At 46.1% G+C, this 288,358-nt stretch overlaps 1 protein-coding gene and 1 non-coding gene across 2 annotated transcripts; one reads left to right on the forward strand and one right to left on the reverse strand.

Annotated features, from left to right (window-relative positions):
- The first annotated feature begins 114,553 nt into the window (after window positions 1–114,553).
- LOC138504965 (mitogen-activated protein kinase 6-like) lies at window positions 114,554–229,192 on the forward strand. Its single transcript, XM_069625341.1, has 3 exons — window positions 114,554–115,379; window positions 228,271–228,335; window positions 229,169–229,192. The coding sequence occupies exons 1-3, from the start codon at window positions 114,575–114,577 to the stop codon at window positions 229,190–229,192; spliced, it is 894 nt and encodes a 297-aa protein (XP_069481442.1). The 5' UTR covers window positions 114,554–114,574.
- A 23,408-nt stretch (window positions 229,193–252,600) lies between these two features.
- LOC138505296 (U1 spliceosomal RNA) lies at window positions 252,601–252,762 on the reverse strand. Its single transcript, XR_011280110.1, has one exon. It is a non-coding gene; the product is annotated as a U1 spliceosomal RNA (small nuclear RNA).
- Window positions 252,763–288,358: the final 35,596 nt, after the last annotated feature.

The following is a 288,358-nucleotide window of genomic DNA, read 5'->3' on the forward strand; positions in this document are numbered from 1 at the left end:
GCAGGAAGTCTGAAAAAGAGTTCAATGTTGTTTGCATGACACTGGAAGTTGGGGAGAAGGAGATGAGGCGTGCCAGCTGAGCATGGTAGATGTTAAAGAGAAAGGAGGAGAGGAGAGATCCCTGGGGGACACCACAGGTGGATAATGAGGTAGGAGAGAAGAAGGTGCACCAGGATAACTTGAGAAGAGTGGTCAGTTAGGGAAGAGGTCAGCCATTCCAGTGCCAGACCCGACATGCCAAGGGTATCATGCAGCCTTTGTATGAGGAAGGAATGGTTGACAGTGTCAAATGCAGTGGAGAGATCAAGTAGGATGAGGACTGCAGGGGGGTTGGAGTTAAGCCAGCTCTTCACAGGTGTTCAGTAGAGCAGTCTCTATGCCTCTGGATGCTCAGAATCTGGATTGATGATCGTCTAGACCACTGACAACTTAAGTGTGCAAGTTGAGTTGGGTCAAGGCCAGCTTCTCCAGCAGTTTTCCCAGGAAGGGGATGATTGAAATAGCGTGGTAGTTGGATGGACAGGTAGGGTTTTCTGAAGGATTTTCCAGGAGCAGGAACACAAGGCAATGCTTCAGGAATGAGGGGAAAGAAGCAGTGGCAATAGAGTTGTTGCAGGAATCACACTTTTCAACATTTACAATCTTGCCTAGTGCTAAAATCCAAGTATCAATTGAAACACTGCGTAACATACAAAGTTTGAAAACTGACAGCCTCTATGCCAAAATCTGGGTGCAGTACCCGGGGCTGCCTGAATGACAGCTGTCAGAGTTACTAAGGCAGCTGTAAAATGACGTAAAACTCAAACGTCTGCTGAATTAGCAACATAAACAGGATTGTTCCCAAAAAGGAATACAGGTTTTAGTTGTGTTTTGATTCCACAGATTTTAAGGCCAAGAAAATAATGTATTTGTATGTAATGTAACAAATGTGGGTTTTTATTAAGTTTAAGAAGTAATTAGCTTGGCTAAAGTTGAAAAAGAATTGGGAAAGCAGGTTTCTTCCCAGAGCGAGGGCCTTCCCGCCAGCAGAAACTCACAGGGAGGTGTCAATTGCAGCGATGGGACAGACTCTGGTATACAGAGAGCAAAGTAACAATGACCATCCTCCAACCCAGGACATCAAAGGTGTGAAAGGCTGTAAAATTGCTGCAGCACAGGAAACTCCTGGCTGACAGAAGCACATTCCAAAGGAGGGGGCCGCCACATGTTTCAAGGAGTGACAAATACTGACCATTTGGTGTTACCAGGATATGTAAAGGGCATTTTTAGAAGGTGTATAACTTATTATCAAAAGGGGTGCACAATCTGAAAATGGCAGATTAATTACCCTAATTTTTAGCACTACCTTTGGAAACAAAGTACAACCGTGTAGCTTATTCTGAACAGGAATGGAAATAAATGTGGGTTTATGGGGTCTATATTTCCGCTAAAATTGTGAAACTTTATACACTCATCCCCATGTTAAACACACACATTTGTGGAAACTTGCATAAAAATTGAAAAGTGTGTTCATAGCAAAAAGGGCAAAAGTCTGTAGAAAGGGGAGGCATGATCCCACAGCTACGGGGGTTTGAGGAATAGCTGCTATGTAAAATATGCAATCTGTGCATGTGAATTTATAGAGGTTGCACATGTGTAAATATGTATTTTGCCAAAATTAGACTTTGTGTTCCAGTGGCTAGGGGTGGATTCTCAGCATCATAAAATTATACCATAAAGATGACACTCTGTTTCTCTCCTCCTATCAAGGCAGAGAGAAGACTCTGACCCAATCACCTTTCAAAGGGGCAAGCTTAGCTAAGCCGGCCCATACACCCCTTTGTGATGTCATTTTTAATAGAGACAGCTGACAGCACACAAGGACTCACTGATCCAGCCACCTTCCAGATTCCGGCAAAGCACTCTGATCCAGCACTGTGATCCAGCTTTCTACATCCAGCGTTAAATATTCGTCCAGATCCAGATGCCAAATCTCCGGCCAGCAATAGAGACTATTGATATCCAGCAGGGCCCTAATCCTAAAATGTATTCTCTCCACTCAGTAAAGCGCTGTTTGGGTGAGAAGGCCTCTTGAACCATTATCCAGCAATTCTCTGGCTTGCCACAACTACGCTTGCCTGGGGAACACACCATCCAGCTGATCCAAATACCCACAGACTAGGAGAGCAGATGCTGTGCCAATCCGGCAACCGGCCCAGATGATCCAGTCCCGTGCCTGAGGTGCTGCCTTTCTTAGACCAGACCCACTCCATGACCAGAACTGACAGTCCCATTTAAAAACGTATCCAGTGTGTATAAATCGGAAGAACTGTGTCCCATGGTATATTTGCATAGTCTTGTCCCTATTTCCAACCCATCCTATCTTTCAGTCAGAACCAGTATTGTTAGGAGTATCTTTGCCTTGTCTGATCCCTATTTCCAACCCATCCTATCTTTCAGTCAGAACCAGTATTGTTAGGAGTATCTTTGCCTTGTCTGATCCCTATTTCCAACCCATCCTATCTTTCAGTCAGAACCAGTATTGTTAGGAGTATCTTTGCCTTGTCTGATCCCTATTTCCAACCCATCCTATCTTTCAGTCAGAACCAGTACTGTTAGAACTATCTTTGCTCTTCCCCTTTGCTTCTCATCTGAAGAAGTCGGGTTTCCTTATCAGGTGGTCACCATGATCCAGTGACGGTAATCCCTGTGTGGTATTTGCTTCTTCATAGTCATCCCCTAGTGTAAGCAAACACATTTTTTCTGTTTTTCATTCTCGTGCCTATTTTACAAAAACGACCCTTCACTAAAACCTCCATATCTCCCTCAGTTTTTGTGATAGAAACGAAATTTCAACTCCTACTTGTAGCCAATATCCATATCTATCTATCATTTCAAATCAGTGCAATTCTCCCATTATCGTGAATATCGCGCACTGAAAAGTTTGCCACGAATTTCCAATTTGATGAATTTTTACACATGTAAAATAGCTTTTAACTCCTTCCGACTTGGACTTTAAGATTTAAATTATTTTCTGTTGACCAAATCATCTTGTGCTTGTGTGCAACTATCCAAAGCGGCTCCCATAAGAATGTATACAATTTCAGCAATTTTGACCATATTTGGTGTTTTTGCCCAGTCCATTCTAAAGACAATCTGATAAGCCATTCTGACAGCTGGACAGTCAATTCCGTTTTCTCTTGTGTTTGAAAGGGGGAAAGTGGGACTGATATTCTGTTTGATGTGTGCCATTCCTGGATACCTGCTCTCTCCTCCTATCTCTTTACATTGCCTATTGGGGGGCCAAGGGGTGTTGCAGGGGGAACTGCTAACCACAGTGCTATCTGATTTGAACCAACACAAAAGTATTATTTTCTTTGCTGCAACTGTTTTGCTCATTACTTACTGCTTGTTTATTAAAGATATTATTTAGTGTTCTGTCACCCCATTGGTGATTGTTGTTTATCTATTAAAACATATTGTGATAAAATTTTAAATACACCTTCCTTTACAAATAAATATTTACCTCTGCAAACCAGCCTGATTCCTGGTTCAGTGTGACCAGGGGTGGGGGGAGTTCCAGGAGAAGGGTGTGATATGAGTGGTATATCATTCAGAATAATGAACTTTTAGACAAAAACAAATAAGGATTTCAGTTGTGCACTACATGCTGGGCTTTGACTAGGGTGTATTCTGGATTGAAATCACTTACAGCTTGGGCGATCGTCCGGGATCCTGAATTAGACATACCACTTGTGCCAGCCTAAAACAGCGTGCTAAATGACGGGGTACATACACCTTGTTGGGTTACCATACTGTGCTACACCGTAAAAGCACCCCTCAATAGAAATACTCAAAGGAGTTGGGCCTGTTTGCAAAAGTAAAGTAACCCTGAGATAAGCCAGAAGAAAATTAATATTTCCGGAATGGCGACCCCAGTGGAAATCAATATTTCAAGGGAACACTTACTGCACAAATTGTTTTTCAGGGGTGAATGCGTAGAACAGGATAAACAGGTATGGCTGCAGGGAATAATACAAGAAGTCACTGAAACCAACCTTAATATCTGGCAGGACAAGGAGCTATTACATCAAGCACCCAGTGAGCTGTACATGACTCTTAAAATAAAAGAGGAGCAATGCAAAATTGCCAAAAAGCAGCCTACCTGTACCTCCACGTATGAGTTATACAAGAAAAATATGCAGACCATGTAGACTTCACAAAGAGGCAAGGGGAAACACTGCAGAAAATCCAGACTAATCTGGACTCTGCAGAGCAAAGGCTCCAGAGTAGCCAAGAAGCAGAAACAGAGGCTAGGCAGTATGCAACCAAACTGCAAAATAACTGACGCTCTTGCTGCAAAAGAATGCAGAGCAAGATGCCCAAGTACTGAAACTGCAAAAAGAGTGTCAAGAAAGATTGGACTCTTTAAAACAGAGCCAACAAAAACTGGCGCAACAATTAACTTTGAACAGAGGCTGTGCAGAACAGCTCCACGTCTTACAAGACCAGACAGACCAATTAAAAGAGGAAAATAAATTGATTATCAAAGACATAGAATCCCAAACAGAGTTTGATGAGGAGCACCAGAAAGCTGGTGCATTCAAAAAACAAAGGGACGATCTGGCTGCACAGAGGGGCACTCTAACTCAGGAAAGGGACGCCTTAGGCCAGGAAGTCAGTCACTTAAAAACAAAGTTAGAAGAAAATCACCTGGCCCTTCAGGAACTTGGTGAAATCAAAATTGATTATGAAAAGCTGTTAGAGCACACCAGGCGGGTGGAGGAGGTGCTGGCAAAGAATAATCAGGCCAGTAAGGACCAAACTCAGGAGGTGAGTCTCCTGCAGCAAAAATTGGCCCAATACTCCCAATCCAGACAGAAAGCACAGAGAGACAATGAAGCTCTCTGTGAAAAGAATGACAGGCTCCATAGACAGATAGCGATGACAGAACAACTCATAGAGACCAGTAAGGCCTTAATAGAGGAGCAAAAAGGTCAGGTCTTGGCATGTCAACAAGAAATAGGGGCTGAAAGAGATGAGGTAAGATGTGAGAGAAACCTCTGAGCATAACCTCAGGAACCCTGGCATCAGGGACTTTAATCCCTTCAATTCCAGGGACTCTGCCACCCCCATGTCCACTGGCTCATATGAACCAAGGACCACAGGGATGGTAGACTTCTACACAATGGGAAATATGGGACTAATAGATCACCGCCTCCCAGAAATGGATGGGCGGGTATCTATATACAGGTTCCCAAGTGCTAGGGCCATCTTCTCTGATCAGGGAGACTCCAGTGAGGGGAGGATCAGAGAACTGGATCTTCAGAAATATCCCAGCTAGGACAGTGGGGGTTAGGGGTACTCAGCCAATCCTGGGAGCAAGGGAGAGTCAGAAGACTCTTCTGAGCGCCACAGGTCTCAAGAGACTAGGCCCCCACATTCTACCAGCCATTCCCAAGCTTGCAGAATCAGGGAGAGACTAGAAGATCAGACAGCCACCTCTGGTAGCAGTGCCTCTGAGTCAGAGGATGAGTGGACCAGGGTGACCAGAACCAACAAGTTAAGAGGGTTCTGCTGAAAGATCTCCTGAAGCAAATCAAAGCTATTAGGAGTGTCATCATGCCCTACCACAAAAATGCCAAATATTCAGTTTGGGAGCACCTTGAATTGTTTGAGCAAATGTTGGAGACTTTTCACCCGAAGGACAGCCAAAGTTGTTTTCAGTATGTAAAGTGGACATTTTCACCTGAGTACTCCAGCTTCTTTGCGGGGCTGGAGGATCAGAACCATTCAAGATGGTCCACCTAAAGGGCGGCCATCCTAAAGCATTTTTCTATTCATAGAAACCCTCAAGAGGCCCGCAAGGCAACCTACAACCTGCAATGTGAGGAAGACCAGGCCCCACAAGAATTTGTCCAAGAATTGAAACGTGCTTTTGTGCAGACCACCAGGAGGGTGCGCACTGACAGTAGGGAATTTATTAATACTTTCTTTCATGCCCCCTCTAAATATATAATGACCTAGCTAGTGAAGTACTTTCATGAGAAAACATCACTAGACTGGTTCATTGAACAAGCAACTTGCATCTACAAAGTGCAGAAGCCACTAGAGAGTAAAAATACTAGCAACAGCTCAAAACCAACAAACACCCCTGCTGCTGCAAAGGTGGCGGAGGTGAAGGTTGCCCCCATTTTAGATCTGGAGATGGGGGGCCCAAAAATCTTCCCATGCAGAATCCTACCAACCGCAGACCCAGAAGGCCTATGGGCCAATCCCAGAGAGGGAGTCAGGGAGGTAACCCCACCAATGGGGCCCCTAAATCCCCTGAATACATCAGCCCACGATATAAGGGCAACAGGCCCATCCTTGGCTATGTGTGGACTCCTCCAGCCCAAGGGGAGGGGGGATCCAACCAGGCAGCTGCCAACCTAGGGAACTTCCCTCCTCACTTTCCCCAGGAGGGCAGTAATCCCTCAAATGCCGGGCCCACTTTCTTTCCCCGGTACGCGCCAAACCTCAACCCTCAAAACAACCCTTCTTTCTTTCCCCACTTTCCTGAGTCCAGACAGCCCAATCTGGGAGAGGGGAAGCCAAGCGTGGAGGGGTACCAAAACTATCCTAACCACAGCTATTATGCGAGAAGGGATAATGACCCTTCCTGTGATCAACTAAGGGTAGACCAGAGGACCCCGTACTAGCCAGAGCGGGTGTCCCAACTGGAGCACCAGGTCCAGAGTGCCAGCTCCAGAACATGGCACAGGATCTGGGTTGCATGCTGAGGGCTCAACAGAACCCTCATATGAGCATGGTGACTCAGAACACCTCAAATCAAGGGTCTGGGGCTCAGAACAATGACGGGGGAAGAACACGGACAACCCACCAGTTCCCAGGGAGGAGGCACAGGGGGAAGGCCGGGTGTAAAGCCTTAGAGGATGCTTCCTTCCCCACTTGTGAAAATCCCCTGGAAACTCAGGGAGCGGAACCAAAATCTTCTTCCCCTGAAAATCTGCAACCTAAGGAACAGAGGAGGGGTAGGAGAAATAAAGAGCTTGAAAAGCCCTATTTTGAAGGAGAGGGTTCCTCAGAGGATCCTGGGAAAAGGATCTTCTCCTTCAGGGATGGGGGAACTCCTCTCAAAGAAAAATGGGTCCCAAGAGATCCTGATCAAGACTGGGTAGATGTGGGGACTGAGTTAAAACCGCCCATCATCAAACCCCAGAATGAGCAGCAAGAAAATCACCTTGTGGAAAACAATTCTAGTGACTGCCTCCAAAAATGGGGGGGGGGCAGAATAAGAACCAGGGGAGCCCATAACATCCTCCATATCCAATTGCCACCTCTTTCTTACAGGTTCCCAAGATCCCAAACAAAATTCTGCCCATATCACCCATCTGTCAGAACCCAAAGCACAGAAATTAACCCACCAATTGGCCAAAAATGTGCATTATCTTTGCCCACTTGAGGAAAAGGAGGGAAGATTTTATGCCCCGGTCCAAATACAGGGGCAATGTACAATTTTGGCACTGGTGGACATTGGATCCCAAGCCACCCTTCTGTCAAAAAGTGTCTTTTATCAGTTGAATTCAGGAAGGGGGGAGAAATAACAAATCCCTCTCACGCCTCTTCCTGGACAACTTCAGAACTTCGATGGGAAGGAAATTCATGTCGAGGGGACTGTGAATTTAGACATTAAAATTGGGCGACACAAGGTGAAGCACCCGGTCATAGTTCCGACTCCAGACGGCACACCGTGTTTACTAGGGAATGACATCCTGCGTAGATTGTCTCCCCTCATAAATTGTGTAAACAAGGTCCTCTGGACCCAGACTAAATAACCAATAAAATTGAAACATTGTGTCAACCATGTTAGTTTAAATGGCACATGGTTGAACAAAAATCTGACCAAATTGTTTCCGCTTCCAGAATAACCAAATCCCAGACATGACAGTAATTGCAGTAGGAAAACAAACTGGTGATGGGGGGTCCTCTCTATTTCTGAAAATCAACCTTCCTTCCAGTCTAAGGTTGCATTTCACACTGGGAGGAAACACTCTGAAATTCTATGCAAATTCACAATCAGATAACCCCACTTCTATAGTCCAAAATTATGAGAAATCAGCTCAAAGCTTGGCTGATATTCAGAAAATTGGAGAGCAGTTGTTCATCCCTATTCAGTTAAATGAAGGGACAGACTCTGTTCTCATCGGAGTATGTGTGAACAACGGTAAGAGCTTCATCAGCGAGGCCATGTTCCGCAAACTCCCAAAAGATCCAGCCATTCCCACATTTAATCTGTTAGATAAATGGGAAATGGACCTGGAAACACCCAATTCCAAACATCTCGTACCTAGCAGGTGTCTACTCAAAGTTTAGATAGGTAACAGGAGCATAATCCATAATTGTTGGGTTGTGCGAGATGTCCCTGCAGCATTTTATTTAGGCAGTGACATTCTCCATCGCTTTGCCATTAGTTTGGACCTAATAAACTTCAAAGCCTGATCCCACTTAGCGGGTAATCCCATGGACTTTGATGATCCAGAGAAAGCATTTCAGTCAGCTCAACAGCTGCCATAGGCAGTTGAAATTCAGATTGGAGAGGAAGTCACCATCCCAGAATGAACCTGACAATTCTCCCTTGAAGTACAAATTAAAAGAGGACAGAAACTGAAAAATCCTGATGCCTATGTTCATCTCAATGCCCATTTATAACAACATGGGTTGGGGGTAAACCCAACACTACTAGTCAATATAGAATATGACACCATTCCAATAGAGGTGGATATCAGCGACCTAAAGAGTATCACTCTGGGTGCAGGCACCATTATTGGAATGGCGGTTGATGACTGACATTTTTCAATAGATTTAGATAACGAACTGTTAGGACCAATCCCCACGGACTGTTTTGACAGTGATAGCGACAATGACACAACACCAGACAGGATCTTCACCCGGCATGGGGGGAATTCCCTGGTGTACTCTTCCTGCCCTTATGGTAAGGAAGATGTTACCTGTGACTTCAGGAGGGATGAGGTGATCTTTCAAGTCCACAAGGACTACCTTCCCAACCTGAAGCGATCAGTCCAAATCAGTACTTTGACCAGGGACTTCTCCAGCTAGCTGGATGAGGCCACTGAGATAGCCAAACCAGAAGTCTTTCCGGGCTTCAGGCAGATGGTTGAAGAGAGAGTCAACCTAGCTCATGCCTGTGAGACTCTGGAGCAAAAGCAAAAATTTAAACAAGTTTTCTTAGATTTTCAAGATCTCTTTGCGGTGGACTCATATGACTGTGGTCGCACTGACATCCACACAACAACAATTCCCACGGACCCTGGCATGACTCCATTGTTTGTGAAGCAATATCGCTTGCCTCTCGTATCAATGGAGTCCCTTACTGAAATAATTAAGAACCTTGAGTCCCGTGGGATAATTCGTCCAGTCCACAGCACCTTAAATTATCCGGTGCTGGGGATTTTGAAACCAAATGGCCAGTGGAGACTCTGTGCTGACCTAATTGAGAAAAACAAATGGGTCCATACTTTCCGATGGCCTCTTTCCTACATTGACCAAGGGCTGGCCTAGATCCAAGGGTCATGGGTATTCACTGCAATTGACCTGACCAATTGGTACTGGACTGTACCTGTCAGCAGAGAGGACCAATACAAGCTGGCCTTTACCTTTGGGGGGCAGCATTACACTTGGACCCGGACTCCCTTCAGATACATCAACTCTGGCAATTAATTTAACATCTTTCTGCATAAGGCCATGCCTGACTTGGGTGAAAGGGGACTCCTGGCCTATGTAGATGATGGTCTGATCAAAAGCTCAACTGTGGAGGAACAGATAGCGGAGATCCATTATATTTTGACTCAGTTGAGGGTTGCCGGAGCAAAACTCTCTTTCCAAAAGGCACAGTGGTGCAGGACCCGTGTCAATTTCTTGGGGCATGAGATAACTCCTGAGGGTCTCTGTCCCCTGGAAAAGAAAGTAGAAGCACTCCAGAAAATAAAACACTCCATAACTCTGCGGGAACTAAGGAGCCTCCTTGGACTAACTTATTACAGCAGAAAGTTCATTGAGGACTACGCAGAGATCACAAGACCCCTAATCCATCTGTTGAAGGGGGGTCAAGTGGGAGTGGGGACCAGAACAAGCCGAGGCAGTAAGACAACTCAAAAGGAGCCTCTCACAAGCACCTTACCTAGCTCACCCTGTCAAAAACAAGGAGTTCTTCTTGGAGACAGGGTTCTCAAATAAATGGTTGACTGTACTATTATATCAAAAGCATGTCAAGGTCAATAAAGTAATCTCCTATGTGAGTAAGACTTTATCCTCTGTGGAGGAAAAATGCAATGATTGTGAGAAGGCAGTCCTGGCAACGGTGTGGGCACTGAAGAATTACCACCCATTTATCCAGGGGGAACACATTATAGTGGAGACTCCACACCAACCTTTGCAATATCTTCAAAGTGACAGAATCCAGGCCGGAAATGTGAGTAATTCCCGAATTACTTCCTGGATTCTGTCAATGCAAGGCTTTCCTGTGGAGGTCAGATATGGCCAAAACAAGAAGAGTCCCCTCGCACAAGGTCTGGCTGACTTGCATGATTGTGCCAGAGAAAACTGACTCGAGGAGGAAAGTCTTAAAATCAAAGACCTTAATTCCCCACACAAAGTCTATGAAGAAGACCAGTGTGAGGGAATGCCCACAGTCTATGTGGATGGGTGCTCCTACCATGTTGACAACAACGGAGAAAAGGAACTTGTGGCCGGCGTGGGGAATGCATGGGTAAATGATGCTGCAGAACCCTCCGCTGGGTACAAAATCAGTCCCCGAATTAGACAAGTGGCAGAGCTGATAGCTGTGCATCAAGCCATCTTCACTGCCGTCCAACACCAACACCACAAACTGGTCATAATCACTGATTCAGATTATGTACCTAACAGGTTTGTGGAGCACCTGGTTAACTGGAAAACCAGAGGAATGTTGTGTGCTAATAATAACCCTTAAAACATGGAAAATTAATACAACATATTGATGATCTGGTAAACTCGAATGGGATGACCATCTACTGGACAAAGATTAAGGATCATTCTAAAGTAGAGGGACCAGACAAAACTGGAAATGACCTAGCTGATCAGCTGGCCAAACCGGAGTCATCCAAGGAGATCTACTTGAGATTGAGTCCCTGTTGAGGGAAATCCAGGTCACTGCTATCACTAGGTCCCAGACAAATGCTCACAATGAACTCTCAACTGCATACTGGAGTAAGGAGACCCCAGATGCTGATTTGATTACGACTCAAAAAGAGGATCCAATAACTGGTAAGTTTTATCAACACATTGAGGGCCCTGAGAACTTACCTCTGAAGGATACTGATTAGTTTGGGAAAGAGGACCTCAGAGTGTTGATGAAATGTCCAAAAATGTTCCAAATCCAAGACGGTTTGCTGGTAAGGAGATCCATAGCTGGCCATGACCAGTGGGTGGTCCCCACCTCATTCCGAAGCCTGTGCTAAGTCATGCCCATGATGCGGCCACAGCCAGTCATCGGTGGTTTCATACGACATTAGAAATCTTGTGAGAGGTTGTATACTGGCCACACAAGGGGCAGGACCTCGACCAATACTTGAAGAGGTGTCTTGTGTGTGCACAATTTCAGCCAACATCACTCACAAACCAGGATCCCCTCCAAAAGAGGGGAATGACACTGCCTTGGTCAGATTTGCCAGTAGATTTTATCGGGCTCGTGATTCACTCCTCTAGGGCGAAAAAGTACATGTTGACTGTAACATGCTTGTTCTCTAAATGGGTGGAATGTTTCCCGGCCCCAAATTGTAAGGCAGAAACTGCAAATGCCTTGATGATCAATCACATCTTCTCACGTTTTGGACTACCCCAAAGGAATGAGTCAGACTGAGGTAGCCACTTCACCAGCGAAGTGATGGCAAAAATGTGGGAGATACTTGGGGTCAAAAGGAAACTACACATTGCCTACTGGTCATCCTCTAGTTGTGGAGTTGAGCGGTACAACAAAAGTATTGTGAGCATATTAAAAAAGTGTGTGGCAGATTCTGGGCCAAGTTGGGACATTCAATTACCCCTTGTCCTGATGGCCATCAGATCTACCCTTCTTCTGCAACAAAAATGTCTCAATTTGAGCTGATGACTGGGCTAAGGATGGTGCTACCCGAGCATCTGCTCTACAGAACTCAAGAGCAGACCTTGATAAATGCCTCCACAACTTATGAGTATGTTGATGATCTGAGAAAACACCTTCAACATGCTTTTGCCTATGCTCAGCAGAATCTAGAGAGATCTGCAGACAGTGTGAAGACCCAGTATGATTTTAAGACAACTAAAAAAGAATACCAAGTAGGAGACCGGGTCTACTTGTACAATTTCCAAAGGAACCAAGCCAATCAGCACAAATTCCTACCAGGTTGGCGGGGTCCTTTTGAAATTGTAGACAGAATCTCACCAGTCGCCTACAGAATTTGCATCCCCAAGGGCAGTTTGGCAAAAGGGGAAGACAAGTGGGTTCACATAAACCAGCTGAAGAGCTGCCATCCCAGGCATACTTTGCAGCAAATAGAGGAGCCAACCGGAAACCCAGAGGGGGAAAATCCAGAAACCTAGAAGAATCCACCTGTTAAAACCATTAGTAAACCTAGATGGGGAGTATTTTAAATTGTATTCAATGCATGTTGCATCTGCCCCACTACTCCCATGGGGAGTAGTATTGGGGAAATTACCATAACCATGCTATTTTCTGTTTTCTAGCATTGGAACTAAGAATTTTCTTATCACCAAGGAGGACCGCTCGGGGACCGGGAGGAAAGACCCAAGGAGCCCGGAGTGCCGCTCCATACTCACAACCAGAACCAGCAAGACTCCTGACCAGAACCGACAAGGAGAGCGTGTCGCTTCATCACTGACTAGAGAAACAGCTGAATTTCACCACATGGACAAAAGAAAAGAACATCCCAATATCCCAATTTGCCCTTGACGGGCGGTCAAAATCAAGTCGGGAGGGCGGGCTCAGTGGGATGTATTGACCCACTCCACTATGCTATGCTGCATCACCCTGCCAGATATGGGGATAGAAACAGCAACAATGGTGGCAAAACCCTTGTGCGCACCAAAAACCTACATAAACCTACAAAAAACGTGTACTTCAGCACACAAAAAGAGGGATGCACAACCTGCCACCCATGGTGCATGTGCGGGGGAATAGAGCACACCCTGCAGAAAAGGTGCCAGTGGGCGTCATGACCAGCAAACAGATTGCAGAGAGAAAAGCAGCACTTTTCAAAGGAAACCCAAAAATGTGTCTACCATTGACATTTGCTGTGTTGCCAAAAACTCCAAAAATGCCTATAACACAACACTTTTCAACATTCACAATCTTGCCTGGTGCTAGAATCCATGTATCAAATGAAACATTGTGTAACATACAAAGTTTGAAAACTGACAGCCTCTATGCCAAAATCTGGGTCCAGTACCCGGGGCTGCCTGAATGACAGCTGTCATAGTTCCCAAGGCAGCTTTAAAATGACCTAAAACTCAAAAGTCTGCTGAATTAGCAACATAAACAGGATTGTTGCCAAAAAGGAATACCGATTTTAGTTGTGTTTTGATTCCAGAGATTTTAAGGCCAAGAAAAAATGTATTTGTATGTGATGCAACAAATGTGGGTTTTGTTAAGTTTAAGAAGTAATTACCTTGGCTGAAGTTGAAAAAAAACTGGGAAAGCAGGTTTCTTCCCAGAAGAAGGGCCTTCCCCCCAGCAGAAACGCATGGAGAGGGGTCATTTGCAGGGTTGGGACAGAATATGGTCTACAGAGAGCAAAGGAACAATGACCATCCTCCAACCCAGGACATTGAAGGTGTAAAAGGCCGTAAAACTGCTGCAGCACAGGAAACTCCTGGCTGACAGAAGCAAATTCCAAAGGAGGGAGACACCACATGCTTCAAGGAGTGACAAATACTGAGCATTTGGTGTTAACAGGATATGTAATGGACATTTTTAGAAGGTGTATAACTTATTATCAAAAGGGGTGCACAATCTGAAAATGGCAGATTAATTAACCTAGTTTTTAGCACTACCTTTGAAAACAAAGTACAACAGTGTAGCTTATTCTGAACAGCAATGGAAATAAATGTGGGTTTATGGAGTCTGTATTTCCACTAGAATTGTGAAACTTTATACATTCATTCCCATGTTAAACATGCATAAAAATTGAAAAGTGTGTTCATAGCGAAAAGGGCAAAAGTCTGTAAAAAGGGGAGAAATTATCCCACAGATACAGGGTTTTGAGGAATAGCTGCTATGTAAAATATGCAATCTGTGTATGTGATTTTATAGAGGTTGCACATGCGTAAATATGTATTTTGCCAAAATTAGGCGTTGTGTTCCAGTGGCTAGGGGTGAATTCTCATCATCATAAAATTATACCATAAAGATGGCACTCTGGGTCTCTCCTCCTATCAAGGCAGAGAGTAGACTCTGACCCAGTCACCTTTCAAAGGGGCAAGCTTAGCTAAGCCAGCCCATACACCCCTTTGTGGTGTCATTTTTAGGCATAAATAGAGACAGCTGACACCACACAAGGACTCACTGATCCAGCCACCTTCCTGATTCTGGCAAAGCACTCTGATCCAGCACTCTGACCAGCTTTCTACATCCAGTTTTAAATATCCTTCCAAATCTAGATGCCAAATCTCTTGCCAGCAATAGAGACTATTGATTTCCAGCAAGGCCCCAATCCTAAAATGTCTCTCCACTCAGTAAAGCGCTGTGTGGGTGAGAAGGCCTTTTGAACCAGTATCCAGAAATTCTCTGGCTTGCCACCACTAGGCTTGCCAGAGGAACTTGCCATCCAGCTGATCCAATTACCCACAGACTAGGAGAGCAGATCCTGTTCCAATCCGGCGACCGGCCCATATGATCCAGTCCTGTGCCTGAGGTGCTGCCTTTCTTAGATCAGACCCACTCCATGACAAGAACTGACGGTCCCATTTAAAAATGTATCCAGTGAGTATAAATAGGAAGAACTGTGTCCCATGGTATATTTGCATAGTCTTGTCCCTATTTCCAACCCATCCTATCTTTCTGTCAGAACCAGTATTGTTAGGAGTATTTTTGCCTTGTCTTATCCCTAGCTCTAACTCATCCTATCTCTCCTTCAGAACCAGTATTGTTAGAACTATCTTTGTGCTGCCCCTTTGTTTCTCATTTGAAGAAGTCGGGTTTCCTTATCAGGTGGTCACCCTGATCCAGTGACTGTAATCCCTGTGTGGTATTCGCTTCTTCATAGTCATCCCCTAGTGTAAGCAAACTCATTTGTCATTTTAAAAGTGCATTTCAGTTTTTCATTCTCATGCCTATTTTACAAAAACGACCTTGACTAAAACCTCCATATCTCCCTCAGTTTTTGTGATAGAAACAAAGTTTCAACTCCTACTTGTAGCCAACATCCATATCTATCCATAGGACCCAAAGTATTGCAAATCGGTGCGAATATCGCACACTGAAAAGTTTGCCGCAAATTTCCCATTTTGATACATTTTTACATGTGTAAAATAGCTTTTAACTGCTTCCAACTTGGACCTTAAGATTTCATTTGTTTTCTGTTGACCAAATCATTGCTTGTGCTTCTGTGCAACTATTCAAAGCAGCTCCATATTTGGTGTTTTTGCCCAGTCCATTCTAAAGACAATCTGAGAAGCCATTCTGACAGGTGGACAGTCAATTCCGTTTTCTCTTGTGTTTGAAAAGGGGAAAGTGGGACTGATATTCTGTTCGATTTGTGCCATTCCTGAACACCTGCTCTTTCCTCCTTTCTCTTTACATTGCCTACTAGGGGGCCGAGGGGTGATACAGAGATATCTGATTTGAACCAACACAAAAGTATTATTTTCTGTGCTGCAACTGTTTTGCTCATTACTTACTCCTTGTCAATTAAATATATTATTTAGTGTTCTGTCACCCCATTAGTGATTGTTGTTTATCTATTAAAACATATTGTGATTACATTTTCAAATACATAAATAAATATTTACCTTTGCAAACCAGCCTGATTCCTGGTTCAGTGTGACCGGGGTGGTTCCAGGAGAAGGGTGTGATATAAGTGGTATATTGTTCAGAATAATGAACATTTAGACAAAAATAAATAAGGATTTCCGTTGTGCACTACATGCTGGGCTTTGACTTGGGTGTGTGCCGGATTGAAATCACTTACATGATCCTGGGGAAGCAGACTGAAGAGGGCACAGTTATGGTTCAAGGAGGCAGATGATAAGTTCAGACATCACTGACAGGTCGAGGCTACATTACGTCGAGGTTATATTGCGAACAGACCCTCTGGGTGCCTCATGGGAGCTGAAAGTTACATAGCTTTATGATGTGCCTCTTGGTGGTGCATCCGGGACTGCAGAGCTGGGTATGTGGTTCTTTATGGTGGTCATTCTGTGCTGCATAGCCCCTATTTTGCATCAGGCATTTGTGGAGGTAGGAGCACGCTGGTTCCTTGGATCACTGTGTCTGCATGCCAGGGCGTGTAAGCACAGTGCTGTGGGCTGGTGAGCAGGCATGGGAGCCATGCGCCACAAGGCTGCCAGGTCAGTGTTTTCTTGCCACTTATAATGAGAGCCAGCACCCAGTGAAAGCACTTCTAGGATGGATTGATCGTTATCCCCGAGGACTTCTGGAGCAGAGCAACGGCTCAACCCTGCATACATGTAGCAGGCGCTGATAACACAGAGGGCTCCTGAAGCAGGGAAAACAGGATATGCCCTACATTCATGTCGCGGGCACAGATATACGAAATGCTAGAAATCAGGGTGAGAGATCCGTAGACAGCTTTCAGGTTTGGATGCTTTTTTATTTTGCCTCCAAAGTAGTTTAGCACAGATTTATAAAATTAAATATTTACATGACTTTCGCTAAGCACGAAAGTAGACGGACAGACGTTGTTTAACACAGGAAATACAGGTGAGCATCGACCTCTTTCTTGACGAGGTACAGTTTCCAAAGTGATGCAAAAGTATACAATACAGGTAAGTGAGAACATAGGATTGTTGACGAGGTGCAACCCAAGACTGTGGTAAGTCTGGGGATCTAAACCAGACGGTGTACACAACACTATCTATAAACACATTAACACAGGGGTTGTGTCACAGAACATCGACACTGGAGTGTTTCGGCCATGTTGGGCTGGGTAAGAGCCCGAGGTGTAGGTGGCCTTCATCAGGATGATCGCTGATCATGATGCTGTCCATGTGGGTAATCTGTGGGGGAAGGGATAGCTGTAAGGATCTCAATAAGTCATTAATCAATTTAAGTATTACTAAATAATCGCTGATTAGTGCCTAAATACACTGTTGGTGTATCTGAGGGTACAGCTTACCATCTGCTAAAGTTGCAGCGGGGGCGCTGTGCTGGACAGTCCCCCCGTTTACACATTCTGATAATGGGGTAACTGGTGTCATTTGCCTCCATGTGATGTTAAAACGTTCTGGCCAATCTTCTAAACAACACCATGCAAAGCTCCAATACACGCAGGCTTTTGTCTCTCCCGTTTAAACATTCTGATAATGGGGTTACTGTTGTAACTTGATTCCATGGTATGTTAAATCGTTCTTGCTGCACTTTGAAACAACACTGTGCATAGCTCCCATACACGTTCCTGGCAATTCACAGGTTTTGTCTTTAGTCAGCACGAAGGCAACACTTGATAAAACCATGCTTGCCTCCAGCACACTATGTAGGGGCACAACACTAGAGCATTTCTGTCACTACTCGGCGGTGCTCCATAGATCCGATTTCCCCGCCACGTGTTACAACACTAAAGTAGCTCTGTGGATTAATGCCCGCACGTCCTCCATGGATTCTGCTTACTGCCAGTCACCTTCCGACATTGCACACTGCCTACTCACCGCAGCACTGCGCACTGCATGATACCTTTACCTTTACCACTTTACCATACCTTGCGGACACCCCCACCAGTGTTGTTTTGGCCTCGGGTCACTCACATACTCCAGCCGCACAATCCCACATAGTTTTTACCTTGCAGACCTTACTTGACCCACACTTTATAAGGTCCATGTTTGAATTCTATCCCTGAGCCTACAGCAACATTCAAGGCCTCATCGGGAGATAGGAAGATAGGATAGATAGGGAGATAGGGAAGGCTGCCGCCATCCCCCCTCTCTCACTGAGTGGCCATGTTCCTCCACCACTCGGGGTCTTTCGTATCAGGGCCCACACGTCTGACTGTCAGCAGCCTCTCTGTGCAGCTCGTAGTCCCGGTCCCTCTACCTCCCTCTGCTTCGGAGTGGTCTCTTTATATGCACCACAATTTCCAATGTTTCAAGTTTGTTTGTTCCCGTGCTGCTTCCGAGAGGATAGATATCGAAAAAATTGAGGGTAGGGATGGGAGCCTGCAAGTTAGGCGGCCATCTTCCCTGCAGCTGCCCACACTTAAGAGGTTAAAATAATGGGATGAAATGGTGGACTTATTACTGAATAAGAACATGTAAAAAGCCATGCAATTTATAATCAGTTAAGTGGAGGAACATATTAATATATCAACGACTGCGAGGTCATCAACAATATTTACATTTTATGACACATATCCATAAGGCCTGTCCCACTATATATGCCGACATTGCCACTATTAATCACATTTCATTGAACGTTTGGCCTCATTATTTGCCCGCATTGCCGCTGCAAAGCGTGTTTTCAAGATCATGGTAACATACAATATACCAGCATTGCCAATGTAAAGCACATGTTATGTTAGCTTACATTTGTGTAGCACTTCATGGCGTCAAAGTGCTGTGCATGTCCCAGGGGCAAGCCAATGAGAAGGAAAAGGCCTGCGACAGTAGAGGTCAGCAAAACATTGTGTATAGTTGAGATTGGGGAGGAGGGATAGGTAGGAGGCAGGATGGAAAGACTGATACGGCTGATAGGGGCAGAAGGCAGAAGGACTGAATAGATGAGAATCTGAAAAACTGAAGAAAACAATATCTACAGTTGGACAGAATTCATAAGGGAACTCAGTTGTATTCTATGGGACCCAAATAAGGATAAAGATGAAGCAAGAGAGATCATGAATCACGCCAAAGGAGCATATTTCTGAATTGAATCACTATGCGCCTTGTGCCAGCTATGTGGACACTGAATAAAAAAAGGGAGGACATACAATGTAGCATTGATTTGTTTGAGGTGTGATATTCAATTGAGTGAGTGAGTTAACTAGAATAACCTGCAGTTCCTGGTCACTGTATTTTTCCCTCGCTGTCAAAGGACCAAATGATATTTGGAGTCTGGGGGGGCGCAGGTCTGGCTTCGAGTGCTGATGCTTCTTCAATGATGAAGCGCAGGACTCTGAAGATGGACAGGAAGGGCCCCTCTACTCTGGCTTCTCTGGCTCGCAGGAATATCCCCCTGTGCGTGAATAGGGAGTATTACCTACTGACAGAGTTGTGCTCAAGCCTCCCACTCTCTTCCAACCCTCCACGATACCCTTCCACGATTCCCCGTGAAGTCTCACCTTAGGGTCGGGAAGGATGAGCTCTCCATCCTGCTTCTGATGCAGGGGCGCGTTGAAACCCAGTTACTTCACTGGATTGAGGATTGATGGGAGTTCAGGTAAGCTTGACTATTCAGGTAAGGCGCTGTAAAAGTTCTGTTGCAAGTTCAAAAGTCCAAACTTAATAATAATGTTCATTGTCTTGTTGCAGCAAGCGCTAATGCTTATGTCTTTTTCCCCTTAGGGGCCGGGGTTCGGAATGCCGGAGATATGGCGCCGACCCGAAGTGAAACGTGCAGTTCCAGTAAATGACAGGTAAGTTCTGGATGAGCGCTCGGGTAATGTCTTTGCATTCGCTCATTCAATGTCTTTGTCTTTTTTCCCCATAGGGGCCGGGGTCCGGAAAATGCCTGGAAGCGGCAAGACCCGAAATGAAATGGGAATGACCCAACAGGTAAGTCTTAGAAGGAAACTGAGCTTTTCCTATTCCCTTCCTTCTCTCACCTTGTTCTTGTCTTTTTCTCTCTAGGCTCTGGGAAGTGGCTGTGGATCCGGATGATCGCTGCTGAAGATGGAGGCGTCCAGGATAGGTGAGTGAAATGCAGCGCTGCAGCGATCGTAGCGAAATGCTTTTAAAAATGATGTCTTCCTTTTCAGGATCGTCGGTGTGATGTCTCCGTGGTGCTGATTTAGCAGGTAAGGTCTTTTGTCTCCCTTTGCAGGTGACCCAGGATACTGACAGGCGTGGCTGAGGTCCAGATGCAGGAGCTGACACGGTGAGCGTCCAGCTGCGAGGAGCAGAACAACGCGAAGCGTGAGTTGCTGATCGGGCGTGGTTTAAATAGCTTTGGAAGAAGTTCCAAGTGTGTATCCTTCCACAGATCAGGTATGTATCCTTCCCCGACCACATCCGGGTGGAAAGTAGTCCCACAGGTAAAGTAGTTCCATTCAGGCCTCAAGAGGGCCTGGATGTAGCAGCATGTTCTGCATCAGGTAAGTGCACATTAAAACACTTGAACACATGTCTAGCTTTATGAGCCTGGTGCCAGGACAGGGGTCCAACATGAGCCTGGCGCCTAAGGCGCCAGGACTGCGTCCAAAGGGCCCCAGCTTGGGCCCGCTGGCACTCCCCTGGGGGAAATGATGCCTGCCTCTGGGGTTGCTGGGTCGAACCTGGCTTCTTGGAGGTAGGCATCATGACAGTACCCCCCCTCAAGGCCCCTCCCAAGGTTCTTTCCTCCGGGGGTTTTGGCTTGTTCGGAAATCTCCGGTGAAACCTTTGTACTAATCGAGGTGCGTGGACATGGTTACTAGGCTCCCATGATCTCTCCTGAGGTCCATATCCCTTCCAGTCAACAAGATAGAAGAGTTTCGACTTTACCACCTTGGAGTCTAAAATGTCTTTAACTTCGAATTCTAATTCCCCTTCAATTTGAACTGGATCTGGAGGCTTGGACAATCGGGTTCCTGGTTGTACTGGCTTCAAAAGTGATGCATGAAAAACTGGATGAATACGCATGTTGAACGGTTGATCCAGTTTAAAGGTCACTGGGTTGATTATAGCCTTGATGGGATAAGGTCCTATGAATCTGGGATTGTAGTTTTGCGGGCCCTTGAGGGGTAAATGTTTAGTTGCTAGCCATACCTGGTCTCCTACTTGGTAAGGAGGAGTTTTACTTCGGTGCAAATCAGCGTTTTCTTTATACTTTTTCTTGGCTTGCTGTAAATGAATTGCAGCTTCTTTGAAGGCTTGGGTTATTGTGGAATGCAGATGATTTACTGCGGGCATTTCCAGGGTCAGAGGTGGATCTAGGTCAGAGGTCCGAGGATGGTGACCATACAAAGTATAAAAAGGGGTTTGTCCGGTTCCAGAATGCACTGAGTTGTTGTATGCATATTCTGCGATCCAAATAATGTCTTTCCAATTCAACTCAGATTGGTGTAACATGCACCGAAGATATTGCTCGAGAGTCTGATTGGTTCTCTCGGTTTGTCCGTCGGTCTGGGGGTGGTGGCTGGTGGATAACCGCACATCTATTTGTGCTAATTGGCAACACTTCTTCCAAAAATGGGAGATAAATTGACTTCCACGATTCGAGACTAATACGGAAGGGAAACCATGTATGCAAACTATATTCTCCAGGAATTCCTTGGCCAAGGTGGAAGCTGAAGGAAAACCTTTTAAAGGGATAAAGTGGGCCATTTTTGAGAATAGGTCCACAATTACAAGGATTGTGTTGTAACCAGCACAAGGAGGCAGGTTGGTTATAAAGTCCATTGACAGGGTGTGCCATGGTGCCGGTGGAATATCCAAGGATTGAAGTAGGCCGGCTGGCCTTTTCTTTTGAGCTTTGTTTTGGGCGCAAATTCCGCAAGACAGAACAAAAGACTTTTTGTCTTTTCTCCAAGAAGGCCACCAGAAGTGGCGTTTGATTTTTTCCTCCGTTTTAGCGATACCAGGGTGTCCTTCCATTAAAGATTCATGATGATGGACAATAACAAGTTCTTGCAATTCTTTACTTGGCAGAAACAACCGCTCCTGGAAGTAGGGTAAGTCATCCTTAACGGTGTAAAGAGGACCCTTTAGACTCCATTCCAGTAAGGTTGAAGAGTCTAGAAGTTGTTTTACTTGCGTTTGGATGTCCTCAATAGTTTGCAAGGAAGTTAAGCCTAAGATTCTTTGCTCAGGTATGATGGACACAGGTTCTAAGCTCGAATTAGGTTCTTCCATGCCAATCCGGGATAAGGCGTCCACTTTACCATTCTTGCAGCCAGGGCGATAGGTAATTACAAAATCAAATTCCGCAAAGAATAGAGCCCATCGGAGTTGTCGTGAAGATTGAGCTTTGGCCGTCTTTAAATATTGTAAGTTTCTGTGGTCCGTAATTATGGTGATTGTGTGTCTTGCCCCGAGAAGGTAGTGACGCCAAGCCTTGAAAGCTGATTTGATGGCCAGTAACTCTTTATCGGTAATTGCGTAGTTGATTTCAGGAGGAGAAAAGTTTCTGGACCAAAAGGCCACTGGGTGTAGTTGGTTAGTTTTTGGGTCTCTTTGCGACAGGACAGCTCCCATGGCCGAACTGGATGCGTCGGTTTCCACAATGTATGGGAGATCTGGGTGCGGGTGCTTCAATACAGGTGCTGAGGTGAATTTGGTTTTCAAGTCCTGAAAGGCTTGTTCGGCCTCAAGAGTCCATTCGAAGCGTTTGTTTGTCTTTAGGAGAGCTGTGATGGGTTGGACTGTTCGGGAAAATTCCGGGATGAATCTTCGATAGAAATTGGCAAAGCCGAGCATACTCTGAATTCCCTTCACCGAGCTAGGAGATGGCCATTTGAGGATGGCGTCCACCTTTCGCGAGTCCATTCGGACTCCTTGAGGTGTCAGGATGAATCCGAGAAACTCAACTTCTGTGGTATGAAAAACGCATTTTTCGAGTTTTGCAAATAGTCTGTGCTGGCGCAATTTCTCAAGAACTGCCCTAACATGTTTTCTGTGATCAGATTCTGAAGAAGAGTACACCAGGATGTCGTCAATGTAAACAATGACAGAGACATCGATAAGTTCCCGAAGAAGATCATTCATAAAGTACTGAAAGGCGGCAGGTGCATTGCACAAACCGAAGGGCATCACCTGATATTCGAAGAGCCCAAATTTGGTGCGGAATGCAGTCTTCCATTTGTCGCCTTCTTTTATACGCACCAGGTGATAAGCTCCTCGGAGATCTAACTTGGTGTACACACAAGCGTCTTTCACCTGGTGGATAAGCTCAGGGATCAAGGGCACAGGATAACGATTCTTAATCGTTATTTGATTTAGGACGCGATAGTCTATACATGTTCTAAGGTCGCCCTCTTTTTCGGAACGAAGAACAGAGCTGAAGAGACAGGAGACTTGGATGGGCGAATAAAACCATTGGCTAGGTACTGATCTAAATACTGACGCAAATGCAGGTTCTCAGGTTCCGTAAGAGCATAAATCCTACTACAAGGTAGTTGAGCATTGGGTACCAGATCGATTTGGCAATCATAAGACCGATGGGGAGGTAACGTGTTAGCCTGTTCTTTCTGAAAAACGTCTTGGAATTCTTGGTATTCTGACGGTAGCTGTACAGGGGTGGAAGTTGCTGAGGCTAGACCCATAGCTGGATTTCTTGGATAACAAGTTGGTTCACAATCAGGAAAACTTATCTTCTTTGCTCGCAGGTCAATTCTGGGATTATGTGTTTCTAACCAAGGAATTCCAAGAATTACTTGAAATTGTGGGGCCTTGATCACATCAAACACGATTGCTTCCCAATGTCCATCCTGACCCACCAGTGTCACTTCAACAGTGGAATGCGTTACAGGCCCTGAGGCTATTTCGGTTCCATCTACTGTAGTAATGACATCTTGGGTTACTTTCGGGCGGAGAGGAAGCTTAATCCTGGAAGCCAATTCACGGTCTATGTAATTTCCAATAGCTCCACTGTCGATGTATGCTTTTATAGCATGCAACTGCTGAGGCTGTTTTGGGTCCACGAGCACCATTGGCATGACAAAATGCGAGGTCAAAGAGTTAGTTTTCAAGCTCGGCAAGCGGACCCCTACGCTTGTCGGGCTAGGTCGTTTCCCGAATCAGGTGTCAAAAAATCGTTATCAGTAGCTCCAACCACCTTCTTAGGTGGTTTAACTGGACAATTTCGAAGAAAGTGACCGGAAGTCCCGCAATACAGACAAAGTTGCATTTGTCGCCTTCTCTCTCGTTCTTTCTGCGTTAATGGTCCTTTAACACCACCGATTTGCATAGGTTCGGATACGTCGGTACTCTTGGAGTTAGCGTGGGTTTTGATCGGTACTCGGGTTTCGTACTTGAACCGATCTGCTTTTCTATTTTGAAGTCTGTGATTAAGTTGAACCACCAAGTCTATGTAGTCTGCGCAGACCTGGGGTGGGTTTACTATCTGAACTAGAACATCCTTAAGCTCTCCGCACAGGCCTCGATGAAACAATGTGATCCTTTTGTTTTCTGGCCATCCAGTTTCCACAACCAGTCTGTTAAAGGTGGCAATGTAGGGCAGAAGATCCTGATTACCTTGTCGTAAGGATAGCAGTTTGTTATCAAGGGCCTGTCCTTGAGAGTGTCGAGCGAACAATCTTTCCATGCTGGCCTGGAAGCCCTGAAAATTCTGGAGAATGGGATCATCCTGATTTACCAATGGAATAGACCAATCGGCAGCACTGCCACTGAGGTAAGATAGTATAAAGGCTACCTTGGTCTGGTCGTTAGGGAAGTCTCCGGGTCTGCATAGAAAGTGTAAACGACATTGGTTTATAAAGACGGCATATTTCTTGGGATCCCCCGCAAAACTTTCAGGCGGGGCCAAAGGCATGTGTCCAGGTAGATTGATTTGTACCGGGTTATTCAAACCCATTGATGTGGAAATGTCTCCGGAATTAGGTAAAGGAGTGTGCCCTGCCTGGGCCTGTAATAACCTTTTGGCTAGGTCATCTGTTCTTTCCTTGGATAGGATCAGTTCTCTTTTGAGAGTGTTAGTCACCTGGCGGGCTGAGTGCACCTCTGCCCGTAATTCCCCCAAAAGCTGGGCCAGCTGGTCAGTCTCGGAAGTCTCCATAGCGCCCGGGTGGGAAATTGTGGGCAGGCTTTGCATTCTGTAACGCTCACCTGATTCCCACGGGGGCGCAGGTCTGGCTTCGAGTGCTGATGCTTCTTCAATGATGAAGCGCAGGACTCTGAAGATGGACAGGAAGGGCCCCTCTACTCTGGCTTCTCTGGCTCGCAGGAATATTCTCCTGTGCGTGAAAAGGGAGTATTACCTACTGACAGAGTTATGCTCAAGCCTCCCACTCTCTTCCAACCCTCCACGATACCCTTCCACGATTCCCCGTGAAGTCTCACCTTAGGGTCAGGAAGGATGAGCTCTCCATCCTGCTTCTGATGCAGGGGCGCGTTGAAACCCAGTTACTTCACTGGATTGAGGATTGATGGGAGTTCAGGTAAGCTTGACTATTCAGGTAAGGCGCTGTAAACGTTCTGTTGCAAGTTCAAAAGTCCAAGCTTAATAATAATGTTCATTGTCTTGTTGCAGCAAGCGCTAATGCTTATGTCTTTTTCCCCTTAGGGGCCGGGGATCGGAATGCCGGAGATATGGTGCCGACCCGAAGTGAATGTCTTTGCATTCGGTCATTCAATGTCTTTGTCTTTTTTCCCCATAGGGGCCGTGGTCTGGAAAATGCCTGGAAGCGGCAAGACCCGAAATGAAATGGGAATGACCCAACAGGTAAGTCTTAGAAGGAAACTGAGCTTTTCCTATTCCCTTCCTTCTCTCACCTTGTGCTTGTCTTTTTCTCTCTAGGCTCTGGGAAGTGGCTGTGGATCCGGATGATCGCTGCTGAAGATGGAGGCGTCCAGGATAGGTGAGTGAAATGCAGCGCTGCAGCGATCGTAGCGAAATGCTTTTAAAAATGATGTCTTCCTTTTCAGGATCGTCGGTGTGATGTCTCCGTGTTGCTGATTTAGCAGGTAAGGTCTTTTGTCTCCCTTTGCAGGTGACCCAGGATACTGACAGGCGTGGCTGAGGTCCAGATGCAGGAGCTGACACGGTGAGCGTCCAGCTGCGAGGAGCAGAACAACGCGAAACGTGAGTTGCTGATCGGGCGTGGTTTAAATAGCTTTGGAAGAAGTTCCAAGTGTGTATCCTTCCACCGATCAGGTATGTATCCTTCCCCGACCACTCCCGGGTGGAAAGTAGTCCCACAGGTAAAGTAGTTCCATTCAGGCCTCAAGAGGGCCTGGATGTAGCAGCATGGTCTGCATCAGGTAAGTGCACATTAAAACACTTGAACACATGTCTAGCTTTATGAGCCTGGCGCCTAAGGCGCCAGGACAGGGGTCCAACATGAGCCTGGTGCCTAAGGCGCCAGGACTGCATCCAAAGGGCCCCAGCTTGGGCCCTCTGGCACTCCCCTGGGGGAAATGATGCCTGCCTCTGGGGTTGCTGGGTCGGACCTGGCTCCTTGGAGGTAGGCATCATGACAGGGGGTGAGGCGCAGAAGTTGTAGAGTGAATTAGCACATTCAAAGAATGCACGGGTGAACAGGGAGATGTTGGCTCAGAAATATACTTTGCACATCTCTGTTAGAGTGATTGTGTGAGTGGGCTATCGATTCCTTCATAATGAGGGCTAGGGGCAAGTACAGTTCTAACATGGGGAAAAATAGAGAGCTGAAGCTAGGACAGTGTGCGTGGAGGTGGGAGAGGGATTCGTAGTGAGTCGATGAGTGTGTGTGGCCCCATTCGGGAGTGGTTTTGGTGTGTGCCTTTAGGATGTCAGTGCGGTAGGCTGTGGAAAACTGGAAGAAGTGATGGGGAAGGTTGAGGGCAAGTGTTCACTAAGGCTGGGATAAGCGTTGGGCAGAACAGGAGGCTTACTGAGGTATATGAAGATCAAGGCAGACGTTGGGGAGGATCTGAGTTAGGGAAGGAAATGTATGTCTTGGGGGGTGGGGGTGTACAATTCTTACCTTCAGACCTATGAAAGCAGTTTTTTCCTCCATTCCCCAACTGAATTCCTTCCTCTCTTTAAGCAATGCTCTAAGCGGTTGGATTTTTACCACCAGATTCCCCACAAATTTGGAGTAAAACTGTATTAAGCCTAAGAAGGATTTCAGCTCATCTTTGTTGGTAGGCGATTTCACTGCCACAATGGCATACTCCATTTCCAGGTGTGGAATCATGCAGTCTTTGGTAAGCCTATACCCCAAATATGATACTTGATTTACTTTTAATTGGCACATGCCTAACTTGACGGTCAAACCATCCTATTCTAGTCTCCTTAACACCTCATACATTCTGGCATCATGCTTACTTTCATTTTGTGCCCCAATTAGTATGTCATCCTGAAGACACTGCATTCCCGGTATGTCCCCCAACATATCCTCCATAATCTTTTGAAATAAGGCGGATGCCGATGCTAACCCGAAAGGCATCCTTTTAAATTGGTAATCACCCATCGGGGTGATAAGCCGTTAAGGCCCGAGATTAAGTGTGTTGGTCAATCTGGTAATATGCTGATGAAAGATCCAGAGTAGTGTACCATTCCGCCTCCTTCATGGTTATTAGCATCTCATTGATCTTAGGCAACAGGTGTCTATTGACCCAAATAGATTTATTGAGGTCCTTTAAATCCACACATAGGGCCTCATTACACGGTAGGCGGAAAAATCGGAATTTTACGGCATGGCGCCATTAGCGCGTCCGCCCTCGCAAGAGGCCGCTAATAGCGTCCCATCACGAGTACGCGGACACGAGCATAGCGCCATGCCGTAAATGACCGTTCCGCCCTGCCGCTAAATACCCCAAAAAGCCCCTTACCGGCGCCCGCAAAACCGCCGATAGCGCCTCCGCCCTCCCGCTACCCGTAAATAGCGGACACCGCCATTACCGCACACCGTTAAAAAGCGGAACCGGAAATTACGTCGTCGCACAGGAACGGGAAAGAGCACAGCGGCCATCTTCAAAAACACAATCCATTGCCATCCTCTGCATCCAGGACATATATCCAGGCAACTCCGACCAGGAACCATACCGGGTAGCTCGAGGATGCCGAAGGCGCTTAAAAAAACTGCTGATCGCCAGCGCAAAGAAAAGTTCACTAATGAGGAACTAATGATGCTGACCACCACACTTGCTGCAAATGCAGGAGTAGTATTTGTTAACGATATGCGGCGGGAGGCCCTCCTTAAGAAGAAGGCCATCTGGGCCGAAGTCGCGCTAAAAGTCAGTGCGGTGGGCACCGCCACCCGGAGTGTCAGGGAATGCCGCAAAAGGTGGGACGACCTCCGGGTGCGTGTGCGCAACATTTTATCTGTGAACCGCAACATGGCAATGGCCACAGGAGGTGGCGCAGAGTCCCCCTTGAAGATGAAGGAGTGGGAGGAGATATGTGCCTCCACAATAGGAGTCGAGTCGATAGAGGGGGTCGGCGATATGGAGCATGGCGTGGCCGTTTCATCGGATGGAGGTGAGTGTATGCACCCAAAAATGCGCAGTGAAGGGTGAGGGGTCCCACAATCATGTGTCCATATGAATGCCGTGGATCCAGCCACAAACAGACATGCATGCATCATCACATACCCACCAACACAGGGCCAATCATGCATGAGCCAGCCAACATCCCCATTCCATGCCTCCACAATGATGACCCCAAAATGCATTAAACTGCATGACGTATACATCTGCCATAATGCAGGTAGACCCATAGATGATGATTTACCCTTCTTATCACCCCTGCAGGATCACACACGGAAAATGAGGAGCCACGCACGTCAGCACCCACTCCCACACCCATGAAAAAAGCCAGGAGGGATGCCACCGGGGACCACGCAACATCCTCTAGGGGACCCAAGAGTAGTGACCGGGACAAAGGCAGCAGGAGCAGCAGTGCCACGCAGCCAGAGGCCATGCCTGCCGCTGTTGTGGTAACCACGGGAGTGTGTCTCCCATCAATTGAAGGCAGCATGGAGGGAGTGCACTCTGCTGCCACCAGCTCTACGGGTGAGGCAGCAGCCACTGGGCCACTTTCCGATGCGGAGGAAGCACCGGTGAATGAGGATCTGAGTCAGAGCCCCATCCCCACACGCCACTTACTCGCATCCCCAATGTTTTCACCAGGTCCATTCATCCAAGGTGGATCGCCCGCCCACACACATGATGTGTCATGGAGCCCCCTGGAACCTACGCCTGATGCCAGTGCTATTGATCCAGGCGCATCAGCCATTCCACCGGCAGACAACGAGGAACTTGACCTATCAGCCATCTACCAGAGGCAGACCGAAATGGCTGGTCTGGTAGGTCAACATGTGGCAGAGACAGGGCACCTGAGGGAGGACATTGGTGCATTCGCACGCCAGACGAGGGAGGCCATGGAGGCATGCACCAACCGCATATGCAATGAGATGGGGCAACTCAGGCAGGCCATGATCCGCATTGCGGAGGCGATTGAGGGCAGATGTCCACTCCCTACCCAGGAGGAAACAGGCCCAGCCTCCTCTGGGAGTTCGCGGCAGACAAGCCCCCTACGCCGCTCTATGCGCAACCTCAGGCGCACACCATCGCAAACGCCCGAAGAAGGAGCGAACAAATAGGGCCAACAAGGAGTATCGGCCACATTTGGGGAAGGACATGTTCACGCCTTGGAACTCACGTGGGAGTGTTGTGGGGGGAGGGGGGGAGGGTGTATTCGGGGGTGTTGTGGGGGGAGGGGGGGAGGGTGTATTCGGGGGTGTTGTGGGGGGAAGGGGGGAGGGTGTTTGCACAGTTGGGGTTATGCACTTTCTGTACACGTTATGTTCAAAATACACTCTTCTGCAGTTGAAAAACAGGCATGGTCTCCATCATTGTGTATGTGTGATTTTCTTTGGGAGAGGGCCCTTTGTGGGCCTCAAGACGGCCACAAGGGCAACTATTCACGTCTCTCCATGCATGATATTCCACCTTTGTTCCTGATGCTACTCCTGATTCCGATGCTGACGCGGATCCTGTCCCGCCATGCATGTCCGGGCTGGGCATTTCGACAATACTCATCCACATCCACATCATGCTCATCTGGTGTTTGCATGGTGCCATGGGCACATTCTATCAGATGCACATTTAGTTGTGCCTTACACATACCATGGTCATCTTCGCCTTGATTCCGGGGGTTTGTTGGCTGCCCTTGTGGTGTTTCTGGGTGCCCCGGTGGTGCTTGCTGCGCAGGTCTCGGCCTCCTCCTCCTACTCCTACTCCTACGTCTCTTCGGTGCTGCCTGTTGTTGTTGGTGCTGCACTGCAGTCATGTACGCAGGCCTATGTCATGCTGCTGGTGTTGGGACCATCTTGCTGTGGGAAGCGGTGTGGGAAGGGGTGTGGTGTGCTCTTTAGTGCTGGCTGTCTCCATTGACTCCACCTGTGCTGGTTGTGTCCACCTGGGGCAGATGGGCAGATGGGAACACTGCTCAGGACTCTTAACGTGTGGTTTTCGATGCTGTTATTAGCGCCATGCCGGTACATGCTTTTTGGGTCTTTGGGATGCCGGTATTGCCGTGTACGCATGGGTTGTGATTGCGTGCTATTTGCGCCATGGTGCTGTTTACGGTGTGGGGGTCGCGCGCAAGCGGCCACGCCGCTATTGGTGGCGCCGTACTTTACGGGTCCACTAATAGCGGTGGGTCCGGGTCGTGATCGGCTTGGGAAAATACCGTTACCGGTATTTCGTTACCGGTAACGGTATTCCCTTACCGCCTACCGTGTAATGAGGCCCATAGTCTAATGCGACCATCTGGGTGTTGAGTGACCACCATTGGTGACAACCATTCACTGCTTTCAATTGGTTCTATTATGCTTTGCTCGCATAAACCCTGAAGTTCCTCCCTCACTTTCTCTCTCACACCCAATGGAAGGTTGTGTACTTTGTGCACAGATGGTATGGTATGGCAGACAATTAAATCGTATGGCAATATCCCTTCAGTTTACCTATGCCCTGTCCAAATACCTTCTTGAACCTGATTCCCACGTCTTTGGCAATTTATTCAGCCCTGTTTACCTCTACTGCTCTGACCTGCATTTGTTTGACTGGTGGTAACTCAAGGCCCAATTTCCCTTGATTCCACCAAACTAGTAAATACTCACCTTTGGCAGCCACGTACATATTTGCTCTTATATTCTTTTCACCATAAGCATGTCACCCCACACAAAACCTTTGATATCAATCCCTCCCCACCATATGCTTTTGGAATGATATCAGTGTTGTGTAATATATGGTTGTTGTCGCCTCAGATTTCCATGTATTTATGGTCTATGGGGATCGCGAATATGCTAATGCTTTCACTAAACACCCCGCCACAACAATTTCCACTACCTGAGGCAAATACTCCTCATAAACATCATTCTCTATACCTCCCACAATATGTACAACTTTGTTTGCCCAATCACCTCTTGCTTCACGCACAAACTGATATCTGTTTCCATCTCCATAGTTTTGTTGTTCAATTTACACAAACTAACAAAATGCCCCATCTTGCCACAACGTCTACATTTCACTTTCATGGCGTGTTTCTCAAACTCACTCCTAGTGCATTGTCCTTTCCGGTTACCATGTACATTTGCATTATTCATGCCGGCCAAAATCGGTCCACTCCCTCCATAATGACCCCTACCCATTTTGGTGTGTTTTTTCACTAAACATACTTTAGATTCATCACTAGCACACACATTGTCTTCCTCATTATCTACTATAGCATGTACACTTTCCTTGTTATTCTTGGAATGTACTTCCTTTAAAGACATGCTAGTTAATTCCAACCCCTTGGCTATTGCCAATGCATCCAGCAAAGGAGGATTTGTTGCATGACACAACCGTTCTTACATTTTAGGGTTAGATGTATGCATCATGTGTTGATCTCTTATGTACTCATCTTCATTTCTGGTAAACTCACATGATGCCAATAGTACTCTTAAATCAGCTACGAAAGAGTCCTTGTACCTCTCTAAGACTATATTGATCTGTTTACCAAACTGTACCTCTAATTTCTTCATTGCCATTGAATACAAACCCTCACCATCCAATCTCCCACCCTCAGCTGCACTTTCATCAAAACACCAGGCAATTTATTGATAATTCGTACAGCCTCTGCCCCCAAACAACACATTAATGTTGAATACTTCCTTTCATACGAGTACCTTTCTCCACCCGATACCACAAAATAACATGTAAACAAATCTCTCCAATTCTCCCAAGGAATTGAGGGTTCCCCTAGTGGTGGCTCTAGATTTTGCATGGTGTTGTCAAAGCCAATAACAGAAAAGTTCTCTAATTTCTTAAAATCAGCCACTGTCACAGTTCTATGGGAGTGGATTGTCTGTTTTTTTTTAAACAGTTTTCTCTAGATGCAAGCAGCTTGTCCTAGCGATCTTTAGACAGTATTCCCAACCACTGTCACTTCCAGATGCTGCTGGGACAGTCAATATAGTGCCCATTTGTTTCCTGAGCCTTCCTTCTTCCCAGCTATCGTCAGACTTGATAACTCCCGCTGCCACTTCCAGATGTTCTGTGATAGTCCTTCACACTGTGAAAATCCCCCTTGGATGCCAATGTTACCAACTCCAGAAGACTCCACCAAAATTAGACCTTGGCTTCCAATTTAGCAATACACAAGGTGAAACTGTAAATGATAAGGGTCATCTCCAAATATTCACCATTTATATTCACCCATATCTCACAATCCTTCCTGAATGCTATTTAAAATGCTCAGGAATAAGCTTGAATCCAAGAACAAGTCTTATTTTAACCTTCACTAGGGGAGCTGTTGATATGTGATATTCAACTCCACAATATTTGGAGAATATACTTAAATCTACCACCAGTGGAGCAGGACTTAGGACGTAGAAGATGTGATGCCCCCTCTCTCATGGACGAAGAAAATGTTACGCCGGAAGGATATTATGCAGCACCTCACACTGAGGTAAAACTCCTGCTGTGTTCTTCTTATTCTTGTCCACCTCTCTGATGCCACTGCAATCAATTCTGAACAGCTCTAAACACAAGGCTGTCCCTCACCCACACCAACGACCATTGCCTTGTGTTCCTCCTTGCCGTCTCTCACTCTGCTGCTCCATGTACAGAGAACCCCGGCTCGCTACCCCTCCAAACAGCCTATATAAGGCATGCTCACCTATTCTGCAGCGCCAACTGCGCCAGCCATGCTTGGGGGTGTGGGTGCCCAGGAATGCGACCCGGTACGCAGTCGGTACAAAACCGATCGAGGGTGGCCGACCGGACCTGGGTGACACGTGGTGCCTGTGGGGTATTTTCTCCTCATCCCTTACCTCGTCGCCAATGAAATAACCAAGGTGAGTCAAGATATAGTTGAGTAACTGGGTGTAAGTTTATTGTCTTATAATTCGTTATAAAGAAAGACCACTTACAGCTGAGGCCATCAAGAATATGACAGATACAACTGTCTTTACTGTAAACATCATGGCTTCACATCACGACTTAAGTGTGCAAGGTTGATTCACGCTAGGAAATCTGCACGTGTCATCTCGCGCACCAAAATATACTACATGTATGTCTCGAGGGGTTGCAGGGGGTGGCATGTTCATGATGCTTTTCGCTGCCCAAATTATATGGTAGTTCTGTCACTGTAAAGGCACCTGTTCATGATGTGTACACATTATAGCCAGCAACCTCACACTAGCACATTTTCGTGACGCCTCTGCCCAAAATGTATGCCAGCATGGTCCAGTAAAACACATGTTAATTCTGAAAGTGCCACAAAAGTCAGAATTGTCCCGTTTTACACTGAAAGCGGCCAAGCAATATATTCGGCATTGCCCTCCAAAACTTTAAAAGAGGGCTGAGCTCCTCACAGAACATCCTGCTGAAAGTGCCCAACAAAGTCACTATTGCCCTCAAAACATGTTTACATTCCTCGGTTCTATGTGAAATTTTCAAATATTGATGTTGGCACCCAAAAAAAAAAGAAAATTATAGATTTTAGTGCGCCCCTCAATATTCAGAAATGTCACCTTTTTCACCCACCAACCTCTTTGCCCAACTATTCCCCTCCTTTCATCTGGAATTTTGGATGTTTAAAACCCCAAACCCTCCTGTGTTCCCTGCCGTTCACTTCTCTACCCGCCCCCCCACTCCACTCATACATACAAGCACTAACAGAAACACACACACACACGCACACACACACACTCTCTCTCTGTGACAATCAGCCCCACACTTCTAGTACACCAGAAGGGATCCAAACAGATTTTAAATACAAGTAAATTATAAACCTCCTTGTCAATTTGGGTAACGTGGACGGAACGTAAGTCTTTTCTCCGCAAGGCCGTGGATTGTCTGTTAGTTGCAACACAGTGAAAATACAATTATTACCCAATGATAAAAGGGAAGTCCAGTCAAGGTTGTATTACACGACCTACTTTATAATTATTACAACAGGAACCGAGAGAACAGGCAGTTGCATGAAGGAAAGGGAAGCACTCTGGATACTGACAGGAGGGTAGTCGGTAAAGCAATCAGTCTTAACTGTTCAAGGTTCAGCACCAAGTCAGCAAGGGGTTGTAAATGTCCCGAGGGGCCTTCGGGGAAGGACCAGGGGTACAGAACCACAATTTACCTGGTGTTTGAGTTGATCTTGATGCTCGACAGGGTAGACTCGGTTCCAGGATGCGTTGCAGCTCCTGCAACAGAGTTCTAGATGGAAGACAGCTGCAGGTGTCAGGCAGCAGGCAGTTCGGCAAGAAAGGCTGGATGTACAACTGCAGGCTGACCTACACGGTGGCTCAGGGTCAAGATTTCTTGTCTCTGTGCTGGTTGGAGGATCTGGAACGCTGGTCGAGGTGTCTCGGACGGCTTTAGTGACTGCTGCGTGACATCAGTCAGTGGTGCAGACGGTTGTGATTTGAGGGCTCAACTGTCTCAAAAATGTCCTTAAAAGATGGACGCTGTTTGATGCTTGTTGTGGCACTCCTCCTAGCTTCTTCTCGGGGCTTGTGTCGTCTTTTAAGGTGGACGGCCCTAAGCTGAGGAGAGTGTTTGCAGACAACTGCCTTGTCCTTTGGTCATAGACTCTCTGGCGCTTCTTACCTAGAAAGCTTGCTGTCAAAACCTAGCAGGGCACGCTGTGTGCCTGCTGGGTACCGGTTCTGGAGCTGCTGGACAGGTCCACTGAGTCTGGAATCTCCCTCTGTTCCCTGGGATATATTTAGGGGAAGGATCCTGCTTCCCTCTTGGAACTCCTGTCCTTCTGTCACTGGTGGAAGATGTAAGGCAGATTGGACCTTCAGCCAAGGTCCAAATGAGTCCTTCTTCTTACTCGTTTCAAAGTCAATGGATGTTCTGCTAAGTGAGGAGCTCAGCCCTCTTTTAAAGCCAAGTGGGCATCTGTGATTGGTGCAGGCTAAGCCTACCTTAATGAACCAATCCTGCGTCCCTACCAACAATCTTCTGTTAAGCATGAGGTTAGAACCAGAGTGCTTTGCAACAGAAAAGGTAAGAGGTGACAACATGTACACCTAAGTCCCACCCATCTTCCTGTCTGTATATTCCTGTCTGCTGTAGATCTAAGTGTCCCTCTAGTTAACTTGGCCATCTGTGGCTTTTGATCAAAGCACAGGTCTCCCTTAAAGTTTTTTGTGAGAACAGATTTCTGTCTCCCTCAAAATCAAACACTATGTCCCTCTGAAAGGGGCCCACTATGCACTGGTTGCCTACAGTAAACAGTGGACCCAGACATGCATTCACTGTCCTTCAAACAGAGGGGTGGGAACTAGCTTCAAGTTGACACATTGCATATCCAAGAGGTATTAGTCCTGTTTTACTCTAGTCCATTCTGCGATGAAGCCTGACACAGGCCTGTTCCAATTAAACTCCCATTTGCATGCACTGCCACCAGCAGTTTAGATAATAGGAAGGCAGAGCTATGGAGCTTTTGATATTGTAATTAGGCTGCCCATGGCCGGAGGAAGGTGTCACCTTCAGCCTTCTTGAGATGCTTTGATGTACCCGTGGCTGTCACATTCCAGCTGAACAAGACAGGGGAGGATGAGGCCTGTAGTCTGTGTCCTCCCGGTGGACACATGACTATGCATTTGTTGTGCAGTGAGAAGGGAAATTGTGTGCAGAATGGCCTCCCACAGGTTGATCTCCCATCATTAATTTTCCTTTCCAAAAATCAAAAAATCCCAGGCGAGTGCACACTCTCCGTGTGGATGGTCGAATTCCTCACACACAAACCACTTACCTGCTGCATCCATGGCCATCAGGCCTGGAGGTGCCTGTCATCCGCTGCATGCACTTGTGTGTACCTTGGGTGTGAAATGTCACTTTAGAAAGACCGTTGTGAGCCGTCTCAGCGCAGTCTTTCTGAATTGATATTTTGTATGAGCGGAATTAAAAAGAAATGTTCACACCAGACCCATTCCTTAGGTGCCCAACAACATGTTAGCCTTTATCCAGGCACACACTCAAACACACTCACCTGCAACAGGCACATGTATGCACAGTTCAAAACGTGCATACTCCTGCTCACAAACACACCTTCCCTCACACACCATTTATTATCTATTACCTGCATGCTTCCTGATGGTTCCTCTTTCTGGATTCCAGGCCAACCGTTTTGGACCACCCATGAACTGCCAGGAAACCGAAAGTGTTAAGCACCCAAAACCTCAGAGCACCAGGCATCCAGAGATTGTGAATGCTCAAGAATTTGAAAGCTTGACTCTCCAAATGCTCCAATCTGCCAAGTGGTAAGGAGGTGACACAGAATTGCCCACCTCTCACTGCAGGCTCCCAGAGCATTACCAGCTGGAGGAGATATACACCTCAGCCTTGCATGGACCAGTGGACATGCATAGAAGTTCAAGTTTACTCTAAGATGAGTGGGAACTTCTGTGAGCATATCTAAGCCTCTGATAGTAATTCGTGGGTCATGTAGTGCCAGCTTCTCTATATCAGTTGGCAGTGCTTAGTTTGTAAAAATAAGAAGTGCTAGGGCCCAAATATTTTCTAGCACTCGCCTGACACTGCGGGTGGGCAGTTCCCCACAACTGCTGCCACCACCCACAGTTGCTACATGCAGTGTTGATATATTTCGGGTTACATTGCAGCTCACACCTGCTCATTGGGGTTGATGGATGCACTATCATCACTTCATAATTAAAGTGAGTCTGACCCAAAAAGTTCAGCGGTCAATAATAAGTGCCATGGCTGAGCCCTGCCAAACACGAACACCCCCACAAATTAAGCACTGTCATTGGATTGGGATATAGGGCACCACCCATTTGCACCTAATGATAATAATAATAAAAGGGTGTTGCGTTTTACCTCTGTAAACATAATTTTGGAGATGGCATTGGCAACAGTGATGGATGTCATTTTCACCATTTAAATCATTTCTTGTCATGACTTTAATGCAATGATAGGTAGTTTGAATGCTGTCCAAAAGGCACAGAAAGAACACTCAAAATGGAGTTCATTATTGGACTGCCTGCATGTAATGGGATACATGCTACAATTTAATACTACTTCTGTGACCGGTGCATTCCACGTGTTTCACCTTTCATCAACCGAAGCAATGGCGACTCAGTGAGGCAGACAGGCATTACAGGTAGGACAAATGTTGCGTTAATTAAGTGGTTTCTTTCACCCCTTTCATATAATGCCTAAATTCCCACATTAATAGGAGGATGAATGCATATGTATTCCAGTAACAGCATGAGAAAATTATTTTTTTCCAGCATTACTGAATATTTATGTAATACATTTTGTTTATGCATACAACATAGTACCAGCTAGTCTCAATACAAGCTGCTGTAAAATACACCATCACACTTGCACACGTAAGAATAATGTACCATCATTAGTACCTAAAAACAAAATACTTCTGAGGTCATGGTTGTGTAGGTTTGGATGGTAAATTGCACAAATTGAAAGCCATTTTTCCAAACGATTTGCAAGGGAAATCCCGCCGCACTCCAACTTGATGTAAGTCAAGCTCAATCGCTTCCAAATTCAAACAGCTAAATTTACGCCCCACCACCTTCAAAGTCACCAGCCACCACTCTTTACACCCCCGTACCTCTGCAGCCCCAGGATCTCTCCACTGGCTCTCGTTTGCTGCAAAGATCGAATTCAAGACCCTCTTAATCATCCACAAGGCCTTTTGGGACCTGGGACCATGCTATCTCCAACCCCCCACCCATAAATATTCCCCTGCTAAAGCCCTATGCTCCACTAATTACAACTCTCTGACTGTCAAACAATTCTCCGAGCTAAGAGTGGGGAGCAGGTCTCTCTCCTCAGCTGGTACCTCCCTTTGGAACAGTCTCCCTGCCCCTCTCAGACTTGAACCAGAACTCCTTAAGCTCTGGAAACTGCTCAAACCTCTGCTCTTCTCTACCTCTTTCTCGCTTTCCCTTCCCTGCTAATCACCCCACTGCCACTGTGACTGGTGGCCTGATCCTCATGAATTGTTCAGGTCCCAGGTCCTTTCGGCCAGTCAATACCAGCACCCCTCCCCCACTGCACTGCCCTGCAAGCCCCGCTTGGTGGCGCCACATCCCGCTTTGAGAGTGGCATGTGACAGCACTTAGCCTGAGGTTCTCCTCCTCGGCTCCCCTCAGCTCTTCCCTCCCAGTCCTTCTCCCAGCATTTCGCCACTCCTCTGCTTCCCGTACCATCCTCTTCCCATGCATTTCTCCTCAGCGCACTTGCACGGCGGAATGCCACAGGGCCTAGTAGGACCACGACTGTATGTTACTGTTTTTTTATTTCCCCTGTTCTCTTCCCATTTAGCCTTGTGGTGCTTGTTAGGCAGAATTATATGTAGTACCCTTTGGGAACACTGCACACAATTAAGACTACAAGTGACAGTACAGTTTCACCTTTGGTACAAACCTGTACAACACAGTTATAGTGGTAGCAGTAGCGGAGCAGCCAGACTTATCTCAAGAGTAAGTGTGCAGTACAAATAGTTATACAAAGGACATCAATTACTATGATTCAGGCAAACACTGATTCAAGGTTGCTAAGTAAAGGAATATATATTTATTTACCCAACAGTTGTATAACATTTCACTATTCTAAGCAAGGTCAAAATCACAATCATAAATACACCACACCACTTCCCTTAAATTCCAGACAAGTTAAGCTCACAACACGAAGTGGGAGCAAAATGGCACTACAGCAATTTAAAAGGGAGGGAAAGACAAAGGTATCAGCAATTAGACAAAACCAACAGGTAAGTATTCAGAGAAGTTGAACAAGAGAGACTATAGTGAGCAGATCAGCTAGAAAAGGCTTAGGGCCAAATAGGTCAAACATCTTTTGCTCAAGATCACACAGTTCAGGGTAGTTTGTGGTAAAGTTTGTGGCACAGATTCCAGATGAGGTTGGTTGGTAGAAAAGGTAGTTCAAAGAGAAGAGAAGGACAAGGCCTCGGATTGGAGAAAGATTTCAAACACTTTCACTGCGGCTGAGCGAAACGCACAACCGGATTTGCACAGTACCTGAAAACGTAGAGTGGGCTGCAGCTGAGGCAGACATTCCTGGTAGTTCCTGCAGGCTCACAGTTCCTGAAGCGACTGTCGGACTGATCAGAAGTAGGAAGACTGGAGGGTCCTGGAATACCCAGGGAAGAAACCAGCAGCAGCGCCAAACAAAAAATAAAAGGTGCGCCCCTTAAAACCCAAGCAGGGTCCGACCTTCCTGGCTATCTGGCCCACTGTAGCTCTGTACAGCGAATTCAACCAGAGGAGGTGTCCTGGCTTGTAGTTTGGGTGAGCTGGTTGGTCCCACCAGCTCAAGGGTAGAAGTTTCCTGGATGATCTTATCTGTCGTCGTAGTCGGAGATTCTGACCTGCAGCAGGGCTACACCGGGCGGTTCAGTCATTGTAGTGGTCCTCTTCTTCAGTTCCTCATTGTTTCTTTCATTCCAGTGGCGACTATGCTCTTCCAACTCCAGAGACCTGCTCTTTGCAGTTTTCCCCCATTCATACAGCCTGGATGTCAATCACACAGCAGGGTAGCTGGCCTGGCAAGGCCAGTCCCCTTAGCCAATCAGACAAGAGTGCGACTTGGGTTACCAAGGGAACCCATGGCAAGGGTCTGAAGATCCCTCCCTCACATCCTGCCTACCTAGACTATCAAGTGCCTTAAGGAGGGCTTCTGTGCAGAACCCTGCGAAAAGACAGCAAACAAAGGAGTCATCCCCGGTTTGGCGTGCAGAGAAAAACACGAGAAAGACTTCAACAAAAAGAAATGGCGACTAAACCCAGCTGGATCCAAAATAAAGCATATATGGTCAAGCAGGTTTTATGTTTGTGGCTAACATAATAGCCTAAAACATTACCAGGTTATGTAAGATAACCGCGGTAGAAAAGTTAGGGTAGGTACCACTGCCACCAGCCAAGTCTAACAGGCCGATTCATGGAATTAATGTGCGCCGAAAATTCCTGCGCAGAGGTGCCAAAACGTGCGATTCGCAGTAAAAGTGGGAAAATCGCAGTGCAACTGCGAAAATCGCAGGGAAACCAGACACACATTGATTCATGGAAGTCCGTGCACTAGAAAAACATTGGATGTGCGCTGAAAAAACGGCATACACCACAGCTGCTGCGAAATCGCACATAGCGCGGCACACATTACAAAAGTAGGCGGAAGACGGGGCATAACACTCGGAATGGGGAACAACGCACGAAAATATGGGCGTCACGGGGGAAGTACAGGAGGCAAGTGCGCGGAACGCCCACACGCTCGCCTACAACTCGTATTCATGGAATCCAAACGGGCAAACCAGCGCACGGTCAAAGACGCGCATAGGGCCAAACAAGTACCCCACAAGAAAGCAGGCGGTAGCGTCCCTGCGCCTGAAATAAATGTGCGCCAAAATGTGCACTAACAAAAAGCACCCATATACAGCTATGATGAATGATCCATACAGTGGCCCTCTAGGACAATGAGGTGCAAAGGGATACTGACAAACACGGACACCCGCTGTGTGAAAAATAGCGTGTGCGTGTATTACGGGGTTCGCGGGAAGTTCCACACGCGATTGGCCTGGACACGTCTATTCCGGGGTGCACGGGAAGTTTCACACGCGAATTTGCAGGGTATGTGTATTTCGGTGTGAGTGCGTGAAGTTCCACACGTGACTGGGCCTGTGAGAGTGGGGTACGTGTATTACAGGGGTGGGCGGGAATATTTACTCGCAACAGGGTCTGGGAGAGCGTGTTACGTGTATTCCTGGGGTGGGCGGGAAGAATTACACGGTCGCCTACAACGTGCCAAAAAATAAAAGGACCAATCCTGAAACACATACGCCAGCATGAAGCAGGCGCACGTCCCACGCAGCATAAAAGAGTGCGCAAACAACAAACAAGCTCAGACGCCAGGATGAATATACCGTTCCTAGCAGCAGTGGCGGTGGGATACCGCAGGAGCAGGAGAAGGAGAGTCAGGACCAGAATCTTCACACCCAGAACCAGCCTGTTTGGTATGCCTGATGACCAGGTGTATGGGAGGTACAGGTTTCCACCACACATAATACTTGAACTGGTCAGTGAGTGGGAGGATGACCTCACATCACCCACCCTGTGCTCCCAAGCACTCAGCCCCCTGGAGAAGGTCCTCAATGTACTGCACTTCTTGGCTACCGGATCATTTCAACGGACAAGTGCCATAGTGGGGGGGGGTGTCACAGGCCATGTAGTCACGGTGCCTACACCAGGTTTTGGCCATCATCACTGCACGACCATCAGTCCGCAGGCACATATACCTGCCCAGAACACCTGCAGAAAGGCAGGCTGTCAGCCAGGATTTTTACAGGGTGGCACAATTCCCCAAAGTGCTAGGTGCCATTGATTGCACCGATGTGGCTCTACGTCTCCCCAGGGCATCTGAGCACATCTATAGAAACCACAAGCACTGGCATTCCATCAACGTCCAGGTAGTATGTGACGCCAAGGGAATCATCACCTCAGTATATGCCAACTATCCAGGGTCCACCCACGACAGCTTCATTTACAGGATGTCAACCCTAAACCGGGACATGGAAGCTGGGCGACATGGCGATGCATGGCTGCTTGGTGAGTAGAAATGCCACAGCACACGCATGCATGACAGATACAGAGTAATGCCAATACCCCACTAATGATCCCCATCACCACCTCCCCAAGGGACAGTGCCTACCCTCTGAGCACCCACATGATGACGCCAATTCGGAACCCCATCACGCCTCCCGAGGTAAGATACAACACAGCCCATATTGCAACCTGGGGCATAGTGGAGCGCACATTCGGAGTGCTCAAGTCACGCTTTCGCTGCCTTGACCGTTCTGGCGGGCAGCTGTTATATGCTCCCCCAGTAGTGTGCAGGATCATAGTGGCAGCATGTGTCCTGCAGAATGTTGCAACACGCCGGGGCCTGGCTGTGGACATAGTGGTGCCCCCACATCCCCAACCACATGCACGCCCGAGAGGGGAAAGGGCACGGGGTGAGGCAGCCCGTACGCAGCTGGTGGCTAATTACTTCACATAGAAAGCACACCCCTGTGGAGTGCACACATCCCTGGCACATACCATCTGACAATCAATGATGACTCAATCTGACAATAATGATGAACAAAGGGACAATCAACTGTCAGAACCATAGCAGCCTGAGATTGTTCATCTGGAAGTGTCACAATGTGTGCATCCCTACCTACACAAACACCACCAATGCAGTGTCATCAAAAGACACACTTCCATGCAGCAATAATGAATACCCACTTGCAAAATACAACATGAGAACAGTGGCATGTTGTTAGGGAGAATTCTCTGTTTAGGCTGAATTTCCTAACCTAGTGAGTCCCCCAGCAGCTTTGCTGGATTTCTGGAGTTTGTTTTTTTCCATCGTGCCATGAGTGAGACTCTTTTTTTCCCACTCTTGGACATGAATGTGTGTAATTCCTTTGAATGTCAATGTGTTCTATGGTCTATGGGGTCCTTTACTCCATAGGGTCTCATATGTTTTGCTATGTGTGTTACACCGCACCCTCCGTGCCGTAACACTGGGGCGTCCTAGCGGACCTCCATCATAGACTCCATACCCGGGGACTGACTACTGTCTCCCCGGGCATGTAAAGTCACCATTGGCTTTACTAGACCTAAATTTACTAACAGAACTAGTACAAACCACCCTATTGTGGACGTACTAGTAGGGGTAATTCGATTACTCCTAGGTCTGTTATTCGAGGGGGCACTGTCCCGTCCCCCCTCGTCGAGTTTTGGCTGGTGGCAGTGGAAACTACTTGTTATGTTCGACCCCGAATATAACCCTATGGGATTCTTCCCATTGTTGGAAATTGATACTTTTTCTTGTTAGTCTCTAACATACCACCGGTCTTCTTATCTTAAATAAGTCTATCGGATGGTATTTTCTGCCAGAACTCGGCTTTTTAAAATGGCGTCTGTGTTCGTCTCTGTGACTCCTAAACCAAAGGTCGAGCCCTTTGTTCCACTTTTGGCGGGCTTCTGTACAGAGACCCTCCAAAGTGGTGCCATTCTGTCTGGGTTACCACAGGGGTGTGGGGGGGGTTTAGGCACCCTGGACCGAGTTGCCTTGCCTACTCCGGTCGCACTCTGGTGTGATTGGCCCAAGTGGTGAGCCTCCCCGCTCACCACTTAGCGTGTGTTGATTGACAGCTAGGCTGAATGAATGGGGGTTTTCTGCATAAAAGCAGGGCTTTTGGGACTGGATCTTCAGAAGTCGCCACAGGACCTAAGAATCCGACAAGGGTAAACCTGAGCCGACCTGCAACAATGAATCCTCCGGTGGAGCCCTGCTGAACCGACTCACCACTTCCCGACGACAGAGGAGATCTCCCTGCCGGAGAGTCTCTTCCCCTGACTGGTGGGAACAACCAGTCCCCTTTTGCTTTTTCTTCGCCTCAGGACGCAGTGGTCGAATTGCCCGTGCAGAGCACCTCGGCAACCGGATAGCCACTACCCCTGTACCGCGACCAAAAGGTGGTGCCTTGTGACAGAGCACTCCGCGGCTGGTCTCTTCCCTGGTGGTGCATTGATCTTCAACTTTCCTTCGACGACGAGATCATCACTTCTCTTGGCAAAGACCGGACGTGCATCCACCACCAGGAACAACTGCCCCCGCCGGAGCTGTCTCTCCACAATCAAGGTACTGTGTCCGCCTGGCTTCCCTTGTTGCCGGATAGAGTGAGGTGTCTTAATCCTCGCCTCTCCATAGGGTCGCCTCCAAGCTTTCTCTAGCGTGTTGTTCTGAACTGGTCCAATCTGCCGATAACAATTTGCTGTTCGAAGCGCATTTCCACTAAGATACTTTTTGGGACATATCGCCTTGCCTCTCTCCGAGTGGGCCTGGCCTCTGAACTTTATGATCTACCGTGGTTCTTGTCTTCTTGCCATGCATTTGTCCGTGAAGTATTGGAACCGTGTTGATTTCGTAACCTGCTTATTTTTCTCTCCCGTCCTAACGAATACTAGAGTGCCATCTAGATTGAATCATTCACCTCTGTCTGCAAATAAGTGATGCTGGTAAAACTAGACTATTGTTAGGGGAATTGATCTTTTTCTTCGTAGAGTAATTGTAATTGAAGTGTTTGCCGTAATAGTGCCAGAGTGTTTTCTATAGATGTGTCGTTATAAATAAATACCTTTATATCTTTACACTGAAGCCTTGTTGAGTGTTTGCTTGTCTTACTGTGTAGAATTGCCCTATGTTGTATACTCCACATACTGCCTGACTCTTCTTGAGGGAAGTCTGACTGCTCAGCCACAGCTACCAAGTGAATCTGTGTGGTACAGACTGCTACCAAGTGGGTTTACTGCCAAACACCTGTAGTCCTAAACCTTTTGCAGTTGTCCCAGAGGGAACTGCACAGGTTTCCACCTAACACGCATGTCACCCAACCCCTCCCCGGAACGGCCACACAACACACCATGGCATGTCATGCAATGTGAGAGCAAACAAATTAATCCCCACAACATGCCCCAAGTGTCACCAACTACAGTGTCCCTATTGGAAACTGGCCACACATGAAATGCTCACAGTAATGCAGGACCAACAACACACATTACCAAATACTTACCAAGAATACCAATCACCTACACAACCTCCAACCTACCATAAACATGACAGTACGGACTTGAAGAATTGGTAGCCTCACTACCTGATAATGGCAGCACTTCGAACACTTCCAAGTATACAGTATTAGCGCCACGCAAGAGTGTAGGTGCACTGCTTACAACATGGACTCCAGTCCCAAAGTAAACCGCCTTATGAAGACATGAGAAATGGACCTGCAAATTAGGAGGATGAGATGGATGCAGAGCCACATATCAATACACCATGCAGTGTTCAATACAACAACAATATGCACTAGGAATGTATACACAGTATTGACCACAGACTGCCCACACATCAAATGGGAGTCCAACGTCACCGTGTAAGTCAATGTCACTTGGGCACACCCTTTGCAAGCCCATGGAAATGGGAAGCAGGAGGGGTGTGTGTCACACAAACCAAAGCATCTGACCAAAATTCAGGACAAGCCTGCATGTGCCCAGCCACAATACAGCGTATGCCCACGGGAGCCACACAAGGCAACACACTGTCCAAAATATCAAAAATCAAAAATCAAAAAAAAAAAAATAAAAAAAAATCAAAAATGGCCATTAATGTGCCCGGGGGGCTAGGGGGAGGCCACCCAGGAGGTCCGAGGACAGGGTGCACACCAAAACCCACCTGTGTGGATCTTGCAAAAAAAAAACACCTCCATGGGCTCATGGCCTGCACGGCTACCCTATTGTGGGAGAATCGCTGATGTCGCTCTCCTCACCCTCTGCAGCTGCATCAGGAGGTGGTGGCACTATGGGAGGCAGCCCACGCAAAGCCCTAGTCTGGTCCTCCATGGCAGCAAGCATACGGGTGTGGAAGGTCTGGTTCTGGAGGATAATTGTGCGTAGGTCCCCATGCAACAACTCACGGGATGCCCGGACCTCCGCCCTAGTTGCCTGCATCTCAGCTGAGAGCGTACGTGTGAGCCGCTCCAGCTGCTGTTCTGTCCTCATGTTAGCTGAAGCCTCAAGCTCAACCAGAGTTGCCCTGACCTGACAGAGTTTCACCCTCAGGGCTTCCCTGTGGCCCTGGGACTCAATGGAAATGGCTTCCCGCAGAGTCTCCAGTGCCGCCCGCCTGTCCCTGTTGGACGCCAACATGTCCTCCCTGTGTGACTGGCTAATGGAGTCTGTTGCCTGCTGTAGTTGTTCAATTAGCCTTTCTTGGGGGACAATGGAAGTGGCCACCCTATCCATGGCCTGAGCCATCATCTTAGTTGATGCTGCCTGTTGGTTTGCCATACCGTATTTGGATTGCTCCCATGCGGTAGTGCCAGGTGGCATACGGCCACCGCGTCGGCGGGCACCACACCTGTCTGGGGCAAGGCGAACTGTGCCTTGCTGTGCCTGCACTGCCTGAGGCTGCAGGACTGCATTCCCCCTCTGATCTGCTGGCCCAGGAACAGGATCAGATGTAGCGGAGTGTGACCCTGCATCCATAACCACAAAAGGCGGACCTACCAACACTGACATCCCCATTGAGGTTTCTACCCCTGGTGCAGGTGGGTTGGACAGTACAGAATCCCTCCCAGAAACACTAACCTGCGACGCAACATAGGTCTCATCATCCGAATTGACACCTGAATAGAGCTTGGGGGAGGTGCACCCAGAGACACCCCTTGAGATGACGGCCTGCAGCAAGTGTGGGTTCTCACTCACTACCACACCACGTCCCTCACTGGTGCCCGGTCGGGCCTGAGACCCCTCCTGGGTCTGCACCATCTCCACAACCCCAGCAGTATCAAGTGCATCATCCCCTGCAAAGACATGAAAGAAAAGAAATGGGAACAGTCATTAGCAACATGGAACACAATTAGGGCTGAGAAGCAACAGAAACAGTACTTCATTGACACATGTACCACATGACTATAACCCTCCCATGCATGCACCGTCACTGCGTATGAAGGGGAGGCAAATGGCACACATTGATGACACCAAGATGGAAGACCAACACATTTGCTGCATGCTGCCTAGCAGTGCCATCACACATTGGCCTGTGATTGGCATGTCCAATACACATACATGACACATGCCATCACACATATGGCATGTACCCTAGCCATGTCACACATGTGACAATAGGACTGAGAAATGCCTAGTGAGAGTGGTGGAATGCAGACAATCAGCCTGAATGAACACAGAATAACATATCAACTATGTTGTGGCAAGATGACAATTCAAGGGCAACTGGCGTGAGGTTGGGCTGAATGTCTACTGTTGCCAGAAGGGATACTGCAACACCCAAATCCTGGTGCGCAGAATGTATTGGATGAAGCACATGGGTGACCCAAACCACTCAGGCACACACCCCCTCACCTGGCACTCAATCAGAAGCACTCACACACATACCATGCACATGGATGACTCACACATGCATGTGCACTCACCGGACAATGCCTCATAATCTGGCAGGTCTCCCCCGCCTTGGATCTGTTGCTCCGTGACGTAGGTCCCAGCAACATACACATCTGGAGTGAGTTCTATGTCCTTTGCCGGAGACCCACCTCCAGTCACTAGAGTTGCGGCATGACTTGAGGCCAGCTTTTTCTTTGCCCTGCGCTTAAGGTCATTCCAGCGCTTGTAGCAATCATTAGCTGTGCGCCTCATGAATCCAAGGGCACTTATGAGTTCCGCAATGGTCTGCCTGACGTTGTGCAGGTGTGGTCTTGCATCCTGCAGTAATCACCATTTCGCTGTCCTGCAGTAATCACCATTTCGCTGTCATGGACACATACTCCACAAGTGCATCAAGTTCGACCTGATTGAAGCAGGGCTTCCTTGGTGGGCCGGACTGTGTAGCCGTGTCTGGGGCATCAGCCTGTACTGGACGAGCACTCTTCCTCTTCCGCTTGGAAGGTGGTGGTGATACTGAGTGTCCTACGCCGCTCTGGACACTAGGGGCAGGAGCCCCGTTGGACTGTGGACTAAGGGTGTGGGAATGAACACTCACCAAGGGACTTGGTGCAGGCATTAGCTGAAGTGTGATGTAGTCATGGGGAACGTCAGCAGGATGGACTAGGACCGACATTGTCCTGGCTGGGACACTCAGAGCTGGGGTGGGTGGAGCCGCAGCTGCCCCTGCAGCCTCCCCACCCTGCCTTCTCGGGGCAGCAGATGACATAGCTGCCCCTGATCCACGTGGGCTGGTGACACCAACGTGCACCGCCACACGTGGCCTAGACCTGCTGACCTGGAAGTCATCCATGGAGTCACACAGTGCCAGGTCTGGTGCCACAATGGGCTGGTCCAACAATGGCTGAGCAGGGATGGTGTCAGCCACGTTACTCTCAACCGGGGGGGAGGGGAATGGGTGTCCCTGACTGGTCACCCACACATGGGGGGCTAGAGGCACCCTGCAAGTCCTGGCCAACCATGGCACTGATGTGGTTGTGCGTATGGGAGTTGCAGTAAACTATTGTCCTGGGCAATTGGGGGTCAAAGGGGTAGGGTACTAGATGGAATGTGTACCCCAGTGCTCTAGCAAGGCTGTATGTGACCCCTGGGGGAAGATGACGGGTCACACAATGCACAGGCACCCCGAAAAAGGGAGATAATGTGCACGCAACCCCTCCTAGACCACGCACCTGCACTATGCTGTGGCACCCAGAAACACACAAATGAATGTATGCGTGTCACACGCAGCCTAGACTGACCTCTGAAGGGGTAGGCAACACACGGGGCAAGCACAGATGTCAAATACGTGCGCCACTCACCGTCTGCCAGGAAAAATCGCATGTAAAATACACGCCTGTGCGCGTTGGCAACACCCCTGCCAAAAGAAGAATTGTACGCTGTCTGAGGAGACAGGACAACAGGAGAAGTGAACGCTGTTTGAGGAAACAGGCCCAAGAAAAAGACAAGAAGAGAAAAAGCTGTCAGAGGTAACAGGGAGTACGAACTTGGAACGCCGTGAAGTAAATCGCGTGTGAACCGACAAGAAGTACAGATTTCACCCACTCGCTCTCCACGAAAAGCACGTACAAGGAAATGGCGTTCTACACATACCTTTTAAACATGCCCACATGTCCAGCGTCTCTTCCGCGTGTACGCGCTAAGGCCCCATCCTCCAATTACACACGCTGACACTCTGACGTGCAGTCATTGGACGTGTAACATGCACCCATGTACAGGGAAACGCCCGCGCACGCACGTCACAGACGCGCATACGCGCTGTTGGCCTTTGGGCCAATGAATTCGCGTACGTGTGCTGACGCGCTTACGCGCTAAGGCCCTTTCCTCGAATTACACGCAGACGTGCTGGATTTTCATGTGCCAAATCACTCCGTATCAAGCTGGCCATGCGTAAGCACACGGAAGACCATGCTCCTGCCCAGAAGGCCGAATTACTGCCCCCCAGAGCACCGAGCACGCTCCCACCTGCCATCTGCTGCTGCCTGATTGCCTGCTGCCCACGTGCCCTGCCATTTGCTGCCTGCATATCAGCCAGGGGTGCTGGTGCTGTGACCACCCCTGCTGGAACCGAAGACTCCCGACTGGGATTCCATCGCTCCACAGTCCAGCCCCAGGACCCAGTTGCCCACCCACTCCTGCCTCTGGGGTTGTCATGTCGGGCACTGCAACATCTGGCACCACTGACAACCCCCGGCCAGAGAGGCAGAGGGGCACCAGCTTCACTGCCACCGAAGTTGGTGTCCTGGTGGGGCAAGTCCTGGGGCAGTATGATGCCCTCTTTGGAAGTTTGCGCGCCGACAAGGAAGGACAGACTCGGATCTGGATGGACATCGTGACTGCCATCAACACGGAGGGAGTGGCAGTCCGCGACTTTCAACATGTCAAGAAGCGCTGGGAGGACTTCAGGTCCAGGACCCTCAACAAGGCCCGGCGCCTCTTGAAGGCAGCGGATGCTAAGGGGCGCCGGGGCCATTTGTCGGACGATCAGATGAGGGTCCTGGAACGCATATCCCCAGCGCTCCACGTCCAGGTCCTTGAGAGGCAGACCCGTCTGGAGTCGAGCGGTAAGTGTACATGCATCATGATTGTAAGCTGTGCGTGTGGTGATGTGCCAGTAGTGTGCAGGTTGCACATGTGTTTGTATGGGGTCGAGTATGGGTGGGGGTGTACAGGGCCGTGAGGCTAACACATGCGAGGGCTGTCATGTGTGAGACATGGATGGTGCTTGTGTGCGTAGGCTTGCATGCCAAATGCAGTTGTGTGGGCACACATGTTTGGATGAATGTGTATGTAAGTAGGCATGTTCGTGATGTCACACATGGATGTTGTTTTCAGCTGCATGTATCAGCACTGTGTACATGTGCATGTGTGTGTATTTGACAAGGGTGCAACAGTGATGCAACATGGATGCATGTGACAGTGGGATGTGGAAGCCTGATTGGCAGATGTGACATGGATGCCCATCTAAACACTGCGACGGTTGACAGAGGTGTACACATGCATGCAAGTGTGGCGGTGTGTGTGCATGTGTAGTGCACTCCCTGTGTTGCATGTGATGTCTGGCTCACCTTTGCTGCTCATGCTGTTGTATGTGTATGGATGGTGCTGGCAGTTGCGATATGGCTGTGGTATGGCTCATGTGTGCAAGTTGAAATGACATGAGTGTTGGCGATTGTGATGCCATGCCTGAGGTTTGCCAATGCCACTCATGTACAACTGTCATGTGTGTATGTGTCCATTGTACAGTGCCCTGATGCCTGTGTTTTATTTCTCCCTGTCTGCAGCGTCAACTGATGAAGACGGCGGAGAAGGTGCTGTGGAGCACAGCGGCGGGGATCGGCTCCCCTCCCAGGTTGTGATCTCGTTGGGGAGTGAGGAGTCCGGTGCCACATCCCGGTGCTGGGAGACATGAGTTGGACATGAGTGGGGGCCTGGTGGAGGGTGCACCACAGTGCTGGGGGGTGGGGGTGCAGGGGGACATGAGTGGGGGCCTGCTGGAGGGTGCCCCTGGATGCAGGGGGTGGGGGTGCAGGGAGACATGATTGGGGGCCTGGTGGAGGGTGCCCCTGGATGCTGGGGGTGGGGGTGCAGGGAGACATGAGTGGAGGCCTGGGGGAGGGTGGCCCACAGTGCTGGGGGTTGGGGTGCAGGGGGACATGAGTGGGGGCCTGGTGGAGGGTACCCCTGACTGGTGGGGGGTCGGGGTGCTGGGAGACATGAGTGGGGGCCTGGTGGAGGGTGCCCCTGGATGCAGGGGGTGGGGGTGCAGGGAGACATGAGTGGGGGCCTGGTGGAAGGTGCCCCTGGATGCAGGGGGGTGGGGGTGCAGGGGGACATGAGTGGGGGCCTGGTGGAGGGTGCCCCTGGATGCAGGGGGGTGGGGGTGCAGGGAGACATGAGTGGGGGCCTGGTGGAGGGTGCCCTACAGTGCAGGGGGGTGGGAGTGCAGGAGGACATGAGTTGGACATGTGTGGGGGCCTGCTGTCAGGTGCCCCATAGTGCTGGGGGTGAGGGTGCTGGGAGACATGCGTTGTTGATCAGTAGTGCAAGGTGACATGTGGCTTGGGGGGGGGCATGGCCATGGTGGATGGGCTGCCTGCGGGACATGGGCAGGGGTGCAGGGTGGTCCCCTGTGGTGTGGGCTGGCTGCAGGGGCCATGGAGGGTGTAGAGGGAACACCTGGGAGGACCCACACGGCCAATTCATGTGTAGTGCTCCCGGCGCACAGCTGAAATACACGTGCCCTGATGGAATCGCGTGTGATACTTCCTCCGCACCCTTGAAATACACGTACCCTGATGGAATTGCGTGTGATACTTCCCGCTCACCCCTGAAATACACGTACCCTGTTGATTTTGCGTGTGATACTTCCCGCGCACCCCTGGAATACATGTTCCCTGATGGAATTGCGTGTGATACTTCCCGCGCACCCCTCGAATACACGTGCCCTGATGGAATCGCGTGTGATACTTCCTGCGCACCGCTGAAATACACGTACACTGATGGTATCGTGTGTGATACTTCCCGCGCACCTCCTGAAATACACATACCCTGCTGATTTTGCGTGTGATACTTCCCACCCACCCCTGGAATACACGTGCCCTGATGGAATCGCGTGTGATACTTCCTGCGCACCCCTGAAATACATGTACACTGATGGAATCGCGTGTGATACTTCCCGCGCACCCCTGAAATACACGTACCCTGCTGATTTTGCGTGTGATACTTCCCGCGCACCCCTGGAATACACGTGCCCTGATGGAATCGCGTGTGTTACTTCACGCGCACCCCTGATGTACACGTACCCAGGACAATCGTGTGTGAAACTTCCCGCAAACCACTGAAATACACGTTCCCCGCTTGGCGTTTGCTGTTTGGCAGCCCTGTGAACTGGTCCATGGTTAGTGCAGCCCTTTGCAATGAATTGGGAATTTCGAAGGCTTTTCCTTGCGCGAGGGCGTTCTTGGGGGCGTAACTGGCACTGCTGCAGGGTCGCTGCGACACTCTGCCCCATGGGTGGTTTTGGAGGCTGGAATCCATGAATACGCTGTGCGATGAAATAGATTTTATCGCACGCGGCTGGCGCAGTGTATCGCACGGGGACACTGTGCGCCAGCCGCGTGCGCCACTTTTGTGCAAAATTCTATGAATTACCCTGTTAATGTTATGGGAGCAAAACAAGGCTCCAAGAGGCACAGACAACAAGGGGTAAGAGTTAACCCTTTCCAATACTCCATGTAAGATGGGGTGTACTGGGTCTGTGGTTTAAAGTGACTATATAAAGTTAATGGCAACTTTACCTGTTTCTGGGGGACAGTAGTCAGCCCTAGAAAAATGGACTCAGTGGGAAGTCTCAAAGACAACCCTGTGTCACTGCACTGAAGGTGCTGTGTAACACACACAAAAAGTGTTGCACATGGAGTAGGTGAGGCCCCTGTGCCCAAGATCACACAGAAAGTAGAAATACACACAGCAAAACACATGTAAGAGTGGGAAAAAGGCTCACACTCTTACCAGGTGAAAAAATAAATGCTAGAAATCCAGCAAAGCTGCTGGGGGACTCTTTAGGTAAGGGAAATCAACCATTTATGAGAATTCTCCCAAACAGTGCTTTGAAACCCAATTTTGTTGTATAAAGTGCCTTATGAATGATCAATACAATACGGAATTAAATTAAATAACAAAGTAAAGCTTAATGCAAAAGTAAAGCAGTTTGTAAAATAGCAAGTCAAGGTCTCATTACTAGGTTGGCAGTAACTCGCCGGTGCCACTGGCTAGCAACCCCACCGTTACTGCTGCCTGAAATCCTGGTGCCAGTGGGATATCACAAGAGGTGGCAGCACAGTTATTTCCCATTCTCATGGAGTCCTACAGGACAGTCCTACAGGACTCCATGGGAATGAGGACACTGAACAGTGCCGGTGCGTGAGTGAAAACCATGCCGGTAGGGTCCTGAACTCCCGGAAGCTCACCATCTTCGTATTTGAGGTCGCACCGGGGTTAGACGAACTGTTGGTCCAATGCAGTCCAGTAGCCTTGTAGCTGCCCGTGGTAAGGGCTGAGGCTGGGGGCACAGAGATTTTGAACTTCTACACTTGTTGCAGTAGTATTTACCGTCCAGACGGAGTCGGACTCAGGTCCACTCCACAATCAAGGCAAGTTAGACAAGAAGGCACTGCACACGTGGCCGACTGCTCTGCTGTTTGTTCTTCTCTGGCTAGACCTAAGCCAAGCAAACCTCGGCCTACTGACTTCACCAAAAATTGATTGAATAGAAGTGAGGTGGCACGTGTGCGCCTGCACCCACACTCACCATAATGTTTTTCATTGACTAATGGACATTCTGTTCTATGCTACTGAGTAGCATAGTAACAGAATGGGCCTCATTATAATTTGCCTGTACCATTGTTTCTGGACCATCAAACTATGGGCCTCATTACGAGTCCGGCGTTAACCGAGGCGGTAAAACCGCCTGGTTAACGCCGGACTCGTATTACCATTCCGCCTCCGTGATTCCCGGAATTACCGGGGCATCACAACCCCGGTTTTCCGGGAATCACGGAGGCGGAATGGTGTAAATCCCCATTCCCATTGAGTCCTATGGGACTCAATGGGAATCGGGATCATGGAAACACCGGCAGCATCTTGTAATGCTGCCGGTGTTTCCTCGTCCGCCTGCAGGCGGGCGGTGTTAAACCCGCCAGGTCAGACCTGGCGGGAACATCACCTCCCGCCTGCAGGGGTCGGGATCAGGCGGTCCGGAAACAACGGTGGCGGCGGGTTTACCGCCACCGTTATTTCCGGACCGCCACAGTCGTAATGAGGCCCTATGAGTTCTGTGAGCGGGTGCCTTTCAGCCCGCCAGATCTGACCTGGCGGGTGGAACGGCACAGGCGCGCAGAACTCGACGGATGCACCGGCACCATTTATGAATGGTGCCGGTGCATCCGGCCTCCCCATTCCCATTTGAGTCTAATGGGACTCAAATGGGAATGGGGAGTAATATTTTCTGGCACCTGGGGCTGTAATGCCCCAATAATTGCCCCTTCACGGGCCCCGGAAAATTCATGAGCCGGCACGGCTACCGCCAGGGTCATAATGACCGCCAATGTATTGATAGCATTTGCGCACAAATTAATACTGGCGGTTGCCACAGCTCTACCACCCCACCAGCCTCTACTCACAATGGAATACGGAAACAGCAGGAGCCTACGAACTCCATGCAACATTACTATAGGAAAAACTGCTTGAAATGGGACGTGCCCCTCTTTGTTAACCTGTCAGGCCTAGCCACAATGTGATGCCACCAGCACAATTATTTAATGGTAAACACTGCAGCCATTCTGCGCTGTGTTTGACAAATGATTTCACACAGAAGTAAATATGTTTTCCCTGCACTGCCTCCTTCGGGGCTGAAGGGGGAAGGGCATGTGGAGAGGTGCCCCACTGCTCTAATTAGGCTACCAGCACTGGGTGTATAAAGATTGGTCACAATAAATGGCAATAGAATTATTTTATTTACTTCTGTTTTTTTGGAGTGTCAACGTTTCATTGTGGTAATAATGGCCATGTATATATTCACAGAAATAACGTTCTTAACCTTTGTTAAGTAGTGCCAAGGATGAGATAGAAAAGCCAGAATCTCACAAAACTTAAATCCAACCCCTGGTCTTTGTGAGGGGGAGGGTCTTCCTCATGTCCTGGGAGTTGGATTTCTATCAGTTTCACTGTGGTGTGCGTAACAAATTGCTCCCCAGACCAGCTGAACAGTAATGTTAACCTGGGAGGGCAGTTTTCTACTATGCCGCCTGCACAATGTTTATTTTGTGGTGGGAGCTTCCATACACCCATTGGTCTTATTCCCATTTCCTATCAGTGTGCAGTTCACCCTTCCGTGGTGGTAGATGACTGGGATGTGCCATGTACCTGGTTGAAGGAATCGAAAAGTTTGCAGATAGCATTCTGACAGTTTGGATGTGTTGGTGGTGGCCTGAGTACATAATGTAATTTAGTTTTGTTTCTTTAGAAGTTGTGGCTAATTGAAAGCTTTTGCTGACTTATGTAAGTAGTACGAAATTTGCTTTTCTAATTATGCATTGTGATGTGGGGGTGTATGGTTACTGTGGTGGCAAGGACTGTGGCTGTAGTGTCGGTGGTATGGGTGATTTGGATGAGGAGGTAATTTGGCAATGATGTGTGTGGCCTGAATAGAGGAAGTTGGCTGCTTTATAGGAAAAAGATGTAGTAAACATAATTACCACCACTTTCTAAAATATGTTTGCGGTAGTAATGCAGACGGTCAATTTTTCTGAACATGCAATACGCACTTGGTTTGGAGCTCTTTCCTTTTATTGGAACGGTCACTATTTGTCTTGACCAAGTCTAGCAGTGGTCCCAGTAAGCCCCGCCAGGGTGCCCATCCTTTTGCAGCGGGCAAAGGTGCAATGCAGACCAAAGAGAGGGCCAGGGCAGTCGGATGGTGATGTTGCTGCCCTTGGGAGCCCGTCTCCCATGTGGGGCTTTTGTCCGCCAATTTCAGCAGTGGTTGCAGGGAGCCCATGTAGGGACCCCTCGTACCACCCTGCCTTCTTTATTGATATACCTGAACTAATGTTATGTATTGTGTGACTGACATGTCTTTAGTAGGAATAACTTGAATACCATTGGTGTGTGAGTAAGGTAAAGCTACCTAGTTCATGCAGATGTCATATCTGTGAATGCACTTTCCCAGCATAGAAGAAATGATTAGCATGTTAGAGGGTGTGTGTTTAGTGTGGGTAAGGTCTGCACATATTAATGTTTTAACGTGAACAATGAATGCAGGCATGCTTGCTATGGGTGTCCTTGAAGTTGGTGTGAAAGCCAGCGCCCTTAGGCCAGGTAGCCAAGTGAGCCAATGTCCACTTTCTATCAGTGTTCAGATATGGTTGGAGCCACATGACATTTTAATGCAGACACAGTTGCTATGCAAGTACTGGAAATGGTGTGAAAGATATTGCCTGGAGACACGGTTGCATTGTGTGCAGATGTCCACTTGCTGTGAGGTTGAACGGTTGGTGGCACATGACATTTGAATGTAGACACAGTGTTGTTATGCAAATGCTGGAAAATGATGTGAAAGATATTGCCAGAGGAACAGTTGCATTGTGGGCAGATGTCCATTTGCTGTGGGTGTGCAGATATGGTTGGGCCAAATGACATTTGAATGCTGACACAGTTGATAGGCAAGTACTGGGAAATGGTGTGAAAGATATCGCCTAAAGACACGGTTGCATTATGAGCAGAAGTCCACATGCTATAAGTTTGCAGATATGGTTGCTGTGGCACATGTGATTTGATAGAGGCTGGATGACATTTCCCAAAACTACACCTACACAAACAATGTCACACCAAATGACACAATTGCCAAATATTTGCTCTCAACTTGTGAAGGACGCCTGGTGAAACTCACCAAACCCAGTCTAATTAATCATATAATGTTACCATTTAAATCTCCACAACATAGAGAACTGTATTACATGGCCCTACTCCAACTTTTTAAACCTTGGAGAAAAGAAAAATAATTATTAGGTCACTATGACTCATTTGAAGCTGCATTCAAAACAAATGAAAACAGTATAACAAATGACAATTTAAAATAATATAAACAAATGTTTGACAATGAACACCAACAAGAGGGAGGCATTTAAGCTCAAATAGACAAAGAAACTCCTGTGGGCAGTCATCCTTCCCTTACAGGAAGCCACAAACCACTTGGAGAACCACTCAGTTTAAATGAAGCAGAAATAGCCATGATTGAGGTAGAACATACCATGTATCACGATAAACAATCGGAGGTAGTCTTGTCAATGCTGGAGTAACAGCTAAATTATGAACAACCCACCATTAATATAAAAGTCACTCAATACATTGAACATGGTTTTAAACATGAAACTAAAATATGTAGGTGTAATCATTATAAACCGTTGCCGCTGTATGCATGTGATGAAGCTGGTTCTGGTAAAACATTCTTAATTAAAATAATGAGCACATTTCTACAAAACATAACGAACAACAACCTTTCAGCTGTAATAACAGTTCCCACTGGTTTAGCTGCCTACTACAAAGGAGGTGTAACTTTACACCGACTACTGCTTCTGCTCGTAGAACACCAAAACAAATTATAATACTACACATGTTCAGCAGAGGTGGCTACTGAAGTAAACAGAATTCTAAAAAGAATGTAAGTGCTCCTGATAGATGAAGTAAGCATGGTTTCCAGCCTCATGTTGGCTTTCACTCATCTCGGAATGCAAGAAGTACTAAAACCCAAATGCAAAGAACTGTTTGGAGAAAAACATTTTATTATTTTCAGAGACCTCCTACTGTTAACACTAGTAAATATTCAACCTATTTTCAAAACATTAGGACACACACAATGCTGCAATACCCTTAGCAGCATTGGAAATGTAAATCTCTTGGAACATTTTCACTACAGAGAACAAACTCAAAACATGTGCCAGTCTGCAGACCTGACCTATGCTAACATTTTAAAAAGCATTCGAACTGGTCTGCTTACTAAAGATGCAAAACCTATCTTAAATGGTACTCTAACCATGAGCTATATGGACCAAATACATCTTATCCTGATGTCATGGAACAATTAACTCAACAAAATCTAAAATGTATGCCCTTAATGCTACCCTTGCAAGCTGTAGTTAATTCAACGAGACAATGGTGAAAAATGAAATGCAACCCATACTGCATATCAGCTCTACAGACAAACTAGAAGTGCACAGTGTGACACTTCCTAAATGACAACAAACAACACCACAACAAAATGGCTTAGAAAAATGTATCTCCAACACAGCTGGATTGGAGAAAATAATGACTATGGGCCTCATTACGACTCAGGCGGTAAGGGGTTTACGGCGGCGTAAACAGCGCCGACCCTTACCGCCTGATTCCGAGGTCCCTTAGCGCCATGGAGGTTTTAACACCTGCTTTTAGCAGGTGTTAAAATCCATGGCGCTAAGGGACCTTGATGTTAATTACGCCACCGTAATTTACGGTGGCGTAATTAACGCCTTCCCCACTTCCATTATGCCCTATGGGGCAAAAATGGGAATGGGGAAGGGTAAATGGGGATTGGGGACTTACCGCCCCGCCAACCTCGGAATGGGGTGGTAAGTCCGCCAACCACCATGGCGTAAACATAGTTTACGCCATGGTGGTAAAGGTACGACCCAGGCGGTAACTTACCGCCTGGGTCGTAATGAGGCCCTATGTTTCTAAACTGCAGAATAATTATAAAACATAGGGCCTCATTACAACTCAGGCGGTAAGGGGTTTACGGCAGCGTTAACAGCGCCGACCCTTACCGCCTGAGTACGAGGTCCCCTAGCGCCATGGTGCTTTTAACACCTGCTTTTAGCAGGTGTTAAAATCCATGGCGCTAAGGGACCATGGAGTTAATTACGCCACCGTAATTTACGGTGGCGTAATTAACGCCTTCCCCACTCCCATTATGCCCTATGGGGCAAAAATGGGAATGGGGAAGGGTAAATGGGGATTGGGGACTTACCGCCCCGCCTAGGTCGGAATGGGGCGGTAAGTCCGCCAACCACCATGGCGTAAACGTAGTTTACGCCATGGTGGTAAAGTCACGGCCCAGGCGGTAACTTACCGCCTGGGTCGTAATGAGGCCCATAGCCTTGACGCAGAACAAGATTGCGTCAAAGGAGCAATTGGTACAGTTGTTGCCTTCCTAATACACCTACATGATAACAACATGCAGTTAGTCAACATCCACTTTCACAAATTTGCATAAGTTAAAGAAAATGGCTGGTCAATAGCACATTTCCTTTTCTTTGGAGAGATGTACGTACACAGAGTGCAATTTTCTCTCTCTTGCATATGCTGTCAATACAGATCACAAGGTCTAACCCTAGATCAAACATTGATAGACATTGGCAACACACTCTTTAAATAAGGTAGCAGTTTCAAATCTGCGTCATACACTCAATGGTTTATTCCTAGTTAACTTTGATGCAAACAAAGTCAACGCTGGCATTCGTTGCATCCTGGAATAAAACAGGCTACGGTCACAATACACCCCCCAGATATGTACCTTGTACCTAAAAAAAAACCTTTAAAAAGATAAGTAATATAAACAGAAACTATAGCGGATCCCCCAAGAATACAGCTAAACAACTATTACCAGCTCCTTCTGCATGAAAAAATACAACCACAAAACTGTCTAGTACAAAGTCAACTGAAAGTCCTTCAAGAAAGAAAGACAACAATGTCACTTCTCCCGATAGATCTGCAGACCCAGCAAACGATCCACAAACATAACTCTCTGGTGCATTTAAATTCAGCGATACAACTTGAGTAAATTGTTATGCTAATGTGACAATGAAACTTGTCTTTCAATTGCCACCAATTGTTCACAACATTTACGTGAACAACTCAGACCAGTTGTGTTTGCAGATGCTTGTCCTTCACAGAAATGCAACAAATAATCCTGACAACAGTGTCTCAGGTAGAAGGCAAGAATAGGACTACTGTGCAGGAATGATACAATTTAGCATAAATACACAGGAAGATCCACAAGAATTCCTAATGCACTTACTACAAGTAATGGAAACCAAAAAAAAAGTTCCCTATAAATGAAATCTTCCAGAGTTCATACACGTGGAAACATACATGCACTCTCTGCAACCATGTTTCACAAGACAACATTCCTAATGAATAATTTGTATATGTATCCATGCCAAATTCTGGATCCATTCCATTTCACCAGCTTCTGGAGAATGCAAATCATGGCATATCATGCCCTTTTTGTAATTCAGACAATCGTACCACAAAAATAATTAACTCACATAGCCAATATCTCATAATATCTCATATTAATGCTTCTAAGGTACAATGCAGATGGTACCAAAAATAACTATAAGCATGCAGGCTTCAAACATGGCCAAGTACCTCTTGGAAAGAAAACCTTCACAACAGTAGGAATAGTATGGCACACCGGTGCCACAACCACTTCAAGGCACTACACTGCACATGTCAAAAAAATAAGTAGTTGGTTTGAATGTAACAATTACTCCAAAACATAGGTTACCAGCACACTTATCAAATGCCTACTTAATATACCTTCAACCCAAATGTAGTCACTAAACTATAACACAATTAACAGTAGTCAAATATGCCATCTCAATTCTTATATGACAAAAGATCTTCTAACCTCTAATGTAGTTAGAATACACCAACAGGTATCTAACTACTTCAAGCATTCCCTTAATCACAACATACTTCAAACACATATATTATCACCCTTACACTCAAGTAACTGTAATTGTTTTTTTTTAATCCATTTCAGATTTCTTTTCCTAATCACTCAATGATTATTTAATGTCAAAACAAGAGCAGTGTGTCATACACTAATTTTGTACCAAACAATGTGTATGTGGGTCTAATAAATGTACATGCAAAATTGTATACAACTACAGCTTTTAAACTATCCTGCTTAACAAATTCAAAGAAAATAAACCAGAGATTCCAGTTTCACAATACAGTTCAATTACATCATTCCTCCATATTACAAACACTTTGTAATCCCACTAAATTACCTATAATTATTATACACACATTACTACTATGGTGATTCTTGCCATATTCCTACTACTTTGCCTATCATTACTATACACCTATTACTATCTGGTGGTTGTGGCAAGTGGACATTTTCTTGGGGCCATGTCCTGCAGCCATGCCCCCCAGAATCTGGCCACTGTCCACAACCACCACAATACAATTAACTATGGAAAAAGTATGTACCATATACTATCAATTAATGAAATGCACCCTGACCCCACTGCAATCGGAATGATGTCTGCAGAGACAGAAATTGACTGTGAACCCGTCGGCATTACCAAATCCTTTTTTCACCTATAAAAAGAGCTTCCCATTACCTTCATTATTCTTCCCTACCATTTCTACACCCTCTTTCAGCCATCAAATAACAACAAATGTATTTTCCAAGCCCCCTGTTCAAGGCACTGTCCGCAAACTACTGCAGTGTCTGCAGACTGCTACGACACCTGTCCAACCTTTTTCCACCTACGAAAATAGCCCTGTATAATCTTGGTCCACTCTCCCACCCTTCCGAGCCCCTCTTTTCACCACCAAATAACCAAACATTTATTTACCAGGCTTTTTCCCCAGCGTGCTGTCCACAGTCATTTGCTACTGTCTACTGATCCAAAATGGCAGGTGCTGGGGAGTAAAACAAGGCTGTGTTACAATACCTTTAATCTATAATCTTTATGTTTATGACATCCCCGAAGCAATATCTGCCGCAAGCAACTGTCCCCCTAAAATTGGTAAAGCCTCCAGCCCTGTATTAGCGTACGCCGACGATCTGGTGATTTTCGACTATACTATTAGTGGGATACGTAGATCAGCGGCTACACTTTGGGTGTACGCTGAGGTGAAGGGCCTTAACATCAACCTAGGGAAAACAAAGGCTATGACAAGAAAGTATCCCGTGTATCACTTACAGTAGGCCTGGTGAATATTTCCTATGTTCCCCAATATCGATATCTGGGTATTGATTTCCAAGTCACTGGTGATTATGTGGCCTGTAAACAAGTGCGCACTATTAGAGCGGCGCAATTGACTGCCCTGTTTTACAGGTTTACTGTCAAACAGTGCGGCTTCACACTGTGGGGCACTCGCCAGCTCTATATACAAGATTTCTCTCCGGCCATAATATATGGGCTGGAAGCCCTATTGGAGATTGATCTAAGGTGGCTGCAGGTGATTGAAGGTAGATTCTGGCGCTACATTCTTGGCGTACCTCCCTGTATCCCAATGGCCATTATTAGACTACAATTGGGCTTGATCTCTCTAAAGGCATTAGTATTGAAGAGGCGAGCCTCACTATATTTAAAAATGACTCGAGATACTAGTAATGGATTGTTAACAGCTGTGCATCAGGAAATGGCCAGGGAGAATTCAGTTTGCACAACTATCGATCAGATGTCCAAATTGTACCATAAAATAGGTTGGCAATCTAGGGATGGGGATTATTCAGAGGAAGCTAAAAGGACTCTGTGCAAACGAATAGAGCTCTGGGATTGGATTGAGAACTTTGAACATCTGAGGAATCTGAGAAGTTATACATTCATGCAACATAGATTGTACAAGTTCAAGAAACCACAGAGATACTTGAACATCTGTCCATCAGCCAGACTTAGACGGTTTATATTGTCACGTAGATTGGAGCAACTCCCCACGATGATGGCCACGGGAAGAAAAGACAAGATTGCTGTCTCTTTGCCAATATGCCATCTATGCAAAGTTCAAGATCAGCTGGAAACGGCAAAGCATCTTCTGACTGAATGCCCTGAAATGGCTAGTACATTTAGGGGTTGATTCATGGAACAAACGTGCGCCGAAAATCCCAGCGCAAGCAGGCGCAAGGTGGCGCAAGCGTGAGAAACCCAGCACACGCCCATGGTGCGATTCAAGGAAGACGCTGTGCGTGTTTCCCGCTGTCCGTGCGCCAAATCCTTGCATGGTGCACGCGGGCACACACTCCATCGAGCGGCGAGCGCTACGCTCACAGCAAAAGTGCACATAGCGCGGCGCACACAACCAAAGTGGGCGGAACAGTGGGCGTAACACGCGGAATGGAGAATAACGCGTCAAAAAAGAAGGCGTAACTGGGGAAGTACTGCAGGGAACTACACGGAACGCCCACACGCACGCGAACAATCCGTATTCATGGATTCGAATACGGGAAACCTGTGCACGGCAAAAGACGCACACAGTAGTCAACGCGTCAGCCACACGAAGGCAGGCGGAAGCGTCCCAGCGCACAGTATAAAAGGGCGCGCAAACAACAAACACGTATATACAGCTACGATGAATGCCCCATTTGTCACAGCACTGATCATGGGACACCGCAGGAGGAGGAGAATAGCCAGGGCATGAATTTCCGCACCACGGACAAGCCTTTTTGGGATGCCTGACGACCAGGTCTACGGCAGGTATAGGTTTCCACCCCATATCATCCTAGACCTGTTCAGGGAGTGGGAAGATGACCTTACATCCCCCACCCTTTGCTCCCAAGCATTGAGCCCCTTGGAGAAGGTGCTCAATGTCCTGCATTTTTTGGCCACTGGGTCATTTCAGCGGACTACTGCCATAGTGGGGGGGTCTCACAGGCCACGCAGTCACGCTGCCTACACCAGGTCTTGGCAATCATGACAGCGAGCCCCTCAGTCCGCAGGCACAGATACATGCCCAGAACACCCGCAGAAAGGCAGGCCGTTGTCCTGGATTTTTACAGGGTGGCACACTTCCCCAAAGTGCTCGGTGCCATAGATAGCACCCATGTGGCCCTACGTCCACCTAGGACCACTGAGCAAATCTACCAAAACCGCAAGCACTGGCATTCCATCAATGTAAAGGTGGTATGTGATGCAAGGGGAATCATCACCTCGCTCTATGCAAACTACCCTGGCTCCACCCATGACAGTTTCATATACAGAATGTCCGCCCCGAGCTGGGCCCTGGAAGCTGGGCAGCATGGCGACACATGGCTCCTAGGTGAGTACAAATGCCCTTGCACATGCATGCATGTCACACACACACACACACACACAAATACACAAACCCCAATAATCACAACCATTTACACCTCCCCAGGGGACAGTGCCTACCCTCTGAGCAACCACATGATGACGCCAATCCGGAACCCCACCACACCAACCCAGGTAAGATACAACGCCACCCATAATGCAACCAGGGCCATAGTGGAGCGCACATCCGGAGTGCTCAAGTCATGCTTCCGCTCCCTTGACCGCTCTGGCGGGCAGCTACTCTATGCACCCCCAGTAGTGTGCAGGATCATTGTGGCAGCATGTGTCCTGCACAATGTTGCAACACGGCAGGGCATACCGGTGGACATGGTGGTGCCCCCACACCCCCAACCACAGGCACAGGTCCTGCCCATGGGAGGGGACAGGGCACTTGGCGAGCAAGCCCGGACCCAGCTTGTGGCCACATTTTTCACCTAAATTCCCACCCCTGCGGAGTGCACACAGGCCTGGCACATACCAGGTGACAATCGATGATGACAAAGAGACAGTCAACTGTCACAACCTTACCACCCTGAGATTGTTGCCATGGAAGTGCCACATTGTGTGCATCCCTAGCTACTTAAACACAAGCTATCCTGTGTGACCAAAAGGCACACATATGATATATGATATGAGAAGATATGGCATTTGTAACCTGCCTATACACAAGTGTTTCAAGGTGCGACGAGGCAGGGAGGGGGGAACAAGGGAAGACAGACAACGATCCTACTAGGCCAGGTGTCATTTAGATTGCGCAAGTGCAGGGGTAGGGGGAAGGGAAAAGTGCAAGGGGAAGGGGAGGGGGGAGTGCAGTACAGGGTAAGTAGAATAAAAAATAAATAAATAGGCCAGCTGGTGGCAAGTGCAAAGGTAAGTGCAGACAAGTGCTGGGAAGGGTGGGCTCTAGGGATAGACAGACAGTCCCGCAGTGCAGGTGTTGCCAGGGAGGCAGTGTAAGTGGAGAGTGGCTGGGTCATGGACCGAGTTTGGTGAGAGTGGCCCAGTTGCAGATTCAGTGCAGTGTCAGTGAAGAATTTACAAGGGAGAGAGAGAGAGAAAGCAGAAGCAAAGAGGAAGGTTTTGAGGTGCTTCCGGAACCGGTGATGGTTCTCCTCAAGTTCCAGGGAGGCAGGAAGGCTGTTCCAGAGGGAGGCCCCTGCCGCAGAGAGAGATCTACGCCCAGCTCATTGCTTTGAGAAGCGGCTGACCCTGACATGCAAGGTGTGAATCACACACACCTGTGAAACAGGCCATGACCATCACTGTTAGGTCACTCAAACCCTCCCAAACCACAACATGACATGGCAAGCAATAGCCATACACCAACACAGTACCAATAAGGTACACATTGCCATGTGAAAAATGTACATTGGCATCAGACAATGATGCCTGACATGGAATCAGATGAAATGATTGACCAACAACCTCCCACCCAAAATAAGTCATTGCCAAATGCATTACAAAAGTTGTATCCATAACATAACAATGAATGCCTGTCTACATGCACATTGTGCATTGCAAAATCAACACTGCAGCTTCTGTGTGCTGTGTCCAACTCCTGCAACACACTGCTCAGCGCACAGCACAGTGAACAGCCATTGTGTGTGATGCACACCCTGAGCATCACATCTAAGCGACAAACCACATCAAAAAGCAAATTAGGCATGTACAGGATCCATAATTGGTCACAGAACATGTGCTGCAGGGACACAGTGGGCAGCAGAAGGCAAACAGAGTGTACACGTGGATATACAAGGGTGGTTGTACTTGTTTTGCATCATAGTGCGAGTATGTGGGTCAGTAAGGACATGCATTCAACATATGCATGTGCAATCAAGTGACCATCAGTGTCCTCTACACATCACATGTGAACATTCATCATGTGTACACCCCAGTATGTCAAACCACAACTATCCCCTCACCCCTGAAAGGTAAACACAAGACATGAACAGGCATTGATCAGCAGAACACATCATGTACATAGGATATCACAATAACAATGTCAGGGTTCCCATCACACTGCAGGGCAAGGCAACTATCAACAACAAAACACCATCCTCCCTCACAAATCACCATGACCCACTGAACAACTGCACCTGGGTCATGGAGCCTTCAACCCTCGATTTCACCTGGCCACAGGATCACCCTTCCCCTTCGTCACCATCTCCCACCTTGTGTGTAAAAAGTTGCCTGCACCCTCTGAGTCCACCTTCATTTGCAAAAATACAAAATCCAAAGCAGAAATATGAACCAGAACAGCCTCCAGTAGATGACTTGAAGTAGCAGTACCTCACAAAGGCCAAGTACTACCACAATGATGTAAAAACAAAGGTAGCACAGTTAAACAATATCACAACAGGACGTGAACCATGTGTGGTACATAACATAGAATGATGCACCACCAACGGATGTGTACTGTCACAGCTCCCGTGTACAGGTGCAGGAGTGGCACGACCAACCAGCCCCACCGTGGCCCGGGTGCCTGCAAGGTCAAACTCACACAGGCCTCTGAGACCCTGGTGGGGAAGGAGGGTCAGGGATATGCAGTTGAGACAGGCGTTGGCATTCTGGATAACTGAAATGAGTGGCAGGAGAGGGGAGGAGGAATGACACGTGAAAGTAGGGAATGCACGAAAATGTGCTACCTGCATTAACACATACACAATCCTAACAAACTTGTACATCATTGTCAGGGCCTTCTGGAGTCCAGGCTTAGGAGTGGCACGAACCAACCACCCCCTCTAGGGTTTTGGTGCCTGCAAGCTTGGGGCTTACACAGGCATCCGCAACCCCAGCGGGGAAAGAGGGTTAGGGAACGTTGTTTGGATAGGTACGGAAAGCAGGAACACCGGGTAGAGGGTACAGGGTTTAGAATTGGATAGGACTCGGGGTGATTAGGGAAAAAAAACATACCAAATTGAATTACTCATTCATCCATGCATTAGTGCACCCCCCAGCAAGCCTATGCAGAGCAGTTTGAACGAAAAACAACAAGACACTCTCTGGTCCGGTTACAGGAGCACTTCAATGCTGCAAAGAGAGCCACAGTTAATAATATGTGCGTGCCCATAACACACAAACACACCACCAAATATGCCCCATAGCAACAAACTACTCTACAAACAGACAATCTGGTATGGATGCTTCTTACCCACACAGTCAATGCAGTAAGTCAGCCGCCGGTGGGTGCGTGGCAAATGGAACACCAATGTGTCACGATTCACACAACATGCAATGTTCCCTGGGTAAGCAGACAGACGCATATAGCAAGATATGACTTCAGAACAAGTTGTGTTCCACCATGACCAAAACAAAGTAGGCAGTGCATGTTTCAAAATGTAAATGGAAATGAAATGCACTGCACCCGAGTCTGTCCCTTGCTGTATGTCCCTGTGAGCTGCTCCTTTCCATGTCTCGGAAGGCTACATGGGTGATACAAGTGCCTCAATGGCCCATGGTGGACCGGAGGGTATGTGCCACTGCCCCTGCAGGTGCTCCAGACAACCTTACATTCAACTAGCCATCAGTCCACCAACACATCTGAGCTGTATTGTGTGCTTCAACGCCAATATATGTCCAAGCCCACCGTCAGTTCTGCTACTAAGCATGCATGTGCAACTGGCCTGGTGGAAGCTTTGCTGTGTTGTGGCCCCCCTGTGCTGCTCACCTTGCCTGGAGTCCCTTGAAACACGTCAGCAGTTCTAGGATGTATGTCTGCAATCCCTGTGCCTCTGCTTGCTCACACATGTGCATGTGGGCACCACCAAATGTGTCCAGAATCCAGATGTCCAATGGGCCATGTCTGCTGGCAAAGGTGGTCTGGAGGCTCATCCCCCTGCAGAAAGGCCATGAAACATGTGATTAATGCTTTAGAGTCATCTGTGTGTGTCTCTTCAGGCATCTCATTATTGGACCATGTCAGAGACGTACATCTGAAATCACACCATCAGTCCGTCTTTCACATCCAAAGTGTGGAACACACTATCTACGGCATGAATTGCAACACAATGCATAGCAATAGATGTACTCAATCATGAAATACCCCATCTAGCAAAAGCAGAACAGTGGTCAATAACACCGCAATCATCCCCACTAGGGGTGTCAACACAAGTTACACAGCACCAGACACCCACAGATATTACAGTCTAAAGCCCTTGTGTAATAGGCTGTTACACGGAACCATCCTTGCGAGCCCATGGATAAGGGAAGCAGGAGTGGCATATGTGAGTCATGGACCCCAAGCAGCAAACACATACACAAGACATACACAAGACATACACAAGACAAGCCTGAAGGGCCCAGCTGGAACAGACAGTGGATGCTTTCAAAATCCCCAAAGCACCGCACCGTCACATGAAAGCACAATAGACAAGCAATTTTAAACTATATTAACTAATTACATTAACTATGAAAAACCTACATTACCTAATTAAACTAACTATCAAACAGAAACTTAACTAACTAAACTAAAAGAAAAATCAAAAATGGGCGCATACAAACCGGGGGGGGAGGCATCCAGGAGGGGGAAGGTACAGGGTGCTGCTCAACACCCACATGCGATGATGCTGAGCCCAAAAAAAAAACCTCCATGGGCTCAACGCCTGCACAGCCCGACCTATGTGGGAGATAGATGGTCGTCCGAGTCTGGTTCATCCTGGAAAGGAGGACGTGGCATAGTAGCCTGGTCATGCCTAGCCGCAGCTTGCCCCTCGTCGGCAGCAAGTCTGCCAGACGGGTGCGCCTGGGTCTGTGTGGCGATGTGACGTAGGTCTGCATGCAGAACCTCACGTGATACACATGCTTCCTCTTGCAAGGTAGCACGTGTAACACAGAGTTCCTCCTGCAAGGCCTGGCTGGACAACTGCTGCACCTCCCGGCAAGCCTGTAGCTCAGCCTAGATGGTACGCTCAAGCTGTGAAAACCTCTCCTCTGCCCGCTCCCCCTGGGACATCAGAAGGACACCCAGAGTGGATCTGAGGGAAGCATACTCCCCCCTCAGGGCCTCCATGTGCGCCTCTGTGTGAGCAGCAATTGCTTGACGCAGAGACAACATTTCAGCCTGGCGTGCCCTGTCTGAGGTCGCCATGCCCAGCCTGAGCGAGCAGGCCATGGACCGTGCTGCCTGCTGCTGGAGAAGCTCCTGCCTAGCAGGGGGGAGCACAGATCGGGCCACATGCTCCATGCTCTCAGCGATGTTCTCCATTGCTGCCCCCTTCCGTTCTGAATTGGCAGTCATGTCTTGCTCCCACTCAGTATACTGCGGTTGCACGCGGAGACCGCGTTGCTGGGCTTGGCCCCTGCGGGACCCAAGGACTGGGTGTCCTTGCTGTGTTGGCACTGCCCAGGGCTGCACGACTACATGCCCCCGTCGACGAGATGTCCCAGGCACATCAGTGACTGGTGTGGAGGGTGACCCTGCATCCCGATCCACCAGGGGCGGAGGTACCAAGACTGTCTGACCCCTCAGTGCAGGTATCGCGGACAGAGGAGTGTCCACATCAGAATCACTCACCCCAGACACATGGACTTGATGCTCATCCAACTCAACATGGGCGTCAGAGTCGTCATCAGGGCTGGACTCATAGGCAGCCAGAGACAAGATGGACTGTAGCACATGGGGGTTTTCGTGGCCTACCACCCCATGACCCCCACTTGTGCCGGGTTGATGTAGTGGTAACAACACTGTGTCTGGCATGACAACACCATCCTCCGGCTCCATTGCGTCATCATCAGAAAAATATAGAGAAAAAAGGTCACTACACATGTCAGAAGCACACAACACACACACACACACACCGACACCAAACACATCAGGCAGACATGTGACACACAAAATAGAACCTGGCATGCATGCTAGTCAACTTATTGCTTCTGTGATCAGACCTGTTGAAAGGTGGCAGTTTGCATAAAAGTGGGTTTATGCAGTGCAGCAAATGTGTATGACACTCACTACCTACATGTACAAGGACTTCATGGTGTGTGTCAGGAAATGTGAAGGCAGTGCAAGGTCAACTTCAGGCATCACGTGCAATGTGCATTCAATGGGTAGCATATCTACAAGCAAAGCCCCCCTCCACCCAAGTGCAAAAGCAGGGATGCCTAGCATGGTATCAAAAGGCTGACCATAGACCTGTGTATTGACAGGCAGTGTTGACTGGTATCAACAGCTTAATGTGATTCAAGTGACAACACTGCAAATGATGATGGGACAGTAAGCAGGACACATGATGAAACCTCTGGAGGCCGCTCACGTGTGAAGAAGACACTACAACAGTCGGACAGAGTCATTGGCCATTAAACAGGCTGAGGCCTGCGACCCACACAGAATGTCAGACCCTAAACATCTGTGAAATGCAGTACTGACCCACAGTTGACATGGGAAGGCTGATGTATGTCACCCAGGACTTGTATTACAGAGGTGTCGTCGTTGCAGGTCGGCTCAGCTTTACCCTCGTTGGATTCTTAGGTCCTGTGGTGACTTCTGAAGATCCAGTCCCAAAAGCCCTGCTTTTATGCAGAAAACCCCCATTCATTCAGCCTAGCTGTCACTCAAAACACGCTAAGTGGTGAGCGGGGTGGCCCACCACTTGGGCCAATCACACCAGAATGCGACTGGAGTTGGCAAGGCAACTCGGTCCAGGGTGCCTAAACCCCCTCCGACACCCCTGTGGTAAACCAGACAGAATGGTACCACTTTGGAAGGTCTCTGTACAGAAGCCCGCCAAAAGTGGAACAAAGGGCTCAACCTTTGGTTTAGGAGTCACATAGACGAACACAGAGGCCATTTTAAAAACCGAGTTCTGGCAGAAAATACCATCCGATAGACTTATTTAAGATAAGTAGACGGTGGTATGTTAGACATTAACGAGGAAAAGTATCAATCTCCAACAATGGGAAGAATCCCATAGGGTTATGTTCGGGGTCGAACATAACAAGTAGTTTCCACTGCCACCAGCCAAAACTCAACGAGGGGGGACGGGACAGTGCCCCCTCGAATAACAGATCCAGGAGTAATCGAATTACCCCTACTAGTACGTCCACAATAGGATGGTTTGTACTAGTTCTGTTAGTAAATTTAGGTCTAGTAAAGCCAATGGTGACTTTACATGCCCGGGGAGACAGTAGTCAGTCCCCGGGTATGGAGTCTATGGTGGAGGCCCGCTAGGACGCCCCAGTGTTACGGCACGTAGGGTGCGGTGTAACACACATAGAAAAACATATGAGACCCTATGGAGTAAAAGACCCCATAGCCCATAGAACACATTGACATTCAAAGGAATTACACACATACATGTCCAAGAGTGGGAGAAAAAGAGTCTCACTCTTGGCAGGATGGAAAAAAAAAACTACAGAAATCCAGCAAAGCTGCTGGGGGACTCAATAGGTTAGGAAATTCAGCCTAAACAGAGAATTCTCCCTAACAGCTCTCAGCAATGTTCTCCAATGCTGCCCCCTTCCGTTCTGAATTGGCAGTCATGTCTTGCTCCCACTCAGTATACTGCCGTTGCACGCGGCGACCGCGTTGCTGGCTTGACCCCTGCGGGACCCAAGGACCGGGTGTCCTGGCTGTGTTGGCACCGCCCGCGGCTGCACGACTACATGCCCCTGTCGACGAGATGCCCCAGACACATCAGTGACTGGTGTGGAGGGTGACCCTGCATACCGATCCACCACGGGCGGAGGTACCAAGACTGTCTGACCCCTCAGTGCAGGTGTCGCGGACAGAGGAGTGTCCACATCAGAATCACTCACCCCTGACACATGGACTTGATGCTCATCCAACTCAACATGGGCATCAGAGTCGTCATTAGGGCTGGACTCATAGGTAGCCAGAGACAAGATGGACTGTAGCACATGGGGGATTTCGTGGCCTACCACCCCACGACTGTCATGATCTCTGCTTCCAAAAGGTCAGGGTTTTCCCAACTCCCTTGGAAGCAGATCCATAACCCAGGTTCCGAGTGCCAACCAGTCCCAATTGGGACCTTTTGGACCCAGTCCTGGCGCCAGTGGCACCAGGCTCATAAATATGCCCAGTCCCAGCGCTGGAAGCCCCGGGCTCATAATGCTTGGGTGGACTTACCTTCAGCAGACCATGCTGCTTACTTGCCTGCCAGTTGAGCCTCTGATCCTCTTCTGTTTGGAACTACTTTTCCTGTTGGGTGGGGCTGGAGCCACTCCCTAGATTCAGAACACTGGAACTCTTCTGGAAGGCAGGAACTCTTTTCTTACCAGGAACTCTTTTCTTACTTGGGCGTGGCTGTGGAAGGAGACACCTAAGCACTACAGGAGGCTATTTAAACCACACCCGGTGGATGAATCTTGCTTTGCGTTATTCTGCAACCTCTGCAGCAGAACGCTCATCGTGTCTTCTGCATCCGGTCCTGGGCCTAAGGAAAAAGGCTTACCATCCTGAATCCAGTCTTCAGCAACACCTATAAAGACAAGAAAGAACAGGTTAGCATTCCGGCATCTGAAAGGCAAAGGCTTACCATCCTGAATCCAGTCTTCAGCAACACCTATAAAGACAAGAAAGAACAGGTTAGCATTCCGGCATCTGAAAGGCAAAGGCTTACCTACTCTTCGTGCGCTCCGGAGGTCTTCACACTGCATTCCGGCATCTGAAAGACAAAAGTTTACCAACTCTTCGCACGCTCCGGAGGCCTTCGGCGCTGCATTCCGCATCTGAAAGACAAAACAAGGTGCGTTTAAAGACATTGGGGAACTTTAATACTCACGTGCCATTACTCATTCCACATCTAATCCAGTGGGTATTCCGGCACCCTGCAGCCGCTCCGAACTCGTACCTGCAAAATAAAAAGACAGTTAGAGCGCATAGTGAAGCAGGCAACAAGCGCTTACTTACGTGCTTCCAGGCGCTTCTATTCATCACACGGGCTCCATCTTCAACTCACTTCAGCCCGTCATCCGCCATCGCCGGAACCCTGCAAAACAAGAGACATCATTACTAAAGACTTTAAAGACATTTGAATGACTCGAAACTTACCGTTCGTGCAGTAAACAACGGACAGCAGTCCTCTGAAGTCAAGAGGCCTGCGCTACCTATCCAGTGAAGGAACTGGTTACAGCACCCTGCCCCGAGGCAGATGGAGAGCTCGGCATTCACTTACCTAAGGTGAGAGCGTTAACCTTTGGGGGTCTACAGGAGAGGAGAAGAGGAAAGAGATAGGGACACCCCAATAACCCCAGTTCATTAACCCCATATTTTCTATCTGCAGACATCTTACTCTACACGTCAGGCATACAGTGCACAGAGGTCCAGCCCAAAGAGCCAACCGGGTGCTACACATCACCTTTGAAGATACGGTAGTCGCCCAGTCAAGACCGGCGCCTCTGCGAGAATCAGGTGAGCGTTACAGAACGCAAAGCCTACCGCAAAACTCTCGCCCAGGCGCTATGGAAACCTCGGATACTGACCCCCTAGCCCGGTTACTTGGGGAACTAAGGGCAGAAGTGCATGCAGCTCGTCAGGAAACGAATGCTCTAAGAAGGGAACTAATTATTTCCAAGGAGAGAACAGACAATCTTGCTAGACAAGTGCTACAGTCACAAGCCGGACAGACCCCGTTACCCGCATCAGGGGCAAATCTTCCTTCAACATCCTCTATGAATCCAGTGCAGATCAACCTACCTGGGAATGTACCTCTGGCTCCGCCCGAACGATTTTCTGGTGACCCAAAGAGGTTTGCAGTATTTATCAATCAGTGCCGGTTGCACTTCTTATGCCGGCCAGCAGCCTTTCCAACTGATCAAGCAAAAGTAGCTTTTGTACTTTCGTACCTTAGTGGCAATGCGGCAGACTGGTCGATCCCTCTAGTTAATCAAGATGATCCGGTTCTCCATGATTTTCAAGCCTTTCAGCTTAGTATGGAAAAACTGTTCGCAAGACATTCACAGGGGCAGGCCTTGGACAATGAGCTTCTTTCGTTGCGACAGGGTAATCAAGACCTTTTGGCTTATATTGCATCTTTCAATAGACTAATAGTGGAAACTCAATGGCCTGAGGACAAAAGGATTACGCTGTTTTATAGAGGTCTACGTGGAGAGCTCAAAGACGTTTTAGCCCAAGTAGTGAATCCCCCACAAGACTGTTCGGATTATATAGACTTGGTCGTTCAAATAGATCACAGGCTGCAGAACAGGAAGGCCGATCGTTCCAAGTTTGATGCTCGAGTATTTTCCAAACCGCCAACTCCTTCCAAAGGAGTAGACTCCGGGGAACCCATGCAAATAGGGGGTCTGAAAGGTCCTCTAACACAAAGGGAGCGGGAAAGGAGGAAACAGTTGCAATTATGCCTATATTGCGGAAACTCAGGGCACTTTCTTCGAGACTGTCCGGTGAAACCTGCCAAGAAGGCAGTAGGAGCTGCAGTTACCAAAGTTACAAACTCTGAGCAGGGAAACGACCTCGCCCGACAAGAATAGAGGTCCTCTTGCCGAGCGTGAAAACCAGTTCCGTGACCTCGCATTTCGTGATACCTATGGTCCTCATTAGCCCTGATAATCCGGGTCGATTACATGCAATTGAAGCTTACGTCGACAGCGGTGCCATCGGCAATTATGTGGATCATGAAATGGTTTTGAGGATGAATCTAACTCTTTGTCCCAAGGCTGTAAAGGACGTCATTACTACGGTGGATGGTACGGAGATAGCCTCCGGGCCAGTAACGCATACCACTCAAGAGGTGACGCTAGTAAGTCAAGATGGACACCATGAGAAGATCGTGTTCGATGTGATCAAGGCCCCTCAGTTTCAGATTATTCTAGGAATACCTTGGTTAGAGAAACACAATCCTCTGATCGATTGGCGAGCAAGAACAGTCCAGTTTCCAGAATGTGTCTCTACTTGTCACCCTCCACCTGGTGTTGCACTGGCCGCAATTTCTTCAGAGACTCCCCAGTTACCTCCCGAATACCTAGAATACCAAGATGTTTTCCAGAAGGATCAGGCTAACTCTCTACCTCCTCATAGGTCTTATGACTGCCAGATAGACCTGATACCTGGATCTACTCCTCCTTGTAGTAGAATTCATGCCCTCACCGAGCCTGAGAACCTTCACCTTCGACAATACCTGGATCAATACCTGGCAAATGGGTTTATTCGTCCTTCCAAGTCCCCTGCTTCTTCAGCTTTGTTCTTCGTTCCAAAAAAGGAAGGAGACCTTAGAACTTGTATCGATTATCGCTCCCTGAACCAGATCACCGTTAAGAATAGATATCCGTTACCTTTGATCCCTGAACTCCTGGACCAAGTCAGAAAAGCATGCATATATACAAAGCTGGATCTTAGAGGAGCTTACCACTTGGTACGAGTAAAAGAGGGCGATGAATGGAAGACGGCCTTCCGCACCAAGTATGGGCTATTTGAATATCAGGTCATGCCCTTCGGACTTTGCAATGCCCCGGCCGCCTTTCAATATTTTATGAACGATGTCCTCAGAGAGCTCATAGATGTATGTGTTGTTGTTTACATTGACGACATCCTCGTTTATTCTTCATCGGAATCTGAACATCGGAAACACGTGAAAATGGTCCTCGAAAGATTGCGTCAACACAAACTTTTCGCTAAGTTGGAAAAATGTGTTTTCAACGTGACTGAAGTTGAATTCTTGGGATTCATATTATCACCTGGCGGAGTGCGTATGGATTCAAAGAAGGTTGATGCAGTTCTCAAATGGCCATCACCATCCTCCGTAAAAGGTGTGCAAAGCATGTTAGGCTTCGCTAACTTTTACCGCAGGTTTATCCCCGAATTCTCTCGAATAGTCCAGCCCATCACTGCCTTGTTAAAGAAAAACAAACGTTTTGAATGGTCTACCGAGGCGGAACAAGCTTTCCAGGATTTGGAGACTAAATTTATCTCTGCACCAATCTTAAAACACCCTCGCCCCGAACTCCCCTACATCGTGGAAACTGATGCTTCGAGCCTTGCCATGGGGGCAGTTCTATCACAAAAGGACCCGGTAACCAATCAGTTGCATCCCGTGGCATTTTGGTCCCGCAAATTCTCGCCTCCTGAAATCAATTACACGATTACTGACAAGGAACTTCTGGCTATCAAGTCTGCCTTTAAGGCTTGGCGGCATTATCTGCTGGGGGCCCGACACACCGTTACTGTGATTACGGATCACCGAAACCTGCAATATTTGAAGACCGCAAAAGCCCAATCCTCTAGACAACTCCGTTGGGCATTATTCTTTGCCGAGTTTGACTTCATAATTACCTATCGACCTGGTACAAAGAACGGTAAAGCCGATGCCCTTTCTCGGATGGGAGTGGAAGAACACTTGGTCAACCCTAAACCTGTACCAATCATTCCCGAACAAAGAATTCTGGGTGTAATAGCCACAGAATCCATAGAGGAAGTTAAGGATAAAGCCAGGCAACTTGTAACTCCAGCAGACATACAGAATTGGCATCTGCAGGGAAAGGACTTTGCAGTAAAGGACAACTTATTGTATTTCCAAGAACGATTATACCTACCCAGCACAGATTTACAGAAAAAAGTAATCTCTTGTTATCACGACTCTTTAATGGAAGGTCATCCCGGTATAGCCAAGACCTCAGAAAAGATCAAGCGCTACTTCTGGTGGCCGTCTTGGAAAAAAGATATCAGAGACTTTATAATGTCCTGTGGAGTATGCGCCCAAAACAAGAGTCAAAAGGAAAGACCAGCAGGCCTCTTACGCCCTATTGACATCCCACCTCGCCCTTGGCATACGCTTTCTATGGACTTCATCACCGATCTACCTCCATGCTCCGGATACAATACGATTCTAGTAATCGTGGACTTATTCTCCAAGATGGCGCATTTCATTCCGCTCAAAGGCTTGCCAACAGCAGCAACTCTGGCCCGAGAATTTCTCGAAAACATCGTCCGACTGCACGGTTTTCCTTCGGTTCTAATTTCGGATCGAGGTAGTCAATTTATTTCTCATTTTTGGCGAAGTTGCTGTCGGTCGGCTCAAATTGATGTGAGACTATCGACCAGTCACCACCCTCAGACCGACGGACAAACCGAGAGGACCAATCAAACTCTGGAACAGTATTTACGCTGCATGCTGCAACAAACTGAAAAAACTTGGAAAGATATCCTTTGGATAGCCGAGTATGCCTACAATAACTCTGTCCATTCGGGAACTGGGAAAACCCCGTTTTTTCTTTTGTACGGCAGTCACCCTCGAACCTCGGAGTTGGATCCCCTCCAAGATCTTGAAACACCAGCAGTAGACTACCTGCATTCTACAATCACCCAAGCCTTTAAGGAAGCTGTTTCTCACCTTCAAAGGGCTAAAGAACAATACAAGAAAGGAGCAGATCAACATCGGAAGGAAGCCCCTCACTATCAAGTAGGGGATCAAGTCTGGTTATCCACCAAATATCTATCTCTAAAAGGGCCACGCACATTCAACCCAAGATACCTTGGTCCCTATTCCATCACTACCATAGTAAACCCAGTAGCGGTCAAGTTGGACTTGCCCCCGCACATGAAGATACATCCGGTCTTCCACGTCTCTCTATTAAAACCCGTGCAACCTCAAACCCGACTAACCAAATCTCCAAAACCTATCCTAGTGGATGGAGAACTCGAGTTTGAAGTCAAAAGCATTCTGGACTCCAAGATCTCCAAATCTAAACTATTCTACCTAATTGACTGGAAAGGCTACGGCCCCCAAGAGAGATCCTGGGAACCTGCTGAATATGTCCACGCTCCTCGCCTAATCAAAAGATTTCACCGAACATTTCCTGACAAGCCAAAACCCCCGGAGAAGCCCGGTTTGGGAGGGGCCTTGAGGGGGGGTACTGTCATGATCTCTGCTTCCAAAAGGTCAGGGTTTTCCCAACTCCCTTGGAAGCAGATCCATAACCCAGGTTCCGAGTGCCAACCAGTCCCAATTGGGACCTTTTGGACCCAGTCCTGGCGCCAGTGGCACCAGGCTCATAAATATGCCCAGTCCCAGCGCTGGAAGCCCCGGGCTCATAATGCTTGGGTGGACTTACCTTCAGCAGACCATGCTGCTTACTTGCCTGCCAGTTGAGCCTCTGATCCTCTTCTGTTTGGAACTACTTTTCCTGTTGGGTGGGGCTGGAGCCACTCCCTAGATTCAGAACACTGGAACTCTTCTGGAAGGCAGGAACTCTTTTCTTACCAGGAACTCTTTTCTTACTTGGGCGTGGCTGTGGAAGGAGACACCTAAGCACTACAGGAGGCTATTTAAACCACACCCGGTGGATGAATCTTGCTTTGCGTTATTCTGCAACCTCTGCAGCAGAACGCTCATCGTGTCTTCTGCATCCGGTCCTGGGCCTAAGGAAAAAGGCTTACCATCCTGAATCCAGTCTTCAGCAACACCTATAAAGACAAGAAAGAACAGGTTAGCATTCCGGCATCTGAAAGGCAAAGGCTTACCATCCTGAATCCAGTCTTCAGCAACACCTATAAAGACAAGAAAGAACAGGTTAGCATTCCGGCATCTGAAAGGCAAAGGCTTACCTACTCTTCGTGCGCTCCGGAGGTCTTCACACTGCATTCCGGCATCTGAAAGACAAAAGTTTACCAACTCTTCACACGCTCCGGAGGCCTTCGGCGCTGCATTCCGCATCTGAAAGACAAAACAAGGTGCGTTTAAAGACATTGGGGAACTTTAATACTCACGTGCCATTACTCCTTTCCACATCTAATCCAGTGGGTATTCCGGCACCCTGCAGCCGCTCCGAACTCGTACCTGCAAAATAAAAAGACAGTTAGAGCGCATAGTGAAGCAGGCAACAAGCGCTTACTTACGTGCTTCCAGGCGCTTCTATTCATCACACGGGCTCCATCTTCAACTCACTTCAGCCCGTCATCCGCCATCGCCGGAACCCTGCAAAACAAGAGACATCATTACTAAAGACTTTAAAGACATTTGAATGACTCGAAACTTACCGTTCGTGCAGTAAACGACGGACAGCAGTCCTCTGAAGTCAAGAGGCCTGCGCTACCTATCCAGTGAAGGAACTGGTTACAGCACCCTGCCCCGAGGCAGATGGAGAGCTCGGCATTCACTTACCTAAGGTGAGAGCGTTAACCTTTGGGGGTCTACAGGAGAGGAGAAGAGGAAAGAGATAGGGACACCCCAATAACCCCAGTTCATTAACCCCATATTTTCTATCTGCAGACATCTTACTCTACACGTCAGGCATACAGTGCACAGAGGTCCAGCCCAAAGAGCCAACCGGGTGCTACACATCACCTTTGAAGATACGGTAGTCGCCCAGTCAAGACCGGCGCCTCTGCGAGAATCAGGTGAGCGTTACAACGACCCCCATTTGTGCCGGGTTGATGTAGTGGTAACAACCCTGTGTCTGGCATGACACCACCATCCTACGGCTCCATTGCGTCATCATCAGAAAAATATAGAGAAAAAAGGTCACTACACATGTCAGAAGCACACAACACACACACACACACACACCGACACCAAACACATCAGGCAGACATGTGACACACAAAATAGAACCTAGCATGCATGCTGGTCAACTTATTGCTTCTGTGATCAGACCTGTTGAAAGGTGGCAGTTTGCATAAAAGTGGGTCTATGCAGTGCAGCAAATGTGTATGTCACTCACTACCTACATGTACAAGGACTTCATGGTGTGTGTCAGGAAATGTGAAGGCAGTGCAAGGTCAACTTCAGGCATCACGTGCAATGTGCATTCAATGGGTAGCATATCTACAAGCAAAGCCCCCCTCCACCCAAGTGCAAATGCAGGGATGCCTAGCATGGTATGAAAAGGCTGACCATAGACCTGTGTATTGACAGGCAGTGTTGACTGGCATCAACAGCTTAATGTGATTCAAGTGACAACACTGCAAATGATGATGAGACAGTAAGCAGGACACATGATGAAACCTCTGGAGGCCGCTCACGTGTGAAGAAGACACTACAACAGTCGGACAGAGTCATTGGCCATTAAACAGGCTGAGGCCTGCAACCCACACAGAATGTCAGACCCTAAACATGTGTGAAATGCAGTACTGACCCAAAGTTGACATGGGAAGGGTGATGAGATGCCATGCAATGTATGTCACCCAGGACTTGTATTACAGTGATCATCCAGTCAAGGACACATAGGGGCATACAGGCAATGCACATGGAGCATGAATGGGCACTCATGTCCCTGCGGGGCATCTGACCTCTGCACAGTACAAGTGAGATACCCTGCATCAAGTACTAAGGCTGTACCACACAGCATATATCTGGCAGATTGTCCACTGGAAGTTAGCATGTACACAGGACGCATGAACAGGAAAGTACCCAATGGCAAGATTGAAGCAGATCACTGCAAAGGTGGAACTGGGGTGCAGAGTGGCAGAGGTGGGGCAAGGGAGCATGCCTACATGCAGTACACGCATGCAGGCAGAGGACACATGCACGTCAGTCATCCTATGACATTGTGCCTGGGCTGAGAGGAAGGTCACCCCACGCTACATGCAGAAGGGCCAGTGAGCTGGAACATGGACCGGAGGGGTATACTGGTAACCAGCATGTGAGTATGGTGCAATAGTGGTGATGCGGACAGTCCCCGTCTGCTAAACATGTCCACCATCCAGCACAGCAGACATGCATCATGAAAGCATTGCATTACTTGCACATCAGAACCATGTACACGTCACATGTAGTGCCAATCATGCACAACACATCCCACAAGTAAAACACACACGTCCTCAATAAACACGCATCAACACTCACTGGACTGGGCATCAAAGTCCAGCATCTCTCCAACTCCTTCGACCAATTCAGATGGTATGAACTCTGCAACGAGTGACACATGTGGAGTGAGCTCTTCCTCCTCTGGTGCAAGCCCACCGCCAGTCACCAGAGTCAAGTTGTAATTTGAGGCACGCTTAGCCTTAGCGCTGCGTTTGAGGTCATTCCAACGCTTTTTGCACTCTTGCGCCGTGCGCACCTCATGGCCGAATGAACTGACATGTTCCGCAACTTGCTTCCAGTTGGTGTCACGGTGGGCAGCCGTAGTCTGACTATTGGCACCCACTATTATGTCACGGCTGTGGCCCCGCACGTAGTCCATGAGGAGGTCCAGTTCCTGCTTGCCGAAAGGCTTCTTCCTCGACGTGCTGTGTGTGGAGTCCCAGCCTCTGCTGCAGGTGCAACCTTCCTCCACTTGGACTGTGGCACAGACCCTGGCTGGCTAATGCCGCCCGGACCAGTATGGCCAGTGGGTTCGGTGGATTGAGCCAAGGGGGTGGCAGGTGGAGAGACGACCAAAGGCCTGACTTGTGTCAGTGGCAGCTGGGTGCCCTCTAATGGACCCTGCGCAGCAACATCCGCTGTGGCAGGGTCATTGACCACAACGGTCCTGGTTGGCAGACTCACAACCGGGGTGTTGTTGGGTGCATCTGCCCCTGCACTTGCCAACACCCGGCTGTTCGGGGCAGCAGATGACATAACTGCACCAGGGACACGTGTCTTGGTCAGAGCAGCCCTGCGTGCCCCTACGGTTTCCCTCCTGGCCTGTTGGAAATCTTCCAAGGGCTCCTCAAGTGCCAACGCAGCCTGCTCTGGCAGAACCTAAGCCTGGGTGGCGGTGTCCACAGCTGCACCTGCAGCTACCACTACCCTTGGGCCCATTTCAGTCGATGGAACGGACTGCCGGGTCACACGGGCGCCAGTGCCAGATGCAGAAGCTGCATCACCCGGAACCACAGGGGGTTGTGGCATAACTGCACCAACACATGGCACAACATTGTGCTCAAGTGGCGCACCCCTGCCTCTTCCCCCTCTGTGGCCGCCCTGGACACTCTGGAGTCCCCCTACTCCCTGGTCACCACGGCCACATCCCCGAACACGCCCGCCATGAGGAGTATGCCCAGATGAGGCACCCCTCAACTTTGGTGGCCTCCCAACCATGGCACAGATGTAATAGTGCCGGCACAGATGGAGTAGTGCCAATGGGAGGTGTACACCACAATTGACCTGGGCAATTGGGATGAAGGGGGTGGGAAGCAAGATGTTAATAGCCCCCCTGCACCTGCAAGGCTGTATGTGATCCCAGTGATGTAGTGACGGGTCACGCAACGCTCAGGCACCCGAAAAACTGCAGTAAAACCGTGCACGCAACCCTGAAGCCTACGAGCATGGAATCAACCTCCCGCAGTACGCGGTGGCACCCAGTAACACGAATAACGCGTACGCGTGGGACACGCAGGCTACTATGACATCGAAAATCGGTGCGATACACAGGGGCACCCGCAGTGGAAAAAATAGCGTGTGCGACTCACCGTCTGACTAGCGCGATGCAGAAAAACACGCGTAGCCAATACCCCTGCCAAAAGAAGCGATACGTCCTTGATAGCTGTGAAGTTGTGATGGCGCGCGAAACAACAGGAAGCAGCAACACACGTCGGTCTCCATGAAAGGCATGTACAGCGAACTGCTGCCCCCGCTCACATTTAACACGTGCTGAGGGAAACGCCCGTGCGCGTCACGTCACTTACACGCATGTGCCCTTTCCTCGGGTTACACGCATTCCCACGCGGACGTGCAGTTTTTCACGCACGCTGAACCACTATGCTAACGTCACGAGGGAAACGCCCTCACACGCCCGCGCGCGTCACGTCACAGAGGCGCTTATGATTGAAGGGCATTTGGTCCAATGAAAGCGCGTACGAATGCAGACGCGCTTACGCGCTAAGGGCCCTTCCTCGAATTACATGCTGACGTGCAATTTTTTCACATGCCAAATCACTCTGTATCAAGCTGGCCACGCGAAAACACACGGAAGACCACGCTCCTGCCCAAAAGGCCGAATCACTGCCCCCAGAGCCCCGAGCACGCTCCCACCTGCCATCTGCTGCTGCCTGACTGCCTGCTGCCCTTGTGCCCTGCCATTTGGTGCCTGCACATCAGCCATATACAGGGGTACAATTGCGGTGCCCACCCCTGCTGCAACAGAAGACTCCCGACTGGGATACCATCGCTCCACAGCCCAGCCCCAGGACCCAGTTGCCCACCCATGCCTGCCTCGTTGGTCGCCATGTCGGGGCAAACACCATCTGAGACCACTGGCGACCCCCAGCCAGAGGGGCAGAGGGCCACCAGCTTCAGTCAGAAGGAAGTTGGTGTCCTGGTGGAGCTTGTCCTGGGGCATTATGATGCCCTCTTCGGATCATCACGCGCCGACAAGGAAGGACGGGACAGGATCTGAGACGACTTTGTGGTTGCCATCAACGCAGAGGGGGTGGCAACCCGAAACATCAAGCAAGTCAAGAAGCACTGGGAGGACTTGAGGTCCAGGACCCTCATAAAGGCCCGGCGCCATATGGAGGGGGGCTGGGGCAGCATGAGTACCATCCAGATGAGGGTCCTGGAATGCATACACCCAGCGCTCCATGCACAGATCCTTGAGAGGCAGACCCGTCTGGAGTCGAGCGGTAAGTGTCCAAGCATTGCTGTGTGAGACAGGGCATGTTGCAGTGTGCTGGTTGTCTGATACTTGCCTGTATGTGTGACATAGGCCATGTACGCATGTGTGTGTGCAGGGACATCATGGTCATGCATGTGAGACCAGTAATGTGTGAAGCACACGGTTGGTGTATGTGTTTAAATGCAACATGGGGTGCCCTATGCGGAATGGACACATGAGAGCATGCCAGTCTCTGTTCCTGGACATGGGTTGGGGTGAGGGATGGGTGCTGATGCCATGTACATGTATGGTGTCCATGTCTGTGTGTTTGACCTGTGTGTCTGTGACTTGTGAATGCCATGGATGCATGACACATGTCTGTGACAATGTTCAGAATCACTGATGCAGCCTAGTTATCCTTGCATCCACTGTGTCTGGAGTGTACGAGGCCAGATGGATGAAACTACGGTGAAGTGTGTGCATGTGATAGGCATGACCCATGATGCATGTGATTTCCAAAACAACATTGTATGTTTCAAGAGTCCCTTGGACATGAATGCTAATGTCCATAGCATGCGCCATGCCTGTTACTGCATGTGTTTTGCCTGCACTGACCCATGTGTTGTGGAGGGACATGATGGAAGTGATCTTTGACAGTGCCACTCATCTGCTATTGCTTCCTGTCTAGGGGACCATTGTACAGTACCCTGATGCTTGTGTTCCATGTCTCCCTCTACACAGCGCCAAGTGAAGAAGAGGGCGGAGACGGCGCTGTGGAGCAAAGCGGCGGGGATGCCCCCACGGCTGCAGCGGAAGGGGTGGGTGAGCCCCCACAGGGGCTTGCAACGGCGGAAGATGGGGTGGAGCCAATCAGGTCGGGGGTTTCCACAGAGGAGGAGGAGGCCGCTACTGAGCCGCACATGGGGCCTGGTGGGGGCATCCCGGCTGGTGCAAGTGGTGCAGTCCAAGGGCAGGGGCAGGAGGCAGCACAGGTCGCCGTGGAGGGGCCTGTGCATGTCACTGTCCCTGACCCTGTGACTGCACGACCATGCACCAGCAGGGATGCCCCATCCCAGGCCCGTCCACAGGTAGGGGGGATGTCCATGTCATCTGACTCCCCTCCACCTGCGGACGAGGGGACCCCTGGCCGTATGGAGAAGGTCCTGATTGGTGTTGCGTTGCGCACGGGTGTCATTCGTGATGACGTGCATGCTTCCTGGGGGGAGCATGCACGTCATCATGAAGAGCACCATGCCAACGTGGCCCAGTTGGGAGCAGCCATGGTCGGGGGTTTCGTACATGTGTTGGCCACTCTGGGGACCCTCTCCTCCTCTGTGGAGGCTATGCGCCAGTCGTTCTCCATGCCGTCTTCCAGCCCAGATGCCACCAGGGCCCCCTGTGGACCTGCCCCGACCAATGCTGTCAACTTGGTGGGGATCCCATCCCTGCCACAGTCGGGAGTCGGAGGTCCAGCAGGGGTGGACACACCAGCAACTGGACCCCAGCAGATGGAGGATGTGACGGCATCATCGGGCAGAGCACGTGCACGACGGCGTTGGTGGATTCCATCAGCCTGGATGCCGTTGTGCTGGCACAGGCAGTTGCGTCGGAGGCAGCGGCAGCCTCGATGAGGGAGGCATCATGGCTCGGGGCTATCAACATCAGGGGGGCAAGCATCGGCCGGAGGGCAAGAGAACCCTGTAATGGGAGTGTCTTCCGTGTGGGAGCGGTTGGGCCAGCAGATAGGTGCGGAGCGGCGGTGGGCGGAGGAGGAACGGCTCACAATGGTCAGGGCGGAGAACTCCATGCGGAGGGCGCTGAGGTGGGCTGAGTGCCTCGAGGGTATTCGCAGGGAGTTGGAGCTGGACACCGCATTATCCCTGCGTGATCTCGGGGCCTGGGAACATGCCTGCCTCCAGGCCATTGAACATGAGTTCGATGATGCCCTGGCCCATGACATCAACCAGTGAGCCGTCGGACTAGCCCGCCGCCTTTGTATATAGCTATTTAGGTTTAGGTTTCATTTCTTTATTATTATGATTTGGAATCCACAGACTTTGCTCCACTTTTTGTATATAGTTGTATTTTAGATAGGGTTCTTGGTAGGTTTCATTTGCTTTTGGGATAATGCACCCTTCAGAATTTGTTTTTCAATTTTCAGGACATGTATATACTTTCTTTTAGTCATATTCACATGGAGTAATTTTTTTTATGCTTTCCATCTTTGGATTTCGTTCTATGGACTTTGGGGATGCACCACTTATATTTTTTCATGTTTTGGATTTCTTTTCTTGCTTGAATTTGAGTTTCTTTCTCTTATTTCAAAAATTATTTCTTCATTTGCATGTGTGCTTTTCATTTTGACATTTGTTATACTTTTTAATACATTTCTTTATTCAACATTATTGGTGTGGTGTACAGTGATGATTTTGGTGCATGTCTCCATGAGCATTGGCACAGTCATGTGTTGCAACTGTGTGGCTCTGTAGGACATTTGCTGATGGGCATGCTGGTTCTTTTCAGACTATCATGGAATGGGTGATTTACTAGGGAGTGGGTGCAGTGGTTCGTTGGGTGTTTGCACTGGGGGTGGAGGGGTGGGATTTGGGTTGGCATTAGGGCCATGGGTCTGTATCGTCATGGCGTGGTGTTTGGGGGACATGTGTGGGGGCCTGCTGGCAGGTGCCCTGCACTGCTGGGGAGTGGGGGTGCAAGGGGACATGAGTGGGGGCCTGCTGGCAGGTGCCCCGCAATGCTGGGGGGTAGGGGTGCAAGGGGACATGAGTGGGACATGAGTGGGGGCCTGCTGGCAGGTGCCCCGCACTGCTGGGGGGTGGGGGTGCAAGGGGACCTGAGTGGGGGTCTGCTGGCAGGTGCCCTGCACTGCTGGGGGTGGGAGTGCAAGGGGACATGAGTGGGGGCCTGCTGGCAGGTGTCCCGCAATGCTGGGGGGTGGGGGTGGAAGGGGACATGAGTGGGACATGAGTGGGGGCCTGCTGGCAGGTGCCCCGCACTGCTGGGCTGTGGGTGGGGGTGCAAGGGGACATGAGTGGGGGCCTGCTGGATGGTTCCCTGCACTGCTTGGGGTGGGGGTGCAAGGGGACATGAGTGGGGGCATGCTGGCAGGTGCCCCGCAATGCTGGGGGGTGGGGGTGCAAGGGGACATGAGTGGGACATGAGTGGGGGCCTGCTGGCAGGTGCCCCGCAATGCTGGGGGGTGGGGGTGCAAGGGGACATGAGTGGGACATGAGTGGGGCCTGCTGGCAGGTGCCCACACTGCTGGGGCTGCAAGGGGACATGAGTGGGGGCCTGCTGGCAGGTGCCCCGCACTGCCGGGGGTTGGGGGTGCAAGGGGACATGAGTTGGTGATCAGTAGTGCAAGGAGACATGTGCCTTTCCTGGGGGGCATGCCCATGTTGGGTGGGCTGCCTGCGGGACATGACCAGGGGTGCAGGGTAGTCTCCTGTGGTGTGGGCTGCCTGCAGGGGATGTGGAGGGTGTACAGGGAACACCTCAGAGGACCCACACTGCCAAATCACATGTAGGACTCCCAGGCACCCCCGGAATACACGTACCCTGCTGAAATCGCGTGTGAAACTTCCCGCGCACCCCTGAAATATACGCACCCTGCTGAAATCGCGTGTGAAACTTCCAGCGCACCCCAGTAATACACGTACCCCGATCACACAGGGCCAATCGCGTGTGAAACTTCCCGCAAACCCCAGTAATACACGTACCCTGCTGAAATTGCGTGTGAAACTTCCCGCGCACCCCAGTAATACACGTACCCCGCTCACACAGGGCCAATCGCGTGTGAAACTTCCCGCGATCCCCAGTAATACACGTACCCTGCTGAAATCGCGTGTGAAACTTCCTGCGCACCCCTGAAATACACGTAACCTGCTGAAATCGCGTGTGAAACTTCCCGCACACCCCAGTAATACACGTACCTTGCTCGCACAGGGTCAATCGCGTGTGAAACTTCCCGCGAACACCAGTAATACACGTACCCTGCTGAAATCGTGTGTGAAACTTCCCACGCACCCCTGAAATACACGTACCCTGCTGAAATCGTGTGTGAAACTTCCCGCGCACCCCAGTAATACACGTACCCCGCTCGCGCAGGGCCAATTGCGTGTGAAACTTCCCGTGAACCCCAGTAATACACGTACCCTGCTGAAATCGCATGTGAAACTTCACGCGCACCCCTGAAATACACGTACCCTGCTGAAATCGCGTGTGAAACTTCCCGCGCACCCCAGTAATACATGTACCCCGCTCGCACAGGGCGCAACGCGTATGAAACTTCCTGGGAACCCCAGTAATACACGTACCCTTCTGAAATTGCATGTGAAACTTCCCACGCACCCCTGAAATACATGTACCCTGCTGAAATCGCGTGTGAAACTTCCCGCGCACCCCTGATATACACGTACCCTGCTCGCGCAGGGCCAATCGCATGTGAAATTTCTCGTGAACCCCAGTAATACACGTTCCCCGCTTGCCGTGCTGGTACAGGGTTAGCGCAGCCCTTTGCGCTGGATTGGGGATTTTGATGGCTTTTCCCTGCGCGAGGGGCGTTCTTGGGGGCGTAACTGGCGCTGCTGCAGGGTCGCTGCGCCACTGTGCACCACGGCTGGTATTGGTAGCTGAAATCCATGAATACGCTGTGCGCGGAAATGTATTTTAGCGCATGCGGCAGGCGCAGAGATTCGCACGCGCACACTGTGCGCCAGCCGCGTGTGCCACTTGTGCGCTAAATTCTATGAATTACCCCCAATATCCCCTTCTAGACAGCTATGCCCACAATAATAAGTATATCAAGGATGACCTTTTTTGGCACCACTGTATTAATTCTAATAGCATGCGCCTGCTGACGGCCTTGTACATCATCTGGCCGAGGGGCGAAGTTAGTTTGGGTTTAACACTTTAAGTAATTGATTAACCAATTGCATTTTAATATCGTACAGATAACTGTGCATTGTATATTTGATTGTATGAAGATGGTTTTTACATTTTTTACATTTTCACATGTTTTTATTTTCATGATATGACTTTTTGTACATATATTTGTATTATGTAGTATTAATTTGTTATTGTATAGGTTTTGTGTAAAGTTTATAATTTAAACTATATCACGATAAATAAATAAATAAATAAAAATGGCAAGCACTTCATAAAATCAGACGCACCTCACTCGTTTTGTCATCTAATCAGTGGGCACATCAGATATCTTCAGACATTATGTCACCCTCTGGAACAATCAGAGGTCCGTCCGCAGACTGAACAGGGAAGTAGGTTTGCAGACCTAACCCAGATCTCACTGATTTTTTTTGATGAGTGTGGAAGCTTAATATGGTCATAGGCTTATATGTACAGTTTTTGGAAGTGATTGGTGGATGGATGTGTGACTGTTTGAAAGCAGGTATTGAGGGAGAGTTACAAATATAAAATTAAAAAGGGTACAAAGGCTGCCCTGTGCGATTGTGTGCATGTGTCATCTGGGTGTTTTAATGATCCATGGCCTGAAAAGGGGACAGTGGAGACCGCTGATAGATATAAAGGTCCTTTGATGCATGCTAGCAAAAATTATTTGGGACAGAAAATTGTTTCTGTCCTTTTATATTTTTCTCTAGTATACAATTGTCCATTGTTCCCATTAGCATAACACAACATGCTAATGGAAATGTTGGAGAATCTTTTTGAGTCTAATTACTTTAATGAGAAATGTAAGGTAGATGGCATCTATAAGATTATTTTTTCAGTTCTATTTTTTAACTGTGAACGGTGATTCGAAAATAAACTTTTTTTTTGGTGGAGAGGTCAGAAAGTAAGGTGGGGAGGGAAATGAGGGAAGAGGCACCAGCCACAAATAAGGAGGGGCAGGTGGACAGGGGAAGATGTTGCATGTGTGTTACATATAAGGTAGGGAGCAGTGTTTCTCATGCTCTTGATTACAGCCTCAAAAGCACTTCCCAAATGCTCCCCCTGTAGAGTGGTGTGTTGCAGCATATGCAGAGTACTGTTGTCTTTGAAAGATATGGATCAACAGCCTCTTTTATCGCTTGTAAGGTAAATGGTGGGATTTTGTGTCCCACAGAGTAGGCTATCGGTTGAGCAAGATGAGATGGAGGAAGACAGCCTACTAATTCCTGTGAAAGGAACAACTTTTCTCAGAGTATTGCGGTTGTTGGATTTGGTGTGGCAGTGCATGGAGGTGGTCCCATTGGAGGTCTATCCAGGTAGTCCGCGACTGTGTACAACGTTGCACTGAGTGCATTTCACTTTGGTAACTTTAGCCTTTGGTACATTCCCAGCAGTGGTAAATAACTGCCACACCCATGATTCTCTCCGGGTGCTAGAGGTAGGCACTTCCTCTACCACATAATCTTGTTTCTCTTCATTGTCTTTTGAAGTACTGCAATTCTTTTGTTGTGTAGGTCCAACAGCTGATGGTGTTGGTGGCTCTTGGGGAGGAGGGATGGCAATAGCTGATGCCATTTTTAAGATAAATAGCAGTTTTGTTAATATTCTTCCATGTATGTGCTGTGTGCTAGATTGTTAATGTATGATGTGTAAGAATAGGTGTAGGAGCTGTGCAAAGGTACATTTTAAGCTTCAAAGTTCCTAGATGACCTGAAAAGGGCAGTTCCGAACTGTTTGCGAAGCACGGACCCATTCACATAGTGCGGATACATTTGCGAACACTTCATCATGGGACGTGTGAGCACGTGGTCACGTGACATTGCCCGTATAGTCCACAATGACGTCAGAAGTTTGCGGACATTGACAAACACAAAAACAGTGGAAAAAGTTGCTAAAGTGGATAGAGGTGTTCAAAATGATGCTAGAAGGTGGGGGATGGCAGTTTTAAAGTGAAACATTGTAAATTAGACACAAATGTTGCTATATTGAGGACAATATGATATTAGTGAATAGTAGGAAATTAGCGTGCACTGCTAAAAACCCATGAAATTCACTGAAAACAATGTTATTAAAGGGGAATTATTGTTACGAGTAAAACCAAAAAAAACAAGAAATTCACCAGTTATTTTAAGCTAAGCAAATATAACTCGTGTCACCACCGTGGACTGCTAAGACTAACATCCAGGACATGAAAGATGACATCACTGATTTCTGAAGTTTGTCTTTCTCCTGTCTTTATATTTCTAAATATATATTACACACTGATATATATTTCGAAATATAAAGGGTGAGAGAGAAGAGAAAAACAAACTTCATAAATATATTAGAACTATATTATCACAAACATGCATATATAAAAAAACAGCATAAGAGACACCTCCTCAAGTTGCCCACATCATACACTTAACATGCCCAATACACAAACAAAAAATCATGCACTTTATACAACACATTAAGCTTGAGATACATAGCTTAATACATAAATAACATAAGCAACAAGGCACAGACACTAAGCAAACACTTACACATTCACTATTGGTGGCACACACACATGAATGGACTCTGACATGCTAGTGCACACACACACGCATGCACGCAGCATTACGCATTCGGTATTGGACACAAACCAGCAACAATCAGATGCAACGCAACTTTAAAACTTTGCATTACACATTTGGAAGGTTCATGCTCCACATCAAGTGGACACTTTTATGCACAATGAATATACACAATGCAGCATATGTCACCAGTCACCAAGCATCCCACTGAGTTGGGTGAATTGAGTACGATTACATTGGCTAATAACAGCTATTTCTACAGTGTTCAGAAGCATGTGAAATCCAACATGAGGTGCTACAAAAAAACTATTATAATTAGTTTCAAATGTAGCACCAATCCACAGATAAAACAAATACCCAACACACAATTCCATGCAAAGGACAAATCCAGAATGAGTTGTTAGAAAACATGTGTAAGTATTATTATTATTGTTGTCAATTTCAACTGCAGCACCACACAACAGATACAACAAATAAGCAACAAATGATGACAAATAGATACATGCGTGAAGTAATAAATAAATATGTCCTACACCGAAAGTGATATATCAAACCCAAAAAAGGCATCCTAGTATACAAAAAAGCGGGGTAAAACAAAACAATGAGCCCTGGGTTGATGAATACATCAATGAAAAAAAGAAATAATTGACCGCATGACCTTTAACAGTGCACGATAACATCAAACAATTGGCACACATTGATATTATATATAGATGCAGGAAACTATAAATAGATTCGAATTTTTAATCCAATGTATTATTATGAAGAAGGACAAAAACAAATCCTAACCAAAACAGCTTAGCATTATAAAATAAATACTTAGACATGGTTTCATAAATGAATGTTAATGTCCTGTTTAAACAACCAAATCTATTGAGAACTGACACGTTTCAGCATCCAGGAGGTGCTAGGGTCATGGGTCTGTGTAACCAATCATGCCCAATGATGCTCGATTTTCATATCAGTCGTATTTCCAATATATCCCTCCCTTTTCTTCATCAGTGTTCCAGTTAGATTAAAGAATTCTCCAGTATAAGGGGGTTGTTAAATGATATCCTGTCCTCAAACTATACAATTAGAACATGGATTATGCGTTATGTAAGGATGAGTTACAATAATGCAAACATCGTCACTAAATGAGCATGCATTAAAATAATTAATATGCATCTTGTTTCCTTCAAATAGTACCTCGTGCAAAAATTGTTTTAAACAATTCATTGATTCTATTTATATAAAACTTCAAATAATTATGACTGGTCACTTGCATTCGTTTGTTTTTAATAAGGATATCATATTCCCTGTCAACATATCAATAATTAATGTAGACACAATCAAAAAACGAATGCAATAATTTTACACGAAAAAAAAAAAACGTAATTGTCATGTTCCCAGTTTGGGGTCATCAATGCTGGAATTTCTCCTTCCACCTATTACACATGCTCAACCATATGTTGCGTGATATGACAGATAACTGACCATCAGTGTATTTAATAGCTTACCAATTATTCACACAGAACTTGTTTTTACTACAAATTTCTCACATTAAATATATAATGTTATGTAAAAAGCAGTCCTCATCAGGCAGTACATCATCATAACCATTGGTGGTAACGGAAATTCAGTTTGGCGGCATTAGCACTGCTGATGACGCAAACTCCTAACAAGGCCCCACATCCTTCAGCCTATCATTTTGCTCGCTTTTGCTTTACATTTCTATTTCATCATGCTGGGCATAGCACACGTAGCTGCTGTTGCATGATTTTAGTTGGTCTAACAATTTCATAGTATAAATAGCCAATGCAGGTCCCATGAGAGACCTTTGTGCCTAATATTTTGATGCTGTTGGATGTTGTCAAAAAAGCTATAACTTTCTTCAATGAAAATATTGCTAAATGTGATGAATTCAGGGGATTCGTCCCCACTTCACAGTGGGGAGCCCTCCTTTGTGACTAGGGAAGTGAGTCTACTTAGCTTAACACCGGCTAGGGGACAAGGAAAGTGGGATCCCACTGGGGGGACCCTCTCCCATTGGGGAACAGGCTATACCTTGACATGGAAATGTGTTATCCGCACTTGTCCCAGGCAGCTAATGTTTTAGTGGCTACACGGCAATTGCACCAGACAACTATGAATGTTCATAAACTGGTATGGTTTCTGACCTTTTACTTTGCCCTCACTGTATGAAATGCAGGACAAATGGACTGTTCTGTCTCCTACCAGGGAGGTAGATAAAGGGCCTGAGGAGCGAGAGGGAGAACAGGAGAGCGGCACACAAGCCTGCAGAACTGAGATGCAGAGATGGGCCGGTGCCCTTCCGAGACAGAGTCCCTAGAAGATGGCATGGAGCGCAGAGGAGCAAGAAAGCCAGCAGAATGCTGGTCCTGAAACAAGGACTAGAGCTGGAGAAGCTTGGTCTCGCCAACAAGAGAAGAGATGCAACAAGAGAAGAGATGCAACTATATGAACCATGGTCGACTGGCGCCAGCTGGAGTGGAAAGCCGAAGTCCTGACACAAACTGACAGGGAGCACCAACGCCTGCCACCGATGCAGAAGGCAGAAGAGAAGCCAAAACCATTCTGCCAAAGATTGCCATCATAACACACAAACATGTGGTCCTCCACAAATAATTTCAGACAATGTACAGTGGAACTCACTAAGCATACAAAGAAAAAGACCCATTGCCATACTCATTGTCCAACATTATAAGCAATTTCATTGTTCTTAACAATTACAAGGTGACATATGTTCCAATTTATTAGACCAAAATAGAGAACAATATATAAATCACAAAAGGATAAACATCATTAGCTCATACAGAAACTTCAACAAAGACTTTGACAAGCAGCTGGCAAAGTAGTGTTAAAAAGTACAACAACCAATCACAATCATTCTCATTCATACAAACACATCTACCAATATGCCAACACAACATACCAATAAAAACAACACTGTGCAAATGTTACAATTTATAGTGCAGCATACAATCAAAAGGTAACTGGTGCGAAATAGAGTCTGGCATGCCTTTGGTGAGTAATATGTGCCATATTATTTAACAACCCTACGTTGTCAAGTGCTTAATAACTAGGGTATCTAATAGTGAATATGGAATAGTCCAATTCAGCTCCAGAGGATTGTTAGTAGCCAACCTGAGTTTCGGCTGAACGGTTCAAGTAGTTAACACGCAACCCAGCCTTCTTCACGGCCAAGAGCTCACATAGCTCAATCGTACTAACCCCAAATCTTCATTATTATTATAGAAGGTCATTGTTTCTCTGTTATAATTGTGGCTCAAAATCAGCCAGTCGCAAGGGCCTCGAACATTCCTTCGCAAAGAGATACTGGGCCTCATTACTTGTCTGGTGGTAACCCTGCCGGTGCTACCGGTAGTTTGCCGCCAGACTTGTAAGATTACAACCCTGGCGTGCCGGAATGTCAGGCACTGGTAAATTGGACTCAGTGGGAATGGGGAACATGGAAGCACCGGCCCCGTCAATAACGGTGCCGGTGATTCCGTTACGGCTTGCTTATCGTGGCTGCTTTGCCAGGCATGGTCTGCCCTGTCATAACAGTGGCTCCGGCAGTCAAACCCGTAATGTGCCGATCTAGAAACAACAGTGCCGGTAGGCTTACTAGCACTGTTGTTTCTGGAGCGGCACACTGATTCTTCTGAAAAGAGAGGCAGTAGGAACATCTCATCACTGTGACACATCAACATGCATCCAACACTGCAGGGTACAAAACAATTGCCCGACATACGCAAATAACAAGACTCCAGCCGGTTTCAACACATCGTAAGATGCACCTAGTAAGCCATAATGTGCCCGATCACCAGGAGGAGGGCTGACAAGCCCACATATATCCCAAGCTGGGTTTAGAAGCTAAGCACCCAGGGGGAGATGCTGCACCAGATAGTCCAAAACTGGGCCAGAATCCATATACTGGAAGCTGGGGTGAGAAGCCCAAGAACCCAAAACAAGTTCTGCTCAGTACGATTAAAATCTTCCCCAAAAATGTATTACAGATTGCTACTAAACAGGCTATCTTTAAAGTTTTTTCTAAAGAAAAGTCAATGAGGGCCTGTTATCTAGATCTCAAAGGAAATCGTAGGGGGCAGCTGAATAAAGGGGTAGAAAGACTGAAGCATTTTTGCTTCTGCCTCTGACCGCATATAATTAGAAGTCAAGAATTTCATAATTCCCCTACTGTTCGGATAGATTTTGTTCTCATGTATTTATAATCTGGTGCATGTCCTGTCTGGCATTTTGTCTCTAGAAGATACTGATCCTGCAATCAATCAATCTTTCTATTATTTAGAGAACCCATGATGTTTTTACCTTGCCAGAGGTCTTAGATGTCATTCATTGGCTCTCGAGCAACTCATAAAATTGCAGGACCTGTGCCCTTGGGTTCAAAATTGGCAGACACCTCCCTTTCAAATATCACATAGCAAGGAAGACACACACGGCTTGCTATCAACTTTTTCTCCCGCAGGAAAATCAAGCCCTTGCTCAAAGAAAACAACCTCAAATCTGCTGTCCAAGCCTTGGTCCAAGCCATGGTCACTCCCACCTGAATATTGACTATCCCCTTTTGGAAGGCCTTCCCACGAATACCATGGCACTCCTGAGATGTGCCCTGCATGCTACAGCATGACCCATTGAAGTTCTCTGCAAATTAGACCACGTCACCCTGACCCTCATTGAACTGCACTGGCTCCTGCTGTAAGCCCATACCATCTTCAAATCATGCTGCATCCTCTATAAGGCTGTCCCCTGAAGTCCCCAAGCTGCATCACCTAGAAATTCAGCATCTCTGGAGGCCTACGATGCACCAGGAGTAAGGACATGGGAAGACAAATTGCCCGCCCTGCCCCTCCCCTGTTGTTAGCTCCCCGCTCCCTGTTTCTCTTCTTTTCTCACTGTGTTCTTCCTCCATGATTGTAAAACGCTCTGCTGCTTCCTGAAGCTAGGTCTGCACTCAATAAAGATCATAATAATAATAATAATAATAATAATAATAATAATAATAATAATAATAACAACAATGATAGTTATATTTATAATAATAATAATAATAATAATAATAATAATAATAATAATAATAATAATAATAAAAATAATAATAATAATACCAAATGAGTTGGCTTAAAAGCACCCCTTACTTTTGGGTGCCTCTTCTTCGTAGGCCCTTTAAGGCTAATAGATCCAGATTAACTTATGCTCGAGTGGAGTCATAATTGTGTCAATTTTCAAGAAGGGAGATAAGAATATGCCTAGATTGCAAAGTCCCTTTTCCCTCTTTTCCCTTTTTGATGCCACCTTTGGGGAGAATAGAAAAATAAATATCTTCCATCCACTCAAGAAAATGAGCATGTGCTTAGATCTAGATGCAACCACACATAACCCATAACATTAAGAAAATGATTTCGCACAGTTTGGAGGTCCAAGACTCAACCTGGAAGCACTGAGGATACAATGTTGCAGGTCTGAGACTTCCTGAATGCGTGACTACACCGAATGGAAGTTGCAAGAACGTTGTTCCATTGCGAGATGTTCTCATGCCAGGGATACAATGTTACACATTCACATTGTGATAGTCTGAAGGAAACCAAGAATGTAAATAACGTCCCTAGTGTGTTTCCGGCATTTAATTCACACTCTAGAGGCACAGGAGACTTCAACTCAAAGTGACCATGCTGGCACCATGTTATACAAGAGAAAACAAACAAACAGACCACAGCTACATCCTAGGTCAATATCTAAACACACACAAGGAAACATCATTCCCGACATGACTCCCGCCTTGGTAGCACCGAGAATTGGAAGCTTGAGTGGATGGGTGGATGGATTCCTGTCTTCACAACATAATGCATAATGCAATAACACCTGCTTTTTTCAATGATTTCTTCTGGATCATTTTTCTGGGATTCACATATCCATGAGTGACTTTGGCCACTCTCTTAAAGTATCTCCCCAAACTTGGTGATCTCTCCTAAATCTGTGGGTTTTACTTTGGAGTGCAACCTACATTTGAAACCACCTATGCATTCTATTTCCTGGCATTATTTTTTTTTCCATCTCCCTCATCTCGAAAATGCACTAATTCAAATGTCCTCTGGTCAGTCCAATCGCTTGCATTTAGGTGAGGGCAATGCAGTTTGTTTGTCCTTCCTGCGTCTACAATGACTTCTTCAATCTGCAACAAGACTAATTTTTGTCATGCAGAAATGTTATTTTATCACAGGAATACAAACTTCACTTTTTGGCCCCACGTTCACAATCACACACTATTCACGATCTGCTGCATCAGCTTTTAGGAAGTATATTCACATTTGAAGCATGAGGATAGGGGGTAATATTAACACATTTGGGTGTTTTCCATTTTTGAGGTTCACACAAGGGGCATGGTCACATATTTGGCTACATTTGGGCATATTCGCCACTATCAACTTCCATTCAATAAAACACGTAATTTGGTCACCTCCCCGTTCACTCACCTCACCATTAATTTACCCCTCGAGTTCGTCACCTTTCCAACCATTTGCTACTGAAAACATCCCTGCCACATTCCATTTACCTCTTTAATAATCAACCCTTTCTGCCATCTACACTTGTATCCAAACAAGTACTGTTCCATCCAGTTATCCCGCCATCCTTTCAAACCACCATTCTTTCAACCTCCCGCCCCCGTATCCACTCCATACAGCTATTCATTCTTTCCTTACTTTGCTAGCTGGTGAGTGAACATATTTAGAGGCACGTCTACTTTTGGGTATTAAAGAAAATCCATTCGACTGAAATGTATGTTCATTTGTAGAACGAAGGCCTTACACGCGGTATGGCCACAGGGATTTAAATCGCAGTGCTTTCAAGTGCTGAAGGTTAAAGCCTGGCTGAATGTGCTTCAAAATAGCAGCACACTTTATCAACAATATGTCTCTTCACCAACACCTCTGAATAAGCCTAGAAACAGCATGATGCCCCCATACACCCACCCTGAATTGAGGGTAACTGTTGACGGCTGTAAGGCCTGTGCTGCGCAAAGACTATAACCATTAACGACTATTCATACTCCATTGAAAGGGCTCAGAGACATGGGCCCTCGCTTCAGAGCGCTGCCGGGTCACTTCGCAGTCACAGTCACGCCTCACAGCAGGGGACGAGCAGGCTTTGCTTCAGTCCAACATCAGCACATTCAGTGTCAATAAATTCGAGTAGCAATAGCACACGCAAGCGAGCTTAAATGTGGGTTAACTACAACACAACGTCATGCAAACATGCGTTCTATTATGTGTAGAGCTTGGGCATCCCTTGAATGTTGATTCCTAAGTCTCCACCGTGTTTTACCAATCGTGCCCTGAAGCTGCAAGTCAGCAGCATGCGTGGTTTTATACACATGAATAGTTGTCATGTGTATCCATTTAATCTGTAACTGGAGATGCAGACACCACACATCTTGGCCTGGCTCGAAGGGCCAAGCACGAACAGAGACAGCAAAAGCATGACTGTTAATATTGAAATGGAATATTTTGCAAAACACCGAAGTGCATGCGTGTTAGGGAGAATTCTGAGTCCCTCAGCAGCTTTGCTGGATTTCTAGGATTTATTTTTTTCACCTGGTAAGAGTGTGAGCTTTTTTTCCCACTCTAACATGTGTTTTGCTGTGTGATTAACATTTTTCTGTTCATAGACTGTGGAGCCTCACCTACTCCATAGGCATCATCTTTTTACTGTGTGTTACACAGTACCTTTAGCGCAGTGACACAGGGTTGTCTTTTTCAGACTTTCCACTTTAACTCAATTTTCTGGGACTGACTACTGTCTGCCAGAGCATGTAAAGTTGCCATTGACTTTATTAGTCTTTTTAAATTCACAGACCAAGCATAACCTATCTTACATAGAGTACTGGAAAGGTTTAATAGTTTTTTGTCTGCCTCTCATGGAACATTATTTTCTTCCCCTTTCTTTAAGATTTGGCTGGTGGCAGTTGTATCTACCATATTTTTCCTACCGCGGTCTATGAAAATAGCCTTGGTACTGTGTTAGGCTTTGTTAGTAGCCTCGAACTATAATCCGCTGGACCCCATTTACTTTTATTTTGTTCCGGTTGGGTTTATTTGCCATTTCTTTTTGTAAAGGTCTTTCTCGTGTTTTACTCTGCGTGCCAAACCAGGTTTGGTTCCTTTGTTCACTGTACTTTGGCGGGCTTCTCCTTAGGTGCCTGAGCGTCTGGGTAGACAGGATGTGAGGGAGGGGTTTTAGGACCCTACACTGGGTTCCCTTGGAGATCCAAGTCACACTCTTGTTTCATTGGCTGGGTAACTGTCCTAATTAACAAGGGGGGTCCTGGGAGTCCCTCTGCCAGACATTAGTCCTGGTTATGAGAGACTTACCCAGACCCCTTGCTTACTATTCTTAGAGAGGCACAGCTCCTCCCTACTGATGTGGTCCAACCAGACTGAAACACGTGTCTGGGGATGCTGTTGGTACTCTTGTTCAGAGGAGAATTGCGAAACCAGGACTAATGTCTGGCAGAGGGACTCCCAGGACCCCTCTTGTTAATTTGCATATTTAAGTAACTTTGGGTCTCACCCTAAGTTACTAGGGGAATCCAGACGTGGACCCCTTGCTCACTATTCTTAGAGAGGCACAGCTCCTCCCTACTGATGAGGTCCAACCAGACCGAAACACGTGTCTGGGGATGCTGTTGGTACTCTTGTTCGGTGGAGAATTGCCTAGCATTTTGGTGCTGGACTGCCCCAGGGCAGGACAAAGACTGATATGTTTGGGATATTTCTTCTCTGTGAAATATAGTGAGCTAAAGACTCTGGGCAAGTCTCTCGTAACCAGGACTAATGTCTGGCAGAGGGACTCCCAGGACCCCTCTTGTTAATTTGCATATTTAAGTAACTTTGGGTCTCACCCTAAATTACTAGGGGAATCCAGACATGGACACCTTGCTCACTATTCTTAGAGAGGCACAGCTCCTCCCTACTGATGAGGTCCAACCAGACCGAAACACGTGTCTGGGGATGCTGTTGGTACTCTTGTTCGGTGGAGAATTGCCTAGCATTTTGGTGCTGGACTGCCCCAGGGCAGGACAAAGACTGATATGTTTGGGATATTTCTTCTCTGTGAAAGATAGTGAGCTAAAGACTCTAGGAAAGTCTCTTGTAACCAGGACTAATGTCTGGCAGAAGGACTCCCAGGACCCGTCTTGTTAATTTGCATATTTAAGTAACTTTGGGTCTCACCCTAAGTTACTAGGGGAATCCAGACATGGACACCTTGCTCACTATTCTTAGAGAGGCACAGCTCCTTCCTACTGATGAGGTCCAACCAGACCGAAACACGTGTCTGGGGATGCTGTTGGTACTCTTGTTCGGTGGAGAATTGCCTAGCATTTCGGTGCTGGACTGCCCCAGGGCAGGGCAAAGACTGATATGTTTGGGATATTTCTTCTCTGTGAAAGATAGTGAGCTAAAGACTCTGGGCAAGTCTCTCGTAACCAGGACTAATGCTTGTCAGAGGGACTCCCAGGACCCCCCTTGTTAATTTGCATATTTAAGTAACTTTTGGTCTCACCCTAAGTTACTGAGGAATCCAGACGTGAACCCCTTGCTCACTATTCTTAGAGAGGCACTGCTCTTCCCTACTGATGAGGTCCAACCAGACTGAAACGTGTGTCTGGGGATGCTGTTGGTACTCTTGTTCAGAGGAGAATTGCTTAGCATTTCGGTGCTGTACTGCCCCAGGGCAGGACAAACACTGATATGTTTGGGATATTTCTTCTCTGTGAAAGATAGTGAGCTAAAGACTCTGGGCAAGTCTCTCATAACCAGGACTAATGTCTGGCAGAGGGACTTCCAGGACCCCCCTTGTTAATTTGCATAGGTAACTGTCCTGCCAGGACAGCCACCCTGTTGTGTGATGTACAGCCAGGATGTGTGAATGGGGGAAAACTGCATAAAAAGCAGGTCTCTGGGACTTGGAAGGCCGAATCGCCACTGGATCGAGAGAACCGAAGAGAAGCTGAAAGAAGAGGACGGCTACCACGACTGAACCTCCCAGTGCTGCGGGTCTGAATCTCCAAACTTCGACAACAGAGAAGATCTGCAAGAAATCTTCTTCCCTTGAGCTGGTGGGACCAACCAGTTTGCCAAACACCAAGCAAGGCCTCCCTCCCCTGGTCGAATTTTCTGTGCATCACTGCAGTGAACCGGATAGCCCGGAGGACCGAACCCTGTTTGGGTTTTAAGGAGCGCACCTTTTATTCATTGCTTTGCTCTGCTGCTGGTTTCTTCCCTGGGCAGTGCCGGACCCTCCAGTCTTCCTTCTTCATGTCAGTCCGACAGTTACTTTAGGAACCATGAGCCTGCAGGATCTGCCAGGAACATCTGCCTCAGCTACAGCATTCTTCTTCTTCTAAGGTCCTGTTCAAACCGAGTTGTTCGTTACGTCCGACGGCGGTGAAAGTATTTGAAATCTTTCACCAATCTGAGGGCTTGTCCTTCCCTATTCTTTTAAGCAACTTTTCGTCCGACCAACTTCGCTTTGAACTCTTGGCAAAGACTTAACTGCGAACTAAGATTGACAACAGAGATAGTCAGTGTGCTCCAAAAGTTGATTTTGAGTTGTTCTTATTTGAAATGTCTTTCTTCTTTATGCACTCTGTATTGATATTCATACAGATAATTTAGTGCTGGATTTGCACAAATAGTTCTTGATTGTATTCAATTCAAAAGTAGATTCTTACAAAGCAATCCTTTTCATAGCAATATTTATTTTATGACAACTGGAGATTCATGCAATTGAGGGGCTATCTAGTTTTTTCACTGGCAAGAAATGGCATTTGGAATAGCAAGAATGTTCAGTTGTCATTAAAAAACATTGCTATGAAATAAGTTGAAAATGTAATTTTGAATATATGCAACCAAGAACAATCACTCTGTATGAATGGAATACAGAGCAATTGCATGAATCTCCAGTGTAGCATTGACTACACAAGCTATAGGATGCCCAACAACGTGGTCCCCTACAATTGGTTGGCTTCTAACCCTGTCAGTACTTTTCCACCTACATTAGCAGCATGCAGACTGAACAACCAGGTGCGAGTGAGCTCGTTTTAGCACCAGCTTCCCACCATTAGCATATCATCCTTCATCACCCCAATGGTCCAGTGTCAATTAGTGCTTTGAATTTGGCCTTGAGTTTGTAATGTTCTCTGAGAATGTTTAAGGAGTATGGGCACCAGCCGGCCTCCATGTGTAGGTGTGATCATCTCGTTCGTCCAACTTCCTTCTATCATGTGACTGGACACCATGAAATTGATCCTTTTCGTGTATTTGATTTTATTCTCAATAGTCCTCTTATGTCTTTTGTTCTTGCTTGACCTCTCTGAACACAAGCCTCTGTTCTTTCAAGTTAATTGTATCCAATGTCAGAAAATTCCAGTTTGATAAGACTTTGGCTTTCTTGGCTAAGTGAACTCCCCAGCTGAACTTTCATTCTGTTTAATTCAATTGCTTTTCTTTACTGAAATGAGTTCTTCTTGCCTTGTTCAGTACTGCTTATATGCGTAGTGGAAACATCCATCCTTTCTTAGTCCATGGGCCTCGTTAGGACCCTGACGCTTCAATAATGAAGGGTGCTGGTACGGGACCGGCACTGTTCATTACGGGAGCGCCTATTACGAGGTTCCCTTTGCGGGACTCGGAAAAAGACGTCTGGTAAAACCAGACATCCTTTCAGGGTCCCGCGAGGGGAACAGGGAGCTAATAACGAGCCATTATTTACGTGCCCGTTTTGAGCTCCCTCCCCATTCCCATTGAGCCCTATAGGGGCTCAAATCGGAATGGGAATGGTTCCTTCAAGGAGGAATTACCGGGTCCTCCAATGTTGGAATGACCCATTTATTCCTCATTGAAGGAACCCGGTCTTTGAGCCCGGTATGAATGCAGCCATGGCGCTAATAGCACCATGGCTACCTCCATACTCGTAATGAGGCCCCATATGAGGCCCCATATGTATCTATAGAGGTATATATGTATATGTTGGCGCTTCTTCAGGATTCTTGTTCAAATGGCCATCATATTGTTTTGTATGCAGGTATGGTTTCATCAATGGGCACTTTACCCCCCCATATTCTCTTAGGTGTAAGTATTCTTATGGGTACTGAACAGAGTCCACGCTATTCTCTTTGCTGATTTAACTGTTCAGTATAAGTCACATACTTTGGTTCATACTTATCAGGCAATGTAGGTGGGGCCGTTGGAGTGGGGATACTTGGCTCCTCCTCTACACTCCCTCCTCTAGGCAATTTATCAACCACTCTCACATGATCTTTTACATCTTGACATCCTGGTCTGAAGAAAGGCTTCTTAGGGATCCATATTTATATGACTTCCTTCAAGGATCCAGCTGATTTCACATGCTCATCCTTGTTCCATGTCATGAACATGCACTGTCCACTTGGACTGCAATAGATCCATCTTCCCACATACTTCTTATGGTCCTTTGGATACAGGAACTTTGTTCCCTCAGGTGCATGGATACTGGCCTTCACAAAGTCTCTGATTTCTTCATCAGTCAGATCTTCAGGCTTCCATCCTGGTTCAACATCAATCATAATCTTTATCCCTATGGCTTTCTTTGCTGTCTTCTTGCATTGCAAAATTATAATCTCGATCACACAAATCCAAGAATCACTAATAATAACAAAGCTCCAAGAAAACTGAACATATCTGCCATCCATTGTGGAACCCACAAGAAGACGGAGCCAAAACAGCTGTCATCAGCAATATTTTCGACCTCTTCTATCATCTAGCCCTAGAGTTTTGTCAGCATGTCTATGGCCTCTGTCAGGGTTCCATTCTCGTCATCATGAGAAGGTATAAAATGTGCAACATGATTCTCCGATTTTGGCACAAAATCCTCTATCCATAGCTATGATTATGTCCAGGACGTATCTGTTCTGGAGAGTCATTAGTCGTATGGCTCTCATCTCTTCTTTCATTGCACTGAATTCCTTTAAGGTCATATTAATCATCTGCAGCAATTCCCATCTGGTGATCTGAAGCCACTTGGTATTTTGTCCAACCTATATCCTTGGCATGAAGATCAACGTGAACACTGAAGAAGTCTGGCTGAACAGTCTATGTTCACATGGGATAGCATCAAAGGCTTCTATTGATCTGGCAGATAAGTAGTTCTCCCTTTTTATTCGATTTGTCAGCTCCACAGATCTCTTCTTCCTCAGATGATCTGCTTTCGGAAACTGTTAATGTTCAGGTCACATTTAGGCATCACCAATGCAGGAACATGGACATTCACCAATGTGTAGATTCCTCCCCAATCTTTAGGCAGTCCGATGTCTGCCTTTGATCCACAAGCCCAATTATGATCCATGATTACTGCTGTTCAGATATTCATTTCTGGTGCATCGAAGATTCTCCCCCATTTTTCTTGTACCATTGTTCCTGAAGCACAATTTAGAAATCTCCAATGGTACTATCTGCTGGGGTCCTCCTCTGTGTTCGACCCATGTTAGCAGTTTAGCAAGTTTTGGCCATAATGGTTTACACAACATTTGTGCATTCTGGATAGTTGGTTGGTATTGACCCATTATTACCCAGTCTCTGCAGATTACTACTCCTTCTTCCCAGCCATCTGGTGATAGAACAGTTCCGCAAATCTGCATCTGGCCTCTGTTTTTCCATCTACGGATGTCTTCTGTAGATTGTCCTGGAACATTCCGTTTTTTTAAATTTACTTCTCTTCTTATTCCAGTTCCTTTTACTCCAGGTTTCTCGTATCTGATCACAATATTCTTTGTCTTGGCGTTGTTTCTTGTCTTTATATCTTGAACATAGTCATCTTCACCTGGATCTGTCCATTCAGTTTCCCATTTGAGAGAGGCTGTTCGACCCATGAACTGGCCTCTTGTACTACAGAAAGCTAGGTGCACTATGCAGTGTGCAGTTAGGACATCTATTTCAATAGCTAGTAAGATCTTCGTCTTCCCCATGCTGTACGGCAGGAGTGCACATACGAAGCATTCTTCATCTGACGTACTTCTTCCAACTTCTTTCATTTGTTGATACCATATGTCGTTTCCCAAAAGCGCTGCGCTGTCCAGATATTCATTCAGTTCATAATTGTATTCTTGTGTGCTTCTTTTGGTTCTCAAACTCGTCATGTAGTTTCCTATGACTATGTCTCTGAATGTATCCACATAGCTTCTTCTGGCTGGTTTGTGCGCAGGAACATCCGTCCGGGTTCCCTGCATAGAAAGAAGTTCAACAAGTCTTTCTTTATCCATCTGTCTTTTTCTAGCAGCAGCTAATGATGGCCATACAGATTCTGCTATAATCTCTATGCATGACTTTTCTTTGGGAATTGTGCTTGGGCCTCTTGTCACTGGACCAGGTGTGTCTGCATGCATTATCTGTGTAGCCCCAACCTTTATTAACCCCTTACTTTGCCTGATCCTCCGACCCTGTCACTAGCGTTTAAAAGCATTTTCTGAAACAAGTGCTGTGTGTGATTGATTACTAACAACATCCTTGTCAATCTCAGGCATCTTCCCATCTTTTCTTGGGACAGGAATAACTATGTAGGGTATAGGCTGCCTTGTAGTTGCCATGCTCACCTTTTCATTCTGCTCAGAAACCTATACAGGAGCCTTGGCCCTTGTGCTCCTATATAAAATGCAGTTCTCACTGTTAGTAAAATTAATATGAGTATGAATACAATGCATGTATAGATGACACAAAGGTATGTCACCTTGCAACATCTGCTTCTTGGACAATGTGTGCGGCTGTTCTCATGGGGCAACACAATATTACTATTGAAATTCCACAGCTTGATAAATTGATGCTAAGGAAGGAAAAAACAACTTTAATGGCTCTGCATTTTAGATTGCTTTCTGGAAGCCGCTGTCTTTTTCAGCATTTGTCCTCGATCAACTGTCTGCTTTCTGGATGCTAAGAAATGACTTTATCTTTCTCTCTGGAAATAGTTATTTCACCTATCTAGGTGCAATTGTTCCTTTATCGTGAAGAAAAATTACTTCTGCAAGCCTCTACAAGCTCTGCTTCATTTATTAGCTCCCAATCGATGCCTCAAATCTAGGTCAGTCCAGATGACATGTTGCTTCCCTGTCAGCATGAACAAAACGTTTTGTCTTTTATTCACTTCCTCGATCTGTCCCTCGGAGGAAAGTTTCTACACCACTCTGTGACATCGTTCAGAATAGATGCTCACCTGGATGATAATACTTTCCAAAATTATGTTCAGATTTGCAGTGTTTCTTGGGTCTCTACGGAATGTGTGCACATCAGTGTGCCTCCCAAAAAGATGCGGAAACTCTTCTATTAGCCGAAAGATGCAAGAAGACTGACCGGTCTATGAGCTGCTTCGTCTGATAGGGGCATTTGTGTTTTCTTCACTGTACTCTGGCAACTTCAGGAATTGTTCTGCAATAACTGTGAGCAATCTTATTATTATTTTTTACATTGTCAGTATCTCGAATGAAAGCTGGAATGCAGCAAGTTCTCCCCACACGTGATGGATAAGAAAGTAACACCAACTCAAAATATGTAAGAACGTTCCTAGAAAGGTCATCACTGGGTAACACCATGAGTAGACATTGGCACAATACATAGATTGGGCAATTCAACCTTTAATTCATAAATTCAAGACCTACATCAAAGATACAAACGATTTCTTGAATAAATTAAAAAACATTGAAATAAATGAAGAACCCAACATCTTATTCAGGATCGACGTTGTGAGCTTCTACACTAACATCACCCATGAGGGTGGATTGGAAGCCATGAAATGGCTGCTATTAAAATCAGACATGGACTGCAAAGCAGACTAATTATTCATCCTAAAACTGCTAAAAATTGTGCTACAGAATAACTTCTTCATGTTCGAGGAGAAGTACTTCATACAAACATCTGGATTATCGATGGGGGCAGCTATGGCTCCCAGCTATGCCAACACATACATGGCAGACCTAGAAGACACCAATATATTGAATGAAGAAAGATGGACAAAGCAATTAAAATGCATTTACCGCTTCATAGATGACATATTCGGCATCTGAAGCGGTCCTTCAGAAGAATTAGAGATATTCTTTCAGCATTTGAACAGCATGGCACCAAGGATAAATCTAACAATGAAGACTAGTAGAGAAACAACTAACTTCGTAGACGTACAAATATACAAGAAAAGAGGCAAACTTGAAACTACAATCTACACAAAACTAACAGACAGAAAACGTCTGCTACATGCATACAGTTTTCATCCCCAAGGAATAATAGAAAGCATACCATTTAGCCAATCTTTTAGATATAGACGGATTATCTCAGAAGAAGATGAATACAAAAATAAGATTGAAGTCCTTAAAAGCAAATTTGAAAAAAGAGGTTATCAACCAACAAACATCAATACAAGTGTTTATAAAGTAAGCAGGATCAGTAGAGAAGAAGAGTTGAAACCAAAAGAAATATCAGAAGTGGATAAATTGGTAAATGTTACCACTTACTCCCAACAGAGTCCGAAAATAAAAGAAAATCATCAAGAAGAATTGGACAACTCTCACACTTGATCCGGTTATGAAAAGATTCTTTCCAGAACCCCCACTTTTTGCTTATAATAAAAGCAAGTCAATCAGAGAACATTTTGTCAAGGCAGATTTTTCTGCTGAAAGACAGACTCAAGAAAAATTCGAAGGTACAACACCGTGTCATAACTGCAATAACTGTAACAACCTGATCACAGGTAACACCATCACTCATCCTCATAAAGGGTATAAGAAAAATCTTCACCACTCGTCTACACGCGACTCCAAGAATGTAATATATGGCATAAAATGCCCCTGTGGCATATATTATGTGGGAATGACAACAAGGAAAGTAAACACAAGATGGTCAGAACACAAGTCCAATATAAGAACAAGAGCCATCAAATCTCCAGTAACACAACACTTCAAAAAAGAAAGACACAACATTGCCAAAATAAGATTTATTATTTTGGAACAAATAAAAATACCAAGGAGAGGAGGAAACCTCAATAAGATGTTATTACAAAAAGAAACATATTGGATTGAGAAACTGAATTCCATGCAGCCGAATGGCATGAATGCCGATTGGGACTTAAGTTGTTTCTTATAACATACTTTGAAGCCTGATTGAAATCACTACATCACGAGCCAAGATGGCCAAAATACACACATCATAAACTACAGCGTGAGCGCTTCAGGATGCATCCTATTAAATACACTGAGGAAAGCATGACTTAAATATACCATGAGTCATTCCAACTATTTCTGTTATTTGAAACCATTGGTTTCTCTAATTATAAAAAAAACCATGACCGGAATTAAAAGACAAGTGTAATATCAATTTTTTTTGAACAACTAAACAAATATCAAGAAAAAGAACCCTGTAAATTATCAGTATATCATTCAAAGATATAGATCACAAAAAAATATGTATCATCCAACACAGCAACGGGCCATTAGTAGTTACTACAAGATGGCGCGTGGGGAGAACCATAGAAACATATACTCGCAACCATATGGAAAGAGAAGTAGGACCAATCTGAACATGGTTGCCATCACAACCAATAAAACTACGGAGACGCGATAAGCAAAGTTGGATGACACGAAGATTCTACCTTCTGCTGCCAGGAACGCCACAGAAAGATGAATGAATAGAGGAGTGAGCAAACAACATCAGACTGGAGGCAAGAACGCTATACGAACTGGTTAAAACTAAACAAAGCCATCCGGTGAAAACGAACTAACAGAGGTGAGCAGGGTAAACCACATGGACATAGGCAATGTAAAACACTTGAGAAATCCATGAATCAGGGTTTTGCGACTGGGGCACAGCGCTATGACTTAGCGACTGTTCCCAGCACAAAACCCACACTCAATAGAACTATTGACAGCCTCAATAAAAATGAATACCTTTAGTTTTTTATTTTCAGACCATAATCTTTACCGGTACTTCAAGGAAGAGCAATCGGAGAGCCGTATTTAACTGTGCAAGCAGTACTGACAAGTTTTTGAGACGATTTTCAAGATGATAAAATCTTCAGCATTTAAAGGTACTTGAGGTCTTAAATTAACACTGCCAAACGAATGAGAATAGCAATTATGATGTTAACATTTACTGAACAAACATCGCCAAAGGAACTGAATAGAAATATATGTTACGTTTCATTTTCAGAACTCTAATTATTGAAACAAGGTACAGATCCGCATGATGAAGAGTGTACAGAGCCCGAAATGCGTAGTGCAATAGAGAAACCCCGAAAAGAACTATTGGCTTGTCAGCCAACCTGAAGTTTTGAAACATGGACTAAAAAATGTTTCTCACAGAATAATAGGGAATGTACCTACAGGTTGAGAAAGTGTTACACTTTGTTGTGTGAATTGTGACTAATATGGAAATGTTTTAAGTATTCTTCTCTTTGTTATACTGTAAAGCATGAAGTAATGCGAAAAAATTTGTTTAAGAATTGAAGTTTGGAGCATTGAATAAATTAGCCAAAGAATGGGGTACAACAGTTACCAACAAATAAATATTGTTTAAATAATCAAAAGTGCTGCAAATCATAATTGAATATAGTACTTATACTATTATTGCATAGTTGTATGCTCAAAAGCGTGCACAGAGCCTAGGTCATTTTTGCTAAAGTGATCCCAAAATTGTTTCATGTAACACCATGAGTAGAACCAAACAAGAACTCTGTGTGGAAGAAACTGGGGTACTGTACCCTCTTCCAATTGCTGTATCCACAATCAGAATCTGGCATATTCTTATTCTTATCAAGGCTTAAGCATGCCTCAGTCCAAAGTCAATAAAACCTTCTCACTTTTCTTGTCATCAAGGTTTAAGCATGCCTCAGTCCAAATTCAATAGCTACTGTGGCTTTAAGAATGCAGATCGTCCCTCAACCCTGCAACTAAGATGCACAGAGTGTTTGAATGTGTCCTTTTACCCTTTTATTTACAGCTCAAAAGGGAGTGTCCAAAATCAAGCCACAGTCCAACGAAAGGGTTCTTTACACTTTCCACCTGTCAGGTTATGCGTCCTTCTTCCTCGTCATAGATCTCGTCTGCAGGTGCTGTGGTTCTTCCCCGATGATTGTAGCTTCTTCACGGAGGGGTGTAGACAGACCAAGAAGGTCCAAGCGTGCCTACCCTGCAATTTGACAGCAGATAGCGTTACGTCCTTAACAACAAAAGGACCGTTGAACCTGGGCTCGTCCTACCTTTTCCTTGTGTGGTTACAAACTAGGACCGCATCTCCGGGGTGAAGTTTGGGAATATGAAATTCCGGAGGTTGGGTTGTTGAAGCATCTCCTTCTGTGTTCTGTACTGCCCTACGCCCTCGTCTCTCCAACTGTCCTGGAATTACAGAAAAACTGGAAGTCATACAGTTCAAATAGTTTTGCAATTCCAATCCTAAAACTTCTGATGTTGGCTGAGCATTACTTCTAACCCAGGATGGAGGCATTAAGGGTGTTCTCATTCGCCTTCCTGTCTCGATTTCCAGAGGCATAAGATGGTGGTCATAACATGGTTGGTTCCTCAATGCATATAATGTCAGAAGTAGGCAATGCAACCACCCTTTCTTCAGAGTAAGCTTCAACTTGGCTATTCTTTCTTTTAAGAGACCTTTGAGCTTCTCACAGATCCCATTTCCTTGCGGATGATAAGTCAAAGAAAACTTGTGCTTTATACCAGGCAACAAGCTGATCTGCTCGTAAACTGTATTAACAAAGTGAGGTACAATTATACGATCTCATTACCTCACACACTCCCCACCTAGGAAACACTTCTCACACTAAAAACTTAGATGCACAGTCTGGGTGTGTGCATGGACCTGCCTCTATCCATGCTCTATAACAAGCAAATATCTATATCCATTGAATACTTCTATCATGTAAACATAGTCGATAAACAAGTGCTGCTAAGGGCCATTGAGTCTTGGGATGACTCCCCTCACTATGTGCAGTGTATGCCCAGCCATGACTTGCTGGCAAACAATCCAATTTACCTTAGAAAATGCAACATGCTCCATTAGGTTTAGCACAAACCAATCCTCAGCAATAGTTACAGCAAGATTCTCCCTAGTTGTATGCGCTGGGTACTGTATCTGTTCCATTATCACCCTTAATAAGGCTACTGGCATCAGTGGTTTACCAGTGCTGTCGTGTTGCCTCAATGCTTCAGAGGGGTTTAAAGAGCACCCTCTTTACTTCGACAAATGATATGCCTCTTATGGTGCCTCCCCTTGGAGCTCCATTATCTGTGTTTTAGGCATGTGATTATATCCTTCACCCATAGTCATCACTACATTCATCCTTTCATTCACATCAATGGTCCCAATATTCATCATCCCTGTATCTGTAATTGCTATGTGCTTGGCTTCAGCGTCTGCTGCTTGATTTCCGCGCAAGATAAAATCTGTCCTTTTCGAGTGAACTGCGCATTTAACGACTGCTATGCCTATTGGGAGTGCCTTAATAAGCCTGTCCAATAAGGCTGTGTGCTGCACTGGCGTGCCGTCCGCTCGGCGGTAGCCCCTCCTTTTCCAGCGCACTAATCCTAGGTGTACCGTGAACATCACATAGTCAGAGTCGCTGTAGACTGTTACTTCCTGGTCTGCGTGATTCTCAATCGTGAGTATCAACGCCAATAATTCTGCAGCTTCTGCAGAATCATGAGAATGCAATCGAGTGCTAACGAGAACTTGAAATTCTCCATTTGCCAGATGTTTCTCCACAGCGGCACCTGTGTATCTTTGTCCATCATTTTGATTGTTTCTCAAAGACCCGTCAATGAAAACAATCTCTCCCCCTGCGAGTGCCTTCTCCTTCACTCTAGGGAGCTCATCACAGAACTCTTAATAGTTAGCGCAATCATGCATGGGCTCTCCTTCTGTGATTTGCTCAACTATAAACATAGCTGGGTTCACTATTTCACATCAAACTATTTTAATAGCTGGATTTGATTTGACTAACTCATAGGCAGAAGCCCTTTCAGTTTTTCCACAATGGCAAATAGTGCTTGTTCAACAAATAACGTCATAGAACATCCATTCACTATGCTTGTAGCTTTTTCGATGGCGAACGCGGAGGCTGCCAAACTTTGTTCGCATGGAAAGTGAACTCTCATTACTGGGTACAAAATTCCACTGTAATATGCAAGGGGCTTGTACCCCAATGTGGTTCTCTGTGTGAGTACTGCTGTCAGAAAAGGACCATCTGTGTGTGAGAATAAAAATAATTCCTCTGCTTAATTGGTGATCCCTAGAACTGGGGCTGTGCAGATTGCTTTTTTCAATTCATCAAACCCTTCCGTTGCCTCAGTACACACATTTTTTCTTGCATTGCCTGTGCTTTCTTCAAGGCCTGTAAGAGAGGCCGTATGTATGAGCTGTAATCAAAGACCCATGCCTGACATAATTACATGATCCTAGAAAACTCTGCATCTGCTTTATCGTGTGTGTTTTAGCTGTTTTTAAAATGGCCTCAGCTTTTTCAGGGGTGGCCTTCTTTCCCTCATGTGAAATTAATGGGCCTATGTACAACACTTCTTGTTGACAATATTTTAACTTTTCTTTGTCAACCTTATATCCTTTGTCATCAATTATAATCATCATCTGAACAGAATCGCATCTGCACTCTTCCTCTGTGGTGCTGCAAACTAAAATGTCATCTACGTATTGCAGCACAACGCTTTCTAAAGCAATATTGATCAAGTCCACCTGCAGGATTCTATTGAAAATGTATGGAGACTCACAGTACCCCAGGGGGAGCCTTGTGCTTTTTAATCACATTTGTCTAAAAGTAAACAATGTCAAATCTTGTGAGTCTTTGTGCAATGGGATTGAGAAAAACGCACGGGTTTGGGACCAAAGGGAACTCGGCCTCTACAATCTGGTTTAATGGGCAAAGTTCCTGGATTAAACGCCACAACCCCCCTTACTTTTTTTTTCACAGGGTACACTGAAGGTTTACATGGTGACTCTGATGTCACTAAGATACCTTGCTCCATCATTGCGGACAATGAAAATGCCTTCATCTGCCTCTCGAGACATAGGATATTGTCGTGCTCGAGGTAAAATTGCTCCCGGTTTCAATTTAATCTTCACCTCGTCTACCTCTTTCAGTAAGCCTACGTCATAGGGGCCAGTGGTCCACAATGAAACTGGCACTTTTGCCATATCTTCATCAAAATATTCAGGACGCTTCTGTGCTAGCATCATTCTCTGCGGAAATTCTCTCTTGATCGCCAATAAGTAATGCACATTTCAAATATCACAAAAGCATCAGATAGATAATCTCCAAACAATTCTTCATCAGTGAAGTCAGTCACTCTGCAGCCTTCTTCGATGGAAATTATTGGGCTCCATCGTCTAACCTTGTCATCAGTCTAAGGGAAAAATGTACCCCTCCTCTTCATCCATGTGTATCTGAGGCCTAAATAGAAATTCATCTTATATCCTCATGGTTCTACCTACTAGACCTGGTAGCCATGTTAACAGAATATGTACCCATAATGGAACACCTTGGGTTCAAGCGGTATCGTCCTAGGAGCTGTCTGCCCTGCGAATGCCATGATCATTTCGCACACATTTAAATAATGCATTCCTGATGTTGAGCATACTATGCCTTCGTCTGTAAACAAAATGTTCATGTTCAATTTTGATATCAAATCTCGTCCTAATATGTTGACAGGTGTTTGCCTTGAATAAAGAAGTGGCACCTTCATATCACATTCTCCTATGGAAACTGGTAATTCCTCTGTGAAAGGAACTCAACTTGTTGCTCGTGTAAGGCCCTGAGTATTCATTGCATTGCCAGACATTAAAAATGTGCCCTCACGTTTACACGAGCGTGTTGCACCCGTGTCCACTAAGAACGAAAAAGCTTTGCCGCCTATATTTATGTCTATCCTCGGTTCCGCATGAGGATTCAGGGTTACAGATAGGACTGAACACATCAGGTCTCCCAGTGAGCTGTCCTATTGTGGGTACAGTCTCACTCCATCACTCCATCAACATTGACACCTCCTATCCTACGAGTCATTGGCGGTTCTGTATTTGTGTTCTGCTGAAGTTGCATAGGAGATTGCTGCGATTGTCTGTGCGGTTGGTTAACTGCCATTTGCTGTGATTGCAAGCATTGCTGCACTCTCGGCACTTGTTGCTGCACTGCTTGATTTTGCGCAAATCTATTTTCGCTCTGCTGTGAAAACTGGTCATTCTGCACCATCCCTTGGCTTCTACACATATGAGCCATGTGCCCATGTGCCCTGTCATTACACATTTCCAACATATAGGCGGTGGTCTCCCCATCTTCCCATCATGGTTTTGATTTGGGCTCTCGATATATGGACTTGAAACCTCCTGGCTATGGCGGCAATGGCTTGGTTTTTCCTGCTGTTGACAACGACTGTGACAAACGGGTGGCTGTGAAAAAAAAAGTTCTTACTGATCCCCAAAGTGTTAAGCATGCTCTACGTGAGATCAAAATCATCCGGCGGCTTGACCACGATAATATCATGAAGGTGTTTGAAATTTTTGGTCCGAGCGGCAGTCAGTTGACTGATGATGTGAGCTCCCTTACAGAGCTGAACTCTGTTTACATTGTTCAGGAGTACATAGAGACAGACATGGCTAAACTGCTAGAGCAAGGCCCTTTACGGGAGGAGCATTCCAGGCTTTTCATGTACCAGCTGCTACGTGGGCTCAAGTACATCCATTCAGCAAATGTTCTACATCGGGATCTAAAACCAGAAAATCTCTTCATTAAAACTGAAGATCTGGTGGTTAAGATCAGTGACTTTAGTCTTGCGAGAATTATGGATCCACATTACTCTCACAAGGGCCATCTTTCTGAAGGATTTGTAATCAAATGTTACAGATTGCCTCGCCTGTTGCTCTCCCCTAACAACTATACAAAAGCCATTGACATGTGGGCTGCAGGCTGTATATATGCGGAAATGCTGACCGGGAAAACCCTGTCTGCAGGGACACATGAGCTTGAACAGAGGCAGCTGATTCGCGAATCAATTCCTGTTGTGCACGAGGAAGATCATCAGGAGCTTCTCAGTGTAATTCTAGTTTACATAAAAAGTGACATGTCTGAGCCACACAAGCCTTTAATACAGCTGATTCCAGGCATCAGCCCCGAAGGTAACTTTTAGATTTAGCGCAAACCTTTTTAAGAATTTGAGTGCCTACATACGGCTAGTTTTGCATGTAAAATACTGTTTCTCTGTAACTACACCAACTAAAGCAAATGTCATATGTTTTCTCTTGGGCCGCTTATTGTAACCCTCAAGCAAGCCTTCTTAAATATCCTTGAAAACGCCTCGATGCCCGTGGGCTGCAGTGCACTCTACAAATCCAAAAAATAAAAAAAATATTGCATATTCTGGTAACCGTTTTGCATATTCTGAAAACCTGATTATTCTGTCAATTCCCTTGATTACCTTGCCAACCTCTTCCTCGATATCCGCTTTCTCGTTGAGCATATCCACTATTTATCTGATCAAACTGTCTTTGGTTATTTACTTGTGGCATGTTCACTGCCTGCTGCAAATTTGATCTGCCTACGCTAGTTAACATTGCCCCTTCAAATGCCTGTACTTGGACAGTTTTTTCTGAACCAATTTTGCTTCCTCACCTTTTCGCGTATTGCCTCATTACACGGAAGGCGGTAATCCAGGGTGCTATTAGCACCCTGGACCATGCCGGTAAATTACCGGCACCGCCTTGGCGGAAAGGGGATTTACCGCCCCATTCCAAGGTTGGAGGGGCGGTAAATCCCCCTTCCGCCATTGCCCTTCCCCATTCCCATTTCTGCCCCATGGGGCTCTATGGGAATGGGGAAGGCGCTAATTACGGCACCGCAATTTTGCGGTGCCGTAATTAGCTCCGAGGTCCCTTAGCGGGTTGGTACTTAACGCCTGCAAGAAGCAGGCGTTAATTCCTCCAACCCGCAAAGGGACCTCGTAGTACGGCGGTAAGGGTTAACGGTCACCGTTGCCATTAACGGTGACCGTTAACTCTTACCGCCGTCCGTGTAATGAGGCCCATTGTCTTTTTTTGCGATTCTTTTCCTGCAGGAGTCTGCAGTAATGTGCAATGGTTAACTGGATTTCCGACCACAGTTTAGATTCTATACACATTAATTTCTTGAGCTGCTTTTGTACTTGCTCTGGAAGCCCTTGGCATAATATATGATAAAATACAGGTCTAGATTTCCCCCAAGCCTCCCTAGTCTCGAGTGTCCAGGCGTCTTGGAAATTTTGAATGTAAACTAACGGATCATCTCCTTCCTTCATCTTTTTTGTCATTATAGCTCCCATATCAGACGTATTTGGATATAGTACTCGTAGCACTTTCCAAATTGCTGCTCTGCAGTTATTAAATGGCGCTCCATCATGTGCAGTGTTGACTGTAGTCACACCAGGGTAACCTGCCCGTGTCCATACGTCATCAGCTCTCTCACCAAGTATGGCAATTAGAAGACGTTTATTATCCCCTATAGCTAATGTATTCCCTCCCGTCATTTTTTCTAACTCATGTATCCATTTTCCAGTGCCATAAATTAAACCCGGGAGTTTGCACTTTAAATTATCTCTGTCCATTTGGGTCCACGGTATATAGTGCAGCCTGGAACCTCCCTTTTCTAGTAAGGGGAATTGGGATGCTCCAAACTCATTCCATCTCTCATCATTTGTCTATCTACCGCCGGGGTAATATTCCCATATCGCTGTCTACCTGGCAATGATGTTAACCTGCTTACATAAGGCAGGACTCCCCCTCTGACCGTGGAGTTGCCCCTTATGTCGGTCTGACTGTGTCAGTGGTTCTGATGCCTTAGACATAGGTATTTTTAAATCTGACCACTTTACTCCCTTATTCATGTGTGAATATCGCTCTGGATCACATATATCACTCTTCTCTTTCCTCTGGAAGGTTTCCCATTCTTTGTCTGATACTTCTTGTGCCCAACTAGTACGACTTCTCTCCTCATCATCTCTATTTAATGTTAGTCTGTCCAAAGACAGCTCCTTATGTCTCGCAGTACAGGAGGCTTCCTCCGTGTCGTGCTACTGAGTGCTTTTCGAGATGATCATTTTTTCCCTTCCCTCGTGATTCTTTCTGGGTTTGCATTTCGTGGTATACTTTGTCAATCGTTTCCCCAATACTCCACAAGACAAACTCGTCTTCTAGAATTACTCTAGACGTACCTGGTAAGGACTCAGATTTGGGAAAAAAATCCTCTGTGTCTTCCCATGCTACGTGTGGATTGGGATTTCTGACTTCCCTTTCCAAATAATCGAGATCGCATACTCTCTGTTTTCTTTTATGTTACATGTCATCATCGACTTCTCTGTGTTCTCTCGATTCCTCTCTTACTCTGTCTTCCACTTTCTTTTTCCTGTCCCTTCGTTCACATGCCCTTCATATATCCTCATCACTTTGCCTCTGTATTCTTTTCTCTCTTATCCTTTCCTGTTAATCATCTTCTATTCTCTTTCTTCATAACCTTTCCTGCTCATCGGCTGTTTTTTTCTATTGCAACGTTTTATTTGCTCTTCTACTCTCTCTTGTTTTTTAGCTGGCTCATCTTGATTTAACTCGTCTTTTCTATTCGCACCCTCATCTTTCAATCGTTGCTCCCTTTCTTTGTCTTTTCTGTCTTGTTTGTCTTCCCTTTGTCTTGCATCCTCGATGACTTTGCCATCAAGTTTAAGCTAAATCTGACCTCACCCATTTGTTCTGTAAGAGCACTATCACATCAGTTTTATCCGTATCTCCTTTCCATCTCTTTATTTCTCTCCTTATATCTAGAGATGTACTTGGTCGATCACTTCTCTCATTGTCACATCTCTCCTTGTCCCTCGGGACTTTGGAGGTTATATCTTTCTCAGTATCTTTCTCTGGGCCCTCGTCACTACGTTGCGTAGTGATCCTTCATATGAAGGATTGCTATATCCCGGCGCTGCTTTAAGTTCCCTTAATGGGTATAACCCTTCATCATTCTTAGTTTTTACTTTTATTTCAGACGGGCGGGCGGAGCAGAAGGCTTTTCACCCCCCTCTTTGCATATGTTGAGAATCCAATCTAAAGGAGGCTAAAGTTCTAAACACGCTAGGCGCGTTTCTAACTTTTTTTCTGTCACGCGTCATGCAAATATGTCGTCATATGCTGCAGAACTGCCATTGATAATGTTCCGCCTTGTGGCCATGGCATAAACATTTTATCTGTGGTTCCTTTAACCCACTCTGCACTGTATTTTTTAAGTTTAAGCACATGCTTCGCAAGCTGTTTGCAGGGATTGACTAATGGAGTAACTTCTTCCATTTCTAACCTTCACTTTTCTCTTTTCTAAAACTCGCTTATGCTTTAGTTACAATTTATAATTTACGTCTTAATCAAAGTACACTTATGAGTGAGCACCAATTGTTGCAAGCTCCAATCCCGTCACAACACAATTTTTTATTTTAATCTTGCTAAAAAACAACCATCAAAGTATAATTTTAGAACAATCAATTTTCGTGTCGCAACTTCAAGCTTCTCTATTACATAACATTTTTTCTTTCAACTCTCACATCATCAAACCTTTCAATCACATAAAACAAACAGACAAAGTTGACTGGACACATGTACTGTTCACAATCTTACTCTTAAGACTCATCTTGCCCTCTAAAATTGCTCCGATTGGAACTTAAACCTATATCTTTCTGGATCGTCTTTAACTGATCCCGTCTCCTACGTCATCCACTTTATGGGACTCTAAATAAGGGTTTCTGCTAGCACTCTTTAAAGTCTATTCTCTTATCGTGGCCTCACTCACAAATATTCTTCTTTATATATTGCTCGGCCATACTCAAGTCAATATCTCTTTTCTCATATACATATATATTACACTCTTTTGTTATATTTGATCCCGCCTCCATCCGCTACTCTCTGTTATTTACTATGCATGCATCCCTTTGCCACACTATTTGGTCTATTTACTCACCGTTTGCATTTTTTCTTCTTCGGACCCTCAGGATCACCGCCTTCGATACTGCCACTTCACGTAGATGTGGGAGGGGTTTCTATCTGAAAAATGGGGTCTGTCAAACTGTCCCTTGCAAGGAGTTGTCTATTCTAACCACTTCTATGGGGAGCTTCATGTCCTGTCAGCCGAATGGCAAAGGTTGTGCGATAGTGCCAAGATTCTAAAGTTACTTATGTCGACGGCGATGGTTATCTTATCTAACCACCTTATCTCTGCTACCAAGTGATCCGGGTGTTCCCAAACAGCCCTTTAAGATGAGTAGCAATACCCTGGAGATAGATGGGGATGCAGATTATATGCATACATCAATAATCAAGATAACACAAATAGTTTGGCAAAGTTTTTCTGTTTTAATGTCAAGTATCTAAAACAGGAAGCAGGGAGTACAACGAACATCAGCAATCGCTTGATACTCTGACTCTACTTACTTCATAAAAATGTGGGTTCTTATACCCATAACTGGTCATCACTAATGTTCTGACCTGCGTCATTACCAACTTCATCCTATGTGGCAAACTACAAAAACCTAACGGGAGGTGGGAATAACAAAGCATAGCCTCCGTATCTATATAGGGTAATGGAGAGAAACAATTTGATAGTTAACATCAGGCGGGGCAACTAAGCCCTCCCTTCAAAATGACCACTATGAACGTCACTAAATGTACAACGTCCCATTGGCTACACAAGCTATAGGACCCCCAACTATGTGGTCCCCTACAATTGGTTGGCTTCTAATACCTGTCAGTACTTTTCCACCCATGTTAGCAGCACGCAGAATGAACAACCAGGTGCGGGTGAGCTTGTCTTAGCACCAGCTTCCAACCAATTAGCATATACTCCATCATCACCTCAATGGTCCAGTGTCAATTAGTGCTTTGAAGTTGGCCTTGAGTTTGTACTGTTCTCCAAGAATTTCTAACGAGTATGGGCACCAGCCAGCCTCCGTGTGATCATCTCGTTCGTCCAACTTCCTTCTAACACTTGACTGAAATTGAGCCTTTTTGTGTATTTGATTTTATTGTCAATAGTCCTCTGACGTCTTTTGTTCTTGCTTGACCTCTCTGAGAAGGAGCTTCTGTTCTTTCACGTTAATTGTATCCAATGTCAGCCAATTCCAGTTTGATAAGACCTTGGCTTTCTTGGCTCAGTGAACTCCTTATCTGAACTTTTATTCTTTTTAATTCAATTGCTTTTCTCAACTGCGACAATGAAATGAGGCCTTCTTGATTTGTTCAGTACTGCTCATATGCGTAGTGGAAACATCCATCCTTTCTTAGTCCATATGTATCTATAGAGGTATATATGTATATGTTGACGCTTGCCGCGGTCTAACTATTTGCAAGCATGTGGCTAGCTTCATGATTGCTTTGCTGCTTGTGTTTCATTGCATCTGTACCCGTTTAAACTAACTAAGTATCTTCATCAGGTCTGTGGCATAAGTCTCTTCACCTTGATCCCAAGATGTCACCTATCTTTGGTACCTCTTTGTGCTTTATAAATTGTCTGCCTCTTTAGTCCAGTTATCTTTCTATATGGGTGTCGATTCAACATTGTATGACATCACCATTCATTCTTGCCGTTTAGTTTCTCTGCTTCTTCAGGAATCTCGTTCAAACAGCCATCATATTGATTTGTATGCAGGCATGGTTTCCTCAATGGGTACTTTACCTCCCATATTCTCTTAGGTATAGATATTCTTATGGGTACTGCACAGAGACCACACTCTTCTTTTTGCTGGTTTAACTGTTCAGTATACTTCAAATTTTTTGATTCATACTTTTCAGGTAATGTAGGTGGGACCGTTGAAGTGGGGGTACTTGGCTCCTCCTCTACACAATCCTTCCAAATCAGCTAGTGTGCCTGCAAGCAAATGAAGCACACCCCACAGACAGAGTGAGCAGGCCAGAGAGCCGACTTCTGACTGACAGCTCTTTTTAAATCCTCTGTCTGTCAGCTTCCCTGAATGCATGTTTGCCAAGATAAAATGTAAGAAAATAACACCTCCGAAAGTGATGTCATGTGACCATCAAAACCACCTCCCTTTTGCAAACCAACTCACTAGAATGTTAAAAAAAACATGAGATCAGCCAGGCTTTTAGATAGACAGCAAATGGATGAAAAGTGTCACAGTACTCAACTCTGTTTTTCTGTTCTGAAGATGAACAATGGGGCTACATTGAAAAATGTGTCTCTCAATGACACAATGGGGCTACTTTGAAAAATGTGTCTCTCCACATTCCACATCTTCAACTTGTCACTTTTTCACCGCAAATTGAATCTAATTGTTCACGTTTATTTTCTTGCACTTCCAATTAACCTGGCACAGTCTGTGTTTGTCATCACATTCAGTTTATTAAATTGCACCAGAAGTCATGGACTGAGCTGCCCTGAATATAAGTAAGGGAATATGTTAGAGTTTAGAGGTATGAGTCGAATTAATACATTATTTTTATTTTTATTTGCACTCAGTCCATAGCTGTGGTGTGGGTTGTCATGATGACATCAGCTGTTATGCAGTGCAAAATCCAAACCCCCATTTTAACTGGCATGTGCTCTATGCAATCACAATACTGGCATCCACTAGATTCAACTCAGAGCCTTGCGCATGAGTCTCACATTCTTGTTCGTTCACAAATGGGATCAGTTTTGATCTCTGTTGAAATGTATAGGCTTAGTTAAAATGCAGAGCCTTCTCTTCCTACATTTTGTGTCTGCTGGGACCAAACCAGGATCACTGCAGAAACACGTAGTCATCTCAACTTCAGTTCTATACATGTGCGTGATCTTGATCACAAAACATTTTCATACTTCGATTTCAGACTGTCATACACCAAATCATCCATGAACTTATAACATTAAATGTCATGCAATTGGTAACCAAAAGTCTCTGTATATACATATCTCTATATATATATTTCTGATTTAAAATGTTTATTTTTTATTTGATTTTTGTTTAATCTTTTGGTCTTCTTTATTTCTTTTGATCCCTTCTTGGTTTTTTTTATATTAGTGATCTCTGATTTTATTTAGTATGTTTAGATTTTTTTAGAATTTTTCGATTTGAGTTGAATTTTTTTGTTTGACATCATTTTGTTGGAGTTTTTTAATTGTTTTTTTTATAAATAAACCATTAAAAAAGTAAATAACATTAATATTGCCTTCCAAAATGAAGAATGTTCATAACACCTATTTTATGTGGCTGCATCAGTGGCAGATGACTGCATCAGTCTAATCCTGGAATTCAATTCAAAGTCAACTTTTGTAAGTGTTCCACCTTTGCACAGAAGAATTACAATAGAAATAGAAATAAAATATGATGCAAATATTAAGTACAAGATACTTTTATTCATCTTAACTCAGTGGTTTCAATCAGGTTCTTGATCTGGAAGTAATTCTTTAAACTGAAGCAGTCCCCCATTACTCTGCCAGTGTGGTTTCCTAAAGGGGTCACCATTCCCCCCACCCTTTTTTGGTCCAGGTTTTTTTTCCTAAGGAGTCCGGTTCTGAGGTGGTCTCCTCTGTATTTGGCTGCCTCCAACTCCCAGAGCACTGGTGGGGAAATCTGTTATTATCTAAAACAAAGGGAAAAAAGAAACCAGGAGTTGCTTGGTTAGGGTTATTAAGTTTCAAAAACTAGATGCACCCTATGAAGCAGCCATTGGTGTGAAGAAAAGAGAAGTATGGGCAGTGATTCGATCCATCAAACGAAATCCATTTTATGTGTGCTCTACTGTGTGGACAAGGATAAAAAACAATGACAAAATGTTACCATGCATGGCTTAGGGCCCGTAGGCCAAATCATTCCTCCCTCCAATGATGATTAATTAATTTGTGGATAAGAACCAATGATTCCCAAACATTTTGGCATATGTTGCGACAGATACGAGAAAGCTCTGCGGGGCCAGAAGTAGCAACTGTTACAGAAGCTGCATGGGGCCTATATATTAAAAAACATTATTGGTTAAAAATAAATTAGACCAGAGTTGTGGAACCACCTCGCTCAGTGTTGAATACTTTAGTCCATTCTCATATCGAGGGGAATGATTTGGTAGGTATGGTAAGGCAAAGTAACATTTCTAGGGCTACTGGACCAGAAGGCCTTTGCAACGCTATCCTGAAAATGGACCCTATGCTCTGGGCAGCTTTGCTTAAACGCCAATTTTTATATCTTTGCAGCACTGGTTTTGTGCCTAGGTACTGGTAAGAGTCTGTTCTGGCACCCTTGTTTAAACATGGTCTCAGGACTGACCCCCGTATGCTATAGACCATTGGCAATGTTGGATTGCAGCTCTAAACTGTTTGTAGCACTGTTTTTGCAACTTTTGTCTTATTGGGCAACCACGAAAATAATCTGCTAAACCCCCATCAATCGGGAGTCTGTAAGGGTTTTAATACTTCTCAATCCATATGGATACATCAGAGCCTAATCTAGGGTATTTACCTATATGCTGAGGCACCTTTGTACCTCTGCTTTGTAGACTATAGCACAGCATTTGATAGTGTTATTCGTTCACACTTATGGGAGAAACTGACATAGTAGGGAATCAGCGACTCTCTACTATATAATTTGAAATTACTTTATGGTGACGCTGTCATGATGCCTGCCCCCGAGAAGCCAGACCAGGCCCAGCAACCCCGGAAGCAGGCATCATGCCATTTGGAGCATGCCCAAAAACCCCAGTTAGGGGCTGTTTGGGTGCAGTCCTGGCGCCTATGGCGCCAGGCTCATAAGAATAAAGTCAGTCATGGCGCCATGGGCGCCACGCTCATTACAGAAAACCTACCTAATGCAGACCATGCTGCATACTTACCTGGTGCAGACTATGCTGCACGAAGCCACAAGCCAAATGGGGCTTAGGAGAGACTATTTTACCTGAGGGACTACTTTCTACTCGGGTGGGGGCTGTGGAAGAATACTTACCTGGGACTTCTTCCAAGGCTATTTAAACCACGCCCGGACAGCCGCACGTGCTTCGCGTTAGTCTGCATTCAGCAGCGTAACGCTCACCAGGCCTTCAGCAGCTTCCAGTCTTCAGCCACGCCCGCTTCAGTCCTGGACCACCTGGAAACGAAAAGAAAGAAGGAGAAGAGATTTAAACTTGAAACCTTACCTAAATTCTTGATCCATCGCGCTGTCGATCTTCAAGAAGAAGTAATCGCACGCGCGCCGCCACGCACCTCGCAGCGCCGCGCTGAACTCACCATCCAGTGCAGCTTTGCCTCACTCCATCGCGAACTCAGCACTTCCAGACTGCTCTCCGATATCTAAGGGGACAAGAAAAGCCAGGTGAGCAAGGAATGCAAAAGGGCAATACAAGCTACCCCCAAAGACTTACCGGATTACCACAGGGGGGTACTCACCTCATCCCGGGTCGGCGCAGTTAACTCTGCATCACCGCCACACCCCGGCCCCTAAGGGGAAACCACTGGACATTACAAGCTACCCCCAAAAGACTTACCTGATTTACCACAGGGGGGTACTCACCTCATCTCGGGTCGGCGCAGTTAACTTTGCATCATCGCCGTACCCCGGCCCCTAAGGGGAAAACCACTATAGACTTACCTGACTCTCACCAACTGCCATTTGGACTCTCTGTGGTGGTTAAACTGGCAACCTACAAGGAACCGGAAAGAGTGAAGATCAGACATTTGAACTCTTACAAACTATTGGATTCTAGAGTCCATACTGGAACTCACCAATTCCTCCACGCCAGTGAAGTAACTGGTCGTCTACGCGTCCCTGCGCTCGATGCAGGATGGAGAGCTCATCTTTCCAAACCATCAGGTGAGATTAAGTGGGAACATCAGGAGTGGTCAGTGGGCTAACTGGTGGGTTAACGCTCAAATTACGGGAGGTTAATCCCCTTTCTCCTTTGCAGAAAGCTATTCATACGAGCCGACAAACGAAGTTAAGTGGGTTTGTCCAGTCAGTCATCTCGGCTCCACGTGGCACCAGGCCAGTCCAGATCGACGCCCCTGTGGGAATCAGGTGAGCGTAACAGAACGCGAAGCCTACCCACAAATACCCACCTGGGCGTTATGGAGACCTCGGAAATGAATCAGTTGGCCCAATTACTAGGGGAATTAAGGGCCGAAGTGCATTCCGCCCGCCAAGAAACTAATGCCCTCAGGAGAGAACTGGTAGTATCAAAAGAACGAACCGATGATTTGGCTAGACAACTATTGCAAAGCCAGGCTGGACAAATACCTCTACCAGGACTCAGGGCAAGTCCAGCTCCTCTACCACTGAGTAACCCGGTACAGATAAATCTACCTGGAGCCGTTCCCTTGGCTCCGCCTGAATGCTTTGCCGGAGACCCAAAAAGGTTTGCTATATTCATGAATCAATGCCACTTGCACTTTTTATGTAGACCTGGAGCCTTCCCGAACCATCAGGCCAAGGTGGCCTTTGTGCTGTCATATCTCAGCAGCAGTGCGGCAGATTGGTCCATTCCACTAGTCAATCAGGATGACCCGATTCTTCGAGATTTCCAGGGTTTTCGAACAAGCATGGAAAGACTATTCGCCCGACACTCCCAAGGACAGACTTTGGATAACAAACTTTTATCCTTACGGCAAGGTAATCAGGATCTTTTATCTTACATTGCAAACCTTTAACAGATTAGTAGTGGAAACCGAATGGCCTGAAGCCAAGCGAATTACATTATTTCATCGAGGGCTTCGAGGAGAACTCAAAGATGTTTTGGCCCAAATCGTGAACTCGCCTCAAGACTGTGCTGAATATATAGATTTAGTGGTCCAGTTAGATCACAGACTTCAAACCAGAAAGGCTGATCAAACCAAGTTTGAGAATAGGGTGTTGACTAAAACCCACGTAAGCTCCAAGGGAGTAGATGCCCCAGAACCTATGCAACTCGGGGGGGTTAGAGGACCCCTAACGCAGAAGGAAAGAGAAAGAAGACGGCAACTGCAATTATGTCTCTATTGCGGAACTACTGGTCATTTTCTTCAGAACTGCCCTCTAAAACCACCCAAGAAAACTATAGGAGCAGCAGACGAAAACCATTTGGAACCTGACTCGGGAAAGGACCAAGCCCGGCAAGTGTAGAGGTCCGCTTGCCGAGCTTAAAGAAGGACACTCTGACCTCACATTTCACCATACCCATGGTCCTTGTAGATCCAGAGCAGCCATCACGCATGCATGCGGTAAAGGCATACTTTGATAGTGGAGCCATAGGAAACTATTTGGACTGTGAATTGGCTTCCAGGATGAATCTCTCACCCGAAAAGACCACTGCCGATGTCGTCACCACAGTGGATGGAACGGAAATTGTCTCTGGGCCCTTAACTCATTCCACTGCAGAGATGACATTGCTGGGTCAAGATGGGCACCGAGAGGTTATGGTGTTTGATTTGATCAAGGCCCCACAGTTCCAACTGATACTGGGAATACCTTGGTTGGAAAAACATAATCCCTGTATTGATTGGCGAGAGAATGTGCTCACACCTGCTACCCAAAGAAAACTCTAAACTCAGTCCTGGCCCCAGTAATCCCAGCTGCCATGCAATTACCTGCTGAATACCAAGACTTTCAGGATGTCTTCCAAAAGGAACAGGCAAACACTTTACCACCTCACAGATCGTATGATTGTGAAATAGATCTTGTACCGGGAGCACAACCACCTTGCAGAAGAATCTATGCCCTTACGGAACCCGAAAATCTCCACTTGCGCCAGTACCTTGACCAGTACCTTGCTAATGGTTTCATTCACATGTCCAAGTCCCCTGCATCTTCAGCTTTGTTCTTCGTACCTAAAAAGGAAGGTGACCTTAGAACATGCATAGACTACCGCGCTCTGAATCAGATAACCATCAAGAATCGATACCCATTGCCTTTGATCCCTGAACTACTAGACCAGGTGAATGATCCTTGTTGATTTCGGACCGGGGCAGTCAATTTATTTCGCATTTTTGGAGAAAATGTTGCCAACTGGCGCAGATAGATGTTAGGCTTTCCACCAGTCACCACCCTCAGACCGACGGTCAAAGAGAGAGGACCAACCAGACTCTTCAGCAGTACTTGCGTTGTATGCTACATCAGTCTGAGGGTACTTGGAAAGACATTCTTTGGATTGCCGAGTATGCATACAATAATTCCGTACACTCAGGAACTGGACAAAGTCCTTTTTTTACCATCTATGGACACCATCCTCGAACCTCAGACCTTGATTCGCCCCAACACTTGGAGATGCCTGCGGTGGACCATCTCTACGCTGTTATTACACAAGCCTTTAAATAAGCAACTGCACATTTGCGAAAGGCTAAGGAAAAATACAAGAAAGATGCGGATCTGCACAGGAGTGAAGCACCGCATTACCAGATAGGGGACCAAGTATGGTTGGCCATTAAGCACATCCCACTCAAGGGAACACGGACCTTTAACCCTAGGTATTTAGGACCTTACTCCATCAAGGCCATCATTAACCCAGTGGCTGTCAAGTTGGACCTACCTGCTCATATGCGGATTCATCCCGTTTTTCAAGTGTCCCTTTTGAAGCCAGTACAACCAGGAACAAGACTAACCAAACCACCCGATCCCATCCTCATAGACGGAGAGCCCGAATTTGAGGTTAAGAGCATCCTGGACTCAAAAAGAGTGAGATCACAAATCTTTTATCTAATCGTCTGGAAAGGCTACGGTCCTCAGGAAAGGTCTTGGGAACCTAGTGACCACGTGCATGCACCTCAATCAGTGAAGAAGTTCCACCGAGAATTTCCTAACAAACCAAGCCCCAGGGGAAGAACGACTTTAGGAGGGGCCTTGAGGAGGAGTGCTGTCATGATGCCTGCCCCCGAGAAGCCAGACCAGGCCCAGCAACCCCGGAAGCAGGCATCATGCCATTTGGAGCATGCCCAAAAACCCCAGTTAGGGGCTGTTTGGGTGCAGTCCTGGCGCCTATGGCGCCAGGCTCATAAGGATAAAGTCAGTCCTGGCGCCATGGGCGCCAGGCTCATTACAGAAAACCTACCTAATGCAGACCATGCTGCATACTTACCTGGTGCAGACCATGCTGCACGAAGCCAGAAGCCAAATGGGGCTTAGGAGGGACTATATTACCTGAGGGACTACTTTCTACTCAGGCGGGGGCTGTGGAAGAATACTTACCTGGGACTTCTTCCAAGGCTATTTAAACCACGCCCGGACAGCCGCACGTGCTTCGCATTATTCTGCATTCAGCAGCGTAACGCTCACTGTGCCTTCAGCAGCTTCCAGTCTTCAGCCACGCCCACTTCAGTCCTGGACCACCTGGAAACGAAAAGAAAGAAGGAGAAGAGATTTAAACTTGAAACCTTACCTGAATTCTTGATCTATCGCGCCGTCGATCTTGAAGAAGAAGTCATCGCACGCGCGCCGCCACGCACCTCGCAGCGCCGCGCTGAACTCACCATCCAGTGCAGCTTTGCCTCACTCCATCGCGAACTCATCACTTCCAGACCACGCTCCGATATCTAAGGGGACAAGAAAAGCCAGGTGAGCAAGGAATGCAAAAGGGCAATACAAGCTACCCCCAAAGTTTTACCGGATTACCACAGGGGGGTACTCACCTCATCTCGGGTCGGCGCAGTTAACTCTGCATCACCGCCGCACCCCGGCCCCTAAGGGGTAACCACTGGACATTACAAGCTACCCCCAAAAGACTTACCTGATTTACCGCAGGTGGGTACTCACCTCATCTCGGGTCGGCGCAGTTAACTCTGCATCATCGCCGTACCCCGGCCCCTAAGGGGAAAACCACTATAGACTTACCTGACTCTCACCAACTGCCATTTGGACTCTTCGTGGTGGTTAAACCGGCAACCTACAAGGAACCGGAAAGAGTGAAGATCAGACATTTGAACTCTTACAAACTATTGGATTCTAGAGTCAATACTGGAACTCACCAATTCCTCCACGCCAGTGAAGTAAGTGGTCGTCTACGCGCCCCTGCGCTCGATGCAGGATGGAGAGATCATCTTTCCAAACCATCAGGTGAGATTAAGAGGGAACATCAGGAGTGGTCAGTGCGCAGACAACAGGAGTGGAAGGTGGGTTAACGCTCAAATTACGGGAGGTTAATCCCCTTTCTCCTTTGCAGAAAGCTATTCATACGAGCCGACAAACGAAGTTAAGTGGGTTTGTCCAGTCAGTCATCTCGGCTCTAGGTGGCACCAGGCCAGTCCAGATCGACGCCACCGTGGGAATCAGGTGAGCGTAACAGACAGACGAGTTAGGGTCAGATTATCCTAGAAGGGGTCTCTGTCAGGACACATATGACTATGAGATAAATGTGGGCCTGAAACAGGGGTGTACATTAGCCCTGCTGTTTTATAATCTCTATGTTTCTGACTTAGCCTAGGCGCTAACCACAGTTGGAAATGTTCACCCTAAGGTTGGAAAAGTAAAGACTATGGGCCTCATCACGAGTTGGGTGGTAATGCCGGCAGTATTACCGCTGGCGCTATTAGCCCTTCCGCCAAAGCCCCCGGCGCTATTAGCACCAGATCACAGGTTTGGAAGAAAGGTTAGTGCCCATTCCCCATTGGGCCCATTCGGGAATTCCTCATTCCCCATTGGGCCCAATGGGGAAAATTTTCGCTATTACCGCTGGCGGATTTCGCGCCATCGGTAATAGCACCGAAAATCGGCAATTTTGCCGCAGATTTCCCCCAGCTTACAGCTGGGGGAAAATCCACCAAGGCAATGATCTGGCAGACCCTTAAATTCAGTGGTAATAGCGCTACTTCCGCATTTAAGGCTTACCGCCTGACTCATGATGAGGCCCTGTATGCTTAATGTATCCTGATGACACAGTGATTATGGATAGTACTAAAATTGATTTACAATGTTCTCTGAATGCTTTTTGAGGCTATTCAAAATTAAATGGGCTCAAAATGAATATTGCTGAAACAAAAATAAGGTCCTGTGGCAGAAAACATAAGGGCAAGAACCACTTTATTTGGACCCTTGACAGCACTTGTTTTGAGGCGGTGGTGTCATTAAACTATCTGGGTGTTCAACTTCCGACATCTGTGTCGTTTTCAAACATTGAGGTACAGGCGGTAACAAAAGCCTGGAACAAATGGCTTATCATTAGGAATGTGATTCACCAGAATGGTGGTCGATCAATTGAAGCTCATGTAATTGCCTATAAGAGGGTAATAGTCCCCACTATCATGTATGCATTAGACGTTTATCCCTTAAGAACAGTCCTTTGATTGCCCAAGCACAAGGCCAAAATTCTTCATTCTCTTTTGAACATACCAAGTTTGTTTCCGGTAGTAGCATTAAGACTGGAACTAGGCCTCCCGTCTTTGTTATCTTTGTGGAAAATTGCTGCCTTCACATTTTGGACCGAAAATAAATGTAACTGTCAGGGTGTTGAATCATTGGTTCAAAAATGCTTTAACCACCTGTTATCTAGGAGTACATGGTTTGGCGATCTCGACCACATTGTGAATGTACTTTGTCAAGAGATTATTTTACCTTGTACGGCAATTTTGGATATCCCTCTGTTCTTAAGTAGGATAAACCCTAAAACTCATACATTTTATCACTGTGTATCGAGAGATAATTTGGCAAAAAAATTTAAATATTTTGTATACACATGCCAGGGACAGTTTAAAGTATCCCTGAGGAAGTATTTAATTACTCAGCATTTACCGGCGCAAATTTGTTTCATTCTTTGTTTACACTTTGATATTCTACCAGTTTTAGCCAATACTGGGTGTTGAAGGGGAATAAAAAGCGAGGAGCGTATTTGTCGAATTTGTTCTACAAAAGTGGAAACTGATCACCATGTTTTGACTGATTGTCCAAACCTTTGTGATCTACATATTAGGGGATATTCCAAATTTGGCAATTTTTGCTCAGATTAGTTTGGTATATGTAGCAGAATTATATGTAATTACCGCAGCTTCTTATCATATTTGGCTCAAAGTATTCTCATTGTTTACATTTTTTACAAATTAATAGTGTTTTCGATTATTTTAATAATCTTAAGTATGAAACATTGGATCAGGTATATCTTCTTAAATGTGTGATCTTAATCTTTTTATGAATTGTAATTTATACATGTGATCATGTATAAACCTGGTTTACTTTTATTGTCTTATGTGTACATTGTGTTTTGTATTATGTATTTTATTAGATGTGTGCGAAAGGACGCTAAATGCCTGCTAAAAGCACTTTTGATTCAATAAAAAAAAATAAGAACCAAGTGCATCACACTCATTTATTGTTCTCTTTCCTTCGCAGATTACCTGAAATAAAATGCTGTATTATAATATTGTACTATACTGTGTGCACCAGCCCCTATGGTTCCCATGACCTCACTATATGCCCCCTCCTCCTCTGGTCCCTGATGATGTTGTTGTGTGCCCCAGCTCCTCTTGTACCATGTGATGTTGCTGTCTGCCACCCAGCCTCCTCTGGTCCCCCATGACATCGCTGTGTGCCCCTGCCCCTCTGGTCCCAGTGATGTTGCTATGCGCCCCAGCCCTCTCTAGTTCCCATGAAGGGCTCACCATCAATAACCTTTGCCAACGCTTGGATATGACTCTGGCACATTGACTCGTAGTGCTTCACCCCTCTACTCTCATGCTGGACCTCCCCTGGATCCCGCACTCAGGTTGGCCCTGATTCATGCAGTGCCCATCGTCACTGTGAATCCCTGCATACCATTTCTGTTCCCTTACAACATTATGCGATTTACTGACCTCTGGAACTGTATTCACTCACCCCTCTGATTCTCTGCTCTTTCCACTATTTTATTCGCTGATCTCCTCTCCTCTCCCCTCCCTCCCTTTTCTCTTTCTCTCTCCCCCCTCCCTTATTTTTTCTCTGCACAATCAGAATTCTCCCTGGACCTAGTATGATGGTTAAAATAGTCTGTTCCCCCCTTTCTATTTTATTCCACCCCACTCCGGTACTGCCTGAAGTGTCATAGGGCATAGTGCAATGGTCGCTCGTTTTGTTCCTCTCCCTCCTTTCTCACCCCTCTCCCTCACCTTGCTAGGCTGAGTGCCATGGTTAGTCTTCGCATTCTTGTTGTTCATGGCCTGTAAGAATGCTCCTGTGTTTTCCCTTGTTCCCTTCCTGTCATGGGGCACTTTGAAACGTATGTGGGCACTCTTTAAATAAACTATCATATCATATCATATCATATCACTATGCTTACTGTCTACTCATCACCATCACACAATTAAAGTTCAGCTACACCCCTCAACCAATTTGGCATAGCTGCTCACATACGAACACTATCCCATGAACACCTCATAATTCTAATAAAACATAGCTATACCCCACAACAAACCAGCTAGCTGCACACATAAGCGTCCCACAGGCCTAACACAGCCAGAACCCAATCTTGGTGTCCACCCACCAGACTGCACACATTGAACTGATATCAATACCACCACACCTAATGCTAGGATGCAGCTACCACCCGACAATTACATCAGCTGCACAAATAACTGTGCACCCAAGCAGCCTACGACACCTTACTCTCTCAACTGACCTGGACTATGGTCCTCGAGGGCATTCAACCTACCAGCGCTTTAAGGTCATACCAATGATATATAGAGCGCTATATGAATGTCAAATAACATAACATATCATGCACATAAATATACCATATAAATAACAGTCAAGGATACCATTTATGGACATGCAAATAAGACATGTGTTGAGTATAAAAGATACAAAGGCACTTCTTCTGCCATTGGCTGTAAGAAAGTAAAGTTTAACAATGCAACATTCTCAATCAAACAGAAAAAATGAACTGATCACAGATTTTAACACATTAAACAATCTTTTCAAAACATCTGTTGTTCCAAACGCCACATCAACGTATATCACTTACCAATCTAAATGAATGCCATCTGGAACACTATAGAGTGACTTAAAATACCAGACCAAAGAGCACTCTACCCATCCCACAATATATTTTTTGCCCAAACTACACAAAAATATGAACAAACCTCCTGGCAGACCGATTGTGACATTGGTGGTTTCTCTACTCGAGAATATGTCAAAATATATTGATGCAATCCTGTTCCCATGTGTCTCTTCTTTACCCTCTACTATCTTAAAAACACAAAGGAATTATTGTCCAGGATATATAACTTGCCATGGGAATTGGATTATATCCTGGCCACAATTAATGTGGTAGCCTTGTATACATCCATCCAACATCAGTTACGGGCTAAAGCCTGTGAATATTGTCTCACTACGCGATCACTGAATTATTTACTACACACAGAGATAATTGTGGGCATCATCAGACTATGCCTCTCAAACAACATATTCCTATTTAATAATAAATACTGTAGACAAAGCCAAGGCACAGCCATCGGCACATGTATGTCTCGATACGCTAACCTGACCATGGGCTTTTGGGAAAAGTTCAAAGTGTGGCATGAGGCTAATGAATTGTACACAGACAAAATTGTATTGTGGCTCTGCTACATTGACAATGTATTCATCATATGGAGGGGTACCAAAGATGAGTGGATAGATTTTGTCAAACTACTTAAACAGAATAATCACAATCTGCGACTAACAGAAACACATAGCCAAGAAAAGGTTATGTTCTTGGATGTGACAATCAAAGTCAAATGTGATCGGCTGAAAGGGGAGCACTATCGGAAAGCCACAGGTGCCAACACCCCATTGCATGCCATGAGTGGCCACCCGAGGAGTCTGATTTGGAGTATCCCTTTATGGAGAATTGATAAGACTCCAATGGAATTGTTCTAAAATTTAGGGCTACGACAGAGGAAAGTAAAATCACGGCATGGGGTTTCCAGCAACAGGCCTAACCTAAAAGAGTTACTGAACGGGCGTATATAAAAGCACATCTTTGTAATCGTACATTGTTGCTATTTAATAACAAACAAGCTAGCAGCAGTGATAAAGAACAAGCAGCCACACTCCTTATCCTAACTTTCGGAACCCATGCCTCTCCCATTTGAGACATTCTCAAAAGACATTGGAAAGTTCTAATGGTTGATCCAGATCTGCACCATAGTCAGCAGCTTTATGGAAAATGAAAAGAAAATCACTACCGTAACATGGTTGAATCATACCACCAAAGGTTTTCACAAGTGAACAAGATGCAAAGTTCGTCAATTTGCTCATAATTGCGAGATATATCATCATGCAGTACTTGGTAACATTATTACGATTGATGGCAAAATCACATGCAATTCAGACCATGTGGTTTATGCACTATGGTGCACTTGTGACAAGTGGTATATCGGCAGTACCAAATGTAAACTAAAGGTACGCATCTTACAGCATGTCAGAGCCATCCAAAATAAAGATGCGGCATATCCCATGGCAAAACATTTTCACAAAAAGCATAGTGGTCAACTGGGTGGCTTTTCTTTCTTTGGGATATATAGAGTGATTGTTGGACAGAGAGGAGGAGATAGAGAACGGCTCTTAAGACAGCAGGAGACAAGATGTATTATTGATCATGAAACCAACATAGATGTGGAACTCTAAACTTTTTGGGCAAATAAACTAATGCTTAGAGATAGCTACAACCTACTTGAGAGAACCTTGCACCTATATCGGATACAAATATGGCTGCTTTGGTTTTATAGTAATTTGACTGCATTCTGCTGAATCCTGTATTTGTCATTGTATTAGTCTCTCCACTGGACTCTCTCTGTTTCACACTTACCTCTCCCCCTTCCTCCTGTCTCTTTCCTTGTCACCCTGACATTCTCTTCTCTATTGCTCTTCCTTATTAGTCATCATTTATACCAACACTGGGATTAAATGGTTTCCCTCTTTGAGACAGTTATTGAGAAGCAACAGGTTGTTGATGAGTATTTTGTTCAATTTTCTTTGATTTTTCACTTTATGTCCCTCTCCCTTCACCACCCCCCACCCATATGTTCACCTTTTCCCTGGTACCAGATATAGTATAGGTAGTTGACTGACACCATATTGAAACACATATTTATTCATGTTATTGACTGAAATTAAGATGGTTTTTCGGTAACACACCAGGTTACCTGTATATACCACTTTAGTCCATCATCCTGACACAGCACAGCAAGTTACAATTTTTCCATGCCTTTCCCTGACCTGTATGATGAGCAGGTCACTGTACTTACCGGCATGCACATGGTAGTGCACATTTTGTCTATAGCTACAGTCCATAGGGATCGGTTGCAATGCATGCTTATCCGCATGCTCCTTTGGATTCCTATTGGTTGTAAGATCCAATATGTAATTTATGACATCTTAATTTCGTGCATCAGCAATACATATTTTCCCAACACATCTAGTTTGGACCTATATAATAGGATTCGATTTACGGACACACAGTTCCAATTCCGGTCCTTGTATTGAGGTACCGTACACAATCATATTTAGTCCCATGTAGGGATAAACAGCTTTAGTGCTACAATCATTTTCACTGCACTATGCACTTTATGCCCCATGCAGTTGTTTATAATACACTACTGGGGGCTGAGAACTATGCACTTCATGATTGGGTCTTGAAGGTCTATGGCTGTTAGCCATTTAGAAAATACAGGAACAAAGGCGTATGGTAAACCTTTGGACTAGTTTTGGGCTACTTGTACCTTTATGTGCAGCGCTTTTATATTAGGGAGGCATGCATTATGGAATTAGGCCATGCATATTGGGTCCATAATTACCCAATATATCCATTTTGGACTTTCAGAATAGGATTTCCATTAACGACACAAAGAGAAAATGCTTGTTGTCTCGTACTGGGTATCTTATATAATGCTATGCAGTCCGATGTGGGGACATAAAGTTCTGGTGCTATAATCACTTGCAAAACACTACGCACTTTATACTCTATGCAGTTGTTTGTGTGGAGTGAACGCAGCCTATTGTATTCTAGAATGCAAGAAATATCTGCATTTACTTAACTTGCATCAAAGTTGATTAGAAATAGCCCGTCAAGTGTATGTAAGCGTGATAGTGCTACATAGCTCATGCCTTTTTTAAAGACTATGCTACCAATATCTATTAATGCTTTATCTAGGTAAGACATTTGTGAATGTTAACTGTGTATGCTAGAGTTAGTGAACATTTTTCTCTGCGTACATACATGTCTTTGAAAAGAAGGAAGCGGGCTGTTGAGCGTCCTATCCTTTTAACTTCTGATAGTTTGTCAAAGAAAATATTGACAAATTAAATGTTGTTGTCACATGGGTATGTTTGAAAGCCAACACCTGTTCCAAGTGCTCGATTAACTAGTCCTTGCTCCACGTCAAGGTTACGTTTAAGCATTGCTCTACAGTTTAAAGATAATTTTAATATTTTCTTCAAACCAGCTGTGTTGGAGATAGAATTTTCTAGGGTATTTAGTCTTGTTGTGGCTTGTTGACACATGGGTAGTGTCATACCATGTACATCCAGTTTATCGGTGGAGCAAATTTCAATTATTGGTTGCATTTCATTTTTCAACATTGTTTCATCGAATTTTGAACAGCTTGCAAGAGTTGGCATCAAGGACATACAATTGACATTTTTGTGTGCTAATTGTTTCATGTCATCAGTAGCACAAGAGTTATGGCCATGGAGTGCATGGATGTGCCTGGTTTTTAATATTGATTGTGCTTATTGAGATAGTACGCCAACTCTAATACTGCCAAGAGTTTTTTTACGGCACAGTTTGTGCCCTAAGGTTTTAAAAATAGTTTCAGCTTTCACTGATGTCAATTGAAGAAGATCTCTGAAAACACTAATGTGTTTTCCTCCAAAGACCTCTGAGAAGTCTGTTTTGAGGACCTCTTGTAATCTGAGGTGAATCAAAGTCAACATCAGGTTGGAGACCATGCTCACCTCATATATTAGCAGCATTTTCATTTGTTTGAAAACTCTGCATAGTTCCATTGCAGCTTCTGTGGAAAGTTTGTAATAGTCTAATTTGTTTTGGTGTTCTACTGGAAGGAGTAGTAATGGGTGTAAAGTGACACCGCCTATGTTGTAGGCAGCTAAACCTGTGGGGGCAGTTACAACAGCTGACAATTTCTTGTTTGTAAATTGTTGAAGGAACTTGCTGATGATTTTGATTAAGAATGTTTTGCCTGAACCAGCTTCACCACTCACGTATAGCAGTATAGAACTGTAGTCTTGGCAGGTACAGTTTTTATTTTCATGTTCCACACCATGTTCAATTTGTTTTGTTATTTCTTGGAAAATGCTACGCTGCTCATTTTTGAATTGTGATTTCAGTACAGCAAAGTCTTCTGTAGCTTGTTTATACCGACACATGATGTTTTCTACTTCTATCATGGCTAATTCTGCCTCATTTGTAATTAGTGGCTGTCTAAGTCGTCCTTGGCTTCCTGTTACAGAAGGGTGACTACTGTCATGAGTGTCCACTTGTAGTTGGGCCTGGAGTTCTTCGTGTTGCTGTTCATTGTGCAACATTGTTTTGTACTGTGTAAAGTTTACGTCTCATAGTGCTTTCATTTGCTTTGAAAGCGTCTTCATGGGAGTCATATGTATCCAGTAACTCTTCTTCTTTTCTCCATGGTTTAAAAAGTTGTGGCAGGGACATGTAATACAGTTCTTTATGTTGAGGAGTTTTTAATGACTATTTGATATGATTAATTAAGCTGTGTTTGGTAAGTTTCACTAAGCTTCCTTTACAATTTAGAACTCTGTGGGCCTCATTATGACCCTGGCGTTCACTTAATGAAGGGTGCCGATACGGGACCAGCACCCTTCATTACGTGAACACCGATTACGAGGTTCCCTTTGCAGGACCTGTACCAGACAATTGGAAAAACACACATCTTTTCCGGGTCCCACGAGGGGAAGAGGGAGGTAATAACGGGCCATTTATAATGTGCCCATTATTACCTCCCTCCCCAATCCCGATAGGGCTCAAATGGGATTGGGGAATGGTTCCTTCAAGGAGGAATTACCGGGTCCTCCAATGTTGGAATGACCTGGTTATTCCTCATTGAAGGAACCCGGTACTAGAGCCTGGTTTGGAGGCAGCCATGGTGCTAGTAGCACCATGGCTACCTCCAAACTCGTAATGAGGCCCACAGGCCTCCTTACGAGTAGGGCGGTAAGGGATACCGGGCACCGGTAAGGAGACCGGTGCCAGTAATCCCTTACTGCCCTACTACGAGGTCCCTTAGAGGGTCCCTTCCTTAACGCCTGGTCTAACCAGGTGTTAAGGACGGGACCTGTTAAGGGACCAGGGTGCAAATAACGGGCTTGGCATACACTGGCCCATTATTTGTGCCCTCCCCATTCCCATTGAGCCCTATGGGGCTCAAATGGGAATGGGGAATGGCTTGGTAAATGGGGACTTACCGGTCCCTCCAAGGTCGGAATGGACTGGTAAGTCCCCATTGTACCAAACTGGAGTCGGTACCAGTATGGGAGGCAGTCATGGCGCAAATAGCACCATGGCTACCACCATACTCGGAATGAGGCCCTATGTCTGACTGAAGATATGAAGTTGCTTACTTGACCTGTTGCTGAAACTGGTCTAGGGAAACCAAAGCAGCATTTGGTGTAGTATTTCCCTTATTTTAATGCTTGCGAAGACAATATTTCCCACATTTGTGTCTTTGAAATTGTAAAATTTGTGCATGAAGGTCAATATGTGATGTTTGTGAAGGGATTTCACAAGTGACATATTTTTGGATGAACTGCAAAACAGTGGCATCACTGTCCTGACCAAATTTAGGAGCATCTTTATTCCATAATAGCATGGGGATGTGTGGTGCTCCTCTAGCTTGGTATTCTTTTCTCCAAAAGAAGTGTTGAACTTCTCCGAGGGGAGGAACAGTCTTATTATAAATAAAGTGTAGCATAGCAATGAAGCGATAATGGAAATATCTTGATACATTTACAGGATCTAGAGAGCGGAGTTCTCGTGGTGTTTTAATATCTATGTTTGTTTTGTTTTTTGTTTGCTATGCGTAGGAAATCTTGTACATCTCCCAATGCATATTCTGCACAACTTAATGTAACAAACCAAGTAGGTGGGCCAAGGTTTTTTATCATACAGCGTACATCTCTGTGACATCGGAACCAGTATTCTTTTGTAGCACGCATGTTTGCTAAAAGATTTGTAATACTTGACTGTAAAATGTCATCTTTTTCTTGCATTTTTGTAATAATTGCATAGCTGACATATTTTGAAAATGGGTACCTGATTTTAATGTGTGTGCAACTCCATATCATAGAATTGCTAGATCACTTTCAAAGAGAAGGTGGAATATGTATTTCACGTTTTGTTTGAATCTGGGGTTGTCAGAATGCATTCGTAAAGAGGGATATTCTGATGCTGTTATTTGTGTGGGTCTATCATCGTACATTCCTCCTTTTCTAGTAGGAAAGAGTAGAGGAAAGGCCTGTGCTTACTTTTTTCCCATATGCTGATTGGAGATCCGTTGGCTTGTCCATTTGGTACATTTCCAGTGCATCATCTATAGTGTCTTTAGAGTGTAAAGGATGATTTGTATAATGGTCTAAAATATTGGATTCTGTTGCAGGATTTAGAAATTCAAATTCTCCAGTTTCTGGTGACTCTTGAATTATTTCAATGGTTTCTCTCAGGTTTTCTTCAATATTAATTTCTTTGTAGTATTCATTGTTGTGTTTTATATATTGCAGAGCTAGTCTAACTTTATGTAAGTCCACAAGTTGTTGCCAATTGGTTTGTCTTTTATATGTATGTCGCTTACTAAGACAATTAAAGATTGATCTATTGGACGTTGCACTCCTAGAGTGTGTACTTTGTCTTTGAGATCTAATGGTAAATAAACAACTTTTCCATGAATGTCTTTCACTAATTCAGAAGGAGGTAATTTTCTGTTTTTGGTCGGAGGTGTATTATTGCTTGAAATGGGTGCACTGTTTGAATTATGGCGCTCTCATATAAATTTATTTGTTGCAGGGGTTTTGGTAGTGGGAATAATTCCATGTTATTTATGATAGCACGTGAAGGTGTTTGGTTGTTGTCAAGTTGTACAGTGCATTAATTGCCAAGTAGTAAGGGGTCCGTAATATCATTTTGTTTTCTGCTGTAAGGTAGATAGCTAATTAGAACCATTTGGAATCTTCTTTGTCTTCTATATTGTTTGTTAGGTCTACAGTTTTTGTGGTACTTTTATAAGAAGTCATGCGGCAACACACACTCACATGGTTTGGTACTTCAGCGGAGGTACTTTTAAACTTTAGAATTTCTTTTTTGCATGTCTTTAATAGAAGGTTGCTATCTGCACAGTAGTTGTTAGTTTGTTGTACATCTATTGCATTTTGTAAGTGGCTTTCAATTCCAAAATATTTTCTCTGGGTATGCTCTATTTCTTCGAGTAGTTGTTTGGCTGTACCATGTAGAAGATTGTTATTTAAATTGGCTAATGCAAAAGCAGGACTTTTAGCATAGTAGAGTTTTTGGACCAGATTTCTTATAGTTGAATGATGTGTTGATATCATTTTGATGTAATGGAAGGTGCTTTTGGTCCTGAAATGCAGGCTAATGAATGTCCTTCTAGTCCTGTGTATTTGCGCACTGGACAGTCATTCATATTTTGTAGTAGTTTTATTTTGAATTTGTCTTTGCTTTTTACATACTGATTGAGGAACTGGCGTAAAGATTTGAAAGATTTTTTGGTAATGTTACACACTGATGTGCACTGCCATTTGTAGACCGGATGTTTTGGTTCAGTAGAATGGGGAGGTGATACTGAGATTTCTGGGGATATTTTTGTGAGCCGAGTTTCTTGTTCCATAATGGTGTTATTAAGTTTTGCATACCCTTGTCCACTGCTACGTATGGCAATTGGGTTTGTTTGTTTCTGTTTATATGCTTCTTCATTAAAATATGGTTCTGTGGTCGTGGTGTGACTCCATTCACCTCCACAGATGTTAAAGAAGCAATTTTTGTTGATATTCCATTTATTGAGAAGTCTTTTTTGTAGTTTCGTAGTAAATTTTGTTAGTGGTTTCATTCTGTTTAAAACTAAAATGAATAACTTCCTTTTGAGAAGGATTGTACTATCTATGAGAGCTTCTAGGATTCATTTTCTACGGTAGGTTTTAAGGGTTGTGCATTATTTCTCTCCTGTTTTTTAAGGTTCTGAAGGACTCTGTGGCAGAACATTTTTTGTAAAATATTTTTTTGGGTATGCTTACTTGCCACTACATCAAGATTTATAGGTGCAGCGTTAGCAGCAGTGGTAGCTGAAGTCTTGTCAACTACTTTCTGTTTCATTTTAGATTTTGATAGAGGAGGGAACGTTTCTGTACTGGAAACTTGTTTTGTTTCACTTAATGTCTGTATTAGGTGTTCTGTTTGAACTTTTTGTACAACATCTGCTAGAGATGGATGCTTATTTTGGACACTTTTATTTTGATTTGCTCTACTTCTGCATTCTTTTCTATGGAGTTGCTTTTTGGTAGGCATTCTTTGTGGTCTGTTGGAGAAAAAAAGAAAGTGTGGGTTGGGTTGCTGTGCAGTGTATGCATGCTTTGTGCATGAGTGTCTGAGTATGATGGTAAGGATGATTGTTGAGGTGTGTGATTGTGCAATGGGCAGCTACATCAAGTTGGGAATGCTATTCTTGTATTTGTGTGTTACTATACTGGGTTCAGATGACAATATAAAGTATGGAACTGGCAAGGGGAAACACTAATACTACATCTAATGGTAACAGGTTAATACAGTTGTTTGTTCTATAATACTAACATGCTCGAGTGTTTGAGTAACAGTTAGAACATTATGTTAGTATTGTACTTACTTTTCTGTATGGAAAGAGTAGGTTTCTTCTAAATCCTTGTTCGTACTTCAGACGCTGCTGCTTTTCAGGAGAGTGGTCTTCACTGCAATTGTAAAAGAAAGAAGTTAGTGAATATGTGTGTTTATAGCACTTCTGTTAATGCAGACATTGTTATTTTTTGTTTTCATAATTATACTGTTATTTCTCCCATCTTATAATATGAAATAATATTTTTTTAGATAGGTGTGTGTGTTAACACAAATTTGGAGAGCAGAAAGGTTTGCAATTGACACTTCATCATAGCAGATGGGAGAAATGACAGTGGGCCTCATTACGAGGTGGTTGGTAGGGGATTACCGGCACCGGTAAGGGCACCGGTGCCAGTAATCCCTTATAGCCCTACTACGAGTTCCCTTTGCGGGTCCTTCCTTAACGCCGGGTTTTTGCAGGCGTTAAGGATGGGACCCGCAAAGGGACACCGGGGTCAATAATGGTACTGCAATTTGCGGTACCGTTATTGTCGCCTTCCCATTGAGCCCTATGGGGGCTCAAATGGGAATGAGGAATGGCCCTGGTGAATGGGGAATTACCGGTCCCTCTGACCTTGGAATGGACCAGTAATTACTCCATTCACGAGGCCAGAGTCAGAAGGGTTTTGGAGGCAGCCATGGCGCTAACAGCGCCATGGCTACCTGCAACCTCGTAATGAGTTAGATGTAGAGTTCTTGGATATGATTGGTGGATGATTGTGTGACTGCTTAACAGTAGCCAATGAGGGAGTGGTGCAGAGAGTGAAGTGAAAAGGGTACAAGGGCTGCTCCAGTGTTACGCGCTCCACGGTCACCGTGATGGTACGCGGACCGGACATGCAAAATCCAAGGTTTCTCAGCAAATCCAGTATGGAAAAGGGACTGTAGGGATCAGCCAATCAGATATTGAGGTTGTGGTTTGTGTTGAATGAGGCTGTGTGTAGTGAAGATGTCAGAGGTAGAGAAAGTCAGGGTGTTGGTGCTCGGAGATATGTTTGTTGATAGTATACTAAATATAGAAATGTAGCAAAGAATTTTGATGTAAAAGGACTGGAGGTGGTATGAAGTACTGTGCCTTGTTTTTATTTGCAGGCAATGTTGGAAGTTTGGCAGGATATAGCTAGGTTCAATAGTCCAGATGTAGTTGTCCTGCACTTTGGTGCTGTGCATTTGGGCTATGTCAGTGCCCCTACTTTGTTGCAAGATCTGCAAAACTTAGCTCAGGCAATCATGAAAGTCCTTCCAAATGCCAAGGTTATTTTTTCTGCTTTGTTACCTAAGGCAATAGGGGGCAATAGTTTTGTTTTTTGTACTCAGCAAAAACTGAGGCGTGTTTGCTTTCATGCTTAGAGCTGGTATGTAATTTTGTAATAATGAGAACATTGATTCTGATAATGTTGTTTATTTTAAAGAGGATGGCATTTCTTTATCTTTTATGGGTAGTGTCATGATGTTTTGCAACATAAAGGTTGCTTTGGAGAAGCTAATATGAACATTTGTGGAGGAAAATAAGAAAGAAAATCCAAAGTAAAAGATGTCTTTGAAGCATCTGCAAAAAAAACAAAAAACAAAGGTTCTTTTCAGCGCCAACCTCAAAGGGGAAATGGGGCACACTATTTACATTTTTATTCCGCACGTTCAGATTTTCGATATGTCCGCGGACACCATGGTTGTCCGCGGACAGCGCATATTACATATGGGGAATTTGGGGTTGAGAGGCATGCAAATGAGAATGAGCAGAGTAAGGGATTGGTTAAGATGATCTACTGGGTGTGTTCTGTAAGCAGAAAGTGTGTCAATAGGTATTTTTCCTGAGAGAAGAGCAGATAGCTATGGCTGTGTGTTTCAGAAACCAGATTTTCTAGATTTTTGGAGATTCTTGGATAAATTGGTTGGAGGTGCATGCAGATCGCTGTGGAGTGGCTGTACATCTTGGATTCTCTCATGTGGAAGTGCACTGGCATGGAGTGCCCTGAATGAAGTGGGTGGATTTGGTATCTCTCTGTGCTTCTTTTGTGATACAGCGTCATCCAAACATTATTATAATTCATTATAGAGGGAACAGTTTAGGACATGTCTCTGGAATCTCTCTGCAATTTGCAATGAAAGAAGGACTTGGGAAAGTGATGGACATGTATCTAAACTCCAGAGTAATTTTTTCCCGTATTGCGCAGAGACAAATGTGGCTGCGTTCTTTTTCATTTGGTCCACAAATGGAGAAAGCATAGTGCAATGTTAACAAGGCTGTTTGTGCCTTTTTGAGAGTTGTTGGTATGTCCTCTTTTCAGAATGAAAACATTGGGCCTCATTACGACCCAGGCGTAAAACCATGGTGCTAATAGCACCATGGTCCATGCCGGTAATTTACTGACTCCGAGGAAGGGCCATGGAGAAAGGGGGAATTACGACCCCATTACAAGGTTGGCAGGGCGGTAATTCCCCCTTCCTCCATGGCCCTTCCTCATTCCCATTTTTGCCCCATAGGGCTCAATGGAAATGGGGAAGGCGCTAAGTACGGTACCGCAAATTGTGGTACCGTACTTAGCACCAAGGTCCCTTTGCGGGTCCCTACTTTAACGGCTGGTGTAGACCAGCCGTTAAGGTCGGGTCCCGCATAGGGATCTCGTAATCAGGCGCTAATGGGTTAACGGCGCCGCAGCCTTTTACGGCACTGTTAACCCATTAGCTCCAGGTTCGTAATGAGGCCCATTATGTTTTGTAGCAGACACATTTTTCGCAGAGATGGAGTACATCTTACTTATGCCGGCAATCATATTTTTCTGCGAAATATACAAAATGCATTACGATCTTTTTTGGAATTAGAGCAATCCATTTTGAAGTAGGTGTTGACAATTTGATGTTTTTGAAACACAAGAAAATACCACAAAAAGGCTCTTTTCAGAGCCACCACTTCCCCCTATAGAAAAGTGCAATGGTTCTGATGGGGCAGTACTCCCAGAAAATACATGTCCGCGGACTGTCTGCAGACTTCTAAAAAATGCACAGGGCCCTGCAGTATTTATTTGTCACTTCTATTTTTAAACTGTGAAAGGTGGGTCTGAAAATAGACTCTTTTTTTGTAGTTTTGTATTTTTTTGGGTTTTCTAAACACAACACACAAGGAAAGGAGGGGAAAGGAGGGTAAGGAAGGGACACCAACCACAGGGATAAGAAAGGACAGGTGGAGAGAGGAAGATGTAGGGTGGGCCTTATTGAGGTAGGTTGCAGACCTTCTGATGTTCCTTGACCGTAGTCTCGAAAGAAAAATTTGAGTATACTAGCCTCTCAATACAAAAAAGAAATCATTTTAGCCAAACAAATGTCCTAAAGCACTCGAATTTCACAAGATAAATCTAACACTAGAGAGCTCTTCACAATACTAAAACAGGTTGAATCGCCCACCCAAGTACCTGACTCGTGCCTTAAGGATAAGAACTGGTGCATGGGTATACAAAACGCCTTAGCCAACAAAATCACCTCCCTCAAGACTAAAATAAGTATTAAAAAAGTTTCCCTTCTCGCGTCCACTAAGCCCAGTAGCCTGATCTATAAAATGACACACCCCACTCTGTCGCACACTCCTGCGCCTAATCCTCATTTCAACTTCCACAATGTAACTACTAAAGATGTTGAAAATTTAATTCTCACCCTCAAGCCCTCGAATTGCCATGGGGACCTATGCCCTGCACAACTGATAAAGGATACGGCTCGTGATCTTGCACCGTTTATTACCAAACTAATAAATGCGTCATTCACTTCAGGCACCATACCTAACAATTTGAAACAATCCTGGGTCCTCCCCCTTCTCAAAAAACCTAACCTAGACCGTGCCACCCCTACGAACTATCGCCCCATCACTACAGTACCATTCCTACTTAAAATCCTTGATAAAATAGCATATCAACAAATCCAACATTACCTTGAACATTTCCATCTCCTTAGAGTCTGACAATCTGGCTTCAGGCCTCAGCACGGTACTGAAACCACACTCATAGATCTCAAGGCACAGATAGATGAGCTGAGAGACAAGGGTAAGACTGCACTATTACTACTCCTTGACCTCTGAGCCGCCTTCGACCTTGTGGATCATGAGATTCTATGTAGCCACCTTCAAAGAGCAGCCCATTTCTCTCAAGAGGCAATCGGTTGGATCCAATCCTTCCTAAACAACCACACGATGAGAGTCTTCTCCACTCTAGCAGCAACCAACCCATTGCCTATTAACTGTGGCATTCCACAGGGATCGTGCGTCTCCCTGACCTTATACAACATCTTCACAAAGCCCCTTTTTGATGATCTAGAAGGTCTGGGTATCACCTACACTAACTATGCCGATGATACTCAGATCCTCATCCCGCTGACGGGGGATTATGACAAGGATTTGGCCTGTGTTAACAAAGTTTACCTCCTCATCCAGGCATGGATGTCCCTACATGGCCTATGCCTGAATGACGACAAAACAGAACTCCTTATTCTAGGGTCCTCCCAAATATCACCAAACTAGACCCTATCTACTCCTCTTTTGTAATCGATAATGATAATTTCACTGTAGCCAAGGAGGTCAAAACCCTTGGCTTCTACCTGGACTCCACTCTCACCTTCAAAAAGCAAGTTAACGCTTTGGCATCCGCCACATCCTACACTTGCAAACTTATCAGAGCAGCCAAACCATTCCTCTCACCCTCTAATTGTATCACCCTAGCCAGGGCTCTGATCCTGTCCAAAATGGACTATTGCAATGCGCTATATGTAGGCTGCAACAAATACATTATGAATAAAATTCAAATCTTACAGAATAACGCACTAAGAGCGGCCCATAGCATCCCAAAGGAAGCCCATATCTCCGAGACCAGAAGAATTGTCAACTGGCTATCCACCAAAGACAAAATCTTCCTTAAATCTGTCTCTCTGATGCACAAATGTCTACACCAAGCAGCCCCTCAATACCTTATAACTAAATTCACTAGACCACCTCTCTCCTGACCCATCAGAATGGTTAATTCCAATCTCCTCCTTGTGCCCAGATTTAAACGCACTTTGGCTGGCGGGAATAGCTTTCCCGTAAAAGCAGCGCAATTTTGGAATTCCTTACCACCCCCTTGTAGGGAAGACCTCCTTTACTGCCAATTCAGATCTAAGACCATTCAGTGGCTCAAGGAACACAATATATAACGCCTGCTGCGCCACACTACTATGGCTGTAAATCTGATCACTCAGGTGGTCAATTGACCTGTGTTGTTTAATTCATGTTATAACCTTCATCTTGTATATGTATCTTCTTGTAAACTCATGCCTCACTGGTGCTCAGTGTTTTTTGATGAACCCGCACTGTAACCTCAGCTGGACTTTATCCTCTGTATGTAACAAGCTTCGCAAACCTATTGATGCCTTTGCGCTCTGCTCCTCCGGGTTAGGCGCGCACTATAAATACAAATACAAAATACAAATACAAATACTCCAAAGGTTCTCCCCCCTGCAGAGTACTGTGTCACAGTGCATGCACAATATTGTGACTTTTTGAAAGGTAAGTGTCAACAGCATCATGAATGGCCTGTGAGACAGCTGGAAGGATGCACTGTCCCACAGGAGTGTCTTTTGTGATGACAGGAGCGGTAATGGAGGATGCTGCAGAGGAACTCAACCTACCACGTTTATCATAAGGTACAACCTTACAAATAGCCCCATCGTCAAATGATTTTAGGTGTTGCTTCATTAATGTAGTACCATAGCTATACGAACCAGGATTGTCATGACTGAGCACCATGCTGCACTGAGTGCAGATCACCTTGCTCGCATCAGTTTTTGACTTTCCATCAACGGTGGTAAATAACCACCACACCCAAGACTCATGATGAGTGCCAGTAGTAGGGACTTCCACTACCTCATCCTCTTCATCCTCTTCATCCCTCTCCTCTGCATCGTCACACCTGTTCTCCTCGGCAGGCCCAAGGGGATTTGGGGGTGGTGAAGGGATGGGGGCGGGGTGCTGATGCCGAGGCAGTAGCAGCAGAAGCAATTTGGTATGCCATCTGGAAGGTTAATAACCAGGAACCAGGAACCAAGAACAGCAACCTGCACAATTGTGCTGTTGTAAATTTTGGAAATCGAAAAGCAGAATGAGGATCAGCTCTGGGGAGTGGCCTTTTATGGGGGTGCTGGGGCACGCTACAAGGACACCAACGCCATCCCCGAACACTTCAAACACCTAGAAAGGGCTCAAAATGTTCCAAAAAGTATGTAGATCGTCAGGGACTTTGTTTAGGACATGTGCAATGGTGAACTTTTACTTTAAAATATGTTGGAGTGCTCAAAAAAGCACTTTTTAAATGTTCAGGGGCCCGGACAGTGTCCGCAAATCAGGACACACGCCCAGCATGGGTGCGGTCACATGATAACATCGCAGACACGTTCATGAATGGGACGGCTGTCAGCAGGACATCAAATGCACAGGGACATTTGTGCGCATGTGCGCGGGTGTTCTACGGACAGTGTTCGGGTCCCCGAACTAATTAAAAGTGCGACACACGTGCGGCAGACAGTTACGGACAGGTGCAATGTTCGTACGACCCAAGGGTGTGGTGCGCATGTGCGTGGGTGTTCTACGAAACAGCGTTGAAGTCCCTGAATAAAATAAATGTGCATCAAAACTTTGCGGACATGTGGATGGGATATGTGTTCTACAGATATATTCATTCTGGTTGCGGGCATTAAGAGCAGGGGGTGTTCTTAGAACATCCCCATTTTGGGTGATTGCGGACAGGAGGACATCTTGTGTTTTCTAAGGACACCTCCATTTTAATTATGAACAGTACGAACAGGTATATTTTCCTTAGGACAACCCCATTTGGGTTAATTGCAGACAAGTGGACATCTTGTGTGTTCTAAGGACACCGCCATTTTGATTATGCACAGTACAAACGGGTATATTGTCCATAGGACACCCCCATTTTGGTTAATTGTGGACAGGTGAACATCTTCTGTGTTCTAAGGACACCTTCATTTTAATTACGAACAGTACAAACAGGTATAGTGTCCTTAGGATACCCCCATTTTGGTTAATTGCGGACATAACGGACATCTGCGCTGTCTGCGGACACCCTAACTGCCTTTTAATAGAAAAAATAAGACACAGGCATATACTAAGAACACACTAAAAATGTTATTGTTGTTTAACAGTATAACAATTACGAAAGCGCTCGGAAGCAGAAACTGAAACAAATACAGGGGAAATACAGGGGAATTAGGGGTTTGGACATGATGTATGGAAGGGGAGGAAGGGATGTAAGTCTCCTCGTAACATTTTTCTTGCTGGGGAGGGTTTGGGGATAGTTGACTGGGACATGGAGAGGGGGAACAGGTACATGTGGGACAGTGATATTTAATATTTTCTTTAATGTGGTCCTCAACAAGCTGTTTGAGAAGATTGAAACTTTTCACTAACATATCCATTTTTAGTTCCATTCATTTCAGAGGATCTTCTAATGTCTCTTTTGGTATATTACACTTACAAGCCGATTCATGGAATAATTAGCGCGGCGCAAGTGGCCAAAAACGTGCGATTCGCAGTGGAATAGCGAAAATCGCAGTGCAAGTGCGAAAATCGCACGAAAAGCAGCGCACATCGATTCATGGAAGGCCGTGTGCGAGAAAACCATCGGATGTGCGCTAAAAAAGTGCGCGGCGCACGTTGGCGCACAGGCCATCTAACGGCGTGCGCCAGGTCATAGCGAAAATCGCACAGGCCACAGCGAAAATCGCACATAGCGCGGCGCACACAACAAAAGTAGGCGGAACACGGGGCGTAACACCCGGAATGGGGAACAACTTGCCAAAATGTGGGCGTCACGGGGGAAGTACAGGTTGCAAGTGCACGGAACGCCCACACACTCGCCTACAACACGTATTCATGGAATCGAATAGGGCAAAAAAGCGCACGGTCAAACCAGCGCACAGGCACAAACACGACCGCCACAAGAAGGCAGGCGGTAGCGTCTCTGCGCCTGTAATAAATGTGCGCCAAAAGGTGCGCCAACAAATAGCACCTATATACAGCCATGATGAATGTCCTATACTGTGGCTCTCCAGGACTAATGACTTGCAAAGGGGTACCCACAAACACTGACACCCGCAGACTGAAAAATAACGTGTGCGTGTATTCCGGGGTGCGCGGGAACTTTCACACGCGATTTGGCAAGGTACGTGGATTTCAGGGGTGCGTGGGAAGTTCCACACGCGATTTGGCCGGGTACGTGTGCGGGAATTTCCACACGCGTATTGGCTGGGTACGTGGATCTCAGGGGTGCGCGGGAAGTCTCACACGTGATTTGGTAGGGTACGTTGATTTCAGGGGTGCGCGGGAAGTTCCACACGCGATTTGGCCGGGTACGTGCGCAGGAATTTCCACACGCGATTTGGCTGGGTACGTGGATCTCAGGGGTGTGCGGGAAGTCTCGCACGCGATTTGGCAGGGTACGTGGATTTCAAGGGTGCGCGTGAAGTTCCACACGTGATTTGGCCGGGTACATGCGCGGGAATTTCCACATGCGATTTGGCTGGGTATGTGGATCTCAGGGGTGCGCGGGAAGTCTCACACGCGATATGGCAGGGTACGTGGATTTCAGGGGTGCGCGGGTATTTCCACACGCGATTTGGCCGGGTATGTGCGCAGGAATTTCCACACGCGATTTGTCTGGGTACGTGGATCTCAGGGGTGCACGGGAAGTCTCACACGCAATTTTGGCAGGGTACGTGGATTTCAGGGGTGCGCGGGAATTTCCACACGCGACTTGGCTGGGTACGTGGATCTCAGGGGTGCGCGGGAAGTCCCACATGCGATTTGGCAGGGTACGTGGATTTCAGGGGTGCGCGGGAAGTTCCACACGCAATTTGGCCGGGTACGTGCGCGGGAATTTCCACACGCGACTTGGCTGGGTACGTGTATGAAAGGGGTACGCGGGAAATTCTACATGCGATTTGGCTGTGTGCTCCCAGGTATTCCCTGTACACCCTCCACGGCCCCTGCAGGCAGCCGACATCACAGGGGACTACCCTGCACACCTGCTCATGTCACCCAGCACCCCCACCCCCCAGCATCCAGGGGCACCCTCCACCAGGCCCCCACTCATGGCCCCTATCACCCCCACCCCCCAGCAGTGCAGGGGCAGCACCACCAGGCACCCAGCATCCACGGGCACCCTCCACCAGGCCCCCACTCATGGCCCCTATGACCCCCACCCCCCAGCATCCAGGGGCACCCTCCACCAGGCCCCCACTCATGGCCCCTATCACCCCCACCCCCCAGCATCCAGGGGCACCTCCACCAGGCCCCCACTCATGGCCCCTATCACCCCCACCCCCCAGCATCCAGGGGCACCCTCCACCAGGCCCCCACTCATGGCCCCTATCACCCCTACCCCCCAGCAGTGCAGGGGCACCCTCCACCAGGCCCCCACTCATGTCTCCCACCACCCCCACCCCCAGCATCCAGGGGCACCCTCGACCAGGCCCCCACTCATGGCCCCTATCACCCCCACCCCCCAGCATCCAGGGGCACCCTCCACCAGGCCCCCACTAATGGCCCCTATCACCCCCAGCAGTGCAGGGGCAGCACCACCAGGCCCCCACTCATGTCCCCCTGCACCCCCACCCCCCAGAAGTGCAGGGGCACCCTCCACCAGGCCCCCACTCATGGCCCCTATCACCCCCACCCCCCAGCATCCAGGGGCACCCTCCACCAGGCCCCCACTCATGGCCCCTATCACCCCCACCCCCCAGCATCCAGGGGCACCCTCCACCAGGCCCCCACTCATGGCCCCTATCACCCCCACCCACCAGCAGTGCAGAGGCAGCACCACCAGGCCCCCACTCATGTCCCCCTGCACTCCCACCCCCAGCAGTGCAGGGGCAGCCTCCACCAGGCCCCCACTCATGTCTCGCACCACCCCCACCCCCCAGCAGTGCAGGGGCAGCCTCCAGCAGGCCCCCACTCATGTCTCCCACCACCCCCACCCCCCAGCCACCAGGGGCAGCCTCCACCAGGCCCCCACTCATGTCTCCCACCACCCCCACCCCCCAGCAGTGCAGGGGCAGCCTCCACCAGGCCCCCACTCATGTCTCCCACCACCCCCACCCCCCAGCCACCAGGGGCAGCCTCCACCAGGCCCCCAGTCATGCCCCCCTGCACCCCCACCCCAAGAAGTGCAGGGGCAGCCTCCACCAGGCCCCCACTCATGTCTCCCACCACCCCCACCCCCCAGCAGTGCAGGGGCACCCTCCACCAGGCCCCCACTCATGTCCCCCTGCACCCCCACCCCCCAGCATCCAGGGGCACCCTCCACCAGGCCCCCACTCATGTCTCCCACCACCCCAACCCCCCAGCAGTGCAGGGGCAGCACCACCAGGCCCCCACTCATGTCTCCCACCACCCCCACCCCCCAGCATCCAGGGGCACCCTCCACCAGGCCCCCACTCATGGCCCCTATCACCCCTACCCCCCAGCAGTGCAGGGGCAGCCTCCACCAGGCCCCCACGCATGTCCCCCTGCACCTCCACCCCCAACAGTGCAGTGGCAGCCTCCACCAGGACCCCACTCATGTCTCCCACCACCCTCACTCCCCAGCAGTGCAGGGGCACCCTCCACCAGGCCCCCACTCACGTCCCCCTGCACCCACACCCCCCAGCATCCAGGGGCACCCCCTAACAGGCCCCCACTCATGTCTCCCACCACCCCAACCCCCCAGCAGTGCAGGGGCAGCACCACCAGGCCCCCACTCATGTCTCCCACCACCCCCACCCCCCAGCATCCAGGGGCACCCTCCACCAGGCCCCCACTCATGGCCCCTATCACCCCCACCCCCCAGCAGTACAGGGGCAGCCTCCACCAGGCCCCCACTCATGTCCCCCTGCACCTCCACCCCCAGCAGTGCAGGGGCACCCTCCACCAGGCCCTCACTCATGTCTCCCACCACCCCCAGCAGTGCAGGGGCACCCTCCACCAGGCCCCCACTCATGTCCCCCTGCACCCCCACCCCCAGCATCCAGGGGCACCCTCCAAGAGGCCCCCACTCATGTCTCCCACCACCGCAAACCCCCAGCAGTGCAGGGGCAGCACCACCAGGCCCCCACTCATGTCTCCCACCGCCCCCACTCCCCAGCATCCAGGGGCACCCTCCACCAGGCCCCCACTCATGGCCCCTATCACCCCCACCCCCCAGCAGTGCAGGGGCAGCCTCCACCAGGCCCCCACTCATGTCCCCCTGCACCCCCACCCCCAGCAGTGCAGGGGCAGCCTCCACCAGGCCCCCACTCATGTCTCCCACCACCCCAACCCCAGCATCCAGGGGCACCCTCCACCAGGCCCCCACTCATGGCCCCTATCACCCCCACCCCCCAGCAGTGCAGGGGCAGCCTCCACCAGGCCCCCACTCATGTCCCCCTGCACCCCCACCCCCAGCAGTGCAGGGGCAGCCTCCACCAGGCCCCCACTCATGTCTCCCACCACCCCAACCCCCCAGCAGTGCAGGGGCAGCACCACCAAGCCCCCACTCATGTCTCCCACCACCCCCACCCCCCAGCATCCATGGCACCCTCCACCAGGCCCCCACTCATGTCCCCCTGCACCCCCACCCCCCAGCATCCAGGGGCACCCTCCACCAAGCCCCCACTCATGTCTCCCACCTCCCCCACCCCCCAGCATCCAGGGGCACCCTCCACCAGGCCCCCACTCATTTCCCCTATCACCCCCACCCCCCAGCAGTGCAGGGGCAGCCTCCACCAGGCCCCCACTCATGTCTCCCACCACCCCCACCCCCCAGCAGTGCAGGGGCACCCTCCACCAGGCCCCCACTCATGTCCCCCTGCACCCCCACCCCCCAGCATCCAGGGGCACCCTCCACCAGGCACCCACTCATGTCTGCCACCACCCCAACCCCCGGCAGTGCAGGGGCAGCACCACCAGGCCCCCACTCATGTCTCCCACCACCCCCACCCCCCAGCATCCAGGGGCACCCTCCACCAGGCCCCCACTCATGGCCCCTATCACCCCCACCCCCCAGCAGTGCAGGGACAGCCTCCACCAGGCCCCCACTCATGTCCCCCTGCACCCCCACCCCCAGCAGTGCAGGGGCACCCTCCACCAGGCCCCCACTCATGTCTCCCACCACCCCCACCCCCCAGCAGTGCAGGGGCAGCCTCCACCTGGCCCCCACTCATGTCAGCCACCAATGCCACCCCCCAGCAGTGCAGGGGCACCCTCCACCAGGCCCCCACTCATGTCTTCAACCACCCCCACTCCCCAGCATCCATGGGCACCCTCCACCAGGCCCCCACTCATGTCCCCCTGCACCCAGGTCCTCACAATCCCCAATCATGTGCGTTATGGTCAGCCTCCACAGCCAAAAGGCCCTACCAAGTAACCCATTCACCCACATGGAAATGGAAATTACATGTTACACCCCCAATGTTCATAAAGCAAATGAACCCATGTCCGTCACACACAATGGTTGCAATTGAATGGGAAAACACCCAACATGACATGCATGAAACCAATGAGATGATACCACACAGTGAAGTATGAAAAAATTGAATGCAAATGAAATGAAACAAACTACAATGGCAATGAAAAAAAGATAAGCTGCATGTCCGTCCAAAAAAATCAAAAATACAAATCCAAATCCAAAAAAATGTTGTCCAAAGTCACATTAAAAATAAAATCAATCCGAGAGAGAAAAATAAATGCAAAGACCATTGCTCCATGGTGAATAAATAAAAAAAAAAAAAAAATCAAACAATCCAATGAAGAACTATGTACAAAACATCCAAGGGTCCATGAGCCCAACTGAACAAAGGAAACCTACAAAAAACCCTAACTAAAATGCAACTATATACAAAAAGTGGTGCAGTGTCCGTCGACTCCAAATCATAAGAAGAAACAAAGGAAAACTAAAACTAAAGAACTATATAGAAAGGCGGTGGGCAAGTCCAGCGGTTCACTCCGTGGTGTTCCGGGCCAGGGCATCATCAAACTCCTCGTCTATGTCCCGAAGGCGGTCCTGTTCCATGGCCCCGAGGGTCCGCAGGGACGACGCCATCTGCTCCTCAAACCCCCTGCGGATTGCCTCGAGGCACTCGGCCCGCCTCAGGGCCCTCCGCATGGAGTTCTCCGCCCTGACCATCGTGAGCTGCGCCTCTTCCGCCCGCCGCCGCTCCGCACCTATCTGCTGGCCCAACCGCAGCCACACGGAAGACACTTCCTGTCCTGGGTCCTCCTGCCCTCCGGCCGATGCCTGCCCCTCCGATGTTGATGGCCCCGAGCCATGATGTCTCCCACATTGACTCTGCTGCTGCCTCCGACGCAACTGCCTCTGCCAGCACGACGGCATCCAGGCTGATGGAATCCATCGACGCCGTGGTGCACGTGCCCTGCCTGATGATGCCGGCACATCCTCCATCTGCTGGGGTACAGTTGCTGTGGTGTCCACCCCTGCTGGACCTCCGACTCCCGACTGTGGCAGGGATGGGATCCCCACCGAGCTGGCTGCATTGGTCAGGGCAGGTCCACAGGGGGCCCTGGTGGCATCTGGGCCGGAAGACAGCAAGGAGAACGACCGGCGTATAGCCTCCACAGAGGAGGAGAGGGCCGCCAGATTGGCCGACACATGCAGGAAACCCCCGAACATGGAAGATCCCAATTGGGCCACATCAGCACGGTGCTCTTCGTGATGACATGCGTGCTCCTCCCGGGAAGCACGCACGTCATCACGAATTGCACCCGCGCGCATCGCGACCCCATTCAGGACCTTCTCCATACGGCCACGGGCCCCCTTGTCCGCAGGTGGAGGGGAGTCAGGTGACATCGACATCCCCTCTACCTGCGGACGGGCCTGGGACGGGGCATCCCTGCTGGTGCATGGTGGTGCACTCACAGGGTCAGGGACAGCGACATGCACAGGCCCCTCCATGGTGACCTGTGCTGCCTCCTGCCCCTGGCCCTGGACTGCACCACTTGCACCAGCAGGGATGCCCCCACCAGGCCCCATGTGTGCTTCAGTGGCGGCCTCCTCCTCCTCTGTGGAAACCACCAACCTGGATGGCTCCTCACCGTCTTCCGCCGTAGCATGCCCCTGTGGGGGCTCACCCACCCCTTCCGCTGCAGCCGTGGGGGCATCCCCGCTGCCTTGCTCCACAGCGCCGTCTCCGCCCTCTTCTTCACTAGCCGCTGCGTAGAGGGAGACATAGAACACAAGCATCAGGGTACTGTTCAATGGTCCCCTACACAGGAAGCAATAGCAGATGAGTACCACTGTCAAAGTACACTTCCATCATGTCCCTCCACAACACATGGGTCAGTCCAGGCAAAACACACACAGTAACAGGCATGGTGCATGCCATGGACATTTCCATACATGTCCAATGGACTCTTGAAACATACAATGATATGGAACTCACATGCATCATGGGTCATGCCTATCACATGCACACACTACACCTCATTCACATCCATCTGGCCTCATACACCCCAAACACAGCGGATACAAGGATAACTAGGCTGCATCAGTGAATCTGTGCATTGTCACACACATGTGTCATGCATCCATGGCATTCACAAGTACAGACATGCAAGTCAGGCACACAGACATGGCTACCATATATGTACCTGGCATCAGCACCCATCCCTCACCCCCACCCATGTCCAGGAACAGAGACTGGCATGCTCTCATGTGTAAAATCTGCATAGGGCTCCCCATGTCGCATTTAAACACATGCAACAACCATGTGGTTCACACATCACTGGTCGCACATGCATTACCATGATGTCCCTGCACACATACATGCATACATGGCCTATGTCACACATACAGGCAAGTATCAGACAACCAGCACACCGCAACATGCCCTGTCTCACACAGCAATGCTTGGCCACTTACCGCTAAACTCCAGACGGGTCTCCCTCTCAAGGATCTGGGCGTGGAGCGCTGGGCGTACGCGTTCCAGGACCCTCATCTGGATGGAACTCATGCGGCCCCGGCCCCCCTCCACGAGGCACCGGGCCTTCACGAGGGTCCTGGACCTCAAGTCCTCCCAGCGCTTCTTGATCTTCTGGACGTCGCGGGTTGCCACCCCCTCCGCGTTGATGGCAACCACACAGTCGGCCCAGATCCTCTCCCGTCCTTCCTTGCTGGCGCGGGACGATCCAAAGATGGCATCATACTGCCCCAGGACATGCTCCACCAAGACACCAACTTCGGTGGCAGTGAAGTTGGTGCCCCTCTGCCCCTCTGGCCTGGGGTTGCCACTAGTGCCAGATGTGGAAGTGCCCAACATGGCAACACCAGAGGCAGGAGTGGGTGGGCAACTGGGTCCTGGGGCTGGGCTGTGGAGCGATGTTATCCCAGTCGGGAGTCTTCAGTTCCAGCATGGGTGGACACAGAAACTGGACCCCTGCAGATGGCTGATGTGCAGGCACCAAATGGCAGGGCACGGTGGCAGCAGGCAGGCAGGCAGGCAGGCAGCAGCAGCAGATGGCACTTGGGAGGCTGCTCGGGGAACTGGGGGGCAGTAATTCGGCCTTCTGGGCAGGAGCGTGGTCTTCCGTGTGTTTTCGCATGGCCAGCTTGATACGGAGTGATTTGGCACGTGAAAATCCTGCACGTCAGCGTGAAATTCGAGGAAAGGCCCTTAGCGCGTAAGCGCGTCAGCACGCATACGCGATTCTATTGGACCAAAGGCCCTCAGCGCGTAAGCGCGTCTGTGACGTGACCCGCATGGTTGTTTCCCTCATAGCACGTGATGACGGAGCACACGTGGAAAGACTGCACGTCAGAGTGTCATCGCGTGTAATTGGACAAAGTGCGCGTACATGCGTTTGGCCTATGTACGTGTATTTCAGGGGTGCGCGGGCACTTACACACGCGAGTACATCAGCGCACGTGTATTCCGGGGTGCGCGGGAATTTCCACACGCTATTGGCCTGGGTACTGGATTTCAGGGGTGCGCGGGAAGTTTCACACGCGAGTACATCAGCGCACGTGTATTCCGGGGTGCGTGGGAATTTCCACACGCTATTGGCCTGGGTACTGGATTTCAGGGGTGCGCGGGAAGTTTCACACGCTCGCCTACAACACGCGCAAAGAAACACGTACGCCAGTAGGAAGCAGGCATACGTCGACCCGCGACGCATAAATTTGCGCGCAAAAAAAATAACAAGCTCAGACGCCAGGATGAATATACCATTCCTAGCAGCAGTGGCCGTGGGCTACCAAAGGAGGAGGAGGAGGATAGTCAGGGCCAGAATATTCACACCCAGAACCAGCCTTTTCGGGATGCCTGATGACCAGGTGTATGGGAGGTACAGGTTTCCACCACACATAATACTGGACCTGGTGAGTGAGTGGGAGGATGACCTCACATCACCCACCCTGTGCTCCCAAGCACTCAGCCCCCTGGAGAAGGTCCTCAATGTACTGCACTTCTTAGCCACTGGATCATTTCAGCGGACAAGTGCCATAGTGGGTGGGGTGTCACAGGCCACGCAGTCACACTGCTACACCAGGTCTTGAACATCATCACTGCACGCCCATCAGTCCGCAGGCACATATACCTGCCCAGAACACCTGCAGAAAGGCATGCTGCCGCCCTGGATTTTTACGGTGTGGCACGATTCCCCAAAGTGCTAGGTGCCATCGACTGCACCCATGTGGCTCTACGTCCCCCAGGGCATCTGAGCACATCTATAGGAACCGCAAGCACTGGCATTCCATCAAGGTGCAGGTAGTATGTAATGCCAAGGGAATCATCACCTCAGTATATGCCAACTATCCCGGGTCCTCCCACGACAGCTTCATTTACCGAATTTCCACAATAAGCCGGGACCTAGAAGCTGGGCGGCATGGCGATACATGGCTGCTTGGTGAGTATGAATGCCACTGCACATGCATGCATGTCAGATACTGAGCAAGGTCACAACCCCACCAATTATACCAATCACCACCTCCACAGGGGACAGTGCCTACCCTCTCAGCCTCCACATGATGACACCAATTCAGAACCTCACCACGCCACCCGAGGTAAGATATTACACAGCCCACATTGCAACCCGGGGCATAGTGGAGCGCACATTCGGAGTGCTTAAGTCACGCTTTCGCTCCCTTGACCGTTCTGGCGGGCAGCTGTTATACGCTCCCCCAGTAGTGTGCAGGATCATAGTGGCAGCATGTGTCCTGCACAACGTTGCAACACGCCGGGGCCTGGCCGTGGACATGGTGGTGCCCCCACATCCCCAACCGAATACATGCCCGCTGCGCAAGGGAGGGGAAAGGGCACGGGGGGAGGCAGCCCGTACACAGCTAGTGGCTAATTACTTCACATAGAAATCACACCCCTGTGGAGTGCACACTGCCCTGGCACATACCATCTGACAATCAATGATGACTCAACCTGACACTGATCCTGAATGTCTGGAGAATCAACCGTCAAAACCATATCAGCCTGAGATTGTTCACCTGGAAGTGTTACAATGTGTGCATCCCTACCTACACAGACACCACCAATGCAGTTTCGTGAAAAAACACATTCATGAAGCTAAAATGAATACCCACTTGCAAAATGCAACATGAGGACAGTGCCATGTCACCCAACCCATCCCCAGCACCGCCACACGACACACCGTTCCATGTCATGCTATGTGCAGGTAAACAAAGTAATCCCCACAACATGACACAAATGTCACAATGTACAGTGTCCCTAATTGAAACTCGCGACACCTGAAATGCTCACAGTGATGCAGGACCAACAACACACTTGAGCAGGTATTTAGCAAAAACACTTATCAGCTACTGACCCTCAAAACTACCATTAACATGACATTACGAATGTAAGGAATTAGTAGTCTCACCACCTGGAAATGCCTGCACTCCCACCACTTCCAACTGTATAGTGTTGCCGCCATGAAGAGTTGTAGGTGCACTGCTGCCAACATGGACCCCATCTCCAAAGTAGAGGGCCTTGTGTAGACATGAGGAAAGGACCTGCAAATTAGGAGGTAGACACGGATGATGAGTTACACATCAATGAAACATGCAGTGTACAACGCAACAGCAATATGCACTAGGAATGTATACACAGTATTGACTAGACCACCCACACATGTAGTGGGAGTCCAATGTCACCATGTACGTCAATGTCACTTGGGCACACCCTTTGCAAGCCCATGGAAACGGGAAGCAGGAGGGGTGTGTGTGACATAAACCCGAGCATCTGAACCAAATACATGACAAGCCTGCATGTGCCCAGCCACAATGCAGCGTATGCCCACGGGAGCCACACAAGGCAACACATTGTCCCAAAAAAATTAAAAAATAATTTAAAAAAAAATAAATAAATAAAAAATGGCCATTAATGGGCCCGGGGGGGTTGGGGAGGCCACCCAGGAGGTCCGAGGACAGGGTGCACACCAAAACCCACCTGTGTGGATCTTGCGGAAAAAAAACACCTCCATGGGCTCATGGCCCACACGGCTACCCTATTGTGGGAGTATCACTGCTGTCGCTATTATCACCCTGTGCAGCTGCATCCGGAGGTGGTTGCACTATGGGAGGCAGCCCACGCAAGGCCCTAGTCTGTTCCTCCATGGCTGCAAGCATGCGGGTGTGGTAGGTCTCGTTCTGGAGGATGAGTGTGCGGAGTTCCCCATGCAACAACTCACGGGATGCCTGGACCTCCGCCCTAGTTCCCTGCATCTCAGCTGAGAGTGTACGGGTGAGACGCTCCAGCTGCTGTTCTGTCCTTGGGTTTTTGAAGCCTCAAGCTCAACAAGAGTCGTCCTGAGGTGAAGGAATTCCAGCCTCAGGGCTTCCCTGTGGCCCTGGGACTCTATGGAGATGGCTTCCTGCAGAGTCGCCAGTGCTGCCCGCCTGTCCCTGTTGGACGCCAACATGTCCTCCCTGTGTGACTGGCGGATGGAGTCGGTTGCCTGCTGTAGTCGCTCCATCAGCCTTTCGGGGGGGACAATGGTAGTGGCCACCCTATCCATGGCCTGAGCCATCATCTCTGATGATGCTGCCTGTTGGGTTGCCATACCGTAAATGGATTGCTACCATGCGGTATTGCCAGGTGGCGTACGGCCACCATGTCGGCGGGCACCACACCTGTCTGGGGCAAGGTGAACTGCGCCTTGCTGTGCCGGCACTGCCTGAGGCTGCAGGACTGCATTCCCCCTCTGATCTGCTGGCCCAGGAACAGGATCAGATGTTGCGGAGTGTGACCCTGCATCCGTAACCACCAAAGGCGTAGCTGCCAACACTGACATCCCCATTGAGGGTTCTGACCCTGGTGCAGGTGGGTGGGACAGAACAGAATCCCTCCCAGGAACACTCACCTGCGACGGCACGTAGGTCTCATCATCCGAATCAACACCTGAGTACAGCTAGGGGGAGGTGCAGCCAGAGACACCCCTTGAGAGCACGACCTGCAGCAGTTGTGGGTTCTCACCCACCACCACACCACGTCCCTCACTGGTGGTCGGTCGGCCCTCGGACCCCTCCTGGGTCTGCACCATCTCCACAACCCCAGCAGTATCAGGTGCGTCTTCCACTGCAAAGACATAAAAGCAAACAAATGGAAACAGGCATTAGCACCATGGCACACAATGAGGGCTGAGAAGCAACAGAACCAGTACTTGATTGACACATGTCCCACATGACTAAAACCCTCCCATGCATGCACCCTCAATGCGTATGAAGGGCAGGCAAATGGCTCACACTGATGACACCAAGATGGAAGGGGAACACATTTTCTGCATGCTGACTGGCAGTGGCATCACACATTGGCCTGTGATTGCCAGGTGAAATACACATGCCATCACACAGATGGCATGTACCATTGCTATTGAGTGAAGATGGAGAGGACGGCAGCACTTATTCATTCAGTCCAGTTCCCTCATGTAATAGCTTTTCTAATTCAAACAGGTCTGATTTTTCACCTGGAGCTGCCAGTCCAAAATGGTCCGATTGCACGGGGACATGTCTAAACAAATGATATCCAGGTAACAAAGTCACTGCACTTTACCATAGCCATGTCAGACATGTGACTAGAGGACTGAGAAATGCCTAGTAAAAGTGGTGGAATGCAAACAATCTGCCTGAATGAACAGAGAAAAATAAGCAACAATGTTGTTGCAAGGTGACACTTCAAGGGCAACTGGCGTGCTGTTGGGCTATATGTCTACTGTTGGCAGAAGGGATACTGCTATGGCCAAATGCTGCTGCGCAGAATGTATTGCATGAAGCACATGGGTGACCCAAACGACTCAGGCGTACCCACCCTCACCTGGCACACAAACAGAAGCCCTCACACACACACCATGCACATGGATGACACACACATGCATGTGCACTCACCGGACAATGCCTCATAATCAGGCTGTCATGATCTCTGCTTCCAAGAGGTCAGGGTTTTCCCAACTCCCTTGGAAGCAGATCCATAACCCAGGTTCCGAGGGCAAACCAGTCCCAATTGGGACCTTTTGGACCCAGTCCTGGCGCCAGTGGCACCAGGCTCATAAATATGCCCAGTCCCAGCGCTGGAAGCGCCGGGCTCATAATGCTTGGGTGGACTTACCTGCAGCAGACCATGCTGCTTACTTGCCTGCCAGCTGAGCCTCTGATCCTCTTCTGTTTGGAACTACTTTTCCTGTTGGGTGGGGCAGGAGCCACTCCCTAGATTCAGAACACTGGAACTCTTCTGGAAAGCAGGAACTCTTTTCTTACCAAGGCGTGGCTGTGGAAGGAGACACCTAAGCACTACAGGAGGCTATTTAAACCACACCCGGTGGATGAATCTTGCTTTGTGTTATTCTGCATCCTCTGCAGCAGAACGCTCATCGTGTCTTCTGCATCAGATCCTGGCCTAAGGAAAAAGGCTTACCATCCTGAATCCAGTCTTCAGCAACACCTATAAAGACAAGAAACAACAGGTTAGCATTCCGGCATCTGAAAGACAAAGGCTTACCTACTCTTCGTGCGCTCCGGAGGTCTTCACACTGCATTCCGGCATCTGAAAGGCAAAAGCTTACCAACTCTTTGCACGCTACGAAGGCCTTCGGCGCTGCATCCTGCATCTGAAAGACAAAACAAGGTGCGTTTAAAGACATTGGGGAACTTTAATACTCACGTGCCATTACTCTAACCCAGTGGGTATTCCGGCACCCTGCAGCCGCTCCGAACTCGTACCTGCAAAATAAAAGACAGTTAGAGCGCATCGTGAAGCAGGCAACAAGCGCTTACTTACGTGCTTCCAGGCGCTTCTATTCATCACACGGACTCCATCTTCATTTCACTTCAGCCCGTCATCCACCATCGCCGGAACCTGCAAAACAAGAGACATCATTACTAAAGACTTTAAAGACAATAGAATTACTCGAAACTTACCGTTCGTGCAGTAAACGACGGACAGCAGTCCTCTGAAGTCAAGAGGCCTGCGCTACCGATCCAGTGAAGAAACTGGTTACAGCACCCTGCCCCGAGGCAGATGGAGAGCTCGGCATTCACTTACCTAAGGTGAGAGCGTTAACCTTTGGGGGTCTACAGGAGAGCAAAAAAGGAAAGAGATAGGGACACCCCAATAACCCCAGTTCATTAATCCCATATTTTCTATCTGCAGACATCTTACTCTTGAAGTCAGGCATACAGTGCACAGAGGTCCAGCCCAAAGAGCCAACCGGGTGCTACACATCACCTTTGAAGATACGGTAGTCGCCCAGTCAAGACCGGCGCCTCTGCGAGAATCAGGTGAGCGTTACAGAACACAAAGCCTACCGCAAAACTCTCGCCCAGGTGCTATGGAAACCTCGGATACTGACCACCTAGCCCGGTTACTTGGGGAACTAAGGGCGGAAGTGCATGCAGCTCGTCAGGAAACGAATGCTCTAAGAAGGGAACTAATTATTTCCAAGGAGAGAACAGACGGTCTTGCTAGACAATTGCTAAAGTCACAAGCCGGACAAACCCCGTTACCCGCATCAGGGGCAAATCTTCCTTCAACATCCTCTATGAATCCAGTGCAGATCAACCTACCTGGGAATGTACCTCTGGCTCCGCCCGAACGATTTTCTGGTGGCCCAAAGAGGTTTGCAGTATTTATCAATCAGTGCCGGTTGCACTTCTTATGCCGGCCAGCAGCCTTTCCAACTGATCAAGCTAAAGTAGCTTTTGTACTTTCGTACCTTAGTGGCAATGCGGCAGACTGGTCGATCCCTCTAGTTAATCAAGATGATCCGGTTCTCCATGATTTTCAAACCTTTCAGCATAGTATGGAAAAACTGTTCGCAAGACATTCACAGGGGCAGGCCTTGGACAATGAGCTTCTTTCGTTGCGACAGGGTAATCAAGACCTTTTGGCTTATATTGCATCTTTCAATAGACTAATAGTGGAAACTCAATGGCCTGAGGACAAAAGGATTACGCTGTTTTATAGAGGTCTACGTGGAGAGCTCAAAGACGTTTTAGCCCAAGTAGTGAATCCCCCACAAGACTGTTCGGATTACATAGACTTGGTCGTTCAAATAGATCATAGACTGCAGAACAGGAAGGCCGACCGTTCCAAGTTTGATGCTCGAGTATTTTCCAAACCGCCAACTCCTTCCAAAGGAGTAGACTCTGGGGAACCCATGCAAATAGGGGGTCTGAAAGGTCCTCTAACACAAAAGGAGCGGGAAAGGAGAAAACACTTGCAATTATGCCTATATTGCGGAGACTCAGGGCACTTTCTTCGAGATTGTCCGGTGAAACCTGCCAAGAAGGCAGTAGGAGCTGCAGTTACCAAAGTTACAAACTCTGAGCAGGGAAACGACCTCGCCCGACAAGAATAGAGGTCCTCTTGCCGAGCGTGAAAACCAGTTCCGTGACCTCGCATTTCGTGATACCTATGGTCCTCATTAGCCCTGATAATCCGGATCGATTACGGTGCCATCGGCAATTATGTGGATCATGAAATGGTTTTGAGGATGAATCTAACTCTTTGTCCCAAGGCTGTAAAGGACGTCATTACTACAGTGGATGGTACGGAGATAGCCTCCGGGCCTGTAACGCATACCACTCAAGAGGTGACGCTAGTAAGTCAAGATGGACACCATGAGAAGATCGTGTTCGATGTGATCAAGGCCCCTCAGTTTCAGATTATTCTAGGAATACCTTGGTTAGAGAAACACAATCCTCTGATCGATTGGCGAGCAAGAACGGTCCAGTTTCCAGAATGTGTCTCTACTTGTCACCCTCCACCTGGTGTTGCACTGGCAGCAATTTCTTCAGAGACTCCCCAGTTACCTCCTGAATACCTTGAATACCAAGATGTTTTCCGGAAGGATCAGGCTAACACTCTACCTCCTCATAGGTTTTATGACTGCCAGATAGACCTGATACCTGGATCTACTCCTCCTTGTAGTAGAATTTATGCCCTCACCGAGCCTGAGAACCTTCACCTTCGACAATACCTGGATCAATACCTGGCGAATGGGTTTATTCGTCCTTCCAAGTCCCCTGCTTCTTCAGCTTTGTTCTTCGTTCCAAAAAAGGAAGGAGACCTTAGAACTTGTATCGATTATCGCTCCCTGAACCAGATCACCGTTAAGAATAGATATCCGTTACCTTTGATCCCTGAACTCCTGGACCAAGTCAGAAAAGCATGCATATATACAAAGCTGGATCTTAGAGGAGCTTACCACTTGGTACGAGTAAAAGAGGGCGATGAATGGAAGACTGCCTTCCGCACCAAGTATGGGCTATTTGAATATCAGGTCATGCCCTTCGGACTTTGCAATGCCCCGGCCGCCTTTCAATATTTTATGAACGATGTCCTCAGAGAGCTCATAGATGTGTGTGTTGTTGTTTACATTGACGACATCCTCGTTTATTCTTCATCGGAATCTGAACATCGAAAACACGTGAAAATGGTCCTCGAAAGATTGCGTCAACACAAACTTTTCGCTAAGTTGGAAAAATGTGTTTTCAACGTGACTGAAGTTGAATTCTTGGGATTCATATTATCACCTGGCGGAGTACGTATGGATTCAAAGAAGGTCGATGCAGTTCTCAAATGGCCATCACCATCCTCCGTAAAAGGTGTGCAAAGCATGTTAGGCTTCGCTAACTTTTACCGCAGGTTTATCCCCGAATTCTCTCGAATAGTCCAGCCCATCACTGCCTTGTTAAAGAAAAACAAACGTTTTGAATGGTCTACCGAGGCGGAACAAGCTTTCCAGGATTTGAAGACTAAATTTATCTCCGCACCAATCTTAAAACACCCTCGCCCCGAACTCCCCTACATCGTGGAAACTGATGCTTCAAGCCTTGCCATGGGGGCAGTTCTATCACAAAAGGACCCGGTAACCAATCAGTTGCATCCCGTGGCATTTTGGTCCCGCAAATTCTCGCCTCCTGAAATCAATTACACGATTACTGACAAGGAACTTCTGGCTATCAAGTCTGCCTTTAAGGCTTGGCGGCATTATCTGCTGGGGGCCCGACACACCGTTACTGTGATTACGGATCACCGAAACCTGCAATATTTGAAAACCGCAAAAGCCCAATCCTCTAGACAACTCCGTTGGGCATTATTCTTTGCCGAGTTTGACTTCATAATTACCTATCGACCTGGTACAAAGAACGGTAAAGCTGATGCCCTTTCTCGGATGGGAGTGGAAGAACACTTGATCAACCCTAAACCTGTACCAATCATTCCCGAACAAAGAATTCTGGGTGTAATCGCCACAGAATCCATAGAGGAAGTTAAGGATAAAGCCAGGCAACTTGTAACTCCAGCAGACATACAGAATTGGCATCTGCAGGGAAAGGACTTTGCAGTAAAGGACAACTTATTGTATTTCCAAGAACGATTATACCTACCCAGCACAGATTTACAGAAAAAAGTAATCTCCTGTTATCACGATTCTTTAATGGAAGGTCATCCCGGTATGGCCAAGACCTCAGAAAAGATCAAGCGCTACTTCTGGTGGCCGTCTTGGAAAAAAGATATCAGAGACTTTATAATGTCCTGTGGAGTATGCGCCCAAAACAAGAGTCAAAAGGAAAGACCAGCAGGCCTCTTATGCCCTATTGACATCCCACCTCGCGCTTGGCATACGCTTTCTATGGACTTCATCACCGATCTACCTCCATGCTCCGGATACAATACAATTCTAGTAATCGTGGACTTATTCTTCAAGATGGCGCATTTCATTCCGCTCAAAGGCTTGCCAACAGCAGCAACTCTGGCCCGAGAATTTCTCGAAAACATCGTCCGACTACACGGTTTTCCTTCGGTTCTAATTTCGGATCGAGGTAGTCAATTTATTTCTCATTTTTGGCGAAGTTGCTGTCGGTAAGCTCAAATTGATGTGAGACTATCGACCAGTCACCACCCTCAGACCGACGGACAAACCGAGAGGACCAATCAAACTCTGGAACAGTATTTACGCTGCATGCTGCAACAAACTGAAAAAACTTGGAAAGACATCCTTTGGATAGCCGAATATGCCTACAATAACTCTGTCCATTCGGGAACTGGGAAAACACCGTTTTTTCTTTTGTACGGCAGTCACCCTCGAACCTCGGAGTTGGATCCCCTCCAAGATCTTGAAACACCAGCAGTAGACTACCTGCATTCTACAATCACCCAAGCCTTTAAGGAAGCTGTTTCTCACCTTCAAAGGGCTAAAGAACAATACAAGAAAGGAGCAGATCAACATCGGAAGGAAGCCCCTCAATATCAAGTAGGGGACCAAGTCTGGTTATCCACCAAATATCTACCTCTAAAAGGGCCACGCACATTCAACCCAAGATACCTTGGTCCCTATTCCATCACTACCATAGTAAACCCAGTAGCGGTCAAGTTGGACTTGCCCCCGCACATGAAAATACATCCGGTCTTCCACGTGTCTCTATTAAAACCCGTGCAACCTCAAACCCGACTAACTAAATCTCCAAAACCCATCCTAGTTGATGGAGAACTCGAGTTTGAAGTCAAAAGCATTCTGGACTCCAAGATCTCCAAATCTAAACTATTTTACCTAATTGACTGGAAAGGCTACGGCCCCCAAGAGAGATCCTGGGAACCTGCTGAATATGTCCACGCTCCTCGCCTAATCAAAAGATTTCACCGAACATTTCCTGACAAGCCAAAACCCCCGGAGAAGCCCGGTTTGGGAGGGGTCTTGAGGGGGGGTACTGTCATGATCTCTGCTTCCAAGAAGTCAGGGTTTTCCCAACTCCCTTGGAAGCAGATCCATAACCCAGGTTCCGAGGGCCAACCAGTCCCAATTGGGACCTTTTGGACCCAGTCCTGGCGCCAGTGGCACCAGGCTCATAAATATGCCCAGTCCCAGCGCTGGAAGCGCCGGGCTCATAATGCTTGGGTGGACTTACCTGCAGCAGACCATGCTGCTTACTTGCCTGCCAGCTGAGCCTCTGATCCTCTTCTGTTTGGAACTACTTTTCCTGTTGGGTGGGGCAGGAGCCACTCCCTAGATTCAGAACACTGGAACTCTTCTGGAAAGCAGGAACTCTTTTCTTACCAAGGCGTGGCTGTGGAAGGAGACACCTAAGCACTACAGGAGGCTATTTAAACCACACCCGGTGGATGAATCTTGCTTTGTGTTATTCTGCATCCTCTGCAGCAGAACGCTCATCGTGTCTTCTGCATCGGATCCTGGCCTAAGGAAAAAGGTTTACCATCCTGAATCCAGTCTTCAGCAACACCTATAAAGACAAGAAAGAACAGGTTAGCATTCCGGCATCTGAAAGACAAAGGCTTACCTACTCTTCGTGCGCTCCGGAGGTCTTCACACTGCATTCCGGCATCTGAAAGGCAAAAGCTTACCAACTCTTTGCACGCTACGGAGGCCTTCGGCGCTGCATCCTGCATCTGAAAGACAAAACAAGGTGCGTTTAAAGACATTGGGGAACTTTAATACTCACGTGCCATTACTCTAACCCAGTGGGTATTCCGGCACCCTGCAGCCGCTCCGAACTCGTACCTGCAAAATAAAAGACAGTTAGAGCGCATCGTGAAGCAGGCAACAAGCGCTTACTTACGTGCTTCCAGGCGCTTCTATTCATCACACGGACTCCATCTTCATTTCACTTCAGCCCGTCATCCGCCATCGCCGGAACCTGCAAAACAAGAGACATCATTACTAAAGACTTTAAAGACAATAGAATTACTCGAAACTTACCGTTCGTGCAGTAAACGACGGACAGCAGTCCTCTGAAGTCAAGAGGCCTGCGCTACCGATCCAGTGAAGAAACTGGTTACAGCACCCTGCCCCGAGGCAGATGGAGAGCTCGGCATTCACTTACCTAAGGTGAGAGCGTTAACCTTTGGGGGTCTACAGGTGAGCAAAAAAGGAAAGAGATAGGGACACCCCAATAACCCCAGTTCATTAATCCCATATTTTCTATCTGCAGACATCTTACTCTTGAAGTCAGGCATACAGTGCACAGAGGTCCAGCCCAAAGAGCCAACCGGGTGCTACACATCACCTTTGAAGATACGGTAGTCGCCCAGTCAAGACCGGCGCCTCTGCGAGAATCAGGTGAGCGTTACACAGGCAGATCTCCCACGCCTTGGATCTGTTGCTCCGTGACGTAGGTCCCAGCGACTGACTCATGTGGAGTGAGTTCCATGTCTTCTACTGGAGACCCACCTCCAGTCACTAGAGTTGCGGCATGACTTGAGGCCAGCTTATTCTTTGCCCTGCGCTTTAGGTCATTCCAGCGCTTATAGCAATCATTGGCTGTGCGCCTCACGATTCCAAGGGCACTTACAATGTCCGCAACGGTCTGCCAGTGTGCCTGGCGTTGTGCACGTGTGGTCTTGGATCCTGCAACAATGACCATCTCATTATCATGTGCGGACACATACTCGACAAGTGCATTCAGTTCGGCATCCGTGAAGCTGGGCTTCCTCGACGGGCCGGACTGTGTAGCCGTGTCTGGGGCATCAGCCTGTGCCGGACGAGCACTCTTCCTCTTCCGCTTGGAAGGTGGTGGTGATCCTGAGTGTCCTACGCCGCTCTGGAAACTAGGGGCAGGAGCCCTGGTGGACTCTGTATCAGGAGTTTGGGATTGCACCCTCAGCATGGGAGGTGGTGCAGGCATTGGCTCAAGTGTAATGGTGTCAGGGGGAATGTCAGCAGGATGGACTAGGACCGAAAATGTCCTGGCTAGGTGTTTGAGAGCTGGGGTGGATGGAGCTGCAGCTGCCCCTGCAGCCTCTCCACCCTGCCTACTTGGGGCAGCAGATGACCTTGCTGCCCCTGATCCACGTGGCCTGATGACATCAACGTGCACTGGCGCACGTGTCATAGGCCTGCTGACCTGGAAGTTAGCCATGGAGTCAGCCAGGTCTGGTGCCACAATGGGCTGGTCCAACAAGGGCTGAGCATGGATGGTGTCAGCCACATCAGCCTCAACCAGGGGGGGGGATTATGGGTGCCCTTGACTGGTCCTCCACACATGGGGGGACAGGGTCACCCTGCAAGTAACGACCACGTCCCCTACCGGATCCACCACGGCCACCACTTGTGGCTCGTCCACCTTTGCCACCCTTACGGATTCCTCGCCTCCCAACCATGGCACTGATGTTAATGTGCGTATGGGAGTGGCTGTAAACTATTGTCCTGGGCAATTGGGGGTCAAAGGGGTTGGGTACCAGATGGTAATTGTACCCTAGTGCTCTAGCAAGGCTGAATGTGACCCCTGGGGAAAGACGACGGGTCACGCAATGCACAGGAAGCCCAAAAAAGGGAGATGACGTGCACGCAACCCCTCCTAGACCACGTGTGCGGAAAAAAAAACCTGCACTACGCTGTGGCACCCAGTAACACAAGAATGAACGTATGCGTGTCACACGCAGCCTAGAATGACCTCTGAAGGGGTAGGCTACACACGGGGCAAGCACAGATGTTAGATATGTGCGTGACTCACCGTCTGCCAGGAAAAAGGGCGTGAAAAAGAAGCGCGTGTGCGCGTTGGCAACACCCCCGCCAAAAGAAGAATTGTACGCTGTCTGAGGAGACATGACAACAGTAGAAGGGAACGCTGTTTGAGGGAACAGGCCCAGGAAAACCAGAAAAAGAGAAAAAAGAGAACAAGCTGTCAGAGGTAACAGGGAGTACGAACTTGAAACGCCGTGAAGTAAATCGCGTGTGAAACGACAAGAAGTACAGATTTCACCCACTCGCTCTCCACGAAAAGCACGTACAAGGAAATGGTGTTCTACACGTACCTTTTATGCAGGCCCACACGTCCAGCGTCACTTACGCGGCGTGTACGCGCTAGGGCCATTTCCACCAATTACACGCTTTCTCACTTCCGCGTGTAGGGCCATTTCCACCAATTACACGCTTTGTCACTTCCGCGTGTACGAACTAAGGCCATTTCCACCAATTACACGCTTTGACACTCGGACGTGTCTTTCATTTTTTTAACACGCAACATTTCCAAGGTGTGCCATATTCAACGTGCACGTGACTTCATAGACGTGCATACGCTGGTGGCCTTTGGGCCAATGAATGTACAGACTTGTGCTGACGCGTTTACGCGCTAAGGGCCTTTCCTCGAATTACACGCAGACGTGTTGGATTTTCACGTGCAAAATCACTCCGTATCAAGCTGGCCACGCGAAAACACACGGAAGACCACGCTCTTGCTCAGAAGGCCGAATTACTGCCCCCCAGAGCCCTGAGCACGCTCCCACCTGCCATCTGCTGCTGCCTGACTGCCTGCTGCCCACGTGCCCTGCCATTTGCTGCCTGCACATCAGCCAGGGGTGCTGTTGCTGTGACCACCCCTGCTGGAACCGAAGACTCCCGACTGCTTTTCCATCGCCCCACAGCCCAGCCCCAGGACCCAGTTGCCCACCCAATCCTGCTTCTGGGGTTGCCATGTCGGGCACTGCAACATCTGGCACCAGTGGCAACCCCCGGCCAAGGAGGCAGAGGGGCACCAGCTTCACTGCCACCGAAGTTGGTGTCCTGGTGGAGCATGTCCTGGGGCAGTATGATGCCCTCTTCGGAAGGTTGCACGCCGACAAGGAAGGACGGACTCGGATCTGGATGGACATCGTGACTGCCATCAACGCGGAGGAGGTGGCAGTCCGCGACTACGAACGTGTCAGGAAGCGCTGGGAGGACTTCAGGTCCAGGACCCTCCACAAGGCCCGGCGCCTCCTGAAGGCAGCGGATGCTAAGGGGCGCCGGGGCCACTTGTCGGAAGATCAGATGAGGGTCCTGGAACGCATATCCCCAGTGCTCCACATCCAGGTCCTTGAGAAGCAGACCCGTCTGGAGTCGAGCGGTAAGTGTACATGCATACTGATTGTAAGCTGTGCGTGTGGTGGTGTGCCAGGAGTGTGCAGGCTGAACATGTATTTTTATGTGGGCAAGTAGGGGGGGTGTACAGGGTCATGAGGGTGACACATGGGAGGGGTCTCATGTGTGACACATGGATGGTGCTTGTGTGTGTGGGCTTGCATGGCACAGGATGTGGAGGAATGATTGTCAGGTGTGACATGGATGTCGATCAAAACACTGCGACAGTTGGCGGAGGTGTACACATGCATGCAAGTTTGGTGGTGTGTGTGCATGTGTAGTGTACTCCCTATGTTGCATGTGATGTGTGGATGACCTTTGGCTGCTCATGCTGTTGTATGTGAATGGATGGTGCTGGCTGTTGCAATATGGCTGTGGTATGGCTCATGTGTGCAAGTTGAAATGACATGTGTGCTGGGGATTGTGATGCCATGTCTGAGGTTTACCAATGCCACTCACGTATAACTGTCATGTGTGTATGAGTCCATTTTGCAGTGCCCTGATGCCTGTGTTTTCTTTCTCCCTGTCTGCAGCGTCAACTGATGAAGAGGGTGGAGAAGGTGCTGTGGAGCACAGTGGCAGGGGTCGCACCACCAGCCGGAGACGCAAGGCCCGGATCCCCTCCCAGGTTGTGATCTCGTCGGGGAGTGAGGAGTCCGGTGCCGTGTCCCAGGCTGCTGCTGCCGAGGGGAGGTCCAAGAAGCAGAGGTTGGAGTTGGACTCCTCGGCAGCAGAAGGGGCAGCTGGGACCCCACAGGGCCCAACGGAGGAAGATGGCACGGAGTCATCCAGGTTGGTGGGGGGTTTGGTGGAGGAGGAGGCCGTGCAAGCGACAGAGGTGGGGTCTGGAGGTGGGGATTCCACTGGTGCTAGTGGTGCAGTGCAGGATCAGGGACAGGAGGCAGCACAGGCCGCCGCAGAGGTGCCTGTGTGCAATCCTGTCCCTGCTCCTGTCACTGCATCATCTTGCACCAGCGGGGATGCCTACCTCCAGACCCGTTCTCAGGGAGAGGATTGGCTTACAACACCTGGCCTTCCTCTCCCTGCGGATGTGGCTATCCTGCACCAGGTTGAGCCTGTCCAGGGTGGGGTGGCATTGTGTCAACGGGCCATGCAAGCTGACCTGCAGTCTTTTCATGATGAGTCTGCACGTCTTCTCGCATGGCTCGTTGACCGCGTTGACCCACTGGGACAGCTCACCAGGGCTGGATTCCTCTGTTTCCTGGACCTTGTTCCGACCCCCTTCTCCACAGAACCCCCTGTGCCCCAGTCGTCCTCCATGCCATCTTCCCACCCATGTGTCACCTGGGTGCCCTGTGGAGCTGCCTCCGACCGTGTGGCCAGGCTGGTGGACAACAGATCCCTGCCACAGTCGGGCTTCGGACGTCCAGCAGGGGTGGCCACATCAACGACTGCACCCCAGCTGGAGGAGGATGTGCAGGACAGGACAGGGTACACGGACAGCAGCAGCTGCAGCAGCAGGAGGCTGTAGGTGGGAGCCACGATAGCTCGGGGCCTTCAAAATGGGAGGGGCAGGCATCGGCCGGAGGGCAGGAGGACCCTGGACGGGCAGTGTCTTCCGTGTGGCAGCGGTTGGGCCACGCCATAGATGCAGAGTGGTGGCGGGCGGAAGAGGCGCGGCTCACGATGGTCGGGGCGGAGAACTCCATGCGGAGGGCCCTGAGGCGGGCCGAGTGCCTCGAGGCAATCCGCAGGGAGTTGGAGGTGAACATGTCGGCGTCCCTGCTGACCCTCAGGGCCATGGAACAGAACCGCCTCCGGGACATAGACGAGGAGTTTGATAATGCCCTGGCCCGGAACACCACTGAGTGAGCCGCTGGACTGGCCCGCCGCCATTGTATATAGTTATTTAGTGATAGGTTTCCTTTATTGTTTATTTTTATTTGGAGTCGACGGACACTGCTCCACCTTTTGTATATAGTTCCATTTTAGATAGGTTTTTTTGTAGGTTTCATTTCTTCTGTTGGGATGATGGACCCTGAATACTTTGTAGATAGTTGGACTTTGCATTTGTTTTTTTTTTTTACTATGAATATTTTTTTCCATGGAGCAATGGTTTTCTATTTCTTTTTTCCCTTCATTTCCTTTTTATGGACTTGAACTTTGGAAGACATTTTTTTGGATTATCATTTATTGATTTTAATTTGAAAATGGACAGCCAGCTTAATTTGCTTTATTTTATACCTGTGTATATTGTTTAATTTTGATTGCCATTACTGTTGTTTTTAATACATTATTTTGATTTTTTCATTCTTCAATGTGTGGTTTTATCTCATTGTTTTCATGCATGTCATGATATGGGTTTTCAGGTTCACTTGCAACCATTGTGTGTGTGTGAGACACATGTGTTCATTTACATTGTTTCCATTGGAGTAGTATCATGGGCGCATGTAATACTTGGTTGTGTCTTTGGGCTGTGGTGGCTGGCCATGAGGCCCACGCTTGAGGATTGTCAGGGCCTGTGGGCAGGGGGACATGAGTGGGGGCCTGGTGGAGGCTGCCCCTGGTGGCTGGGGGGTGGGGGTGGTGGGGGACATGAGTGGGGGCCTGGTGGAGGCTGCCCCTGGTGGCTGGGGGGTGGGGGAGGTGGGGGACATGAGTGGGGGCCTGGTGGAGGGTGCCCCTGGTGGCTGGGGGGTGGGGGTGGTGGGAGACATGAGTGGGGGCCTGGTGGAGGGTGCCCCTGCACTGCTGGGGGGTGGGGGTGATGGGGGAAATGGGTGGGGGCCTGGTGAGGCTGCCCCTGGTGGCTGGGGGGTGGGGGTGGTGGGGGACATGAGTGGGGTCCTGGTGGAGGCTGCCCCTGGTGGCTGGGGGGTGGGGGTGGTGGGAGACATGAGTGGGGGCCTGGTGGAGGGTGCCCCTGCACTGCTAGGGGGTGGGGGTGGTGGGAGACATGAGTGGGGGCTTGGTGGAGGCTGCCCCTGCACTGCTGGGGGTGGGGGTGGTGGGAGACATGAGTTTGACATGAGTGGGGGCCTGGTGGAGGGTGCCCCTGCACTGCTAGGGGGTGGGGGTGGTAGGAGACATGAGTGGGGGCCTGGTGGAGGGTGCCCCTGCACTGCTGGGGGGTGGGGGTGATGGGGGACATGAGTGGGGGCCTGGTGGAGGCTGCCACTGGTGGCTGGGGGTGGGGGTGGTGGGGGACATGAGTGGGGGCCTGGTGGAGGCTGCCCCTGTTGGCTGGGGGGTGGGGGTGGTGGGACACATGAGTGGGGGCCTGGTGGAGGGTGCCCCTGCACTGCTAGGGGGTGGGGGTGATGGGAGACATGAGTGGGGGCCTGGTGGAGGCTGCCCCTGCACTGCTGGGGGTGGGGGTGGTGGGGGTGGTGGGAGACATGAGTTGGACATGAGTGGGGGCCTGGTGGAGGGTGCTCCTGCACTGCTGGGGGGTATGGGTGGTGGGAGACATGAGTGGGGGCCTGGTGGAGGCTGCCCCTGCACTTCTGGGGGTGGGGGTGCAGGGGGACATGAGTGGGGGCCTGGTGGAGGGTGCCCCTGCACTCCTAGGGGGTTGGGGTGGTGGGAGACATGAGTGGGGGCCTGGTGGAGGCTGCCCCTGCACTGCTGGGGGTGGGGGTGGTGGGAGACATGAGTTGGACATGAGTGGGGGCCTGGTGGAGGCTGCCCCTGCACTGCTGGGGGTGGGGGTGGTGGGAGACATGAGTGGGGGCCTGGTGGAGGCTGCCCCTGCACTGCTGGGGGGTGGGGGTGGTGGGAGACATGAGTGGGGGCCTGGTGGAGGCTGCCCCTGCACTGCTGGGGGTGGGGGTGGTGGGGGACATGAGTGGGGGCCTGGTGGAGGCTGCCCCTGCACTGCTGGGGGGTGGGGGTGGTGGGAGACATGAGTGGGGGCCTGGTGGAGGGTGCCCCTGCACTGCTGGGGGGTGGGGGTGATGGGGGAAATGAGTGGGGGCCTGGTGGAGGCTGCCCCTGGTGGCTGGGGGGTGGGGGTGGTGGGGACATGAGTGGGGGCCTGGTGGAGGCTGCCCCTGGTGGCTGGGGGGTGGGGGTGGTGGGAGACATGAGTGGGGGCCTGGTGGAGGGTGCCCCTGCACTGCTAGGGGGTGGGGTGGTGGGAGACATGAGTGGGGGCCTGGTGGAGGCTGCCCCTGCACTGCTGGTGGTGGGGGTCGTGGGAGACATGAGTTGGACATGAGTGGGGGCCTGGTGGAGGGTGCCCCTGCACTGCTAGGGGGTGGGGGTGGTGGGAGACATGAGTGGGGGCCTGGTGGAGGGTGCCCCTGCACTGCTGGGGGGTGGGGGTGATGGGGGACATGAGTGGCGGCCTGGTGGAGGCTGCCACTAGTGGCTGGGGGGTGGGGGTGGTGGGGGACATGAGTGGGGGCCTGGTGTAGGGTGCCCCTGCACTGCTAGGGGGTGGGGTGGTGGGAGACATGAGTGGGGGCCTGGTGGAGGCTGCCCCTGCACTGCTGGGGTGGGGGTGGTGGGAGACATGAGTTGGACATGAGTGGGGGCCTGGTGGAGGCTGCCCCTGCACTGCTGGGGGGTGGGGGTGGTGGGAGACATGAGTGGGGGCCTGGTGTAGGCTGCCCCTGCACTGCTGGGGGGTGGGGGTGGTGGGAGACATGAGTGGGGGCCTGGTGGAGGCTGCCCCTGCACTGCTGGGGGTGGGGGTGGTGGGGGACATGAGTGGGGGCCTGATGGAGGCTGCCCCTGCACTGCTGGGGGGTGGGGGTGATGGGAGACATGAGTGGGGGCCTGGTGGTGCTGCCCCTGCACTGCTAGGGGGTGGGGGTGATAGGGGACATGAGTGGGTGCCTGGTGGCGGCTGCCCCTGGTGGCTGGTGGGTGGGGGGTGGGGGACATGAGTGGGGGCCTGGTGGAGGCTTCCCCTGGTGGCTGGGGCTGGGGGTGGTGGGAGACATGAGTGGGGGCCTGGTGGAGGGTGCACCTGCACTGCTAGGGGGTGGGGGTGGTGGGGGACATGAGTGGGGGCCTGGTGGAGGCTGCCCCTGCACTGCTGGGGGTGGGGGTGGTGGGAGACATGAGTGGGGGCCTGGTGGAGGCTGCCCCTGCACTGCTGGAGGGGTGGGGGATGGGAGACATGAGTGGGTGCCTGGTGGAGGCTGCCCCTGGTTGCTGGTGGGTGGGGGCGGTGGGAGACATTAGTGGGGGCCTGGTGGAGGGTGCCCCTGCACTGCTGGGGGGGTGGGGGTGGTGGGAGACATGAGTGGGGGCCTGGTGGAGGCTGCCCCTGCACTGCTGGGGGCTGGGGGTGGTGGGAGACATGAGTGGTGGCCTGGTGGAGGCTGCCCCTGCACTGCTCGGGGTGGGGGTGCAGGGGGACATGAGTGGGGGCCTGGTGGAGGGTGCCCCTGCACTGCTAGGGGTGGAGGTGGTGGGAGACATGAGTGGGGGCCTGGTGGAGGCTGCCCCTGCACTGCTGGGGTGGGAGTGGTGGGGGACATGAGTGGGGGCCTGGTGGAGGCTGCCCCTGCACTGCTGGGGGGTGGGGGTGATGGCAGACATGAGTGGGGGCCTGGTGGTGCTGCCCCTACACTGCTAGGGGGTGGGGGTGATAGGGGACATGAGTGGGTGCCTGGTGGCGGCTGCCCCTGGTGGCTGGGGGGTGGGGGTGGTGGGGGACATGAGTGGGGGCCTGGTGGAGGCTGCCCCTGATGGCTGGGGGGTGGGGGTGGTGGGAGACATGAGTGGGGGCCTGGTGGAGGGTGCCCCTGCACTGCTAGTGGGTGGGTGTGGTGGGAGACATGAGTGGGGGCCTGGTGGAGGCTGCCCCTGCACTGCTGGGGGTGGGGGTGGTGGGAGACATGAGTTGGACATGAGTGGGGGCCTGGTGGAGGGTGCCCCTTGTGGCTGGGGGATGGGGGTGGTGGGAGACATGAGTGGGGGCCTCGTGGAGGCTGCCCCTGCACTGCTGGGGGTGGGGGTGCAGGGGGACATGAGTGGCGGCCTGGTGGAGGGTGCCCCTGCACTGCTAGGGGGTGGGGGTGGTGGGAGACATGAGTTGGACATGAGTGGGGGCCTGGTGGAGGCTGCTCCTGCACTGCTGGGGGGTGGGGGTGGTGGGAGACATGAGTGGGGGCCTGGTGGAGGCTGCTCCTGCACTGCTGGGGGGTGGGGGTGATGGGGGACATGAGTGGGGGCCTGGTGGTGCTGCCCCTGCACTGCTAGGGGGTGGGGGTGATAGGGGACATGAGTGGGTGCCTGGTGGCGGCTGCCCCTGGTGGCTGGGGGGTGGGGGTGGTGGGGGACATGAGTGGGGGCCTGGTGGAGGGTGCCCCTGCACTGCTAGGGGGTGGGGGTGGTGGGAGACATGAGTGGGGGCCTGCTGGAGGCTGCCCCTGCACTGCTGGGGGTGGGGGTGGTGGGGGACATGAGTGGGGGCCTGGTGGAGGCTGCCCCTGCACTGCTGGGGGGTGGTGGTGATGGGAGACATGAGTGGGGGCCTGGTGGTGCTGCCCCTGCACTGCTAGGGGGTGGGGGTGGTGGGAGACATGAGTGGGGGCCTGGTGGAGGCTGCCCCTGCACTGCTGGGGGTGGGGGTGGTGGGGGACATGAGTGGGGCCTGGTGGAGGCTGCCCCTGCACTGCTGGGGGGTGGTGGGGATGGGAGACATGAGTGGGTGCCTGGTGGCGGCTGCCCCTGGTGGCTGGGGGGTGGGGGTGGTGGGAGACATGAGTGGGGGCCTGGTGGAGGCTGCCCCTGCACTGCTGGGGGTGGGGGTGGTGGGAGACATGAGTTGGACATGAGTGGGGGCCTGGTGGAGTGTGCCCCTGCACTGCTGGGGGGTGGGGGTGGTGGGAGACATGAGTGGGGGCCTGGTGGAGGCTGCCCCTGCACTGCTGGGGGGAGTGGGGGGTGGGAGACATGAGCAGGTGTGCAGGGTAGTCCCCTGTTTTGTGGGCTGCCTGCAGGGGCCGTGGAGGGTGTACAGGGAACACCTGTGAGGACCCACCCAGCCTAATCGCGTGTGTAACTTCCCGCGCACCCCTGTAATACACATACCCAGCCAAATCGCGTGTGTAACTTCCCGCGCACCCCTTGTAATACACGTCGCGTGTAAAACTTCACACGTACCCCTGTCATACACGTACCCAGCCAAATCGCGTGTGATAATTCCCGCGTACCCCTGTAATACACCCTGGCTAATCGCGTGTATGACTTCACGCATACCCCTGTAATACACGTACCCTGGCTAATCGCGTGTAAAACTTCACACGTACCCCTGTAATACACGTACCCTGGCTAATCGCATGTAAAACTTCCCGCGTACCCCTGTAATACACTTACCCTGGCTAATCGCATGTGAAACTTCCCGCTTACCCCTGATATGAACATTACCCGCTTTGCGTTTCTTGTTTGGCAGCCCTGTAAACTGGTCCAGGGTTAGCGCAGCCCTTTGCGATGATTTAGCGATTTTGATGGCTTTTCCTTACGCGAGGGCGTTCTTGGGGGCGTTACTGGCGCTGCTGCAGGGTCGCTGCGATACTCTGCGCCACGGCTGGTTTGGCAGCCTAAAATCCATGAATACGCAGTGCGCGGAAATCGGTTTTGGCGCACGCGCCTGGCGCAGACAATCGCACGCGGACACTCTGCTCCAGCCGCTTGCGACACTTTTCTGCGAAATTCTATGAATTACCCTGTCTGTATGGTCTGTTAAAAAAAAATATGTTAACTACACATAAATTGGCTTATATAGAGAAATGCTGTGTCTATCTTTAGTATCACTGTCTTCACTCATGTCACCTTGTGGGAAATTTTCTTCCAGCCATTCCAAAGTACTGGACATTTCTGTGTAAAAAAAAAAAAAATAGTTTTAGTGTACGTAATACTGAAAATGTATAAATATATGAAATAAATAATGTGTACTTACTAGTTTTGTATAAGCTGCTGGTGTTACTGCTGTGTAGGTATGCTCTTGCTTTTTGCTGCACAGTTTTTGAGAGGTAATTCTGTTGGAGGCATATTTATTTTGTTTTGGTATATTCTATTATATTGGAAACACTATTTCAGAGGATGGTTGGTGTCTTACATATACATTTTCAACTTCTTATTTACTGTTAAATATAATGTATTTATGTGGTGCTTTTTTTTTGTTTGGTGTTTTTATTGTATGATACAAAAATGTAAGATACACCCTGAGTATTTGGATAGTGTTGATGGTGACCGCGCCCATCCGCAGACATGTGCGCAGTCCGCGAACATCAAAATTACTAGAGGGGCAGGGGGTTCAGTGTTTTCTATGTTATATGTATGTAAGCTAAGGGAGTCTTAGGAAAAATGTATAACATTTACATTATCTATATCTATATTCATTGAAAACAACTTTGTTAAAGGGATGTTATGGTTAAGTTGCGCTACTACAAACCTATGAAATTCAGTGAAAAAAACATTGTTAAAGGGACGTTATGGTTAAGTTGCGTTACTAAAAACCTATGAAATTCATTGAAAAAATCTTTGTTAAACGGACATTATGGTTAGGTTGCACTACTAAAAACCTATGAAATTCAGTGAAAAAAACTTTGTTAAAGGGACGTTATGGTTACACGTAAAACCGGAAAACCCTTGAAGTTCGCCAGTTATGGTATGCTAAGCAATCGTAAAGCGTGCCATCACCGAGCACTGCTAAGACCAACACCCAAGACATCAAAGATGACATCTTTGACATGCACTGAATATAAATATATTTATATTAAACAAAAAAGAAGACTGGAATCCAATTAGGGGCGCAACGGCACTCCGGCTGTGCTCGTAATGAAAAACTCAATGTCTTTAACAAATCCACAGACAGTCGATGTTTACCGTGCAGCCAAAGCGTCCTTTATTAGTTAAAAGTGCATGGACAAGGAAGGCAGCAACAGTTTAGCACAAAAAAGAAAAATGCGTTTCACCCTGCTCGGGCTTCGTCTGGTATAATATATATATATATATATATTACACGGCCCGCGGCAGTGGCCGTGTAGTTATGGTTAAGTTGCTAAACCCATAGAAAGACCACTTTTTCGGCGGCTTATAACTTCACTCCCCTTTGAAGAATCATCACCAAACTTTGCAAAAAAGTATATGGGCGGCTCTGATTTGTTTCAAGTTTGGTGAGGTTTCGTGCAGGGGAGGGAATGTATAGTGGCGTCCCAAATTGTTTTTTTTTCCATAGACTGAATGGGCAAAAACTTGGCGCACGGCTACAGCCCAAAAGGCAGGACAGATTTGCACCAAATTTGCGGCAGGAGCGGGGCTTGGGTCAGAAAGCGTGCTTTTGTGTGTTTGGTGGGAATCTGATCAGTACTTTCGTTGCAAACAACTGAAATGTACATCTCTAAAAATGTGTGATATCTGGGTCCGCTCTGTGGACCATTTCTCTGTACGCTCAGCGGACAGAAGTGTCATTGGCTTGCAGTACTGCATGATGTCAGAGAACTTTGGACACGGCCAGTGGTTGGCTGGAGGCAAGCGTGCTCTGCGTCAACATTTTTTGGCAAACACCACCATGGTGTATTGGAGAACAGTGCGCCAGCAAAAGGGTCTGGAAAATATATTGTACGCCACGTGTTGGCGGCAAGAAGGGAGGGAAAGGTTGGGGGATTGAGAAGTGGTTCATGAGACATATGTAAATAGGTGGCAGATGATGGTGGAGTGACTGCAGTAATAGTGCATAATGCGCCAAATGGCGGTTACCTAGACAGGCGACTACTTTGTGTGGTGATTGGAGGCAACTGTCGTAACGGCCTGATAGTTTCTGATGCAACCTGTTTGCAGCGATCTCTTTCCGTGGTGATTGGTGGCAGGTGAATTTCAGAAGGGAAGTGAATTTCAGATGACATAGGTTTGTTGGGAGCATGGGTGGCTGTGCTCTGAGGATGGATAGCGGTAGTTCGGCACATGATGGCATGCATGGGTGCAAGAAGTTGCGGTGGGTCTGTTGAAGAATTAGATTATTTGGTGCATGGCCGAAGGCCGTAGGCCATATGGCATGCGCTCAAGAGCCTAAGTCTTCAGCACACCCACTGCAGCAATGCATGTCTGACTTTGCATCCGGGAGAGGGTGGTGCTTGCATAGTGTGGTGTGTGCCGATTGGTTGGAGTAGGGCCAATGTTGCTAACAGTATGTGGGTAGGTAGGCAGTGACACAATACTTTATGAATGGAAGTGAGTATGGCTGTAGTATGTGAATGAAAGTGCACAGGGGTGCAGAAGACAGGGTTTTCTTTCTACTTTATGGTAACTGTTGCAATTTTTTGCTGCACAGCTCCATGGCGGTGCGCAGGTTGGGTGGGAGTGCTGATGGCAGTGGTGTGTATGTGGATTTTTGTAGTTGGTGACATGGTAACACGCATGGTGGCATTACGTTGCGGTGGGTGTGTTCAAGGCCTAGACTATTGGGTGCATGGCCGAAGGCCGTAAGCCGTTAGCCATGCAGTCAAGAGGCTAGGGCTTGAGCACACCCACGGCAGTAATGCTTTGTTTACTCTGCATCAGTTAGAGGGTGGTGACTTGTACAGCATGGGTGTGGAGCACATTTCGGACGCAATAGAGCAGCAGAAGTGAGCTGCCATGTGTGTATGTTTGGTTTCGCAGGTCAGGTGACTGTTAGAACATGGTAACGTTTTTCATGTGTGGTTGGAGATGGTGCAGCTAATAGCCACGCAGTGTGTATGGTTGAAGGGCAGCTTATTTGGGCTTGGATAGTGTGCTGTGTGCAGATTTCTTGGAGTAGGGGCAATGTTGTGAACATTTTGTGTTTAGGTTGGCAGTGACACAATACTTTCTGAGTGGAAGTGGGTAAGACAATAGTATATGAATGAAAGGGCGTAGGGGTGCCGGAAACAGTGTAATGTTTGTAGATTATGGACACTGGTGCATTTAATGCCGTATAGCTCCCTTGTGGTGCATTGGTTGGGTAGGAGTGCTGGTGGCAGTGGTGCGTATGTGCACAGTGGTAGTTGGTGACATGATGGTTGCATTACGATGCGGGGAATGTCTGCCACCCACTGCAGCAATGAAGGTTTGACAGTGCATCAAACACAGGGTGGTGATCTTTGGAGAATGGGTGTGGAGCACATTGTAGACTTGCTACAGCAGCATACATTATTTGAAAAGCATGTATTATGTGTTCCATGATTATGGTGATAGTTGGAACAACCTATAGTATTTGGTGTAAGGCAGGAGATGGTGCAGTGAGAAGTTGTGCAGTGTGGCCACAGAGTGGAGTGATTATATATTGTGAGTATAGAAGAGGGTATGGTTGAAGTGCAGCTTATCTGTGCTTTGTTACTCTGCTGTGTGCAGATTTATTGAAGTAGGCCCAATGTAGTGGAGCTGTTGTGCTTAGGTTGCCAGTGACACAATACTTTGTGAATGGCAGTGGGTAGGGGTGGTGCAGGCTGTGGTATGTTTTTGAATTCTGCTAATTGTGACACGTGTTCGTGAATGGGTGTTTCCTGTTGAGGGGGAGTTGGGTAGAATGGCAGCTACATATGTTACGTTTGTGCATAATGTTAGCTGCCCACATGGTTGCATGCATGGATGCATATAGTGTTGTGGTGGGTGTGGGCAAGGGCTGCACTGTTGACTGTTGTGTGCATGGCCAAAGGTGTGCTGGGTGCGCCTCAGGATCTTTGTGGATGCTGCAATTGTGCATTCTTTATCAGAAATTTCAGGTGGAGAGGCTTTGGAATCAAAGGGAACATGTACTGAGAGTGTTTAACGGTAAACATGGAGTGGTGTACAGAAATGATAGTGTGCAATGCAGAGGTTATGTGTGTGATTGCTGCATGCATGTTTGAAAATTTGACAGCACCTAATGAGGAAGTGCTGAAAAATGTCTGTGAAAGGGGAAGAAGTATTGTGTCTGCTTTACTGGGCCGTGGCACTCATTGTAGATGGGAAAGCGCACATGCCACATCCTGCCATTATGAGCATGGTGGCCATGGAAATTGAATTGTGTGAAATAGGCAATTAGGTGTTTAGGGTGTGGTTGACAGGAAGGGGTGGTATCATTTTGTCCAATACTGTGGCGTAAGGTTGGTCGAGATGAAGAGATGCACATTGCTTATCGTCGGTGATACCTTTGTGCGCCATCTGCACAGGTGTTGTGTGCAAAGAGGCGTGGCTAGTAATTTCAGGTTGGAAGGAGTGGACACTTTCTGGGGCTGTCAGGGTGACTGCAGTTTTGGCGGATGGTTCGCCTTTGCAGATATGTGGCGTCCATCACAAACATTGACTTTGTTGTGGTGCACTATTGAAGTCTACATTTGGGTTACATGTCGTGTGGACGTTTAATCTGTCACCTGAGGAGGTTGCTGAACGCAGTGATGCAGATATTTCCTACTGCCAATGTAATTTTCGCATGCATAACAACAAGAGGAGTATGGGCTCATGCCGGTGTAATTTGTCCCCAGCCAGAGGTCGGGAGGTGCGTTATAAACAGAATGATGTGTGAATTTATGCAGACTGCTGGCATCTTCTCCACTCACTCATGATCATGAGGTCACAAAATATGCAGTGGTTCCATTTATTTGAACGCCATTAGCAATGCCATTTTCTTTTACACTGTGCAAGAAGCATTGACCAGAATGTAGTAAAATTGTGAGGAGAGGCAAACAGAAACACATATAAAGAGAAAAAACAAAAAAGTTGCTTGCACGCACGAAAAAAAAAAACGAAAAACACCTTTGTACATCTATGATGGAAGACCCAATCCCCTACCCAGCTTGATAGTGCTTCCCCCGCCACCCTCCCTCACTAACACTAAAAGGTAGCCGATTCTGCGGTACTTTCAGGATTACACATGCCACATCCTGGGTGGCCATGTCAATGTATGTGCATGGAGAAATCATGCATACTTTTACTGAACTTTGTAGTGGACGTGCTTTGGAATGGCACAGCACTTGTACTGTAAATTTGTAATGGTACATTTGAAGTGTTGTACAAGAGTGACAGTGTTGGATGATGGCGGCTTTGATGCGATTGGTGGATGTGTGTGTGCCCATTTATGTGTAACCCAATGAGGTAGTGCTGCAGAGAAGACAGTGCAAAGGGATGAAGGACTGCTCTAGCCTTACAGGGGTGCAGCCCTCGTGGTACTTTGGGAAGCGCACGTGCCACAATCCGCCCTTCATATCATGTTGCCCAATTGACATGCCACTGTGGGGATTATCCAATCAGGTACTGTGGGTGTGGTTCACAGGAAGGGGTTGTCAAATTGTTGTACATTATACTCTGCGTACTGAGGGTGGCTGACATGGCAAAACGCATTGTGTTGACTGTAGGTGATCCCTTTGTCATAGATCTCCACAACTATGTCCTGGAAAGACACTGTGACTGCAATTTTGATTTGGAAGGAGTGGACACATTGTGGAACGCTGTGTATGAGTGCACTTTCGCCGATATGCATGCACTTAGTGAAGAACTGGCCTCTTTTGCAACAGTAGATGTTATCATCATCCACTATGGCGGCATGCATATGGGTTACGTTGCTTGCTTAGATTTGTTCCGTTGACTGAGGAGATTGCTGGATGTCACAAAGACGCTTTTTCCCACTGCCAAGGTGCTTTTCTCATCCATAATACACGAAGAGTATGGGCCACTGCTCATGGATCTTGTTCTGAGCTAGACGCAGGAAGGTGTCTCATCAACAGAAGCATGCATACTTTTTTGTCCGCTCGTGGAAGGTTCTTCTGCAACAATGACCTCATTATTGTGTAAATGCAGAGTTTTTCCAATAAAATGGAATTTTGCTGTCACCCATTGGCAATGCAGTTTTGTTTGCCCATCTACAGGATGCAGTGAAGGGTTTATTGTAATAATGTAAAAACTGAAAAAAGGTGTTCCTCTAGAAGCATCTAAAAAAAGGCTCTATTAAGAGCCTCCCCTTACAACGAACTCCCCCTACTCTGGTTGCAAGTTATTCTCCCATGCCCTCATGCAGCACAAAAGCCACATCTGCGGATTTTGCGGATGGCGGCCATGGAAATGTGGACTGTGGGGATTGTCCAATGATTAGGGTGTGCATCAATAGGAAGAAGGACTCCTGCTTCACTCAGTCCTGGACCTCACGTGGGGAAGCGCATGTGCCACATTCTGCGCTTCTCCCCATGCTGGCCTATGGAAATGGGACTGTAGGGATTGTCCTATCAGGTGCTCAGAGTGTGAGTCACAGGAAAGCATGCCAATCGGAAGAAGGACTCCTCCTGCTTTACTGGGGCGCAGCGCTCACAGTACATGGGAAAGCGCACATGCCACAATCTGTTCTTCTCACCATTCTGGCCAATGAAAATGGTACTGTGGGGGTTTTCCAAACAGGTGCTCAGGGTGTGTGTTACAGGAAAGGGTGGCAATTGGAAGAAGGACTCCTCCTGCTTTACAGGGGCCGTCCCTCGCGGTACTTTGGGGAAGTGCACGTGCAACATTCTGCGCTTCTCACCATGCTGGCCAATGGAAATTGGACTGTGGGGATTGTCCAATCAGATTCTCAAGGTGTGCGTCACATGAAAAGGCAGCAATATTTGTTTTCATTACTCTGTTCAGTGAGGGTGGCAGGTAGAGATGGCGAGATGCTCTGTCTTGATAGTCGGCGATGCCTTTGTAGAAGATCTGTTCCAGTATGCAGTTGCAAAAGGCTTTCATGGCAATTTTGATTTGGAAGGAAAGGACACTTTGTGGTGATGTGGCTCTGTGAGCAGTTTCAGCACTGTGCTTGCAGTATGTCGATGAGTGGCCACTTCAGCTAGCGTACATGGTGTGGTCCTGCACTATGAAGCGTTCCATTTGGGTTCCATGGCTTGTTCCCGTTTGTACCGTCAACTGAAGAAGGTGATGAAAGCAGTGAAGCACATTTTCCCCCCTGCCAAGGTTCTTTTCTCATGTATCCCCCCGAGAATCGTATGGGACTATTCCAGTAATTCCTGTCGCCAGCCAGAGGTCAGAAGGGGTCTTATCAACAGAAGCATGTGTGACTTCTTGAATGCTGCTGGGATTTTCTCCTGTGATAAGGAGAACATTGGCTCTCGATATATACACCTTTTCAGAGCAAATGGAATGTCTTTGTCGACCAGTGGCAATGACATTGTGTTTCACAATGTACAGGCTGCACTGAAGACCCTATTGTAAGAATGTAAGCTGACATACAAAACACAAAAATACTTACAAAGATTGCAAAAAAGGTGTTTCTATGCAAGCACCTTTAAAAAGAATAAAAAAAGAAAGGCTCTTTTTAGAGCCACCACAACTAACGACATCCCCTACCCTGGTTGAAAGTTATTCCACAATTCCCGCGCACACACAGCACAACATGTCTGCAGATATCGCGATACTTACAGGGTGGCACGTTTTAAATACACCCCTCTTGCAGATGAAGGCCATAGAAATGGGCCTGTAAAGGCTACAGGATTGGGCAATAAGGTTTCTGGGTGTGGTGTATACGCACAGACTGTGGCACATGGTGTAGTTGTCAACAGAAATGCAGAGGGTGCAGTAATGGCTGTGTGTTTCACGAGCCACAGCGTGTGGATTTTGGGGGAGTTTGAAATACATTGATTGAAACTGAATGGAAAACACTGTGCAGTAGCTGCTCATTGCGAATTCTATCATGTGGGTGTCTAGTGCTATGGAGTACCTACAATGAAGTGACTGATTTTGGTTTGCCTGTGTTTGTTTGTTTGTTTGTTTGTTTATTTATTTAGTATGGCGCACAAAACCCAGGGGTAACAGGGCGCAACAGAGAACAGGAAGGTAAGATTACATAAAAACTTGGTTACAGAATAAGGCATACATGAATAAGAGGCATAACATTACATTGCGTGGCCTGTACATATATACATATAGAAAATAAATTGCTTACATATTTACATATTTGATGCTGTGCATAGAGGCGGTCAGGTTTGATTATTTACAAATAATAAACAAACAAACATTAAGGGCATAGGCATGTGGGAGGGCTTAGTCATGGGGATCATTGGACCGTAACCAGGTGAGGGTGTTTCTCCTGAAGCAGTAGTAGGATTGGTCTGTCCTAATGTTGAGTGGGAGGGCATTCCAGTGTTGGGATGCCAAGACCGGGAAACTACTGCCACTGGTTTTCTTTTGTCTGAATTTGGGTACCTGCAGGCAGTGGGAGCTAATCGATCTGGAGGGGTGGTGGAGGTTGTTTTAGCTATTCTGGCTGCGAAATAGGGGCGGCTGCATTGTTTAAACATTTGAAAGTGAGTGATGCTGTTTTGAGAGAGATGCGGTCGGAGATTTTGAGCCATTTGCTTTCTCTCCTTTTCTTGGAGATGTGTCCCTTGGATGGTAGGTTAAGGGCTGTTCTGAGTGCGTTGTTTTGTAGTGTTTGTAGTTTGTTGATTATGCATTTGTTGGCTCCTAGGTACATGGCATTACAATAGTCGAGTCTGGATAGTATTAGGGCATTGGCGATGATGATGCAGCTAGCTTGGGTGATGAAGGCTCTGCTTGCCCTGATTACCTTGCATGTGTAGGCGGTAGAGGATGCTAGTGAGTTGACTTGTTTTTGGTTACAGGACAGTGTGACACTGTGGTGACGTGCAATCATGCCGACATTACTGTTCTTCATTGTGGAGGGAAAATTGCGCAGCATGTTGTCTTGAAAAGGGGAAAATCTTCCTCGGGACCAGCCCTTATTAGCATAAATTAACCAATTCAGCCCAAAATACAGGTTCTATCGTGCTGAGCAGTGAACACATGCTATTGACAAATGACACCTTCAAAATGTGCAGCATTTATTAGACAAAAAGCATAAACAGTGAATTTAGCAACGCTTTGGAATTCAAGTATTAGCGAAGATTACAAAGATCATTAGAGCAAACACAAAATATAGAGAGACATAGAACTTAGAGAAACATAGAGAAACACAGTTTTATGCCCCTTCAATCAGCGCTGGGAGACCCTGGCCCTCATAAGCTAGCTGTTGCCAGCCCCGCTCAGATGACAGCGCTGCAGGGTGCCGACAGAGCATCAGGTTTCGGAAACTCGATCTTGCTTGAACCAAGTCCATGGATCGATCTCCCGCCCAGTTCTGGGTGAGTGTACCTTTTGTGCTCTTGTGCCGTCAATCAGCATGACGCACAGTTCCAGAACTTTCCCTGTGCAAAATATAGGGTTGCTCATAGAAAAACTCAACTCTCTCTGAGATGCTCCGTGCTTGCTCCTACCCCGCCCTTGGAGCCCTCTCTGCAAAAGCACTGGAATGTCCTTATCAGCATGTGGGCAAGGCCGTACCAGGCCTTCTCAGGGAAACAGGATTTGTTTACAAAGCCATGCAGGGCTACAGTTAGAAAGGCAGAATATTCGAAGAGAAGCCCAGATGAATTAACCCCATGTGAGCAAGCTCTAAAAGGCATGCACTCATAGCTTAGTGCTCATAGCGCTTCAAAGATCTAAGCGCTATATAGGTGCTATTATGCTCCAAACCCTCCAATAATGTCTCTATTAGCTACAGAACTGGGGCCTTCGCCCTGCCTGTCTATCTACAATGCATAATGTGACCTACCACCCCTACTAGGCCTGCATATTCCTTGTAGCTCACTAGTGCATAATGGAGGCGCTACTTTCAGCATTTACTTTCAGCATTTCTTTCAGGATTTAGCACATACTTTGAATAAACTATTGGCTTTCAATGGCTAATGCTGTCATCTAAAGCCCTGATTGGCAATTTGGCACTTTGTATATCACGACACATGTTATAAAGGTTTCAGTGCCATTTGCGATGAAGGAGGCAGTTTCTCAGGTCATGCGTTTGTTTCTGATCTCCTGCATAACTTTGTATCACATTACGCAGACACCAATGTGGCTGCGTTATTTTTCATGTGGTCTGCAAATGGAGAATGTGCGGTACATTGCCAAGAAATCAATTTGTGCCTTTCTACAACATGTGCCAATTGCGTACTTCACACATAGGAATATGAAGTTTCACTGCACGAAAACTTTCCCCCAGCAATAACGTTCATCTTAATATTCCTGCCATCCCGATTTCTGCAGACCCCAACCAATTGCCTTGGTGTCCTTGGTGAAAGTTGTGGAAGAAATGTTGTAGTAAGTGTTGTGCACTGAAACTCTTCATAACACTCTTTAGCATGTCAAGAAACTGCTTTCTACAGAAACCCCCATTCCATCTGATTCAACTACAGTGTTTTGCACAGTGCCATGCCTCCCTTCGTTCATGGGCAATTCCATCGTTCATCTCTGAAAGGAGCTTTCTTTGTTTTCCTTTTTCCTTTCCCAGTTCATTTCCATTTATTTTGGTCTTCTAACACACGCCACAGAAGGAACAGCAGGAAAGGCCCGATACAGAACGGACTGCACTTGCATGGATACCATAGGGTACGTGCCGAGAGATGGAATTATTGGATGGCCCTCACCTACATAGGCGCCAGTCATTGTCATGCTCCTGGAAGGACCCTTTCCATGCCAAGTAACTTCCTTCTGGAGAGTAGCGCATTGATGTACATGTACAATACAATGCCATTTGCTGGGTAAGGGTCTGTAGCGCAGCATATGGTCTGCAAGAATGTTTTAGCTCTACGCTGCCCTATAGGAGTGCCCCAGTAGTTGGCCGCAGCAGATTTGGAAAATGCTGTACATGAAATTACCCTACTGCATTGTTGGAAGGGAGGTAGTCTGCCCACTGGTCCCTGGTGTTTCCATTTCAGTTGTCATCACATGCACTACAAACATTTCATGCTGCACCTTCATCCGTAGGAGTAGCATTCATAGAGATGCATACATTCTGGAATACTAGAATGTTTACAACAATGTGCAACACAGCTTCATTACGTGGAGCAGGAAAACAATTAGTCAGCAGCTACAGTTCTTTCCTAACCACCACTGACATTGTTTGTGTTCTGCACATTCTGAACTTTGCTTACTTGCCATTACATGCACTAGTATGTGCGTAACCAAGCCATTTGCAGACTCACTACAAACTGTCAAACCTGCACTTGCATGTTTTCTTCAACTGAATGATCTGCAGGTGACCTCTTGACACTTTCCATCACAATGTTCAGTGCAGAGCCGGTTTGTCTGTTTCACGGATCATAGAATGGCAAGCAGCACCTCAAACAAATTAATGCCACATTTAACACGCCCCCATTACACTACAGGTTTCTGTTCCGTGTTTACCAGTGGGCCTCATACAGCCAGGCGTTCCACAGCAATACCTTGGTACGTTTGCACAGCCACCCACATAGACAGCATGAGTGCTTGAAATGGGGTTGCATACCGTATGAATCCGTAGGGCTGGCGATAGGGCCGGTGTTACAGGCACACAGAGGATGCTCTATGCATGGGTATAGCTGTGCAATGGATACCCGTGCAATCCCACAACTATTTAAAAGTGCATTAGAAGATGCAAACATGCGGCCACTAATGGAGTCCTACGGATACTTGCAGTGTGATTTCACATACACCGGCCAAGTGCAGTCTCCTTAGGAAACGTCTGTATTCCTCACCTGCAGTCATCTCGGCAAGTATTGTGCGGCACAGATGCAGCATGGAATGTTAACACAAAAAGAGAACCCACTCAGCCACCACTTACCATGTACATCTGTAATTGCTAAGATTCACCAACACTATTAGGAAAAGGAAGGGTAGCACAAATGGATGCATACACCAGAGATTTTGGCCTTTCCACATGTTCATCATGACAGCAGCCAAGGAATCAGTGACAAACCGTTGTTACCGGGATGTTACTGTTCCGTTACAGTATCAAAGAGCTATCATCTTCACAGAAAACACTATGCTACAGCAAAGGTCCGGTTACTGTGCCCTACTAAAAACCTATGAAATTCACTACCAAAAAACATTGTTAAAGGGATATTATGGTTAGGTTGCGCTATTAAAAAACCATCAGCTTTATTGAAAACACTATGATAAAACAACATTATGGTTAAAGCCGCCTACTAAAAACCTATGAAATTCACTAACAAAAAATGTTGTTAAACGGATGTTATGGTTAAGTTGCACTACTAAACGACCTATGAAATTCATTGGAAAAACATACATACAGGGACGTTACGGTTACAGGTAAAACCAAAAAAAAAACAGAAATTCACCAGTTATGGTAAGGTACGCAACCATAACTCACTCTACCACTGTGCACTGCAAGGATTAACACCCATGACCTCAAAGATGACATCACAAATGTCATTGACGACATCACTGATGCCATCACATGTGCCTTTAGTTTTAATAACAAGCCTCCACAAGGGATTGTCAATATAATGTTGCCACAAAACTGTCAGAGGTGATTGGGAGAACTATCATGAGATACATAATTCATTATACAATCCATTGCTATAAACACCATTGCACTACAAACTTCTTTCCAGTATAGAAACCACCTAATGCACAAACATTGACATTGTCAGCAGCATGCACCATAGAGGTTCCATATTGCCATGTTACATAGTATAATGATGAATGCGTTATTTTCAGAGTTTTGCGTACTGTGAAACATGTGATAAGTAGCAAATACCCCCTCAGTTACTACACATTTGTACTATTAAACACAAACCATAAAGAGACCACAATGCACACAAATATGCCCATATACCGGGAAAGTAAAGTAAGCAAAAAAAGCAGCAGTATTACCAGAACGAGTTCATAACCTAACTGATTACCTTCATGCACAGAAATGTTTGCTGTGTTTCAGGCCTGCTTCTTCCCCTATGTACATGTATCACATGATGTGACTGACCCCTTAGGAAGAGGGTGTAAGGACATATGAGAAGGGTAAAGTCTACACATATAGTACCTTTTGAATGTTCACTTCCTGACAGTCATTGAAGAAAAGCACCTGCCCAACATATGTCAGTGAACAAAAAAAGGGGGAGCCAGACATGTGTTGGCATCTTTGAGGTCATGGGTGTTAGTCCTTGCAGTGCACAGTGGTAGCGCGAGTTATGGTTGTGTACCTTACCATAATTGGTGAAATTCACAGGTTTTTAGGTTTTACCTGTAACCATAACATCCCTGTAGGAACGTTTTTCAAATTAATTTCATAGGTTTTTTAGTAGTGCAACTTAACCATAACGTCCCTTTAACAATGTTTTTTTGTGATATAAATATATATATATATATTGCTTCAGCTGTCATTTCCGCAGTTGGTGGAGGAGCACTCCTTGGTCCCAAAAGAATTTATAGAATCAGGAAACCAAAATGCAAAATTCTTCCACTTTATTTAAATATCAAAAAAGAAAAATCCATAAAATCATTGCACATCCTCGTGGCAAGAAAAAGTTTTCACAAGCCACTCACATTGTGGCCCTCCCAAGGTAGCTGGCACATAGTATATATATAAAATCAACAAGCAGGGACGACTCCCTGTGTCACCTCTGCAATCACAATGGACGCTCCTCTTGTTCTTCTTTTCTTCATTGGAGAGGGTTCACTACTTCCAGATCTGGTGGGAAAACGGAACGGCAGCTCCAGATGGGTTTAAAAATAGTCAATAATTATTTCTGCTAATCTCATAAAAATAACAAATGGCATCAAAATCACCAGTGGGATGACATCAAGAGACTCCGGGGAGTCAACCAACACGTTTTTGCCATCAATGCTTCTTCAGAGTTGACGGTGAGTGTGACTATCACTGTTATATACTATCCCTTCAATGTTATTTGTGGGTAGTCCCTCTGCTGTTTCTCATGTGTAGCCATTTTTAGTGTCTAATGGTGTTTGTAATTACACAGAGTGCCATCTTTGTCTAGTTTACTATTACCTATGTACTCCCTTTATTCCAAGCAACTTTGTGTTGTCTGATGTCTATGTGCGCGCATGGACTTATTATGGGTCCATTGCTTGTGCAATGTAAAAAATGTCACAATGCATAGGCAGCATTGTGTTATTCTAAATAGTTGCCACCCATTAATATACTAAATGTATGGATACTTATATAGGGTTGGGAAGGTATGGACATCTTGGCATAAAGTGGTGCTTTTACTCTACATAAAGTGCCAACATGCTTACTCAGCATTGTTTGAGTTTGGATACTCTAGCAGCCACGAATATGTTAAAGTGCAAAAGTGCTTCAATAGTACATGAAGTGCCATTATGCATTGGCAGCATTTGATAAGTGTAAGTTTAAGTATAAGGACTCTATCAGTTGTTAATCTATAAAATACATGAGTGCCTGTATAGTGCATAAAGTGCCAGGGTGCATGGACAACATTGGTTAGGTGTAAAAAATCTTTGCAAAAGATTGTGTTTATGCAATACATAAAGTGCCATGGTGTAAACACACCATTTTGTGAGTATAAATACTCTAGCAATCTTTCATATACCACTGTGCCTAAATATTAGTCCAAAGCATAATGTTTCATCATGCATAAATAGCAATAAACATGTATAGATACCCTTGGCAAAAGGACATTCTCAGTAAAATGAGTAGAATACGTTTTTTTCTGCAGCACAAAAGATGCCATTGTACGTATGCAGCATTTGATAAACATAAAAATAAAAATATATGAATCATAATTCTTTGTCAGGGTTCTCCAGCATTAGCAAAACACAACTTGGTGAGGGATATACAACAATGACTACAGACATTATTGTCTACAAAAGATATATAAAGTGCCATAACATATACCACCGATCACCATTAAAAGCTAGAAAATGATTCAAGGACCAAATGTCCTATGCATTTTTCGACCAGCTCTCATTGTATACACAGTATATTGTGATATAGTTTTAATAAACTTTGTTTGTTCATGACATAGAGTGACATGCTCTAGAGCTATCATTACATGCATGTCCGAGGATGAGGAAGTCTAAAAAGTATATAGCCTGCTGGATCTTATGGTTACATTCAAAGTAGGTCCATTCTACAGGTACGGCAATGCAATTTTCTATTCTCCTAAAAATGTGTACAACTATTCATCTGTATTCTGGCCATTCAGGACTTTTGTTTCGATGTCGACAATCAGATGTGACTCTCTTTGGTGTAGTTTCCTTTCCCTGTCCCCTCCTTGTGGATGATTGTCAATTGTATCTATGACAAAATAGCGTAGTGTTGATAGGTCCCCATGATGTGTCTCTTGGAAATGCTTAGCCAGAGTGTAAGTATAATCTTTGTTGTTAATCACTCAGATCTGTTGTAGGATGGCTGTTTTTGGCATAATTTTATGCTTCCTACATATTGCTTTTCACAGCAGCATTGTCTAACATATATCGAAAACTGGCTTTCACATGTTAGATGTTTCTTGATCATTACCATTTCCTTTGTTCGTTGATTTACATATTGTTTCACATTTAAGACGTATCTACATGCTTTACACTTACTGCATTTGAAAAATACTATCACGGGTCCCATCAGCCACTGTTTTTAATCATATTTGTGTTGTTTCTTTGGAAAAATTAAGACATCATATCGATGGTGATTTTCTAATGTAACTTGAGCTTTATCTTTCAAATGAGGAGAGATTTCTGGGTCATATTTCAGAATCCTCCAATGAGTGTCCAAGATCTTCCTAACTCTCGTAGCTTACACATGGTTTGTTGTGATAAATCTCATGGTATTGTTCAATTCGTCCCCAGTCATTTGTGTTGTAGAAGGTCTTCCTTTTTCTTTGCTTTGGTGTTACTCAACACCCATTCTATTGTTTCTTTCTGAAATCCTCTTTTCTCAAATCTGTTGGCTGAGGATTTGGCACATTTCTTGAACTCTGTTTCTGTTGAACAATGCCTGCATTCCTGATCATCTCACCATATGGTATGCTGTTTACAGGTTTGTTTTTGGGATGGCAACTACTGGCATGTAACACCAAATTCTTACTAAATAGATGATGTTATGTTTGTTATGATGTTCTGTGAATTGTATGTTATGATGGTTCTTATTTATCGCTTCAACAAAGTTTAGCCATTCTTGCATGCTACCGTTCGAGAATATAAAGAGGTCATCTAGATAGTGGATCCAAAGAGATTATTCTATTACTGTATTCTCCAAATTCAACACTGTGCAGTATTTCTTGTTCCCAAATCACCATTGTCAGGTTAGAATATGGAGGGGAAAAAGTAGTCCCAATTGCTATGCCGCAGGTTTGTAGAAAAATTATCCATCGAACAGGAATGTTCAAGCCAGAACATCAGCATTTCTAATAGCATCCTGGAGTGATCTCTATAGCTTGCAGGCTTTGTTGATAGATATGATTTGATTGCCTGAATTCCTGTTGTGTGCTCTATGCTGTTGTACAGCAAAATCACATACAATGTGGTGAATAGGAACGTTTCTTCCATTGGTGTGTTCACCACTTTGCGTATAAAATCAGTTGTGTCTTGTGCATTCAATGATAAGTCTGTCCAAATGGAAACAGGAATTCATCAAAGTAACATGATGTTTTTTCCAGGCATAATCCTACTGATGCCACAATTGGTCTACATGGGGGTATATTCAGTCCTTTGTGCACCTTTGGCACAAAATATATTGTTGGGATAACTGGATATTTGACTGCGAGATATTGTTTCTCCTCCCATTCCAAAAGACCAGCTTCATGCCACCCGTTCAGCATTTCATCATATTGATTTTTATATTCTTGCGTCAGATTGTGTGTCAATTTCAAATAGTGTGTGGTATCCTCTAGTTGGCCCCTTGCCTTTTGTGTGTAATCTTTAAAATCCATTACCATGATATTGCATTCCTTGTCCGAAGGCTTTATAACAATATTCAAATCATACTGAGATTTTGTAAAATTCGAGATTCTTCTGTATTTTTTTGTTATATATTTACGGTGAGGCCAGTTTCACCAGCCATATTAAATCCTCAACCACTAAATCATTGAACATGTCTATGCTGGAACTGTTCTGAATCACTGGATTACATTTTGACTGAAGTTTAAACCCACTGTCCTTGGTAAGGTATGTGTTGATTCCAGCAGGTGTTAAGTCAGTATTGTCCCACACGGCTTATGTGTCTTCTGCATGGAGTTCTTCTACCACTGTAGTGGCTAGATCCTGTAGAATATTAAGTAGTGGGATGTCTTTAATGAACAAGGTTGTTGGTTTTCCGTTCTTCTTTTCTTTATCTATGCTTCTGTTGTGGGGGGCATGATATTTGATCAATCTTAATTTCTGTACAAATTTGTACAGGTCAATTCGGGTCTGTGTGTAATTTAGCCCAGATTCCGGGTAGCGGATTAGGCCTTTTGACAATACTGCTTTTTCTTGGGTGCTCAGGATTCTCTTTGAAGGATTGATTATTTGTATTTATTCTCCCATTAGTTCCAATTGCCCTTCTTTTTCCCATTGCAGGTTTGTCATCTTTGTGGTGTTGTGCAGCTTGGTTGTTGTTCCTTTGCATCTGGCTTGCCTTGTTTTCATTGTTTTGACCTACGGTTTCCACTTATTTTGTTTTGGAAGTGTCCTTGAGTTTGTGGTTTCTTGCCGTCTAGATGTAATAGTCACATCTTGTCTAAAACATGAAGACGTATGGGAATTTGTGCTTCATCACTTTCTGACATGGCTGCAGATGAACTTGCTGAATCTTTTGAAACAGATCCCTCCTGTGTAGCTTTATTTTGTTTTACATCCATGTTAATTTTCAATTTCCGTACTTAGTCATATTTTTTAGCAAAAGTGTACATTCTACCTAGTTTGTAATCTTTTTGTCATGTGGAAATGTTCTGGTGCAATCCAGGAGTGGTGTGCCACCAATAACCTCTGCTTTAATGCCAGTAAAACAGAGATCCTCATCATAGGCACTCCTTCACCTTCTTTTACTCTCACTCTCTGGCCTGCCTCCCTTGGCCCTCTTCTTTCTCCTACCTGTGAGGCTAAGAACCTCGGGGTCATCTTCGACTCCACACTTTCCTTTTTCTCCACAGATCTCTGATGTCTCTAAGAAGTGAAACTACCAACTGCACCTCCTCAGAGTTATTCTTCCCTTCCTCTCCTTCGACCAGAACATCACTGTCCCTAGAGCTCTGGTTCTCTCTAGGTGGGATTATTACAATAGCTTCTTGCTCAATCTGCCTGCTACTACTCTCTGCCCTCTACAAATCATCCAGAACAGGACTGCAAGACTTGGCCGTGGCCTCAAGCCCAGGGATCACATCTCTCCAGCCCTGATATCTCTTCATTGGCTCCAAGTGGCTGCAAGGATTAAATTCAAAACCCTTTGCATTGTCCACAATGCCTTCTCGGGCCTGGGTCCAAAATACCTTCAACTCTCCGTTCGGAAATATCTTCCTACTCGAGCTATTCACTCGTCCACCTCCAACTCCCTCAGGGTCAGTCACTTCTCCAAGCAAGAAGTTGGTAGTAGATCTCTCTCATCGGCTGGGGCCTCCCTCTGGAATTGCCTCCCTGCCTCAATGAAACTTGAGGAGAACCATCTTCATTTCCAGAAGCACCTCAAGACCTTCCTCTTCGCTTCTGCCTTCTACCTACCTCTCCCCTGCTGATCTCTCTCTAGTTCTGCACTGGGCATCTGGCTACCATCTGATGCCTGGCCCAGATCCCTGCACATCCAGCTGCACACCCACACTGCCACTGGCAACCCGCACACTTGGGTCTTTATCTGCAACCCTACAGTCCCCATACCCCTACTTATCAACACCCGTTGTCTGCACTTAATTCATGCACTTGCCACTTGCTGGCTGCACTGCCTGCCATTGTTTTGTTCACATGTTGGGCGCTTTCCCCTTCTCCCTTTCCCCTTGCGCTTTCCACCTTCCCTCTGCCCTGCACTTGTGCGTTCTCAATGTCACTTTGCCTAGTAAGATCATTGTTTGGCCTCCCTTGCCTCGTCATGCCCTGAAACACTTGTGCATGGGCGCAAAATAAATATGATATCATATCATAAATATATTTAATATAACATCATATATATTGTGTTTTATTACCTTGCACCCATATTCCCATTTATGTACTCACCTGTTTCATCCTCCCTTTTACACATTGATTTAAAAATATATTCACAGTTACCTATCTGATGGATCTCTCCTTTCACCCCCTTTCTTAACACTTTAACTTGATATTTTAGATATTATATTCACACCTACTTAACTGCTGTGGTGAATCTCTTTGAGATGCAAGCACCTCATTTTCAGCATATAATTACATTTTCACTCCCTACTAGTTTCTCCAATGTGTACTAACCTTCTTACCTCATACTTTGGGTGGAACAGTTTCATTTGGTTAACATGAACACATTGTTCCACAGTTAACTCTCCCTCCTTTATGGCACTTCTGTAGATTACAGATGAAACCTTATCTACAATACTAAATGGCCTGTGCCATGATTCGAGAAATGATGCATTTCTGTTTACCTTTGCCGAAAACAAACTTATATACCTGGTCGCCTACGTCATATTTCCTCTTGTCATAGTATGATTTTACACTATCAGCAACTTTTTTTCAAATTCTGCTGTGCAAACACAAAAGCATGTTGCAAGTGCTTTCCTAGTTCTTCTAGCTATTCATGAATTGTGGTTGCATTTACCAGGACCTGCTCTTTGGTTCTATAAAGCAGGCATTGGAGAAGACCATGTTCCTACCTTGCAAAATGTCAGGTGGACTGAGAATTGTTGATCTAGATGGTGTTCACCTAATAGCCATTAACACCAGCGGAAGTCGCAAATCCCAATTTCACCCGCCTCAGTTATAAATGCTTTCAATATTTCAACTATTGACCTATTGCACCATTCCACACCCCCAGAAGAGGAACGCCGGTATGAAATGTGCAATTTATTTTCACACCCACAATTTGCCCCATTTTTGCTATTACTGCACTAGTAAAATGGTTTCCATGATCCAATTCTATTCTATGAGGCAAATCAAATCTTGAAAAAAATTGATTGACCAGCAAAGTGGCTGCCGTTTGCGCACTGCAATCTGTGTCTGGGATACATTCCACCCATTTTGACATCAAACAAATGATTGTCAACTAATACTCGTTTTCCTGTGCTGACCTTTGCATGCTCCCAATGAAGTCTATTTGTAGCTCTGACCATGGGAGTGTCAGACCTCTTTTAATTAATGGTGCCCTGTGTGTTGGGGAAGCAGGCTGAAATTGTGCACACACCAAACGTCCCCTTGTATAGAGTTCTACATCCTGTGACATGTGTGGCCAATATGCATAATCTTTCTTTGGCTGGGGCCTCCTTCTGGAACAGCCTCCCTGTCTCCCTGAAACTTGAGGAGAATCATCTTCGTTCCGGAACCAACTCAAAACCTTTTTCTTTGATTCTGCTTTTTCTCCTCCTCTCCCTTGCTGACTTCCTGGCTGACACTGACTTTGCACTGGTTGCCTGGCTGGCCTCTGATCTCGGGTCCAGGTCCCCTCCCCCACCAGTAACAGTCCCGCACTGCCCTCCTGGCAACCCCGCACCTGGGGACTGTTTTCTGTATCCCTACAGTCCCACTACCAGCACTTGACACCTGTTGTCTACACTCACCCATGCACTTGCCAACCTGCTGGCCGTACTTTACCTATTGTTATTTATTTTCTTATCCCATGTACTGTACTGTCTTCTCCCCCTTCACACCCCACACTTCTCCCCCTCCCCTTCCCATGCACTTTCCCGATCTGAATGACAACTGGCCTAGTAGGATCATTGTCTGTCTTTCCTCTGTACCCCTCTCTTGCCTCATCACACCTTGAAACACCTGTGTATAGGTGCGTTATAAATGCCATATCATATCATATCATGGGCCACATTACGAGGTGGGCGGTAAGGGGTTAACGGTGCTGGTAATGGTGCTGGCGCCATTAACCCTTTACCGCCCTATTACGAAGTCTCCTTGTGGGACCCGCAAAGGGCGCCTGGTAAAGTCAGGAGACCAGGGAGCTAATAACGGGCCAGTTATTAACGTGCCCATTGTTAGCTCTCTCCCCATTCCCATTGAGCCCTATGGGGGCTCGATTGGGAATGGGGATGTACCGGGCCCAGCAAGTCCTCATTTGATGAACCGGGACCCAGTATGTGGTAAGGAGGTAAACATGCTGCATGGTTACCTCCAACCTCGTAAGGGGGCCCCATATCTTTTAGTTATGGCATAGTGGGCATGATGTAGCATCATTCCCCGAAATTACATTGATTTTGGCCAGACACGGATTTCCCAATCACCAGTCCATCTTGTAAACAAATTCTCTTTTGGTTTTTAACAACACCCTCAGTTCTTCTTTCCCGTTTCAGTTCTCCTCAGTCAAAGTATTTTCCACTGCATATAGCAAGTGACCATACAATGGGCCTAAAATAAGATCATATTTCTGTGCTTTAACGAAGACTTGATCAGGAGTACCAAAGCTCCCCTGCGCCATAGGCTGACCAACTGTTTTTTGAGTTTTGGAGCTGGTCATCGCATCCACCTGGATTTCACCCAGAATGTGGTCAATAGGAAATAACTCCCACATCACAGCTCCAATTTTGGCTTATTGGTGTGCCTTGTCATTTCCTTCCTTGTATTCCCCTGGTGTTTTGAAATAACCATGAATCTACCTCCATTGGGTGATCATGTCATTTTCTGAAAACCAGTTTGTCTATGGCTTGAACCATTTTGCATGTGTAAGTGGTTTCTTGTTATATGTGTGCATTAATCGCCATTTCCAGCCGGGTAAATATTACACAAAGCTATGTCATGCATAATCAGAATAAGTGTCTAAAACTATTTCTTTAAGTTTATTGCATACTGCTGTAGATATTGCCTTATGAATGGCAGCCAATTCTGCAGCTTGACTTCTTTTGGGTCATAACCTCATGCAGACTCTTGGAATACCATTGCATGTAACCCACCAGTTTCCTATTTCTGTCACTGGTTCTTTTTCAGAATCACATTGTGTATGGTAAACAAATCCATCTGTATTCATGGCTTGGAGATCCTTATACAATTCTTCATTGAAAGCCTTGTGTGGGGATTGCTCAAATTCATTTAAATATGTCTCTAATTCTGTGTCTTCAGGAGCACAGATAGCTGCACAATCATTCAATTCTGCTAGTCCTTGACGAACTAGGATCTTTTTGTTCTAGCCATATCTCACTTCCACTGGAAATCCCTGTAATGCTAGTTTTCATGAAGTAATTCTTGACTGGTGATGTGTTTCAATAATCACACGCTCATCTTGAATTATCGGTCAGAAATGTTACAATGCCCAGACTGTGGTCAAAAGTGCCTTTTCACATTCACTAAACTTGGTCTCTGCCTGTAACATTGTCTTGCTGGCATATGCAATGATTTTGTCATTTGCACCATGTTTTCGGTATAGTACTGCTGACATACATTGATTTGTAAATCCTATTTCTATAAAGAAATCTTGTTTTTTTTTTATTGGATATGCCAAACATGTTGTTTATCATCAAACAGTATATAATTTTTTAAACGTGGGCCACTGACTCTCTTTGTTCCTCTTCTCATTTCTAGGGTACACCCTGCTTCGGCAACTTGTACAAAGGCTGCATAATTTCTGCATCATTTTCAATACATTTACTTGTGTAACTTATCATTCCTAGCAAGATCTTTAGACTTTAGACAAATTAGTGGGATCTTTTCGTTTCTGAATTGCTTCCAGCTTTTTCTTTTGCCGGTTTAACCCATGTTCTGTTACTTTATTGCCTAGTACCCTTTTGCTAGACCAAAATGCTTTCTGTAAAGATATTTGTGCCCCAATCTTTTGTAACTGACCAAACACATGCCTAATTTCATTGAAGTGACTTTTCAAGTCCTCATTTTTAATTAGCACATCATCAACATTAACTATGGTTCCTCTCTCAGCTGCATCTGAAAGTGACTTGCTCAGGAATATTCCAAATTCACTCCCACTAGTGACATACCCAAAAATGGGTATTGGAGCATTTGTCAAAGGAAAATGCAAACACATGTATATCTTCAGCTAGTGGCACAAACTAGTACACAGCTGTAAGATCTAAAGTGGTAAACACCTTTGACCCTTGAATCTGTTCAAGGCCTTGATAAAAAAACATGGAAGGTGCCACCCCGAAACAGGTACCCTCGTGTTCAATTCTGTTAAGTCTGTACACAAGTGCATTTGGCCATTGGGATTTAGCACACCTAATATGGGGGTATTTGAAGTACTATGAATTCTCCTAAAGATCCCTTCTAGATTACAATTTTGTTATGATTTCGCCAGTGGCTCCAGACATTCCAGGGATAAAATATATTGTCGCTCAAATGCAGGCTCCCTACAATATCCTTCTGGCAGCATGGCAACATGTAAATCAGACAGCCCACAATTATAGGCATCTTTGGCAAAAACCTTTCTGAATTCCATAAAAATATACCACAATTAATCCCTTTCTTCTTCATTTGTGCAAGCCTCTGCAGCTTGAGTCTATTCATCTACCATTTTAGAAAATTCTGGGAAATCCTCCAAGTGAGGAACATCTGTACTCTCTTCTAGTTGTGTGGCAGTGTCTCATTGGAGAGCCGCTACCCTCAAATATTTTGGAATATTGATCTCCATCACAATTTGCTGTGTTTAACCTTGCTGTTTTTCTCTTTCGGATTCACCACTTCCAATAGGACACAATAATCCTGATGACAGCATACTACTTCATTTGGCTCAAAGGGTATATATACAGACTGATTTCTAAAAATTCCTTTTGGTCTAGAATCCAATGATTTAGGTAATTCACCTTGTGAAGTCACATAGCTTTCGGGGATATTCCCAATCACTGGGTTACTTAGTTTTCCAAGTTTTTCTTAGGATCCAAATACATTTCTGAAGATTCTTTCTTTTTCTCCTCGCATTTCATTCTGATATGTGAGTGACACATTAGAATGACAGTGACACTAGGCACACAGCCATTCTGAAGATATACTTCCACTGCACTTTCTGATTTTGCAAAGTTGTGGCATTCTTTCGCGCTGTTGCTCTGAGCCATTAATTTCTTAAATTTCATGTTTTTTTATGCTAAAGACCACACACATCTGTTTACCCCATCAATGAGGCATGCCACACCAACTCAGGAAATGTGTCCCAATGAGGAATGGTATTTCATTAATGGACTTTCCCAACAATTCCTATTTCATCCTATGCTTCCCTATCTTGATTTCAACCTCAGTGACACCTTCAATGGGTATGTCTTCCCCATTGAAGTTGGGTACAGGGCCTTCACTCTGCCTCAACTTTACTGAGTTTTGTGCGGATTTCCCCTCATTGATGCTTTGCAATAGTTTGTGAGACATTATTGTTGGTTGGGCATCTGTTTCAATCATTGCAAATGCACTACATTTTTCTTCAATAGAGATAAGAGCATAACATTTGTCCTCACATGCTCATAGTATGCATAGAAAGTATGTATTGTTACTTATTTCAGGGCTTGCTTTTCTAAGGGGCATGAGAAATGACAACTTTGTTGACCATTTCTTTTTGAATTTTGTTGTCTATTCTCCTGGGTTCAGAACCCATTTGAAGTGTAGCCACTAACTTCCCCTCTGATTTGGGACCACTAGTGTTCAATTCCCGTTTCTTCATTGTTCTTTACCCATTGCCTTGGTCCTATCTACTTACCTCCACTCTGGAACCTATTGACTGTGTAGGTAACAGAATGTCCGTTTCTCACCTACATTTGAACTATACCTGCCATTTCTTTCTCTTGGAATATCTGTGGCTCAAATACTCCTCAGGTAACTTACCTACATCTGACTTTGGGGAATTTTCATTTCTGTGGAGGTATGAACAGTAAGTAAGGATAAACGTTCTGCTGATCCTGTCTTTTCATTTTGTGGTTCAATTTCATATTGCATAATGTTTTTAAATTGCCATTTAGGGCACTTCTGTTTGGGTGTTTACTGTTCATTTCTTATTTCCTGTTCCTCATTTTCACACACCTGAATAGTCTGATTAAAATCTACATTAAACCATACTCCCGTTTTGTGTGTGTTTCTGTTCTCTATCTCACATTCATTTGCTTTCTTGTTTTTAAATTGCTAGACAACTCAATGGGCCTCATTACGAGTTGGGTGGTAAGGGGTTAACGGCACTGGTAATGGTGCCGGCACCGTTAACCCCTTACTGCCCTATTACGAGGTCTCCTTGCGGGACTCGCAAAGGGTGCCTGGTAAAATCAGGCATCCTTAGCAGGTCTTGCGAGGAGACCAGGGAGCTAACAACGGGCCTGTCCCACCCCATTCCCATCGAACCCTATTAGGGCTTGAATGGGAATGGGGATGTACTGGGTCCGGGTTCCTCGAATGAGGAATTACCCGGTCCTCCAAGGTTGGAATGGCCCGGTAAGTCCTCATTTGAGGAACCCGGACCCGGCATGCGGTAAGGAGGTAACCATGCTGCAAATTGCAGCATGGTTACCTCCAACCTCGTAATGAGGGTCAATGTTTTAATTCAAATGTCATTTACGGGCATCTGTGTTCTAATCATTGCCGAAATGACTAGTCACTTTTTGTTGTTACGCGCACAATCACTCCTATGATCTTATGCGCTTTCATTTGGTTGCTGTTTTTGAATGTAGTTTCCCTATTTCCTTAGACAACATGTTCACCTGTGCTTCTAAGCATTAGATCCTGTCCGTGTGTTTAAACTCATCCCTTTGTGGTCTGGGACAGTAATGATTGAAATTACCATGATTAGGCCTGCTCTGGTACCTTTCAGCAGATTGAATTTTGTTTGCATTTCCCCTGAATTCTCGTGACACAGGGGGGAGGAGCGTGGAGTGACCATCATTTGACCATGGTCAACCTTTAGTGGGGATTGAGTATTTTGGCGAGTTGCATAATGTATGTTTTGTCTTTCATGTTGTGGTAATTGTCCCTATCATGATTTTCATTCTCAATGAATCTATCCGCATACCCTGGTCTTTCTTGCTGGCCTTATACCATTGTGTCAATGTAAAATCTACTCTGGCCCCTAATGTCTGATATGGACCCTTGTATATCTGATTATGGTTATTGTTTAGTCCTGGCATATCATAGCGAAACGCCACCTCAGTAGCAGAACCAAGATACCGAGTACTAATGTATGAACATCTGTCACTCGGATAAATAGATTGGAACACAGGAGTTTGGGGTGGTGTTCTCTGGTGAGCCACGTCCCTTTGACTGTGTGGTGTGTCATTCTGTAAAGATACTTGGGCTGTTTCCAGGGGCATCTTTACAGACATTACCTCTAGAATTTCTGGTGTGGGTTATTTAGTCTTTGACATAGTTTCTTTACTTTTAGTCCCTCTTCTTTCTCAGTAAAGTTCACCTCATAGATCTTGGTTGCCTGTTCAATGATCCAATCTTATGTTTTTTCCCTGTCAAATTCACAGATTAACTAAGACACAGTATCTTTTTGAAGCCCATAAAAGTAAGCAATTTTGAATTCTACTGAGTGAGGGTTAAAGGCTACATCAAAATGTGAGTATGCCATTTTAGATTTTAAAAGATTTGGCAATGTATTCATTTGGCTGTCCAGACATGCTATAAGCACCCTTCTTGGCTTATTGTATAGGGTGAGAATTGGTGTCTAATTTCTTTCTCAAAATCCACCCATGACAAATGTTTCTGTTCATCAAGGCCACGGATAACATTGGCAAAAGCAGCATCTAAAGTGAGGTGTAAATACCACCCATATATTTCCTTGGATGTCTGAAGGTTCTTAAATATATTGTATACTTCGTCAAGATTTGTTTTTAATTATTTAATTTTATTGTTCATTTGTAATGTGCTTAATACCAATGAGTGGTTTCTTAGCGCAGGATCAGAATTCAAACCTCTGCCCTTTTTAAATGGTTTGATCAAAGCCTTGATAGATTTCATAATTGTTAAGGCACTACATGGGGCGCTATGGGATCTGTCATTTTGTCCCCACCTCCTGTTCTCTTGTTGTTGAGCATGTGTGTGAGCAATTGTGGGTGATTCAGCCTCAAATACTGGACCATAAGCAGGCCTTGTCAAGTGGACAGATGTTGGCAATTTTCCTTGGCTAGGGCTGTGATTACATTCAGCTTCAGTAAATGTGGTACACTGCCGCTTTTCTTGAGATTCAAAACTTGAGATTTGCTGTTTCATTTCTCAACACTGTGAATGGAGCTGCTGTGCTTCTTGACAGAGAGCATAGTTCCCATTCCTGACTTTAGTGATTATTCCTTTCAACTCAATGATTTTTGCCTGATAATGGTCAACTGTTTGTTTTTTTCTTCATTCTCATCCAACAGTTTAAATATTTTGTTTTCCATTTAACGCAATTCCTAAGCTTCCTCATCACTATCATTCCTAAGAGTTTGAATTTCTTAAATTGCCACATCTCTATTTCTTTGTGCACTCTCCAACATGGTTTTTAAATGACTTAGTTCTGCTCACTTTAAGAAAATGATGTGCCTCTCTGAGCAAACCGTTCATTGAGGTTCCTTAAATTGGCAAGCAGCTGCCAAGCAGCTGTGTGTCCAGTTCCCCATGTTTTTCCATTTGTAGCAATCATTCCCGTTCTGCAAATACACTACACTGTAACTTGCTAATGACCTCAACATCTTTTCCTTGCAGCTTTACAAACGTATTTAATGAAAACTACAATTTAGCGCATAATCTGATAATATGTTCTTTCTCCTGATTGTGTTATTTGGCTTGAAATCATCTAAGGAGACACTTATGTATGATATGATATATGGCATTTATAATGCAGCTATACACAAGTGTTTCAAGGCGTGATGAGGCAAGGGAGGGGAACAAAGGGAGGACGGACTGCGATCCTACTAGGCCAGGTGTCATTCAGATCGCGCAAGTGCGTGGGAAGGGGACATGGACAGTGCAGTACATGGGAATACATAAACATTAAGTAAGTGACAGCCAGCAAGTGGCAAGTGCAATGGTAAGTGCAGATATCAGGTGCAGGGGCTGGTAGGGGGACTGTAGGGATACAGAACCGTCCCCAAATGGGGGGTATGCCAGGCAGGCAGTGCAGGAGGGTATCGCTGGTGGGGGGGACCTGGGCCCGTGATCAGAGGGTGTCCAGGTAGCCAGTGCAGTTCCAGTTACAGCTAGGAGGTCAGCAGAGGAGAGGAGGGGGTACACAACTCACTTCATCAAGGATCTTTTCAGGGGCCTCTTTATTGACTTTAGTACTAATCCCGTCTTTCCATGTTATCAGATTTTCAGATGACCATGTTCCAAAAGCATAGAGTTTTGTTTTGAGGTAAGCCGATAGTACAGAAAACCCAGCTTCTATTTCAGACATGGTGGGACTATTTCTAATAACACAATAACAAGATAAATGTGCACATGAGGACATGGACAAGGATAATAGTCACATGAGTTGGGGCATAATGATATCAGATGAGGAAAGGTGACAAAATTAGAAAACACAAGGAGAAGGTGCATATGGATTTTTCAGAGAATCAAGCGTAAAATGGGTAAAATGGATAGCTCTAGAGGACCCTATAAGGAAGACACCGGAACCAATAAAATATACAGAACAATCACAAATACGAATGCATAGTACAGGGGATGCGCCCTGCCCTATGTGAGCAGACTTAAGGCATTGCCAGGGAGAAAACAAGCATGCGATCATAATCATGCCTGGAAAACAAGGAGTGTGGATAGCTATGACAAAGGATCATGATTTCACAATTCCCACTATTACAGAAAGGAGGGGGTCAACCACAATATAGACCATTGCCCTAGATGGACAAGGACAATTTAAAATTCACACTGCCGAGTTTGACTTTGGGTGCAGGAAATGTATAAAGGAATTCGAGAAAAGAATGTCAGGAATGATATTAGCTACAGACAATATAAAAGGCCTATTATCAGCTATCCTAGGGGAGAGATCTGATGATATTTGGAAAAGAGCAGGGTATCCTAAAGTAACCACACAAAACACAGTGCATGATGAAGCACCATTTAATAATTGTAGAGCAGATACATGGCAAGTGTTTAAAGTATAATATCCAGTTACATCGATATTGACTAGGAAGTTGAGGGAAGATGAAGACCCAATTGCTTTTATTCAGTATATTAAAGATAAATGGAGTGTAGAGATGCATGAACCCGTGGGATAAAAACGTAGCATTATTTTACCATATATTATGTCAGGCAGTTAAAGGAACAGGTGGAAATGGAAGCAAAACCATGGCAAGATACAATTGGCATTCATGCATTTTTGCAGAATGCTGAAAGAGAAAGACAAGAAGAAAACCGAGTGCAGAACGCAAGAAGGATTGAAGTTGGTGCAGAAAGAATTATCACAGTGTGCTTTAGAGGGAACAGTGTTGACAAGAAATGAGGGAAGCACAGAGCAAATAGTACAGTTCCCACAGCAAATTAACATAGCCAATGCACAAGATCAGAATGTGAATACTGATGTCCCGAGAAGCAGAAGGAATAGGCCCAGAGGAGAAGGATGAGGAAGACTTCAAAACCCTCAATGAAGGGGAGGATTTAATTGTGGACAGTCATATGTTGGAATTGTGGAACGTTAGGGCACATGGCTAGAGTATGGAGAAGTAGAGCAGCCATGCCACGACGGAATTGGCAATCTTCAAGAGAGGGGATGTGATATGCTCCACAATATAACACAGATTCACAAGGATATTATGCCAAAGATCACACACAGAATCAAACATATGCGCCAAAACCACAGCAGTTTCAGCAAGCACAAATGCAGACACAAGTGTGATAACTGCAGCAATTCCAACAAGTACCAATGCAAATGCTATCATTGCAGGGGGCAGCAACAGCAAGCTCCTATGCAAATGCAACAGGTGCCCACTGAACAAATATAATATATTCCTATGCACAGACAAGAGCATCACAATGGCAGCTGGACACAGGAGCTACACAGGTAGTCAAACACCAACTAGGCAGTGTGACTATGGTAGGAGGAAATTCTTTCAGAGGCACAGGGATGAATTTATACCCACAATAGGACAGCCCAGAGGATGACCTGATGTGTTGAGTACTATACGTAACATCCGACCGCTAAGAGGAACCAAGGGTTAAGGTGACGAGAGCAGGCAAGACATACTAATTACTTGTGGACACTGGAGAGACTCATTCTTGTGTCTGTGAGGGACAATTTTCAATGTCAGGCATTGCCATGAATGCCCAGGGATTTACTGGGACAAAAACGTTTGTTCCATTTACAGACAAAAAACCTATATCTATAGGGGAACACAACATGGTAATATTCAGAACATAAACTCATGTTGAAACAGTGGAGGACAGCTACCAAGAAGGATGTCCCTTGCCAAGTTGCTAGAATCCAGCCATGGATAATATGGTGTGTGACATGGATGTACGTTAAATGAAGTCTTATTACAGGAAAAGAATGTTTCAAAAAAGATGTAAGGACCTATGTTGAAACAATATGAATGATGTATTTGAAACACTAAAAGAAACCTTTACTACATGATGCAGTATTTGCCAATACAAAGAAGAATTAAATGTTCACTGGTCAATAAATGTAAATACGCTGAAAAGCAATGTAGAAAGAATACATAGAAGCTTGCTTATGAGAAGTATATATTCAATGTTTAGGACTACCATCAGAACAAGAAGGATGACAGCTCATGTCAATCAACCCAACTACCTCAAAATACGAGCCCAGGGTTGTAATGTGGAATAATGATGAAGAAGCTGTTTCCTTGCAAAATAGGGGAGTGCATTGTGTTAAAACCAAGTATGCTATTTGCCAAAATTGGATGATTAAAAGGCATACAGTTCATATGGGATAGAGTGAGCAAGTCCCTACAGGCAAAAAGGAGAGCTGCACCCAGCATAAATTTAATCAAATGGTGTTAAAACACTGTCAATATGGACAATTTTGTGGTCATGTAACACGTGACGAAGGGCTTGCAAAAAAGGGCTATTCATTAGGCCTGAGCTAAGATAGCAGTGTATCTACACTCCCTTGAATGTCCCGAGACAGTGCAGACTGCCATGGTCAGTCAGCAAACAGAAAACACTGGCATGAGGCCTAACTTTGAGATAGGGTGGCCTGACTTATCGCCAACCACATGGGTTTCGTTTCTGTGTATGTGCTGCTAAGAAGCCAAATGTCCAAGGTTGGATTTGGGTTGCCAACCAATTAGAATAGCCTGCCATGCACTTTTGCATACAATGTTGCAAAGTATTAGTCTGCTGCCACATTTTCTGCTATGATGGGTAACCTACACCATGTGATTAGGAGTAGCTCAGGGTGTGTCTTCTTGAGATTAAAGCAGTATTTTACCATCTCCTGTGACTATGTCCAGTTATGGGGTCCGAAGGATTTTACTGATAATTCCATCTAGAACAACAGATGCTTCAAGGTGCTAGAGCATAGCCTTATACTAAGAGTGGAGTCTTTTACTGTACCAGTTGAATGGTTTTACTAAGCTCTTAGTTGGATTTCAGAAAATAATTCCTAACATTGTTGGCATGTGCTGGGATATATTGTAGGCTGGATTATATTAACTCTTGAGATACTAGGAGTTCAAAGAAATCATCCAATAGGTTTTGTCTAATTAAAGGTGTGAACCTAGACGTAACACAAGAAACCAACACCATGGCCTGGTTTAGGCCTGAGGACTACTCACATATACCATTTTAACAAGTGGGTGCATTATGTAGAAAGTATGGACTCAATGATAAAGGGAGTAAGCTTGAGTTACTACAAAGGTTGTGGGACAATTAAATGTTATGCCCCTCTCCTAAGTCCACTCCTGACAATACTGATGATGTGAGGATGATGAGGGTTCAGACAGCTGTCCAAACTCTTCTGGAGATGAATATGAGGGTTCTGATGAGGAGGATGTTGGTTCACCCTCTCTCCTTCTCCTGTCCCTACCTTGCCCTATACCATGCCTCATGCAGTGTTCATGGAATTGAACCAAAGAAAATGTCTAATGGACTATAACCTGACGATCAGAAAAATGGAAAGAGAGTATAACTCATCTATGGAAAAGGATTCTTTGGACTGTTCTTATTTTTCAGGGTCTGATGAGTCAGAAGCTTCCAGGATCCAAGAGTTGGCAAGTCTGTCTAACTCAGAATGTGACATTGTATGGCTTACAAAAATGTGAACTCACTTGTAAAAAGTGTGGTCTTTGTGAGAGTGATAGAGTACCATGGGTTCTTTTTTAGGCGTCCCAAGAGAGACTACCAAGTGATCTCGGAGTTAAATGTAGCTGAAAGAAGTGAATGTGGTAGGGTAAAATAAACTCTCATAACCAGATATAATTAGAAAGCTTCTCAATATCTAAACCCCACAAGGGACCATGAGAATAAAGGTAGGTCTAAACATGCTTTCTCCTCATTCCTCAAAAACTCTATTAACACTGAGTATTGCAGAAAAGTTGAGATCTTAGTCTCAGCTTAGCCACTTTGTAAAACGGTTAAGTCTCTTAAACTTGAAGTAAAGGATGTCCCCTTAGGAGACCTTTCCTCAAAGTTAAAAGGCATTAACTGCCACTCTGAAGGGCACTTGGGTGTAGCACCCATAACTTCAAATAGGGACTAAGCTCCTAGGCCCACAAAGCTAGAGGTCACTCCTGTGACCCCACATTTAGTTAACACTAAGGTGAACAAACCTCTTGAAAACCCACCTAGAGAGGAAGTGGCTCACCCTGTTAACAAAAACTTAAGTGTTCCTGTTCAACACTTAACACTGTACTAACTCTGTCCAAGTCACTGTTGTGATTCTGCCTTCAGCTAAAGCTAAGACTGCAAGTCCCTTTGAAACCTCACAGACAGTGGAGGAAGTCCTTGAATCTCAAAACCTGGACTCTCGACCACCTGCTGTGGAGCCAATTCCTAGGGCTGACAAGAACCTTAGTGTTTCTGTCCCACACACTGCGTGGTGTATGTCCTTTAGAATAAAGGCATCTTCAGTTAAATCTCAAGTGGCTGAACCACTTGAAAAACAACTTTCATTGGAAGTAGTTCCTAAACCTCTAAAACTGTATACACCTGATAATCCCACCTATATTGGAGGTGATCCAGATGGATGTAAAGAACCTAGGTGTTTTTAAGAAACCTAAGAGGGCAAGGAGTTTCTGTGACCCCAAGGTAGGAATTACGTTCACCCTTTAGTTCAGAGATCCCAGAAGGAAACGTACAAGCCTGAAAAATTGAAAACCAAAAAGATGTATTAGACACCTAAAAATAGCTTTCCTACTAGGTCTTCTATAAAAACAAAACTAAAAAAAACCTGTGACTCCAACTACTCCTACAGGAGAGATGGATAGGTTTTATGAAAGGAGTAGGTTCTCTGTTTCTAGAGACAACTCTAAATCTGGGGGATCCTCTACAGAGAACCCTTCTGTAAGTCCTAATGTTAGCAGGGCAACTCTAACAAAGGCAATTCAAAACCTAGAATCATATGGAAATGGAGCCTAAACCATGCTCTACCATTTCAATTCCAAATATAAAGCCTTTGACCCACACTGCTTCCAAGGAAGAGGTGGATGGGAACATTGGAAACCATTCTAGGTCGTTGAGGACTGGTAATTCTCAAAGCTCGTGGAAAACCAGAAAACATATGTCTAAGGCTAAACACTTTGAGACTGCTGGATATTCTACTTGAGACCAAACACTGAATCTAGTGTTAGGAGGGAGACCTTAACAAACGTAAACCTAGATCTCAGAGGAAGTGGAGGCATGTAGAATTCTTTGCCACAACCACTCTAACTAAGATCCCTGAGATCCAACCTGCTCCAGAAGGAGCAGTGGTGAGGGATCCTGAAGACCCCTCTAGGTCTAGGGAATGTCTTTATAAGAATTCCTTTAAAAAGAAAATTTCAGGTTCTGGAGTTTTTAACACACCCTGAGGGACTGTTAACTCAGACCCCCTTCTTTTAAAAAGAGCAAATTGTCTAGAAATGATTGCCTGTCCTATAGCTTGTTAAGAAGCTATTCACCTAATTTCAAAAAGAGCTACAAATGATTTCTGACAGACTCCACAATGGGTTTAACTGTCTGGGAAAAGGGATCCATCCAGGAGAGGTTTAGATCCTCCTGTCCCTTAGTCTGGGAGGGATGAGGGTTAGGTAAGATTTTCATATCAATGATACATCTTCATGACCTGTGTAAACCCCGGAACATTTTGCTTTGACTAGGTAACTATTTTACTTGTCCCTAGGTGAAGGGGAATCTTTTTCCCCTTTCACCTGGTCTTTTACTCCTTTTAAGAGTGACCTTTTGATGTCTCTCCATAGTATATGGCTGAAGTTATAGTTTTCTACAACTTTTGGGCTTAGGCTCTGTTGCCCCGATGGGCTCCCATATACATCTCTCTTTCATGTACTTGGGTGAAATACAGTTCCCAAGTAGAAAAAAGGGATTTTCACTGACCTTTACAATTTATATAGTGAGCCAGCACACTTATGTAGAGTGCTGGGGAATACAATGTATCCCCTCTCTTACTTACCTGGTAACATTTTGTTATACTTGCAAGTTTTACATGAATGGCTGGTGGCAGTGGTTTTACGTTTTTAGTCTTTATTACTTGCAGGCTGTTCATTCAGCCTCAGTAATGCACAGAAGGGCCACCATTTTTCTAAAATATGGGATCCTTCTTTTTTCGCCAGTTCTTGTGTGCTTGCTGTTTTTGAGGTCTTCCCCTGCCACTCTAGGGGGGAAGACTTGACTGTATGTTCTACATTTGGCAGGAATCCTGTGGATTCCCTGACCAGGCTCCAGAGTGTCTTGAAAGGCAGGAAGCAAGGGAGGAGTCCAAAACAGTCCAAACCACTGCATCCCATTGTCTTTCACCTTACCTGGAACAAAACAACTCCCAGTGGGGGGCTGGCTGGCCTGATTGGACAGCCAGATTGCCACTTGCTGTAAAATGCAGGCAGTGAATACAGAGATTGTGCTCTAGTTCCTGATAAATACTGATAAATACTCCAAACCTGGAACCTACTGACAAATTGACTACTGGAGCTGGAAACGAAGAGGAAGATGAAGAAATGGCAGCTGTAGTGATTTCCAGCAACCTGACAGCCTACTGTATAACCAGAGCCTGCTGTTACCCTTCCTTCCAATCAACCTGGGGATCCCAAAAAGGATGACCCTGACACTGAGCCTGCGGATATCTACTAGAGTCAAAAAGACCTGCAGTTTGAGCCATTTCACGGTGTGCTGCGACCCTGCAGGGCTGATATACACTATACACTGGGAACTCAAGCTATTGTACAGTGCATGGTCTTCCTAATGCTGAATCGAATTGAAACTTTAGTGGAATACTGCAGAACTGTGACACAAAGGAATTGAGTCTGAAAATTCAATTCACCAGAGTTCTGGACCATGCAAGTGATGAGAATCTGACCATCAATATTCAGTCTTTTTCTGGCTTCTGAAAAAGGTACACAAAACACAGCCGCATCCAGCCACAAAGAAACTCTTGCCTGCAGCCTTCCACATTGCTGTAGAAGCCCTTCTAGTGTCCTGTATTCAGTCTTCATGACAAGGAATTCAGTAACCAGGTTTTTGGTTGCAGATCATGAAGGTCTGCTCCCTGTAATCTCTTCTTCTGTGCTGATTAACCCATGTGAATAACCTCTTGCCTAGATCCTTCCCCATGGCACCTGCTTCAAAATCCCTTCCTGTGTCCTGTCTTCATTCTTCATGATAAAGGGATTCAACGTTTTGGCTGCAAATCCTGAAGTCTTCTTGCTGCAACTCTTCTTCTGTGCTAAGGTATTGTGTTGGCTGGGGTATTTACTTACCTTAAGCCTGTGTTTTTTCTGCAAAGATCTGTGGTATTCTTTTGTCTTGGAATCCTCTCATCCAGTTCATTCCCATGGTGTCTTCTCATCTTCTCAGAAGCCCCTGGGCCCTAACTAACTTTAAAGTGAACTACTTACTTGTTGAACCGTCTTCTCTAGGAACTCTGACTTTTGTCTGCAACAGAACCCTATTTCACCCTGCTTACAGCTGGTTCCTAGACCACTAGGGCTCCTCCTCCACCCCTGAGTGAACTCATGCAATAGAATAGGGTGGGATTGGATACGTAAAGTCTTGAAAAGTATAATAAGTGCTTAAAAGCACTTTCTTGTGAAAAAGTTGTTTGTTAATTGTCATTCTGAGAGTGGACAGTTACAAAAGTTCTTACTTACCTTGAATGAATGTTGTGCCATTCTGAAAAGTATAAATAAGGTTAATTTACTCACTTGTGAACAGGTTTTACCTCTTTCCCAAAAGTAATGCTGTTGGCTTCACTAAATATTTATTTCCTAGACTTGATGTGTATGTTCCTCAACTGGGTCTTGCTTCCCCTAACATGCTCTAAAGCCTGCTTAGAATATGTCTGCCATAGGTTTTACCTACGTAGAATAACATTGAGTCAATTATAAAGTGTAACATTGGGGTTTGATTTCCCTGGTCTGTTTCATACAGATGCTAAAACAGTCTTACGTCTATACAAACCGTTAACTTGCTAATAGCTCCTTAAAAAGTATACAGGTTTTACTTACCTCGAGTTAGCTGTGTGCCATCCTACAATGAGTAAGAGAGTTATTGCTTACCTCGGTATGTGCTCCACTGATCTGAAAAGTAACTGTAATCGTATATTACAGATTTAGGTTTTACCTACCTAGAATAGCTGTGTGCCATTGTTGCGACATGTTTTTTAGGTGTAGCTAACCTTGGTCTGCCTGGTGCATCCTAAATTAGTGTAAAGAGTTCTTGTTTATCTAAGGCTGTGTTCCACTGAGCTAAAAAAGCAACTGTAATTGCATATTACACCAAAAGGTCTTACTCAACTAGTATAACTGTGTGTTATCATCAATGTAATTCTAGGTGTATACTGTTCCTTGAATCTGTGTTCCACTATTCAGCTAAATGTCTTGGTAACAGGGCCAGTTGATTATGTGATTTCATCTGAGTGTCACTGCATAACTGACAGGTCTACTACCCTTATAGTACAGAAAGTAATCTTAAAGTAACTAATGGTTTTTACTCCCATTGAATAGGTGTGGCCTATACTAAAAATGTATGATAAGGTCTGACTTCCCTAGAATTACGGTTAGGTATTCTGAAGAAGGTTGTATGCTTTGGTATGTGTACCATCAAGAATTGTGGTATGTTTTTATGAATGTATTTATGACTCTATGACCAGTACTTACCCCAAGACTTCACTTAGCCTACTTGCATTTTTTATAATACTGGTTGTAAGGGTTTCTATTGAATCATGGGTATACTACAGGTTCTATGTACTTTCCTACAGCCCTCTCTCCCTCCTAAGATAAGTCTTTCTCCTCTGTCTATGCTCCTAGGGCACTGGGTCCTTCAAACCATTCTTCACTTCTTCATGAATACGAAAATTAATTGTTTTAATTGCAATCTCTAAGGAATTTACATTTAAACAAAACACTGAAAATCTGGGTTTGTAAAGATGTTTTTAAGACCAATATATTTGCAAATAGTTACAGACTTCAAGACTCGTTAGGAAACTAAACAGAGAAGAGCTTAAATGAACAGTACCGCTTAGTTATCAAAAATGAAAAATTGAACTCCCACAGAAATCGCAAAATTAAATTGTTAAGTGCCAACGTGTTTTGGATAAAGCATAATATCTTTCTTCAGGGCTATATGTTGTGCTTTTACTGTTGTTTTGTTAAATAAAACAGGTACGTTCATCTGTGACCTGCAATAAGTAATATGTATTAATGATTAGGAGACCTGACAAGGGTAACTCTTTCAATAATCAATGAGAATACGAAGAACTGACCTTCATTCTGTGTGCATTTTTCACAATTTGGTAAAACCTGTAATTATGATATGGTATGATGATTATGATACACAAGTGTTTCAGAGCTTGAACAAGTGTTTCAGAGCACAAATTAAATGTACAGCATTACTAAGGAACCTATTAAACACACCATCTCCCCAGATGGACTCAATACTCAGTTTGTGTCATGATCCATGCCCCTGATCCCCTCAGGTATAACAGCCCCCTGGCAGCAGTGGGGCTAAAGCCCTTCACACTGGCCCCAAGGGCCTTAAAACTCCAACAGAAACATACATGGAGTCAGTCCTGGCAACTTTGGCACCAGGCTCATTATCAGGAACAAAGCAATACCAGTTTTGGACCTTAATCCAACATGGAGGCCTATTGCACAACTCAGTTCTTTAGAACCAAGCCATGCGGTCTAGTGTTTTGGGTGTGGGCCTGGAACTACTTGGCCTAGAACTACTTTACCTGGGCTATTTAAACCACACCCAAACAGCACAACACGCTTTGCGTTATTCAGCACTTCTGCAGCATAACGCTCACCGTGTCCAGCTTCTGCTCACCTGCTTCCCCGTTGGCCCGATCCTGAAGCCCTAGATACGGATTCCATTAATAACCTGGAAGAACAAGAACAGCATTTGCGAGCAAGAAAACGTACCTGTGAAGTAACCAGTGTTGAATCGATCCTACGCTTCGCGTACCTAACCCATTTCTGGAGTTCGCTGCAACCTGCAAAGGTAAAGAAACAAGGATAGCATTAATAAAAATTCTTACCTGGGCAAGCAGTGAGTCCTGGCAGCACCCTGCGCTTCTCATACCTCGCCCATCTCTGGGTTTCACCCCAACCTGCAAGGGAGAAGGATCAAGGTCAGCATTAACAAAGCACTTACCTGGGCAAGCAGCGCTTCAATCGCTCATCACTCCGGAACATCAACCAACAACAAAACCGTAGAACTCAACCAGTCCGACCGAATTTCGCCACACAAATCAGTAACCTTTCACAAAATCTCCATTCTACACCCTCTCTTAATTCCTTCAACTTGGGCACTCCCGAACTCCCACAGGACAAGCACTATACATAGTCGGTCAAGTGGCACAGCGAGTAGAGTGCTCGCTTTGACATCCGTGCAGAGCCTGCTAACGCAGGTTCGAATCCCGGCGGGGCCAAACTCAGCCTTTCATCCTTCCGAGGTTGATAAATGAGTACAACACACTGTGGGTAATAATAAGCAGCGCTCAGATACCTGAGGGTTCGTAGCGCTATATAAATGCCAATTTATTATTATTATTATTATTATACTATCACCTCAGAAAAGAGAAACTCCACTCCCAATAACACAGTCAGCCCTAATATCAAGGAAGCTTTGATCAACGCCAGATCGTTGGTAGCTCATGCTTTAGAAATTGCAGACTTAATACTGACAGAAGACCTTGGCCCTCATTACAAGTCAGTCGTTAAGGGTTTAACGGCGCTCTCGGTGCCGTTAACCCTTAACGCCTGATTAAGAGGTCCTGGGTTTTAACGCCTGCTTTTTGCAGGCGTTAAAACCCATGCCGCAAAGTGACCTTGGTGCTAAGTACGGTGCCGCAATTTGCGGCACCGTACTTAGTGCCTTTCCCCATTCCCATTATGCTCTATGGGGCAAAAATGGGAATGAGGAAGGGCAAATGGTGAATGGGGAATTACCGCCCCACTCACCTTGGAATGGGGCGGTAATTCCGCCATCCACCATGCCGGAGTTCGGCATGGACCCTGGTGCTAATAGCACTATGGTCCAGCGCCGGACTTGTAATGAGGGCCCTTGACTTCCTCACCATCACTGAAACTTGGCTACACCCAGCAGCAGGCCCTATGCTCATGCTGGCTATCACTGACAATTACACCATCCAGAGACAATACCGTCCCAACTCGAGAGGAGGTGGTGTCGCCATCATCCATAAGTGCAGTCTTACCTTGAGACTAGCCACCTCTATAGATACCCCCTCTTGTGAAACACTAGCAGTTAAAATACCTCTCACAAACACCCAAACTCTTAACATCTGTTTGATCTACCCCCCACCAGGCTCCATTGGTTCCTTCGATGAAGACCTTAACTCTATTCAGAGCTCCACCCAAGCACTCACCCTAGAAGACTTCAACTTGGGCTACAATGACCCGGAAGACCTTCCTGCCAGCATTATAGCCAACACTCTCACTGAATTAGGCTTCGCGCAAAGATGCACTTTACCAACACTTTCAAAAGGCAGAATACTCGACTGGGTGGCCGACCACAACTGCCTAGCTAATATCACAAATATCTCACCTCTAGCTTCGACTGACCACCATTTAATATCATTTATGCTCTCTATTGATAGACCACCACCTCAGCCCACTATCAAGTCCCCACCTACCCTCACCAGAATCAAGAAAAATATGACAGCAGAAAGACTTATCCCTAATATACTCTGCACTCTCAATACATTGTCAGACGACCTAGACCCTGAGTCCCTGGTCGAAGAATATAACAAGATTATGGCCACTTCACTGGACCGTATCGCCCCCCTTAAACTCAGATCCAGTAAACCAAAAACGTACCTCAACAAATGGTATACTCCATTCCTCAAAAACCTAAGACAGCAAAAAAGAAGCTGTGAGGCCATTTGGAAAAAATCCCCTTCAGACTCAAACAAACTCAAACTTTCCAAACTAACTACACTGTACAAAAAAGAATTTTACTTGGCCAAACGTACTTCATTTGACTCTCGCATATCCCAAGCCAAATCTAATATGAAAGAACTTTTTTCAATCCTTAAAGAAATAGAAACCCCTATAGCACCCCCTGATACTTGCACTAAAGATAAAAGTTGGTGCTCAGAAATTCAAAATGCCCTAGCAAATAAGATCGTGACTCTTCAAAGTAAAATCTCCAACAAAAGAGCGTCCCTGAATAACACTCCCAACTCAAAAATCCATGATAAACCTATGCCCATTGACTTAGCCCGCTTCCAATTTGCCAAAGTCAATATTCTGGAAGTGGAAAAAATCATCCTATCTCTGAAACCGTCCAGTTGCCAGGGAGACTTGTGCCCTGCTCAGCTCGTCAAAGATGCTGCCCGGACCTCTCCCCTTTTATCACAAAATTGATCAATGCCTCCTTCGTCACTGGATCCGTCCCTACTAACTTAAAACAATCCTGGTTACTCCCATTATTGAAAAAACCCACTCTAGACCCTGCCACACCCACCAACTACCGACCCATAACAACTGTTCCTTTCCTACTAAAAATTCTGGACAACGTTGCCTATGTACAAATACAGAAGCACTTAGAAGAACACAACCTCCTAGGATCTAGACAATCCGGTTTCCTGCCCCAACATGGGACCGAAACTGCTCTCATTGACTTGAAAGCCCAGATCGATTCGCTCAGAGACAATGGGCAAGCCGCCTTACTCCTTCTCCTTGACCTATCTGCAGCCTTCGATCTGGTCGATCACTCTGTCCTATGATCACACCTCCGCACTGCTGCCCACTTCTCAACGGAGGCCATCGCATGGATTACATCCTTCCTTAACGGTAGGACCATGAGGGTCTTTTCCCCCACAGCTGCAGCAGACCCCACACCTATCACCTGCGGTGTCCATCAGGGCTCCTCTGTCTCCCCCACACTATACAACATATTTACCAAGTCCCTTTTCGATGATCTGGATCATCTCGGTATCACCTACACAAACTACGCAGATGATACTCAGATCCTCCTTACGCTTTCTGGAGATTATGGAAAGGATTTGGCCTTGTTAAATAGGGTGTACATCATCATCCAGGCATGGATGGCCACTCATGAACTATGCCTTAATGACGATAAAACAGAACTCATCATCTTAGGCACTACACTCAACATAAGAAAACTCGGCCCTACCTACAATTCCTTTATGATTGACAGTAACAACATCAAAGTCGGACAGGAGGTTAAAACCTTGGGATTCTATCTTAACTCCAATTTTTCCTTCAAAAGACAAGTGAGCTCCCTTGCTTCTTCTACGGCTTATACTTGCAAATTAATCCGCGCAGCCAAACCCTTCCTGTCGGACTCCAGCTGCCTGACACTCGCCAGAGCCCTTATTCTGTCTCGCCTTGACTATGCAACGCCCTATACCTGGGATCTACCAAGGCTACCACTAGTAAACTGCATACCCTTCAGAACAATGCTCTCAGAGCAGAATTGGGCATTTCTAGAAGGCAACACATCACGATTCTCAGCCAACAGAACAATTGGCTCTCAACCAAAGATAAAATTATTTTAAAAACGGCATCACTTACTCATAAGTCTCTGAACAATGCTGCCCCAACTTACCTGATCAACAGATTCCACCGGCAGGCCTCATCAAGACCCACCAGAACTACTTACAAAAATTGTCTATCGGTTCCCCACTACAAGCGGGCCACTATAGGGGGCAACAGCTTCCCAGTAAATGCTGCTTTGTATGTATGGAATTCCTTGCCACCAAACCTTAGAATTGACATGCCCTACCAAATTTCCGCTCACTGGTAATCTCCTGGTTGAAACTTGAGACCCGCTAAGACTTTGATGTGCCAGAGCCGCCCGCACAATCTGTAACCACGTGTGCCTCCTGATTACCTGCCTGCATGCCTTCATGTTTACCTGTATATAATGGCCTGCAAGCCTACCACTGACTTGTATATAACAATGGTGTATTTTATTCCTGCATTTTGTATATTCTCTGTACTGTAACTAAGCTTCGAACATTCTTTTAAAGGCTGCGCCCTGATACCCTCGGGTACGCTTGCGCATTATAAATAATAAAACAAACAAACAAACAAACAAACAAAGAGAAGAGAACACAGGTTAGCAATTAACACTAAGAAAAATTGCAGCGCTCTGCTCATGAATAACTCACTGTGGTCTTCGCCATCATTTCAATAGACCCACGTCATATGGACTGGTAGTCCACCGAATATTTGGCACTTTCTCTAAATCTTCCTGGAAATATTGTGGTTTCTATTTCACCATTGCCATTCTCTGTAGTATTTCTCTAATCTCCACTATAATTCAATAATTGAGATTTGTGAAAAAAACAAATTCATCATCTGAGTAATCATCCCTAAAAAGCTCCTCCTCTGTCAAGTCTGTCAATCTATATCCTTCACAGAGGGCCATCACTGCTCTGCATCTTTGTCCCTCATCATCTGGCCCATGGACAACCACCCTTTCTTCTCTAACCACTGCTGTTTCTAGCTCCTCCTCTGTCAAGTCTGTCAATCTATATCCTTCACAGAGGGCTATCACTGCTCTGCATATTTGTCCCTCATCATCTGGCCCATGGAAAACCACCCTTTCTTCTCTAACCACTGCTGTTTCTAGCTCTAAGGGGATAACCTGTCCCTTTTCATCATCCATAGGTATTTCTGGTCTAAACAAAAACTCTGCAGGTTTCTCAACATTTTAGCTACCACCCTAGGTAACCACGTTAATAAAACAGTCACTCCTTTCAAACATACCTTGGGATATAAAGGGACTCCTTGAAATGCCTTCTGGTCTGTAAAGGATAATATCAACTCTTTCACATTCATATAATGTAACCCTGGAGTGAAGCTCCCATTCCCTTCATCATTAAAATATATCATCATGTTAAGTTTTGCCATCAAGTCACACCATAATATGTGTACCCTAATATGTTAACTTGTGTCCGCTGAGAATGGCATAGACACGTCATGTTCTCCTATAGAGATTGGTAATTCATCTGTAAAATAAGCCAAGCTCATCACTCCAGAGAATCCCTGTGCATTCATGGCAATGCCTGACATTGGGTGTTTTTCCATCACGGATATAGGAATGAGTTGCACCAGTGTCTACAAGAAACAAAAAATGTCTTGCCTCCTATCGTTACCTTGACCCTTGGTTCCTCTTGGGGGTCTGGTGTCAATGATAGTACTGGTTGCTCTGTGGGCTCTCTATTGTGGATATAAATTCATCCCTGTACCTGTAAAATGATTTCCTCATATTCTAGTAGTGGGGATTGCAGGAATCCTGCATTCACATCCCATTGTGGTACCATGGCCTGTTGTGTCTGTGCTTGCTGATTTTGTATCTGTTGTGTTTGCATAGACACTTGCTGTGGCTGCCCTTGTGGTGGTTGAATTTGCATTTGTAATGAATCTTGCTGTGTTTGCTGTGATTGCAGTGGACATGTCTGATTTTGTGTGTGACCTTTGGCATAATAGTCCTGTGGAACATAGCCCATTGCCCCTCTTGGAGTTTGCCAGTGTTGCTGCATGCCCTCTCTACTTCTACATGTTCTGGCTATATGTCCTATTCTCTCACAATTCCAACATTGTTACGACTGTTGTTACGACTGTCCACCATTAAATCCTCTGCCTCCCTGAGGGTTTTGAAATCCATCTCCTCCTCCCCTAGGTCCGTTCTCTCTCTGAAAAACTTTACCCACTCTGATTCATAGGGAACACTACATTGCGTTTCTGTGCTGGTTGTTTCTCTTGTTTTGTCGCACCTTAGCCACTCATCAATAATGCTCCCTCTATGGCCAATGTTGACTATTCTTTCTGAAGTAGCTTTGCATCCTCCTGCTTTCTATTCATCTATTTCTTCCTATTCATCTACTGTAACAATAGACAATGATCTACAATAGTCAACTGTATTTCTGGCCATGGCTTTGCTTCCATCCCTACGTGTTAAAATAATGCCACCGTTATATCTCACAGTTCTCTCATCTCAAGATGCCATCGCTCTTGAATTTCTTGAATATCCTGAATAATGGTGACAGGATCTTCATCCTCACCCATTTTCCTAGTCATAATCGCAACCATGTCTGATGTATCGGGATATTGTACCCTGAGTGTCATCCATACAGCTGCTCTGCAATTGTTAAATGGCGCTCCATTGTGTGTCATGGTTTATGTAGTCACACCTGCATACCCTGCTAGTTTACAAATGCCATCAGCTTTCTGTTACGCTCACCTGGTATCCACAGGGACGCCACCCAGCCGGGTTACTCGCTGGTATGCTTCTCAGCTGTACCCTGATGTGGTCTGCGGGGAAGGTTCTGCCTGAAAATACAGGAGGAATGTGTTCAAGACTGACTGACTGGGGTAAGTATCCTCCCTCCACCCCCATATGATTTCAGTCCCTCTGGTGCCCTCTCCTCACCTTGTGGTAGAATTAGGCGTGCTCTCCATCCTGCCTTCTTTGCAGGGGCGCGTTGTCTTTCATGGGCGAGTGCGGTCCAGTTACTTCACTGACGCCGGCCCGTTTGATATTGTTCAGGTAGGTCTTATTGCTGTTCTTTAGTTTTGTTGCTATCCTGCATGCCTTTCTTTGTTTAAAATGTCTCTTTTTTCTCCCTTAGGTATGCAGAGCTTCAGCGCGGCGAACTGGCTTGGTTGAGCCACGCTGGTAAATGATGGTGCATTAAGAGCGCTATGATGCGGTAAGTAAACGCTATGGGCAGCACTACAAAGTCTTGCCTTTGCTAACCTGTGTTTTCCTTCCTTGTAGGTCGCTGTGTTCTTCAGCACGAGTGGAATGTCCGGAGTGGTGCCAGCTGAGAGGCGACCAGCCAGGTAAGCCTTTTGAGCAGTTTGTAATTTGTAAATGTCTCTACTGCTTTCTTTAATGTTGCCTCTATCTTCCTCTTTTAGGTCGTTCTGTCCGGGAGGCGTGCAGATTCGAGGAAGCTGTTCTCAGTGGCTGCGAGTGTTTAAAGATGAAGACTGCAGGTAAGATGCTGCTGCTAAGGATGTTCCTTTTGTCTCCTTGCAGGTTCTGCTTCTTCGAGGTTCAAGGGAATAGCTGGACACAGTGTGCGTCACTTTGCAAGCTGCAAAGTAACGTGAAGCGTGTTGTCTTGCTCGGGTGTGGTTTAAATAGCCCCAACAAAATAGTCCAGGTAAAGTAGTCCCTAGGCTACCACACCCAAAACACTAGACTGCATAGCTTGGTTCTTAGGGACCAAGCTATGTGGATGCCTCCATGTTGGCTGACAATACAATAAAGTAGTTCCCAAGCACATTGTTTTTCATGGTGTATAAGCCTGGCGCCATAGGCGCCAGGACTGGCCCCATGAGGGCTTTTGAAGAGGATGCCAAGCTCTAGAGGCCCAAGTCCTGACTCCACCTGGCCAATGGGTTTGCTAGAGGGGGTTTTAGGCGAGGGTTGTGACAGCACTCCCCCCTAAGGCCCCTCCCATGCTGTTTCTTCTGTCTGGCCCAGGTTTGGTTGGGAAGTTCTGATGGAATTTCCTGATTAGACGTGGTGCGTGGATATTCTCATTGGGCTCTCAGGATGTATCTTGTGGTCCAAATTCTTTCCAATCGATGAGATAATAGAGCTTGGTCCTAGAGTATTTAGAGTCCAAGATATCTTTGACTTCGAATTCTGGTTCTCCGTCGACAAGTATGGGTTTAGGTCGTGTCCCAATCCGTGTGCCGGGTTGCATTGGTTTCAGGAGGGACACATGGAATACCGGGTGGATGTGTAGATTAGGTGGTAAATCCAGTTCCACGGCTGCTGGGTTGATAATTGCCTTAATGGTATAGGGTCCTAAGAATCTGGGATGAAAGGTCCGGGTTCCCTTGATGGGTACGAATTTAGCGGCTAACCAAACTTTGTCTCCTACTTGATAATCAGGGGCCTTTTTCTGGTGTTGGTCGGCAAATCTCTTTTGTTTTTCTTTGGCATGAATAAGGTGTTCCTTTGCCCTTTTGAAAGCCTGAGTAATGGTTGTGTGTAGAGTCTTTACCGCTGGCATTTCCAAGCTGGCTGGAAGGTCTAGTTCAGAGGTACATGAATGTCTGCTATAAAGGGTATAGAAGGGCATTTGTCCCGTGCTTCAATGCAAAGAATTGTTATATGCATATTCGGCTATCCATAGTAGGTCTTTCCAATTCCTTTGTTCATGGTGCAGCATGCACCGTAAATATTGCTCGAGTGTCTGATTGGTTCTCTCGGTTTGGCCGTCCATTTGGGGATGGTGACTGGTAGATAGCCGAACGTCGATCTGTACCATTGCACAACATTTTTGCCAGAAGTTTGAAACAAACTGACTGCCTGGATCAGAGACCAGAACCGAAGGGAAGCCATGTAGCTTAACCACACCCTCCAGGAACACTTTTGCTAAAGTGGCTGCGTCTGGGAGGCCTTTGAGAGGAATAAAATGGGCCATCTTCGAGAATAAGTCCACAACTACAAGGATGGTGTTGAACCCTTGGCTTGGAGGTAGATCAGTGATGAAGTCAAGGGAAAGGGTGTGCCATGGAACTGGAGGAATGTCCAATGGTTGTAGGAGACCAGATGGTTTTTGTTTCTGTGATTTATTTTGTGCGCCGACACCGCAGGACTGAATATACTGAATGATGTCCTTACGCCAGGTAGGCCACCAAAAGTTCTCTTTCACCTTAGCTAGGGTTTTGGCGATCCCAGGATGCCCTTCGATCAGTGATGGTTTGAAATAATATGCTGTTGTAATTCCTTCTTGGGTACATATAGGTGATCCCTAAAAATGGGTAGATGGTCCTTGATGGTATATTGCTCTCCTTGAGTTTGCCATGCGAGGTAGGCATCAGGATTCATTGTCCGTTGGATTTCTTTTCGTAGTTCTGCTGTCGTGATACTCAAGAGTTTGTCTTCAGGTATAATAGGTACTGGGTCTGGAGTTGTATATACTATTTCATCTATGCCCATGCGAGATAAGGCATCTGCCTTTCCGTTGCTGACTCCTGGTCGAAATGTGATTACATAATCATATTCAGCGAAGAAAAGGGCCCACCGTAATTGGCGCGAGGACTGGGCCTTGGCTGCTTTAAAATATTGCAGGTTTCGGTGGTCTCTGATGACTGTAATGGTGTGTCTGGCCCCCGTATGATTTCAGTCCCTCTGGCACCCTCTCCTCACCTTGTGGTAGACGTAGGCGTGCTCTCCGTCCTGCCTTCTTTGCCAGGGCGCGTTGTCTTTCATGGGCGAGTGCGGTCCAGTTACTTTACTGACGCCGGCCCGTTTGATATTGTTCAGGTATGTCTTATTGCTGTTCTTTAGTTTTGTTGCTCTCCTGCATGCCTTTCTTTGTTTAAAATGTCTCTTTTTTCTCCCTTAGGTATGCAGAGCTTCAGCGCAGCGAACTGGCTTGGTTGAGCCACGCTGGTAAATGATGGTGCATTAAGAGCGCTATGATGCGGTAAGTAAACGCTATGCACAGCGCTGCAAAGTCTTGCCTTTGCTAATCTGTGTTTTCCTTCCTTGTAGGTCGCAGTCTTCTTCAACGTGAGTGGAATGTCCGGAGTGGTGCCAGCCGAGAGGCGACCAGCCAGGTAAGCCTTTTGAGCAGTTCGTAATTTGTAAATGTCTCTACTGCTTTCTTTAATGTTGCCTCTATCTTCCTCTTTCAGGTCGTTCTGTCCGGGAGGCGTGCAGATTCGAGGAAGCTGTTCTCTGTAGCTGCAAGTGTTTAAAGATGAAGACTGCAGGTAAGATGCTGCTGCTAATGATGTTCCTTTTGTCTCCTTGCAGGTTCTGCTTCACCGAGGTTCGAGGGAATAGCTGGACACGGTGAGCATCACGTTGCAAGCTGCAAAGTAACACGAAGCGTGTTGTCTTGCTCGGGTGTGGTTTAAATAGCCCCAACAAAATAGTCCAGGTAAAGTAGTCCCTAGGCTACCACACCCAAAACACTAGACCACATAGCTTTGTTCTCAGGAACCAAGCTATGTGGATGCCTCCATGTTGGCTGACAATACAATAAAGTAGTTCCCAAGCACATTGTTTTTCATGGTGTATGAGACTGGCCCCATGAGGGCTTTTGAAGAGGATGCCAGGCTCTAGAGGCTCGAGTCCTGACTCCACCTGGCCAATGGGTTTGCCAGAGGGAGTTTTGGGCGAGGGTTGTGACACTTTCTCCCCTAGAATGGCTTCCAGCAGATCTTTTATGTCACCTATTGCTAACGTCATTCCTGATGTCATTCTCTCTAACTCATGAATCCATTTTCTCACATCAGAGGTCAAACTAGGTCATTTATATTTCAAATTATCCTTATCCATTTGTGACCACAGTATATATTGTGGTTGTCTTCCCCCTTTCTCTAATAACAGAAATTATGTAAATCTTGATCCATAATCTTACCCACCTATACTTCTTGTTTTCCAGGTGGAGCTAGTCTCGCTGGTTTGACTTCATCATGGCAGTGACCTTAATTTACTTATATAAACCGGGGATATATCCCCTGTACTCCACAATCGTGCTTGTGGTCGCTCTGTGTATTGTGTTGGTTCTAGTGTTTTTTTCTTTTGGGTCCTCTAAGTCTGACAATTTTACCCCTTTGTCTACACTTGCGTCTTTTGAAAAACTGCAAGCACCCTCTCTTCGGGCGTTCTCATTTTCTTCCCTTTCTTCGTCTGATATCATTATGCCCGAGCTTGTATGGCTCTCATCCCTTTCCACATCATCAAGATCTAATCTACTTAAAGACAGTGTTCTATGTTTATTAATACGTACTCTGACCTTCCTCCTATTTCCCTCGATAGAGATCCTACAACATTCTCTTTGGTTTTATACCCATCTTTATCCCTTATTTTCCTATATATCCCCAATACTTTTCCCTATATTTTCTGCTTCATGCTTGTCAGCCCATGTTTGTATCCTTGGAAACCCCTGCAGCTCCCTGCAGGACTGTTGTGACCCTCAATCTTCTTCTGATCGATCTCGTGCTTCATTTGGCACCATGCCTTCATTGAATAGTTAATCTATTTTGTCATCCCTTTGTACCCTACTTTTGTTCATCTCTTCTTCCATTCTCCTCATCTCTCTTCTTCCTCTTGCCTTCTTTGCAACCTATGTACTTTCAATCTCTGTGTTTCTATCTCCTCTCATTTCTTCTCTCCTAGTCTCTCCTTTTCTTCCTATGACTTGTACCTTCTTCGTTCTTCCTTTCACTTCTTCTCATTTTCTTTCTCTTCCTTGTATACTTTCTCTTTCTCACTTTCTTCCTTTTCCCACTCTTCTCTTTCTTCTCTTTCTCTAACCCATCAATGTTCTTGTCATCCAGTTTAAGTAAAATCTGCCCTCCCATCCATTTTTTCTGTACTATCATCACTTCCTTAGTCTTGTACTTCACTTCTCTTTGTTTCTTTGCTTCTTCCTCTATCTCTATCTGTCTGTCCTTTCTCTCATTATGCTATTTACTTTCATTGCGCGTTGATATATACGTGGATTCTCTAAGCGGCGGGCTCGTATGTCGGATTATCAAACCTCATTGATGCTTTCAATTCCTTCAAAGCATAAAATCCCTGCTTCTCAGTGAGTGAACTCTTGTTTTCATTAGGGGAAAGAGGAGCTGAAGGCGTTAAATCCTCCCCTTTATGCTGATTAAGCATCCACTCATTCTCAGGTCGATCCTCTTTCTAAATCTGGTACATTTTCCACAATTATAAAAAGGCCAACCTTTTCTGCATCCTCTTTCCCTTATATGTAGCATGAAAGTTTGTTGTCATATGTCGCAATACTCTTTTTGACAACAAGCTGTTTTGAGGCCACGGCATATGTATTTTTTTAGTTGTGCCCTTCACCCACTCCATGTGATACTGCCTTATTGTGGATGTTAATCTTGGCAGTGCCCTACATAGATGTAAAAGGGGTGTGTCCCATATGGTGACAAGTTGTTTTTGATTGCCAATGCTTACCAGATCTTTTATTCTTTTATTTACTTCATCAAATATACCACACTGATTGATTTCAGCTGGCACCATCAATCGCTGCCCATTACCCCAAAAAAACAAGTTTTTAACCAATTTTTTAAATCTATGCAATGGTGTTCTTTTTATTCCTTTGTTCTATCCATTTTTGCTCTCTCATTCTTTTTATTGATACTTTAAGAATCTCTTATATTTTCATGTATTATTCTCTTTTGACTTTTATCCTCATGATTGACGTCAATATCTTAATTTGAAAACCTGATGAACACCTTCATTTTTACTATTGTTTTATATCTCCTAATCTAGATACAATGCAATTTTTACACTGACATATGTATAACCCCATACACATTTGCACTTCGAATTTTTTGCACACACCTTCTTTAACTATCTCTAGTAAATGTATCTCATCTCACTTGTTACCCCATTTTGGAGTTTGATACACACACCTGTTTTAGGCCTTGCCTATGGAATCCCTAAATAATATCCCTATTTGGAGATTTAGTGCGTAACCTTCCGCGCCTCTTGGAACCAGGAATCAAGGTATCTATTGAACCACCTCTAAATACGTACAATAGAGATTATAGAAGAATAACAGCAGCGGGTTGGCTTGTGCAACACTGTATAGCATGTTGCTAGGTAGACCCTCTGATTGGTTGGCATTCTCTCCCAACCTTGGATTTTTTTGGCTTGTTAGCAGCACATAACCGAAACAAAACGAGCAACATCAAACTACTACCCACTTGCCCAATTAGCCCATCATCTCTCATCAGTCAGCCCCTAGCCAAGGCTTCTTCTTTTTATTTGACTTTGCACCATTTTCTCCATTCAGGGACTTTTTTAAGGGAGTGTAGGTGTGCCATTATCTTTGGAGCTTAATGAATAGCCCTTGTTTTTGACTTCTGAGTCAAATGTGAGGAGACCACGATTTTGTCCATTTTGTCCTTTTATGTACTGCTATTTGAGTTAATTAATCTGGGTGTCATTACTCCTCTTGGCTTCTGGAGGCTTGCTCACTCCACCTTGCATATGATTTTGCATCGTTGATGGTCCAATACTTGGCACTTGCAGATGTTTACTTTTTTGCTTAATCTAAGAGAACTAAGTCTCATTTGCATTGCCTATTCTCTTGACTCCCTTTATGCCTTTCAATTATTTCTTGAAGTGGCATCCTTTATCCTAGACCAGTAGACTTCTCTGTGTTCCTCACACAAACTGTTTTGCCAGCATCTTCTGATTCTGCAGCCCCAGTCTGTCTCTGAGGTAGCTTGATTAATTTCCACCTTAGCCACATTATGTTTTCTTGTGCAGCAAACCTCTATATGTCTCTTCTACCTTGAGTTTCTGTGTATATACATTTACTTCATCTCTTCTCATTTATTTGTTTGGGGCATATTATTTTTTTCATATTCAATTACATATTTCTCTTATCACTCCAGTTACATCTTTATTTTTTAAGTATTTGCATATCCTTTCAGTGCGTCTTCGTGTCTTTCTTTCATGACATCACTCTGACCTTGTCTGATTTAACTAATAGCTATTTGTTATCCAATGGTGTGTGCAGACATCCTTCCACTCTTTCAGTGTGGGGGCACATTTGACACGGTTGTCTGAGTGCATATCATCTCTTATACACTTTATGAAGTTTGTTTGTTTGTTTGTTTATTTCTAATGCGCACCAGACCCAGGGGTGACAAGGCGGAGCAGTAAGAAAATGAAAGGCTTACATGGTTACAGATATTGTTACATGGTGACAAAAATAGTTGCAGGTTACAGAATATATATATATATATATATATATATATATATATATGTACAAGTTAAAACAGGTTATGATAAGTAGACACAGGTAGCTATAACAATGTTACAGTTTAATGGAGGGGAGGGCTAGGGCAGCCTAGGTGAAGATAATACAGCAGTACAAACTAGTGGTCAGGCAAGTTAAGCAGTTTAATATAATTGTTTCTGAAGTGTAAACATGGTTGATCTACTCTAAGGCCATGTGGCAAGGAGTTCCAAAGTTTGGAAGCCTTCACGGGAAAGCTATCACGCCAATCTTGGTAAGTCTGAATCTCGGTACTACGCGGCAATTTGCATTGCCGGCTCTCGTAGGTCTGATAGACGTTCTTCTATTTAGTCAGTCTATGAGGTAGCTAGGGGCAGCATTATTTAGTGCTTTGTGAGTTCAAGGATACCATTTTTAGAAGAATTTTGTTGTGGGTAGAGAGCCACTTGTATTGGCGTCTGATGGTAGAGATGTATTCTCTTTTGTTCGCCCCTAGTGCAGCTCTTAAGGTGTTATTTTGAAGTGTTTGTAGCCTCTGGATAATAGGTTTGTTAGCGCCACTGTATAGAGCATTGCTGTAATCTAGCATAGATAGTATTAATGCTCTGGCCAGGATCATACAGCTGTTATTAGAGAGGAATGGCTTGCTTGCCCTAATAAGCTTACAAGTGTAGGTGGTGGTGGAGGCCAGAGATTTCACTTGTTTGTCAAAGGACATGGTAGAATCGGAATGATAGAAGTAGCGGAATGATACCTAATGTCCCACACAGGGCTCTTCTACTGTTCCAATATGATGGAGGGGAGGGGGCGGGAGCTAGATATGACATGTCAACCTGCTCCTTCACACTGTATAATGACTGATAGGATATGGCAAGTATAAGTCTGTAGGGGATTGGAAAACTTAAAAGGGGGGCATTTGCAACATTACAAGTGATACCAATAAATAAAGTTATAAATAATATAAAATAGGTATACATGTCAAACGAAAAGTAGAGCAAAACATATTGCATTCTGTCAAGCCCTGGACATCTGGGACTCTTGCTATTAAATTGCTAGAGACAACAATAAAACAACAACCTCTTTCTTTCACTCTGGCTTTTTACAAGGCAACTATGGGATTAGCACCATTAGGAGTAGGGAGGTTGAAAGGTTTAACGGAGTGGGAAGATAAAAAGAGGGGAATATCCAAGGCATGAGAGGACAGGTAGTAAGAGCGGGAGGCCCGAGGATGGCCATGTTGAATGGGAAAGGCATTCATTCACTGACCAAAAGGGCACTGTTGGCAAGAGACTTAGTTTGACAAAAGGTTGATCTAATGCTTAATCAGGAGACTAATTACAGGATTGTGGGAGTGTATTGGAGCAACTACGGCCAAGTAGGAGTAGGACATGTGTCTTTGATGTCTAAGAGAAGAATGAGAAGTTCGAACTGCATGCAATGAAGAAACTGAAGCAAGGAAGATTGCTAATAATAAAAGGGAAGATAGGGAAATGGGCCTCACAATATTGATGGTTTATGGCCTTAACCAAGGAGCTGGTGACCTTTACTGGTGAAGTACTCAACACGATACTAAGGTGGAAGGAGGGTCTCTTCATTCTTTGAGATGGCCTTCACATGAGGGCCAGTCTGGATCTAAATTAGCTTACCTTTGCGGGGCGGGGGTTAGGTGATCCACATCGTGTTCCGGATACACAGAGAGTTCAGCCTAGACCCCCGCTTTGGCAACTCATTTTTCATAGATGCATGGAGAAAAAAGGATCCAGGGCCCAAGAGTTATAACTTATACAATGATGAAACTTTTATCCCGCCCAGGGCAGTTCATCAACCAAGTTTAATGAGAATGCTTGCTGACCGAACATACATAGGCCTCTTAGTTTGTTCTCCTTCAGTGCTGAATAATGCACCCTTTGGCCTGCATTTATTTTATTTGTTTGTTTGTAATGCGTCGGTAGCCCGCAGTCATCAGGGCGCAGAGAGACAAATTAGAGTTAGGCAGAACGCTAGGTGGGAACTAGGGGTGGCACATTATTTGAAGAGATGAGTCTTCATGTTTTTCCTAAAGATTAACAGGTTAGGCTCTGCTCTCAAAGTACCTGGAAGATTTTCCACTGCTTAGTTCGGGATGCCTGGGGTATCTGTAGCTTGTGAGATGTTTGAGATCTTAGAGCCCTCTTAGGGATGTATCGTGTGAATTTGGTTCTAAGGTAGGATGGAGCCACTCCGTACAAACATCTGTGTACTAGAGTCATGGACTTAAAGAGGATTCTCTCCTCAACTCTAGGCCAGTGGAGGGATCTTCTAGCCTCCATCACATGACTTCTTCTATTGATCGCTTTTACGACCCAGACTGCATTGTTCTCCATTATCTGGCATTTCCTGATGTATATTTTGGAGGCTCCCAGCAGCAATGAATTCCCATAGTCCAAACATGCCAGTATAATGGCCCTGGCTATTGTGGCCTCATTATTTTCTGTCAGAAAAGGGCGTATAGCTCTCAATAGCCTAATATAATATGCTTTGTTTTTATGAAGGTAGTCTGCCTGGGATTCTGATCCCAAGGACACCTCCAGCATGATCCCAAGTGTTTTGACATGGGAGACCACCTTAATGCATGAGTCTTTAATGGTAAACTCTTCAAATTCTTTGCCGAGCTTAGCCCTTGCTTGACCAGAGCCGAAAATCATAAGCTCAGTTTTTTTACTGTTAAAGCACATCCAATTATCTTCCATCCATTTGTCTATCAGATTGTAGATGGTTATAATCTTTTCCTTATCTAGTTGGTATTCTCCCTCAAGCTCAAACACTAACTGTGTATCATCGGCGTAGTTAGTAAAATGAACGCTGATGGATTCTAAGAGTACACATATATATTTCATAAAAAGGTTAAAGAGCAGAGGGGAGATACTAGCGCCCTGTGGTACACCTGCACTTATAGGGGTAGGTGATGAGAACTTCTCTTCCCAGTGTATTCTGGCTACACGGTCTGTAATGAAGGATGCTAACCATGCCAAGGCTGCCTTGGAACATCCTGCTGTTTTCTCCAGAACTTGTTGTAACAAAGTGTCATCAACAAGGTCAAAGGCAGCACTTAGATCCAAGAGCACTAGGATCCCTGTTTTGCCCTGGTCTACTATAGAAAGCTTGCATGTTTGCAGATCCAAGATTGCAGTTTCCATGCCGTGGGCAGCACGGAAACCCAACTATTGCTCATGAAGGATATTGTTGGCTTCCACGTGTGCCTGCAATTGTCCTGTGGCGATTTTGTCCATGATTTTTAGTACAAAATTGGTGTTAGTGATGGGGCGCATGTTGTTGGGGTCTTTAGGATCCAGGCCTATGTTTTTTAACAGTAGTGTAATGGTCACCTTTTTTATGGTTGTAGGAATCTTACCATCATGGAACGATGCGTTGATTATCTTGGATAGCACTGGTGCAAACAGTTCTTTGTTTTCCACAATAATTTTTGGGGGTATTAGGTTTTCGGCGCAAGAGGATGGTTTCATCCTGGCTAGCACCTTCACCATCTCAGCCTCGGAAATTGGTTGCTGTAAATTGGTCTCTTTGGGAAGATGAAAATCCTTAGCGGTTTTTCTGGCGAGAATGATGGCTTCTCTGGCTTTTTGAGTTTTGTTTTCAAAGGTTTTTTTTTACGATTTCACAGTCCTCCTCCATTGGAATATATGGGGGGACATGGATTTTGGTTTCTCATGAGATTTAAGGATATCAAAAAGCTTACTGGTAGCATTAGGTGCAGCCTCAATAAGCTTATTGTAGTGTTCAGCTTTGGCATTTTTAATGCAGTTTCTATACTTGACATTCTCCTGATTCCATTGCTCCTTGGATTCAGGTGAGAGATTTTTTTGCCAGATTCTTTCTAGTCATCGTTTCTCTATCTTAAGGTCCTGAAGTGTGCTATTGAACCAGCTTTGATGGTTGCTAGTTTTTCTGACTATTTTGGATTTAAGAGGGGCATATTGATTGACCATCTCTGATATATGATTCGTGTAGTGTTGTAGCAGTTGCTCGCATGAGTCCCTAGTTTGAAAGCATTTGCCTATTTGGCGAAGGCAGGGTTCTAGCTGTTCTGGGCCTATACCTTTAAAACTTCTGCTCTTGGTTCTAATATAAGGGCTATGTTTATGGCTCGGTGCTTCTGGTAGACAGATCTCAAACATAACTTTAAAGTGATCTGACCAAATGCATGGCTGGGTTACTATGCTCTGAATAATAAGGTTGTGTGTTACAACCCAGTCTAACTGATTGCCCTTCGTGGTGGTAGGTTCATTATTCTTTACTAGAAAGTCAATGGGCCTCATTCTGATTTTGGAGGTAACCACGCCGCTATTTGCATCATGGCTGCCTCCAAACTCGTTCCGATTCCGCCCTGGTGAATGGAGCAATTAATGGTCCATTCCAAGGTTGGCAGGACCGGTAATACCCCATTAACCAGGGCCCTACCCCCATTCCCATTTGACCCCCCATAGGGCTCAATGGGAATGGCGAAGGTGCTAATAACGGTACCGTACATTATGGTACCATTATTAGCTCTAAAGTCCCTTTGCGGGTTCCATCCTTAACGCCTGCTAAAAGCAGGCGTTAAGGAAGGACCCGCAAAGGGAACTTGTAGTAGGGCGGTAAGGGTTTAACGGCACTGGTCTCGTTACCGGTGACCGTTCACCCTTACCGCCGTACTTGTAATGAGGTCCAATGTTTTTTAGGAACTTTTCAAGGCTGATGGCCTCTTTATCCAAGGGATTTTGATACCATCTGTTTAGATCACCGACCAAGATTGAGGACGAGTTAATGGATTTCAGTGCATTAAGTTGCTGGGTAATCTCACAACTAAAGTCTGAAACAAGAGATGGCGGTCTATAAAGTACAATAAAATTGATGCACACTCTAGGGGTTGGGGAGTATTTAAGGTGGAGGGTATCACAGCCAGTGCAGGACATTGAGGCTTTAAAAAGGCTAAATGATTCTCTTGCAATAAGGGCTACCCCACCTCCTGCCCCTTTATCCCTGTTATGATTGTTTAAGGTGTATCCTTCAGGGACTGCTTTATTGCATACCGGTCCAATAGGCTCTTTAAGCCATGTTTCTGTAAGGAATAATATGTCTAGCTTCTCTTCCATGACGAGGTTGTGTATGTTCTCTGAGTGTCAGCTGAGGGACCGGGTATTCAGCAGGCAGACCTTCAGAGACCCCAGGACCTGCTGTTGGAAGTTGGTCTGCTCTATACTGTTGTTATTTTGTTTCCGTTCCTTGGGGCTAGCTGGTGTTATAGGGACTCTATGATGTAGTCACTGGATGTGCACCTTATTGGCCCCTGTCTCTTGCCTTGTTATAGGTGTCTTGCTTGACGCAGTTCTTTGACTTTCCGACCTAATTGTCTCCATACCTTCCCTCTATGTAGCCCAGTGGTTAGTAATGAGCCAGAATGGACTCACCTGATGGACGGTAAATCGCTGTGGAGTGTCTAGTGGTACACAGCGGCACGGGTGTGGTTTTAGGAAGAGCAGCTAAGCGAAGTGGCCGTGTTCTGCTGCGGACTGCTGCAGACTGGCCCCAACCCGTCCGCGCCAGGTTTAAAGTAAAAAAGCCTTTCTGGACTACAATCCTCTAGGGAATTGTAGTTCTAAGTGTAAACAATTAGTTACCTGCCTAAAGATATGGCGATATCTAACCCATTAGGTTAAAATGCATAAAACGAAAGTTTAAAAGGTTGCACAGGTTAAGCCCTTACACCTATCTATCTACGAGGTTAGGCAGAGATCTAAGTGATCTAAGTGACAGAGAACAAAAAGGAGATATCAACCACCATTCCCTTACTTTACACCACTGTTTCAGGACAGCGGAGAGAGAAGGCGGCCTTATTTTTGTTTTTTCTATTTTTAATTTCTCTCCTTAAGGAGACACTGCAATAAAGAGTAGGCCTCCCTGAGCAGAGATTTAGGTCATGAAAGAATATTGACACGAGCAGGGAGGGCAGTTATTACTCTAAAGTAATATTCTGGTTTATTTTACTCAGACAGAAACATGAATCTGCTTTATGGCTTAACCATAGTATTCCACTTTGAATTCTTGTAAGAAAGGTTCATGGCTGCAAGCAGAACTGAATGAGTTAAGAGTAAAATAGTGGGGAGACCACACCAACACGTCAATAACTTTTGGGCTTACACACAGCCAGTTATTACCTTGGGAACTCCAACTATCTCTTGTGCTCCATCGACCTTATCTTTGGGAAGGGGAAATGGCACAATGAAAGCAATAGGGCTTCTATTGCCAGAGAATGGAAGAACTCCAGCCTAGAAACCATTAGGGAAGTATTAAAATTCACTGCTACCCCGCCCACCACCTCAACAAAGGACTGTTGTCTTGGAAAGATACAGATCAACAGCCTCTTTTATGGCTTGCAAGGTAGCTGGTGGGATGTTGTGCCCCACAGAATTAGCCTGTGTGGTGGCAGCATTGGTTGAGGTAGAGGTAGAAAGTGTACTACTTTGTGAAAGAGGAGGAGCCTTTCTGAGAGAATTTTTAGGGGTTGGATTTGGTGTGGTGGAGCATAACGGTGGTCCTATAGGAGTACTGCCGAGGTTGTCCATGACTGAGCACTCAGTGCATTTCACCTTGGTAGCCATAGCCTTTGGTCCACCCCCAATGGTGGTAAAGAACTGCCGCACCCATGATTATCTCTGAGTGATAGAGGTAGGCATTTCCTTTACCTCATCTTCGTGGTCCTCTTGATTGTTTTCTGAATTATTGTGCTTCTTCTGTTGTCTAGGCTCTCAATGTCATGGTAGTGGTGGTGGTGGTGGCTCCTGGTGAGGAGGGATGGTAATAGCTGGTGCCATTTTTTTAAGATAAATAGCTGTTCTATTAATATTCTTCCAAGCATGAGCTGTGTCCTAGATTGTAAATGGATAATCAGTAAATATAGGTGTAGGAGCTGTGGAAGAGTCCATTTTGAGTTTAAAACTTCCTAGATCAATTCGAAATGTAGTTTGAAACTGTTTGCAAAGCATAGACCTGTTCGTGAAGTGCAGACATGCTCGTGAACACATCATAATGCCGCGCACATGCGGTAACATGACACTGTCCAGAAAGTCCGCTGTGAAGTCAGACATGCATGAACATCAGCGAACACAAAAATAGTGGAAAAAGTTACAAAAAGTGTATTTAAGTGTTAGAAATGTTGCTAGGAGGTGGCAAATGCCACAGTTTTAAGTTAGCACTTTGTAAATCGGTCGAAAATGCATCTATGTTGGGGGTAAGTATTATATAAGGAAGGTGTAGCAAATTAGGGTGCACTGGTAAAAGCTCATGACATTTAGTGAAACCACTTTGTAAAAGGTATGATATGACAGGTTATTTATATGATAGGTTATTTATAAAGCGCTTAATACCCCTAGGTTTCTAAGCACGCACCCGGGGATCGAACCTGTGTGGTTGCGGCTCATGTTGCTTCCAGGGTGAGCACGTTGCCGCTGAGCTATCCTCCCGAGACAGGGTGGTGATGGTTAAGTTGCACCAATAGAAACCTATGAAATTTTGTGAAAAACATTGTTAACGGGACATTATGGTAAAGCTGCACTAATAAAAACGTATGAAATTCAGTGAAAAAATGTGTTAAAGGGTCGTTAAGATTAAGTTGCACTAATAAAAACCTTTGAAATTCAGTGAAACACCTTTGTTAAAGGAACGTTTTGGTTACAAGTAAAACCCCCAGAAATGTGCTAGTTATGGTAAGCTAAGCAACCATAACTCATGCCACCACCGTGCACTGCTAACACTAACACCCAGGACACCAAAGATGACAACACACATGTCATTTATGACATCACTGATAACATCACATATTAAATTAATTGTCATAAAAAGTTAATGTTGGTAGCAACATAGTATAGGCGATTAGCAGACCTATCATGAAGTACATTGTGTATTAAAGATTGTACTCATCTGAACAAAATATTATATTGGAGTGTTGTTGTTAATACAGGAACGTAACGATACATAGACATAGGCAATGGCTGCAGCATGCACCATAGAACTACAATATTTTTAATCTGGTAATTTTCAACAGTGAAATAGTGGATGCTACCTTCTCACACTGTTCAGTAACGTTAAACATGGAATAAATAGCTAACAATTCAAAACACTACACATTTGGGTTAGTACAAACCATACATATAAAGACCCACAATGCAAACAATTTAGAGGCATATACAGGGAAAATAAAGTAAGGAAGAAAGAAACAACATTAGCAGAAAAATGTCAATAACATTCAAGTTCATCTTCATGTATAAAAATAAATAGTGTTTTTGAGGCCTGCTTATTGCCCCATGTATGTGCACCATAAGCTCATACTAAACTCTAAGGAAAGTACTTTAAGAATATACGACAAGGTTAATGTGTAGATATATAGCACATTTAGAATGTTAATATTCAATGTCAGTGAACAAAAACACCTAGACTAGATATATCAGTGAACAAAAACAAGTGTCCTAGATATGTGATGTCATCAGTGATGTCATAGATCACATTTGTGATGTCATCTTTGATGTTCTGGGTGTAAGTGTCAGTAGTGCACGGTGGTGGTGTGAGTTATGGTTGCTTAACTCGTGAATTTCTGTTTTTTTTTTCATTTTTACTTGTAACAATATCGTCCCTTAAACAACATTTTTTAACTGAATTTCAAAGGTTTTTATTAGTGCAACTAAACCATAATGTCCCTTTAACAAAGTGTTTTCACTTTGTTAAAGGTATGTTGTTGGTACAAGCAACATTTAAGAATCCAAGAAATGTGCCAAATATGGGAAAATATGCAACCACCAGAACTTGCTCCAATGTCGTGCACTGCTACCACAAACACCCATGACATCAAATATGACATCACAAATGACATCACTGATGACATCACACATTTATTTTATTCTATTTATTGGTTATTTGTAATGTGCACTATACAGCAAAATTGTGTTTCAAGAGCATCAAGAAAGGGGGGATTAAGGATGAGGAAAAAGGAGAAATCAAAAATAGAAATGTTCTTAAAAGGTCTTGAAACATTCAGAATGTGCAAGTGCTAACATGAGAACCAGGAAAGTGGCGAGGATGGGAAGTGCAAAAAGGAGAGGAAGGGATGAAAAATAACTGAGCGCGATCCTACTAGGCCGCAAGGCAATTTGGATTGTGCAAGGGCTTAAACAAGAAAGGAGGAAAGGGGGAAGAAGGGAAGTGCAGGGGGGACGAGGAGAGAGGTACCATAACTGCTAAACAACTTAGGTAGCAGAGATACTAGGTAGGTCAAATGCATAATGAAAAAGCCTCACCATATTATGAGAGGAGGCTACATCATAATCCAGGTAAATGGTAGGAATCAGTGGTTGCAGGAAGGTAAATGCAAAGCAGAGCCATGCTTCAAAAGTCAATCAGTGGTTGCTGATAGGAAAATCAGCACATCAATGTTCAAAGTCAATCCATGATTGCAGGTGGGAAAAGTGACACAGCAAGGATCAAAAGACAAATCAATAGTTGCAGTCGGGAAAAGCAACAGAGCAAGGATCAACTGACAAATCAGTGGTTGCAGGTGGGAAAAGCAACAAAGCAAGGTTCAAAAGTCAATCCGTGGTTGTGGGTGTGAAAAGCAACACGACAAGGTTCAAAAGTCAAATCATTGGATGCAGGTGGGAAAAGCAACACATCAAGGTTCAAAAGTCATTTAGTAGTTGCAGGTAGGTAAAAGCAACACCGAACGGTTTTAAAGAGAATCAGTTGTTGCCAGAGGGTAGATGTACCATACAGCAAGGGCTGAGGAAGTCAATTCAGGGGAGCAGATAGGCAAAAAGGGGGTTAAACACAGCACAATACAGAAGACATAGATTGGGAGAGAGTAGGAGGATACGAAAAAAAGCCCAGGCTGTGAATGATACGCCAGGGTGTAGGAAGGCACAAAGTTTGTTTGCTTTATTTATACTGCGCACCAGACCGGAGGGTATCAGGGTGCAAATGTGCAAGACGACTTTAAGCTTAGGTTACAGGCAGGGTAAAGGGTACATGACGTAGTATACAATTACAGGAACGGTGATGGTCAGAGCAAAGATACAAAGGAAATAGAGTTGCACATAGTATACAAAAAGGAAAAGTGCAGGCAAGGTTATATTAATATAATACAATACAATACAAAACAGATACACATGTATACAGAGTATGTGTAATATATATACAAGATGATCTATAACTAGCTAGCAGGCAAGTGATAGGAGAGTTTACTAGGTGCGGTAACAGAGATCGCTGTTATGGGCAGATCACAGGATGCAACAGGTCAGAGAAGAGATTGCAGAGCTCAGTAAAGAGGAGCATCAAGTAGCAGACAGCAATTGAAGACCGAAGGAAAGGAGAGCCGTAGATCAAGGCAGGTGAGAGAGAAGCTAGGTGAGAAGAAGGGCAACCCGCAAGCACTGTAATGTTTTGTAGACAGGGAATTAAAGGTAAAAGAGAAGAAGAGGGGTCCAGGACATGTGGAGGAAAACAAAGTAAAGAAGAGGCCAGGACAGGTGGGGACCAAGGTAGAGGTAAAGAAGAGGCCAGGGTAGGCGGGAGGCAATGAAGAAGTAAGTAAGTGGCCTGGATAGGCAAGGAGCCTGTAGAGTAGAGTAGAGTTTAAAAAGTAGCCAGGAAAGGCGGGGAGCAAGGTAGAGATAAAGAAGAGGCCCGGGCAGGAGGGGGCAAGGTAGTGGCAAAGTAGAGGCCAGGACATGCGGGAGCAAGGTAGAGGTAAAGAAGAGGCCAGGAGAGGCGGGGGAAAGGGAGGCAAGTAATGAAGGAGCACTGCATACCAGAATCCTTGGGGAGCTCCTGCAGTACCAGGAGAAGTGAAGAGGGATTGCACGTGAAGAAAAGGAGCATCCCAGGACCATCAAATAGTGTGGGGGGCTAAGGGCAGCAAAAACAGGAGCATGTAGCAGGTAGCAGGGAAGAACAGGTGGGGGCTCGGTGGGGTGCTGTGCGCACCAAACAGGCCCAGACAAGGGGCGTTTAAGTGCCCTTAGATGGGCCCTTTGAGGGGGTTGGCATCACCTCCCTGCTCCTGGTTTCTCTTTCATTATTTTATTTTAAATTATTATTATTATTTTATTTGCATTGGCTATTAAACAAGCCCTAAGCAACAATTAAGAAAATAGAAAACTGCAACAACATTAACAATTAAAAGATAAAATACAGTAAATACATACAATAAAATACCTTATCTTTCATGAGTTATAAAATTCATAGTTATTTGTTTTAAAACTCATATTATGAGATGTCTGTGTGCAATCTATACAAGTTAAATGATTGTCTTACAAGCATACTCAAAGGTTTGGATGCGATTGTGTAATTTTTTGCAAAGCAATTTTCCAGATTGAGTGTGCCGCTGATGTAATTACGACTGACTCTGCAAAGTATAAAGTACTGCAAAATTAATCGTAACAGATATGATCTATATAGTTTACCATTAGAGCATAACCTTTCACATAGTTTAGGAAGAGCACAGAACAGGACGTCAAAATGCGGTGACTAGATTTAATGTCAAGTCCACAGAGCCGACAAATACGTTCTTCAAATGGAGTCCTGGCAAGAGCAGCCAAGTATTCCCCTGTAGGGAGGTTTTCAATCTCAAATAGATAATAAAACACTTCAGGGCCAGGGAGCATAGTTTAGTCAGATAGGAACGGGGTGCATTAGGCATGAAGCCTTGGGTTCAACATTCTATATATCTTGTCTTGGTTGACAATTTCTCAGAATTAGATATGATATCCCACTCCCTAGCTTTCCTTTTGATAATGATCTGTGCACTGGGCCTATTAACCATGTGGTCGTTAGAAATGTGAATTTCAACAAGAAAATTCAGGGCATTGTTCCACCAAAAATATGTTATTAGTGTCTCTTTCATATCCACTACCCCAATCAGCATCATTAGCTCATTGTGGGTCTTAAGCGGGGGCCTTAGCCTTTAGTAAACTAGAGTCCTTTGGACTAACTATAAGGACTCTCATGGCTTGAGGCCATATTCCATTCACAAGGCTTCTATTGAGACTGATTAGGGCAGATTAATGATTGACCGCAAAATCCTGCCCATTTCCATTTTCCTCAACCATTGAATATACTTTAGCTCCAGAACAGGCAGATCATAAAGTAAACTTGGGGTGATACTGACTCTATATATCTCCAGTAATGCAGTAATGTTGTAGCCCACTTTATTAATTATATAATGCTTAGCTCCAGTACACTTTTTCAATTTCTTAGGAGAAAAAGTCTCGCCATAATACGTGCTGGTGGGTGCACAGCTATAGGGAACCCCAAATAAGGGTATTTCTTTATAACTTGTAATGGAGTGCCATTTACACTCCAAACAAATCGTTGGTTCTCTTTCCACTTCTTAACATTTCCAAAGCACATTACTTTCGTCTTTGAGATGTTAAGTGTCATGGAGTGTATCTGCACATAGGTGGACAGCTCAGTAATGGAACGTTGGAGACCTATAGGGGTTCTGTCTATCAAAATGTTATCATCTGGGTAGGCCAACCACCCGACTGGCCTACCATTTATTTTTGTAGGAAGGTTTCTTATGTTGTCAAGGTGATCTGACATATCTGTTGTGTAAAGATTGTAAAGCACTGGTGAGAGGATGCAGCCGTGCTTTAGCCGATGGTGTGTTTTCCTATAACCTGCAAATTCCCCAAGAGTGCTTAGGTGCACAGTTACAGTTGTATTTGTATAGAGGGATTTTATGAAGTGGATCAATCCCCCATTTAGTAAGTTTTTCCCACAGCAAGGATCGTGACACTAGGTCAAAGGCCTTGCTGTAGTCCACAAAACAACAATATATTTGTTGTTTGTGATCTGAGGCTGCTATTAAATAATGCATGGCACACATGTTGTTGAACGGTTATGAAACCCGTATGGACAGTGGGGATTCACTTCTTGTCCTGTGCCCAAGAAGTTCCTTTTTTGACCAGTATGGATGCCAACCTTTGTTGCGAGGTGCCCATTATTGCTAAAAGTCTATAATTTGTCAGGTCAAGTCTATCACCTCTTTAAAAAATAGGGATCAATATAGATTTACCCAGCTCTCAGAAATGTCGCCAGTGCTTTCGATCTGCCTGAATAGACTACATAATGGGCCTCATTACAAGTATGGAGGTACCGGGTCCGGGTTCCTTGAATGGGGAAATACCAGGCCATTCCGACTTTGGAGGGCCCAGTATTTCCCCATTCAAGGAACCCGGACCCGGTACATCCCCATTCCAATTTAAGCCCCCATATAGAAAAGAAATTAATTGTAACAAGCCTAGAATTTCCTGTTGTCATTTGATTCGAGCAAGTCAGCCAGGTAGAACCAAGTCACATTTATGTTTGAGCGCTTATGCTGGCGAAGCGTGTCTCCACATTGGAGAGCAATTATAGTTTTTTTTGCTGATAGGTATAAAGGTTCTCTCTAATTTCTGCCCTTAGTCGTCAACGCTCCTGCTTTCGTTTGTGTTTCATCTCATCAAATAATGGCACAATTTGATATTCACTCTATTTGGTACCCAAAGAACCAGTGCTGTAATGTTGACAAATAATGATTATAGGGACCATCCCACTTGGATCATCCTGGATTAAAGCTCTGATTGATTATTAATTAGTTTATTTGTTACAATGTTTGTATGTGATCCTGTCCAATCCAATTCGAGCACATCAGAAGCAGGGAGGCAGGTTGCATAGCCTTGAGGCTGATCTGGGTGCTCCAGGCGGCCATGATGGAAGGTCCGCTGCCTCATCATTGTAGTGGGAGCCCAGCAGGGCTCATGTGCAGCCAGGTGTGGAATTAGGCTGCAAGCGTAACAGTGCAAATGGAATGTCTGTATAAAGGGTACCACTTACAGTGTAATTTACAACATGTCAAAGGTGATCAATAGCTTTCTAATAAACTTCTCCACATGACATAAAAGTTGCTTATTGAAAAAGAAACTTTTGTACTGACTTTTTTTGTGAATACAGCAATCAAAAAATACATAAAGAGAAACAATGAATACAGTATGGACCATAGAACTAAAGTATTCTTAAGATGATTTGTTTAGGTAGTACAATGATAAGTCGAATCACATCAAATTCTTGAAAAAATGTATTATCTGCATGGGACCTGCTTCTTGTTCTTTTATGTGCATTATGACCTCAGGGCAAACCATAGGGAAAAGAACTTCAGTATAAAGCACAACGGCAAACTCTACATGCACAGCAGCTTTATAGTATGTGTATCATTGTTTGAATGTAGCATAATCACATGTAGTCCTCAGCTTAAAATGAATACTGTCACTGAACAAAAACAACCATCACAGATATGTGATGTCATCAGTGATGTCATTGATGATGTCATTTGTGATGCCAACTTTGATGTCCTGGGTGTTAGTGGTAGCAGTGCATGATGGTGGCATGAGTTATGATTGCATGGCTTACCATAACTGGTGAATTTCTTGGGTTTTTTCAATTTTATTTGTAACCATAACGTTCCTTTAGCAATGTTTTTTCATTGAATTTGATAGTTTTTTTTAGTTCAATTTAACCATAACGTCCCTTTAACAATGTTTTTTCTCTGAATTTCATGGGTTTTTATTAGTGCAACTTAACCATAAGCCGCTTTAACAACGTTTTTTCAGTGATTTCCATAGGTATTGTAGAGAAAATATTTCATGGTGTTGCATCACTGTATATAAGATATTAAAGGGAACGTTCACTCAAAAGTGTTAGTGGCCCAATCGATCTGGCAAGAGCGCCTGGGGACCAACTCCGTTGGTGACGGTGCACGGTACAAATACCTTTGACATTTAACATGTATCTATGAGCATACATCGATCGGTCTTAGAAAAATGTCCAATGCATCTTACTCTACATTTTCTCACAATTACAGATGCAAAAATGAGGGGTCCGGTACCGAATTCTTCTGCTAGTCTTATCCATTGATCCATCCCCCTAAGTTCAAGTGCCCTCATCGTAGTCATTCAGATCACTAACCCCTAAAGCTGACAACAGTATTCAAAACAATATGTTCCACCTATTTTCACAACATTAGTGGGCAGCGTAGACAAACTTACACTGTCATCACCCACTTCATAACGTTACCTATTGCAGAACCAAGAACATAAACACACACATCCACACAGAACACACATGTTTTGGGGTTTTTCACAAAAAAGGAGGAAAAATGTATATTTTAAAGAAAACAGCAATAGTCAGGCACATAACAAGTACTTTTATTTTTCACATAATGCTCAAAAGAGAAAATTATGTCCACAAAAACATTCATAACTTTTTCCATTAGAAGTTATAGCTAGCAAACATTGCATGCTTTGCAATTTTTCCATAACTTTCAATGTTGGTGATATAATGTTGATTGTATTTATTGATTGATTAAACCCAGTATTTGCATGCTATACTAAAAGTTCTGTGTAATTAAATTGAATGCACTTATGTTTAATCACTGATGTTTCATCGACGTTGGTGTTCCGTTAGTGAGAAAAAAGTAGAAGTTTCACTTTCAAATGCAAAACGTTCACCTCTGCACACTTAGAGACCCTAAATACTAACATGTTGCTCCTTATTACTGCTACCACAAAAGAACAAATCAGTGACTGGTGATCGTACCAGAAAATGGTTATCACAGATGCGTTGCTGACGATTATTGTCCGATTTCGGTTGAAGAAGCTGTCAACTGGAAGATTGAACCAATGCAAGCACATATCGGTAGAACCTAGCTATGTAAACTTGAGAATGCGCAAAGATATTTCAGTACCCAGTGTTTAATAAAATATACACAGTACATAAATATGATAACTATTAATGTATGTTAACATTAACAGGTACAATGCCATATTATTTGCGTCAAATTAAATATTTATCTGTCACATCGTTAATCATCAATCATACAGCACACATACCAGTCTCAGTTGCCTAAATATTATGTAAAAGTAAGCTTACATGATTTGTTGAGTTTGCATTCTCTCTATGTGATACTGACCAACCACTTCGTGCAACGGATCTCAGTAATAGAAACGTAACTTTCTTACGTCTGCTTTCAATATAGTGAATCTTTTCAATTCTTTGTGGGTATTCCACATGTGTGTCAATCAAACTGTTAGTATGGTTAACTGAAGGAGGAATAACAATGAGAACCTTTTATTGTGTGCTCTCAGGCAGCCATGGGTTGCTTTCATTTTATTAAAAACATGCCACAAAAATGAACAATATTTTTGTTTGCTTTCAATGTGCACTCAATCACAATGAAATATTTCAGCTACTTCACCTAGCAAAATATTTACTTCTATGTTAAGTCTTTTAAGCCTTTGTATGTGCCCTGACAACAATATTTAGCCATTATGCCTTGCAGGAGACATGCGGATGACAGTGATAGTGAGTATTGCCATAAAGGGATGATCGAGTTGTCTGGCCTGTAGTTTGAATGTCAGCTCTTGCTGCACATTCCCCTCCAGAAGATTGACTTTCCAGTGCAGGGACAAATTTGCCATCCTCTAGGCAGAGTACCCCCTGATCCTTTGCCTGGCGCTCATTAAACTATTCACCTCCTCCATTAGCAGAATCTGCATGCCCCCTGCCTTTAAACTATTATGGCTGGTAAATACTCCAGGGCATAAATACACCTGGTGAATATACGAAAGACTACAACTGCAAGGTGTTTCGCACGTGTGAGAGTTGTAGTACAAAAGCAGATACACTCTCCGAAGTTTGTACGTGCTCAGTGTGTCAGTTTGCACCAGAATGCTGCAGTAGCATGTGTTTCACTTAGAAAATTGCATCCACGATACATATATTTTAGTGTACTGGAAACAAAGTATTAAAACCTGGCGACCTTCCCATGCACCTGTAGTTCAGTGTTGACAGAGTGTGAGGGGGCACGGGACGAAGGTCAGTGCTTACTTACCTCAATTTCTGTAAATCTGTCACTATTGCTGTAAGCTTGCTTTGGAAGCAAGACGACGCGAGAAACACAGGTTGGAACCCCGGGACCGCGCTGGGAAACCTCTGGGTATTTAAGAGCGTTATAAATACACAACTAAGACATAAAAATTACACAACTAAAAAAAAAAAATAATAACAATTCCTGTAACAGCACCTCGATGCCCGCAGGCTGTGTGAGCACTTTAAAAATGCAAAAATTAAATACATAAAAATAAGTAGCAGGCCAGTAGATGCTGAACGTGATGTTAATCTGTTCTGCTTCCATGGCACTGCTCAGAGGTGCATCCAGATGAGTCCACAGCAAAGCCTGGGGAGCCTTCCCTAGCTAGAGAATGTCAAATGACCGTTAAATACAGCCTTGCTTTCCGCCATTCCTTCCCCGCGCAGAAGTACCTTGGGACCATGTCTCAGTGTACGCCAACTGGGGACACAGACCTTGAAAGGTTTGCAATCGTTGCTTTTATGAACCGAGCACGTGCTTTTGCACATCAGTAAGAAGTGTTGCATTCCTATATGGGCAGGAGAATGTGATGAGTGAAAATGATTGGATGTACACATTGGAGCCAACACTCGAATGACTGATGGACTTGATTTGTATTACAGTATTTATTGAGCATGAGATAGCTTCGGGAAGTGAAAGCGCCCAGAAGCAACATAGCGCTTTGCACCACCACCCATCTTCCCCCTCTTTTTCTACTCAAGCCTACCCCTTCTCTCTTTGCTTTACCCCCAGCATGCACTGTACCCCCTCTGGCTCCACCCATCATATCCCCTTTATTCCCCCAAACATAATACCCCACTCTGCCCCCTCTATTCCTACATCCACACTACCCCCTCTCCCTATCCCTATCCTCTCTCATCACACTTCTCCCACTCTCTCTTTATTTCTTACCCTCTCATCCGGACCGATTCTCGCTCATATTTCCTCTTACTCATCATCAATGGCACCCTCTAGCAATGGCCTCCTCCCTTGCTCCATTCCCCTTCTCATGATGCACCCCTTAACGCATCGTCCTTTAAAACTGTGCATTCTCCTCCATGCACCTATGTGCGGATACATGAAACGTGCAAAGAGCATCAGTAAACGCCCAAACAATTGGCATGTATTGAGGAAGTAGCACTTTGCATTCTGTGTCATTTTTTTGTAATTGAAACCAAGAAGCTAGAATCCGGAAAGAGCTAAACAAAGTTGTTGAATAAAAAGCCATGTCTGGCTGCATGGCACGAGGACACTTCCCTACCTTCCATGATTAACAGCACAAGCACTGGAAACCTATGAGTTACTTGTCCGGGCAGACGGAGGGTACGCCTGTCTCTTTAAAGCATGGACAGATTCATGTAACACTGGGGCTGCTTAGGGCAGCTCGTTTGCTTCATTAGCAGGAAGACCTTGCGTGAATGCAGACGATCAATGCTTCCTTCCTCCCCGGTGGTGGCATTATATCAGTGTAATTCTTCCTAACGCGGCCCGGGGGACCTGTGAGCGGGGTGGAAGGGAACTGGGCCGGCCACAAGGCCTGTTAACTCGAATTTCATTAGCCACTCATTTATCTGATGTCCAGCGAGTCTGACAGCGGCCCTTAATAAAAGATGCGCCTGTTCCGCGAGTGGAGGCGTCAGGACAGGAGGGAGTGGACGCGTTATTTATTTTTAGTTCGTATTTAACATCTACGCGATTAATGGCGCACCTGGCTGACAGGGTTAGCGGGATCTAGAACGGCTTCGGTTTGCATGCACAGTTCAGAAAACGAAGCTGTCTGCAGTGCAGGTCCATTGCAAGCATGCGTGTCTCCTCACCCATACTTACTTGCAATTGGGCCTGGGTCGCTGTTGAAAGAGTAAATCTAGTGCCCCCTGTTGGCGCGCAGTTTGTGGCACCTAGGGACATTTTCCACTGGGCTGCTTAGTAGTCACGTTCTCATTATGTCTTCAGTCGAACCATTGGTCGTGTTGGAGCACCATTGATATCCATGGAGGTGATTATGAGAAATTACTGATTTCTGCACAGGTGATGGAGTACACCTGAGCACGGCAGAGCTTTACAGAGGTAAACATCCTGCCCTTGAAACACCACTCAAGTATATGGAGCTACAATTCAAGATTCGTTTATGTATGTCTTTGCTATATGAGGTTATAGGAAGTACCTTTGCTGTCTGTGGAAGCGATGAACAGTTGCATGACGTTGTAGCAGGATTGAAGTTCATGGTGAAGTGTAAGCACTTAGAGGTCTGAGTTAGTTAAGCTAGACTGACTAGGCTTGTCCAACCTTTTTGAATGTGGGGCCGAAGCATTAACTTTTTGTCACCCAGAGGGCCGGCGAGCCAAAAGTCAACAACCTCACCCAAAGCAGTATATTAAAAAGCGATATTGTGTGACCTTTGGCACAATAGCATCACAGGCAGTGATAGCCATGCAGTCCCAAGGATAGCTTTTGGTGTCATGGGCAGTGATCAAAGGTTTTTTGCATGTGATTTCTTTCAGTGTCTATGTGTTAATATTTTTCGGAAATAGTGGGGGCGACCGAGCGTAGCGAGGGAGCTACAAGGTTCTAGGGAGGGTTTGGGGGGGTTCCCCCCCCAAGAATTTTTTTTCAAATATGGGGTTGAAATGGTGCATTTTACAGCAGAAAAGGTGACCAAAAAGCCATAAGTGTACAATCAGTTCTAAAAGGGGAACATGAAAATTCCATGTCACCAACAGCAGAAAAGAACATTTTACAACACAACACATTTTAATGATCAATGTGTCCACAGTGTAAGACAGCACTGTCACTGATGTAACACATTGTCATGCTGGTTGTACCCAAAATATGCCTCTGTAGCAACATGTCTATGCTGGCTGTTCCCAATGTAGGCCAGCATTGTCCTGTACAAAGCATGATTGATGCTGCCTGAGCATGTGCAGTGTGCCCAATACATATGGCAGCTTATCTCTGTAATACACATTACTTCTGTGGTGATGAAAGAAGCATAATTCAATTCAACAGATAAAATGTGGAAAAGCGATCACCCAAAGGTGAACCTAATTGAAGAAACGCAATGTGAGCACAATCTAAAAGTATGCAACCTAGCAGGCCTAGTGCACACTTTACCTTTTCTTTCACCAATAAATTGGGGGAGAGAGCGCGAACGCAGTCCCCCACTACCAGAAATAATGCAGTCGTGTATCCCGCATTTGGGAACATAGCAGGGGTCAGCAAATCCGATGTGCAATGGGTAAGCCTCACCCTGGGAGATCTGCCCTTGAGATCACATTCTCCCCTGCCAGCTAAGTATGAGTTGCATGCAAGAGGGCAGGGGTTGGGTCAGTTCTGGGAAGCCCCGCTAAGCGAGGGTGAAAAGGCAGGCCCTGACCCAGCCCCAACCCCCCAATCCCCGGAAGCTCTGAGCGTCTGCAGAGCTGCCTGTCCCGCGTGTAGGGGGAAGCTCCAGCAGGCAGAGCCCAGCAGAAGAGCAGATTGTAGCACAGTTCCTTTCTCCCATCAGGTGCTGCTCGGCCCGAGATTTGTATAAATAGCAGGATGGCTTGAGCAGGCCTGTTGCAGTCTGCCCACTGGCCTGTCAGCCCCACACGGGCCCATGGCCCTCCTGAGCGTAGCTGCTCAGCGCTGGCCCCATTCACACCATCATAATCATCCTGGACCTCGACGCTCCACCACCCCTGAGTCTCAGAGTTCTGCTCAATGACAATGCTGAAGCTTTGACATCTTTGCCGTAACCATATGCCGTGTTGTGTCAGCCGAGCCTGCACAGCGCCAAAGGCAAGTATAGGCTGCCCTCAGACTGCGCTACCAAAAGAGTGAAAATAAGTTATACCTGTTGAGCTTGCCTGTTTCACTTTTATGATTGGGATCACTGCTGCATGGGTATTAAGCGCCTTATAAATAACCTATCATACCACTCGTATTTTCTCCAGAGCTGCAGCAACTATTCGAAGTGTACTCCGATCCATTTTGTGAACAAACTCAATCCACTAACAAACGAAAACTTTGGTTCCCATTGATTTGGATTTGGATTTTGTTTCCTTTCTATACATTTCTGGAGAGCATTTTTTGAAAGGTTGTTCTTGAGTGTGTAGATTATTTGCTATTGCCCACTTTTGGCGAATGGCAATTTCAACAAAACATTTTTTTGCCGCAGAGGAAAGCTATTGTCCCCAACCATGCCAGGTGCATATTTGGTGTGAAGCTGCTGTGAGGACCAAGGCCACACCTGCTGCATGAACTCTGAAACCAGGATCCTGCTCACTGCAGGTGCTCTCTGGTGAACTTCCTGGCATGGAAGTGCAGAACAAAGGACCCACCTTGCCCCTAGAGACTCTGGACAGGGTCTCCCAGCAGCCCAGAAGTTAAGGCACAGTGCTCATCAAAATGCTTGTGAGCTACGTTGACCCAGACCTCGCCTGCCTGGCCCTGCCCAAGTTTATTTGTGTTACTTGCCACTGCTGCGTGCTGAACCACACCATGCGTTGGACACAGTCACCCAGTTCCCCAACCCAAAGCTCTGTCACCGTCTCCCGATAGTGTTGAGCCACGAGTGAAAAGAACAAAAGGTTTTTGAAATGGCCCTGTTGCTTATGTACACCTTAAATAACCCTGTTCACTTTTAAGCCACCCGTCTCTACCTTTTTAAAGCCATTGTCATAAGGTTTGACATTTTGCTGCTGAAATCTTTGCCTGTGCACCTCGGTCTACAAACCTGTAGTGCCCCTCTATTTTCAAGTCTTCGTTCCCTGGGTTTTCCCTTACAGGGGTGCACCAGTAGTATTTTATTATTTGTGTACATTTTTGTTATTAGAGTAAAAGGTAATATATTTTTTTTAGAAACGTGGTTTTACATTCTTTTACTTTGGTTCAGCATACCATTGTTAGTATTTCTGCTGTACCTGGTCATCCCCTGTACTAGAGAATAAAGCCTGTTGTACTGTTTTTAGTAGTTTTGTTATTCGGATAGTGAAGAAAACTAAATGAGTAGCAATGGCAGTAACGTAAACATGTTGTAGTATGGAGGCATAGGGACAGCAGGGTGGATTCTCTGATCGGCCTCCTGATTGACGAACGCAAGCTCCCCTTAGCATCTTTGATGGAAACTCTCCAAAAGACCGTGAGCAAAGGGGGCGCCATTTTACAATCGTTTGGCGAGAGGTCCGTTGTTTTCCTTTAGAAGCCATAATGCATTTCAAGACAGATGCCTGGCTTCAAGGGAGTCTAGTTGAGCTGCTAGGGTTCAGATTTTTGGGGAGGGAGAGGGGGATCAGGCGCTACTCTCCTGCTTTTTAGATTAAATGCTTTCTCATGAGGTAGACACATCTGTTTGCCATTAGTTAACATGGCTAATTATATTTTGTATGGTGCTTCAGATTTGATGTTATTTGACTATGTTGTAGAACACTTTCATGAGGATTGGCTCGGTATGTGCTTTGTTAAAAACTTTATATAAAATATTTAAATACAATGAGAAAAAACACGGAAAATGTCAAATATATAATATTTTTGTACTAAAATGTTAAGAAACAAACGTAGCTGTTTAACAGAAGGATCCGAAGTGAATCTGTACAACCAAGGCCTATCGAAAGATTTCAAACTGAATTAGCAATCCTGCTAGTAACCCATTCCTATATGGATAGTGCCGTTCTGATCCTTAATTTATGCACTTACATTCAATGGTAGTCTTTTGTGTGTTTAGACATAAAAAGAGAATACATGTCCTAAAAAGAGAATACATGTCCTAGGACATGTATTCTCTTTTTATGTCTAAACACACATTTGTCTTGTTCTTTTATGTGTCCCGAATAGAGCACAGAGTAGTTTTGCGCACAGGCACATTTTAAAAAAAAAAAAAAAAATTTTTTTTTTTTTTTTTTTTTTTACACTCGAGCATTGTCCAACATACGGCCTGGCGGGCCACATAAAATGGCTTGACGGGCCGCATTGTGGCCCGCGGGCCGTACGTTGGACAACCTTGAGCTAGAGCATCGTTTTGCAAAGATATTGAGCGACAATGAAGCACAATCAGCCTATTAAAGTGACGATAACTAATCAGAGGACGTGATGATATAACGCCATTGACGTCTACAAATCTAATGCAGGATCATGGAAATAAAGTCTGCTGAGGGATTTATGGGACACACTATTGGGGTCAAATGAGGTTGTAAAGCAACGCCATGGATGTTCACAGAGGTAAGACTGGAGCACAGCATATGACACTAGTGCCTGTGTGAGTGAACATTTATTTACGATTGAGCGAACAATGAAGCAGAATGTACCTCTATAGAGTTGACACGCAAGCACCATTGAAGTTCATGATGGTGATAATGGAGCACCCAGTCAAAAATCCAAAGAAATGTAAGGCTGCAATGGAGCACCATTAGGGTCTGTGGTAGTGATACTAAAGCACGATTCGATTTAGGGAGGAAATGAGGGTGCTCCACTGATATCTATTAAGTCAAAGATGATGGACTCTTGAAGCTGATGGTAGTGATGATAAAGCACCATTGAAGCCTACGGAAACAACTATGGAACGCCATTGAGGTATGCAGTGGTAATGGTAGATGATTGGACTGTATTTACATGGTGATGATGAAGCCCTCCATATTTCTATAAATGTAATGATGGTACAGCATTGAAGTCTGTAGAGGTAAGGATGATGGACCCTCAAAGTGCATGCAGTTGATTATGGGCACCATTAACACCTGTAGAGATGATAGTGGGGCATTGAACGGTATGGAGATAGTGATGAAGTACCATTGGATTGTATAGGTGTGATAGTGAGGTAAGCTACTGAAATCAATGGGGAGGAAGATGAAGCACACCATCAGAACATATAGATAGAATGACGGAAACCCATTTAAGTTAATGTAGTTTATAATGGAGCAAACCATCAAAGTCTCAAAGGATGACAAGGAGACATGCAATGTTAGATTATGACTCTGAAGAGGAAATATCATTAAACCCCATAGAACTAATAATAAACTGCACTATTCAATTCTTTGAGGGTGGAGGGATGGGGATGATGAACTCAACTTACATTTAGAAATGTGATGACAAATCACATTATTCTAGCCTTTTGAGATTCTATATACGTCAGCGGCGTGAACTTCATCACCCCCTCTTCTGCATACACTGAATTGATGCCTCATCATGACTTCACATACCTTAAAGGACTGTCATCAGCATCTAACCAGTTCCTCTGTCTGGTCTGCTATCCTCAATGATGTTCCATGATTACCTCTATTAAGAACACCAATGCTTACTTAAAACCCGCAGTGACTGCTTGGCCAACCGAAGGCTCTGAATACATAACAATCAAGTTTAAGGGGGACCCGTCAGCATTAAACAATTCCTTGTTTTTTGTTTGGTTCAATACATATTTAAGATTCTTTTTGCAGACTCAGATGCTTATAATTTGGGATTTGTGATTTTAAATCCAATATGCTCTGCTGTGGCATGGGCAATGAACTTGGTGAGGCAATTCACCCTTTCTTGGATAACTATGGTGCTCTTGTGGTAGATTTTCAACATGTATGTGTGCTCCTGCATATGGTGTCTTCTGCCTAAGTTGCATTTAATTTACAGCATGGCACAATGGATATCCAGATGTATGTTATTATAGTAAAGCAATGTGCTGCAGAGACTTTGAACAGTGTGCTTTGGTCCTGTGAGGACTGAAGAAGGAAAGGAAAGATGAGTTGGTCCAAGCTGTTCCCCCTCCCCCTTTTCAGGGATTGATTGAATTGGTCATGCAGATGGACGGTTGCCTCCAGAAAAGGTTGTGATACAAAGAAAAAGGGGTCTTTTTTAGAGTGCCACTTTTATTTCGTCTCACCAGTAAAAGTGCTGACCTAGTGCTTAGTGGTATGACACAAAATGAAGTGGAGCCTTGTAATCTTCCGGATTCTCATAACACAGAGGCATTGAGAGTCCATGGGGTAATCTGGGGCCTCTAAGTATCCGGAGCTCCCATGCACCATACGGGGTGCAGGAATATCAATTACTGCCCTAATGGTGCCATAAAGCAGCTAGTAACCCTAGTTTGAGGAAGCAATAAAGATTATGGGACACTCACCAAGTTGTTGCATGAAGGAGCATTCAATGAAGGATTGTGGAGCGTGTCCCATGTTTCTGTCTGGAAAGAAGATCATCAACCTTTTTGGTGACTGAGAAGTTGAGCGGATCGTTTTCACTCCGTCATTAGGTATTCTGAGTTGCATGATAGGGAAGAGCAGCCTTCATACATTTTAGACTCGAAGGAAGATGCTGGCCTGGCACGTTCTTGTTAGGCTTAGGTGAAGGGGAGTGGAAATTCACATAGAGAGGGATTATCCTCTATTCTGCATTTGCTAAGGCGACTAAGAAGAATGGTCTATTTCTTTTTGTAATTTGTTTTTGGCCAGTTAGACTTTTCAGAGGTGTGGAGAATGTGTCATGATATGGTCTGTCTGGACACAAGGATGGGATGCAAACTCAAAATGTCGTCCTGCAATCTTCTTGGTGTCTTATTGTGTTTAACACAAGTCTGACTGTTTGTTCCCTTTTGTCTGCTGTGTGCCAGAGAAGATCCTCTCAACAGAGGTCTGTAGGGTTGCCTTCTGAACTTTGATATACTGTCCTCACAGATACTATTGTGGAGATAGCCTTGTATGATGGTTATATAGCAATATTTGTTACTATGGTTATTATTTCTGAGCTTAAAAATCGTATTTGCTCAAATGTTTTTGTGAATAATTTTTGTTTCCATAATTTACCTTATAAGGTTCTTTCTGAAGGGCGCTTGAATTATACATTTCCATTTTGAGGATACGGTTGTAAGACTCTGGGTGGGCAACTCTCTCTATCCTCTGGCTACCATCAACAAACCAGTGATCAGAAAGAAAGGGAAGAATCAGACTCTGTAGCAATAACAACACTCTTTTTTTGTTTGAATCACTCTCTGACTAATTTGAAAGTTTTATTGCACATGGTAGAGTTTGTATATTATAATTATGTTAATTTTGCCACTAAGATACAACATGTCCTTTGCCTTTATGGAATGCAGCCAAAGATTTGCCCAGATATCCTACACACTAATTGGTGCCTGCATCTGAAGTATTTTCAAGGGAGTTGCAAAATACTCAAGGCTCCGAGTGTGTAAAAGCCTAAAGAGTCCAGGAATGGTTGAATGAGACATGCAGGGGTTTCTTGGTGGTCTGCTTGGTCTCACTAAATATTTGGGCAATCAGTGTTGTTATCTGCTTTGGTTTTGGTCTGCTTTTATTTGCTAGTTAATCTTCCACTTTTTTTTAGATTCAATTTTGGTCAGATCATTTCTCCTACTGATGGCTGTCCATTTGTGTGTATGCCTTTCAAGATGAATCCAGTTTTTCAAATTTTTCAGGTCAAAGGCATTTAATGTGATCCTTTTAATGGTTCTTCAACACCTCCACCTCATTGTTAAGATGTCCTGGAAAATCCCAAATTACACAGAGGATCTGGAGCCAGATAAAACCGGACTCAATAATGGAAATAGACAAAGTGAAAGGCAAACCCCAGCTTTATTTATACCCAAATAAAGCACAGACAGCATACAAGCATTGGAATTCTTGGAGCTCTCAATGGTTACATAAAAAACTATGGTTTATATATTCAACAGTTGTCATAACTAACGCCATACCGTAATCTTGGCTATCAAAACCTATGGGGACTGTGGACTGGTAAAAGGGATGAACTACATATACATGTATTGGGGTTTCATTGGGTAACACATGTCCAATAGCTGCTCCCAAGACCACCTCTAAATTGATAAAGGTAACACGACATCATCTCGACAATGAGCTATTGGTTGGCACAATACGTAATAGGTGGATTAACATTAGGGGTTTTGATTGGTTGGCATTCTGCAGAACAACCATGGGCAATTGACAGGTCATCAAGACATGAGCCAGACGAGATGTAGGGGTAGAGAGGTAAATTGGCTGCTTTGCTTTCAATTAAAGGAGATTCCATCCCTCATTTCTAGGCCATGAGCCAGGGTGATCTCTTTGTATTTGGTCTTGTGTGACGTCTCATGTCTGGGTGTACATGTAGGGAGTAAGCAAGTGACTTATCTGTGTTCATCTTTAATGAATAGACAGTGTTTGTCCATTATAGGTCACGAGTGATGGGACCGTTGTTGGAATTATTTAACCCTGCATGTGTTAGTATTCTAGCTAATGTTAATGTGAGCATTATGGTTTCTTCTACCACTGGAGTCACTCTTGAGTTATTCTGTGCAGAGTCTTTTGTTGATTATGGTTTGCTTGCACCTGGCTCACAATGGTAGATTGTGCTCTTCTAGACTTTAATTAATGGGGGAGCATACTTCTTACATCCTGGGAATTGCTATCTTGTGTCTTTGCTGCAACATTCTGTCCCTACCTTAATTTGTGGTAACCTTGGCTGTGGTTGACAGCTTCTGCCTGGGCTAAGCAACAATCTGTATTTCTGTGATTTCAGCATTGTGAGTTCTCTCGAAGCCTTGAGGCTTTTGTCTATATGGGAGGGTGTTGCAGCTTCCATTTTTGGAAAAGACGGCTGGCCATTTCTCTCATGTTTCTATGTTAGTGAGATATATTTGCATATCATTCATGTTGCATTCAGCTTATACGATGCTTATGTTAGTATTCTTCATGTCTTGTGGTTGCTATGTTAATATTCTTTATGTATAAAGGCATATATTACCTAGTGTGCATGTTCTTCATGGTGAGTGCACATTTGCTTTGCGTCTAATACATATGCATTTATTGTTTCACTTGTTATTTTATTTATTCTTGCCATATTCAGCTTAGAGTGTGCCCATCTCCTGCTGTACCTGCTTGGGATATGGGTGGTACGGTTGCCTTAGTGAGTCTTCCATGTGCGGTATTGGGCAGGGGGAGGGAAAGTATCCATGGATGACATATTCATCTGTCTCCCGACATTCCCTTCTGGTTGAATCCTTGACCACCCTCTCCTTTTTTCTCTCCCCCACATAGTGATCTTTGGGTATGAACATATGGCTCTTTGGATACCACGCATGCAGTGGATGGGGATGCAGAATAACTCTGACACCAAATAATTGAACCAACTCAGGAAGACGGAAAAGGTGCTGTTTTAATAACAATTGTCTAAAACAGGGAGTTACAACGGACATCAACGGACATTGAGACGAGCGCTCGATGCATTTCACATAAAAACAGCATTATATACAAAAAATACATCAACAATGACGTCCTATGTGGCAAATGAGAAAAACCTACAAGGGTTTGTTATAGGCTGATGGGGAACATCTAAGTATACTTTCTATAAAGGGTGGGATTAAGATTGGATATCTACTGTCAGGTGGACAAATGATGCCTACCACCAAAACATGTCATCATCAAGTACATGGTATATCATTGGCTCTCAAACTATAAGGCTGTTTGTTATATGCCCTCTACATTGGTTGGCACGATTGTGCCATGTCTGGAACATTCGCAGCATGTAAGCTCATACCCAGGTGCCAGGAGGTGGACTTGACTTTACCTCCCCACCCAATTAGCCCATCATCTCTCATCACCCAAGCCTTCTGCCATGCTGATTGTCTTTGAACTTGACCTTGTAAAGTATCCTTGTCTGTGGGAATATATGGGAGTGCGGGCACGCACCATCGTTGTCCTAGGACCCCAAGCCCAACTCTATTTCCATCCTTGGGTCACGTGACAGGATACAACAATTTGGACGATTTTGCAGCATTTAAATGCCTTAAATTAATCAAACCTGGCATGCTTGGTGGTCTTTCTTTGCACCTTAAAGAGGGATGATTCAGCTTCTCACATTCACCCCCTTCAAGAATAGATAACCAGCCTTGGCTTGCTTCAGCTTTGACACCAGGCCATATAGCCTCACCATTTGTTTCCACAATCTCAGATTTTTCCTGCAGCAACACAGTTCTCAGCCTTTCCTCTCCATGGGTCCTGGCTTACTAAATTCATGACACCGATGTCCAATTTCTATTTAATGGCAGCTTCGCCTGTAGTCTATTCACTATGCTTAGCCAGCTTCTATGATCAGCATATTTGCGTTACACCATCTGTACAGTAATTGAACGGCTTGCATTTTCTGCAGCACCTCGCATAAATGCAATCTTTTTTTATGCATATTAAAGTTTACTCGCTTATGAACTTTCTCATTAGCTTCTGTAAGATCCATGCATTCTCTTCAGCCAGTATTCTCAGGGCGTCATGCTCATCTCTTGTGACGTCACCGGCTCCTCTTTCACTCTTTTCATGTTCTTTCAGGGAGTTCCTCCCTCAGATTGTCATCTCTTTGGGGAAACATTTCATATTGTTTTCTCAGAGGGTATCCTCTTTCAAACACTCTCTGCTGAATTGGCACATATGCAAGTGTCAAGCACGGCACACTCCCATGCTTCCAACATATAGGAGGTCGGGGGCGGGACTTGCTGCAGAGACATTTAACTGCTCTTCTAGAGGTATCGATATTTTACTCACCCCCCCTAAGGTGCATGTATGTTTGACATGTTCGTCCACGCACCATGTCATATAGCAGCATCCCCCATTGAAATCACAATATACCCAGTGCTCTGTATATTTGTGAGGGTCCAGAAGACAAATACATTTTGATCCTTGATTGGTGATAGAACTTTACATTGTTTGGGCACAGGGAAACTCCTCTGTTTGGGTACACTCATGCCCATGAGCATCCAGGTTTATTACTATATTCATACCTACTGCCTTTTTAGCAATCTTTTTGCAGTGGTGTATTGCTTTTCTTAGAACATAGAAGGCCAGTAGTACTAGTACCAATGTAGCTACTAGTATTTTGAATGCATTAGCTAACCAAGTGGGTATCCAGGAAAACAGATAGTTCAACCAGTCATCACCTGCAGTATCCTCCATCTCTTCCATTTTTGTGTGTATTTCTGTCAAGGTGGTTATGGCCTCAGTAAGGTTCCCAATTACCTCATCATGGGCAGCTATGTACGTGTAGCAAGAAGGCCCAAATGCAGCGCACACAGCCCTCCATGGCCATTTTTCAGATTGAGGACATATCTATTTTGAAGGATGATGAGCTTTACCACTCTCAGCTCTTCCTGTATGGCATGAAACCCTTTCAAAGCTGTGCTTATTGTCTGCAACAGCTCTCATTGGGTTATCTGTAACCACCAGGCATTAGTGCTTGATTGCAACCCGGGAGTAAAGAAGGAGGCAAAGAACATTTCAGTTCTACTTAACAATTAATGCTCATCTGGTATGTTGTTATATGCTTATATCATTTATGTCAAATCGTAGTTACCCCTTTTGGTGCGCTTAACAGTAAGGGACCTCTTATGTCTTACATGTGCGTTCATCCTGCACAAATCACCAATCTGCACCTCACTTTGGGGAACCACTAAGGCTGGTGTACTTATTGCCACCAGAGAGAACAGGCCTCTCCAGTTTGGGGGAAGTTGCATATACGCTTTTGAACCACAGGCCCAATAATGGTCCATTAATACAGCTGTGCCTACTTTTGTGCCTGGTACATCCAAAATATGCCCACACATTGTGTTAGTTCCAACATGCATTGTGCCATTATTTCTGAAGCACAAGGTGGCCTCTTTCAATGGTTTTATGGGCACTGGTCCTCTTTCATCTTCTACCCAGGTGAGTAATTTGGTATACTTGGGCCAACCCTCAAGGCATACTTTATTTGCAATTTGCACAGCCTCGTCATGCTGTTCTAGTAGTGCTAATGCTTTGCACCCTATTAATCCTCCCCCTCATCCTTCTGCTATAAGTATGTATACTTTTATTTGTAACTGTCCTCCATTACAGTACCCTGGTATTTCATTTCCTTTCACATCACTACACTGCAACATTTTGTGATCTTATATTCTAATCCCTCCCCCATTTAATTTACTGGTAGATATTTTATTACCTTGTGTTGTGTTTCAGATTTTATCATGGTATTATTTTGTTTTGTAAAACTATTCTCCAGTGGAGCTTTTTCTTTTATCACCCACTCTGTGGAGGTTGTCTGACCCTGAAATTGTCCTCAAGTCATACATATTGCAAGGTGTGTCCTTAGGGACATCTGTGGCTATACACATTCTGGAGGCACTCATGGAATAGGGGAAGAGGGAACACACAAAACAACTGTTATCAGACATCTCTTTCCACACCTTGCTCATGGGTTTATACCACAAACTGTTAGTGACATGAGCAGAATCATCGACATATCTACTCAGAACTTGGAGTCATCTAGCATGCTCCTTTTTTAGTCTTTTAATCTGTGTGCGTACTATAAAAGTCTTTTGTTGCAATTTCAGTTGTCATTGTAACAGTATGTATACTCCTGTTTACCGGTCTACGTACATTATAAATGACCAATTCACTTAGTGCCATAAGAATAACAAAATAAAGTCTTCAAAATGTCAACAAAATGTTGCTATAATCATTATTGCTAACATGTCTAACTTTTTTAAATAACTAGAAGCATTATTCCTTCTAAGTGCTAAAAGCGGATATCTAATATTATTGAATAGTCCCAATCTTTTCACCTGGAGAAAGTCTTCTTTTAGTTTCTTTAAGGAGTAAACATTTACAAGGAAAACCATGTTAAGATTGAGAGCAAATTTCTTTCTAATACAGGGTCGGCTTTTATATCAAACAGAAATACGGCAATTCCTAGGAAGGGCTACGTGTTCATCAAAAGGGACAAAACAAAGAAAAAGAGTATCGTTTAGGGAACATCTGTTGTTTTTCTTTTGCTGTATCATGATTTATTTTAGGCAAGCGTCATCAAAAGGATGTCAATTTAACATGTATGTGTAACTATATAAAAAAACAATGTGTCTTTTTTTCTTCTTGCTGCCTATTGGTCCTCGTCATCAATCTTGTCTGTACTCTTCTCAAGTCTTCTACACGTTCATACTCAATGTTGGTGGACAGAGGGGTCACTCCTTTGTAGAGTGTGACATTGCAGAGTTGTAACCAGGCAAACCTTCCTTGAACTTGTAAGGCAAGACCTCCAGACAATCACACAAGAAAAAACACTCTGATAAGGAAAAAAGCTTGGTGCACCTCTCTGCATGTAAACCAAGGTTTATTTTGTATACAAAAAGGAAAAATGTGAAAGAAGGTATTGTAGACCCAAACTGCCATGGTGTTTTCAGTTAGTTTAAAGCAAACATGGGGTTATAAGGAAAGACATCGGGCCTCATTAAAGATCGGGCAGTCCGGAAATAACAGTGGCGGTAAACCCACCGCCACTGTTAATTCCGGACTGCCCGATCCTGACTCCTGCAGGCGGGAGGTGATGTTCCCGCCAGGTCTGACCTGGTGGGTTTAACACCGCCCGCCTGCAGGCGGACGTGGAAACACCAGCACCATCACGAGATGGTGCCGGTGTTTCCACCTCCCCATTACCATTGAGTCCTATGCGACTCAATGGGAATGGGGATTAACCGAATTCCACCTCCGGAATTCCCGGGACACCAGGGTCATAATGCCCTGGTATTTCCGGGAGTCACGGAGGCGGAATGGTAATACAAGTCCGCAGTAACCAGGCGGTTTTACCGCCTCAGTTACCGCCGGACTCGTGATTAGGCCCATTGTCAATTGAGGATGCACACAGTATACAGTGTTCATACCTCACCTTATTGGCTATCACCTATATACATACTACCAGTCACCTACAGTCCCTCGACTGATAGGCCACATCCTAATCCATCCCTGCCCTCTAACATGGGGTCACCTACTCCATCTTCTTGGTTTCCCGCTACCTGATTGGTGGGCCCCCTGGGATGTTTCCCTCTGAATGGCTCTAGTCACATGGTGTGTACCTGATTGTTAACATGAGCTCAGTGGATATCTTTGAGGTGGATTTGGGCCTTTATAATAATGGTTTTCTTCTTTTGATAGCAGCCATGCAACTGCCTCCACCATGCCTACCGGTCATGTGACAAAAATTGTCGGCAACACCTGTTGGTTCTCATATTACAAATCACGGGATGCTTCACTCCTTGCTTCCCCCTTATCAGCAGCCCCTCCACGGAGCTTCTCCTGGGCCTCTCGAGGACCACACTAATCAGCCAAATTCTGATGGATTAAAGTATTCTGTTTTATGGGCATCCAGCAGTTCAAACGGGATGGCCATTATTCTGGGGGGTGCTACTGCCCTAAATTTGAGTCAGGCCTTTGGCAGCTCGAGACCTCTCCTCAGCTCCTATGGGTTTGTCCTTGGGGACGGGCACAGCCCTGCCCGTGCTCAGTCATCCACATTCCATTCTGGTTTTGAAGGCTTACAGATCGATACACTTAACTTTTCATATGTTCAAACTGAAGGCATCTATGTTCAGTGTCCCTGCTGGGGAAGGTGGATCAAACACTCTATTACACGACACTGCTACTTCCAATAGGGCCTGCAGCATAATAGGCATCACATCGAATATGGCGATGCATCAGTATTTCTCGCATCTGTGGACGGGGTTCTACGTTTTCATCATTGTACACTAGTTTCACTAATAAACTAAAATATCACTTGTGCCCCCTGCCTGTTCCCTAAACATATTTCCATAACTGCTACAAAACAACTAGATTTGTTATTCCCACTTCACACATTCCAACCCACTTCAGCCACCCACACTCACTTTCTTGTGCACTTTTATATTTTGCACAGCCTACATTTTTTAGGAGGTCATGGGAGCTGGACGTGCATCCCAGCATTCCCCCCTTTAGTTAATCATTCATTAACTAACCCAGCTGCTTCTCCTTTCCTGCCTGGATCATCTTTGGGCACCCATGCCCTATATATGTGGTGTAATCTTCCCCCAGCCTGGGCACACTGTTCTGGAGTACATGAGGAAAAAAGGCAGTCCCCACCTCCCGCTAAGTCGATCCAGTATTCCATATAATTTTCTGGGTCTGGTGGGGGTATTATAACAGTCCCAGAGGTTGTAAAAGCCAGTCAATTGCCACCTTGATTATTTATTTGGATTCTTTGTTTGTGTGTACCTGTCTTTTGTGATAGGAGGAACTCCACCTGCCCTTATCGAGACCATCATCATGGCAGTGTTTTGGAGAGTCTATGTGCAGCACCATAGTATCATTTGACACATGCAGAACATTACCAGCAGGAGCACCATGGTAGGAATCAGTATTTTCACCACTACTCCAAGCCATGTTGGTACCCATGAAAACATTGTATTAAACCAATGATCAGCCTCCCCTCCTGCTTCAGTCTCCTTGTCTGTCTTCAGCTGGTTTAGGGCCCCTCTGATGTGTGACAGGGACACATTTTCTGCATCATTTGGGTAGATGTACGTGCAACCTGATAATCCAATCTTCTTGCACACACCCCCTCCATGGGTCAGTAAGGTCCAGAACATATCTGTTTTGAGGGGTCATCATATGGATCACACACATCTCACTTTTGATCGAATTCAACCCTTGTTCTGTGTCATTCACCAACTTATCATTTCACACCACACAAGTTGAAGCCATTTGGCATTGGCTGTGGCCTTAACACCTGGCAATAGAAGAGAGGCAAAGAACACTTCTGATTTGGTATACAGGCAATATGTATTTGGAATTGCTTTCAGTAGTTTGGAGGAGTCTTCAGATAAGTAATTTGAGTGCTTTTGTCATTTTCTTCTCAATTAACTCTTCTTCCTCTTTCCTTGTGTGGATTACGATGGCTGTGGCTTTGCTGTGGGTATGGTGACAGCAGCAGGTTTGTGTGGTAGTGCAAGGTGGGATCTGAAACTACTAAAATATCTGAATGCAAGGCCGCTATTGAGCATCTTCCTCTCACCCAAAAGATATCCATGAGCCCTGCTGTGCCTTTGCTGAGATTAGGAATTAACAATTTCCTGTTGCATTTGCTTTTGGTTCCCACAGGGACAGTCACATGTTGTCTGAAATAGAGCGTACATCGTCTGCAACTTGCACTTTTATTGGAGTTTCTTTTGTTTCAATTTGCGTCAATTTTGACACATACATGGCCCATATGGTGAGACAGTTATTGTTTATGTTCCATATGATCTCTTCATCGAAACCCACTTACCACTCTGCTGCTCAGCTTACTATTGCCTCTTCCCATCAGCTTGATATGAAGAGCACTCCATCCATCTTCAGCAATGTGTGTGCCTTGCACCAAGGGTCTTTCTCATCTTGTGCACATTTTTGTTTGTCCCTGTCCATAAACACAACTCGTGCTCCATGCCGTGGGAACATGCTTCATACCCGATACAGTGCCAAATTGACTAAACACTAGACTTTTAGGGGTGACACCTCTTGGGGTACTAACATTTTGGGTGCCTCTGACTCATGTGGGATGAGAGAGCCAATATAACAGCTCTCATTTAATCTCTGCTTCCCCACTGAGTGTATGTGACTGTACCATAAATTACTGAATTCAGGATGGTGTACATCGGTCATTGTGTCAAATACTACCCTTTTACATTGGTCATACTCTGTCTATTCTTTGACCATTCTTTTAACCAGTGGCTTCCATTGCCAAGTGACTGTATCAAATATTCAGGTTCTTTTTATGTTCACAAGCTCATTTTGAAGTACCTCATTTTGAACAGTACCATATTCAAGAACTTCATGTTCTGTACAACCTATAATACACCACCCTTTATATGTCTCTACCATATAAACTGGCCTATTGAATGTATACACAATCCTGAAATGAATCCTAAACATATGCACAATATAGACATATTTGTGCAATACTTGTGATGATAAATCTGTAGGGGGGGAGAACATTGAGACAACCATGCTATATTTAAAGGGTTTCTCATGTTGCACAATATCAAAACAAAAACTTTGTAACACTGGACAAATTTTGTCCTGAAAGGGAAACGCGTCATTTGCTGGAACTTTTATTTACACAGGAAAGCACTGCTAGCAACTTTATTCAGTCAGGCATTAAGAATCTTGCAAAGGGGGTGCTGTACGTGGAGCATTCCAGACATCAGAAAGGTGCACCGAATATTGCAATTCCTTTATCTTGACTGCAAACGGGGTGGCGTTGACCACTATATATGGTCCATTGAAGTGTAGCCTACTCTACCTGTAGACAAAATTGCAAATTTAGATGGTGTCTCCAGGCAGTAGCGGTAGTGGTGGTGAGCTCGCAGTTGCTGGCGCTGTGGTGTCTTCCAGTGGAGAGTTCGATGGTATTATAATATCCTAATGTAACTCTGCTGTGATGGTGTCATGTATACCCTCATCTGCCTCTTTGGACAATGGGTACTGTCTTACTCTGGGCAATACTGAACCTGATTTTGGAGTAATGTGTACTGGTGCCACACTCTGTAACAGTCTTACGTCATGGGGATTGCTTGTCCACAAACCGTTGGGCAACGGCGCTAAATCACCTTGAGCAAACTGTGGAACATTCCCTGCTTACATCATGGGCCATGGGACATTTCGGTACTGAATCATTATTTCACATGGGACACACTCTGCAAATAGTATCTCATCATCATTTTCCATGTCTTCAAATAGCTGGCCATCTAATACCCCCCTCAATGGCTGGGGTGGTCAATGCATAAAACAGTGTACCACTCTCCCCTATCAGTACAATCTTCTCCCTTGAAACCACCACCCCTTCCAAATCAAGAGTGATAACCGTCCCTGCTACATGCTCATGGTCCTGGGCTGGCCTGGACAAGAATTCTGAAGCTACTCTCCATGATTGTTTAGCCACACCTCACACTGCATTGAGCAATACTGTGGCCCATACATGAACAAATCCGGGTTCATGGGTAACCCCTCATTGCCCAATGTGTGCACAATAAGCATTGTCCCCACATAACAAATACCTGGGGTGGAGCACAGTACTCCTTCCTCTGTGAATGACATTTTCATGTTCAATTTTCTTAAGAAATCTCTCCCCAGCAAATAAACAGGGGATGCCATTGAAAACAAAAGTGGGGCTCGAATCTCTCTATTATTTACTTTGATTGGTAATTCTTCTGTGAATGGAACCAATTTTATAGCCCCAGAGAATCTTTCCATGTCAATTACCTCACCTGATAAGGGAAAATGTCCCTCCATAATACATGATTTTGTTGCACCTGTGTCTACCAAGAAAACAAATGATTTATTTTCTATCTCCATGCCCACCAAATGTTCCTCTTCTGGGTTGGCAGTAAATGACAGGATTGGGCATGCTATAGTTCTCTGTGGGCTATCCTAGTCTGGCTAAGTGTTTGTCCCTGGGAAGATGAAGGGATTGCCCCCTAACACACTAGCTGTAACGCTCACCTGATTCTCGCAGAGGCGCCGGTCTTGACTGGGCGACTACCGTATCTTCAAAGGTGATGTGTAGCACCCAGTTGGCTCTTTGGGCTGGACCTCTGTGCACTGTATGCCTGACGTGTAGAGTAAGATGTCTGCAGATAGAAAATATGGGGTTAATGAACTGGGGTTATTGGGGTGTCCCTATCTCTTTCCTCTTCTCCTCTCCTGTAGACCCCCAAAGGTTAACGCTCTCACCTTAGGTAAGTGAATGCCGAGCTCTCCATCTGCCTCGGGGCAGGGTGCTGTAGCCAGTTTCTTCACTGGATAGGTAGCACAGGCCTCTTGACTTCAGAGGACTGCTGTCCGTCGTTTACTGCACGAACGGTAAGTTTCGAGTCATTCAAATGTCTTTTTAAAGTCTTTAGTAATGATGTCTCTTGTTTTGCAGGGTTCCGGCGATGGCGGATGATGGGCTGAAGTGAGTTGAAGATGGAGCCCGTGTGATGAATAGAAGCGCCTGGATGCACGTGAGTAAGCGCTTGTTGCCTGTTTCACGATGCGCTCTAACTGTCTTTTTATTTTGCAGGTACGAGTTCGGAGCGGCTGCAGGGTGCCGGAATACCCACTGGATTAGATGTGGAAAGGAGTAATGGCACGTGAGTATTAAAGTTCCCCAATGTCTTTAAACGCACCTTGTTTTGTCTTTCAGATGCGGATGCAGCGCCGAAGGCCTCCGGAGCGTGCGAAGAGTTGGTAAGCTTTTGTCTTTCAGATGCCAGAATGCAGTATGAAGACCTCCGGAGCGCACGAAGAGTAGGTAAGCCTTTGCCTTTCAGATGCCGGAATGCTAACCTGTTCTTTCTTGTCTTTATAGGTGTTGCTGAAGACTGGATTCAGGATGGTAAGCCTTTTTCCTTAGGCCCAGGACTGGATGCAGAAGACACGATGAGCGTCCTGCTGCAGAGGGTGCAGAATAACGCAAAGCAAGATTCATCCACCGGGTGTGGTTTAAATAGCCTCCTGTAGTGCTTAGGTGTCTCCTTCCACAGCCACGCCTAAGTAAGAAAAGAGTTCCTGGTAAGAAAAGAGTTCCTGCCTTCCAGAAGACTTCCAGTGTTCTAAATCTAGGGAGTGGCTCCAGCCCCACCCAACAGGAAAAGTAGTTCCAAACAGAAGAGGATCAGAGGCTCAACTAGCAGGCAAGTAAGCAGCATGGTCTGCTGCAGGTAAGTCCACCCAAGCATTATGAGCCCGGCGCTTCCAGCGCTGGGACTGGGCATATTTATGAGCCTGGTGCCACTGGCGCCAGGACTGGGTCCAAAAGGTCCCAATTGGGACTGGTTGGCACTCGGAACCTGGGTTATGGATCTGCTTCCAAGGGAGTTGGGAAAACCCTGACCTTTTGGAAGCAGAGATCATGACAGTACCCCCCCTCAAGGCCCCTCCCAAACCGGGCTTCTCCGGGGGTTTTGGCTTGTCAGGAAATGTTCGGTGAAATCTTTTGATTAGGCGAGGAGCGTGGACATATTCAGCAGGTTCCCAGGATCTCTCTTGGGGGCCGTAGCCTTTCCAGTCAATTAGGTAGAATAGTTTAGATTTGGAGATCTTGGAGTCCAGAATGCTTTTGACTTCAAACTCGAGTTCTCCATCCACTAGGATAGGTTTTGGAGATTTGGTTAGTCGGGTTTGAGGTTGCACGGGTTTTAATAGAGAGACATGGAAGACCGGATGTATCTTCATGTGCGGGGGCAAGTCCAACTTGACCGCTACTGGGTTTACTATGGTAGTGATGGAATAGGGACCAAGGTATCTTGGGTTGAATGTGCGAGGCCCTTTTAGAGATAGATATTTGGTGGATAACCAGACTTGATCCCCTACTTGATAGTGAGGGGCTTCCTTCCGATGTTGATCTGCTCCTTTCTTGTATTGTTCTTTAGCCCTTTGAAGGTGAGAAACAGCTTCCTTAAAGGCTTGGGTGATTGTAGAATGCAGGTAGTCTACTGCTGGTGTTTCAAGATCTTGGAGGGGATCCAACTCCGAGGTTCGAGGGTGACTGCCGTACAAAAGAAAAAACGGGGTTTTCCCAGTTCCCGAATGGACAGAGTTATTGTAGGCATACTCGGCTATCCAAAGGATATCTTTCCAAGTTTTTTCAGTTTGTTGCAGCATGCAGCGTAAATACTGTTCCAGAGTTTGATTGGTCCTCTCGGTTTGTCCTTCGGTCTGAGGGTGGTGACTGGTCGATAGTCTCACATCAATTTGAGCCGACCGACAGCAACTTCGCCAAAAATGAGAAATAAATTGACTACCTCGATCCGAAATTAGAACCGAAGGAAAACCGTGCAGTCGGACGATGTTTTTGAGAAATTCTCGGGCCAGAGTTGCTGCTGTTGGCAAGCCTTTGAGCGGAATGAAATGCGCCATCTTGGAGAATAAGTCCACGATTACTAGAATCGTATTGTATCCGGAGCATAGAGGTAGATCGGTGATGAAGTCCATAGAAAGCGTATGCCAAGGGCGAGGTGGGATGTCAATAGGGCGTAAGAGGCCTGCTGGTCTTTCCTTTTGACTCTTGTTTTGGGCGCATACTCCACAGGACATTATAAAGTCTCTGATATCTTTTTTCCAAGACGGCCACCAGAAGTAGCGCTTGATCTTTTCTGAGGTCTTGGCTATACCGGGATGACCTTCCATTAAAGAGTCGTGATAACAAGAGATTACTTTTTTCTGTAAATCTGTGCTGGGTAGGTATAATCGTTCTTGGAAATACAATAAGTTGTCCTTTACTGCAAAGTCCTTTCCCTGCAGATGCCAATTCTGTATATCTGCTGGAGTTACAAGTTGCCTGGCTTTGTCCTTAACTTCCTCTATGGATTCTGTGGCGATTACACCCAGAATTCTTTGTTCGGGAATGATTGGTTCAGGTTTAGGGTTGATCAAGTGTTCTTCCACTCCCATCCGAGAAAGGGCATCGGCTTTACCGTTCTTTGTACCAGGTCGATAGGTAATTATGAAGTCAAACTCGGCAAAGAATAATGCCCAACGGAGTTGTCTAGAGGATTGGGCTTTTGCGGTTTTCAAATATTGCAGGTTTCGGTGATCCGTAATCACAGTAACGGTGTGTCGGGCCCCCAGCAGATAATGCCGCCAAGCCTTAAAGGCAGACTTGATAGCCAGAAGTTCCTTGTCAGTAATCGTGTAATTGACTTCAGGAGGCGAGAATTTGCGGGACCAAAATGCCACGGGATGCAACTGATTGGTTACCGGGTCCTTTTGTGATAGAACTGCCCCCATGGCAAGGCTTGAAGCATCAGTTTCCACGATGTAGGGGAGTTCGGGGCGAGGGTGTTTTAAGATTGGTGCAGAGATAAATTTAGTCTTCAAATCCTGGAAAGCTTGTTCCGCCTCGGTAGACCATTCAAAACGTTTGTTTTTCTTTAACAAGGCAGTGATGGGCTGGACTATTCGAGAGAACTCGGGGATAAACCTGCGGTAAAAGTTAGCGAAGCCTAACATGCTTTGCACACCTTTTACGGAGGATGGTGATGGCCATTTGAGAACTGCATCGACCTTCTTTGAATCCATACGCACTCCGCCAGGTGATAATATGAATCCCAAGAATTCAACTTCAGTCACGTTGAAAACACATTTTTCCAACTTAGCGAAAAGTTTGTGTTGACGCAATCTTTCGAGGACCATTTTCACGTGTTTCCGATGTTCAGATTCCGATGAAGAATAAACGAGGATGTCGTCAATGTAAACAACAACACATACATCTATGAGCTCTCTGAGGACATCGTTCATAAAATATTGAAAGGCGGCCGGGGCATTGCAAAGTCCGAAGGGCATGACCTGATATTCAAATAGCCCATACTTGGTGCGGAAGGCCGTCTTCCATTCATCGCCCTCTTTTACTCGTACCAAGTGGTAAGCTCCTCTAAGATCCAGCTTTGTATATATGCATGCTTTTCTGACTTGGTCCAGGAGTTCAGGGATCAAAGGTAACGGATATCTATTCTTAACGGTGATCTGGTTCAGGGAGCGATAATCTATACAAGTTCTAAGGTCTCCTTCCTTTTTTGGAACGAAGAACAAAGCTGAAGAAGCAGGGGACTTGGAAGGACGAATAAACCCATTTGCCAGGTATTGATCCAGGTATTGTCGAAGGTGAAGGTTCTCAGGCTCGGTGAGGGCATAAATTCTACTACAAGGAGGAGTAGATCCAGGTATCAGGTCTATCTGGCAGTCATAAGACCTATGAGGAGGTAGAGAGTTAGCCTGATCCTTCCGGAAAACATCTTGGTATTCTAGGTATTCGGGAGGTAACTGGGGAGTCTCTGAAGAAATTGCGGCCAGTGCAACACCAGGTGGAGGGTGACAAGTAGAGACACATTCTGGAAACTGGACCGTTCTTGCTCGCCAATCGATCAGAGGATTGTGTTTCTCTAACCAAGGTATTCCTAGAATAATCTGAAACTGAGGGGCCTTGATCACATCGAACACGATCTTCTCATGGTGTCCATCTTGACTTACTAGCGTCACTTCTTGAGTGGTATGCGTTACTGGCCCGGAGGCTATCTCCGTACCATCCACTGTAGTAATGACGTCCTTTACAGCCTTGGGACAAAGAGTTAGATTCATCCTCAAAACCATTTCATGATCCACATAATTGCCGATGGCACCGCTGTCGACGTAAGCTTCAATTGCATGTAATCGATCCGGATTATCAGGGCTAATGAGGACCATAGGTATCACGAAATGCGAGGTCACGGAACTGGTTTTTACGCTCGGCAAGAGGACCTCTATTCTTGTCGGGCGAGGTTGTTTCCCTGCTCAGAGTTTGTAACTTTGGTAACTGCAGCTCCTACTGCCTTCTTGGCAGGTTTCACCGGACAGTCTCGAAGAAAGTGCCCTGAGTTTCCGCAATATAGGCATAATTGCAACTGTTTCCTCCTTTCCCGCTCCCGTTGTGTTAGAGGACCTTTCAGACCCCCTATTTGCATGGGTTCCCCGGAGTCTACTCCTTTGGAAGGAGTTGGCGGTTTGGAAAATACTCGAGCATCAAACTTGGAACGATCGGCCTTCCTGTTCTGCAGCCTGTGATCTATTTGAACGACCAAGTCTATGTAATCCGAACAGTCTTGTGGGGGATTCACTACTTGGGCTAAAACGTCTTTGAGCTCTCCACGTAGACCTCTATAAAACAGCGTAATCCTTTTGTCCTCAGGCCATTGAGTTTCCACTATTAGTCTATTGAAAGATGCAATATAAGCCAAAAGGTCTTGATTACCCTGTCGCAACGAAAGAAGCTCATTGTCCAAGGCCTGCCCCTGTGAATGTCTTGCGAACAGTTTTTCCATACTAAGCTGAAAGGCTTGAAAATCATGGAGAACCGGATCATCTTGATGAACTAGAGGGATCGACCAGTCTGCCGCATTGCCACTAAGGTACGAAAGTACAAAAGCTACTTTAGCTTGATCAGTTGGAAAGGCTGCTGGCCGGCATAAGAAGTGCAACCGGCACTGATTGATAAATACTGCAAACCTCTTTGGGTCACCAGAAAATCGCTCGGGCGGGGCCAGAGGTACATTCCCAGGTAGGTTGATCTGCACTGGATTCATAGAGGATGTTGAAGGAAGATTTGCCCCTGATGCGGGTAACGGGGTCTGTCCGGCTTGTGACTGTAGCACTTGTCTAGCAAGATTGTCTGTTCTCTCCTTGGAAATAATTAGTTCCCTTCTTAGAGCATTCGTTTCCTGACGAGTTGCATGCACTTCTGCCCTTAGTTCCCCAAGTAACCGGGCTAGGGGGTCAGTATCCGAGGTTTCCATAGCGCCTGGGCGAGAGTTTTACGGTAGGCTTTGCGTTCTGTAACGCTCACCTGATTCTCGCAGAGGCGCCGGTCTTGACTGGGCGACTACCGTATCTTCAAAGGTGATGTGTAGCACCCGGTTGGCTCTTTGGGCTGGACCTCTGTGCACTGTATGCCTGACGTGTAGAGTAAGATGTCTGCAGATAGAAAATATGGGGTTAATGAACTGGGGTTATTGGGGTGTCCCTATCTCTTTCCTCTTCTCCTCTCCTGTAGACCCCCAAAGGTTAACGCTCTCACCTTAGGTAAGTGAATGCCGAGCTCTCCATCTGCCTCGGGGCAGGGTGCTGTAGCCAGTTTCTTCACTGGATAGGTAGCACAGGCCTCTTGACTTCAGAGGACTGCTGTCCGTCGTTTACTGCACGAACGGTAAGTTTCGAGTCATTCAAATGTCTTTTTAAAGTCTTTAGTAATGATGTCTCTTGTTTTGCAGGGTTCCGGCGATGGCGGATGACGGGCTGAAGTGAGTTGAAGATGGAGCCCGTGTGATGAATAGAAGCACCTGGAAGCACGTGAGTAAGCGCTTGTTGCCTGTTTCACGATGCGCTCTAACTGTCTTTTTATTTTGCAGGTACGAGTTCGGAGCGGCTGCAGGGTGCCGGAATACCCACTGGATTAGATGTGGAAAGGAGTAATGACACGTGAGTATTAAAGTTCCCCAATGTCTTTAAACGCACCTTGTTTTGTCTTTCAGATGCGGATGCAGCGCCGAAGGCCTCCGGAGCGTGCGAAGAGTTGGTAAGCTTTTGTCTTTCAGATGCCGGAATGCAGTATGAAGACCTCCGGAGCGCACGAAGAGTAGGTAAGCCTTTGCCTTTCAGATGCCGGAATGCTAACCTGTTCTTTCTTGTCTTTATAGGTGTTGCTGAAGACTGGATTCAGGATGGTAAGCCTTTTTCCTTAGGCCCAGGACTGGATGCAGAAGACACGATGAGCGTCCTACTGCACAGGGTGCAGAATAACGCAAAGCAAGATTCATCCACCGGGTGTGGTTTAAATAGCCTCCTGTAGTGCTTAGGTGTCTCCTTCCACAGCCACGCCTAAGTAAGAAAAGAGTTCCTGGTAAGAAAAGAGTTCCTGCCTTCCAGAAGAGTTCCAGTGTTCTAAATCTAGGGAGTGGCTCCAGCCCCACCCAACAGGAAAAGTAGTTCCAAACAGAAGAGGATCAGAGGCTCAACTGGCAGGCAAGTAAGCAGCATGGTCTGCTGCAGGTAAGTCCACCCAAGCATTATGAGCCCGGCGCTTCCAGCGCTGGGACTGGGCATATTTATGAGCCTGGTGCCACTGGCGCCAGGACTGGGTCCAAAAGGTCCCAATTGGGACTGGTTGGCACTCGGAACCTGGGTTATGGATCTGCTTCCAAGGGAGTTGGGAAAACCCTGACCTTTTGGAAGCAGAGATCATGACACTAGCCCCCTGATAAATAATTACTGTGCCATGGGGTACCACATTACTGTTGGGTAATTGAGTGTCCTGTGTCTGTGCTGGTTGTATTGCACAAGCTGGTGCACCATCGGGTGATGGGGCTGACAGCTGCAGGAACTGTGGTGGAGGCACAGGAGGGGCCATAGGTGGTGTTGCACCATACAAAGCAGTCGGGGGTGCCAGGGAATAAAGCGGTGGGTACGGGGTGGGTGCGCCTTGTGCCTATGTGGACATTTGTGGGTTATATGTAGCCACTTGTCTGCTCCTACACTCCTGTGAGAAGTGGCCCATCCTACAATACATTCAACATTGTCCCATATTACCCCCCCTTGGGCCCATCCCCAGAAAATCCTCCACTTCCTACACAAGATCCTGTGGATTGTCCCCACCCCCTGGCATACCCTCCAGTGGTTCTCCCTAATACGGTCCTTGAAGTGGCAGCTTGCATCTCTCTCAAGATTGCCCTCTGCTCCGTGTGCCCTCCTTGTGGCACAGTTACCACCGCTACCTCCTAAAATAACTTTACTAGATTCTTCTGCACTTGTTTTGCTTCCTCAGTCATATGTTCTAATGTACAACACTGTTAGGGATCTACAGAAGCAGTGCATTATTTAAATGATGGGAGCATCTTGGAAGCAGCAATCTTAATTGAGGAAGGTGGCGCCTCAATTTGTATTTCTCCTTTAGAGCCAAAAGCAATACAGATGGGAGATGATGCGATACACAAGGATTTTCAAATACATTTGGATGATATTACATCTATTTAATGGAACATTTTATTTCTCACCCCAATCTTGACACAAGTCCCGGAGCACAGCCAAGGACTATATTGTGCATTACGTGAGATAGATGAGAGGGTGAAGCTTACTGAATCCTCCATCTCAGCTGAAAACTTAGTCCTCAGCTCATTTGTGAGATTTTATGAAAACTTAAACTTGAAACGATCTGCTAACACAATTATGATTCCTCTTTTCACATTGAAGGAGTCATTGGAGGAGAAAGAGACAGAAAAAAAACGGGGATCTACCAGTGGACCAGAATCTTATCTACATATATAAAACACATAGGTAAGTTTCCGTACTCAGCTGATGTAATTGATCAGTGTTAGGTTGGCCTCTGCTGTCCAAACGGCAAAGTGCACCTCTGTGTGCCATTCCACTTCAAAAACAGCTATCATTTTACCAAACAGAATGAAAACGGTTCTATATGGTCACCTTCAGCTTCCACTATCGGAAACATTCAGAATAATTTCAAGTTACTTCTTTCCACCCCCACATCTCTTCACACAGGGCATGGTGGTTACAGTGTCAATGAGCAGTTATTTTCCGGCTCAATTTTTCATTCTCTAAAGAGCGAAATGCTGTACGACAAATACCTCCTCACAAGCTAAAACTGAAAGTAGGTGCTGTTATTATGCTACTACTCAATGTTATGCCATAACAGGACTCTCCAATGGAACAAGGTTGCCAATACCACATCTACAAAGACACATCATAGAGGCCCATGTAATCAATAGAACTTAGATACTGTTATTATATTGCATATACCTCTCATTCCATCTGATACAAATATGCCTTTCAAATTCAAAAGAAGACAGTTACCTATATGTTGAGCCTTTTCAATGATCATTAATAAGTCACATGAACCTATGCCCCCCTTCCTGGAAGTGATCAGTGGTAATTCCTATATTTAAGAAGGGGAACATAGGTGACCGCGTGAATTACCAACCAATATTGACCTTTAAGATCTGCTAGAACAGCGTATGTTATGCGGGAAAGGCTAGTTTATTAGGCAAATGGTAGGGTGGGATTGCCAGGCAAAGCGCCAAATGGAACAAGTACAGTAATAGTCCAGTCTGAGGAATGTTTTGAAGAAGTGCCTAGCACTTCCTCCTCATTTTCTCCAGTCTTGATGCAGGTGCAGATGGACACATATGCTAACACAGTGTCAACTTCTGAAGTAAGATCAGAAGTTTGTTTGGATCAAGGACAGAGGCATGGTATGTAGGATATTCCAAGCCAAGCCCCTTCATCACCGACACCGAGAAAGGCCTCAAAGAAATGAAAGAATAGCAAGAAATGCTAGAAAGTTTTTAAGAAATCTGCCAGAGGCATCGATTGAAGCTCCAAGAAAGTATCAAGTGGACTCAGGAAAAGGAGCACACTTGTGTGTATGGAATCAAGTGGAAGCACAACTTTAAGCTAGGGAAAAGCGAAATGAGCAGAGAAACACATGATGTCACTAAGGACACACATATTTCTGATGGATGTTCACAAAATTGTAATAGACCTGTAATTGTTTCTGAGATACCTGGTAATAACAATTCAGTCCCCCACTTGAACGTACAGTTTTCTGGAAATGTCCACACGAAAAATGTAAACCCCTTTTCATCCCAGCCACAGGACAGTATTAGAAAAGTTGGTGGAAGTAGTGGCATTACTGTACACAATTGTGATAAATCTAATCTAGAAAGAAAAAAAAGTGTGTACGTTGACAAATAATAGGTCATTTAGCCGTGTCTGTTCTCACAGAGGGGCGCCTATGACCACTTTTTTGTTGGTTAAGGGGCTTAGTCGCCCTAGGTTTCCGAAGGTCATCCAGACGTGGAACCCTTGCTCACTGTGCTCAGTGAGGCAAAGCTCCACCTCACTGATGAGGCCCAACAAGGCTGAAACAAGTGTCTGGGAATGCTGTTGTTACTCTTGTGCTGAAGAGAATTGCCACAGCATTTTGGTGCTGTACTGCCCATGTGGGTGGGACAAAGACCGATATGCAAATGGTTATTTCCCTTCTGTGAAAGGTACAGTGAGCTAAAGTGTGGCTGCAGACTCTCGAGTGGGTACCTTCCCAAAGAACAGGCCATTTAGCCGTGTTTGCTCTCGCTGAGGGGCACCTATGACTATTTTTTATTATTCAAGGGACTTAGATGTAGTCAGCCTAAGTTTCCCAGGGTCATCCAGCCGTGGACCCCTTGCTCACTGTGCTCAGAGAGGCACAGCTCCACCTCACTGATGAGGCCCACCAAGGCTGAAACATGTGTCTGGGGATTTTGTTGGTACTCTTGGTCAGGAGAGAATTGCCATAGCATTTCAACACTGGACTGCCCATGAGGGCAGGACAAAGACTGATACTCAAATGGATATTTCCCTTCTGTGAAAGGTACAGTGAGCTGAAGTGTGGCTGCAGACTCTCGAGTGGGTACCTTCCCAAAGAACAGGTCATTTAGCCGTGTTCATTCTCGCAGAGGGGCGCCTGAGACTATATATTTTCTAATCTAGAAAGGTGGGTGACAATTTTTGTTTTTGGAGAGAGGGGTGCCACACTTAATCCTGAAACAAAATTAACAAACACTGTGTGTCTGCAAACGGAAAGTTTAGATGTGGGAAGGCCTCCAAATTTAGATCAATGTACCGTCGGAAGAGGTAGTCAGACCTTTGCGGTAGTGATGATCAATACAATAACATCACAGTCATATCATTAATTGGTCAGTCAAAATAGTTGAAGCTGGGCTGTAGTAGCTCCTTAGCTGTTCCATCTACCGAATTGTGGTTGGAGCGAGCATCTCCAGGCAAAAACAAATGGTCTTGAATAGAAGTGCAATTTTACAATTGTTGCAAGAGACCCCTGAACTTGACCTTTTATTCCACACATGATATAGATTATGTTAATTTTCCTTAAGAAGATCGCACAAATATAGTTGAATTAGGTCTCAAGTCCAGATTTAAGGTTAATGTGTTGCTGTAGGTATTTCATCAATTTCAAAGACTGGGCTATGTAATTTCTCAATCACTTCCTGGTAGGAAAAGGGGAGTCCTAAAGGGTGAGGACAATATGGGCATGTGGTGGAAGGTATCTTCACAGGCCCGTTCTGAGAACGCTCAATACAGATGGAATGGTAATAATGAATGCAAAAGGTCTAAATTAACATCCGTCCAACAAAGTACAAAAGTGATGTGTGTTCTATGAACCCAACATTTGCAACCATGTTTTTAAGAAGTTGGGAGAAGGTCATTTGGGACTTTAATAGCGTTGATACGTTGGAACACAAGGGGCTTCAGAGGTTTCACAAATGATAATTCAAGGGCTTACATATTTGGCAATTTTGATGTAATCATGCTACAGGAGACCTGGCTTACCTCCTTGCTTAAAATAGATGGATTACAACAAATGGCCACCACTGGCAATGGGGGCCATCCATCCGGAGGATTACTTATTGCTGAAATTCAATAATAAGGAAGGTAGAAGTCATATCAGCTGACTGGCAAGGTATTTTAGCAGCCTGAGTACAGTTGCGGACAGACAAGAATGTACAGTTGTCTGTCATTGTACAGTCCATGTGTCAGGACTGTGTTTTCTCCCCTGCACCTTTATATATGTTCTACCACTTTTAAATCATTTTTCATACTTTCTACAGATCTCTAAAGTTTATATCATATGAGTGTGCACTGTGCTGCTCTCTGCAACTTCTCTAACACTTGCAGACTGGATCATGCAGCGTTTTATGTTAGTTAATCTCTACTGGAACGCTGTTTGTTCTAACTTGGATGCCATTTTGACAAGGTTGTCTGGCATTTTGTTGAATGTAATGATTATATAAGGCTGGCAGTGTTTAAAGGTGGATGGCGATTTGATTTCGTACAGCCTAATTTCTTTGCCTTCTATGCATAAAAGCTCGTTGTTAGGGATAATGGGTTGAGATGGTGGAAGTACTTTGAGTATTGGAATCTGCTACTAGCCAATGGGAGTATCACAGGGGATTCATTTCCAGCTGCCACATGGAAAAGTAGTACTTCTAGTTCAATCATTGATTACCTCGTCCTTTCTAGGGACATGTTTGGTAGATGTGAACTTGTGAAAATCGGGGGGACACAGTTAGTAGGCTCTATGAAACTCAGCTGATGTCACTGGACACATCAACGGTAAATCCGGGAGGTAATAGAATTTCCAAATTTATGGAATGGTGCCCGTTCGATAAAAAGGTTAAAATACATACAAATACTATGATGAGGTGCCAAATAAAATGGGCTTGAATAGTCTTCAATTTCTTGGATTGTATGCAGGAGTAGGGTTTACCTTTGGATATTGGTGGGAATCCAAGGGTAAATTATAATCATAGATTTGACCAAGAAGCTTGGGATAATAAAAGAGAACCAAGGAAAAACATTTGAGCTCTGAAGAATTCAAACTTAAGTTAGAATGAGTGCAAGTGGGAAAAAAACTCCTAAAACCAGTCTAAGAATGGCTTGTAGCTTATGTCTCAACAAGAGGGTGAGATGATGCCTGGCACATTGGGCATGAGAAATATGTCTGGAACTGTTGGTTATGTTATATTATGTTATGTTATAGAGTTTTATAAAGCGGACGCTCACCCGAAGGTATCATGGCGCTGAGAGAGCGAGAGGAGCAGGAAAACCAGCCAGAGTCAGAGTGAAAAGTTAAAACAGTAATGTTTTCGGGTTTCGCCAGAAAGTGAAATGGTCAGGGGTCTCACACAAGGAAAGAGGCAGATTATTCCATTCCTTGGCCGCAACCACTTAGAACGCATGGCCTCCTTTGCGAGCAGATCTAAACCGAGGTACCAATAGACGTCAGGACCCTTGGGAGCAGAGGGCGCGAGTCGGTAGGTACGGAGTAAACTTGGCCTGCAAATATTCGGCTCTAATGCCATAAAAGGCCCTGTGCACCATGCACATGGATTTAAACAGAATACGCTGAGCAACTGTCAGCCAGTGTAGCTGGTGCAGTAAAGGGGTCATGTGGCCACAAAAGGGGGGATGGAGAATGGAACGTGCCACAGCATTCTGTAGGAGCTTAAACTATCCTATCAGGTAGGCAGGTTGAGCTAAATAGAGCGAGTTACAGTAATCCAGCACTCTCAGCACCAAAGCAGCAACCACGGGAGCCTGGTTGTTGACTGGGATAAACGGAAGGACCTTACGAAGGACCCTAAGCTTGAAGTGAGTGGATTTACACACCGCTCTGACCTGTTCGTACGGAACAGGAAGGGGACCCAGGCAGGAGGGCCAAAAATCAGTGGTCCAGAAGGATTGAGGATTGGATGTGCCTACCACAAGAACCACTTCTGTGACATCCAAATGCCTAAGTCCTCAAGGCAATGCCTGAGGCGAGAAGCTGTTTCCGTTTTGGTTAGATCGAGATGAACCAAAATCTGGGTGTCATCCGTGTAGGAGTAAAAGAGTAACCCATGAGAGGCTATACGGAGCAGGAGGTATCGAATATAGATATAAAATAAAATGTGGGATAGAGCCGATCCCTGAGGGACACCGCAAGATAAATGAACCGGGACCAAACGGAAGGGAGGGAGGGACACAGATTGTGATCGGTCTGCCAGGAACCCAGTGAACCATTTTAGTACTAGACCATCAATCCCTGCCTCCGAGAGCTTGGAGATGAGAAGGGCATGATCGACGGTGTCGAAGGCCGCTGACAGATCTAATAACAGGACCGCCCCAACACCGTCCTGATCGGTCAGGCACTGCAGGTCGTCCATGACAGAATTAAGTACTGACTCAGTGCCTCTGCCAGGTCTGAATCCAGAATGAAAAGGGTCAAGAAAGTGGGAGGACTGCAGAAAGGCAGAAAGAAGGGGGCACACCAGCACCTCCAGAACTTTCATCAAGAAGGGTAGGAGAGAGATCGGATGGTAGTTGGCCAGCACCTCTGGGTCGAGTGATGGTTTTTTTAACAAAGGGATGATCAGAGCGTGTTTAAGAGAATTAGGTATCACCCCTGTTGCAAAGGAGATGTTGACGGCCGAGGTGATGGAGTTGATCATGCCCGGTCAGGACTCTTGCAGAAGGGCCAGAGGTATAGCATCATCCGGCGAAGCAGACTTTAATTTTAGAATAGCGGATCACACATCCGTATTAGAGAAGTGGGGGAAGGTGGACCAATAATCTGTAGTGGAGGGAGGTGTGGACACTACTAGTGGCTTCAGAGTGGACTGAAAGTCGGCTTTAATAGTGTTGCGGATGGTGGCGATTTTTTCCACAAAGAAAGTAGAGATGGCATTGCATAGCTCTTGGTAGGGGGGGGGCACATTGTGTCCAGCTTTGGGGGTGGATAAAGATTAAACAAGATTAAAGAGGGCCTTGAGTTTGTTTTTGGCCTTCTCAACCGACTGACGTTTGGCATTTATTATATACCTATGATATAAGGCACGCATATTATCATAGAGTGACTTGCATTCAGGCAGGTCGTTTTGGTGCCATTTCCTTTCTGCTTGCCTGCAGCAGAGTTTGCTTTCCTTCAGGTCTTGGGAAAACCATGGTTCAGGGGGATGGCTTCGCTGTTTACAAAGTTTAAGCGGGGCCAAGGAGTTCGCAGTAGTTAGGAAGGCTACTTCCAGTGTGGATAAGGTACAGATTTCGTTACTGTTGCACTGATTTTCTAGTGAGCAAGGCAGTTCAGGTTTTTTACTCTGGTCCAGCTGCGTTGAAGGATAGCAGGCCCTTGGGCACAGAGGGAGGACTATTTGTAACAGTGAAGAAAGGGACCATAAAGTGGTCAGACCAAAGTAGAGGTACCGGATTGGCTATATTAAGGGACATGGCTGCAGAGAAATTAAAATCAAGTATATTGCCGCCTTTATGGGTGGAGGTCAAAACCCCCTGGGGGAGACCTAAGTCCGCCATAAGCACAAGGAACTTTGTGACAGATTTTATGGAAACCTGATTAGTTTGGAGATTGAAGTCACCTAGCGTAACAAGGTTAGGAGATTTGACAAGTAGTTGCAGCAAAAATGTAGGAAAGTCAGTATAAAAAGCGGTATCATTACCAGGGGGCGATATACTAGCAGTGCGGTAAAAGTGTGGATAGGAGAAATGCAGCTACGGGTAAGAATACATTCCATTTTCAGTGAGTGCTTAGGGACTAAAATAGTGGTTCTATAGGTGCTTTTATAGATATGGGCGACCCCCCTCAAGAGTGGGGGTGGTGAGGTCAGCATGTGCAATGGCATACCCGTCGGGGAGAGCCTGGACAATGGCAGGGCCAGATCTCTCCCTAAGCCAAGTCTCAGTGATGTAGAGAAAGTCAAGCTCCTCCTGGACAAGGAGGTCATAGCAGTCCAGCGCATGGGCAACGTTGGTCTCTGGTAAACCAGGACTTGAAGCCTCAGATGGCTCTGCAAATGAATTGTGCGTCTGAAAGTGCATGCAAGAACATTTGCTCCTTTACAACACAAAAAAAAACACATGGGGAGACTAGACTATGGGCCGACCATACACCCTGGAAGCTAAAGCTTGCTGTTAAGGATATTGACTGGTTGATTTCTAAATCCACAAACTCATGAACAGCCAGACCAAATGGTCTTACTAATTTTATTCTTAAGTCAGACATCGTTCTCTGGTCAAGAATTATTTTGGTATTATGTAATATCATTATCCAGAATAGGCAGTGCCCTTAAACTTGGAAAACCGTGATAATTGTACCCATCTATAAGAAGGATGATCAGGCAGATCCAGTCAACTATCGCCGATCAACCTTCTGAATGTAGATAGCCAGGTATTTGCAGCAGCAGTTTTGCGAGAGCTGGAAATGTGGTTTTGGGATAGGGGTATCTTGTCCAGGTTTCAAATAGGATTTAGAAAGTGCATGTCAACTTCCCTTAATGCCTCCTAGTTAACATCATGCTTGAAAAGACAGCCCCCGCCACAAATGGGGCACTTGCAGACCTCTCCAAAGCATTTGATAGCATCAATAGAGAGCGTCTTTGGTTAAAACACAAATGGTGGGGCCTGTTTATATTCATGATAATACTCAGTTACAAATTAGATTGGATGGTCAGGGCCATTTTACAATCGCAGTTTGCAATGAAAGAGGTCTGAGGCTGTGGTGCATTCTTGCCCCCTGCCTCTTTAATCTATATCTTGCAGGCCTGGTGAATGCTTTGCAGAAACATGCATTTGTCAGCCCGTATACGGCAATCACACATTAAGCTTGATTGCCTATGCGTATGACATAGTGCTGTTTGATTATACTCTGATAGGCCTCCAGCATGTGTTGAATGCACCTAATGAATACTCTTTCGAGAATGATTTATCAATAAATCCTCGAAACGGCAGCGGTGACAGAGCAAACGTCCCGGGTAAGCTGGTCAGCCCACTGGTTGGCCCAGGGACACTTCCGAAGAGGTTTACTTGCAGGGTTTGTTGAAGGTGCTGAGAATAGTTGGTCCCACTATTCCAATGGGTCGAAGCACCTTCGCAGACCTTCTAGGACGATCAGATGCAGAGGGGTCTCGCCGGACGACAACAGGCTCAGGGTGCCAAACCTTCCAGCGGGTCACCAGTGGTTCCTCGACTCGGCTTCTTGTTGCAGGATACTTGGCTCCTTATCCTTTGTTCGTGTGAACTCAGGAGATCGACATGGTAGTGGTGTTTTCGGCCTCCTCTTACCCAAAGTTCCCTTCGCGCCAAAACGGAGAGGACCCAATGGGAGATCTGCTCACAAACACTCACTCCATACGGGGACCAATCACGGACCACAGTGGTCCCAGGCATTCAGGACACTCCAGACTCTCTGGCACCCAGGATGTGTATTGGGAACAGACATCCCAGCCCACATCCTGGAGGCACACACACAAGGTATGCAGAAGCAAGACAGAGATCCTCCTCATTGACACACCATCACCTTCCTTTCCCCTCACTCTCTGGCCGGCCTCCCTTGGCCCTCCTCCTATCCCCACCTGCGAGGCCAATAACCTTGGTGTCACCTTTGATTCCACACTCTCCTTCTCTGCCCACATCGCTGATGTATCAAAAAAGTGAGACATCCTACTGCACCTCCTCAGAGGTATTCTTCCTTTCCTCTCATTCCCCCAGAAGCTCACTGTCTCCCAAGCTCTGGTTCTCTCTAAGTTGGACTATTGCAACAGCCTCTTTCTTAATCTACCTGCCTCTACTCTCCGCCCTTTACAACTTATCCAGAACAGGACTGCAAGACTTGTTCTTGGCCTCATGCCCTGGGATCGTATCTCTCCAGCTCTGAAATCTCTCCATTGGCTCCCAGTGGATGCAAGGATTAAATTCAAAACCCTCTGCATTGTCCACAAGGCTTTCTAGGGCTTGGGTCCAACATACCTTCAGCTATCCCTCTGCAAATACCTCCCATCTCGAGCACTCCTCTCCTCTACCTCTAACTCCCTCAGGGTCAGTCATTTCTCAAAGTAATGAGCTGGGGGTAGATCTCTGTCTTTGGCTGGGGCCTCCCTCTGGAACAGCCTCCCTGCCAATCTAAAACTTGAGGAGAACCATCTCCGGTTCCAGAAGCACCTCAAAACCTTCCTCTTTGCTTCTGCCTTCTCCTCCCCTTTCCCCTGTTGATTCTACTCTCCCTCGGCACATGCACCTGGCCACCCTCTGTCCTCCGGGCCCAGGTTCCTGCTCATCTTGCCACCCTCACGCACTGCTTCCGGGCCACCCCCTGCACTGGGGTCTGTATCTGTACCCATACAGCCCTCCCCTTTTCTTCCTGCACTTTCAGATCTACATAGCCTGCTGCCATAAACCCAGCACTTGCCACTTGCTGGCTGCACTCCCATTGAAAACCAAGTATAATATGCGTTAGTAGATCAGCAAAAATAAGTATTGGTTTCAACTGGTACCTCAGTAATATGGAGACTTTGCTGACAAAAGAAGTTAGTACGTTTATTATTTTTTTTAAATTACATCATACCCATATATTGGACGCATGTTGGCTCACCTAGAGGAAATTGGATATAGGGCACCTGGCAGGACACTAAAAAACCCAGGCGGGAATTCCTAGATAAACTAAACCAAAATTTCAGGGTGAGAGGTCAAACAATTCCAATCTAATACTGGGAAAAACAGTTGGTCGTACTGCATTCCATTCTTCACAAAATGTATTTTAATAACATCTGGATAGTATTAGTGGGGATAGAGCAACCAGGAGTATTAAGACACAACAATACAAATGAGTGTGATCTAGTGGACAACAACTGGATCTCAATGCAACAACAACAAAGAGGAACTGCTATTTTTGATGAGTCATTTCAATTATGCAGTCACTAGAATAAATGGACATATATACAAAAGACACATGAACAATGCTTCCAATGTGCATTGTTTGAATGGTGATATCGTCGACACAACAGTGTTTCGGCCTAAAGGAGCTGTGCAGTGCAGCTATGTGAGCAGGCCTTCATCAGGACGTGTGATGACCTTACAGGTGGTCTTGGGTTCTCTATCTAAGAACAAAAGAAATGGGGGATTGTCAGTGGAAACGTGACCTCAAATTAAGATGATAATTCAAAAAGCTCCCATAGGATGCTTAAGTAAAAGAAGGGGGGACTCCTTGGTGTA

The sequence above is a fragment of the Ambystoma mexicanum genome, chromosome 11 (assembly GCF_040938575.1).
Source record: "Ambystoma mexicanum isolate Mex_15411 chromosome 11, UKY_AmexF1_1, whole genome shotgun sequence".
In the NCBI taxonomy this organism is placed as follows: domain Eukaryota; kingdom Metazoa; phylum Chordata; class Amphibia; order Caudata; family Ambystomatidae; genus Ambystoma; species Ambystoma mexicanum.

What these genes read in the sequence shown, in the direction of transcription:
- LOC138504965 (XM_069625341.1), top strand. Translation starts at nt 114,575, where the DNA reads ATGGACTTGAAACCTCCTGGCTATGGCGGCAATGGCTTGGTTTTTCCT. An exon ending in TCCAGGCATCAGCCCCGAAG is followed by an intron (nt 115,380 to 228,270) that starts GTAACTTTTAGA and finishes CCTTCCTTGTAG; the next exon opens with GTCGCAGTCTTCTTCAACGT. An exon ending in GCCGAGAGGCGACCAGCCAG is followed by an intron (nt 228,336 to 229,168) that starts GTAAGCCTTTTG and finishes CTTGTTTTCCAG; the next exon opens with GTGGAGCTAGTCTCGCTGGT.